Genomic DNA, 288,358 nt, shown 5'->3' with positions numbered 1-288,358 from the left:
GCCAACACTCGTAGGCTGCCTCGTAGCACTGCAGCCCCTGTTACACCCTCACAGCTCCTTCTCTCCAGCCCCCTTCCTCTGCTGAGCAGAGATCAAAGCTGTGAGGACAGGATGCATGCGGCTGGGTAAGTTGCCATTACCGTGGTGAGAGGAGCAAGGGGCTGACAGGCTATTTCTCCTTTATGACTGAAGTTGTGCTATGCCACAAGGCATACATTTGAATTTGCAGTGCTTTGGGGTACTGACAGATAAGAGTTTGCATGGAATGACTCCCTGTTTGCTACAGTGCCTCACTACCTCGTCTGGGAAAACAGTGCTTGAACCTAATCTCAGTTTTACCACCTACCATCCTACACAATCCCTTAGTTCAGCAGTCTTCCCATAGTCCTTGTGACAGATCCATGCAGGTGGTGCTAAAAGCCATTCCTTGGCAGGATCGGTTCTCTCCGAGGGGTCTCGTCGAGGCTGGGTATTTCTCCACAGCAGGGAGCTGGGTCTCGCCGTGACCGACCAGGGCACTAGCAGATCCCGGGGCTGGCACAGGTGGCCTGCAGAAGTGACACGTGTACTTCAGGAGGCTGCATGGACTGCTTCGTCTGGCGCAGGATCCTCCAGAACGAACATGCAGGAGCTCCTCAAGCGCTCGGCCCGGCACAGCCCAGGGCGTCAGTGTCCGCCTGCAGGGCCTCAGCCACGGCAGGGAAGACCAAGCACCAGTGCTTGGCTGCAGAGCTCCCCACGTCCGCGAAGCACCATACGGACAGGGCTCAGCTATTCCCGTTCGCTGGAGCTACACGTGTGGGCTGCCACGGGTGCTAACCGGAATGCTCGGTGTGCCCTGCGAGGTGGGGCCGAGCCCCGTGCCAGCACTCGAGCGGCCCAGAGCCGCGGGCGCTGCCGGGGCCCGCGTTACATAAGCGGCGGAGCGCGGCCGATGCCGCCGGAGGCCTCCAGGGGGAGAGCCAGCTCCTAGGAACGGGAGGGCGGGAGGAAGGGCGGGCAGCCGGCTCCTCCGAGCGGGCGGAGCGCCCCCGCCTGCGGCCCCGCGCCCGGGCGGTGGTGCTGGGCCCGGCCCGCAGCGCTGGGCGGGCCGGGCGCGAGCCCGGCGGCTCGGGCGGAACATGACGCGGCTGCCGTCAGTCCCGAGGTTTTTGTGGGTGCGATCGAATTTTCATTTCCTAAGAGGTTTCTTCACAATTAAACAGGCCGTATTTTAAGATAGCGTATTTCAGAGTCCTGGCGGTAGTTGTGTTGCCCCGTGCACGCCGCAGAGCGGGTGCCGTGCTCCTGCTCGCAGCCCCGCGGCTGAGCGGCTGCAGCGCTCCGCTCCGCCCTTCCCGTGGGACCCGGCGGTGCTGCCCATGGCGAGAGCCATCGGTGCCAGCTCTCCTGCCTGCAGTGCATCCACGCACGGGCATGGGTGGAAAGCAGGAGATACACCCAGGCCTTCCCCCGAGCTGGTCTTCCCCGCCTTCCCCATCCCCAAGGGACACCTATATACCATTCCCTGATCCCAGCCAAGGAGTGACCTCAAAATTTCCTTCATCTTTTACATGTGGTGTCATCTGCACTTCATTTCTAGCAACGAAGGAAACTTTATTAGTAACTGTTGTTACTGAAGGTGAGAAACATGTCAAAGCTTTGCTCAAAAACAGTGAGGTGACCTTCACTAGGTCCAGTGATGCAGGCATTAGTGAGCTATTAGAAAATGTCTGTACATTAGGAAGTGTTTGTTTCTCCAAGCTGTGGTGAGGAGCCGGGAAAGTACTAATTGTGTTTCCATTTTGGACTGCTATGTGTGCCCCTGAGAATTACCACGGTGTCTGAAAAGACAGATACCTTGCCATCACTGCTAGGCAGTGAAATCAATGGAAATATTTCTCCTTGTTATATTTCTTCCAGGAAATTATACTCATCTGCTCAGTGCAACAGCAGGAGGCCTTAGACAAAAAGAGACTGCTTGCTTCTTGAGTCCACTATTTTTCTTTCCAGATGTGTAAAAAATTTTGATATATCTAAGCATATTTTACTGCAGTGTGATATTTTTGATAATAAGAAAAGACAGTCAAAGTCAATGGCCATGAAACTGGTTTTGTCAAAATAACATATAATGAAATATAAATATTTTCAATATTCAATGTGCTTTAATGTTGTGCAGATGCTGCCAAAGCAACATGAATTTCTAAAGACCCCAAACAAGCACTTTCTAAACCTAGAATTAGTAAAAATGTTTCTGTTTGTTTTTTCAGAAAATAACTAAAGAAATTCCAACTAATGTTTCTGTATTTTCTGCAAGTGCTTTAGTTTGATGTCAGAATTTGGATTTGTGCCAGTGAGGTAAAGCCAAAATTGAAAGTTCAGGGTTTGTTTGTTTGTTTGTTTTTCTGACCTGATACAAATACAACCATGAATAAGGTCTTCAATGAACAGTAAAAAATGTTTATATCTACTAAGCTAAGGTGTTAATAGTAACACCAAAAGGAAAAATGTGTTTGTCTTCTAAAGACAGTGTTTAGTTAGACGTTGCTCTTTTACTTGTGTTCTCCTAGTTGCTAAAATAACACAAGCTGTCCTGCTCCTGGTCAGGCTCTTCCATGATGTTCCACACTTTGGTGCCTGACCTCCCATCTTTACAAATTTAACAGCCTTGTTACTTTGTGCGATGTTCCTTTCATGGGGCGTCATTAACAAATTTGCAAGAGTTGTTTAAAGGTCACTAAAAAGAAGTCTGCACACCACAATCACCAAGTGCAGTATTGGTCCAGTATGGTATATCCTGACCTCCAATCTGAGCTGTTTCCTTGAGCCTTTTCCTCCTTGTCTGCCAAGGAATTTCTCCTTTTTAAAAGGAAATAACTAAAATAGTGCTGTTCAAGATGAGACTCAGGCCAAAGGCATCCCCAGATGAAGTGGGAGCTAAATGCAATAGGACTTTGAATGATGACGCAAGGCCATCTCCACAGAGGAGTAACATTAAATAAATCTGTGCTTGGTGGTATTCTTGGCAAGAGACTGTATTTCTGTGCCAGTTAGCTATGGATGGAGAGACAACTAATGAACCCAGCTGGCTTCTGGTACAGACGTCATTTACTGCAGTGCTAGCACATGAAGAAGGATGCTTAAAAATAATGGGGGCCTCTCTGGTAATGAAAAAAGTGCAGATGAATTAAACCATTTACTCCTTGCCAGGGCAGTGACTTTTGTGCTTTAAAGAAAAATTGTGTTGTCTGTATTTTCAGGAAGTCTTTCCTCACACTTGAAGAGTAGAAGAAAAGCAAACAGAAATGTTTTGTTGCAACTCCTCAAGATATTTAACAAATTGCACAGTACGTGATACTAACCTTGCTTATACTTTAATGTTGGTGTTTGTCTTTAGATTTTGATGATGCACTTCACTAGAGAGATGTTGTCTTAAGATAAAACATGGCCTTTTTTCCATGTGGTTTGTAATCTAATGATGGAAATACCAAGTTCTGGCAGTTAAAAATGTAGGCATGATACAATGGTCTTTAATATAAAGAAATACATACAGCAGTAGAGGGATGGTGCTTTAAAAACCTTGTGTATATGTGTAATTTATTATGACTTGAGAATGTCTGAAAAATAGCAAGAGAGCTTGAGTTTAGAAAGGATGAAGATGAAGATTTAGAATCTATGTATGTTATGTATAGACAAAAAAAAAAGTCCCTCCTGAACTCACTAAACTTGGTGGACTCTTCAGGTTATTGCAATATGGCTTTCAGGTGACAAAAAAGAAAAGCATGCAAGTAGAATTATTCTTAGGGACAAGTTGAAATTTAAGTAACATTTAGAACTGTGAGTCCAAAGTATTAGGAAAAAAGAACAGATAATTCAGCTCTCTTGCCTGCTTCCCTTGGACAGGTTTTCTAAATGTATCCAGTTCCAGCTTACCTTAATATGAACATAAATTAATTCAGAGATCGTAAACAGAGACTCTTTACTGTAAAATAAGGCTGATATCAACTGTGTCAACTTCTGTTCGAAGAAGAGAGGCTGCTCTGCGACAGCAGAGCTGTCAGAACAGTGTCTAATGCTCCATGTATCTGACTGCCAATCTGCACATATCTGATTACCTCTCAGACAGACCCAGTACATAGGCTTCTCATAAGTAAAGCATATTTGTTCCTTCTGAAGATAAATACAGGACTTGTTCCTGCTGGTCACCAAATTACAGACTATTTTTGGATGAGAATGCTGTTGCTTGCAATCCCCTGCTGTGTTTGTGGGACTTGTTAATGGCCATGGTGCCTGCACATGTAAACAGGAACAAATCACAATGTTTGTTCCCTCCTGACAAAAGGTTATGAACACATCTGCTCATTCCTGCCACAGAAAGAACCTTAATCCATACCAAAAGCCATTTCTAATAGAAATTGGTACAGAGCAGAACCACAAGGATGAGTATTCCTCACTCCATGTAGTAGCTATATAGAAGCATGTCCCTACCAATGTGCTACTATTTTGTTTGATTAAAAAAAGGCATCATGGAAAGCTTGTACAGTTGAACTATGCAATTATATGACTATAAATACAACCACATCCTTCTGAAGAGTCCTCAAGGCAAGAAAATTAACTTTTTTTAAAGTGTTTTATTTGCAAATAAACAATAGTATTTGCATCCAGCTATCATTCTGGGTGTTATTTGTAGTACAGCTTGTTCACTGCTTTTTGATCATTACTCAGTTAAACTGCACATGTTTTTAGTGAGTTAAGAAAGAGTTTTGCATTCTTATACAGAGAACCTTTGGTAACAAACCCTTCAGCCAGCAGACTGCTAAGAATAATTTGAGAAATCTCTCCCTGCTTTTTTTGTTTTGAACCTATGGGAGTTTTCCTATTATTTTTATATTTTTCCTTAAGTTTAATGAGTTTCCTGGGCTCTGCAGATCCATTGTCCTGTGAAGCTGATAGAAGTGCTGGTATGTTTTGGTCCTCTTTCAATGAATAATAGTGTTTATTTAGTGTTAAACTTTACAATGGCAGTCACAATGCACATGCAGCAGATCTCCAGGGCAATCAGATGTGTGTGTTTGCCAGCAGACTGTTCACCTTGCACACAAGGGCTGTTTAAGTCTAGTAGATTTTTTTTTTAGTTCCTAGTCTGGGTGTACTAGGGGAAATAAAAAGCTTGTTCAGATGTTATAATTAGCTGCTTAATAACTGCAGGCTCCTTACCAGCAGGACAGCAGGAGCACAACTGGAAAATGCTGTCATGACTGTTCTAAAATCATCTGGTTGCCCCTTGAAGACATTTCTGTTGACTGCTGGCCTGAGCAGTGTGTCTTTGCTGCCTTCTCTATGTAGTTAGAGGGTAAACGTGCCTGCTTGTTTAAAAAAAATCAGACTTCTCTGTTGCTATCCATGTGATTCGCAGAAATGGTGAAATGCCTGACTGAGCTTTAACTTGTTCACGTCAGGTACCAATATCTTGGAAATGCAGCAATCTGGAGTTCAGGAGCTTGACATCCAAGTCAGTGTCCAGTACCATGGACTGCTTTTTTTCTGCTAAGCTGACCCTCCCAACTTTGCTCCAACTGGAAACTTATAGCTATTTTATGGAAGTTTGAGCTTACTGAATCCAATGTGCAGCCTCTGAGCCCGAGCTGGTCCTTCTGGACTCATGCTTCCCACTTGCTGAAGTGGTTTACTTGTTCCAGATTTAAGCCATGGAGAAAACCAAAATCCGGACCTTGTGGATGATAAAGAAGTTAGTGTTTGATAGAAAGCTTGAATCCTGAGCAATCACAGCAATAGAGATGTAAGTGGACACAGTTTGATGGCTGGGGCATGCTGGAACACCACTGTTGCTTGTTTAGGTTGAAAATGTCACTCAGCTAATTAGTTCAGTGAAACCACAGAATCATAGAATGGCTTGGGTTGGAGGGGCCCATAAAGATCATCTAATTCCAACCCCCTTGTCATGGGTAGAGACACCTTTCACTAGACCAGGTTGTTCTCAGTCCCATCAAGCCTCTCCTTGAACACTTCCAGGTATGGGGTGTGCACAGCTTCTCTGGGCAATCTTTGTCAGCATCTTGCCATTCTCACAGGAAAGAATTTCTTCCTAACATTTAATCTAAACAAACCCCTCTTTTAGCTTAAAGCCATTACCCCTTGTCCTGTGATAAGGCTGCCTCTCCAGCCTTCTTGTAGGACCATTTATGTACTCGAAGGTACAATAAGGTGTCCTCACAGTGTTATTTTCTGCAGGCTGAACAACCCCAACTCTCAGCCTGCAAAGCTTATCAAAATGTTACCTGTGAGATTATTATCATTACAGTGTTAACACAAATAGCCCCCATTCGAAATTCTGAGCAGTAAAGAAATCTCAACATGGGGCCAAATCTGGACCCAATAGAAACGTTGGAGATAAACCCTTGACATTACAATCAGGGATTTTTAATGCCTAGTTTTTAACATGATTTTAGTCTTTCTGCCCCATTCTGCATAGCTTGCTTAGCACAACCGCCTGTCTGCTCAATTCCCTTGCAGGCACTTGGTGAAAAAGCTGATGGCTGAACATTACAGGTGTCCCTCATGAACTGGGGGTGTTCCAGTACAGAGCCTCATACAGCATGGACAGGCTGCATTCCAGCTGTGCTTCAGGGGTGGGGGAAGCTTGCTGTGCAGCTGTGCAGAGGAATTAGTAACTGCATTCAAACACAGTAGCATCAATCATGAAGAATCAATTCCTGCTCCTCCCCTCAGAGCTGCAAAGTGCCAGGGGCCAGCTGCCCTCAGAGAGAGTTGATAAACACATCTGAGGAAATGTCAGACTGGTTCAGGCAAAGCTAATACTCCTAAAGCACTACTGACAGAAGCCTGTATCTCATCCAGCCCTCAGTGATGCTGCTGTAACAGCTGAAAACCTCTGATCCAGCATGTCTTTTATCCATTCTTCCATTCTGCCCTGGGCTTTCCACACATCCTTGCTCTCTTGGCTTCATGCTGCTTTGACCCTTCATTTGCATTTATCTCTTACTGTTCTAATCTGCTTTTTAAAAGCCAGTCTTTAATTTATATCTCTTTGTTGCTTTATCCCACCACAAAAGCTGTTAGATATGCTTTTTCAACACACTCTCACAGACAAGTATAATTTTTTTTTAATGCCTCCCCCAAAGTAGATAGATTTTCATGTGATGATTTTTAAGTTTTCTTTTTTCTTCAGGACATTTATATTCCACTATTCCAGCATTTCCAATGCCATTTAATATTCAGCTTGGCTTTTGTGCTTCCTCAGGGTTTCAATTTCCTTTTGGCTAAGAAAGAGAAACTAGGTGAAGATGTAATGCAGCTGGACAATTACCCACTAAAAATAGTTTGCTAAAGGTCTGGGCAATGCAGAGACCACTATAAATATCAGATTTGCAGATGATATGGATTCAGGCTGAGTAGTGTGCTTAATCCTCAGTCCTCTGTTGAACAATTCACTAAGGCTGCATTTTAATAAACATTCCTAAACGAGCTATAGTCTCCTGCTATCTGTAATCCCCAAACTTTCAGTTGCCCACCACGGCCTGCAGAATTTAAATTAGAAATTAAATTCTAAAATGAGATTATTGTTCCTATTGTTTTGTCTCATAAAAATGATGTAATATTTTCTTAAGTCAAAATGATGTCAGCATCAGTTATATAATGGTAGTTGAATTAGTGTGTAGCAAAATTAAAGTCCAGTAGAACTTAGTAACTAGGATTAGAGATCTGTTTTGTTCAGCCGTGCCTCTTGGTTAACTTCATTCAAATGAAGGCCATGACAATTCACTTACACTTTGTGCTCTGTGGCTGCATTCTCAGTCAGCCTTTTACTCATCTGTACCTCAGAACTCCCACCACCATCATCCTGAGGAAAGGCTGGCTGGATGCTAAGGGTTTCAGCACTTAGCTCTCAGTGGTGACAAGTCCATTAGTGCATATGTAAATATTGTATGGATAGAACTGCACTGACACCAAATGTCAGTGAAGTGCAAGACTAAGAGCAGGAACAAGACTAAGAGCAGGAATTACACTGTAATTCTACTGTAGTTCTACACAAGCTTGATTTGTAATTGTAAGTTAAAAGTTACTGCTTTTTAGCTTGTGACATCAGAGTGGAAAGTAACAAATTTCTGTTCTACACAGAGTGCTCATCTTTGGTTATCACATGCCCTGAATTTCTGACATGTGGTTTTATCAAAGCTGTAGATGGTTTCTAAGATTATTTGGATTCCTAAAGATCTCAAATAAAAATAATTTAATTGGTGAAACTGTTGATTGGGTTTTTTTTAAAGCAAGGTTATTTTATGTTTTTTAAATAATTAATTACCTTTTCATGCACAATCATTCCTGCTTCACTTCATATTGCGTCTCAACTTCCTCTAAAATTTAGATGTGCTCAAAAACCCCACCCCAATAGCCCTTAGAACATTTATTTGCTTCCATTTTCTGATCCTACAATGTAAAATCATGTTTTCTAATGCTAGCCAATAGATTTTGTTGTGAAAGAAGCATGAAGTTTCTGATATATCAGAGATAGCACCAAAGAACTTTGTGATAGAAAAGAGTGATAGTAAGAAAAGAGGGAAAACTGTGTGTTTGTCGAAACCAGGGTTTTTTTCCCTGAGGCTTTGAAAGCCCAATAACAATGAAAGGTACCACCTAATGCAAAGATCAGACCTATTATCTTGATAAGGCTTACCTATTGAAAAATTACTGAAGAATTTAATTACAGTGATTGTTACTGCGTTCCAGATTATTATCTGTGACAATAAAATTATTATCAGTTAAGCTTTAAAAAGTCATCAACTAATTAGTTTAGGAGAGCTATTCAAAACACTGTCCCTGAGGTTATTAGAATTAAATTCCTAACATACATAGCCTGCATTTCAAACTTAAATTCTAGAGTAGCTTACTCCACACAAATTGGCAAATGCCAGGACCTTGCAGTATTGTAAAGAGTAAACCAGAGCCCTCTTGCCCTAAAGTTGATGAAGTAATTCATTGCAATTTTAGCCAGTCACAGGAGGCAACTGAGGTTGGGTGAACAAAGAGAAAGTGCTAGAGAGGGATGACTGATGAATCTATTACATCCAGACATCAGACGCACATTCACACTAATACATTTCTGAGCTGCATGTCTGCCCTAATGAGGTCTCAGCAGTGGTGTCATCAATAGTGAGCTCTGGAGTGCCTCAGGAGCTGCATCTCTCGATTGCCTTGACATTCAGTCAGTACATAGCACAGTGAAAAAAGCCACCTGCCTCCTTTATCAACTTAGTTTATGGTACAAGCACTCACAAGCTGTTTTTACGTTAGCACTTCTGTCATTCCTATCAACAAATGAGGGAGAAGACAACAGAGAAGAATTCTTCAAAATTCTAGAAGTGGACAAGAGCAGAGGCTTATTTTTTCCTTTCCCTCTGACCTCTTGACTGCTTTCTAATATCTTTCTGCTGAGTTACTGCCTCTTCTGATGCTTTTCCTTTCTATCAAAGAACCACTTTGGCTTGACAATAACCTGGCATAGAAATTTTAGACTCCTCTCATTATTATTCTTCCTCTCTGAGCCCCAAAGAACCAATTATATTTTATGTAAAGATGTTTTGGTAATGTGGGTGGTACTGCTTTGATGAGGGATGAAGAGGCAAGTTTGGTGCAACATCTTACTGTTGACTCAAATGTAGTGAATATTGGGTGTTTGGACCCATGATGAAGATTCCTCCTTTCCTTGCTTTTCACCTCATCAAGCTGAGAGCAAGAATCTAAAAAGCCAAAGATGTTGGAATACTTTCCCTTTGGCATAGGAACTCGGAATCTTAGAATCATAGACTGCTGAGTTGGAAGAGACCCATTGGGACCATGAAGTCTAATTCCTGGCCCTGCACAGGACACCCCAAGAGTCACACCATGTGCCTGAGAGCATTGTCCAAATGCTTCTTGAGCTCTCTCAGCTTGGGGTGGTGAACACTTATCTGGGGATAAGTGTCCAATCTGCTCCAGTGTCCAACCATGCTCTGGGTGAAACACTTTTTCCTGATATCCAACCTAAGCACTTTTCCCTGATGTCTGACCTAAACTTCCCCAGCTCAGTTTCATGCTGTTTCCTTGAGTCCTTCACTGGTTACCACCACAGAGAACAGATCAGTGTCTGCCTCTTGTTTTCCCCTCATGAGGAAGTTCTGGACTGCAGTGAGGTCTCCCCTCAGTCTCCTCTTCTCCAGGCTGAACAGAGCAAGTGACCTCAGCTGCTCTTCACTTGGCTTCCCCTCAAGGTCCTTCATCATCCTCAAGGCCCTCCTTTGAATGCTCTCTAATAACTTGATGTCTTTCTTGTATTGTGGTGTCCAAAACTTCACACAGCACTCAAGGAGATTATTTGCCATGCCACTTTTGCCTTAATTCATTGTTAGTACAGGCATACTTCCTTTGTGTTGTTTGCTTTTGGATGAAATCTTGCCCTTTTTTGGAGTGTCCCCTGTAGACAAGCCCTTCAGTGACTCTTGCTAATAATCTGATTTCTGTGACTCCACAAAGGCCTCAGGCAGAACCCATAGATCAGTTTCTACCTGAAGTTAGATACGATAAGGTAAGTTATAATTTAAAGCCCTCCTGAGGGAGACGTGACTCCTGCATAGTCTAGTAATTGTCCCTGAACTTGCTTATTGAAAGAAAATGACTCATAGGAAAGCTGATAGAAAAAGAAGCATTTTAGTCACAGAATATTTATTATTAAAGATGTAATTTTACTTCATGGTAAGAATAGAACCTACAACTTGATCTCTTGTTTTTAAAGAGGAGAAAAAAACAGTCTTACTGGCTTTTATTATTAAAAAACTATTATTGTATAATAATAAAGACCCTTAGAAAAGTCTAAGAAAAATACATAAAAATTTTGTGAACTACATCCAGATGTAATACAGGGCTTAGGAACATGTGAGCCAATCCACTATGATCCAATTAACTATGGCAGCCTGTCAGCTGAAGTTACTATAGGGGACTGCATGTATGCCTCACTTGCTCAGATAATTGCTCAGTTCGTGTTTGTCAGTTGAAAAAGATCACTAACCTAGGAATATAATAAGAAACTTACTGATAGTGTGTGTAAACAAATGTACATCTCTTTTTAAACAAATATACATGTGCAAAATAATGCATGTTGTATATTCAAAAAATCCCTTCATTCTTCCCAAGTTATCTATTTTATGGTAATTTCATGTATATCAAAATTTTGGGCTTGTAGTTACTGACCTGAAAGTATCAACTCAGTCACTGTGTATTTGTATAAATACATCATTGTAAAATTTGTGAATTGGTGAATATTTTAATGAAATTGCAGCTACTTCAAAGTCTAAACTGTAAAGACCAGCTGAGTAAACTTACATCAGCATGTGCCTTTGCCATCTGGGACTAAGTGTTACCAGATATTCATCACAGGGCTGGTACAACCAGATTGAATTTGTTCGCTGTACCTTAAGGCTATGAGACAGGTATTTGTGTCCTTCCTTTCTACTCACACATTGAAGAAAATTCTTTCTGAGGTGCCCTCTGAAAGAGGCCTTTTTTTCCACCTGCCAGAGTCATAGGGTCTTCAGGCCAAAGGGTACCAGGGAAGAGAAACTCCAACACCGCCAGATGCCACAGTGATGTAGCACAATACCAATCACTATTTCCCAGGAATAGTTTGGTCTACAGATGGGACAAAGCTGCTAATTGCATTGACAGTCACTGACAATCAGGGTCACTGAAAGACAGTTGTGGCTACTTTGCTCTGCCCTGACAGCACCAGTCACCAGCACAGGCAGAGAACTGGCTTAATGGCTGCTCTCTGCAGAGAAGTATTATTGCTTTCAGATGAACCCTCTGCCTCGAGCTTCACTGGTTTGTCTGGTGATAAGTGCAGATAAGGTCTGGCACACCTCCTCTGCACAGGGCTGCTCTTGCTGCTGGCAGGAAATCACTCCTTCCCATTACAGATGTGCTGGGAACAAGAAGGATTTCAGTATTTCAAACTGGAATTCAGAATGATGTTGACTATTCTTGAAGCAGGTATTTTCCACAGTTGGCAGGCTTATTTTACTGTGATATAATAAAAGCCATATTCCCAGAGTTTGTTTGTGAGGAGGTTGTCTGAGACTGCCACAATTTCAATAAACTGAACATCCATTTTGTTTACTTGCCACCTTCCACCCAAAAAGGCTAATTATTCTGAAAAGCCAAGTTATTCACTTGGAAAGAACTTAGCTTGGTTTAACACACTTTATTTTGATAAATACAAGCTGGCTGTTTCTTACCATGTTTATGTCTCTGGATGCTTATACACAGATTGTTTCACATTTTATTGTGGTATCATTCCAGGTATTAAACTTGGACTGACTAGCCTACAATTTTCCATCTTTTCTTTTTCCTTTTTTATGTGAGAGTACTATAGTCATTCTGATGAGTCCTCTGTGTGTCCTCAAAGTAGTTCAGATTGTTTCAATTATTTCTTAATCTTCCAAGGTGGGTTTCAGCAGGCTCCATTATCATGCACACATGTCACAACTAAATATCTGCTATCTGTTCTCTCCTAATTCTAGCTGGTGTTCCACACCACTGAAATGTGTTAGGAATCTGATCACAGATATTCTTTTTTTGAATGCTCAGGCACTGAACACTTTGTCCTTTCACATTCCTTCATAAATTTTTCACTATTCCTGCTTAAGACCAGTGAAATGTTCTCAGTCCTTTATCCTGACTGTATTTATAAAAGGTTTTCTCACTTTCTTTTATGTCCTTCGCTGGTTATCCCATTTTATGCCTCAGATTTTCTGACGTTATCTGCAAATCACTTTATGTTCAGTGAGCATTTGTGTTTCCAATTTTAAACTGTTAATTTTTGATTTTCAGGTCATTAGTAAGCTATTGATGTTCTTGAGCATTACAATATATCTTATCTCTCCTCTGCATAGGAATAACCTGTAATTCTATTCCAAACATGGCAAAAGAGTACAACATTGTCTGAACCTTTTTTCCGATTTTATTTTATAAAACAGAAATTGTAGCAAATCTCCCCAGTTTCAGAATAATGTGGATTTTGACAGACTGCATACAAGACTAAAATAAGGTTTCATCAAAGTTTTTGTAGCCAACTGCTATTTTAATACCAGTGCTTCAAAAATGTACAACATCCGGAGGAAGAGGGGAAAGAGGAAATAAAAACAGTCTGAATATATCTAACTTGACTAGAACATCAGATAATGCTCCATTACAACAATGCTATTGAAGACTTACTGACAATAGATATCTGGCAGAGAAAGCCCTTCTTGCCTTCTGCAGGATAAAATTGCATGTGGGAGATCCATATCAAGGAAAAATAACTCTGCCCGAAGGCATTTCCATGGGGAATGGAGACCATTAGGACTGTGGTACCAGATGGCATAACTGTAAAACCTCTTCTATATGCCCTAGTTATCCCTGATAATCTGCCAGGCCAAGTTTATACGTGAACTGTGTACAGTTTTTCTGGACAACTCGGATTTTTTGTTTCTAGCTAAGGAGGTGAATTTTCTTATGTGAGAAAGTCCAACTAAGAACAAATCAGGCAGTGAGACCTGTCAAAATAGTGGAAGATGCTTTTCTTGGAAAGAGTAGAGCTTAGGTCCAGTAGATGTATATCTGATTTTTACATATTAATTATCTGTGGAATTCTTTCCCGATGGTTTTTATTTCTTAATTTGGATAGACTGTAACTCTAACATGTTAGATTGCTCTTCTGGAGGTTGGCTCCACTTCTGAACTTAACCAGAGTTAAGCAGTCGCAGACTGCTGTGGACCCTGTGTCTTAGTTTGGCACGGCAGAGTGTTTGCTCATTTGCTGTCCCTTGGCCATGTGGAGCCCCACAGTCCAGCTGTCCTCAGCCCGAGAGCTGCGCTGACTCCCCAGCTAGGTTAAGGTCATTGTCCCACAGAACATCTCTACCCTCGCCTTCATAGATACTCTGATTAATAATTGCATCTTTCAAAGACTGGAAATGTCATTAGGTTTTGCACATCTTTATAAAAGCTCTTTCAAATTCAATCCATTTTGCTGGTGGATATAGTATGTGAGATGGACAGCTCTAAAGACATTCCATGGCCAAAACCTGCAAAATCACCTCTAAGTTTTGCTGTCTCATTTGAGAGAACTTTTAACTCTAATAATAGTCTTCAACAAATTAGAGCCCTCCTATTCCTTTGGCTAATTCCAGTAGTTTGTCTAAGACTGATTTCCCCAAGGATTTTCTTCTCGCCACTCTGCCACTTCCAATTCTCTGGATGGTTACAGCAGATAAGCATCATTAGCAAATCAGTAGAGTTTGGCAGGCTGTCTTCATTTTCCTGCTAGGGCAGCATTATGCTGTCACCAATAGTCCATCAGTTTTCTCAGATTTCACAGCAGACACTGAGGCACAGCTCCCATCTCTTCTAAATGAATTATGTGATCCAGATGGATCCAGTCTTCTTGGAAGAGCAGATCCTATGGCTCATTTTGGTGACTGGGGGGAGGTGAATGTCACCAACTCTTGCTGATACTACCTCAGTCCTGTCAATGACAGAAGAAAATGAAATGTATATGGGCACTTTTGCTTTGCAGCTTGGCAGGGCAGGACAGTGTTAGGGGCCCAGGGCAGTGCACTCTGGAAAGCTCTGGCAGTGGAGAGGCAGTACACTCTGAGCAGGCTCCAATGGCTTAGTTCTCCTTTCAGGCTGTAAACTGTACGTGAGCCAAATGCTGAGCTCTTCTGATGTAATCAGAAGTATAGAGTAACAAACCTAAGTAAGCTTATAGCCATATGGAGGGTTGATAAGTCAGACCAAGTATATTGGTTTATACAGATAACTGAGACTGTCAAGAGAACACTGTATGACTGACAGAAAGCAAATGATATTTTTCTCACCGAGAAACAGTTGCTTGATAAAAAATAAATACTTCCAAAACACACAATACTCCTCATGGGGAATACATTATGTGTCTTTTGTTAAAATGAACCTAACAACTGAAAATGCTTGTATGACTGAGGTGTGAGCAGTAAGTGTTAATGATACTGATGTTTAATTCTGCTAATTCTCAGATTAGTTATATGCTGTGGCTCGTATATCTAAAAATATAGAAGAGCTGTTTTCAGTCAGCTTGCTGAGATGATGGTACATAACTTCCTGCAATTCTAACAGGCATTCCAGGATAGGATGTGCTTGAGCTGTGTTTAGCTAAGATGCTGGATGAGCCAGAGGAACCTGTGATTCCTGCCTCTTCTCCCGTGGCAGTCCCACCTTCCACCAAGGTGGCCTTCAAACTGCTTCACGCAGGGACAGCAGCAGTGACAGCTCCTCTGATAACGACAGCTCAGCAGACAGCTCCGGGGAGGAATGAGCACAGCAGTTCCTGGAGCTCCAGGAGCAGGTACCACGGCTGGTGTGGGGAGCTGGGGATGTCCAGTGGGTCCTTCTGAAGCTCAGTGGCCTCGGGGTCATGGCTCAAGCCATGGACTTTCCAGCTGTGTAAGAGTGGACTTTCTAGCTGTGTCAGCTGCCAAGGGCTCCAAAATTGTCTGGTTTCAAGAAAAACACAAAGAAATTGGTGCTTTTCAGACTGGTCTGTCCTGCTAGGATACAGGAATTGATTCCCAATGGCAGAAATTTGCTGCCTGCACTAGGATGATGTCTTAACAGTTGGACTTGGGACACGGCTTGGGTGTGATGATGGTGGTGTTGTGTTGATGTTGGACTCCATGGCCTTGAAGGTCTCTTCCAAGCCAGATGATTCTGTGACTCATGTTATGATAGATATGGTCACTTCCAAGGGCATTTGGGTTTTATTCAGGCACTCAGCTGTGCAGGTGCACTTAAGGCAGACTGACATGTAGCACAGCTCATGATGTGGTGTGTCTTAACTCTGAACTTTAAACCAGCTGTGTCAGCTCACTGCTTAAAGAAGCTGAAAATATCAGACTGCCTAATAGTTCAGCCCAGATGGGACTCAGATGAGTTTCTTAGAATCACTGACATCTCAACTGAAAAAAAATCTTGCAGATACTCAGAAAAAGATTGAAAGATCAAATTAAAAAATAAATACAGGAAGAAATTTGAAGCTTTTTTTATTTCTCTGACTGTAGTGTATTTACTTTTCTGTGCTTGGATTGGTTGTTCTTTTTTTATTATACTGCACCCCAACCCTATTATGTGTTAAAATACTTAGCTATAAAAAATATATTTAGATATGAAAGTTATTACACTGTAAGTGCTCAAGAAAAATACCAAATAGAAAATACATTTCTGCTGCATGCAGTAAGATTCTGTCTGATTGTCAGAATTACATATTGTAGTTGCAAAGCTAAATTGGGGATTAACAAGAGAGAAATGTGAGCATAGAGAGTAAGATCTTGAAGGAAATGAAAAGGATGATTACATAAACCTTGAAGATACTACATTACTGAAAACATTCATTATGCCTGAGCTTTGTTCTAGGTCAGTATCTAGAGCTTATGCTGAAGCTGGTCAGGGTCATCTGATTCTGTGAATATTGCTGTGTCTTGATTTAAGTAATACAAGGTTCTACTGCTCTTGATAAATTTCTGATTTTGTAGATTACTGACTTTGCTCTTAGTTAGGCTTGATTATTTTCTAGGAGAGTTTAGCTATGGCTACAAATACAATTTAGTGCAATGCTGTCAATTTTTTTGTGTGCCTCTGCCAAAAACTTCATTGTGCTGATACTAAAATGCTCTTCCCTGTCTCCAAACAGTCTCCACTCTCTGAGTGGGCACTTTGAACTAATTGTGGTGGTACTCTGATATCCCTGCACTGTAACTGTAGATCAACAAAGTGAAGGCAAAGGGTTTTGGCATGGTCAGATTAAATACAATGTGCAGAATATGCCACATAATAATATTTCTAATAAGGAGTATGAGTCTCCACTGGCTGTTGAAAATCAGCTGCAGAAAACATGAGCAGTGTGCATTCTGGCTTTTCCTGACTGGAGCCATCAGTTCTTCATAGATCTGTATTACTCATCATGGATAGAGCTCCTCAAAATAAGGTCCCCCAGGCTGTGCAAGTGGTACATAATGAAAACATACCAGTTGTATTAAGCCTACAGGTGCTTAATTGTATGACTGAGATGTATTACTTCCTTGTTCACAAATTTCAAAAGGCCTTGTCAAGGCTCTGAAGGGGGGAAATGATGCCTTAAGTTTCAGCTTTCACGTTTTTCAGATTCTGTGCTGCCTAGGAGTGCAGTCCTGAGCCTCATATTCAGTGTTAGTAAGCTCTCTTCAGAGAGTGGGTAGACAAAACAAATCCTTTTCCAGATGAAGACCAAGGACAACTGTTACAAGTTTCAAGCCCAAAAACACAAACAACAGTGGACTGAAGAGAGAAACAAGAAGGATGGGACTTCACAATATGAAGCTGTAATTGGACAATTAAACCCAAGATGCAAATGGACCAAAACTTATAAAAGTGTGACCAGTCATCCATTTTGTGACCATTTTGGTTCCATCTTGAGTGTAGCCATGGTCAGGCTCTTGTACTGCCCAAGGTGTATCCTTAAAGGCCTTTTAATAAATACCTACTTTATTCTCTAGCTCTATCTACTCTCTGTTCCAGGTCAGCCTTCCCAAGGCATCAGTCCTACTTGAAAAGGTCCATCTAATGAGTTTTAAATCTGATACCCATTGCTGCTGCTCAGCTTGATGCTGGATTCATTGCTCTTATGTGCAAAAGGAAAGGAACAAGAAATAGTGACTGACCTCAAAAATGTCCTTCATGATTTGTATATAAACCCTGTACCTCCTTAGTTATCACTAAGTTTCACAGGGGAAGAAATAAAAATACTTCAAATGGAATTTGTTACTTGAAAGAAGCAAACCTCTTAGGATTATCTGCCTTGGTTGGCTTTCCCTTGCTTTAGAATTTTTAGAGCTGATTTTTTTTCAATTTGTAGCTGTTAGATGATTAGCCTTGATCACTTTAGAAAGCAGTGTGAGACTTTTCACCACAAAGCCTATCTCCAAATTTTTCGTTCCTTTTTATTTATAATAAAAGCTGGTAAGAACTGCAGTTGAAAGGAAGGAAGAAAAATGATGAGAGTATAAATAAAATAAAAATTTATTCTCGAGATTTTCTTTGCAACACAAGTTTGAAACAATTTTGACAGAGCATTTAAAGACATAGGAAATAAGAAAGTGGAAAATATGGAAAATATTTTGTTCTCAATTTATTTTTGACACAAATGCAAAAATAAGGAAGATATCTTGTCTATAGGTTAGAAATTAAATTTTTATGCTACTATGCATTTACTGTTTTTTAATAAAAATACTGAGTAAATTATGCTGAGCAAGTGAAAGGACTTGCTTTTGTTTTGTTTTAAAATACTTTGGTATTTTTTGTTGCCTGTTTTTAACACAACACATCACAGAATGGGGCAGGTTGAAAAGTCTGGTCCAACCTCCCTGCTCAAGCAGGGTCACCCCAGAGCTCACAGCACAGGATTGCATCCAGACTGCTCTGGAATATCTCCAGTGGAGGAGACTGCACGGCCTCTCTGGGCAGCCTGTTCCAGTGCTCGGTCACCTACACAGCAAAGTTCTTCCTCAGGTTCAGGTGGAACATCTTGTGCATCAGTTTCTGCTGCTGCCTTTTGTTCTATTACTTGGCACCACAAGAAGACCTTGACTCTTCTTAAACAAAAACATAAAGCTGGGGGAAAAGGTCTAATTATTGTTTTCACTGTTAAAGGCCCAACACTCCACCCCATAAAGGAAATGCTAAAAAATCTCCCCCAATAGGGACAGTTTGTACCTGACATCTTGACATGTTTAAGGTAGTAATAATATCTAGTACCTTTGTTTTATTTGTTGTGGGAAAATGTTACTCCCTGGTATTTTATCTTTCACACTTTAATATTTGAAAATTGAATCAAGTATTTTTTTTCTCTTTTGCAAATCAGTATAAAAAGCCTACACTATCCACATTAAAATTGCAACTGTTTACTTGGCTTTTCCTACCCTCCTCAGCATGAATGAAGTGAAACATGCTTGTTGGGTCTGGATTTTTGTTAGATATCACTAGATAAACAAGGTCAGGTATGATTTGCTTTTGATTAAAATGCAGTTAAAGTAAATGTAAGTTGCTGAAACTTTACTAATGTTGCCGCTTTTTTCTCTTTTCAGCATAGTAGCAGTTCTCCAGAATACTGGAGAATATACTCCACAAGACACCAGAATACTGAGGTCACTAATGGCAGGCTCCAGATGAGCACTAAGACCACCTCTCCTTCCCTAAGAGCAGAGCATTAGTTTGATGCATGGGCCTGTTTCTAATTGCTGTAGTTCTGTCCTGCTTGTCTGCACTTCCCACTATTTCAATGGATGGCAGGGTTGTTTTTCCTGCCATGTAATGCCTTGTGGAATGGCAATGGGCTCTTAAATGGGCTGTTGCTTTTCATCTCTGTGGGAGCATCATACTACTCAGATGAAGTTACTTGTGAATTTATGGAGTGCACTGGAATCCTTTGGGAGTGTAAAGCTCTCAAGCATTATAAATATTTTTGTAACTTACTGGAGTCTGACATCTCTGATGCAGTTATGATTATTTACAAAAAATGCCTACAAAATAATATTTCTCTGAATTTGTCTTCGCTCTTAGTTCGAGCTTATTAAAATGGTACTTTGTTACAAAATTTTATTTCTAGAATTTCTAGGCTTTTCCTAGGATGATATCAGTTTTTACCTCTGCAGTTTCTGACACTGCTGTTTTTTTCTCCTCTTGAATTCCCCTACTTCTCCAGCCTCTGCATGCAGAAGACCTTCAAACAAATTACTGACCAGACTTCTTGAGGCAATGTGTCTGGGGTTTTGGGGTTTAAGATAATATTTTTTTCCTTGGGTTTATCCCAGAAGATGAATAACTCTCCTATTTTTCATTTTTCTTGAGGCTGAGTACAGTCTGTATTGTATCCTGGTGGGATGGAGTGATGGGAGAAATGTGCTGTAAAATGCATTATATATTTTCTCCACTGGATTTTTAGATATACCTAAACTGATGCAAGCAAACAATATTTTTCCCTTCCAATCACCTCCATCCCCTACCCCCTCCCTTACTAGCACTTGGCAGCATGTAAGCTGAGCTTCTCAGTGGCTGTGAGCAGCTTCAGGCACTCAGACAGTGAAAGCACTGTATAACCTCCCAAAGAGCCTGCACATATCCTGGCCAATCCAGCTGTGGTAGAGTTGTTATTTTTCATATTGACAAAAAACGCTGGGAAGTACTTATTGAATGAGAGGGAGAGTTAAATTGTTCCAAAGCTCTACAAGTTGTTCAAAACCAACTTCTGACATGCTACTGTTCCAATATGAGTGAAGGCTGAAGTATATGAGCCTGAGCGAAACAGCACTAAACCTTATGAGAGAACCTGTGTATTTCTAAAGTAGCCAAAAGTAGCCTAAAATGTTTTCTGAAGATATATCCATAACCCAATGTCTCATCTGTATTAATGTGCATCAGGAGCTGAAGCCATTTTCCTGCACACTTTGTGCAGTGTGTTAAGGAAGCTTAGCCAGTGCAAGCAGCTGGAGTGAACTACTGGCCATCAAAAAGATTTAAGTTGCTTTAAATAGACTGGTGGGAATCTGAAATACTTTAATTGCCTAGCTTGAAGCAAAGCTTTTGCAGTGTCTGGATTTATTTATATTCTCCTCACATCCTCTGGAGCAAAAGATAATGATAACATTTCCTTCTACCTCACTAAACTTTACATAATTATTGAACAAAGGTTTTTGCACATGTGCCCAGACTTAAAGCAGGGTGACAGGACTGCCTGTGCAGAACAGAGGATCTGTTCACTAGAGTAAATAGGAAGTGAAGAGTCAGGATTAGATACATAGTTTATAAAGAAACAATATGTGGCAAACAATTACTGTTGTGAAAGAGTAGGCGGTTCATTAAATTTTAGAGAATTTGAAACCATCCAGCTACAGCACGGTAGGTTTGTCCTGGCCTTGGACAAGGGTAATGGCCAGGTGGAAATCTCCTTGCTGTGAGGAAGGCACCAATGTATTTGATAGGCATTATGTAATAACTGCTTCTCTAGTATCTACCCCAACCTTGTTTCGGTTGTTTCAGTGACCTCGTTGAGAGCCCAGCTCAGCTGTTTTTGTCATTACCATGATTTGACCTTGAACTGCGTGATGTTTGCCTGATACAGGAAAGGGCTGGATGGAGCTCTGGTAGACCCAGATTCAGGGTCCCAGTGTCTGAACTCTCAGTAAGGCACACCCTGCCCTGCATTTCCTGCTCCCAAATGTGGACTGCTGAATTCAGAAGCAGGCAAGCATGCATCAGGGGCTCTTTGCATTGATAAGTCTTACAGGTTCCAATCTACCCAATTTGGGGTCTCATCCCACCAACAGCCCATGTCAGCCCCCTGGGGCGTCAGCCCGTGTCCCAGTGACGCCACAACCCTGCTCTGCTCAGCCATGGGTCCTGCTGAGCCAGGCCTGCCCTGGTGTCCCTGGTGTCCTGCCTCTGTCTGGGGCAGTGGGATCAGCCCAGGCTGCCAGGCTCTGCAGGGACACCCTGGGACACCCCACACCTCAGGGAGATGTCAGCTGTGGCTGCTCCCCACTGTTTGCTGTCAGTCCCACTTCCAGCTCACACTGGGTTGTCTTAAAAAAATGGGTATTTCTGGGTATTTCTTTTTACCATAAAGGTCTGCATAAAGCACATTTGGGAATACTCTTTGACTTGTTACATGCAGAGAGAGCTCCCTGTAGGATGAAAAAATGTCCTGTGGGCCTGGTCCCAGTCTTAATTTGCATATCTGTATAAAATATGCCAATGTCTTATTTCAAGACCCCCAACCCAGACCATTCCTCCATGTATTTTTTACTTCAGTGATCTTTAATTTAAGTTTTTCCTTAGTTTATGACATCCACAGAAGTTTGAACTTTTAACCCTCAAGGGGCATCCTGGAGCGAGATATTCAGGCTCCTGCTGACAGTGAGGGAATTGCTGGAGTTACTGATTGTCTTGGTCTTTTTTGCAACTTTTTTGGTGACATTTAATTCCTTTTTATCAGTTATTGAGACATAGATATTTCCTAGAATTTTTCTCAATGTCCCAGACTTGTGTTAGGTTAACAGAATTTTAAAAATACAGCAGCTAACTGCTTTTCATACAGCTATAAAACCAAATGTAGTGTTAGAAAGGATGAATAGGACTCACATTCAGCTGCTGCTTGCATATTAATTTGCCATAAAGAAATAAAATTTTATGTGCACTTACTTGCAGCAACAGGCAAGTGTGAAAAAAGGTTTCTTAGATTTCCTATGTTTATTACCCTTTAGCCAAGATTTTTAGAATATGCAGTGCCTATGTGCATGATACAGCAAGTGGGCTTTGTGATTATCATTAATCCTCTTGAAAGCTTGACATTTGGAGTGAAATGATTAAAAACTCCCAGTGTTGTCTTGTCTATTATGTTCTGTTTCTCAAAATGGCAGAGGTTCACAGAATTAGTATAAAGAAAGCTGTCAAACATCTGCTGGTCTAATACAAACTGGGACCAATAAGTCCTTCCCACACAGAAGCAGCCATTTCTCATAGCTCTGCACAAAATTCAGACAGTTGGGTCTTTCAATGACAGGTGAAGCTAGAACCAGCAGCAGTCACTCACTTTGCCTGACCCATCTGTTTTGTTTGTCATTCCATGGAAAAAAAATTAAAATGGCATTGGTTCATGCGTTTAAGACTTGGTTAAAGTATTTATTGATCTCAGATACCTGAAAGCATCCAGGGCGTGTGCAGCTTCTGTATGAGGGTGAGTTCATCAAAGTGATAGTTCCTCATCTGGAAATTGGCATGGGTCTCAGCTTTGTGCCTGTCTATGCACACGTGTGCACATGGCATCTGCAGTGCTATACATGCAGCTGATTAAGCATTTGCCAACATTTCTCAATACTGAGATTATTAATTTGGGACCATGAAGAATGAAGAGGTAAATCATGGCTTAAAAGCCTCACAGTGTGGTGTACACTGCTTAAAATGGCCCTCTCACTGTTTGTTCATTTGACATAATATTGATAGAAATTCTCAAATGGGATCTGTAACAGAGAGCAGTATTAGGTGTATCACTATAAAAGGTAGATTTCTTCTGCCACATTTTTATTCAATTTTATTAAAAAGACCTGAAAATTTCAAATGCTTCTGGATAGGTATTAACTTTTAAGGGCTAGATCAGAATTCTGTCTGGCTGTTCTGACTTAGTGCATTGAATGACTAATGGGATGAAAATCAGGAAATCTGGGCTTTCATCCACATTTTGCTGTTTGTTTGTCTGATTTTTTAAAAATCTCCTTGTGCCTTAGTTTCTCCATCTCTAAAAAGAGGAACATTTCATTTGTCCATATTTGTAAAGTATTTTAATACATCAACTAAATTTGGTCCATCGATGGAAAGTTCTTTTTATCATCTCTTGTTCAGTGCCTGCTGCTCATGGACATTTGAGAAATGGATTAATCAGATGCAGATGCACTGGTGCATTTGTGAGATTATTTCAGTGCAAGAATTAAAATAAGTAAATCATTAAATTCAATAATTAAATTAAATTAAATAATTAAAAACCTCAAAATATTTCTGAAGATGTTGAAAGAAAAAAAATGTAAAATTTAACAAAGGACTAAAGTCTCAAGAGTGTAATAACTAAATCTTGAGGAATTTAAAGTTAAATACATATGATAAAGTTGACCAGCTTTGCACCTCAGTTTCTTTGTCTGCAGAATGGGATTAAAGAAATTCATGGCTTCCCTATTAAGCAGTGAGAATTCAATCATAGCTACCCTGTATGTAAAAGATGTAAAAAAAATGATAATAATCTCGTTGAGTTTTTTAAAGTCACAATAAGATGGCAATAAGGTACTGAGTCTTCCTTAAAAAAAAAAAAAAAGTGGCTTCAAATGCAGGCATATTTACAAAACTGTTATTGGCTTTTCCGGGTGGTTTGTTTCCAGGTGATATCCATGACAGAAATTAGATAGAATTTTCTGGAAATAGGATCAGATTATTTTTCAGATGTATCTAAATCTAATGATGTTGGTTTTTGGAATTCACATGGGGAACAGTTGGCAGTACTCAGACAGATTTATGGACCCTGACAACACCCAGATGTACACCAGGAAGAGCAGACAGGCTGCACGTGAATATATAATGAAAGTCAGAGGATACAGTTCATGAAAGCAATTGAAGATGTTTGGATGAAAATCCAGTGACCTTCCTGCCATTATTTCCTTTTGACAAGCGGCAGACATCTGTCCTACCCCTCCTGCCACCTTGCTGCATGTCTCACAAATACATTGAGCTGTAGAAATGAAAGTGTCAGGGAATTTCAGTCCAATCCATTTAGGAGTTAACTCATGGGGCATGTGCATTTTATTACAGCGTTTCATGTAGTGATAATGAACAGCCATGTGGCATTGCAACCTACTCCTTATTTAGAGCATAAAACAGCTTTATTCCTGCAAGTGTTTTATAAGCAAACAGTCTGCACATTTCAAATGAGCTGTTTCTGTAATTCTAGCACTTTATAGTAAGAACCAAATAACATAATTATAGGTGAGGAAGTGGTGGTTTTGGGAGGAGATGATGGAAATGTTTTTCAGTAAACAAGCAGAGCTGAGAGCTTGCATCTTCCTGCTGCTGGAGCTCCACAATGTCCCCCGAAGCCATTGAAGGAAATCTTTGAAACTTAACACATGATGGACATATTCTGGACAAAAGCATGTAACATAAAATGGAGTTCAAGTGGGCCTGGCCCATAATTAGCTTAGGAGATATGGACAGGAGTCCTCTGACTGGAGCTCAAGGCTGGCAGATGGCTGCAGCCCTCTGCAGAGTAAGTACCTCTGAATAGATTACTTTGGAAAATGAAATAAAAATCTGTAAGAAGTAGGGAGCGACAGGGTTTTTCTTTTTATTGCTACAGAAGCTCTGGTTTATATTGATAAGATAGCTGTACTGAGATGTTTTCTTCTTTTCACACTGAGGAAAATTTGAGGAAGGCTGTTCTGTGGGCCTGCACAGTTGCTCTGGGGTCTTGTCTTGTATCCAATAAGAAATATTTTAACAATCATTTGCTCTTGCACAATTTATAGAAGGGATTTTTGTTTATTTGCTAATACATATTTATATGGAGACCATGAAATTAGAAACTGTTATTTGGACCCCTCTCAAGATATGCTATGTAGACAGACAATGTAATATATTGCATAAAATGTTGCACCAGTTGCACTGCAACCCACGGTACTCCTCTCTGAAATTATTTTTTTCTTGTCCCTATCTCCTGTCTCATTAGTAAGACGTTAATATGAATATGTTTATAATGTGCAGAAGGGGCTTTTCAGTGGTGTGAAGCAATTATGTATAATCCACATTGCACTGGGCATTTAGCCAGCCAGGGTTGTAGGCAAGTGCCATATGTCATTTCTCAAGTACATGATCCATCATTGCTTGAGACCCAAGCATATTTCACCACACACATTGCCCATTCATTCCTTGTTTTTATCTGTGTTTTCTGCATGTTTCTCATTGCAAGCTCTCTGCCTTCTGTTCTCTTTGGGAATCACTTTGCTGATAATGGGTGAATACTATCAGCACAACCAAGAGTGGAAACGATGCCATTTCCTCATTTAATGTAAAATTGAAGGTTATGTTTCTGAGATTGATCTGTTATTATGATACCCAGAAGAGTTCTGCAAACCCAAGGAACAATATAGCTCTTTGGTTAGCAGATTAGAAAGAATATCCTTCAATGCAGTTGCTGAAAAGAATAATTTTTTTCCACTGGTCTCCATTTTCAGGTGTCTCGTATGTTCTATAAGATAAAGACATAATAGCTTTGGTTTATCTGTCTATTCCTCTTGCAAAATTTCTCTTTGAGAAAGCTTTGCAGTTCATTTGAAGGTTTATTACATTGTGAATGACCAAGTGATTATTTACTTCTCAATCACCACATAAATCAATGAAAATGGAGCAAACAAATAGGACTATGACATTTTGAAATTGAATTGTTTTGCATTGAAATTACAGTTGGATTTCTGCATGGGGTATTTCACTGAATCTTCAAAAAAATACACTTTCTGGACATGCTTGACTGAAAAAGGTGATGAATTATCATTGCAATCTTAGAGGCAGAAGCCTTTAAGCTTGTAGCTGTGTGGTGAGTATTTTCTGCCAAGATACTGGAAACTCAGATCAGTTCTACCTTTTTCAGCAGGATCAAACCCATATTTTCTGGTTTTCTTCCTCTCTGTTCAGATAAACATCTGACTGACATGTTTCACTTTGCATAAATAATTACCCAGTTCCTGAATCTGGGATTTGAGGTGCTTTCTTGAAGGTAGAATGTGATTCTTACAGTCTGGCTCCATGGCTAGAAGATCTTGTATCATCACCAGCACCACCCTCCCACCCGTGCTGTGGATGTAACCATAGAAATCTGGCCCAAACTCACAGGTTCACTGGGCATGTAGAGGCAGTCTAGGGAATGGCTGAAAACATAAACTGTCCTTAGTAGGTAATTTATACAGATTTGGTGAGTGCAGGGAGGTATCTATGTTTGAGATTGCTGCTGATGCTGCCAATGATATCAGTTTGCAAGGTACAAGTTACTTGAATGAAAGAAAGAAATGTTAATGGAGTCTTACTTCGCAGTTTTGAATGGACTTTGTATTAATCTTAATATTGATTTATGGTAGTTTTCTACTAAAACTTTTAAAATCAGGTTCGAAGAAAGTACAGATACAATTGGAGAAAGAATATTGTAATTAGTATCAGAGTTTCAAAGCAGTTGAAAGAGGCGAGAGTTTTGATCTGGAAGTTCCATATAATGCAAATACAACTCACTTTTAGTAGAAAGATAATTGATAGACCTCTGCTTCTCTCCTTTTAAAATCACTGTTCCATGCTTTGCAGTAAGAACTCCACATTTGCTGAAACTTTAGCCCCACTCCTGGTTTTGCCAGAGGCTAAATATGTTCACTTTAGGACACACTTTAGAACAGCACTTTTCCTTGTCAGGGTGTCCTTAGCTGTAGTTTGAGAATGATAGCTTTCCTTTATTTCAGTATTACAAAACAAAATTCCTTACCATTCATTGCACTTGGGCTGAAGGTGCTGTAGTAATGCAACCCTTGCCACAATCGTGCTAGGGGGTGGATGGCGTTTGGTACTGCACATGATGGGGTTTGTGCATTCTTAGGCAGGGTGTTGTTCAAGCTCTGTCCTCTCAGCTGGACTTGGCTGTTCTGCCTCATCATCCTTTCCCTTCAGCAGTGCTTGGTTGTGAGTCCCGGTCTCCACTCCCAGTCTGCATCCCCGTTTGCAGCAGAGGGAATTTAGCTCACTGAACTCAGTTCTTACAGGCATGTGTCTAAACTACTTCACTGAGTATGCCCTTACATTCCCTGCTAATTTACTGGTTGCCATCCGCTCCTTTTCTGGTGTAGTGTGCCCCTGCTAGGGAGGGGAGGAAAGTAGCAAATCTGAGAAAATATCAGCCAAAGGCTCCAAATTTTGTATTGCTACTGCACAGGAATAAGACACAGCCTTATTTTAGTCAGTAAAGGTATCTTGCAGATGGCAATTCAGTGCTGGTGATATGCTGTATTCTTATCCTTAGCTGAATTTTAAATATATAACCTGGCATGTCAAAATGTAAGTATAAGCAAGACCTGAGACTTCTGTTATTAGGTTTTCAAGTCTATCTCCCAAGTTTGAGTTCAGTGCAGGACAAAAGATAGATATCCAAATCTAAATATATTAGTGTTGTACTTGTCATCGACGTAAACGTTAGACATTTTATTTTCAGAATATGGGACTGTGCATCAGTACAAGTCATTAGCTGTAAACTGCTTTACTTTATGCAGTGTCATTTGCTGCTGGATTTGCATACATTTTTCTAATGACTCTACCTGTCAGCTGCCATGGTTTCTGCAGTATTTTCGTATTTCACTGTTCAGAATTAAGAAGGCTTATGAGATCTTGGATCATTTATCAGTATTCAGTGTGGAATTGCATTATTCCAGGGTGGATTATGGAGGCACAAACTGTTATTCTAATTGCTTCATTGCAAGTGACTAACAATGTCTTATCAGGGACATTTTGTGTAGCTGTACTGTATGTTTAAAAAAATATTATGTGGGGTGTGCAGGGGACAAGAGACCAACATTTGTTTTATTTGTATTCTAGGACACAAGGGTATTAAGGAGAAATCAAATGGCAGCTGCAGCTGTTGTAGGCATTCCCCAAAGGGATAGAGCTAATAGGATCTATGTCTTCATCCACAGCTGAGTTAATTTTGAAAGCAGAGGATGAAAAATGAAACTAAACACATACAACAAAATCTTGGATAACGGGGGTGGGAGGAAATAGCCGCCCTCACTAATCTGTGACATCATTGTGATAAAAAAGGAAATCTTTCAACTAGAAATCCTAAAAGAGAAGATTTTGTCAGGCAGTTGAAGTATTAGTCTGTCTGAAAAAACATTTTGTGGAACTGTATGTCTAATGGACAGTGTTTAAAATCTGCAGATACTGTAATATAGATTACTGGAAAAGCATTGCTCAAAAACTTTAAATTGTTTTTAAGCCTGACATCAAAGTTGAAAATTGTATTTTCTGTGTTTATGCCGAAGATGAAATGTGGTGATTGCAGTAAATAGCCACAAAATCTTCAAGAGAAATTTAGCCTTTAGTCAGGCCCTAACTTCATTCTGCCTAGATATATATTCTGCCTTTCTTCAAATATGGTGCCTTTTTTTTTAATGGAGCGGAATGTAACTTTTCATATTTGTCTTTGTGAAGCTTTCAGTCTGGCTCCTAGATCTCATGGTTTATTTCTCTCTGGAAATTTGCCAGGTGCAATACTGTGGAGAAAAATGCCTCAAACCTTTCTTTAATCTTTACTTATCTCTCCCACACAAAGAGCATGATTCACAGCAAAATGTCCTCATGTGCAATGATTTTTCCCCTGCACACTGATGGACTCTGATGTCTTGAAGCTGCTTCTTTGCTGGAAATTCTGGGGAAAAAAAATCTCACAGAGGAGCAGATTCACAAGCAGTGATGATGTCATGGGTGTAACACAGGCAAGACTCTGATTTACCACTTGGTATGCTCATTCTACACAGAACAGATCTAGAAAAAAGCATGTCCATCTACAGCCTGGCTGTCTGAGGCACAGTGAGCCTAATGCACCATTCAGTTCCTTAAGTTCCTTTTTTAAACAGACTGATACTTAAGGAGCACAGCAACCTTGTCCTCTAAGGATTCTTACTAGAGGATTTCCTTTTTATCTCCATGGTCTGTCTCCATAATATAATTACTCCAATATAATTACTTATCCTAAGTTCCATATTAAACCCACATCCTTCTGTTCTGCAGGAAAAAGAAAGAAAAAAGATATGCACCTTAAAAGTAATCTCTGAAGATCTGAGGCAATATTCTAATGGATCAGCAGGTGCAGCTGCAGAGTGGGACTTACCCAACAGGGAAAAGAGGGGGTGTTTCTGATTTCACTGAGGCTGCAGAGCTGCTCTGCACCATGGAAACTCTTATCTCAGTCCTGGCAGTGTAAGCAGTGAAGGATGAGGTTGTTCAAATTACACAAATTATCTCTCCATTGGAGTGTGAGTTTGAGTTTTTCAAACCCAGTGATCAGAGGTTGCAGTAGCTTGGTGTCAGCAGCAGCTCCTGCAGCAGTACTTGACATTGCATGGACAAAAACCTCTCCAATGCACACACGTTCCAGGGTAACCACTTGTCTTTCTGCAGCTGAATCAAAACTCTTTGCAGGGCAAATAGGCAAGGGAGAGAAACAACAAAGCAAAGAGAAAGAAAGCAATCAATAATCCTGAAATACTTTCCTTGTATTCTGGTAAATTGCATCTTGATTTTAATTGGGCCAAGTCTGAATTCTGGGTAGCAAGAGAATTGTGCCCAGATATCTGAATGTAAAATTCAGTGTTTTATGATACTAAATTGAGAGCAACATTGCATCATGCTGCAATCCCTGTTCTTAAACATTCTTGTTTAAAGGAAGGGTGTATCAAGACTAGTTACTGATATGGCACCCTTCTTGGTCCAAGTTATTGTTTTATTAATTCAGTGTAATGAAATAATGGGAGATCATAACAAACCTACCCACTTTTGGCACCTCAGACACTTCTCCTGTCCTAGCGAAGCTTCTCAGGTAATTGACAGTGGCACAGCAGTGTCTTCAAACAGTGTCTTTGAGCTTGTTCAGTTTAGAAAGCACTTTATAGAGAAGGAGTACTTTGATAAAACCTAATATTAAGATTTTTTTTTCCCTTGTGAAAAGGGAGGAACTCACCCACCTTGCTTCATTCCCAGAGTTACACTGTCTGTGCTGCAGAGGCCAGAAACTCTGTCAAACAATATAAGCTACAAGACTGGAGCCAGAGCAGCCATCTGGAATGAAGGTGTAGTGCTGGCAGAGAGGAAGGTGAATCCTGATAGATACTTGTATGATTCTGTAGGATATGGGAAGAAAAGTAACAGGGCAGAGAGTGATTTGAGCCTGAATGTGATCAGTTCTCTTCTTTGCCCCACTGATTGCTGAATAATTTGAGCAAAGGTTTTAAAGCGTGAGGGGTTGGGGGGGTTTTGTTGGGTTTTTGGGTTCCTTTTTATTAGTTGGTGACTTTGAAAAGTAACATTATGGTTAAAACAATCAAGAACTCTTGTCAAAAGTTCTCTTCTCTGTTACTGGTTCAGCCATTGGCTTGGTGTATGATGGCAAACAACAAAACTCATTGAATACTGCAAGTTATTCATAATAGTTATCATCCTGTGAATCGGGGCATAATGCAGTATAGATTCTTGGAAATCATCATGACCAGCCTTTACTCAGAATGAGGACTGATTATTTTGCTGTCCACACTATACACCTTTCAGGGGATTTCACTCCAGGCTATTTCTAGATCAGTCTTGAGAACTGAGTGTGTTGGTGGTTCGTCCACTGATCTTCCAGATTCCAGGCTGTGTGTGCCAAGACAAATTTCTGGTGTGATCAAAATTACAGTAAAGTGAACATTACTAAGACCTCCCTTCCAAAGTGCTCTCCTGAGCTGAACTTAGAGACCAGTATAGATGCACCCTTCAGTTGATACTGAATTAGAGTAAGTATTTGTGGAATGTGCCCATTAGAGGACTGCGCCTTCTCTGCTAAGTGTAGAGGAAGTATCTCCAAAAACAGCCTCTGCACTCTGAACCTTCCCTAAGGCCTCTGAAGCAGAGGAAGTCTGCATTTATCTGTCATCTTGGTTAATTCAAACAGCAGTTATTTGGAACAAATCGTAATCACTCCTTCCCGTAATGAACGCAGATATTCAGATTGCCAGATGGATCTGAATGAGCGACAGCCTAATTATGGCTTACCAAAATAATAATAAAAAGCTTAAGTGGAAATATTTCTGCCCCTCGTCTACAGTTAGAGTTAAAAAAGAACAAGATAGGGAAATGTTCTGAGGAATGAGACCTCAGACCACTATGGAGCATTTGAGGCGTGGATTCCACCACATGGAGCCTTAATATGGTGTTGCAGAAAAGTGTGATATTTGCATAGAAGGTGTATGCTACAGAATAATCCATCATGTCTATGTATGTGCAGTGTTTATACAATTTCCTCAAAAGACCTTTGACTCGATAGCCTTAATTAAAAGTGCCTGCTCATTGACTAATTGCTAGTGTTTATATTTAAAACTCATCAATTCTCAAATAACCAAGACCATTGAACCAAGAGTATTTATGGAGTATGAAACATGACCCTTTTCTAATAGTGGACCTACAAGTGCAGTAAGCAAAATGTCTTGGGTTTAGCTAGAAATCTGCATAAAATCCAGTATTGCTAATGGCTTTGCCTCTTCTGCTTTATTTGTCTGATTTGACAGAGGATTTATTTTCATTGCAATGGTGCAGTTTCTCAGCAACTTCTGTTTCCGTGTCTACTTTAGACGAAAAATACCTGGTTTCACTGGAAATTCTTTGTCTTCTGTCTCTACCACTCTCTGAGACACACCAAGAATGAGGGAAACATTCATACTCACTATGGAACACCATTTGTAATGAAGTTTTCAGAAGATGAGAGGTGGAGAAACCACTATAAACAGTGGGCCATTGAGTGTCTCTGTGTTGTTGAACTGCACAGGAGCCAATGAGGACTTCAGAGAAATACAGCTTTTTTCTTTTTTTTGCTAGCTTGATAAGAATATTGCTCTGAAGGAATCTTTCAGACTGATCCAGACATGCAGGACAGGGCAATGCATGGAAAAACCATCAGTGAGACTGACTGAATATTCCAAAGGGTTTGGGTTTTATTGCAAATTAAGTATCTGTCTCATGAGTCAAAGGCAATAAGTACATCTTCAAGGTGCTGCTATGTAAGAAGCCTGTATCTAAATGCAGCACTGATGTCTATAGGATGTAACAGTGCATAAATCATTAAATAATCTCTCTGTCTTGTCAAGTGGTGCATGTATTGCTCTTGGCCATATTAACAGTACAGAGGGTGTAGGCTGGAGGAAACTGCTGTTTCTGGATAACCCTGCTGTACTTCTGAACAGGGAGAGCTTTCCTCAGAGGAGATGTGATCACATGCTCATCTCAGCAGACTGTCTTTCAAGCCTCAGTGAGCCCTAAGGCTCCTCAAAAGCAGGAGCTGACAATGAAGTGCTGGTTTCTTAGGTGAGCTCTCTTTCTGTCTTTACTGTCTTACCTGCACACTTTACCTGTCTTGCCTTTTCAGGAATAATAATTTATAATAATAAACTTTTTTATAATTCAATTTCAGTGCTGTTCAATAATGCTGTTTAGGTATGGGAAGTTGCTGGTGTATATATAAGGAAGCTAAAATGTCTTCTGTGTTCTAAGATGGTAGAAACAATGAGTCATCATTTGTCTTTTCTGTTAAACAGAAGTTGAGAACTTCTGACTACAAGGGTTCACAAAGACCCAAAAGTCGTATCTTTTTTCTTCCTCTTTTTTTTTCATATTTCTAATTTGTTCTTTTTATCTTAGTTACATGACAGCCACTTTATGCCTCCGGCTCCTTCATGTCTCTGTAAAACAGATATAAAAAAATTGCAGTCTGACTTTTCTCATCAACAAAAATCCCCTTCATCAGATGAATTACTACCTTGACCAATGCCCTGAATGACAGCCAGCATCCTGGGAGCACAGGAAGGGAGTGAGAAACATGGGGACATTTGCAGAGGTCGGGTAGATTCTTCATATAATTTGTCATCCACCTTGCCTTGCTGACATTGCCCTCTCCATACTGCAGAAGACAGCTCTACTGTAGTCTGCCTAACATGGGATGGACCATCTTGAGAGCCCTGTGTCCCAAGGTCACAGTAGCAACAGACACAAACCAAGAGCTTCTTTTGTTTCTCTGCTGTGCTTCTCAGGGGTGGTTTGCTAATAGAATTTTTGGTGACATACTAATGTTTCAACATCCTTGGGAAGTGCAAGGAACAGTGAAAATGCATTGCCTGTAGCCATAACTAAGATCCATGTCTCAGAGGAATTCTCAAAAATTATACATTTCACTGAATGATATACTTCACTCTAAGAACAGTGAGGAGTAAGGAGAGTAAGGAGACAATCACACTCCTGTTGCAGCTCTCCCCAGTTTCCCAGTCCTCAGGCACAGCAGCTCAGGCCCACAGGTGTGCCTGCCAGCCCTCTTCCCTGTTTGGAAACCTGGAAAAAAAAGGTGCAAAAAGGGTGAATGAACTCATCAGTTTCCATAGGGGAACTAATAGAAGGGCAGAGGAACAGGAGCCCTGATAAATGAATTGTGGTTGGCAGTGTTTGTGCTGCCAACACAGGGAAAGTTCTGCCAGCTCTTCCTGGGCTATATACTTCAGTGGTGAAAAATTGCTAGAGGTCAAAATACGTCATCAGAAAGCTAAGCCTGCAAGGGCAGAGGTTTAGTTGTGAGGAGCACTGAGGTATTTGTCCATCTACAGATGGACAAATTTTTAAGGGTCTCTAGATCTTGAAAAGCTGTGTGATTACTTCTGATTCCTTCTGATATACCCCAACGATATTTAAATTAATTTGGAGGAGATGAAGGTATGCTAAAAGAAAAATCAAAAAAGCTTTGTAAGGGCATCTTGTGAAATTATTGTGAGATATCAAGGACAAGGAAAGCAGTCCTACTTGAACCACACCTGAAATTGTAGGGGTAAGTCAAGTTCAGAAACTAGGAAGGTTACAGGTCTGTGTTGTTGTTCCTGACCCCGATTCTGAACTTACGCTCCTGCCATGTTATTGTCAAGCAACACAAGCAAGACTGTTGACCTCTCATTCAAACAGGACTGGTGCTTCTCCCTTGTTTCCTTCAGGAAGCACCACTTATTAAAGTACCAGGAAAAAAAAGGAAATTTAATATCACCCTGTATAATCTTCATTCTTTGGAATTACAGGCAGTAAACACAGTCTGAATTGACTTAATGACTCATCTGGATGTCCATCTGGATTTCTAGGAGAAATACAAACTCTGATTGTAACAGATTGGCTGGGAAATCCAAATACTAATTTTGTATTTCATGAAGATATATGTCTTCTCTGGTGCCTGAACCAAAGCTTTGTCTCTTTCTCTCTTATTCTTTGAATAAGTAAGTTCTTACTCAGTGCTGATCATCCAACCAGAGCTGTACACCTCAAAAATCACATTTTCTCATGTGTTTGCCATGCCAAAGTGTCATGGAAATAAGAGCAGTTACTGAATGACAGGTCAGGAAATTAATTCTAGACAAACAAAACATTTTATTTTTTCTTTAGAGATGGGACAAGCTAAGACTGTCGTTCAAGTCCTTGTAAGTAAGGAACACTCAGACATATTATTTACTGCTTATGTCATGTCTGAATCTTCCCATACTGAAATGATCCTGCTTAAGCATTATGGTTCATATGCCAGTTAGTTCTTATACTTTACTTACCTGGCTGGAAGCACTGTCAATTGACGTTATGGATGAATAATGTAACAAACCTAAAACCATGCCCTCTGGCAAAAAAAACAACTTTCCAAGGCAAGTGGGATGAATCATCGATAAAAATGTTTAGAATATTTAAAAGTATGCCTGAAACCACCCCTGCATAAGCTTCCTTTAGCAAATCAGAAACTATGGTAGGATTATGAAAGCTAGGCCATGTGTCTAAGTTCTTCAAAGTCAGTTATTAGTGACTGCTACTTGACTAGATGACATCAAAATGACTTGTCAAATAGATAGGGGAAAGAAACTAGGGAAAAACTGGCACTAACTGAAGTCTTCATGCCCGCACCCTTGTTCCTGGATAGAGAGCAAATCAGCATAGAAACTTGGTGGTTGGTGCTTTTTGGCATCTTTTGATGGCCATGGACATTGCCCAGGAACTTTAATGCCCCAATAAGCCTCTGTTTCTCATGCACATTTCTACATGTGAGTTCTGCTGGCAGGGGGTGAATTCTACCAGGTATCAGACTTCTCCCTGAAAACTGAAGAAGCTGAGCTGATTTCTTTTTTCTTGCTTTGCCTACCTTGCAACACTGAATAAGCATAAGGTATGTTGCAGATATCTGTAGGACAAGACAAACAAGACTGCATGAGTGGATAGGTCTTTTTAAGCACTGTATTTCTGAAAACCAAGAAGAGCAGCAAATACCTTCTCTCTGTAACTGCACACTTCTGCCTTGGAGGAAAGAAGGAAAGAAGAGTCAACCCAGCACCCACTTTATTAGGTAAGCTTATTTCACTGTGAAAAATATTCAAGTCATGATGACAGTGTTATACAATCACATTAAGAAAAATATTGTTCCTATTTCAAAGGCTGTCTCATGAGGATAATCAATTGCAGTCATCTTTCAGCCCTGTTGTTCTCCAGGAGGTGAAGAGGTTGGCAGTGGGGACTGTTGTTTTCTGTGCTCTAAAGGGACACTGAGCAGGATGTGCTAACCTGGAGAAGCCATACCAACTTTCATGTATACTTGACAGGGGTTTTCTTTATCAGCAGAAAATTTTGAACGGCTTTCCTGATGTTTGAAGTTATGGAGACAATGTCTTGCTGATTCTGAATCTGTGAAACATGCACAGTAATGTGCATACATTGAGCAGTTAATGGCTGCTACACAAAAGGTTCCTCTTCCCTTTGCAGCACAGTTGAAGTATGAAGCTATGGTGGAAAAGGCACTGATGTAGATGGAAGTTCCAGCAATAAATGTTGAATGTTCTCTATATCTGCCCAGAAGAGAAGGTGAGTCTAAGTGTATTTCTTGAAGCATGTGGAAAGCACTTCAGCACAGCACCAGTACCCATCATCATAAAGCTGCAGCTTTAGGCAGTACTTTTTTCTTGATGATCATAATTCAAAGCTACAAAGAGATTTTTAGACTATCTGACAACAGTAGCAAAAGCTTAGCAAGAGCAGGAGCTCTTAGATGCCCTAGAGCTTTCTTTTGAGCAGGAAGTCAAGAAAGGTGTCATATCCTGAGATTCTTCTGTTTGGTGATTTCCCTGACCTTGCAACACAGTCCAAGAGAAGAAATATCAACTGTGTCCATCTGCAAGATAGCATTAAAGGGAATAACAGGGATACATTTTTTTTAGCAATGACATATATAGGATGCAAATTATTTTGATTTTTTTGTAGTGCTGTGTCCCAGTGATTCCATAATCACTCTTCTGCCTAATTTAATAGACATAATTTCTGGACAGTGGTTACAGACAGGGACTGATCTTTAGAATGTGGGATAGACTCTTGTACCTTCTATAAAGATATGTGTATTCTCCTTGAGTTGATTTGATGGGATTTGCATCAGGGCTTGTGCTGTTGGGTCAGTACTGAAGCAGCACTGTCCACTTTGATGTCCTCCTACTCTGGCCTCTGGGGTTTCAGAACAAATTAATGCATCTCATCAGCTAGGAGAGATGTTGGGTTGGAGTTCTGTGGGTGGATTGCCTCCCAGCTGCTCTGGAGCTGATATCTTGTGAAATTTGCTGACTCTCTGAACAGTGTAAAGTGCTAAGAATGACTAGTAATTTCTAAACAAAAACTAAAAGTGAGGAATCCCCCCAGTCCCCAGAGTTACAGGGCTGACAGCAATGAGTTCGTCATATCAATGCACTTCATCTAAGTAGAATTTGGGTTTTTTCTCATCTGTGTTTAGGCATGAGAGAGGCTCAGGTTTTTCCTGCTTGTGTAAAAAGTGTGTCAGAGCCAAAATAATGAGAAGTGCACTGCACACTGAGCGTGTTGGGGTGCATGTGATTGCATTTGGAATGTGACCACTCTGCATTCATGCTTTGAATACTACCCAATGTGCTCCTTCTTCTGCCAAGAAGCAGCTAGAGGTATTTTTTCTCTCAGGTATTGGTTTTGTTAATGACACTGAAGGTATGTAGATGGTTGCTGAAATTATTTATTAAATCCCGTTGCAGTGGGACAATGAAGTTGTTCAATGCCAGTGAGATACTGCGTAAACAAAGCAGCTGTGGTGGCACAGAGGATCAACATCCTCAAAAGCTGGAAGCCCAGGTATTCTGTCCTGTCCAGAATTAAACTGTACTCCAGATTGCTATACTGAAGGAAGTGGTAATGTACAAATAGGATATCATTCCACAATTTCATCATTTTCCTTTTCAATCATGTTACAGGTGATTGTTCTGCAATCCTAGTTCAAAAGCAATGTATATGCAAGATACACCCAACGAGCAAGAGTTTCCATCTCCTAACTGTGCTGTAGCATATGGCTCCTTCGGGATTTTCATGCACAAAATGCAACTGAACACACTGGGATTCCTATCTCAGGTCCCCTACAGATCCACAGGCTAGGAATGAAGAAGGAAGATATGTAATTGCTCATTGCAGCTGGCTGCCTTGTGCTTCATTTTTGGTGATTCATGAGGTCTATTTTGGTGGCATAGCTCTAATCTAGGGGTTCCAGACAAAACCATAAATACTGGCATTTGGACAACTGACCCCATAAGGAAAGATGATAATCTCCAGTGCCATGGCAGTAATTGCCATCTGCTTCTTTTTTTCCCTTTGTGGGAAAAAACATACATATAGACAATGCTTTGTTTGACGACAAAAGCATTTGGAAACATGCCCAACATGACAACAGTGTTCAGCGTGTTAAAATAATCTCCTCTATTCAGTAACTGGGCACAGATCTTATTACCTACTGCATCAGGTCACATCAGCATGTGCTGCATGACAAGATGTGACATGGCTTGAAAACAACTGACACAGCATTGCCTCTCCCCACCACAGAGACGTAAGTTGGATGCTCAGGCAACAACTGGTGCAGTTATTAAATCCTCTCTGTTACCTGCAGTTAGGCAAGTGACCCATGCTCTGAAGCATCTTCATTAAATAGCAAATTGTTATTTTTGTGCCAGCTTGAGGACAGGGTTTTCTTACAGGGCACCTCCACTGCTGTTGCATCAGAAGCTCATGTTGGGCTGTTGGCAGCTGATGCACAGCTGAGTGCTTCAGAGACAGCCCAGCGGTGAGTGTGGGAAGCATGTGCATACTGCATGGTGTGCCACGCCATTCCCACTGATTTAGACAGTTATAGTCCTCTACAAAAATATTAAAATGGCAGGTATAAAACCAAAAGCTTCATGGCTGTCCACAGATACTGAGAGATTTGCACTAACTTCTTAAACCATAATGCTAAACCATTCCAGAAAATAACTTTCACGAAAACTGGGCTAAGAGGGCACCTTTCAAAAAAAAAAAAAAAAAAAGAAATCTTGGGAAACTCATTGAGATAATGAGCTCTAGGTGATTAGCCCAATCATTGTTGAGGTCACCAGCAGTATTAGAGCCATAATCCCATTGATTTAGATTATTGTATTGTTTTGTATTTCAGTAACTTCTAGGGTGTATATTTTTATGTCTTACATTTTTTTGGTGGTATGTAAGACCTCACCAGAAATTAAGGGTGAATATTATTCAAACAAAGAAGATTGTACTTGCCCTTATCACATGAAGTTATTTCCAGATTCTGTAACATTTCAGAGTCTGGAAACTCTGCAGAAATTGTGGCAAGATTGAAAAATTCAAACAAGGGGTGCTCCTGCTGTCCTCAGGCCTTATGTGTTTGCCTCTCTAGGCAGCGTGCATGATTCGCTGTGCAGCTCCCTGCTGCCAGCCCTTGGTTTGTGCACTGCAGGTCGTGAAAGAAAGTTGGTGTTTTTCTAATCATGACCAGCAGTTTCAGAGCAGGAGAAGAACAAAGATGGGGAGCCACTGGAGAGCGAATGTTGGGCTACTGCAATGGCTCTGATGACTGTTTTACACTGAAGAATGAATTGAAGCTTCATAGTTGGAAGCTGGAAGAGGGTTGTGGTGGAATTGCTCTGAAAGCCTGAGGAGACCTGGTGACTGAATGTGCATGTAAAGCAGAGTAATGGTGCTGTCTCCATGGCAGCATCTCAGAATTGTACAGTAATATTTTGAAATCTAATATAGATTCTAATTTTTCAGTCTTAACCCATCAAATCAGTTTTACTATAAATACCCACACTATCCAGTCTCCAAAAGAACTAAGGCTGACAGTTATTTTAAGCCTGCCCAACCAAAGACAAAAATGCAATTTACATTCTCTGCCAAAATACACTCCTTCAGTTAGGAGAACAGAAGGATTTTGATTTTAGGCAAGCAAAATCAAGGACATACAGAGATTACAGGAGGAACATGATCTCTACTTCCTCATACATCTGGATTATGGCAACCTTCAATTGCCAACATCTGAAAACACTGAGACTCTGTGGGCATGTGCATAGGAAAGCTTCTCTTTCCATGACTGGCTACACTACCAATTAATTCAGGGCACAAAAGGGCTGCTGAATCTGTCTGAAGCCACCAATGTTCACCATGGTGTGTAACTCAGAGCACATCTGAAAAGGCAGTGGCTGCTATTTGCAGACAAAAAATACAGGCTTAAATATACTCCTAGTGAAACAAGGATCCCCAAGCACTTTGCTGAATCCACTAGTGTGTCAGTATGTGCCTTTGTGTCTGAGGAAGCAGGTGTTACTCCCAGGTAACTGGGAACATGTGGGAACACCCAAAGGAGCAATTGAATGTCCTCAGTGATGGTTGTCTGGTCTCCATAATAACAGCTGGATTCCATTCAGCCAAACAGCTTGACTGAGAAAAAATGCTCTAATGAATACTAGTTGAGATCTGTGTCTCCACCTGACTTCATCATCTGTTGAGGAAATTCACAATAATCTTATGGGAGCTGCTGAAAAGTTGTCAAAGTTATCAATTATCAAAGAATGGCAAGGGTGGGAACGGTTAATGAGGTTGTATTGAATAGTATGGGACCTGAGTAGGATGTAAATGGTATGGAAAAAGGGGTGGAATGTGTGGGGTTTGCCTGGGGTTAATTTTCTTCACAGTAGCTAATATGGAGCTATGTTTTGGATTTGGCTGAATACAGTGTTAATAATACAGAGATGTTTTTGTTATTGTTGAGCAGGGTTTACACAGAGCCAAGGCCTTTTCTGCTTTCTGTGCTGCTGTGCTGGCGAGAAGTTGGGGGTGCTTGGGAGGTTGGGAAGAGACACAGCTGGGACAGGTGACCCAAACTGACCAAAGGGATTTTCCAGACTATATGGCATCATGCTCAGAAAATAACGTGAGGGGAAGAAAGAGGGCAATGGCGGACATTTGGAATGATGGAGTTTGTCTTCCCAAGTCACCACTATGTGTGATGGGGCTCTGCTCTCCTGGAGATGGCTGAACACCTGCCTGCCCATGGGAAGCAGAGAATGAATTCCTTGGTGTGCTTTGCTTGTGCGTGTGGCTTTTGCTTTCCCTAATTAACTGTCTTTATCTCAACTCATGAATTTTCCAGCTTTTATCCTTCTAATTCTCTCCCAGTCCTGCTTGTGTGATAGTGAGTGAGTGTCTCTGTGGGGTTTGGTTGCCAGCTGGGGTGAAACCATGACAAAAGTTATCACTGGAAAACATGCCCTTATTCATCACTGTGCAAATGTATTTATTATGCAAAGAGCTATAAGTCATTTTGAAGTTACTTGCATTTGTGCATTTGCTCTATATACAGATGCTACTGAGTCTGAAATATTTGCTTAATCATCCCAGACGAGATTTTCTAACCCCATTCCCATTTTTCACTTGGGTATCTTAACCCTGGACTGCTCTTGCACACTGGCTGCTTTGAAGGCCCTCTATGAAAAGGTTTGGACAGATATAAAGTAATGTCCCCTATAAAAATCAGAAACCCAGTCTTATCCTCTGATGGAAAGCACAAAAGGGCTACAATCTGTCAGTCAGGGATGACAGCTCTGACCCATGCTAGAATTACTAATTAAAAAAAATAAGTTACTCATGCTCTTGGCAAGTTAGAAATGCTGCCATCTGTAGTAGCAGTTACATCAGTGGTGCCAGGATTTCTTTAGAAATTGAGAGCATTTTATTCTTTCCAATACCCAGAGAAACACTGAGGTGTTGCTAGCAGCCTTGTAGCTAATTACACTTACAACTAAAGCAAAATGAAATAAGCAAGTACAGCATGAGATAAATACAAGGAATGTCAGATAACAAGAGAACAATCAATAAACAAGTATTTCTAACAATTGTCTCTGTGGAAACTGGGGACTCTGATTTTCAAACAGAGGTACCAACTCAGGGATGCAGGTGCTGGGCCAGAGCCAAGGATCCTGAATACTCATTGCTCCTTTCTAATGCACTCAGTGTTTGTAGGGTCGGGCCCATTTGTGGAGGGCTTGCAAATAAATGAGAGAGAAGGATTTGGCAGATGCTTGTCTGTGTGAGGTGCAGGGATTCAGCCCATCCAGAATGAAGCTGCAGCCATCTCTGGATAATACATGGCATCTGGATAAGAAAGAGCAGGAAATTGCACAGCTGTTTCAAGGCAGGGTGGCAATCATTGCCCAAATTCAGGGACCCAGTGATGGCCATGATGCTTTCAGAGGATGTCCCTTGGTCTCCCAGAGGTCCCATGTTCTCTCTGCTGGCCCTGTGCAGTGCTCCAGCCCACTGGCACCACATCCCAGGCCCCAGGCAAGGAGGCAGGAGGGGTGAAATGGAAGTGCAGGGTGAAAAGTGAAGAACAACCTGATAATATGGAGGTCACTGACTGGGATGTGGCAGCAGCACAGATAACCATCAGCACCAGCTGATTTTACCTGGGGAGAAAGAAGAGGAGGAGGGAGAGGAGGAGGAGTAAGAAAGCTCATGGTACTGCATTTAAACGTGAGCCAAATCACCCACGGTCATTTTCAGACAGCAAATTTAGATGTGGTCTTCAGTCTTTTCTATTTGTACCACAGATGGTGAATATATTATCCAGCTTGTCCTATTTTTCAGCTCTGACTGTAAGTTTTCTTCACATATTTCTGCCTTTGCAGGGGCTCCTGGTGCAGGTGTTAATTCTCCCCAAAACCTGAGCTAATTGGGAGCTACAGTCACACCCTTAGGGATGAAAAAAGTGAGGCATATTGGAAAGTGGGAAGGTCACAATTTCAAAAACAACTCCATATCCCTCCTGCTTCTTAATCAGCCCTATTTTTTAAATCTTGTTTCTCCACAGGGGTTGATTCTACCTTGTTATTTGTACAGCTTCTGGTATCATCAGTACATGTGTGAAACCCGTGGCATTACCATTGTATAAATAATTCAAAAAATGTTCTTAATTAAAGACAAAAAAGATTTTTTTTTCTCTCCATTTATATCTTAAGATCATCTCTCTGACATGTTTTATAATTAAAATATATATAGCAGTAACAATGATTAATTAGAAAAATATATAGGTTCATGCCTTTCTGTTGAAACCATTAAAAACTGTGCAAAGAACAAAGACATTTCACAGTTCCTGAAATACAATTATATATTATTTCATAATCTTCAGGTCAGTTTGGAGCTTTAATATGCTCAGTCAGAAAAGTCAGTCAATAAAAACAAACCTTAGCTCCCACTTTAACATTAGAACCTAAAAAAAAAGAGTACACTGATTTAAAATAAGCAGGCACACCCTAGAGGTAAGTATGAAATGTCACAGTTTCATATAGGACTGAATTTAATATGATAATATCATATGAAATACAATGCAGAAAATACCATTAATAATTAAAACCCTTTTCTGAAAAGTGCTGCCCATTTTGTGTTTATACATATTTAAAGAAAGGATTTATTGTTCACGAAAGAAAAGCAGTGAAAATTTATTCCAGGTTTTAGTTGTTGAAAGCATAGTGGAGAATTCAGGGGAGACAAATACATGCTTTTTTGGTTGGCGGGGGCTTTTCTAATGTGTGATTTGTGAGCTTTAGAGAATTGTTTATTTTAGGACAAGTCAAGGACTGAAACACTTTTTATTTTGTTTTACTTCCTTTCTCTCTGGAGAGATGCCAGGACAGGCAGGGATCCCGTTCTGCGGCTGGTGCTGCCTCTCATTGCAAGCTGGCTCCCAGCCCCTCAGCACCAGGCACCGCTTGCTGCAGGGGAATGGAGACCAGCCTGTGCCACTGGGCCTTCCAATTAATTCATGGTGCTTAAATGTCCTCTTTTCCAGACACCAGCTGTTGCAGGCAGCTCCTCTGTGATCTCCCCTTGAGGGATGGTGGGGATGGTGTTGGTTGCTCCCTGTTTGTGTCCCTCTGCACTCCCTGCAAAACAAGGAGGTGACACCATGCTGCAGCCCTCCCCATCCCTCCTGCAGCCACCCTCTGCCCTTCACAAAGCCTCTGGTACCCCCTGTGTGCCCATCTCTGCTGTCTTGTAGCTACAGCCAAACACCCTTTCTGGCCTGGGGAAGGGTAACAGCTTCTTGTCCACAGCGCTGTGGGCTTCACTAGAGATTCCTCTTGCTTCCAGATCCGTACAGCAGGCTTTCCTGGTGAAATCAATCAGTGCCCATTGACAAGTTTCCTACAGACCCAGGGTGCCTGGCCCAGGTGGGGTTTGCATTTTTGGCTTGCACAGTCCTACTCTGGGCTTTGAGCTCTGGGAACAGCCCAGGGAGAATTGGCTGTGTTTGGAATTCCGTGTCTCTGGTGGAGATGCAGCTTTCAAGCATTAATTTGTTCTGCATGAATTTGCACAGGAGGCAAACACAGAGGTCAGATTCTGCCACGTTGAATCATGAGGGCCTCTTAGTTCTGCCTGCCTGCCTGCCTGCTGATCAAGGTTAATAAGAGCTGGCAAGCTCTAGAGGCCCAGTTACACTGCTTTAAAATCTTTCAAAGGCAACATGGAATATCACGAGTAAAATAAACTGTGTTGGTCTCACTGGAGTTACATTTGCTTGCCTCAGTTGCCAGTTTATCTGTTAATAAAAAGGTAAACCTGGTGATGAAATAAACCACCTTTTGTAGGTCAACACTGATTTAGGCTGAAACTGCATTTAAATAGGGATCAAAAGCATTTGACTAACAGACTGTGACTTGTGCTGCACTTTTGATATTGCACCTTCAAGATCTGAGGTGCAAAGAGAGTTTTAGGATTGAATTAAATCTCATTCTGCTGTGGCTGACACCAGACACCCTTGTGACATGAGGATTTCAGAGATCGGCCTCCCCTTCACAACAGAGATGGTGCAAAAAATTCTATCTTTAAACAGAATTCTTACTCCATCAAATAAGTTTACACAGCAACTTCTGTGATTCAGAATGGCTCAAAAAGACAACCCCGTGCTTCACACCTGAGCTGAGCTCCTCAAGACTGCATTACTGAGCTGCAGCCCATGACCCAGCCCATATTCTCATGATGACAGCAGCATTCACGTTCAAGAGCCCCATAACCATTGCCTGTGTCCTGCACACTCAAGTCACAAGCCCCTAAGCTCTTGCTGCTGAGGTTTTTGATGTTCAGCTACTGCCCATGCCTAAAATAACTTCGTTGGTACATGGCTGTACATGTGCATGCTTATCTCACTTCTGCACTTGGATTAGAAATCAGAATCTCTTCAGTTTAATCCCCATGAACCATGCCCGCCTGGCAGAGCTAGTACCGATAACTGCTGTCCTGAGGGCAAGATAAAATTTAGACTGATTTGATTTTAAACCAGTAACAGTATTGCTGAGTGAAGAATGGGGAGGAATCATCCACATTTTCTAGAGATTGTGACACCAATTTTAGCACTGTCTGTGCTTTTAAAGAACAAGTCCACTGCTTGTTCTGGAAAGGATGGCTCAAATGTTTAAGTCCAAAGTGGGTGCTGTGCTTTGAATACCGGGTTTGCATTGAAATGATTTTCAGGAGTGAAAACTAGATTTCTGTCACCCCTTCTCAATATTTGTGCTTTGGAGGATTGTCTCCTCAACCTACTGTCTAGTAGAAATCTTGTTGGGAGGTGTTTCAGAGTCCCAGTGCACCTCAGCAGAGCACATCTATGTAAAGTCAGTCAGGCCTTGCCTCCAGAGGATGGGGAAGATGACAGCAAAAATACCACGTGGGAATTCCCAACAGAGTACCCAAGGGCCAGCTGCCCTCAGCCTGACACCAAGGCAGGGCAAGAGAATAATCCTCTGGGCTGCATGAGGCTGGGACTTGTATTTTCACCTGCTGGGCAGAAATACTGAGTGACTGCAGAGCTCTTGGGGAGGGGATTCATGCTGCTGGGTTAGGGGCTCACCACTGACAGGTGGACACTGGCTGAGACCTGTCCCCTCAGCCCCTGGGCTGCCTGTGGGCTCTCAGATACTGATCTAAAAGAAGGCATATGGACCCCAAACTATTTCAGGTCGCAGCATTCCCAGGCTCTGCAGCAATGTCAGGTTACTGAGAGTCCATGTGGGAGGGAACAGGGTGCTGCTTTGCAGTCAATGTTAATGCTTTTGCTTAAGCATAATCCAGCTGAAGGTCTTTTCAGTACAGCAGAGTTCAGTGGAGGACTAGCTGAGAGTGCTGGTTCAGAGGGCACTAATGCAATTGTGTGATTAATTTATGTCTGCGCTTTTGTTTGCAGTGCAGGCTGCGGTCAGTGGAGAGGGGCAGCGGGATGCAGTCACTCCTCCAGTGCTCCCTGTGCTCTCACCAAGATGACTGCTGGCCTCTGAGAGCTCCTTCAGAGCAGGCATGAGTCACTGCCCAAGGGTAAATAGTGAATTCTGTGATGATACTCACGTTTGAAAGACAGTGAGGTGGAACAAACAAGGTAATTGCTTAATAAATATTTATTTCAAGGAATCGTATTTGGCTTAATCCTTTTCCCACTGATGCTAATAAAAGTTAGGCATTGACAAAAGGCACTGCAGCATTTGTAATGTATTTTGACATCTGTGGATGAAAGGTTCTAAATAATAGCTAAGGATTATGTATTCCTCAGTGGGAACATGAGTTAGCCTGCTGGATAAATTAATAAACACATTGTTATGTAAGTATGGTAAAATGCTGCTGATGCTTCATGATTAAACTTGACATGCTGACAAAAGGAAGCTGAGGATTTGGTTTATTTTACTTTATTTTATTTTACATTTTAAAAAAAAATTGTATTTTCAAAAATTTCATACTTGTAAGGCTTGCTTGAAAAATCTCCAAGTACTTTCAGTTTAAAGGCATTAAATTTCCAAATGGATACAACTATATTTGTCTCTGTTTCACATGTAGAGAAGCTGAGGTATGCAGGAGATCAATGTCATGGGATCTGTGAACTACAGGCTGCACCCCTGGTCATTACAAGGTACAGAAATTGATCTTTAATTGTTTTAATCCTGCAAAGACCTCAAAATGATCTCATAAAAAGAAAGGGACATACCTGGTGTAAGAAGGTCAGAAAGCAGATACTCTTTGGGTTTAGATATTTAATAATGGCCAAGATTTGCCGTGCACTCATGCATCCCCAACACTGCAGGTTTGCTTAGTGCTGCTGTAATTAAGCCAAAGATCTTTCCTTCTCTCTTCTTTCATTGAGATCCCTCATCTGATCACAAGCATTTCTACAGTGGTCCTCACTGTGGTACTCGAGAATCATTTAAATACCCCACATGGTCCCCAAACTGAAATATCTAGCACCTAAAAGTGATAACACATTTACAAGCATTAGACTGTGGTACATAAGAGATTGGTGTTTGCTACCAAATGCTAGAGAGTCTAGTATCAAGTATTTATAATAAATTTTAATATTTGTAAATATTATTATATTTTTATTAAAATTTTAAATTACAAATTTTCATGCAAGTGGTTCTTTTATTGGGTGCAGCCTACATCACTTTAGCAAAGGAAGTCCATAGAAATGACTAAGAGTGAAAGTAGTCATCACCAACTTCCAGTACTTTGTCTTAGTCTGTATTGTATTTAATGCACATTCAGCAATTCCAGAATTATTCTCCTGGACCTGGACAAAGTAAAGATTAGAAGATCATTTTTCAGTGAGTGATAATTTCCTTCAGAGCTGAAGGGGATTTGGAGTTTGTGGTTTTTTTTTTTTTTCCTTTTTCCTTCATTTTTCCTTAAAGTTTAGTGATCTGTAACTGAAAGATTGTAGCACTCTGCCTTCTGTTCTGTCCTGCTCTGCAAGGACTACTTTTGCTGCCCATGCTGCCAGCCTTTTTAAAGGGATTTTTTTTGTAATAGTTTTACACAGTGTGGATGTACTTTTGTCTACAAAGTCACCTTGTAGAAGGTGAAAAAACCCAGTCATATCAGAAAAAAATATCCTTGGGAAATAAGGTCTGTCTAGTCTGGTTCTCAGGGATCTGCTTGTTCCCTGCCTTTCTGAACAGTTTTATCCACTTAGATGACTCATGAGGACAAGGACTGTCTCACAGACAGTCCATACCTAGCACGGGGAGTGCCAGTCTCAGCTGAGTCAAGCGCTCTTCCACATTGAAGGCAATTATGTGCTGATGGAGCCTGCTAGCTATGAAACAATAACACTGAGATCAATCAGGTTGATAACTAATCTTCCATTTCTTCTCTTGGATACAGAGAATGCAGATTCTGCCTTCCATTGCTCCTCTGGTATTAGTAGGAAGATTTATTTAATACCACAGGAAATGAAGCCAAAAATGAGACTGAAATTCATTTCAACATAGTGAAGACTTTGATACTTCTGCAAGTCTCTTATATTGAAGAATTAAAGCACAAAGAAAGGGTGACGCCAGTGTCATGGGCTGGTGCCTCCAGCTTGCACTGCATTTGCTTGGAGGTAAGGAAGCAGAAAAACCAAGGGTGGGATAAAACTGGGCATTTCTGTTTTGTCTTTTTACAGGAGAGGGGCGTGCCTTCCCAAATGCATCTTGTCTTCATCTCACCATTGCAACCAGTGGTGTCAAGTGTGAAGAGAGTGTCTGGCACAGCTGGAGATGCTCCTGGAGCTCACAGCCGCTGGGTTGCTGCAGACAGCCGAGGCCCAGCTGCCCGGTTTTGTCTTAGCATTTAAACAAGTACTCTCCTTGGTGTGGGTGTTTGGTTTCTCTCTGGACCCAAAAGCAGCAGAGAACAGTGATTCCCTCCTCATGGTACAGCAGCTACTGTGCAGCTTGCTCCCCTGCACCATACTCTGCTTATGCCTTTCCAAAATGATCGCAGACAGGAAGCATTTACTAAAGGAATATTGTTAGTAGGATAATCCCTGTGCTACTGACCTTCTCCCAGTCTCGGGAGACCTACCCAGTCTCCTGCTCGGCCCTGCCAAGCATAACATCTGCCAGTGTGAGAGCAGTCTATTGTCACCCAGCGTGTGATGCTCCTCTGCCGCTATCCGCTCTCTCCACTTCCCATCTCCATCTCTGCCCTCTCCCGCAGCAGCCCCTCTGTCTGCTCTCCCCTCTCCCTCAGCAGCCCCTTTCTCTGCTCTCCGCTCCCCCTTCCCCTGCCGCTCCCTGTCCGCCCCGTTCCCCGGGCGGGCTCAGCCCGGCGGCTCCGTGACCTTTCCAGCGCGTGTAGCGCCGTGTGTGCCCGGGAACACGCTCCCCTCCACGTGCCAGCACACACACACAGCCTCCCGTAAACTTCTGACCCTTGCCTGGTCCTCTGCCGTCCCTGGCAGGACCAAGGGCAGGGTTATACGCCTGGGTTTAGTTACCAGTGTCTGGAGACTGCCAGGGAGCACAGTGTTGCAGCTCTGATTACACTTACATAAAAGAAAAACACTCTTAAGGCAACAGCTTATTTTCTCTTTTTTCTCTCTCTCTCTTCCTTTTTTTTTTTTTTTTTTTTTTTTTTTTTAATCATTATTATTATTTGTCTTTAGGTTGCTTTAGGAGCCAGATGTGAAAGGCTGTACCCCTTGAGTAACACAGCATGGTGCTTCCCAAGCTGTGTAAGAAGTCCCAGTTATGGATAAAGGCAAAGAAGAGCCTAGAAACAGAAATGTTGTCGCAGTCCTTTTTGGGGAGAGGATAAAAGGTAGAAGCAGCAAGTGCATATGTGTAAACTGGAGATTTAATGATAGAAATGATGCCTTTCCTGAGTCCAGCCGAAGAAAAATCCCTCCCCAGTCAAAAGCTGCCCAGAACACTGTCTGTTGCTTTTCTCCTAGTAGTAAATAAATAAAAATTGCTTTCCAATGAGTTCCAGTGCAACCTTCAGTGCTTCAGTCGGTGGTTTGCTTTTTCTGTTTCCAGGACTGCAGTTGTGCTCTAACCAATTTATAAGCTTCAAAGCCTTGCTTAGAAAATATTTTCAAAAAGCATTATCCTTCCACACAGTATATTTGTAACACAATCGTTTTCTTAACAGCTCCTGTCACATTATTACATCAATTCAATAAGTGATTTCTTTAAACAGCTTCTCACACCAACTTGAGTAATCTCATGAAGTTTCGCTGTGCTCCTTTATCCACCTTTCCTTTTCCCTGTTTAACCACAGCATTAGTGGGGAGGCTGAAGCCCAGGTAAGGTGTCTTTCTGCTTCAAAGTCTTTGACAGAGGATAGTGAGATACCCTGCCTGCAAACAGCACTTTGAATACATCTCCCAGTAACAGAAACCTCTTTTAGTTTCTTCTTTCTTGGCCTCTGGCACTGCTTCCCTTAAAAGCTGCAGCTTCTTAGCTATTGTGGGTGCTGCCAAGCGAAAGCCATGGAGATACAAACACCCCTAGTGAGTGCATCTTCCTGAGGAAGGCTAAACCCAAGGAAGGCTAAACCCAGAAAGGGCTCCCATGCTTCTCCTCCCCTGGATTTACAGCCTGGATGGCCACCAGTCTCCCCTATGCTTGTGTTAGGAACAGCAAGACACAGTTCCCTCAAACCCAATGGTGTCTTAGTGTTCCCCAGGGGCTGCCATTTGCCATCAATGAGAGAGCAAGCTCAGATTTCATTTGAAATCAGATCTATAGGATGTTTCTTGCTGTTACAGAAGACAGAAGTCTCCAGATTACCCGGAATATCGTAGATCCAAATAGCTTTCTATTTACAGTTGCTTGATTTTGGAGGCGAGGCTGACTCAGGACTTTCTGTGCTTGACTTGGCAAAGCCCACCATCCTGCACCAGCCTCAGCCTCTGAATATTTGCCTGCCTCACTTCAAACATGTATCCCTGCAATGCAGACTGTAGAGAGGACACACTGTTATCTATTTCTTTTTTCCTGGAAAAATATTTTCCGTTTGTATCGTTGAATGGCATCTAAATAAACATTTGCTGTATTTTCGTGTCATTTTGAAAAACAGGTTGATTCTGCAGAGAGAGCAGCACACAGCATTCAGTGTTTGAATTGTCTATTTTACTCTATCTGGACTCTAAAGCCTTGAAATAAATGTGCCACATCGCAGCATTAACTCACTGTGGAGAAATAAGACTAATTCTAGTTACTGGATTGAACAAACTGTGTTTATGAAGTAGTTGTTTGATTCTTTTAATTTCTTGTCGTATCCTGTTCGGTGTAAACTCGATATCCTATTTTTTAACAGAACAGGTGCCACAACTTTAATGACTGTGATACAGTATCTCGTTACCCTAAAAAAAAAAAAAATCAATAAAAAAGTTTGAAGCTCATTGTCAGCTTTCACAAGAGAACTTGCAGACAGAGCAGGAAAGTACAGTCAGGTTCAGGAACCTGATGAGGAATACAGAGAAATGTTAAATAAATTATTACTTATGCATTATTAAAAAAAGTCACACTTCTATAGCTCCTCTCAGATAATGAACTCAAATTCATTTATTATTAATTTCACAACTCCATGTAGGTGAAGGAACGATGCCATATTGGTTTTATGAGCAAAGAGCTGAGACTTTGACATGTGAAGTGTTTAAAAATTATGTAATACCAGGGAATTTTCCCCAGAGGACATTCCAAAAGGTAAATGAGGTGGGTAGGTGTCTGGGTTGGTTTTCCAAGTTTTAGCAGCCAGAGCTGGGACCATGGGTCTGTCCATCCTGGGTTGGTTTTCCAAGTTTTAGCAGCCGGAGCTGGGACCATGGGTCTGTCCATCCTGGGTTTGGTTGGAGTCTGGTCCAGTGGGGTCTTCAGACTTGGTCGTCAGTCAGTGGGGTACTGACCCAGCACCTCTAACTCCATGGGACTGGGCTGTTGAACTCATCATCCTGAAAGTTGGAGTTGCCAAAAAGACACTTCACAGTGCAATGCTGTGACAGGATGCTGAGAACTCCTGTCACTGTTGTTGAAACCTGAAAAATCATAGTGCAGCACAGCAGGAGCAAAAAAAAGGCCATAACACAAATGTTGATTTAACTCATGGATGAGGGAGCTGCAACTGCTGAGACTGGAAGCTGTTATGCCAGATGCTGATGGGAAGCAGAAGGATGGACTTGTCTGATCTGCTGACACGCATCGAGGAAAGCATTCAGCTGCTGCTGAATCCAATGGAAAATTAAAATCCTACCCCAAATGATTTTCTGACATGGTATATTCCCAGAAAAAGCAATGACATTTACTGGCACACTGACAATAACATGAGCGTTACACATAACACAACCAAGTGTTCTCTCAGAGCTGAAGTCAACTGTGCAGCCCAGATTACTTCCACTTTTGTAGACTGCATTGCAGAGTGCTGTGGGAAGCAGTATTTTGGGAAGTGTAATGAGGAGATAATCTGAGCCCCGTGAATGCAGGGGAACGTGACTTGCCCTCCTTTCCCCTGCGCTGCTTGGCTTTGCAAATGGCAGATATTTTCTTTTCCCAGCTTTCAGCCTTATTCTATTTCTCATGGGCAAAAGTAGCACTGTATCTGTGGTATCCTATGACTGTGTTCCTTATTGGGCAGTGGCAATCCTTCTGTGAAAAAGCACATCTCAACCTTTCCTTACATCTCTGCCCTTGCCCAGATGACAGTATTCTGTGGTTGGTACCTTCTGCATCTGCTCACTGCATTGCACAGGCAGCAGCAGTGAGATCCTGAAGGCAGAAAATGCTATTTTTGGTTCTCCAGTTTAAATGTGAGCCTTTCTTTCTTCTTCCAAAATTATGTTTATTATCAGATCATGTTTCGAAGAGGCAATGAATTTCTGCATTTAAAACACTTCCCCAGAAAGTGGTGGGCTTTCTTGTTAAAGAGGCAGGTAGGAAGAACCTGTTCTATTTCAAATCTCCCTGTCAAATTATGTTGCTTCCTTCTCATGTTGCTGCTATTTAAGCTGTTCCAGAGGTTTGTTCTGACCGTATTTGGCAGGAGATGCATGGAAGTTGTCTCCAGCATTGGTCTGTGAGGGGCCCAGGGAGAGTCAGGGAGAGGATGATCATGATGAATGCCCACCTTCTCCTGGGGCCAGCAGGCTTCCTCCAGGAACTGAGCTCCAGATGGTGCCAACAGGTGATTTGCTATTCATGTAGCAATAGAAAGCTGTCAGGACTCCAGCTGGTGATGGATGAACTCCCGTTCTCACAAGGGGTTTTCTATTTTCTGACTATAAGTTTTAGCTGCACTAAACAAACAGTTCCCTTCCTCAAAGCACCCTCCTTTTCACAGGAATTTTTTTGTCAGCTCTTGTTCTGCAGCCCTCTATTGACTGAAGGGTTACATATGCTGCAAAACCTACCCATAAAATGAATTGTATGAAAAACAGGATCATCAAGGTTGGAAGATACCTTCAAGATCATTGAGTCCAACCATCAACCCAGCACCAGCACAATCTCACCTAAATGCTGCACCCAGAGGGCTCTTGAACACTTCCAGAGATGGTGACCCCACCACCTCCCTGGGCAACATTTTGCAATGCTTAACCATTTTCAGTGATATATTTTTTTTTTAATATCTAATCTGAACCTCCTCTGGTGTAACTTAAGGCCATTTCCTCTTGATTTTTCACTTGCAACATGACAGAAGAGACTATCCCCCAACTTACTACAAACTTCTTTCAGATAGTTATAGAGAGTAATAAGGTCTCCCCAGAGCCTCCTTATCTCCAGACTAAACATCCCCATAAGGAACTGAGCCACTCCTCATAAAACATTTTCTAGACTCTTCACCATTTCCAGTGCCCTTCTCTGGGCTCACTCTCCAGCACCTCACTGTTCTGTTGTGCAGGGCCCAGAACTGAACACAGTGATGCTCATGCAGACCCACCAGTGCCAAACACAGGGGGACAGTCACTGCCCTGCTGGCCACACTATTGCTGATACAGGTCAGGATGCCCTTGGCCTTCTTGCCCAGCTGGGCACACACAGCTCATGTTCAGCTGCTCTTAAGCAGAAACCCCAAGGCCCTTTCTGCTGAGCAGCTCTCAAGCCACTCTTCCCCCAGCCTGTAGTGCTGCATGGGGTTGTTGTGACCTGAGTGCAGAGCCTGGCACTTTGCCTTATTGAATCTCCCCAGTTGTCCTCAGCCTATCAATCCATCCTCTATAACCCTTCCTACCCTCCAGCAGGTGAACACTTCTGCTGCAAACTGAGCGTGCATCACTAGATCTTCTGTGGGAAATAGTGTCAAAGGCTTTGCTGAAGTCCAGGTAAACAATATCCACAGCCTTTCCCTCATCTGCTGAGTGATGGAGGCCCACAGGAGGCCCAGCTGGTCAAACAGGAGCTGTCTTTCATAAATCCATACTGGCTGGACCTGATCCCTTGATTGTCCTGCACGTGCCTTTGTGATGGCACTCATGAGGATCTGCTCCACAACCTTCCCTGGCGCTGAGGTTGGGCTGACAGGCCTGTAGTTCCCAGATCCTCTTTCCACCCTTCTTACAGATGGGCATCACATTTGCCAGCTTCCAGTCAGCTGGGCCTTCCCACTGCTTTCTTTTTTTTCACCAAGACTGCTGGTAAATGATTGAGAGTGGCTTGGCAAGCTCTTTTGCAAGCTTCCCTGTTCTTCTAGGTTGCATCCTGTCTGAGCCCACAGACTTGTGTCTAATTAGCACAGCAGGTAGCTAACCATTTCCTCCTGGCTTATGGGAGTTTCACCCAGCTCCCATCACTAACTTGCCCCAGGGTATCCTGAGGACAACTGGGTTTGAATTGAAGACTGAGGCAAAGAAGGCATTAAGTACCTCAGTGTTTTCCTCATCCCCTGATACTGTGCTATCCCTTGCATCCAGCAAAGAATATAGAAGCCCCTGGGCCATTTTGTTTTTTGCTGCCAATATGTTTGGAAAACTTTTTTGTTTTGTTTTGGTTTGTTTGTTTGTTTGTTTGTTTTTTCCCTTTAACAGGAGTGGCCAAATTAATTTTCAGTTTGGCTTTGGCCCTTCCAATTTTTGCCTCAATAGCCTCACAACAACCTTGTGGTCCCCTCAGGTAGCTTGCCTCTCATTCCAGAGGTGATACACTCTATCTCTCTGAACTCCAGCCAAAGTTCCCCAAGGATTTTATGAATATTGTGATATTCTTCATAATCTGGTGAACAGCCAACTCTTGTCTCTGTGTATATGTGAAGGAGTACAAAGAGAAGTCTATGCCAAGTAATGGCCACATGAATCATTTCTTTGACACAAAACTATTTTGTTTCTTTACAATGCCTTGTATCCCTATGAAAGCAGAAGTTACCCAGAGAGCACATGTTGTCTCTGGGGTAGTATGCTCTTTTCTTATATTTGTTTCTCATTTTCTAGCAACAATCTTATTTACTTTATCAGAATTCATAATTTATAATCACTTCTTAGAAGTTTTCTGACTCTACCAGCAATTATTTTGCTATCTTAACGATGCATTTTCTGAGTGAAAATAGACTATATATTCTGTATTTTGTAATAAAGATATGGCAAGCAAACATTTATGTTTTTTGAATAAACAGAATGGATGTTAGATCTGAACAACAGAATGAGGTATGGGTTTGGGATTTGGTTGTAATTTGGGCAAGTGAAATATGACATTAGGATTGGAAGGGAAATATTTGCTGAAAATAAGAAAAGGTTATCTCAACTTTTTGGAATTACAAGATGGTATTCAAAAGAGGTATTTTTATACACACCAGGGAGCCATACAGAGTTTATGCAGATGTGACATTTTCTTCTTTCTTCTCTGTTTGTATCTGGAGCCCAGGGTGAGCAACCTCCTTTGTGTTTGCTCTTGTTAAATATCTTTTTCTGGGCAGCTGTTGATTCAGGCCCTGTGAATAAATAAAATGAAGAGGGCGTCCTGCATGATTCAAAAAGAAATGCTATTTTCTGAACCCCGACTTGCCATTTGTGATGTTAGCATTATCTTATTAGACAAATAAATGGCCTCATTTCCCTCCTCAAGAGCACATTAGCTTTGCACTTCCAAAAGCTGCAGCAAGTGAACTTTCCTGACATTTATGGGAGGTGATGGCTGGCGAGGGAAGATGTTGCCTTTGTCCAAGAGGAGGAGAAGCTCTGTGAGCCCAGTGTGCCTGCAGCACTCCAGCTTCATGAACAGATTTTATTCTCAGTGCTTGTGAGTGTTACTGAGGGAAATCAAACAAAAAATCCTGTAAGAATTCTGCCCTGTCACCCCCTTGCACACCGCCTCTCACCATTGCTTAGGGAGGACTATTCATGGAAAAACCTCAGTGGTCACTGGGTGCAAGCTTTGAAAAATGGGGTCAGCTGACAGAAAATGAATTCATTTATAATAATTATAATAGCAGCAACAATTCCATAATTTTATTTACCTTATTTTACATGTATGGAAATGGAGACATACAAAAGCACAATGTGCTGAAGCTGGGAGTGCTGGATGTCTGTCCTCCCATTTACAGGTCTCTATTCTAATGACTAGACCAAATTTGTGATCTCAACATGTGATTGCTCCCTGATATTCTTTATTAAATGTGACTGAAATGTGTCACTTTTAGGGGAGCCTCACGCAGCTCTTTGAGGTTCAGGGATCCTCAGTGACCCTCAGTAATATTTGTGCTGCCTCTTGAGACCATCAGGCAGTTTGGATGAACGTTCCTGCCCTGGCAGCTCAGTGGCTGTGATTGCAGCCCTTAGCTCACACAAGCCCTGTTTCACATCCTGTTAGCATATTTCAAGGCTGCTGCACTTAACTCCACCCTGTACCAATCTTTTATCTCCTGTTCTTTTTGGACAGTCCAACACCAGGCAGGAGGGTGGCAGAAAGGATAAAACAAAATGCCACAATGTAAGGAGAGCTGTCAAACAGAAAGTGGAATGGATGTTGTGGCCTCACCAGGCAGGGAAGAAGCCTGGGAAACCCTGTGTAAGTCATATATGCCAATATGCCCTGTGGAAAATACTGCCCCGTGTCACTGCACACGTTGCAGCCCCAGTGCCATCGCTTGTGCAGGTTGTGGGGGCTCCCTGGCCCCAGCAGCTCTGCTGCAGTCAATAAAATAAATATTTTATTTTGTGCCCTGTGCAGGAGATGGGGCTGGAAGGTGTCCAGATAGCATGTCTCATGCCTAGCAGGGCTGCTGTGAACGCAGGGAAGATTACTCTAAGCAATCTCTATCCTCGCCATACATTTTAGAAACTGCAGACATTTTCAGTGCTCTGGAGTTTGCAGGGTGTTAGAACAGGAGGCAGTTGAGACAGATAAAAGTAAATACTGCTCGTGTCTACAGCTGTGGCCTTCTTAACCTCCAGAACACAGGAAAAGGACAGCAGATTAAATACAGGTTATCAGGCTGAAAAAGGATGAAATTCCTGTTGGTCAGCATGATCAATTAAATGAAATTTAATTTGCTTTCCAAATGTATCCATCCACAGGACAAACCCAAAGCCTCCAGATGACAAGCCCAGACAAAATGGACTGTTGTCATTTCTCTTCAAGTAAATGGCAAATCTGAACAAATTCCAGAGTTATTGATACTTGTGTTGCAAAGCTGGCCCTGGCCTCGTGACAGCTCGAGCGGATGGAGATGAAGCTTGGCTGAGGAGTGCACATCTTGGGAAAAGCCAGGCTTACACATTCAGCAGCTGGAAGAGGAAAATAATATTTTGGGGTCACACAGACCAAACTGCCTCAAAAAAAACGTGAAATCACAGAGAGTGCAAGTGCAGCAAGGCATGATGAAAACATCCTGAGAGAAAAAAATGAAACTAGGTCATAATATCTGAGAAAAGAGGAGAAAGCACACTCATCATTCATTAGCAATTCCCAGGTTACTTGGCATCTCAGATCAACTGTCTGGTCCAAGGATGGATTTCACAGAGACCAGAATGATTCCCATTATCAGGTCACGTTTAAAGAAAACTCAAATTTTGCAAGTATTACTCCAGAAACAGAAGGAATTTCTTACATTAGCTGTCTGTCATGTGTCAGCCTGGTGCAGCCACACAGCTGGGCTGTAACTCCCAGGAGAGGAGGACAGCTCTTGCCTTTCCTCAGTGGCACCAGTGTGCCAGCCAAGGGAAGTGGCAGCCTCCAAGCCTTTGGGAGACAGGCAAAGCCTTGGGGCACCCACATCTCCTTAACAACTTTATTTCAAGGGTAAGACAAGCCTTAAAACAAGGTCCTGGGCTGTCTCTTGAGGTTTTTATCATGTGTACCTTTAGCTACTTAAGATTTAACCAAAATCTGCCTTGAAGCTGATCCATGTAGGAGAGCAGATCTGACTGCAGCTGTGAGCAGCACAGGGTGGTGGACTTCTCCTTGCCTGGTGAGATGCACTCAGCGTGAGAGTGCTCTCATTTCTCAGCAGCTATGAGGGGCTATTGTAGCTATGGTTTCTCTGCTGTAAAAAGTTTTGTCTTCTAAGTAGAGATGAAAACATTGGGTACAAACTCCTGAAATCAGGATTGATGAAAGGAAATCGTTCCACTATACAGGTAGAATCAAGTGATGGGAAGCACACCACTGACACCTACTATGGATATGCATGGAGAAAAGAGCGTGAAAGAAGCCCTCATCTTTCTTGTATTTAGCTCCTTTGCTATTGTTAAAACAGGTTTGTTATACTCACCACATCTGGTGATATGAACTCCTGAAGGGGCAGAAAAATGTTATGACCATGTCTAGCACTGACTTTCAAATATCCATGGTCACAAAGACAAGGATGGCACTGCTCCCAGGAGCATGGCACTTAGTGGATCCATTAAAGACAAATAGATTTGTGGTACACCACAAACTATTTGAAGCCTGACAAACTACCTGCTGTAATGCTCTGAACCTGAACTAAAGGGGGACGTCCAGAGAAGAAAGGCAAATTTATTTATAGTATGTACTTCTTAGAATCCCACGTAACAAGAGTGTTTGTTTTTCCTCAGGGTGCTCAAACAGGCCTGTATGGGTAAAATTTGTCGGTTTGCACAGTGTTATAAATGACAGTGAGCTGCACAGAACCTAATCTTGACAAAGTTGGCTATGTTGCTATGGGATAAACTCCAACAGACTCAAAGGTGCCTTTTAGTATTACATGAAAATATTGTTTCCAATCCAAGTAACACTTTTCCAGCTTTCTCTTACTCTTTCTCATTCAAGAGATTTGTGCCTGTATTACCTTGTTTTCCCAGAAATGACAGATATTTAGCCTGAAGGGATTTTGCTTACAACTTCTATTACTTCACAACATGTCATTGGCTTATGTTGCGGCACAGTAGTGCTCACCAAGATAACTTGATATGAAGTTACAGGTGATGATGTGACATAAGCCATAGGCTACCCCAAGAAACAACTCTCTTTTCCCTTCAGAATCAAGTATCTGTCATTACTTAGGCTTTTTTTCCCAAGAATTTTAAGTTTTGATCTAACTGGAAAAATGTCTATTCTGGTAGTGGTGTTTTTTTCATTTTAAAGGCATTGGAGCCTTTAAAGGCATTTTCATTTTAAAGGCATCTGAAGTTTCAGCTTAATTGGAGTCACTTTCTGAGATGGCTGAGTATATCTAACTTTTTCCCTTAAGATGATGATGTATTCTGGTAGACTGTATGAGATGTGACTCATAATGCCAGTGGTTTGAAAACTTGTGAAATTTGCTTGTAATTGCTTAATGTTTGATAAATACATATATATTGGGTAATCAAGATTATAAAGACTATCAAAGATGTGGCTGAAAAGTGTAAAGAATGTCAGTCATTTCTAAACAGCCACATTTTATTTACTATTATATTAATTACTTTTTGCCAATATACATATACCCCTATAAAACAGTATCTCCCATTCCACCCACCCTTCCAAGTGTCCTGCTAGACTGGGGTCTAAGGTACTTTTGGAGAATTGTCTACAGTAACTCCCTGACTTAAAGACACAGGCTATTTGTGGATGTCTTTCACATATGCAATCTACTGTCGAGATTTTTGATAAATGTGGTTGTCTGCTTATTAGCCTACCTTCCCTGGATTTATGTTGAATTTCAAATCTGACATTCATTCAAGTAGCTACCATTTAATAAATTAACAAATGAATGTTTAGTAATGACAGCATGTTAAGCCTATCCATCAGACATTGCAGGACTGCAGGCAGAAATCAGGGGCTTTTTTTTCTACTGGGCCTCCCCCATCAACATCTCTGGAAGAACTAACAATTACATCCTTGAAAACTAGGACAGATATGTGCATTTGTATGGCAATTCCCAGGAATAAAAATAGTCCAGGGCTGCTTTTAAATTGGCTTTTGGGTGGTATCTCATGTACCATTAGTCTAGTCTCTTGACCCTAGGTTAGCATGATCTAAATTTATTGCTGTAAAGGATAATTAGTTAAGGTGTAATAGCTTTAAAGCTGCTTGGTATTATTAAAGTATATAGACTCAGAAAATTATGGAACTGACAGTAATATAAAATGATACCAAAGCTAAAATGTAGAATCTTGGAAGTTACTTTATGGTTATGTAAAGTGAATAAACTGCAAATGAGATTAAACTATTGGGGTGGTCTACTTGCTGGAACCAAAGTTCCTGGCTCTTAATGACTTTGCCCTTTCTATAGTGCTGAGCAAGGTTTGCATCCTGCTGTTTCTTCTTGTGTCTCATTTCTAATGACTGCAACTCTTATCTTTGTCACACTATAATTGGTTTCACTGGAAATACCTGTCAAAAAGCAAGCAGGAAATGAGGGGAACCCCCACATTTTTAATGGGCTGATATATTCCTACACATAATTAACATATTGCAGTATGTGTTGGGAAGAGTTTTTTACAATGAACTCATTGACTTGACTATTTTTACATATTTTATTCAATTTAGTATCTAAATAGGTAATCTTCTTCAACTCAATCTTTATGACCTTCTAGCAAACTAAACACGAGAAGGCTGTGCACTCAGCAATTGCTGTAAGTAATCCACAGAACAAAATTACGTATAGTACTTGTACCGTTCCTTCAGTTACTCAGAGTAATTCAGGCTATGTCTACTTGATAATTTTGCAACAAAAATTGCTTTTGTGGCATATCTTCCAGATTTAATCTGCTTACAGATGCTTCTGAGTATCTGCAGCTTCTGAGCCCTCATTAACTCTAAAAACTTTGCTATTCAGGGAAACTAGTTACACCATCTTACCAGCACAGGAATTCAAATGCTACTGAGAGTTACTGGAGATAGAAGTCTGTAAATGACTTGAATATCAAATTCTCTTAGCTTTTGCTTTATTCATCTTCTGGGGCACAAAGAGAAACCTAATTTTGTTTTCATTTGCAGAGAAAGAGGCATTTTGCATTCTCTACTCGCCATGTGCTCTCTTGCTCCTCGTGATGGTGGGCCAGCAGCACAGTGCTGATCTGTGGCCCACACTGAGGACCCACTGGTTGAGGGTGAGTTAAGCCTGGAAAGACATGGATAAGCTTGAAAGTATCCATCAAAAAGAAGAAAAACATCTGGTAGGTAGTGAGAGCAACTAAATACAAACTCTTTTACAAAACTTGATACTGCTTCAGCAGGTAATTGCTACTTAAGTACAAAGTAATTTCATGAGAAGAGGAGCCGGGCTTAAAAAGCTTGACTTATGTCATACCAGACATAAGACTGCATGACCCAAAAATCTCTTCCTTTAGTCTACAAAGACAGGAAGCAATCAAAGAAAAAACCCAGCAGCAATAGCAATAACAAAACTGGATCATTATCCAGTCATACACTGACTGAACTGGCACCTAATGGCAAATGGTCTCTGTCCTGCACTACTTCTGAAGCTACTTTTTGCAGCCAAAATCATCCACAACCCTTAAGTGTGAATTGTGATTCATTTCAGCCACTGTTTTGTGGCTATGACAGCTGTGGCTATAACATCTAGCAGAAGAATCAAATTCCTTTAATAACCTAACCCTACTTTGTGACCTTTTCTTTGGATTCATCCATTAGAAAGACCCCAGCAAGAAGGATGGTCAAGAAGAAGGATAAAACTGATGGCAATTTACAGCCATAAACTGTACAGGCCTTTCCTGCAGGGACAGAAACTTCAAGACTCCCCAGACATCTGCTTCAAGCTTCCTTCCTTTGTTGTGGAACTATCAGTACTGTAGATTAAAAATCTGTGCATTTTTAAAAATTGTATTCTATTCTCTACTCTGAAGAGGCTTTGTAAATGTTGGCCAAACATACATGGAGCTGTGCTACAGGTTAGAGGGAAAATGATTTCCATGTTACAGAAATGCTAAGGTGGCAGCGCTGCAGCAGGATCCCGCTGCAGGGCTGAGCAGGGCTCCCATGCATTGAGTTGTGCAGGATGCATTGAGTCATGCAGGATACAATGCGTTGTGCAGGATGCATTGTGTTGTGCAGGATGCATTGAGTTGTGCAGGATACAATGAGTTGTGCAAGATGCAATGAGTTGTGCAGGATGCATTGAGTTGTGCAGGATACAATGAGTTGTGCAGGATGCATTGAGTTGTGCAGGATACAATGAGTTGTGCAGGATGCAATGAGTTGTGCAGGATCCATTGAGTTGTGCAGGATGCATTGTGTTGTGCAGGATGCATTGAGTCATGCAGGATGCATTGAGTCGTGCAGGATGCATTGAGTCATGCAGGATGCATTGAGTTGTGCGGGATGCATTGTGTTGTGCAGGATGCATTGAATTGTGCAGGATGCATTGAGTTGTGCAGGATGCATTGAATTGTGCAGGATGCATTGAGTTGTGCAGGATGCATTGAATTGTGCAGGATGCAGTGCATTGTGCAGGATGCATTGAGTTGTGCAGGATGCATTGAGTTGTGCAGGATGCAGTGCATTGTGCAGGATGCACTGAGTTGTGCAGGATGCAATGTGTTGTGCAGGATGCATTGAATTGTGCAGTGTCGCCCTCAATTCACCGAAGGCGCTTGGCCCCAGGCGCTGCTGATTCGTGGCTGCTGTGGCTCACACGGAGTTACCACACAATGAAATCAAAAGGTTCTTCCAGGATGAACAGCCTGCTGATTCATCTGTTGTTGCACTGTGCTGCTATACTCATTACCACATTTGATTTCATTTGTACAGTGGTAATTGTGAAAAATACACTGTCAGACCCTTGCTTTGGGGCACAAAAGATCAACAAAGCAAATTGCTGCTGCCTTTTGGGGCAATCAAAATACACCACATAAGAGAAACTTGGAATGGCTTGCAGATGCCACAGAGTAGGCAGCTAAAAAGGTTTTGATCCTTGTTTAGAACTTTGTATTTTTGGGGGGGGGAGAGGAGGAGGTGAAATTTTTTTTAAATATCTGATTTGCACATATGCGTGAAGGATTCCTTAACATAGATAATCCTTTTCCCTTTCGATCTTCACACATTTCCCAATAAGAAAAGAATAATAAAGTCACCTCCATGTTGTAAGGGGCATTGTTTGCTAGAAGAAAAGGAGTTATCAGATCATTCACCTCAGCAGTGAAAACAGTAAGTGGCAGCTTATGAGCACCTATGAGGAACTATCAAGCGGCCACACTGGATTAAAAACTGAAGCTGCATTACTCATTTCTGTTCCAGTTCATATAAAAATAGGCTTATTTACTATGCAATTTGAAAATTACTTCGAGTTAATAATATGACATTCAAAAATTCTTAACAGTTGTGTTTAAACTGCTAAGGCAATTTTCTTTTCTGGTACCTTTCTAAGTTTAGTAATGACAGCTGGAAAGACATAAATACCGCAGATCAAAGGATGGAACTTCCCTCTAAATTCTTGCATTTTGGCAGCAAGTAAAATCTTAACTAATGAGGATTACTGGTAACTAAGATTCCCTTTTAAATAGTTTGTGATGAATTTCCAATAATATAAAATGAAAATGGACAAAATCAAATTCCATAAAAGCTGCTGCATCTATTCAGCCAATAATGTTTTTGCACTTCACACTATGTGACAGCAATTAATGAGTGTTTCTGTCACCTCTTCAGAATGCTCTGTGGGGGAACCCGTGGGCACACCTCTCTAAGCTCCCCAGCATCCACCCTCACCAGCTACAAGTCAAAGATGAGGGTGGAAAAGTAACAAACACTAAAAAAAAAATACATAAGATTCATAAGCATGTTTAGGGTTGTCCCTTAAGCTAAGACATTCTCCTGATATATCAGAGGAACGTTTCAGAGGAATACTGAACATTCTCCTAATATCTCCTAGACATTCTCCTAATATATCAGAGGAAAAGATTTCAAAGGTCTGTTTCAGGATGTGCCATTTCAGATTGCCTTAACATCCCACACTTCTTAAAGGTCTTTTAAAAAGGTCAGGTTCAGAATTCATGTAAATTTAATCCTTTTAGCTAAAAAACAAAGTATGACAGAAAGTCTTCATTTGTTGTTAGTAGTAGAATTTCCTGTACTTGGATTGATCCAAATATTTATTTGGCAGCAGTGTTTTTGTGGTAGCACATGTAACCACCTCATCAATGCCTCGTTTTCAACTACTGGTTCTTAATTTTGTAAGCTTCTAAATACCCTTCTCCAGATCCAGAATAAGCTCCCTCCTCAGTAGAGAGGAACACATGCATTTATGTGATTTTGTACCAGTTCTGTGGAGTCTCTTGAAATGTTAAGACTATCAACCCAGGTTTTCATGGCAATAAGGATGTAATTTAACTTACATAAACAAATGAGACAAACCATACAAACTGAATTTATTTAACTCATACACTGCAAGGAATATAAGAACTTTTGCTTTACATATGTATTTAAAATTCTTTCAAAGTATTTAATTTTAAAATGTAACATTCAGTAAGAAAGTATACTATCAAAAGCCAACTTGAAAACCAGTTAGGAAGTATTTTTACTCTGTTTCTTCATAGATTGTCACCCAGGAGAGTTTTAAATCGGATTTTTTTTCTGCATACAAGTCAGAAAAAAACCCTTTTCTGTAATCTCTTGTGTACATAGTTGCAAAGTTTTCTAGCTGCATTTGAATAAGTGTTATCTTTTAAGATGATAAGTAATTGAAACTCAATCTTCCTTGCTACTCAAAATAACACAAGCTTTGCCACAGGAATGCATTAAGTATAGTTCATCTACTTTGAGCTGGTGTTCTCAAAATGTGTATGGGACATTTGCTCTGGCTAACTTCTTACATAATAAAAAATTTGCTCATCAGAGCATAGCAAAATGCTCTTTTAACTGTTTGAGGAGCTGCTGTGTATCAACATGGCCTGGAAATGCTTCTTCAGACTTCTGAGCCGCTGTGTAACTTCTCTGAAGATCTCCAAGCTGTAAGAAACACAAAAATTGATTTTGAAAATCCAAGCACTGCATTGTTGGCATCATGTATTCTTTGCATTCTGTGTAGTACATTTCTGATGCTCGCAAATTTTGAACACAGCTGGTCCAAAGAGTGAACAGCCAGTATAAAGACATTTGGATGCGGGATTATGTTGCACTTGCATCAAGGGATGAGAAAGACAGAAATGTGATTTTAATGGGAGGGATGCTTCGAGACATCAATGTAACACATTCCATTTCACCCCACTTCTTGGAGAATGGACAAGGTACACACCATGCCCAGTGCTTGAAGTAAGGAGAAATAAAAAATAGAAGTTTTGCTTTTAAATTCCATAGAAGTGCTATTATATATACAAGCAAAACACAACCCATCAGGCCTCTGTAAAAAAAAGCAGTGTTGGAGAAATAATGGTGCTCCTCTGTTGCTTTTAGAAGAAATTGTTCCCTACTTAGAGAACTTCATTTTTTTCCTAAATATCCATCATTTTTTCGAAGGATTAAAAGGAAAGCATCTGAGAAAGTGGGTTCAGCAAAAAAGAACCCAAATATTTGGGAACATATCTTGTAAAAATGATTACTCTTGAGTGGAAAGGGAAGAGTTATGGACAGTTGGGAGGCCTTTTTTGCCTGTGCATCAGACAACACAGAGCTTCAGCACAGCAAGAATTCTTTGAAGGAGAAAATGCCAAGGCCCCAGCCAGAGAAGACATGGTGTGTAAACCATGGCCTTACACTGACTGTAAGGACTGTGTTACCCCCCCTGCACCAACACCTGGCTGATGTAGCTGTCTGTCTTCTCCCATTACCTGTGAGAGTTCTTTGTGCAAAATCTAGGTAACAGGACATTTGCACACTAGGATTTACTCCCCAGTCAGTAAGGAAAAAATGCAATTATTCAACATCCTCTTGTGTTTCACAATGGAGAGGATACACTTACAAATTATTGGGTTATTCTCTTCTTGATGCATGTACTTCAGCATCTGTAGGAGTGGAGCTGCCCACACAACACAGAATCATAACAGAATCATGAAGGTGTAGGCACAAGCAAAGGAGCAATTTTTTTCTTGTGAAGAAACAAGAAAAAAATTTGTACAAGTTTCTCTTATTAACAGGAATGTTGGACACTGTTAATACAGTGTCTTAGACATTCCGGATGAAATTGAACATTAACACAAAGAATTCAGAGGTTGTAAAGCTGAATAACAGATTTTCCTTTAGAGATCAGTAAGATACTATCAATAAAGGATATTCTTTCTAGCATTACTAATAAATCATATGATATTATTACACTTTGCATTCTGAAAAAGCTTATGACTGTAAAGACTATAGATGGAATTGTTAACAAATTGTTCATGTTCCAGGCATCTGGACAATTATCAAGTGTTACTTCATAGCCAGTTGGCCTCATTTATTCCCAAAAGCAAACATTAGAATGGCTACTTTGACACATTTCTAGGTATTAAAATGAAAATGTAATTTAGCATTTTCCTTGAGTTGATGCACTCTGTTTTCTTTTGTCTTATCTATCTGTAATTCTCAGCAATAACCACAAAAACCCACCTGCCTCACCAAGGCTCAATTTTTAGATTACAAGAACAGGATAATGCATTACCTTCTCTGAGAGTAGGGCAACATTGAAATGGGGCTCATACATGTGAGGTGCTAAAGATGAAGCAGTCTGCAGCAAAGCTCTTGCCTATACAGAGAAATGAATAAATAATATAGTGAAATCTGGGAGGGAGAGTAACAGGAATTGAATGAAATACTCATAATTCTTAGAAGAAATCATTCTATGTTTTCTTTACTAAGAAAGCCATTTTCCAATAGTGTAGGCATAACAGAATCAAATAACATTGACATGAATAAAGACTTTTGCTTGAGTCAGGAAAAAAACCTGGGACATACTCAATTAAGCAATTCAATTTTAAACCCTGAAGACAACATATCAAGTAAATGAAATAAAACCCAAACTATTTAAAGAACACCCCACTGTATTTATCTCTTGTCCCTGATAGCTCTGTCTTAAGCATCCCTGAAACCATAAATTTTATCATATAAATGATATGGCTTTCACACTCAAACATTTTAATAAAATTAGGGTTTTTTTTTCTCACTAGCAAAATAGAGGCATAAAAAGATAAACTAAGTATCAGAGTGTATAGTTTCATGCTGTAAATCCAATGCAGAATTAAGGTCCACTTGTGAAAGATTTTACTAAAAAATGGAGAACTTAATGGGGAAAACTACAAAACGTTTAAAAACAAAAGTAACTGCAAACTGTGGCAAGACTGAGCTAGGAATTTATTAAAACTTCCTACATCTGAAAAATCTGAGTACAAGCAACAGTACTTATGAAAGAACATTGTGAAATAAAATCCAAGATAAGCAAAATGTCATCCCTTTTTAAATTCTTCTGTGCATATTTTATTGCCAAGATTATCCCAATTTTTAATTATACATGTGATACAAAAAGAAAACTGAAAATTTTAAGCTACATCCTAAAGCAGACAGGAAGCTATACTAATGGAAAGGCTCTGCAGTGCTAGTTATGAGCAATCACAACTTCCATAACTGAGGGTATGCCCCACTAGGGAATTAAATGTCTACAAATTTACTGATTACAAGATTGAAAGTAAACCTGAAGTTTATTTGTCACTGGAAACATCCAGTGCTGGGTTCATTTCAGTGTTTCCATGGTAATTGCTATGTTATCTGAATAAAGTTAATTCTAAGAGAATTTGCTCTTAAAAAAGGTATTTATAATTTATTTTAGCTCCATGATGTATATATAAATTCATCAAATTAGCTTTCTCTCATAAGGTTTAAAAGAAGTCAACAGTAGTTCTGTCTAAAACCACATATTCGTTTTCCCTGAATGTGTATAAAAATGACTACATTTATTCCACCATGCATGTCAATTATACATCTAAGCACAATACACATAGTTTACTCACATTAGGTAAGATGAACCACCAAGCTTATTGATGCAAAAGTATTTATCAAGAACTTGTTGTTTTCTGACAAAATTCTAATGTGATCTCCTTGCTTTAAAAGCTCCAGCTTTCAAGAGCTAATCTGACTGCTCTTTTCCACCATACAACAAACAACAACATTTATAAACTGAATATACACTCAAAGTTGTCTTTTAAGTGATGATTACAGTGTCGTGGGGTTTGCTTTGAGTATCAATTAAAAAAAATCTCAACAACTGCAAAACTATTGGAAAGCTATTGCTTGTCTTTGATGATTAATTTGGATATGCCAAAGAATAAGCAGTTTAATGGGAGATGGCATGGCAATACGGAGCTTACACTGAAACATGTATAACAGTTATCCATGTTTTCTGCCTGTAAGAGTAAGTTATGATGCCTCCACCTCAGAGAAATGACATGTTTGCTAAGCACAAAATGCCTAAATGAAGCATTCTGCTTGGACTGAGATTCACCACTGACCTGTTCGGTGTGACCTTTTCGCATTTCCAGCACAGCCAAGTTGTTGTAAGCTTCTGCATAGTCGTTGTTGTTGACTAATGTGAGCTTGAAACACTGGTAGGCCAGATTCAGGTCTCCTATGCCCTAAAAGTAAGAGTCTGTTTTCATTTGTGAAAAGATTGGAAACAACATGCATCTGGTTTGGTTTTTGGAGTATCTTTTCACCCATAAGTACTACAATGGAATTCAAATTACAATAAAAACATGCTGATCAGAAATGTATGTGCTTTCTTCCCAGATCCTTTCATTTTTTCCTTATTCTTTCTATAGACAGAGTCATTTCTCTCCAGCACAAACTTCCATGCTTCAAGTGATATTCACTTCATTTCATTTAACTTTTAAATTATTCAAGTGTCATCTAAAGATTATGCTATCTGCTACTGCCTGTAGCAGGGTAAGAAAAAGTGAGATGTCTCCAGAGAGATCACCTTGCCTCTCTGTCTCTACACATATTTAAGTTAAGGGAGATTCATTTCTCAGATGGAGCAGCTGACTACTACTACTGTAGTGTTAAGACTGACACTGACACAGCATCAGGTGAAACATCAAAAGTGACAAATGCTGAAGAACACAGGCATGTCAGTTCAGATTTCCATTTTAAAGCAGCATACATTACTGTGTTTATCCTAGCTGCAGCACAAGATCAACAGCTGTGTTTGTGACAAATCATTATCAGCAATTGAAGACAACTCATGTTAGAAAGCTGTCAAAAACTTTATTCAGCAAACTCATTCTGGGCATGTAGCTAAAGAGAAATCCAACACACCTTCTTGAAGAACATCTGCAAAAATGGGCAGGACTGTAAGAAAATTTGTGTAGAAATTTAATAAGGTTTATGACACAACTACACAATATTTCTACAGCTGCCTTTAAGACAGATGAACATACCTTCTTAACTATGATCTACTTAGTGTTTTAGTATTGGCTATTTGGTGTTGAATTTGTCTTTTTATGGCAAGGGAATCAGAGGGAATCAGTCTAATTCTCCATGTAAAACAAATAACAGTTCCTAGAAAAATATCTTGAATTTTTTTGTTTTGTTTTGGGGTTTTTTTGTTTGTTTGTTTTTTGGGTTTTTTTTTTTTGGGGGGGTGGCGGGGAGGGGTGTTGTGGTTTTGTTTGTTTGGTTGGTTTTGTTTTGTTTTTGTTTTGTTTTGTTTTTTGTTTTTTTGTCAGATTAGGTTGTTTTGCAGCCAAGACCTTCAAGGGCTGGTGCATATTGTAATTTTTTTAGAAAGATGGGAAGGTTAAAGACAGTGGGGAGCACCTTTTAGCAGGAGAAAGCCACATTCTGTAAAGTACAGAGTTTTCTTCTCTTGCTGCTTCTTCCCTACTGAAGAGCAAATAAACATTCCATCTGTACTGGACTTTATCCTGTACGCTATTAGGTTTTGTATTTCCAAGAAGAGAAATTATTCCTCCCTAGTAATATTTTTTACATTTTTTATAAATAGTGTTTATTCAGAAAGATGGTTAAATTTTTTCATACCACAGCCACGTGTCCCAGGTTGTACCACACATCTGCTGTCTCCTCCTCATTTTCAGCCAAAAACAGCGCCCGTTCAAATGAAGATAGTGTCATATCATATTGCTGGGCATAGAAGCAACAGAGGCCCAGATTGTTAAAGAGCTGGCAATTATAAACACCCATCTGCAGGAGCCGTCTAGATTGAAAGAAAACATTGGTTTCATTTTTCTTTAAATTAATTTCAAGTAGGAGTTCTGCTCTAAAAGACAAAGTTCTCTCCTCCTTTCTCCCTGTTCTGAGAAGGTGTAAAAACCAAGTGTTATCGTCTTACTTTACACATGCTAGTTTCATGAAGGGCAGTACAAGGTATTTTTTATTAGAATCACAACTGTGCAAAAGTCTGTGTAAATAAGTAACTTCTGTCTTCTTGACTGGGTCACGTGATCTGACTTTACTGTAAGACAGAGATGTAGCAGACTTTCTCTGTTTCCTCTTTCCAATCCTTCAACATCAATCAACCTGTAGTTTGTTGCAATTACTTGACATAACTCTTAAGACTTCAATTTTTTGCTTGATTCCCATCTTTCAGTGCTGCTCTAATTAGTATATTTATATGTGAATCCATATTAATCTTACACATCAACTATAACTCAGATTTTGATTCACATTGATATTGTTTAATGTGTCCTTCAAAATGGAGATTATAAAAATTCTGTTTATTAATATTTATAGGAAAAACAGAAATGCTGTGAGGGCCAGGGAAAAAGAAGGCTGCTGTCTGCAGCATGACTATGAGTTTCTGAACTTAAAGCATAAAAGAGCTCAAGTCCCACAGAAATGTGATGATAGTGCTCTTGCTGATTTAATCTGCTCTTAGCGAGAGAACCTCACGCTCCTTTGCACTCTGTATTGAAATAAAAATCAAGCAGAAGTGTCTAACACTATCTTTTCATTGCTTTCAGTAAAAAAAACACAGGAAACCCAGCCCATATTCCAAGTCAGGGATTTTGTTCTGGTCACTTCAGGTGGAGTAAGGGCTAAAGAGGAAGATCTTGTGCCTTCTGTGTTTCTGCACTTCTGCAATTGAAGTTGAGGGTAAGATCCACTGTTCTCAAACTGCCTCATGCTGTGAAAGAACTTTCCTTGGTTGAATGGTAACTGTTTTGATAATCTTTATTGATACTTCTTCATATTCCTCATGTAATGATTACAAGTTTGTAGTGATGTAGTGATGTACACTGTTTAAAAATATACAAAAATTGGTAAACAGATTTTATGGTAATATTTTGCTGAAATGCTAATTCATACTCCCATGCTAATTACCTAATTACTTTTTTCCCACATTACAAGAATCAACCCTTTATATTACCTTCTCACACCTTCTGTTCCCCATCCCTTCCTCCCTCTCCATAGGTACAGATACCTGTAAAACCGCAGAGCTATCTCAGGTTGGTCTGAATAAAAATGGTTACTGCCAATGCATGCAATGGCTTCCACATGAGTGTTGTCTTGTTTCAAGACGTCTTTATAGTACTCTGCAGCCGTGGAGATATTGTTCATTTCCTATACAATTGGAGAAAAATTCCAATTACTTCTACTGTTTATCACCTATTTTTAAAATGGAACATTTTAATATGTTCATCTACTGAGTGCTTTATCTGTGCCCTGTACAGTACCTAATTGAGATTAATTATATATGCTCTTAAAGTTCTCTGATCATACCACTCAACACCACTGTTTGGCATCTTCACAAGCAACGCACACATCCATGAGAGGAATGCATATTGATATATTAGTAATATCTTTGCCTGAAATTAACTCTATGCCACAGCTACAAAAAGAGATTTATTTGGTTTTTATTTTTTAGAAAAAGAGACAGTCTGTTGTATTGAGTTTGGAAGTCAAAGGGGGACTGTAGGCATGGCTTCTGTTAAGGTAAACTCACTGCTATAAATAAGAGTGCACTGTTTCTGAGGAGTGAAAGGCCCTGAGAACCCTATCACATACAAGAAAAAAAATAAAAGATCAAACTCACTTCTGTGTTTATATAGGAATAATTTCTACCTGTGTGCTGTAGATAAAATGTGCTCCCAACATAACTAAAGGATAAGCTTTTATATAACTTCAGCAGTGTATTTAGCTACCAAAAGAAAAAAAAAGGATTTCTTCTGATTAAAGGAAATAGTAATAAAGCAGTAATAATTCAAAAATTATGCTTTTTTTTAAACCAAAAGTGCTCTACAACTCTTCATACTGTCAAAAGTTAGTGACTGAGAAGAAAAGCTCTGATTAAGATGTCTGATACATATGTTCCACTTGTGAGTCTATGTAATGAAAGCAGCCCTGTGTTGCAGTACAAATCTTTGCTAATGAAGCTATAATCCTGCACTCAAGTGTCAGTGCAAAACTAGATCCTATCAAATATATGCTGCTCTTTAGTAAGTCCTTAAAGGGTTATGCAATGTTATGTATGGTTCTGCAAAATAATATCCATATTAAAAACTATTCAACAATTCAGAAAGAAAAGCCTCCAGAAATTATGCAGCTGTTTTCTTCTTGCTGAAGGACAAAAAGGATTTACTATGAAAATGGATTAAGGCTTAGGGGTTAGATGAGAATGATGAGAACAGGATAGAATGCCAAGCATGAATATAGACAAAAAAAAATCATTACTTTGTTTTTAACATTTGTTCTGGAATAGCACATTACCAACCTTCAGTGAAAAACAGTAAGAAGTCCACTGTTTGACATGAAAATATACAATTTTAAAATACAAAATACATGGTTAACATGCTAAAGTGAAACTACTTTATAACAAATCCTACTTAATACAACAAATTCTTCCTAACTAAGAAACATTCACATTCTAACTGTTCTCAGAGTGTTAAGAAACTAATGGTAAAATGTAAAATGTGCTAATAAAAACAACACAGACAAACTATTTTGCTGTTTAGTTTTGCTAGTTGGAGACTTGAGTAGTTTTAGTATGATGAAATATATATAAACTAGCAAAGACAACATGTGGACAACTTGACTTAATATGGACTTGCTTCTGCATGCCAAGGGCAAATGGGGTCTCACTGGTGTCATTAATGGTTGAACCAAACAAGCCTGCAGGGCTCCCCTGACATTACCTTGTTACCTCTGTGGAAAGTTTCCTGTTTTGCATTAGTGACACTGAAAATCAGCACAGTTGGTTTTTGATGACCTTACAGTTATATTCAACTACTGATTCTTTCTTCGTGCTCAAGCAGCTAAATTTGGCCACTCTAAGGATTGCATAGTGGGTGCATACCTCGTAGATTCTGGCAATTCCACAAATCAGAGTCACTTCTCCAGGAAATCGCTCTAACCCTTGCTTGAAAAGGTTCACAGCTGTTACAGGCTGATCCAAGCGCAAATACACCTAAGCAAATAAAAAGTGTATATAGATATCAAATGTCTGACTTTTATACATGTTCTGCTGTTTAACAAGGGAGATAAATAAAAGCGGTGACACCTCCATTTATGCAGTAAACCATTAGCTGAGATGATGAATAATACTGGGAAAATAATGGAGTGAATACTGAGTAAATCTGTGTAATGAAGATAAAATAGGCTGCTTAAGATAATTAAATTTACCTCACAGCATATATACATTATTAATTAGAATATTACTAATTTAAAATATCTTGTTATTTATTATCATATATAATATACTTCGACATTGAGGTGAAGGTATCACCTTGAATACTTCCCTGTTTAATGTATTTTCAAAAACTTGTGTTTAGACTTGAAAGAACTAGACCTTCAGGTTGATGGTGCTGGAATAGCAAAAAGTTCTACTTAGTCAAATAAGACTGCATTGCACAGAGCAGTGACCCTTTCAAGTTTCCTTACTGCTCAACCAACCTCCCCTGTCACAAACAATAAAATCCTATGGAAAGAGGGCAGTTTTGCCTCTGTGATTTTGTGTGTTGATTGTGAAAATGTGCACTGTGGATAATAATTGTGTGAGGACTGGACATCCAATATGTCCAGTGTTGATAGGGACCACCTCAGCAGCTGTCTGAGAGTACACCTGTAAAGTCCTGCTGTGGGGTATGGTAAACAGCTACAGCAAAGGGAAAAACCACATGCTTTGGGAAACTAGATGGCTAGAAGGATTCATCTATCTCCCACTAAGTGGATAAGGATTTTGTTGGAGAAATAATATATCAATCAGTGCTAATATTTGATACTACTGAAAAAGAGAAAGAATCTGTGACTGGTATCCTGATACAACGTTTTTGTGATGAAATGTAAGACAAATATCAGTGTTAACTGAACACCTGAAAAACCTCCAATCGTTATTTCTGCTTTTGCCCTTGAACTTCATGGACTTCTGACTGCCAACAATCACAACTGTATATTGCAATCCCATAGACATGTGCTGCTGTAGACACTGGCAAAAAAATATTTCCTATGACCACTCAATGGCATTCTTAATTATCAAAGAGGTGACAACTGTGAGCATCTTCCAAGAAAGGGACTGCCATTCCACATTGTCAAAATGAAAAAAATACTGGCATTTTTTACACTCATTCTGCTAATGTCACTCACATTTCCTGTATTAAGTTAGAAACTTTCTTGTGAACATCTGCAAAAGAGTGAGGGTTTTGGAGGGCATGGTACATAGTAGATTAGAACTGCACTAATCACATCATTAACCATGAATGATGCATTCAAAAAATGGATAGTGTGAAACTCCCATAGATCTGTCCCTTTTTAATATTTTTATCTTTGTTTATGAAGTATGTTTTCTGAGTATTAATGACTTAAATCTGCTCTATTGCCTTATCTAGAGGTTTGCAGATCCCACCAGCAAGGCATTATTTGTCAGCTGATTTTCAGCATGCCAAACATGCATGGATATTGTCAAGATGTAAACTGAATAATCTCCCTGATAATGTTGCTCACATGGTGTTTCACCTTATCTAGAGGTTGACTCCAAAGATGCACTCACTACAGATGCTGAGACCACAGTACTCTGCTACGTAATTCCCATATCCAGTGTGATATCACACTGTCCAACATCTCTGTAGACAGAAGAGCTGCTCTCTAGGTAAGTGGCAAAAGAAATTAAAAAACAGGTGAGGGAATTTCCATCTACTCACAGTTGCTTTGGGGAGACCTGCTCTTTAAAAGTATGACACCTATAGTAATTATGGTTTACATACTAAAAGCAGAATAGCTCCATTCTCTTTTTGGTCTCTTGCTTATCTCTTGTAAAAATACCACATTTCTAGGTCTTCTAGGTCATGAAATGCTTCGTAACTTTGCAGTAAGTCCTGACTGCTTTAAAGATTCCTACTTATTTTTTTCTTTTGGTCTTTTATATTTTTGTAAACTACATTACAAGGGAGAGATCACTTCCAAGAAAATATTATTAAAACCCAGATAGCGGTTGCAATAATGAATATAAACAAAACTAACTAGTATTGTAGTACCTGTATATTTCCGCAGAACTTTATGCAGTCTTATTATTTTTAATGGCTGCTTAACTCAAGCCCAATTTTTTCAGTTCTGTTAAACTGAGCCATATCTCAGTGCCTTACTCTATTGCCTGTCCACTGACAGTCACTAAATCATGCTGTACAATGTTTTATACTTGAGCAAGCTGGTCTGTAGAGTGGGAGGTGGAAGTTCAAATGTTGCTACTGCCTGAGCTGATGTAGGGGGATTCAAATCTCCTGCAATGAATCATTCTTTGTTAATCCAATTGCTCTGCCAATTTAATAATTCTGTGTAGTTCATGGAGAGAGTCCAGAGAAGGGCCAGCAAGATGATTAGAGGGATGGAACACCTCTCCAGGGAGGAAAGCCTGAGAGAGCTGAGTCAGCTTAGAGAACAGAAGGATGTGTGGTCACCTAATTGCAGCCTTCCAGTACCTGATAGGGCCCTACAGGAAAGCTGAAGAGGGACTTTTTACAGAGACATGTAGTGACAGGACAAGGGGCAATGGCTTCGACCTGAGAGATGGTGTGTTTATGCTAGAGAGTAGGAAGACATTCTTCACTGTGAGGGCAGTGAGGCACTGGCACAGGCTGCCCAGAGAAGCTATGGATGCCCCATCCCTGACATGAACATCCCACATCCAAGGCCAGGTTGGATGGGGCTCTGAGCCACCTGGTCTGGTGGATGGCATCCTCTCCATGGGGGTGGGGGGGAGGGAGGGGGACTGGAACTGATGATCTTTGGCATCCCTTCCAACCCAAACCATTTTGTGATCCTCTGTATTTTGTAGAATGACTTGTGATAGAGACAGAAAAATTAATAAGCTTGAATGAACTTCAAACATGGTATTGAAGACATGTCACTAGATAGCAATGATGATCATTTAAATACAAAACATAAATTGGTCAAGAAACGTAAAGCACATATGAATATCTGAATTATCCACTAGTAGTGATGATTTTGGACAGGCCTGTGACAGCTGACTTAAGGGGACTGATTAAAGAGCAACTGGTTTCATCTCCTTCTAGGACACGATGAAAAAAAATCCAGCTTTAGTTTCTCACAGGCCATCTTTTCTTGAATGTCTTAGAAAACGTTTAGAATCTAATGAGAATCCTGTTCTGAGACTCAGCTGTTCCACTTCTTCTTTTAAAGCTTTTAATGCCTTTATTTTGACAGAACATTCCCTGTTTCAAGGTCTCTGATTGCTTCCTTTAAGCTCACTTTGTTTTGATTTTGCTTGTGAAACTAGGATTTTGAGCTTTGCTCTTTATTTACACATTTATTGCATTTGTTTCCTAGGAGACCATATATAGCCACATTGTTCTTCATACTGGAACTCAAATAATTTTTTTAGCTACATAATCCTCACTGGAGCTTAGAAAAAAGAATACAGTAACAGGAGATTTTTTTAAATCTTGTTTGTGAAATCTGGGAGCTCTAAAATAATTTCATAAACTATTGACTTCCACTGCAACTGTTAGCATGTATTGCCTCAGGCATGGAGATCATACACTTTTAAACACGATGATGTATCTATGACTTACTTTTGCCAAATACAAGAATGTATCAACCATGTCCTGCTGCTTAAGGGCTGACTTAAATTGTTTTTCAGCTTCACGATATAATCCCAACCTAAAGAGACAACAGACACATATAAAAGGTACTTGTTTACTGTTTTTTTTAGTATTTTTTAGAAGCTTATTAAATAATGAACCAGTTCAAACTAAATCAAACATGAACTGCCTGAAAGCATATTTTATGACCACATATTTCTGTGCACATTAACAAAAGCATGTCGTTATATAAAGATAATAAAACAACAATTCAAAATTATAAAAAAGACAAATCCATGAAATTTGGCCCCCTCTTATACATGCAGCCTTATGAATGGACTGGCTGAATGGTGAATAATGAGGTACTTTTATTCATAGGAACTCCTCCTGCTCTTAGAACACACAGTAGAAAATGAGCAATTAATGTCTCAACTCTACCCAAACTCCTTCAGACCAGAATTTCCTCATCCATGGCAAAGATCACACAGATAATCTCCACTGTTAAGGAACATCACAGAAGTCTATTTCATCTCAAAGGCATTTATTTTGCATAATTACAGTCAAATGTTTTGCACTAATCTCTAAAATTAAGAGGGCTGTGCAATTTCAACAACAAAAAATGGTATACTTTCTCATATACAAATTGTCTTTTGTTTCCTTCAGCCAAAGAGCACATACATGCTGAAGAAACACAAAACACAAACAGAACAAGCCAGCTAAAAAAAACAAAAGCAGCCAATGGGGACATAAAGTATTTTGGGACCCTGGAAGTCCATGTAGCTGCTTGGATGCATCAGTCTATGTAACACAAGACATAAAAAACCTGAACATAATGAGTGACCTCTAAGCTCATGTATTGGGTTTGATGAGAAGGCTTTGATAGCTGGGGGATTCAGGAATGGCTTTTACGAGAAGCTGACATGTCCCCAATGTGTGACAGATCCAAATCCAGAGGGCTCCAAGATGGACTCATGGCTGGCCAAGGCTGAGCCCACCCATGATGGTGGTAGTGCCTCCACAATCAGCATAGGAATAATGTAACATGCAGGGATAATACATTTAAGAAGGATGAAAAAATAGTTCAATGGCAGGCAGAGAGAGGAGTAAGAATTTGTGAGAAGAGCAGACACCAAGGTCAGTGCAGAAGGAGCAGGAGGACATGCTCCAGAAATTCCTGTGCAGCCCTTGGTGAAGACCATGGTGAGGCAGCTGTGCCTCTGCAGCCCATGAAGGACTAAGAGGATACAGAGCTCCACCTGCAGCCTGTGAAGGAACCCATGCTGGAGCAGGTGGATGCCCAAAGGGAACTGTGACCCCATGGGATGCCCATGCTGGAACATACTCCTGGCAAGAACTGTGGCCCTGTGGAGAGCTGAGCCCACACTGGAGAAGGTCTACTAGCAGGACTTGTGACCCTGGGGGGGACTCATGCTCCTGGGGGGGAGCAAGGGAAGAGTGTGAGGAGTCCTTCCCCTGACGAGGAAGGAGCAGCAGAGACAAACTGACTGCAGCCTCCATTCCCTGTCCCTCTGTGTTGCTGGGAAGGGAGGATGCAGAGAAAATCAAGAGTGAAGTTCAGCCCAGGAAGAAGTAAAGGCTGGGTAGTTGTTTTAAGAATTGCTAATATTTCTCATTATCCTACTCTGATTTGATGCTTGTGTATGGGGTGCCAGCCTGAGGCCTCAGCATATTTTTAAATGGTATTTCTTGGGCAATGAACCCAACCCAATTCTGGCAGAAAATGTCTAACATGAATATTTTATTCTGTATTGTTTCATCAATCTGAAGCCCTGAAGTTGACATGTTATTTCTCAAACTAATACTGTAATATTTATTTTTTGTGGTCTGTTTTAATAATAGTTCTTTGCATTTGTTGACTGACTTCTCAAATAATGACTAAAATCCACTAACAAAGGCAAAATTGCAACTAATTCAGTTACTCAGTATGGATGACTTTGTCTCAAGCAGTGGTCTCCTTGTACATTAAAAAAGATTTAACAGTATGTACAGCACTTTCCAACAAAAAACACTTTCTGAGCTATTTCTCAGTGTTCAGCATTGCCCAACACACCCAGCAGGACAGGTCCTGCACTCACAGTCACTCAGCACAGAAGAAATGAACAATGGCTTACCTATAGTAGCACTTTCCAATTTGGACTTTCCACCACCAGTCCTTGAATTGTGCGTGCTCAGTGGCAAGAGCTGCCAAATCTAGAGCCTTCCAAAACAAACCCATCATCTTAAAATTAATGTTTACACAAAGAAAACAGGGTGAAAATTTTTTTAAAGAGAAAATTTTGAACAAAAGTCCAGTTAAATTGAGTTGGAGCCGCTGCTTTTTGTTTATTACTTTTATAGTTCAGTGCATAAAATAGCTGAGAGGATTATTTGTCCCTATGAAAAAAAGTAATCAATTCAAACAGTTTCTTCCAAATCAAAGAGAAAATTAATTTGATCAGACTCCTACAGTGCTGCTTCAGAATATACTGATTACTTGTTTAAGCACAAACACTTTTTCCAAGCTTCCCATCCTTTTTCAGTAAAGTTGTTAAAACCAAGTAAAAATCAACTGAAATAAACAAAGTAAGTTCAGTGAGTGTGAAATACTGTAGAAATTTTCATCTCATTGACAATATCAGGTTGCCATCACTTCTGGAAACTCTCAAATGTGTACAATAAGAAATATTTCTTCCTTTAAAAAGTCTACAATGTAAACAATTATTTTATTACAGCAAAACCAGAGAAATAGTCTAAGAAATAGATATCTATTGAAGATAATGAAGGTCTAAAATCTCTTTTGTCTGGTATACTGGAAAAGCAGGTAAGCTAATCAAAGTGTTCTGATCAGCCACCACAATCAGAATCTATGGCCTTTCATGTTTTAGCTATAATTTCAACACCTCTGTTAAAACAAATATCTGTCTTTTCTATACCACAACCTGCCACAGAAGCACTTGTGCTGGTTTTTTTTTAATTTCATTTTGTCTCAAAACATATCAAAGCCATGTTATGCTTGTTATATTTGCAGGATATCACCAGAAGGGGGGTAAAAAGCTTTAAAACAGTGTTTTTGTAACAAAGAATTGACCTTTCTTGCCTGTTTTTTTGGGTAAACATTTTGCAGACCACAGAAATCAGAAACAAGTTATCTATTAGGAACAACACGCAAATGTTCTGTACACCACTCACTCAGTAGCAGAGAAAGAAATAATTCCAGGAAAAATTAATCTGAATATTGAAATGCTGTAAGAACACAACTCGGTGACATCTATGCCTATGCTGGATTACTGTTCTTTCTGCTGACAAAATGAGGCTGCAAGTAGTCAATGGGTTTAGATCTGACATAACGAAAAGTGAGTGGAGCTATGACAATTTAGACAAGTTGCAACCCCTTTTGGCTTTGTGAAAAAGAATAATTTTTCAGTAGCAGTTTGGGATAAGAAGTTGCATCAGTGCTGTCCCTACGAGAAAGAGACAGCTGTCATTCCCTGCCTCTGTGACAGGAGAGAGAAGACTGAGGTAAACCTACAACTCTGAATTCACTGTTTCTTCAAGTTAGGTGGAATCCCCGAAGGCCTTAGATGGCAGCTCTTATCTTGGCTGCCTTTGTTGCTTAATGTCTTTGCAACTTGCCCAACAGGGCCTCTGGATGCTACAACTATACTTGGGAATAAGCTTGCTTCAAGACAGAAACTGTCCAATACCCTTCCAGACAGATTCATCCTTTCACATGAAGGTACATAAGCAATTTTGTCCCAGTACTGGAAAATCTATGAAAGCAGTCGGTGTTAAAACATTGGTTACTTCTGCTGCATTTACAAATGTATAAACAACGTGAATGACTGTCAAATACCACACCTGCTCCTAATGCAGCAGGAGCAGCCACTTCAGAGGAGTAAGGATTGTACTGCAAATACCGTGCTCCAAAGAGCTTTCCTCAGAGTTCTCTGATGGCAGGGGCTCAAGAAGGAGGACTGAGCTTCAGAAATGATCCCTTCTGCAGCTACACATTCAGGTTTCTTTCTGGTATCCTAATTGCTTCTGATAACTATTTTGTGCAAGGCTAACAATTTTGGCTGTGATTGGAAAATGCAAACTAAGACTGCTTCAGGCTTAGTAGACAGTAACATCAGCAGTTTATCTGTCAGTGCAGATCTTGAACTCTTCCTGGGATCTTCTACTAACATCAAGAAACACAGCATGACTTATTTTGAAGCTAGTTTATGAAATTCTATCCTGTTTTTATATTTTCCAATTAATGAAAAAGGAAAGGAATAGAAATGTCCTGTTTCTGATACTTTACATGCGATTACAACAGCTTCAATCAAAAATACTACCAAAGTCACAAATACTTCTAAAATGTGTTTGCTTGAGAAGGCTTTGTTAATGCCTTCTCAGTGTTAACATGCTAATAGTTAAAAGTTTCTGCTGGTATTACAAAAAAAATCTTTTGACAATGTGGCCCTTGAAATGTTTGTTAATGGATTAAAATGGTCTTTTAAAAGTAAAAGCTTTCAACTTGCCTTTAGCTTTCAACCAACTGCTAGCATATTTAAATTTCAGTTTGCTGCAAGCTTGGGTTTTTAATTGTACAGTTTGGGTACAAATCAATGTTCAATCTGCACAACATGTGAATTTAAAACCAATTTATAAGAGCAGTAGTAATATGCCTGTCCGCACTCCTGTGCATTGCTGGATGTTAGTGTAGTCATACCAATAACTGAAAGGGAAAACCAGGATGGATTTGGAATGGGCAGATACTGATACGTCCTTTTAAGGATTTTTGATTGTAATACATATATCAGTTCAAAACTGACATTGCTTGCCTGAAAGTTTTAAAAAACTTTAGGATGTAACTCATCATCTGGACATACTGATGAACTGAAGTTGTTACCATCTAGAGCACTCAGCATACTCAAGAATGCAGAATCCATTTCAACAACAGTCTTAACCCTGGGAAGCATTTCAGAACAAATTTTTTTTATTCCCACTTCTTATGTTTGTGCAAATAAAAGTGCTAAAAAACTCTGGTACTTGTTGGATTTTCTGTTTTATTTTTAAAAACAGTTTTTCTTAAGGAATGAAAATTAATGTAGATTCTTTAACTGTATTTAGCATGATTCTGAGTTTCTTTTTTTTTACCATTACTTTCCTTACCTAAACTTTATTATAACTAAGACTTCCAAACTATCTACCAGCTGTAACGCAGCATAAAACAGCCTGTAGGGTTGTGGCAATTTACTATTCTATTGCAAAATTAAATTGGTAAATGTACAGTTATTTGAAACAGTAATTTTACACTGAGTATTGTATGCACCTAGAAATTAAATAGATGGAAACAACAGTAAGCATTTGCTACTTCTTTCATGTGCTGTTGAATGGCAGTAATTTTCCCAGCAACAATTATTGACTAAAGTCATATTTGTAGACAAATCAACACCAGATAGTCTATCAGATAGCTGAGGAAATGACATTAGTCAATAGTCAACTTAGCACAATTTATTTTGGTGATCGTCTTCTGGATTTCTAGTTTTTGTAGATCTAACACAATTCCATTTTAAATAGATTTCCATCAGAGAGTATAAACTAAACGTATTGAGAAGAACCAAGGAAAAATGAGAGGTTATGACTTCTGGCCACAAGTATATATTGTACAACCTTTGTGTTTCCTCAGGACAAAGTGTTTTGTCATCATTACCCACCTGTGAATAATGGCAAAATAAAACGTCATGGTCTGCCAAAGAAAGTAGCAGCAGAACTATTTCTGGACAAGTCTTTGAAACTGCTCTGCACTTACAGCATTTAGCCTCTAAACTGGCTTTTAGAAATAGCTCAAGGAGTACAGAAAGTCAGTTATGAAGTATATGTGTTCAAAAGGAAACAAGTCAAGATCAATAATGGATTCAGAAATAGTATTTTCTTCAGACAAGTGTTTAATTTTTCATTACATAGGACAAAAGACTTTTGAATATATTTTCAAGTGCTGAAAAGCTCAGTGCTTCTCTCTTCTTCTTGCATCCCCACGTTTCTGATAATTGATAGATTACAGATATATTTAGTTTTAATTTGAACCAATTTCCTTGCGCTATTTATCCAGTTGAATGCACACTGATTAATGACATTTCTCAACTGAAATTGATGAGTCTTTTTTTTTTTTCTGTCTATATACTGGTTGAATATGAAACAGAAGATAAATAATAAAACTGCCTTTGTTTCTCAAATAATAATTCAAATGAGAACAGTACAGACTGTTCCAGTTCAGCTTAGTGACAAAGAAAGGATATTGTCACCACTGCTTTGTTTTATTTGCAAAACTGCAGGAAGTGGTACTCTATCCACGTAGAAAGGCCAAAGTAAAAACTTTTCAAACTTAAGTCAATTTCCCAGGCTTCCAAGCCTTTCAAGCTCTTTCATCTCATCTGATGCAGTGCTGATAAAGTGCTGGGTTTTAAGAATATCCATCATCACACAACAGCAGGAAATACAAAGATGTAAGAGATGTCAGCAAATGTTCTAAGAAGTGCTCAAGCAAGAGCCAGATCAATTTTTAAAAGTTAACATATCTGCTGTTTCTGTTTCTAAGTGACCAAATTCTTTTCAGGCAGATGCAAGATGTTGAATTTGTGAAATGCCATTGCTAGGAGAGGTGAATTAACAGTGATGCATTTTAGCAGGCATTAAAGTGTTTCTTTTTTAAAAGAAAAATTAATGCAGATGAGGTTCAAAAGAAAGGGAGAACAGTTTGGAGAATGGAGTTACATTGCAAATGGTGTAGAAAGCACATAAGAAAAGTCAGTGAAAGCAAATGAGAAAAAGCAAACTGAGCAGCTAAATAATATCTCTTCAGAGATAACACATTACGTGATAAAGACACCTCATTCTGTGATGTGTGAATTCAACCCACAACAATATTTTTTTCTAAGAAGATGCAATCATTAACCAAACACTGATCTCTCTCTCATTACACAGAAAATGGTGGTGATTAAGCTGACACCTCTTTGCTTACAAGCATTTATTCAAATGGCTCAGGTGGGTAAAAAATATAGACAGAACTTTTCCTGCAAGACAGTGATTTGGGATTCTCAGCAAGGACTTCAAAATACATGGAGTACAGTGCAAAAACATCTTCCATTTTTTTTCCTGGAGTTCTTGGAAAATTACTTGCATTATATAAATCTATGTCTAGCCTACAAATCCTGCATGTGCTAAAAGTGTAGGCACGTGTAGCATCATATCAAGTGACCCTTTTGTTTTTAGTGAACTGGATTTTCAGTAACAAACATCAATTTTTAATTACTAGTGGGCTAAAATCCAGCCACTTCCTTCATATTCAGTGCTGGATATATAAATGCTAATTTCTATTTCTCTCTGACTCTTCTGACACTTGCATTTACTGTTTCAATGATATTTTGGATTAATAGTGCATTACAATTCAATCCTCTTAAAAGAATGCTATGCAATAAATTGACAGCATACAACTATAATCGTTTGATACTAGATTAAAAATCTTCACATAGCAGTACATTTGGAAATTATTAGGAGCTATGTCAACAACAGCAAAATATTTTTGGTGTGTGCTGTTGATTAACTGGAGATTTTAACTCCAGATCTAATTGCACACCAGCTTGTAGTGTTGCAGAAAGTTCAATAACTATTTAATCAACTATGCATTATTAACATAAACTTCTTTCAAACAAAATTGAACATTTTAAATCCATTTCAACAGGGTGCACATATCTAACATAGCAATGAAACATACTGAAACTTTATTAATTCCATAAAGAGATTCTTTCCCTGGGTGAACTGCCAAAAAACCCTCTGCAACATTTATCTCTTTCTGAAAGCTTAAACAATATGTGTCCAAACTTGATCTTTCCCATTCAGAGAAGTAACAGAAGGACCACAGAACAAAAATTTTGCCTAGGTTAAGAGGGAAACTATAGTCAGGAAAATATTTGAAGAATGAATACTACAGACAATCATATGGACAATATAATCCTTCTCTTGATGTCACAAAACACCTCAGCACTACATATTTACATTTCTAGAAGAAGTATCCAAAATCCTACTGATATTTTATTTTTATGCCGTTTCACCAAATACATTTTCTTTCTATACATCCAAATGCATAAGCAATCATCTCAGGAGTATAAAATGTCAAGTGATATTCAACAATATCTGTTTTGTGAGGTATTTTCACCTTCTTCTGTTAATGGACATTCTTTAGTAACTTATACTCAAGCCTCAGGACTCTAAACTTTCTAGGTAGTTCAGCTATCACTCAGGCTCCAATAAATTCCATTAACATGAATCCAGTAGATTCAGAGACCTTGTCATGTTGGTAGCTGAGGGACCCAGTTTTAAGAATTAGCATGTTTTGCTTCTCAAAAAAAGATAGCAATCCATATCTTGTATTTGCCAATTATCATTGCCAACTATCATCCCTGCAAGAAAGGATTTCTCCCTCTTAAACAACTATTAATGCTTCACTTCTGTGCTTGTGATGTTCTACCTGGATCCTTACTTCAGCAGAATACTGACAGAAATAACTGAATCATACGTAATAAAATCTGAAAAAGGAACATATGAGTTACTTACATTTTTTACGTCATTTTCATGGTGAAAGATATATTCAAACAATGCCTGCCAGAAGAATATTTAAAACATTGTCATATTTGAAGAGAAAAAATGATAATATTCTTTTAGAGGAATACATAATCTTGATTACGCTAAGCAGAAATTAATTCCTCACGAAAACAATCACGTTCACACATAACAAATGTTGACATTTACATTTATTTAAGACTCCAAAAGACAAAAAAATATAGATGTGTTACATTGTCATCACAGGAAAGCATCTTAATTCCTAATTTGTTGCAAAAGATTAGTGGAATTCCTCTTATCTTTGGTGCTTAACATCACTTTAAAACAAAAAAGACAGCTATAATCTGGAAGTGAATACATATTTGAGAATCTGGTACCATTTTAATGGCTTTTTAATTGTAAAATCAACCAGTGATCTAAAAAAGCTTTTTTGCAATGGACACTCAGGTACTTACATAGTGCTAAACCCACTTAAATTAAACACAGGTTTATTAAGAATTCAAGCTGAGCAAATTTTGCCTTTGGAAAAAAAAAATTAAGCTCTACAGTGTTTTGGGATCTGTAAAGGAAAAAATATTTTTAAAAATTGTTTGTAAATGATAAATAAGTGCTAATAATATTGTGCTTCTGGAACTCAAACACACCAAAGCTTAAAGAAGTCACATTCATCAGCTGTGCTGTGGTTAACTGCCTATAAGCCCACAACAATTACACAGCAAAATAACTGCAGCTTTATTTCCTCCTGTATAAAGCTAATTAAGTCATATTGCCTTGTAGCTGTTCTGCACTAGAATATTAGATGAATACATATCAGGTAATGGGGGTGGCATTTTCAGCGAATCAAATGACATTGAAAGACACTGGTAACTAAATGGAGACTGAAAGCCTCTGTTCCCAAAATGTGTTATGGGTGCTAGTAACACAAGTTCAGCTGAGTTGAACCTTGACCTTCTTCAGCATCCAAATCCCACATCTTAATTGCTTCAAAAGAACAGAACATTTTTCTAAATTAGTTTAATTCATTCTAAAAAAACAGGAGAAAATACTGCCCCATGAGGACAAAAATACAGAACAAGACCTCAGTCTCCTAAGGGCTTCCATGACCCTTCTACTCGATTCTCTTAGACAAAATTCTTAAAATATTTACCTTCAGGAAACTAGAGAATTAGTAATGAATTGTTGTATCTTGTGAGGAAAATAAACCACAACCTACTTTTCTTCTAGTTTTGGTCAGAAAAGACTCTGAACAGATGATTAAAAGACATTAAAGAATTATAAATAGTAACACATTTATAAGGAGCTTAGAATAGGTAGATAAGAAAAGAATAGACAATAAAGAAGTAGTGGAACATTTCCTCCTCTTGTTCAATAGCAGAGAAGCATTCAGTAAAAGTGCGTAAATCTAAAGTGACAAAAAAGATGTTTTCTTGCATGGCTGGCATGAGGAATTTACTGCTGTTACGCACAGACTCTGACCTTCAAAAGGATTTAAGTGACTGAACATTCACTTAGATAAAAATATCTACAGTTATCTTAATAAGTCTATTAAAAATCCACAAGCTAAAAAAGAGAGACCTTTCCATTTCATACCAGAGAACAGTTGCTAACTGGGATTTACCAGAGGCTTTCTCTGGTGACAGGTGATACCTTATATGTCCTCTATGGTGTTTCCTGGGATAGTCTTTAACATGGTTAATGTTAGTCAAAGACAAGCCACATTTCTGTATACTTCAGATCATTGGAAAACCTCAGACAGATAATCTAACTTCAAAAAAGATACAGTGAGGCTACTTTGCAAACACATAAGAAGAAGTATGTAGGAGATGTTCATATACAAACATGAACAGACTGGCTAATTATGTGAATTCAATAGCTACAAGGTTTATCACCTTTATGCACTGGGAGAGGCGACAGCTCAGAAAGTTTTACAACTTTAATCAATTATTCTTAACAGAGAGTGCAGTCTGCATTTTCACATCCTGCTTTGGCTTTAGCCTTAATGCTGTTTTGTTTAAAAAAAGCTACAAATCAATGTAGCTCCAAATTTAAACTTAGATCTTACATTCTGTGTGAAATGTTAATGTCATAATGTATTAGCTTCATAATAATGACAAGTACACTTGCTGCCTATGGATGTTTCCATGACTGTTGATTTACATTTTTTGGCTTAAGCTTCTTTTCATATAAAACTGAAGGAAGACAAATCTGCCACAGAAAATGCTAATTAAAACCCCAAATTGTTAAAAATATGTATGTTTCTCATTCCTGTGAGCCGTTGTTGAGAATATTTCCTCTGAAAGCTAACCTACCTACTTAAATAGCATGTAGCCAGCAATCACAATGAAAAGCTAGCTGTCTTCAAGCAGAAGAACTAAGCCTGTTTTTTATGGATACATCTTGTGCTTCTTAATCCTTCCCAGGTTTCTTACATTCCTGTAATGTAAGAAATTAAGCCTTGAAGAATCCAGACTGTAATGGATTTATAATAATGTATCTGCTGGCTGCTTGCTGGCAAGGACACAACTGGACAAAAAGCAAGCAGTGCTTTTTCAGCACTGATAACGAACTGATTTGTAACTGCCCTCAGATGTTACTCTGGAGGTCTTCGATTACCTAACCAGAACCTACTCTACTTGATACCTATTTTTCTGCCTAGTTTGGTTAAGAGGCCAAGGGATAGTGATGCAAGCAGTGGGTGAAGGACACAGTGCAATTACACAAGATTTATTTCCTTTGAAAACCACACTGAAATGCAATGCCCTACATCAATCTAGATCAGGCTTAAAAAGCAAAGAAATTTCCTGGCTGCTTATGAAAAACTGTTAACCAAAGTTTTGGACTGGAAGAGCTATTTCCACCAGCACATTATCAGATACTGCCAGTTTTCTTAACAGTGTTCTCTATTATGTTTCTCAAAGTAGACTGAATTCATATTTGTTTGTTCACCTTTAGGCTGAGAGCCAAGTACAGCTCCCTAGAGTGTGTTTGATACTTTGTGCTCCCTAGAGATAATCACTTGATACGTTGTGCAAAATGGCCTCAGCCCAACAGTTGTTTTTTATGAACACACTATGCACAGAAAAGATGTTCAACACAGCTAACTGGTTCTGTTGGGGAAAGATTCAACTGAAAGGCAATAGAATGATAAATCTTCAGCCACCTTTCAGCTGCTTGCCACTCAGAGCTGAAATCTGTAAGCTGCGGGCAGATAACCCACAAAAACCTGTTCTATTGTCAGATAGTTTCATTGACCGTCAATCAGATGATCTGAACTGAAAATGAAGAAGTATTCTGAACAAAAAAAAGGTACCTTTTTACATAAAAAGTATTAACTCATGCCATAAAAGCAAAGGAAAAAATCCAAATACTGTGAACATTTTTATGCCAGGATTGCCATCTATTTGTACACAGAACCCCATTCCCAGACATTATAAAAGGTTCTGCTGGTTTTTTGCTCTTGGCTCCTTTTTTTAGTTGCCCTTCATCACTCCTAGATGTACAGTTCAAAGTTATTTGCCAGTGGAATATTTTTTCCTATATGAATGTTTTTCCTAGCTTATACTTTCACCATAATCTCTTTAGACATACCTTCAATTTCAAGTCTCGTAAAGTCAAAAGGGGAGTAACAAAGAATCTTTCTCAGGTTAATATCTAAACCACTGTTCATCATTGTTTTCATCCTCAATCCCATGTACAGTTACATTAGAATGACACCAGAAAACAAGAAAAAGATATCACAACACTAACTAAAATTGTTACATACCTTTGCCAGTTTGGGTTTCTGAGCATATTTTGATAAATTCAGTCGAGACAGATTTATGAAAGGGCCATCTGGACTTGTTAGCATTGAAGCCTAAGGGGGAAAAGGAAGCTTTTTAATTGGAAAGATCCCCTACACTTTTCCTGAAGATTTTCAAAATAGTATTAGTATGCAAAAAACCCAAATTCTAAAGAAAACATTTGTAGATTTACTGCTCTAGTGCGCAGTACAGACTTTTCCTTTTTCTTCTCTCTCTCTTCCCACTAATTCCATACAGTGCCTAAGGATGTAGCTTGGTAGTTCGGATACATAACCAAAAAAAATCTTCAAGAAATACTTAGGAAGATTAGGTCTTTCCTACAATGGTGTGGAGATGCCACTTTTTACCATTAATGTGATTTGAATATGTACTACATATTCATGATGGTTGCACCTCAATTATTTTGCCAATAGAATGGGATAAATTAGTATAGACTATTCTTGTTAACTTTTGAAGTGACAGACATTGAGTGCTTAGCAATTGTTTTGTAGTAGACACTTATGGTGAAATCATGTCACCGTCTTTGCATGGCCTTCCATGAATAAAAATATGTCTCAAGGAGCACGTGAATTTGGAATTTATAAGAATCCTGGTGAATTTGTGAATTTATGTACTTTTTTTTAATGTAAACAGACTAGCAAATGCACAAGAAGTTATATTTTCAAACTCTATTTTGAAAAAAAAATTAAAAATTAAAAATACTCGCCTCCTTCAAACTTGAGTTTAGATGCAGCTTTTACGTAAACAGCAGTGTCAGTGTGCCTGATATTGTGACCAAGAAATCTCCCACTCTGGGAAGAGAGGCAAGCAACTCACCGTGCCCAGCCTGACATATCCCCCAGAAGCACTGGTGATCGGCCGAGCTGTGAGCGCCGTCCGAGGCGTTCTCATCGCCTGTTCCATGGTACTCGGCCGCCCACTCTGCGTGCTGGGTCTCACAAATCCTGTAATAGGTCTTCCTGATTGAGTTACTGGCCTGAAGATGTTAAGTACATTATCCTTAAGTTAAGCAGTATTTATTGATAGGGAATGTAAACAGCTATACATGAAGCATTTCATTTTCAGAAGTTTATGATTTGTTCATTTTTAACTTGTCACATTTTTAAAAATAAACTATCACATACCTAACAGCTGGGCTGGGGCCTCCACCTTGGCTAGTTCCAGGAAGTTTCAAAGATGTTCCTGGTCCTACAAAATAAGAGCATTTCTCACTTCACTTTGAGATATTACTCCCTTGTCCAGAGGACTTCAAACATGATTGTGTTTTACTTTAAACAGTAAGCCAGAAATTTCTTTACTCAAACTAAGAGGACAAAGAACTAAACAAAAAGACAACCCCAAATATTGCAAATATGCAGGTATTGCATTTTACTACTGATAAACTGATAGACTATTGCAAGAAACCTGACAAGCAATGAATATTGGTTTTCTTTCTTTCACCCTCTCCATTCTCTTCTCCATCCCACCTGGGGGGAAGAGAACAAGTGCCTGTGTGGATGCTTACTGAGATTGACCCAAACAATTGTCAGCAACACCTTAGAAACACTACACAGTGCTAAAGTAAGAAAGTCACTGAAACAATGAGAGCAGGCTAACTCAAAATGGTATATTTTCTATCTGGCACCCAGACTTGAGTAAGTAAATCTAAACCTTCAGCTACAGAGCAGATGGAGAACAGTATCTCATGACATTAGACCCTGGTAAGATCCCCACCTACAATTTAGAGCACTGTAAAGTGCTCTAAATCCATACCCAAAGGTCAGCAATGAAAACAAAACATTGAACCAGCTTGAGCCCAGGTGAACTGACATTTGATTGGGCAGTTTTTCTAACCTGCAGTTTTTCTAAGTGAATGTCTATAAGATGGTTTTAAATACTCGGTTAAAAGGAACACATGACATCTATACCTTGCAGTCTCTTCACTGCTCGTTACTATGTACAGAAAGAAATGAGATTTAAGTTGAAACAGACAATTCTTGACAAACCACTGTTATTCATCTGCATATTTTCTATATACTTACGAACTGCTTTTATTGCAAATATTTCCAAGAAATGAAGATAAACTGGCAGGTAGACAGTTCCTTCCTTCTTTTTTCCCTAAAATAAACCTTATGATAAACCCTAAGTAGCCACCTGACTACAGCTGTATTTAAAGTTAAATAATACAAAAGAAGGTATTAACCACAATCTCCTTAGTAAAACCAACTAAATATTCAATATGTGCTAAAATAAATAAAAAACCCTAGGATTCTCTCTCTTTTGGCTGGACACACTTAGGATTTCTATTGCTTACTTGCCTTTTATAGGCCTGTGAATCTTGAAGTTTTTACTCCAGAACAGAAAGGGTGGATAGTTCATACAACACAGTTTCTAACATGATAATTAGGACACTTCAGAGAAACAGGGAACGTAGCTTTCAACTTTTCAGACTAGCAGACAAATGTATTACTCTTTCACTTTCTCAACCCTTTTTAAAGCTATTGCTGTAATATAAAAGAGGCAAGACATTAAAATTCCTTTTTTCAGACAGGCTTTTTAATAACTACAATTGTTTTGAGGTTTTGGTGTACTGGGAGAATGCTCACAGGGTATAGTTCCTTTGACCTCACCCCAGGCAACTCAGTCCTTAGTTTGGGAATCCCAAGCCAACTAGCTATGAATAGATGTAAAAGGCCACAGCAGTGCATGTGGCCACTAGAAGTGTCAGAATTTAAGAGCGAAATTTCAGTAGTTAGTGATGACTGCAGATGACTCCTTTAACTCCCCAGTTAATGAAACAGCTGTGATTATATGCCAGTTAGTACAAGTTTCTGCAAAATATGCTGTCAAGGTAACACTTTAAAACACAATTACAATATTAACTGAGAAAATTTATGGTGTTAATCATCCAAAAGTAACATAATGGACTTTTCTGGAAAACAATGGTCTAGGACATTTTTTAATAAACAAGACTAATGGAAAATTAACACAGCAAAATTATTAAAAAAACCCCAAAACTGGTGGAAGAAAGATTTCATTACAAATGTGTGAAGAAGAACCACAGTAGTTTTTTCCCATGGATCCTATACACTTTAGTAATTATTTAATAACACATGACTGACAGCAAATTATTAAGAGAGTTTAATCTGGAAACTACGATAAGGGCAGATGTAAAACTGAAATGGATATGTAACTGATGCAGAAGGATTTAAACTGCTTTGTAGGAAAAGTATAGACAATGCTAATTGTAATATGAAAGGTGTGGCTACAGTTTTATGTTTGTGAACTATGACTTCAGTGGAGGAGGATATCCTGAAAGATCTGCCACAGTAAAAGACTTGAGTCAAGACCAACTATAGCTAATACACTTCAACAGCAAAAGAAAAAGCCCACACTGAGTATGCACCCATTTTTATTTAGTCATGTGCACAAGTGGAGTAATCACAGAACCACAGAATGGTGGAGGTTTGAAGGAACCTCTGGAGGTCACCTGGTCCAACCATGTTCAAGCAGGGACACCTGAAGCCACTTGCCCAGGACCCTATTTAGATAGTTTCTGGATAGCTCTAAGGAGGCACACTCCACAGTCTCCCTGGGAGCCTATGCCAGGTCTCAGTCACCCTCACAGGTAAAAATAAATGTTTCCTGATGTTCAGAAAAAACCTCCTGAGTTTCAGTTTGTGCCCACTGCCTCTGGTCCTGTCATTAGGCACCACTGACTCTGTCCACCTTGCACTCTGTTTAGCAATTTCTACGCTTATCTTTTATGAAAAAGGGCAATATTAGAACACCTTAGATGTATAAAGAAAGTAAAATCAAGGTGTAGATGAAAAACGTGTTTTCTGTATGTTAGTGGACCACTGTCTGGTTTGGTGACTACAAAAGACAAGTGGGTAACTAGAAAGGCTTAAGAAAAGAGTTTCAAGATTCTACTCAAAATTTAAAAGATACAGATCACAATGAGAGGATTGTTTAGCTTATCAAAGAAAAGATCACTGGTTGATTTAATAACAGATGTAATTACTTACTTTGGAAATATACCTTTGAAAAGAACTACGTATCAGGCATAAAATGTTCACAAAGAAGCAACAGGTGGAGTTATAGTTGATAATTCCCACTAAAGACATGGCACACTGATAAAAGCTAGTAAATTTAATAATTTACAAAAGACTGCAGGGGTTCTCTATCTTTGGAAAGTTCCTATACTTTCTGAAAAATTATATACTAGCTCAGGCACACCAAGCAGATTTGAAGCACAAATAGCATTCTTATCTCAATGATTCAGAAGAGCGGGCTACACTATTGTAATAGTTTTCTTTGGTTTTGAAATCTGTGACACGCTATCCAGAAAGTCACCTTTTTTTTCAGTTTCAACATGGTATGAGAATTTTTCCAGAATGCCTTATTTCAAAATAGTACTCATTAAATTATTTTTCTTGGAAGATAATCTCTACCACAGAGGGCACAAAATCAAATAAAACTCTAAACTTTATTACTATGGTGTTTTAAGACAGATATATATAATTAATTGATCACAATCTATAGACACATCTCCAGTATTGCTTGACTGTGACTAAGCATGTAATGAAAAATTTAAAAAATGTAATCAGATAGATATGCAATTGCCTACATCTATAAAGACAAGGAAAACTTTAAGCACTTCAAGTATCAGTTCTGGCCTATGTCCAGTTCTTCCCTTGAATTCCTTGACAAGATACATGGTGGAGAGCCACGCTTCACAAGTTACATAAAACTTTCCATGTAGACTGTATTAAGGAAACAGAAAAAAATACAAGTAATGCCAAAAAAGTAGTGGAAGACAAGTAATTATTGCCCACTTGGAAGGGAATTGATGAAGCTGAAAAAGAATTGAAGAATCAATGGCAGAGCTGAAGAACTGCTCTGTGAAGGAAGAGAAAAATGAAGTAGAGAAAAGCAGAAAAAAGAAAATCAGATAATGTTTGCAGGACAAAAACCAAAAGGTGATATCTGACTGTTGTCTACAGTACAGGCATATGGATAAAATTCACAGTACACCATGGGTAGATTTTTTCTCTGGTTTCCCATAGTGCCTAGAGAAGCCAGAAAGCAGTAAAAGAAATCAACATACTGATGGAAAAAGTAAGTGACCACCTTTATGCTCACTACATTTCCTCAAACGTAGAGCAAAATCTGACAAAACACAGTTGAACACAGTCTGAACTCTTATCTGACAGGCCTAAGTGTTACATCAAGAACACATGGTGGATCTCAACATTGCCACGCAACCATAAAACAATCCAAACTGCTTTTTTTACAAATACTAAATGCTGTATCAGGTTGTTGGCCGAGGAATCAGCCAGAGTCAAGACAACACTCAATATGAGTTAAAAATCTTGCTCATTTATTCAGCTATTTGACGTACATTTATACTGTGCTAAGCATATCATGCATCTAACTCTGAACATCATTGGTTAATCATAGTGTTCACGTGTCCTTGCAGTATACATAATTGGTTCAGAAGCTCTGTCCACGAGGCTAAATGCTGCAAATCTTCCCTAACTTATGGTCAACACATTCTGTCTAGCATCCTGTTACAGCTATTGTTCCAAGCTTTACTTCTTCCTTATCCCATCTAAGGAATGGTTCAAGGACGTTTCATCTTCTACTCATCCCTTAAGCTAAGAGCAGGATTGTGCACATGTCCCTGCTTTTCCAGCCATGCATCCACATCAGGTCACCTCAGTTTGTACTATTCTATGGCAGATGACATAAGAAATGGCCAATAGAGCTCTTGTTGAGTCAATGTATTTAAGTGAAAGTCAATCTTACGTGCAACTTGAGCAATGGCATTTTCATCCAGGATTATCTCTGCGATTCCTTCTTGATCCATATCAATTTCATCCACATACACCATTTCTGTCAAAGCTCGTGTTTTCAGGTTCCAGGCAGCCTGAATAAGGATAAGTAAAAAGTAAAATATCTTCAAGACACTAAGTAAATAATCTAATCAGCAATTTTACCATTTCTATATTATTCACTTCACAGTTTTATTAGGCTTGAATAAGGTATTGACTTAAAACAGCTGAGTATATCCATCCGTCTGGTGGAGGTACAAAATGAGAATAAATCCTTTGTTCAAAGCATCAGCTGTAAAACACTGTATAAATATATACCCTAGGCATTTCAGATTACTCATAACCTGTATTGGAATTGGAATAAAATATATTGGAATATATTCATATAATTCATAAATATATAAACAAACAAAATGTATCAGAATACATTTTAGTGACCTGAACTGACAAATTACTACACTGTATGTCTTGGCGGATAATCTGAGCAGCGTGGAAAGGCAAGCATAACTCTAGTCTATGTGACAAGCTTTGTGTAGACTGTGAAGACACCAAAACAGTGGGGAGAAAAAACAAAACAGAAAAATCAGTAGCAGCCATGTAGAAATACCAACAAAGTAAGTGCAGGTCCAACCACCTTGATAATTTGATATGCTTGTAAAGTACTCATATAGCTGGCATGATAAAGGAAGTCACAAGACCAATCCCTGATCTTCCATCAGATATTGAACAGATCATCATAAATTTTCCAGAGTACAAATCACTGCCAAAATAATTAGCTTTGTTTCCTTTCTAACACGGAGCACAGCAATCTGGTGGAAAAGTATATTCAATATTAGCTAAGAAGACCTTTCAAAATAGAAACAGACTGATGCTATCTTAACAGAAATAAAGGTCAAACACAAGGAAATGTTGTTCCTTAAGTAAGAGGTATGAGAAGATCTGAAACTCGGCTTATTTAATAATTTAAGTAGTCATTTAATGAGACACTTCTCATTCATCTTGTCTTTTCCTCTACACTTCCCTTATACTTCTATGCAAATTTGTGACAATCAAAAAGAAAGTGTATATAAAGATGCTGAAATATTTAACTTGTCTTTTAAAAAGTGCTTTCTTCCGTGCAGAAGTAAAGGAGGGTTTCAGCCAGCTGATTCAACCACAATTAGAAATCTTTGTTCAAGAATTAAGAGAAGGGCATTCAGCAGGATGATCTGAATCTAGGCCAGACAGTCATAATCCAGATCTGCTTTATTTTCTTTTATTTTCTTCTTATGTAGTAGGATGACAGCCTTTAATTAATGTTGAGATTTCTGTTAGATTTTCAACACCTTTAGGGGTTTTTCATGATTCTATGAAGTATTTAGTTTGTTGAATTTTTAATATCTTGATGGTACTCTATTCTTTTCAGTCATTTATATCTGCAGTCAACATACCCATGTCTATATGGGGAATGTGCTCCAATTAAAGCTCTTGTATAGCCAAGTACTGGCTAATTTCTTACTGGAAGTAAAAAAATCTGCCCATAGTAATGATCTTTTCCCAGAAATTGGAAGTAGTAACTCCTCTACACTAATTGCTAAAACTGAGGTCAGTTCTTCACATAGGCATAGGTGTATTAGTGTGATTTTCCCACTCACTAACAAGCAAAAATGAGGTTTTAAAATCAACATGTCTCTTTGTCATTACTGGGCAAATATCTGTCATAAAAATAGATTCCTTAGACATCTCTTCCAATCTAAAGCTCCTAGTCCAAGGCTTCACAGCCAAGAAAAAATTCAAATATCACACAGTATTCCTTAATTAAACATCTGTTTGGAGATTACAGATTATCTGCTTTCTCTTTGTGGGACTGATAATTTTGTGATAAGCAGCATGTCTGGAGCTTGAGAATATAAACTGCATTTTTATGAAACAGCATATATACAATAGGAAAAAGAAAAGGAAACTAATTTCAGACAACCCACAGAACATAACAAATTTAGCTTGCTTAACTCATAACCAGAACAAAATTTACAATACCTAATAGCAATTAAGGAAGTACAGAAATGTGATACAGTATATAAGTATACAGTATGTAAGTCTAAACTCCAGAAAGAAAAGTGACAAAGTGTTTTTCACTCAGTTTATGAGAAGTTTGTAACTGAATCAAGTATTTTTGTCTTGTTCCTGAAAAGTCTAAAAATCAAATTAAAAATATAAACTTAGTATTTAAATTTTTTCTCTGAACATTGTAACACACTTTCCTATGAGCTTGTATTCTCCAATAATCTTTTCTATTATAACATATTTTATTCCATACACAATGAAAACCCCAGAACATGACTACATGTCATGTGAAGGGCAATAATTACACTCAAGAAGATATCTAGTAGTGTTTCAGTGAAACCATTATCTATGTAAATAACTTGCATGAAATCATGGAGTGTAATTAAAGACCTGTAAATTATGTTATAGATGAATATATTTGAAGATGCTATTTCACATTGCATTTAATCTCTTCTGACTGTGGGCTGGAGCCAAAAGATGCCATCACCCGCACAATACTATTCTTGCCATTGCAATAATCTAGAGCTAATGTGGGCAGAGTGAAAATTAATTAATTTCTCTCAGTCTTCCATCACTGATGCAAATCATCATCATGCACCTACAAGGCTACCAGATTCTACACAAGGTAGGCAGTGAGCCTGAGCTGCAAGATCAGGGAGAGCATGGGTAAGAGCCCATTACATGCATTAAATAAAACATGAAAGTGAGCCCTAAGAGCGCAAACATTGTTCTGTCTGTGAATATACAATACATTTTCTTCCTAATCTCATCTGCAGATGAAGGTCACTCAGTACAAGGTAGATTCAATTTAGCTTTTAGAAAGCACTGAACTGTTGAATAAAGATATATGAAAAATACGAGAGAAATAAAATTCTATCAAATATAAAAGCTGCCTGTTCAAAATAGCAAAAATTTTCCCCTTATCAAATGTAATGCCTCACCACCAACAACAAAAAAGGCTATTGAGGACTTAACAACAAAACAAGTATTATTCAGTGAATCAGAAATCCTTCCCAATGATTGCATCCAATAATTGTACTTATGGAAAGAACTTTACCTGAAACACAGTGTATTCAGAATCAAGCTCCTGAAAAGAGAGAAAATAGAAATTGAGGAATGGAAATTCCAAACAATAAAAACAATAACACAAGTGCATTTATACTCTGTGATGACCTCATTTTGCACAAACATTTTCTCTCTGATACATATATCCAAATTTCCATTTTATTACATTATCTCAACTTACACACATTATGAAGCTAATCAGTGTTTTGCACAATGAAAGTAAATTTGCAGAAAGTGTATCTTTCTGACACCTTTGCTTTCTTGCTTCTGCTGGATCATCCTAGCCAAATCTTAGATTAACATTCAAGCATTACAAAGCTGAAAAATGATAGATTAAAAGAAAATGAATTTGGAAGATGTACGCACATCTCCTAAAAATTAACCAGATTATTACACCATGGTCTTTAGGATGCCTGCTTAATAAAATCCATTTTTGCCCACTTTTTTTAGCTGCTGCTGGTGATCACAATGATACCACTCAAGAAGACAAAAGAAAATTTCAGCACTTTTTCATGGTACTTTATGACAAAAATGATGTATTCATTGCATTTGGACAGTAATATTGCAAGTGGCATAAATGTCAAATAAACAGCCTATTGCACTACCCAAAAAAAAAAATAAAAGCTATCAGATTAAGTTTACTATAAGTGAAAAAGCTGGAACTTACATCTACTTGAAAAGTTCTGGTAAAATTGGGTAAATACTGACAGGAAAAAATGTAGGTTTATCACCAGTTAATGTGTAATTATCATGTTCACATAATATTTAAATTACCCTTCAGGGCTTTTGCTGTTCACTTCCAGGGACTGGGGATGAGTTTTTTCTGATGTATTATTTTCACTTTAGACAAGGAAGGTGGGAGATAGATGTTACTTTCTCTAAATCACTATTAGTCTTTTGTAGTGTCAGATCATTTCTGCTCCTAGAGGCAGTGAAAAATTTCTTGCATATCTGGCATTGTGTAAATCTATCACAGTTAAACCAACTACGTCAGACTGAACATACAATCTTCAAGTAATTCAGACTATAAAGGGACTTCTGAAGATCTCAAGTCCAAAGCCCTCAAAGCAAGGTCAGCTATGAGGTCAGCTGAGGTTGCTCAAAGTCCTGTCCAGTTGGATCTTGAAAACTTTCAAGGATGGAGGCTGCACAATGCCACTAGGAAACCTGTTCCACTGCTGACTGTCCTTATTGAGAAATGTTTTTCTTCACACCACGCCAAAGCCTCCTTCACTTCCCTGTGTCATTACAAGTGGTCCCTGGCTCCATTTTCTTGATAACCTCCTTGTATGTATTAGAAGGCTGCTACTAGATCACACCAATGTCTCCTCCCAGCCCAAGCACTGCCCTGCTGCTGGCTTGCTTTGCAGCCAAGACACAAGAGCTGGCTTCTGTTCCACCAGGACAAGGGCAATGTCAAGATCACCCCCTGTAGTAGGAGACATGGTCTACTCCTTTCAGTTTGAACAGTTTTACTCAGTAAATTCTATGACAGCAGGGACCTGGAATACTGGTAAGGGACATCTTCCTTCTGTAGTGTACTGGAATTTGTGGCTTTTAAAGGATTGTATTTGGAGCCAAAAAGTTGTTCACTGGTGTTAGAAGGCACAACACATCTTACTCATTGAGTAGTCTATGGAACTAAACATTAATTCAGGGATTCATCTCAGTTGACTGTGACATACCTGGGCCTGACTAAGGCACTGAAACTGGCTTTGCATTTTAGTTGTATGATTAAATGAACTATTACAATTCTTTTACGAATAGCAGTTGTATTCTAAAAAAATTAATTATTCAGCTAAGTAATAAAGGACATTGAGATATTTCAGCTTGCATTTCATTAATTTCATTGTGTCTGCGTATTACAGCAAATATGAAGATGGTTTTAAGAACATTAGGTGGTCGTCCATACCATATGTGGAACAGTAACTAATGAGGACCAGTTAGGAATATTATGTCAACACTAATACAAAAATGCCTCGATGTTACAGATGTGCATTTAACTTTAGGCACTGGTCATTAGTTGAAAAAATAATTTCAAAATCAAACAAATTTACTTATGTAGGAGCACTTACATTACTATAAAATTCACATATTACATCCCTCATGATTTTGGCAAAAACGTAGAGTTGATCAATAAGACTAAAATCATTGCACTCCCATAACTGTAGGTGAGAGTATGCATTATTAATACATACTAATATATTGTTTCAGTTTTTGACAAGAAGTAACTTTAGATTTTAAATAACCCTCAAGCAGGTAACAGGAGCCTCAGATGAAACAAAAGTATGGAATAAAAAAATTGTATTAAAATATACTATACTTTAACATGGGTGGATCCAGCAGTTGCTACACATGCAAGTAATCCACAGGAACTAGATTTCAAATAAAGAGTTCTTTGAGAGGATTAACAAATAGCATTGCCCTGTAAGCTTGTCTCTCAAAACAAAAGCTCAAATTTATTCTTCATTTACACATAAAGCTCCCTTGAAAGTCAAAAGATTGTAAAAGCAATGAAGGACTATTTAATCCAGATCCCTAAATCCACCGAGGGCACTTTATTATTAAAATGTAAAGTCAGTTTATTTGAATACCAAAAATACTTAGAATAATTAAGGTTTTTGATGCTTATAGTCTGGAAGAGGGAATATATTACATACCTTATATTATAATAAGGCTTCACCCTACAATTAGTTTCAGGCGAGTATAATTTAAAACATGCAAAATATTAAAATTATTCTATTCTGGAAATGTTCTTCAAATGATTAAGAGCAGAAACACAGAAAAAAAAAACCCTAACCTTTACCCAGGAACAATGACTTCACTCTGTCACTATTTTCATGCATAAACTTACAGTCTCTTGCACTAATAAGTGATTTCTGTTGAAGATGCTTTTTCAAATCAAGTTCAGTGCCCATAAACATAACTGTGATAACTTTATTATGACCTTACCAAAACAAGTATGCAAATTACAGCAGCTGAAAGTTCAACACGGGAGAAGAAAGGATGAATGAACAAAAGCCAGTCCTCATAAAAGACCATCAGTCAAGTTAAAGGAAGAACACCCACTATATGTCTATTAATTATATTAGGCAATATTTTTATATTGTTAAACTAGAGCAGGCCTCATATATGGGTTCTGTTTATTGCCTTGAATCTGACATATGGAACACAAAGAGTAATCAGATTAGGTGACTAATCAGGATGAACAACAGAGACAGTCCTGGATTGTATTTCCTCTAGGTCAAGCTATTACTATAAACACAGAAGACAAGGCCTGTTTGCTACAATAGGAAATAATTAAACTGAACACCAGTATTTTACATGTTTCTATGCCCAAATGCTAGTCACACAAAATACAGTTTTTATTTATCCTGAGATAAGAATGTCTGCATAGAAGTGAATTCCACCAATATAATTTATATACCTAATTCTTAAATGAAGACATGCACAGGATGTATTATAGAAAAAAAAATTTAATCTTCCCCAAGATGTAACTAAGTAGCACCTAATTACTCTTCTATCATAATGTTATTTATTAAGAACTCTTCAGGAAAACTTCATTGATTTTAAAACATTTTAATTTTGTTGTTATGCTCTTTAAGAATTCAAAATTTATAATGGCATAGTATTTGATACTGCTGTGTGAGAAAATTTCTGACTCATTCCCAGTTTGCTAAAAGGTCAATGAAGTACTTTAAAAATCTCCTAGGGCTTACTGCATCTGGTGGCAGAGTTCAAAGAGTCCTGCATCAATTAAGACAGCCTCTGAACGTATGTACATGTGACTATTGATTGGATCATCAATAAAGTTATTTTTAAAATCTTTATATCATCTTTTGCCATGTTCTTAAAGGAGAACTTCTTGCCATTATACCTTTGATATAAACATATCCTGAATACTAAGCTGTAAGTACAGGGAGTGGTAAATCAAGACATAGGTCAAGATGTTCTAGTGACGAATATTTCTTACTACATTTTTAAGTGTGGTGGCAAAAATGCACCTACTTCTAAGGGTATTGTAAAAAGCAGGTTTCAGCAGCCCATAGCTCTAGGACAGTGCTGCAGATGCAATGGAGCAGGAGGGGTGCCATCATTTACCAGACGAGTTGGGAAAAAAGTGCAGGCTTTCACAAAAGAAAAGCCACCTTTTCAGGCATGAAAACACTCTCCAGTTGGGTATTGTCAGTATCCTCCTTCACTTACCTGCTGTTACATTATATGTCTGACAAGGGAGAAGGCCAGCTGCCCGAGAATGAAAAGTTCTGACCTGTAAGAATTACTGTTTAACTCAAACTGAGCATGTCTTTAAAGGACACCAGCTCCTGTAGCTTAAATTATATCCTAATGCATACTGTTCAAAGAAGTGAGTCCCTGAACAGCGCCAGAGGCTACTGTTCCTACAGGATCCCTCTTTCCCTGGTTGCAGAGGTTGGGAAGCACATGCTTAGCAGAATATGGGACGAGAGGATAAGAACAGATGGCCCAGTGATTACAGCCATTGAGTATTCCCTCGTGCTGCACAGCAGCTCACTTAATCCAAACTTTCTGCAAGTGTTGTCATTTGTCTGTCTGCTTTCCTGGTGCCCAACATGACATATCTTGGGTTTGATTTGCAGAAATGCTACCATTAAGAGTCTGACCATTAAATCTGATGGAATTGCTACGTGTTTTTTAAGCATTATAAACCACACTTACTGGGTTAGGTACCAAAAATGATACATAATTTTAGATGGTTTGCCACCTTATATTAAAATACTACTAATGTAATTCACACAGATGGAAAAGAGCACCATTAGGTGGCTGAAAATGACAGAATTAAAGTTCAATCAAAATATTTAGGAACTACTGATATCACTAACATGCCATTTCAAAAGTAACAGAGATACAAGAAATCAAACTGCCTGAGAATGATCATGGATTCTCAGTTAATGTGGAAATAAAATAATCATAGATCACTTTTCCAATATTCACAACTACAGCAAATTAGCTGATACACTACTACTGGAATAAATTCAGAATAATGTAAAATAGGATTAGATTAGGCAAGCCAGGAGAGTTAAGTAATGTATGCCACTTATTTGTGTTCTAATTACCTCAGTGTTCAGCCTTGGATCTGAGTACCTTTCAAAGGTTTTAGAAAAATAAAGATTTTATTAAATGCATGCTATATATGCTACAATCCATACACATGATTTGATTTTTCATTCTGTATTAAATAAATTAAAAATAGTCTGTAAGGTTTCAAGGACATATAAAATATATTCTTGAGGCATGTCAGTACTTCCTTTATTCCATGCCTGAAGTTTAGCAGGGTAAAGATGACAGACTGGTACCTGAAAGTAGCAAGTGTTAGAAAGTAATGAGCTGAACGTGCAACAACATGGATAAGGGAAAACACCTTTACAATTAAGCAGAATAATAAAATAAATGCAGGCTTGTTTGGACAGATAACCAGAAAATATTAGGATTTTAAGTTGATTTCAATAAAAAGGGTAAAATCTAAATATCATGAACACAGTTGACTGACAAAGAGAAATGCCATTCCATGTTAACTGTGCCATGAATGTTATATTCTAATTAGACAATCAAAAAATGTTTTAGGTGTAGTATTTTGTATGTTGAACTGGTTTAGTTTGGTTCAAGTTGCACTCTTGAAAGTTATTGAACCAATATTCTGGTTTCTGCAAGCTCCTGTACCACAATGAACAGGTGGTAAAATACATAAGAAGACGTATTATTTATAAATAATGCTACATCTTCTCCTGTCAGGAACTGTGCTTTTTTTGTCTGGACTAACAGAGAGAAATGATGGAAAAGAGCTGTGTAGCCATTCCATTCCATACCATGAATGCAGTATACTCCATGATCCTTCTGAGACAACACGCTGAATTTCCATTTATTTATCATCTCTCCACTTATTTTATTTTTTAAGAAAATCTCTAAATTGTTATTCTTTACATGAAATACTTCAATAGAGTAAAATTCACTTGATGTCTGCAAACTTTACTTGAACTGCTGTATGAAATCTTTTCAGACAAGGACTGAAACATCCTGCCATGCATTTTCAAACGTTATAGAGAAAGACTGATATTTCCCAATCTCAAACGGATAAACTTTCAAACACTTTTAGAAATATTCACTCCTGCTTAAAATTAGCTATTAATAAGGATTCCTCAAGAAGATTATATGAAGCAAGAGCCAAACTAAGTTTATTTCAAGTTTGCCTCTCTTCCACCTGAACTTTCCAGTAGGTTTGCAATGTGCTGCTGCTGAAGAGCACCTTTTTCACACAAAACTCTGAATAGGAACAGAATTCTGAAATGAACATACTGAAGTCATAAAGTCTGGTCATTTGCAGGCAACTGTGGCCTGAAAGTTTTTTCAAAACAGTGATGAAACTTGATCCTAAAATTCAGAGACTTCACGTGAGCCTTCTAAGAGCTTATGATTTGATCTGGTATAGACAATGTTCAATACAGAATCTGGAAAAACTCTCATATTGTTGGTATATAAGGTCCTTGTTCTCTAAGGAAAATGTGCACCTTGTCTAAGAAAAGAATTTAATTTATGTACAGTTTCACCATGTGTGATCTCTATTTGGAAGAAGGAAAACAATTAGGATCTACATCAGAGAATCACAGAATGTGAAGGATTTGAAACGGACCTTTAAGATCATCTAGTTCCACCCTGTCCTTGCCATGGGCAGGGACACCTCCCACCAGATCAGGTTGCTCAAGGCCTTATCCAACTACATCCTCTCATGCTGTTTTGCTTATTTCCTCCCAAGCATTTTTTCTTGGCCTCACACATCTTCTATCCCTTACCAGTGCTACTGGAAACAGCCCAGCAGAAGTTTGGAGCTGACAGGCATAACAACACCATTTTATACTTGAGCTTAAGCATAGAGTAGAATGCTGTTGTCTTTACATTCCCATGTTGAGATCATAGATTGCAAAATGTTCTACTTATTAAAAACTCTGTAAATTAAGACCAACAGAAGCATTATGATGTTTACAACCTTTACTTACTGTTATCTGTGTTATTTCAAGTGTCTTTCAGAAATCAAGTGTTGTCCCTCCATATGCAAAGATCACATATATAAAGACCCAATAATGTAAATACATATAAATAATACAGCTCTAGCATGGAACTGAGTCCCATTTAGGGTTCAGGAATAATATTCTTGGAATACTTTCTCCACTAAAAATGTTTCTGCTGATGGCTCCTTGTTGGTGCCTTACAGCATAAAACACAAAAAAAGAATATTTTAAATATCCTTAAACAGTGCAAATACTTACTGTGCTTTATATTTACACTATTGTGTGGCCATGCAGCTTTCTTTAAAGACTTGTCCTCTGTGATAAAAAGAACTGAGTTCAAGATTCTTAAAACATCTGCCTATAGATGCTTTGAAAGGCTTATGAATTTACTGTAAACTGTTTAAGATGAAGTCTGTTCAACTACTGTTTTTAAAATATGGCATAAAAAATGCTTACATGCATGTAAACATTAATCCAGAAACAACTTTCCCAAATCCTTTACTCTTACAGAAGGGTGAGAAAATACGTAGGTATTGAAAAACATGTCCTGTGTCCTATGAAAAACATGTCCAGAGACTCTGCAGCTGGAAAAACAGCAAAGAGAGAGAGATGCAAACAACTCCTGTCCCAAGGTAGGGCTCGTAGGAAAGCAGAGCTACAATGCATGTCTCATAACCTTACGTGATTTGGCCCACACAGCAGCTATGATATCTAAACATCAGTACAAAATCAACAGGCACATCCCTAGCAGGCCTGATTTTTAATCTCTGCTTTTCTCCTGTAACTCAGCGAACTCCTCAGTGCGTTGAAGTTCCCGTTGCGCAGGGCCCGGCTCCGCAGCCGTCACGGCCGCACTCCGGCAGCCCCCCCGACCTGCAGCACGGCCCCCCGCTCCCCTCGGGGCCGGGCCGGGCCGGGGCGGCTCCCGGGGCGTGTCTGAGGAGGAGCCGCAGCGCCGGCTCGGGGGAACGCGGAGGGGCGGCGCTGCCCGCCTCCCGCTCCGGGAGCCGGCGCGGCCCAGCGCTCGCCGCCCGGGGTGGCACCGGCCCTCCCCGGCTGCAGGGGTCCCGCGGTGCTGAGGCAGCCGGGACGCGGCCGCTCCTCACCGCCGCCTCCCGCCACGGCCCGGCCGCGCTACCTGCTCGCCGGGCGGCCTCTCCAGCAGCTGCGAGCAGACATCCGCGCACTCCCGGAACTTCCTCCGCCTGAAGTAGCTCCAGGCCTGGAAGAGCGGCTCCAGCCCCATCTCGCCGGCGGGAGCAGCTCAGGCGGTCCGGGGCCCCCGGCGCCTCCCGCCGCGTTCCGCCGAGCGGGGCCACGCTGGTGCCGCCGCGGAGCCGCCGGGCCCCGCCTCGGCCGGCTGGGGCGGAGCGCCGGGGCCGCGGGGGAGGTGGCTCTGGGCGGCCTCCGGGGCCCCGCCGGGCCCGGCCCCTGCCCTGCGAGCCCGGGCACGGAACTGCGGCCCCGCCAGGCCCGGCCCCTTCCCTGCGAGCCCGGGCACGGAACTGCGGCCCCGCCAGGCCCGGCCCCTGCCCTGCGAGCCTGGGCACGGAGCTGCGGCCCCGCTCCTGGCCGAGCCCGTCCCGGCCAGCACCTCTTGTGGGCTTAATACATTGGTGACTGACAGCAGAGTTTGATCTTTAATGCTGGGATCAGTAGACTTCAGTAAGCCCACTGCTCCTAACTGTTGTCATTTTCTGTCCTGTTATCAGAGGAGTTAGAACAAATGCCTACACGAGAACAATACAAGCCATTAATCCGTATTTAGGTGAAATGTCCTTTAGGTTCATGGAGCTCTGGTTGAGAAAAGTACAGATTGCTGTGAACAATACTTTTCAGTCTTGCAGGCTTTATCAGTTCCTTTAGTTTATTCGTTTATGCAGGGAAATTCCCAGACTGAGATATTTAGAGACTTAAAAGTTGGAATACAGTTGCTCCTAGTTTATATATACTATAAAATGGTGATTGCAACCATCAACCAAAGTAAAAGAAAAATTGCCTGGGTATACTTGGAGCAGTAACTACATTTGTGGTGTGAAAATCATTGAGGGATGAACATTAACAACATTGCTAAAATCACATTGTTGCCGTTTAAAGAGATCATTCTGGTTTTATTGCTTTTGTCTCACCTAAACTATCAATTTGTCCGAGATGCATGCAATTAATACCCAGGCTAACAAGGTCGATGTCAGGTGTAAAGACGGAGAAGCAGAAGTGGCAATCCCAGGACAATGACTTATTCAAATATGGGAGTAAGTGGCTGGAACTGAAGTAGCAGATACAGCTTTGCTTTGGTTGTCCTGTGAACAGTGCACAGGTCTGTTGGGTTTGCATGGCGAGGCTTTGGATGAGAGCCTGTACGAGTGGCTTCTGTGACAAGCTGCTGGAAGCTTCCCCTGTGTCCAGCAGGGCTGCTGGCCAAGGCCAATGGTGGCAGCACCTCTCAGATAACAATTTAAAAAGGGGAGAAAAAACCTGCAGCTCAAGGTAGGACTGAGAATATGTGAAACAACTATGAAGGCACCAAGGTCAGTAAAGAAAAGGGCAAGCGGTGCTCCATGCACTGCAGAGAGCAGAGATCCTGCAGCCTGTGGTGAAGACCGTGGTGAGGCAGCTGTGCCTCTGCAGCCCATGCAGGAGCGAAGGGGAGCAGAGGATGCCTGAAGGAAGCTGGTGGCTGCTCAAAGGAAGCTGTGACCCCGTGGAAAGGTCACAGTCTTCTGAAGTCAGATGGGTAGATACTGAGATAGCTTCTCAGCAAAAGGAAGGGGAAGATGGCTCTGCAGCAATTTTTGTCCTGTGGTAGCAATTAGATCAAGATGCATCTTTAGCTTTTTTACAGTAAGATTTTGCAGTGTTGCAAATGACAGGAAAATCAATTTTCCTTCTTTCGACTCACCCCCTGCAAGGGATTTTTCTCTGTTTGGTTGCAGATAAGGAGGCTTTTTTCTGTTTCTGCATGATATATTAAGTCAGAAAATTTTGCTCTGGTATTGGCACACAGGTCATCCTATGCATATCATCTCTGAAGTCTTTTCCACTGATAATAATGCTTTTCACTTCCTGTGTGGAGGAATATTCTGAGCTTTTAATATGGGGATTCTCATTTATATTGGTTATTGAAATCCACAAATTTGAACTTTTAACCAGTATTTTCTCCAGATTAATCTCTGCTGTGGTTGGCCACATTCCACTTCCCTAACTTACTAAAATCCTGGAATAGAACACAGGAGAGTCTCTGTGGCTGTCTTTGTGTGCTTTGTATGTCAGTCCTCCTCCAGTGTGGAAGCTAAACAGCCAGGAATTATACTCAGGCCCTTCTGGAACAGGCTGCTCCAGTGTGGGCCCCCCATGGGGTCACAAATCCTCCCAGGAACCTATTCCAGCATGAGCTCCTCTCTCCATGCCACAGGTCCTGCAAGGAGCCTGCTCCAGCACAGGTTTGCCATGTGGCTGGAAGTGTTACCTATCACAAAACAGCTTTTCAGTGGCCTATGGGAAATCAGTGGTTGTTTTAGGTACTATTAGTGTAGGGCTTCGATCTCAATGTTCACAAATTACTTTTGGCATGCTTGTGGGTAGACTGGAAAAAGGATTATTTTGAATATGCTTTATTTCTTTCCCAGAGCTCAGGGCTAAGACACTGTTTGTAGTTTGCTAGAGTTATCCACTTCTTTCAGCCACCCTCTCAAAATGAGGAAAATTAATTTTGTGGGAAGTTTAACAAAATTAATTTGAGGAATTACACCTGAGATGTACCTGATTTCTAGGAGAAAAAGAAAAGTAATTTTTTTGTTTAACATTGACAGGGAAAAAATCAGAATTTAATAATTGCAGTATCCTGGAAGAAGTTGTCCAGGTGGAAAAAAAGTTTTGCTATGCGAAATGTTACAAGTAGTGTAGCATTGTGTGATATTATGAAAGGTGGAATGTGCCTGGCTTTAGTGCACTATAGGCTTGTCTGCATTTTTTACCAGAAGTTTTACAGTCTAATGGTTAGTCCTTTCCATTACCTTAGATAAAAATGCTTAATTGATCATAATAGTCAAATGTTCTCCAACTGTAATAAATTCCTCCATGTTTATTGAGTCAGTGCTATATTGGGACAGTGATAGGTATGTGACATAACTACAGAAATCACCAGGGTTTATTAAAGAAAAGTCATGTGCTTGTCTTGTATAACTATGCACATTCATTGTGTTAGAGGTGACCTGAACTTAGTTGGCATCTTTTGAGTGACTATTCTCATCCTCTGCAAATGGACAGGAAATTTATGGTGCTGCTTTATTTACAGCTTGAGTATTGTGATGATATCACTGTCACAGAGGTAATTTGAACCTCGGCTTCATTTATTTGAACCAAGAACAAAATATTCAGGTATTAGAAGGAAGCATCAGTTCCTCTTCTGTCTATTGTAAGTTCACTTTGTCTCCCATGTCTGTAAGTCTCCCATGGGAGTTTTCTGTGCACCAGTCAATCAAACATATTTCATGAATTAGGAATGCTAATTGTCAACCTTATCTCTCCTCATGAATGTGCATTCTTACAATAAAACCAGAAATAGAACCTAAAAATAGATCCTAAAATTCTGTTGATATCTTAAAATTTCTTAGGCAGCTCTGAGGAGAAATGTCTTGTATCCATTAGTAGCTAACTCATTTAGATGCAGGTTACTGCTTCTGTCAGTTGCTCATGTCTCCTGAGATACTAGATTACAGAAGAAAGATGTAGTTTGCAGCTCAATATAATTAAGAAGGTCTTGAGAACAAATGTTGAAGTTGTGATGCATCTACCTGCAGATTCCCTCAGCTGGAAACATCTTGCTCACTTTTGAGCAGAAGTTGGTGTCATGAAAGTTTGCATGCAAAAAGGGTTTATTCTGGTGAGTCAGATACCTTTGGTATCAGGAGAATTGAGAACAACATAGCATAGAGCAGGTTTTGTTTTTTGTTCTTTGAAGGAACCCAAATGAGACTACAGAAAAGGCACACAGATGTGGCAGAAGGGCACTAAGAAGAAGTTCACTCTTTATGTGCTATTTTCAGCAAGGACTCTGACATCTGAGGCTGAGTTCACATATTTGCTTGTAGAACCCATTTCTTGCTGACTGCAGAAGACTAAGAGATGTCATGCAAATGAAATTGCATTAAGAGTAGAGTTATGTTCAGAGGCATGGATTCCCGGTCTGGGAAAGTAATTTGTAGTAACAGCTTCAGGTTTCATTCTGTGACCAGCCAAGACAACAATATACATCAATAGCAATTAATGCAATCATAAATAAGAATTCTGCTGTTTCTTTCTTACCATACATGATATCCTAATCATGGTCACCTTGGTCTAGATGAAAAGAGACCATCCAGCAGTTGGTAACAGAAATGAGGTGGCAATAATGTTCAGGCCCTAAACATCAATCTTCCTATATAGGACTTTATGTCTATCCTCTGTTATTTATGCATTGACTAAACACACTCTTTGTAATCACATCCACACCTCCTTCAGTGTACAAGATGAATGGGATAATTTTCAAGTGGAATTATTACCTTTCTTTTTATCTGTAGTGCTTCATTTGAGGCAGTATTTCTTGTTTGATGCAGATGCTCTGTATGCTGCGCTGAATATAGATTGGTGTTCATAGCACTAGAAGAAATCAATGCAGCTATAAAAAACCAAACAGTGGCCTATGAAAAAGGCTGGCATGTTATTTCCATTTAAAGATAGGTTGAAAAAAATTGCAAAGGTTCCACTGATGACTGGGTGTTGAGCTTAAAAATACTTGGACTTTACTATTTTTCTTCCTTTTCAAGTTTAGAGCAGCTAGACTAACACACTTATTTGCAGTGGATCCTTAATATCAAAATAGGAAACCTGGTAATACTACTAAGTTCTGGTCGTACATATCTGTGTATATAAATGCAGTGGAGAGAAACTACAGATCTCCTGGTATTTACCCTACTGTATTAATTACAAAGCCATTCCAGCATCATCATTTGTTATCTGCCTGTTAGCTCCCACAAAAAAAAAAAAATTATGTAGGTGCTGTACAAATCTGCATTCTTCCTTTTAAAAGTCTTATTCTGTTTTATTATTAGTTTATCATTTTTAGAGCAAAAATGTGGGGAAAAGGTCTATTTTGAGGATAAATGGAGTTTTATGAGGAGTGGCTGTTTTATAAAGCTTTTATAAGGGCTTGTGCACAGTGGGTTACACTAGAAAATCGTATCAGGTAGCAGTTTATGGCCCCTATTTTCTTTTACAATTGGAAGCACTTGAAAAGAACTATTTGCTGTCCTAAAAGTAGCTTACTTTATGTCAGTTGGCGGACTGACTGAAGTGCAGTGTGACTCTATTCCAGTCCTTAACTGATCTTTCCAGTGTTTAGTTCAACTTGGTAGTATGAAGTCATATAATGAAACTAATTAATTCAAGGTCTTCATTCCACTGCTTAGTAGTATTGTGTTACTTTTTAAGTTTCTTGACATTATGAGAGTTAATACTGTTACTTTAGTTAATGTTTAAATATTTTATTTCCTTCAGTTCTTCTGAAAATTTGTATAATTGCTTGTAAATTATGTCATATTTGATAAACCTGCAGTATTGTATGTTGATGCTGTGTAGTGACTTATGGTTAAGATGTTTCATGATTCCTTTTGACAGCTAAGCTTTTTGAGACCTTTTGCAAAGTCAGTACTGTGCACTGTATTTTGAAATCCTTGTCAACTACTGTGTAAAAGGAGGTCAGCTTGACCTCACAATTTGAATCTAATAATTATCATCAGCCAGCTGAAATTTTGATTCATTCTGCTAGCAATATTAACAATATGTTTTGGGGTTGATCATCCTGCACTATCCTAATTGTAAAGAAAGGATTTAAAACAGGTGTAAAAGTTATGACTGTGTGCAAAGGTGTTTTTTCACCTTAATTTTGATCATAGCATAAAATGGAGCCCGAGATAGCCATCACATAAGTAGAATTTAAAGTAAATTGCATTCTATATTTAGTCATTAGTCAACAGTTGAAATTGATTTTAAGAGTTCAGAATCAGATTTTTATCGTAAGTCTATTGATAGAAAATACCTTGGGATTTAACTACCAACTTTTTATGTGCTTCATTTAACCTGTTGAGGTTGTCATATGTTATATCCAGTGCTGGTCTTGATATAAGTTCTTCAAATCACCTAGATGAATGATTTCACTACACATATAATTTTACCTAAGATGTACACTTAAGAAAGCTGTTTAGATCCAAGTTGTGTGTCCATTGATTAGATCCATGGTGTGTAAACACAGTGTCATTGTGGAAAGAAACTGAGTGCTCCACTGAGGAGCATCAGAACATCCTGGTGTCAGTTTGTTGACAGTCAGAAACACAGTAGTTTTTTTCATTATCTATAGACTAAAAAAAAATATTTTAGAGGACTGTTCCCTTGTGCTAACCCAGATTTTAGGCCCAAAACTCATGACAGACATTTTAAGAAAGAATATAAATATTAGCACCTAACTTCTGAGGCTGATATTAAACACTATTTTACTACAACAACTTCAGATGGAACTAAATGTAGAAGTTCACTTGCATTTATTTGAGGAAAAATATATGCTGGGATGGAAGTTCTTGGGCTGAGATTTTTTTGCCGTTGAAATCAGAAACCCTTCTTTCTTTTCTAAAAGAGAGGATTTGAGCTCTGGATTGCCCTGAAACAAGATTTTATGGTAAAAACATCATAGTGAAGGAAGGCACCTTGCAGCTCTCAGTATTTGTGTTCCCTCTGCAGTTTCAGGTGATGTTGTTTACTGATCTACTTGCATCACTTCCAAATGTCCAGAAATTATTGTTTTCTATACTAATTATGGATTAATTTAATTTCAATAATGTTTTTATCTTATTCATCCCTTTGCCAGACATAAGTTGGGAAACCACTATCTGAAGACATTTCTGAATCAAATTTCTGTGAAAAAATATTGGGCCTTTCTTGCTGTCAGTATTGTGATATGTTCACTGTCTTTTCAATAGAGTGCCTGTTTCTTCCAGTGCCTATCATGAATGTTTACCAAATGACTACAATTGCTATAATTATCAAGGTGTAATTTAACATGCAGAAACAGCAAAAAATAATGTCTGCAATATTTAACTTTATACACATATAATTTTTACATTTTAATGTCAGCCATTATATAGAATTCATCAACCAGTGCCAAAATGAAACATGGATTTGTAGTGACCTAGTTTATAATAGAACTTGCTTTTAAAATGGTTATAGAATTGGACAATGCTTTGACACAGCGCATGATTTTAAAAAGTAGTTGCATTGTTCGGTTCAAAGCATGTCAGCTATACCATTTTGAAATTGTCAGAATTTTTGGAAATACAGTATAATGTACTCATGGCTTATTGCTCTTAAGATCATCATTTTCCAACACCTTGTTATAAAAAATCCTCTTTATGTGACCATACCCTGTACATATTCCTATTCTGTATTTCCCAGACTCTTCTATGATGAGACGGGGTGTGAAGAAATTAATAACTTTTCTTGTGCCATTTTCTTATCCTTAATTAATTCCTTTGCTTTTTGGTGACGCAGTAGATTAACTGATTACTTGATTATGTCAAGCTTTCTTGTTTCTAATGTTACTCTTAAAAAAATTCTGTTGTTAATTTAATAAAATAACTTAGTTCTTTAAAGATGTTTAATAACTTACATCTAGTATGTTGCTGACATGGTATAAAATATGTCATTAAACTTTCATTTTCTGAAGGAGAATTAAATCACCTAGTGTTTGAATTTGCAATGCTGTCTTTTTTCCTTGACTTCTTATTTTTATCCAATAGTAAATAGGCCTTTGTGATCCTACGTGTTTGCCTCAGTGCTGTTAAATGGTAGCAGGTAATTCTTATTATGCTCTCATAAGTAGGTTTCTTAGTTTTGCAAAATATAATTTTGAGACCTGTTCCCATAGTAGACTGAGGCCTTTTAATCCCCAAGAATGTTGAAATTAATGTTGTCACTGTTGTTCATCTCTTTCATATTATATAATTACTACTTGAACCAGCTACTCTGTATTACTTAGGACTTAACAGAGAATAATCCCTCATCTTGTGTGCTCTGGAATTAGCTGTTCCAAGAGCCTTTGTTTAAGAAATCACTTCTCTAAGCCTTGTTACATTCAGCAGAACATGAGATACATTGTAAATATATTTGCAATATGGTAAGAAATATGTTTTCCTTATAAGTATGCACTGTGAAACATAAAAATGCCACTTACAGGATTTCATTTAGAGAGGTGATGTAGCTGTGTCACTGTATGCTAATGAAACATAATTCGCAGTGATGTATATATAGGAATATATAGAACATAATAGGAAAGATAAACCCCACCACAGGCAGCTAAGGCGAAACAGCCAAACTCTTGTGAAATACCTTACTGGAAGAACATAAAATATCTTATTTATATGAAAGGTCATTTGTTTCCCACTACAGCCACAGTGGCAATAAGGCATACCTGACCCTGCCCTTAGCTCAGTCGTCAGACTATGGTGTTGCTAACACCAAGATAGTGGGTTTAAACCCTGTATGGGCCATCCATACAAGAGCTGGACTCGATGATCCTTATGGGTCCCTTCCATCGCAGAATATTCTGCGGATCGGTGACATTTCCTTTCCCTGCGAGCACCCCGGCTCCGCGTTCCTCCGGCCGCGATCAGCACCTCGGACAGCGCCGTGCCCGTCCCGCCGGCGCCCCGGGCTGCGGCCCGGCCGGAGGAGGCTCCCAGCTCCGGAACAGCTCGGAACGGCCTGGCCGAGCTCGGCGTCTGCATCTGCTGAGAAAGAGAAACCACAGGGGCCGCTGGCTGAGTTCTGGGGTAGATGTACGACGTACACAAGAACGCCACACTGATGGAGGGATACTGTGGGGCCTTGTGGCTCCCAAAGCACTGACTGCCCTCTGTGAGTGAGTGATGTGGGTGGAGACATCCAGAGGCCAAAGGAATGATGTGTGTCCGAGTGGGAACGCTGGACACAGCAAGGAGAGAGGAAGAGGTTGTTATACTACGCTGCTTCCTATTCCTGTCAAAAATAGATGCCAAGCGTACAAAATTCTACTTACAGCCCTTGTGCATCAGCATAAGGTTAGTAAACTATGACAACGAATAGTTTTCCTCTTGTATTTTTTTCTCAGGCATTGCCCCATTTTAGAGATGGTGGTAAATTCCTGAAAAATCGAAAGAAAATGCTGGCTGTTTGTGTGGTGCATGGGATATGCAGCTGTTCCCATCCTCACACTGCCTGTATGTAGATTTTCTGAGTATGGTTCTGTTCATTACACAAAATATGATCTGTAACTTCCAGTTAGAGACAATATTGTTGCATATTAAATTTTCTTCCAGATTGCTGGTGGTGGTTGTTTGTTTGTTTGTTTGTTTGTGGGTTTCCCCCCCAGATTTAGTTTTGGAACAAGTGATTGAAAACACCCTATTCACTTTCACCTACCAAATACTCTCTTGTTCTAATTTCTGAGTTGCAAGTAAGACTACAAGATTAACAAATTTAGTTTCACTGAAGTTAATATTACACATTAGTATTGATCTCAGGAGATCCACAATTTCACTTTAAGTAATAATCTAAGAAAAAAATATATTTAGAGAGAGTAGAAGAAAGTAGAGACACCATAATTATGGGGTTTTTACATTCAAGTTTAAATATACATTATATGGGCAGTAAATAGAAAATTAATATATCCTTAATTTATACCATAAAAATACTCCCACTTTCAAATGAGCTTTTGCAACATCAGAAGTAAAATATATCAGATGCTTATGTCTGCTGATAATCAATCCAATTTCCAGAATGAGATTAGGCATCATTATAGACTTTTTCTCTAACCATATTTCCCATGGGATAGCAACACAGAACAGCCATGTGGAGTTAACATCTGATTTTGCAGTTCTAAGACAAACTAGCTGGGGATTTTTCAGTCCATTTCCCTGGCTTGTTACCACTCCTGAGATTTCCTGAGAAGCTATGGCTCTCCAAGCTCGAAGGTGCTCCTTCGAGGAAGCAAATAGAAGAAGAAAAAACTGCTTAAGATTTCCTGAGAGTAAGATTTGTTTTATCTGTTGATTAGTACATTTTTTTTGTCATGATTAGGGATTAAAGTCCTTTTCTTTAATTTGAAAAGTTGTATGTTTCATGGAAGGGTAATTTTCCTTGGATGTAAGTTTCAGGCTACATGACTTTCTCTGCAGATTTCTGTTCCATGCTGTGTTGTTTTCATTAAATGTGTGGGACTGAAAACTGCATCTAAGCCTGGCGTCACAAACACTGTCATTGTAAGAACTTGAGAAAAATACTGTCTGTCAGTGTTTTATACTGTGAAAATATGTTAATATAAAGTTAATTGTCTGGAATACTTAAATGCATACATTTTTACAAAAGAATTATTTTTCTAAAACAATGAAAAGACTAATAAAATATTAAGTTTATGCAAGAAAGATTTAAGAGAAAAAACTCCCTCTAATTAAAATGAAAATAAAGTAGCATGGAAAAATGTCTCCAGTACAAACTAACTAGTTAAGAGTAAATGCTTTGTGGGAGAACAGTCAATATGAGTAATAATATAGTAAAAGAGCAAAACAAGATAAAGAAACGGAGATTTAAAAATAAATCCTAATAAAATAAATACACTTGGAAAGCCAAACCTGTGCTGAAAGTAATAGGGAAAAGATTTGGTTTATTTTAAACTGTCAAACCAGACAGTTACCCAGGAGCTTTTAGAACAGGTATTCAACTCTATAGCATAAAGCTGTTCGCATGATCATGTACTGTACATTTATTTAGCCAGAGAGGTGCTCTGTCGAGTGACAAAGCTGAGGTGGAGCCCGTTTTCCTGACCAGAACTCTGGACGTGGCCAGGGGCTTTCCCCGGCACTGCTGCCTCTTGCAGCACGGACCAGTCGCTTCCACGTCTGTGAGGTCGGAAAGCGGTGACTTTGCCGTGTAAAACGCGTTGAGAACAGGGGCTGAAAAGTTGTGTACGGGAAATTAGGGCTTGAACGGGGAAGTAAATTTTGTGTGGTGCATGACTCAGGCGGTGGGCTGGAAGGGTTAACTATTGGTCATTAAAAATTACAGTTGACATTTTCCTCTCGGACGGCAGGGAGCTGGCGGTCCCCGCTGAGAGCCCCGCTCGGTGCCACGCTGCGAAGGGGCTGCGACTCCTCCAGCCCCAGTGGCTGCCCAGAGCCGGCGGCAGTGCGCCGGGGGAAAGGCAAGGGACGGAGATGTTCCCCGAAGGAGCAGTAAAAACAACCCCCTCCCCGAACTTGGGGAAAAGGGAGAACACACAGCCCCGCTAGAGGAGGGAAAAAAGGGGAAAAAAAAAGTCAAGCCACACGCCACAACGCGCGGTGGTGAAGCGCGTTCGCGCACGCCCGCTCGCAGCCACCACTCGGTGCCCGCCGCCCGCTGGGCCCGCTCGCAGCCACCACTCGGTGGCCGGTCCCCGCTCGACCTCGCTAGGTGCCCGCTCGGCTCTGCTCGGTGCCCGCTCGGTCCCGCTCGGCGGCCGCTCGGTGCCCGCTCGGCCCCGCCGCCCGCCGGGCCCGTTCGCAGCCACCACTCGGTGGCCGGTCCCCGCTCGGCCTCGCCAAGTGCCCACTCGGTGCCCGCTCGCCCCAGCCGCCCGCCGGGCCCGCCCGGCCGCTGACGGCGCCGCCCTCGGCGCAGGCGCACCCGGGGCGCGGGGGGGCCGGAGCGGCGCCGCGCCCTCGCTCCGCGTCCCGGGCGGTGTCTCAGCGCAGCCATGTCTGGCGGCGCGGGGCGGCGAGGCGCGCTCGGGCGGCGGCGCCCTCTGTGAGGCGGCGGCGGCGGACGAGCGGCGGCGGCGGGCATCCATGTCGGCGGGCAGGGATTAGCGCGGCGGGCACCCAGCCGAGCGGAGGGGGCGGCCGGCCCGTCGCCCCCTTCCCGCGGGGTCTCCGGCGGGAGCGAGCCGTACCCGGCTGGCGGGGGCGGGTGGACATGGCTGACCGGAGCGCGCCGAGCTGCCACCTGCGGCTGGAGTGGGTCTACGGCTACCGGGGTCATCAGTGCCGCAACAACCTCTACTACACGGCGGCCAAGGAGATCGTCTACTTTGTGGCGGGGGTCGGCGTGGTCTACAGCCCCCGGGAGCACCGGCAGAAATTCTACCTGGGGCACCAGGACGACATCATCAGGTACCGCTGGCGCCCCCGGGCCGCATCCCGCCGCGGGCTCCGAGCCCCTCCGGCCGTCCCGGCCGCACAGCCCGGCTCGGCCCCCGCCCGCTCTCCCTTCCCGCTGGAGCGGGGCGCGGGTATTCCCTCAGTGCCGCCTGCCCCCGGCGCCGTCCCGGGCAGCGCCGGTGATGCGCGTCCCGCCGGTGCCGTGGGGATCCGGGGTGCGGACCGAAATACATCAAGGACAGTCAGCGCCTCCTCACCGCCCCCCCGCCCGGGCTTCGCCGGGGGTAAAACAGCCTGGAAATGGCTTTTAGCTGTCGGATTTAATCAGCCGTGCTGTGTGTCCCCCGCTGCCGCCGGTGTGCGGTGCCGAAACTCGTACGGGCGCCTGTGGCCGGCGCGGCAGCCCGAGGGTCGCCGCCCGGTCCGCGGCCGCCCCTGAATGTCAAAGGGCCAGCGGGAGGAGCAGCAGTAATCGCGTGTGTGCCCCGGAGCACTCGGGCTGCGGAGGAGGTTAATCTGTAGCAGGTAGACCTTTGTCTGGCGTTGAAATGGCGACGATTACATGGGGAATTAGTGGCCTGCCCGTAACTCACGCAACTTTTAGGGTAATCCTAAAAGAACAGCCTTTCTTGAGAAGTTGAGGCTTCTTCTGTACCTCAGTAGTTCACCTGGCAGTGAATGTTACTAGGTGCTGAGCCCATTAAAAAATTACATACCGATGTTGCAAAAGAAGTGTGCTGGTAGAATTTCTTATGTCTTTCCATTCCAAGGATGCTTTTGTAAGCCTAGTGGTGTTGTGAGATCAGTGAGAGAATTTGAGGAGTATGAAGGGCAGATGTGAGCCTGAGTCATCAATCTTTTCCCTTGCAGTAGGTGTCATTGCAGATGGATTTTAAACTCTGATTTCCTTTGGTCTTCCTGTTGTGGTAAGAGCTAGCAGTAGATACTTTTAGTAGGTCTTTTGTATGTTTTACAGCACAAGACTTGGTTTTATGACGCTTAGTGCTCCAAGGCATCCCTCTGTATGTGTTACTCGTGAGTAACAGGTATTGCCTGTAGAGAGCAGAATAGATGCTATGTCTTTCCTTTAGGCTTTTAGACACACTAGAAAACTTGGTCATAATGGCCAATTTTTTCCTTTGTTTAAATCTTCTTGAAGAAATTTAAATCGTTGTGAAGTGTGGCTGTGAATGTTCCCAAGAAGGGTGTCACTTCCGTAGTACATTTCTCCTTGGTGCTAAATATGTGAAGAAAACCTAATCAATGTACCACGCTAGAGTATTGTACTGGGGTGTTGAGTCAGGAGTTTGGATCACTGTTACTTGCATTGCTGAATGTTTTAACATTCTCACTTTAATCCAGGAAAAACTGTTCTCTTAAGGACAGCTAGCCACCCGTGATGTCAGGTGCTGCGGGAAATCCAGATCTGCAACTTGCTATTGTGCTGAGGAAGCGGTGGCTCACTGCTCCTTCTGAGGTCGAGGCAGTGTAATATTACACATTTAATACCGTGTATTCAGGCGTGCTTCCGAATGACACTGTTTGTTTCACTAGCACTTCTTGTAGCATAAGAATTAAATGGTTTGAGCTACAACTGGGCAAGTTTTTTTGTCTGCATGTGGTAACAGTTTCTTGCTCAGTCTCTCTCAGTTTTGGTAACAGAGTGCTACATTTGGCTAAAATGTGACAGAATTTAGTACTATTCTAAACAAAACAAAAATTACAAAAACCAAAAAACGAATAAACAAACAAATCTGCTGTAAGTCAGCTAGCTGGAGAGAAAGAGAATGTCTGGTTTGTGTGAGTATGTACTTCAGTTTGAATGGTACCATGGCCCAACATAACAGAGTTTCTCCTGCTCTGAATTGTACTGATGTGGGAATATAATTCTAGGTATGATAAGGCATTACAGGTTTATGCAGGTAAAATTTGGCATGCTTCTTAAATGCAAAAGCTATACAGAAATATTAGTATGCTTAAAGAAGAATGCTTGATTTAAAAGCAGTGTGGCTGTTTCTAATAGTATAATTAGTCTTTCATTGATAAGTCTTTCACTTGCCACTTTTCCTAAAATGCAACGTGGTGCCATTTAAATGCCATCTCACACTTTTCCTGACTGAACTTGGGTGTCTAAGTATGTTAGTTCTTCATATTTAAGAGTCATAGGAAGGTCAAATATTAAAAAAAAACCCACAAACAACAAAACTGATAAAGCAGGTGCAAAAATGAGATTATATAATATAGTAATCAGTGTTACTAAATTTTCTCTCTGAAGATAAACTCAACTGTTGTATTGCAAAAGACTTATATTTTGTGCTCTAATAGTCTCAGCAAGCACTGTCTGAATGCTGAGATGTTTGGGACTTTTTAGTGAAAGCAATGGGAGGATTAAGTGTCTTTTTACAAGTATGGGATCTAATTTGTGAAAGCAGTTCTGGAGTCTGAAAATCTGTATTTAAAGAATCAAATTTTCATAAGCCTAGCTCCATAGCTACAAGGACTAAGCATAAATATTGCTCACTACATGGTGATATTATTAGTACTCTTCATTATGAGAACTTTTATATTGTTAGCGTTCTTTGGATGACATTGTAATTGTAAACATCAATCAGTGGAGGGGAACTGCAGTTCTTAAGTCAGAGACCATTTCTTTAGTAGTGGAAGAGTAATGGACAATCATAAGACATTTTCCATTGGAAATTTCTAACGCAAGCAGTGAAGTTTTGTTCTGCTTTGAAGTTTTACCTGCTTTTGTTAAATGAAACCCTGTAAACCTGCTGTAAGACTTTTTTTTAATATGATTTTTTATATTTATATGATGAGGTGTTTTAATAATTTGTTTTCAGTATGAGTGTCTAATCTTAATTTTAATCATGGTGTCCACACCCCAAACTCCTCAGCCTTAGTTAAGTGTTTAGTAAAAGTAAGAGAGCTTTCTTTCAGTGTTTGGTCCGCAGATCTATGGTAAACTCTTTTGGACAAGAAGAAGATCATTAGGATAATTTCAAACATCTTTTATTAGTCTGGGGTTTTTTGTGTGTGTGTGTTTGTCGTTTTTTAATTTAATTTGAACTATCTCAGTTGTTAATCCATTTTTAAAAGGACTTCTCTTGCTTGCTGGTGAGCTTTTGCTTTTTATGTTTGCTTTTTATCTCTTCTGAGAATTACTTTCCAGGATTCAACTGACTGTTCTGCTTGATAGTTACATGTTTTCAATCTTGTTTCCCATTTCTTACATATTTGCACATTTTTATTGTTGAGGTCCAGGATGTATGCGAACACTTGTGGAAAGTGTCCGATGGAGAAATGCTTTGGAAATTTGCTTCTTTTGGGAGTGCAGATAACTGAGTTTCTTACATTTTCGGGAGTAAATAAGGAGAAAAATCTTGTACATGAAATCGCAGGTGACTTGCTTTGATCTGTTGCCAGCAGTGTAACTTGGATGTCTGCTGTGTTTGTGGAAGATAAGTTCCCCTGTCCAACCTTGGCTGTGTATGTGCAGGAGATACTAATACTGAATGAAAATGCAAGTTTTTCCTACAAAGCTACTGGTTTCAAGTGTGTGTTCTCTAGGATTTCATGCATCACCAAACTGGCTTGTGAGCTGTAGAATAGTTTGCTTTCTGGTAGCTGAGGAAGAAACACTATCTTGGTGTGTTCAGATTAGAGCTTGACATTGTTCTCTCCATAACTATTGGTTTGGAGGATCATAGGTTATTTAATGTTGGCTGATCTTCCCATGTCAGAGAGACCTTAGGGGGATTGTATTTAAATCTGATCTGTATCAAGATTTCAGAAGATGCCTCCTCAGAGTATTAACTTGTCATACTGTAAAACTCATGCTCATGTTGAAGCTCCTTATTTGTCTGGGCTAGCTAATGCATATTTACGTATTTTATTTTTTTGATATGAGAAAATTGAAAACCCTGAACTTATCCACCTTTTAAAATGGCTGTCTACTGGCAAAAGCCTTTGATGTCACTAGGACAATTCTCTATGCTTATGTGCTCCAAGGAGACTGCTAACATGCTCCAAGGTGACTTGGAGAATAATTTTTCCTTTTAATGATTTTTCTGTCTGTCTGTCTCTCTGTCTGTCTCTCTGTCTGTCTCTCTGTCTGTCTCTCTGTCTGTCTCTCTGTCTGTCTCTCTGTCTGTCTCTCTGTCTGTCTCTCTGTCTGTCTCTCTGTCTGTCTCTCTGTCTGTCTCTCTGTCTGTCTCTCTGTCTGTCTCTCTGTCTGTCTCTCTGTCTGTCTCTCTGTCTGTCTCTCTGTCTGTCTCTCTGTCTGTCTCTCTGTCTGTCTCTCTGTCTGTCTCTCTGTCTGTCTCTCTGTCTGTCTCTCTGTCTGTCTCTCTGTCTGTCTCTCTGTCTGTCTCTCTGTCTGTCTCTCTGTCTGTCTCTCTGTCTGTCTCTCTGTCTGTCTCTCTGTCTTTCTCTCTGTCTTTCTCTCTGTCTTTCTCTCTGTCTTTCTCTCTGTCTTTCTCTCTGTCTTTCTCTCTGTCTTTCTCTCTGTCTTTCTCTCTGTCTTTCTCTCTGTCTTTCTCTCTGTCTTTCTCTCTGTCTTTCTCTCTGTCTTTCTCTCTGTCTTTCTCTCTGTCTTTCTCTCTGTCTTTCTCTCTGTCTTTCTCTCTGTCTTTCTCTCTGTCTTTCTCTCTGTCTTTCTCTCTGTCTTTCTCTCTGTCTTTCTCTCTGTCTTTCTCTCTGTCTCTCTGTCTCTCTGTCTCTCTGTCTCTCTGTCTCTCTGTCTCTCTGTCTCTCTGTCTCTCTGTCTCTCTGTCTCTCTGTCTCTCTGTCTCTCTGTCTCTCTGTCTCTCTGTCTCTCTGTCTCTCTGTCTCTCTGTCTCTCTGTCTCTCTGTCTCTCTGTCTCTCTGTCTCTCTGTCTCTCTGTCTCTCTGTCTCTCTGTCTCTCTGTCTCTCTGTCTCTCTGTCTCTCTGTCTCTCTGTCTCTCTGTCTGTCTCTCTGTCTGTCTCTCTGTCTGTCTCTCTGTCTGTCTCTCTGTCTGTCTCTCTGTCTGTCTCTCTGTCTCTCTCTCTGTCTCTCTCTCTGTCTCTCTCTCTGTCTCTCTCTCTGTCTCTCTCTCTGTCTCTCTCTCTGTCTCTCTCTCTGTCTCTCTCTCTGTCTCTCTCTCTGTCTCTCTCTCTGTCTCTCTCTCTGTCTCTCTCTCTGTCTCTCTCTCTGTCTCTCTCTCTGTCTCTCTCTCTGTCTCTCTCTCTGTCTCTCTCTCTGTCTCTCTCTCTGTCTCTCTCTCTGTCTCTCTCTCTGTCTCTCTCTCTGTCTCTCTCTCTGTCTCTCTCTCTGTCTCTCTCTCTTTCTCTCTCTCTTTCTCTCTCTCTTTCTCTCTCTCGCCTTGTGACTATATTTTTTTTGTGGGCTTCAAAGTACTGTAATTTTACTGGGAATTAACTTTTCATCTGACATTGATAATGCTATTGAAAAATAAAATCAAAACATAAGGTTAAACCAGTGCATCTTTTTGAGAGCTTTGGTAGACTCGAGAAAAGTTTATATTCTGCTTTCCATGATGTCAGTTCTTGATTTCAAATTTTGGCACTTATTTGTAATTCTCCTTTTGCACCATTATCTTTATGCTGACACAAAACAACTGCACAACTGTGCCAGTCACAGAAAGGAGAAGAATTATGTTTCTCTGTCAGAAGGAGACAAATGAGGAAGAGTTGTTATCTCTGTCCTACTTTTTTAATATCCATTATGTGAGCTAGCTGGCAAATAATAATCCTTTTGTATATTCTTCCTAGAACTTTAACGCTGTGACTACTTGATTAAGATGTTTGTGGTACATTTAGGTTTTATTGCTTAAGGTAGTAGCCTGGCACATTTTATGCTAGTAAGAACTCTTGAATCTCTGTTGATAATAGCATTTATGGCTCTGCTGTTTAGCAGCCATAGGCTGTGTCTAATAAGTTAATTTCCCTTTGTGTCTGAAATCTTATATTTTTCTTTGTCTTGGACTAAGTTGAGGGAAAGAAATCATGCATCATTTGCCCTAGGACTCATGCAGTGTTCTGCTTTTAGGGCAAATATAACTTAAAAAATCATTCAGAAAACAGTGAAATTCTTTGCTATTAGGAGTTCTATTACCAGAAACTAATCAATACCATGCTACAAAGACAGAGGAGAAATAAGTGGTTCTACTTTATTTTTTTCTGTTTCGTTAAAATGTGGTTCTTTTGCCCCTTTGTGTCCCTCTGTATCCAAGACACTAGAGAGAAATATCAGTTGCATGTTTAGAGCGAGCAGAGTTATATGCAAGACAGGTAGAAAGAATGGCAAAGCATTTGTCTCTGTTCTCACAGAGACAGGGTTTGGCTGTTTCCAGCAAAATAATTTGCTTGTCTAAATCATTGTTTTTCTTAAGACAAGTTTTCTTGTTGCTGTGAACTCTGTAAGACTTACCTGAACTTTTGTTTCCCAAGGAATAAAAATAATAAAATAATAAAAATAAGCACCCAAACCTCTGGCCTGTGATCTTTCCAGGCACTTTATTTATGACTGTCATCTTTTTATAGTTCAAATTTCAACTTAATCTACAAGAGATTGTCCTGCCTGAGATACTATAATTTTGTTCCTGTATTCCAAGGCAAAATAAACCATTTCATTTTAGGTTGACATTTCTTAGGTTCTAGTGAAAATCAAAACCACTAAAATCATCTCTGCTCTCTGATGTTGGTACTGTCTGCCAACTCTGATTTATCTATTTATTGTTGCACTCTGAGTGTTAGTGTAACCACCAACATCTAAGAAATTGTTGGGTTCTGTCAGCCGCTTTCTAAGACTGCTCCTGGATAATGCTCTCCAAGAAGCAGGTCCGGCCTTCCTCTGTGTGGCTGTCAGCTGTGGTTTGCAAGCAGAAATTCTAGCAGTGCAGTGGTTAGTCACATCCTCGTTTTGAATGGCAACAGATCTTTCCCTCACCTTCTCTTTTCATTAACTCTGCGTTGTTATGACTTTTGATGATCAGCTATTGGACGTTTTTATAGAGATGCTGTGTATATCTACCACCTCATTGTATCATTTTGCCTCTCTTTGATCCCTTTTCATTAGATTCTAGTAATAAAAAATAAAAATTGTGAACAAAAGAGAATGTCTTCTCAGAAAAAGAGCCAAACAGGTTTCACAAGAACTTAGATGGAAGTTATTTTGCTTCTATTTTTTTTGTGTTCCCCCAGTAGTCTGACACCTTAAGAGTTCTCAAAGAACCTCAACAAACAGTTGAAGCAATTGAAAGTTGGGGTATCTGCTGTCAGGTTTATTGTCTTGTTCTTGTCTGGAATAAATGGTGTATGTTTCTGACCTAACTCCAGATGACAGTCAAGCACAAATGTTAAGCTATGGATACTAAGTACAGCTACAAAATTTTGTCAGGGAAAATTCTATCAATTGGTTTGGCAGCAGATCTATGAATTTTCACTTGGAATTTAATGATTACTTGTGTATTTTGGATTTCAAGGAATGTAACTGAATGAATAACATGGTTGCCACATAAGGAAAAAATTCTAATTGTGATTGCAATCACTTGTGATTTTTGGATTGTGAGTGTGACAGAGGAAAAAATGCTTCAGTATGTTCTGGTGAGGAATTCTTTGTAAGCACTTGAACTCTATACAGTCCAGATCTTTCTAGAAAAGAATTCTGTTGTTTATTCATTTGCAGAAAGGTAATCTCCCAAACTATTTCAATAATTATAGCCATCAGAGAAGTCCAGTCATCCCCCCTGGTAGCCTCTAATAACTGCAGGAAAACAGGAGTAAACTTCATCTTCATTCTTCAGATGTGAGATGGATCATGCATAGAAACACCTCAAAATGTAGCTTGTCTAATACTTAGTAAATGTACAAAGTGCACACAGTCTGGATTATTATGTATGTGGTTAGGAAGCCAGTCTTTGTTCTTAAGTCCCAAAGAAGGTCCTTGACAGGAGCATTTCCCCTTGACCCAGTGCTGGTGAGGCTGTCCCTGGAGTACTGAGTGCAGTTCTGGGCTCCTCGGTACAAGAGACATGAGGAGCTACTCATGAGAGTCCATTGAAGGGCAACAGAGATGATCAAGGGTCTTGGCCATCTCTCCTGAGAAAGGCTGAGAGAGCTGGGACCGTTTAGCCCAGAGAGGAGAGGGCTCAGAGTGCAAATGATCAATAGATATAAACAGCTGAAGCGAAAGTGTACAGAAGATGGAGCCAAGCTCTTTTCAGTGGTGCTCAGTGACAAGTCAAGTGACTTTCCAACCTAAAATAAAACCTGTAAGCCCATACTGAACAGTAGGAGTTTCCAGAATTGGTGGTTTAGTTTGAAAATTTCAGTGTTATGACTACAAACATGATTTATTACTTTATTCCCACATGCAAATTCAAATAAAAGTCATTTAATGTAAATCTAGTTAAGGAAAATTTTTTTCAAATTATTTTTTCTTGAAGAAAATCAGACATTAACTATAGATTATGGGGTTTTAGTATGCAATAGAATGTTTAGTGTGAAACAAAATAGCTTTAATAGTATTTTCTGTAACAAAGAGGGGGTTTTGGCGTGTGTGCTGGTAGGTTGCTGCTCAGACATGGCACCCGGGGTTCATTCTCCATTCAAACTTGATGAGGAAACCACATTCTTGTTTCAAAGGATGAAAGCAATGTAGTGCTGAAGTCATGTGATGTACCATTTGAGAGTTCAAATACAGGCACCCAAGTCACTTGAGCAGGTTAATTCACCAAGCTATTGTACTTTGTTAAGAAGCCATTAAGGCATTTTTCTTTTCTGAATATATTTTGAGGAATTGATTTCTCTTTTCCCCAGAAAGTTTATATTTCTAGCTGAAAAATCACATCTTCTCCTTAGCTTATTCTTTGGGCTTGTATGGTGTCATGGGTGTTTTTTTGTTTATACTAAAGATAAATCAGTTAACTCACTTTATCATCTCCAGATGTTCTTTTTGACCATACTCATTTTATTTCCCTCCGTAAAAGAAGTCATGACTTAAATCCCAAATTATGTCTTAGCTAAACTAAGCAGTCCTCCAGTAAGCCTCTAGCTTCAGTATCTTTTGTCTATCAGTCAAAATGGGATTTCTTAGAGCAGAAGCACTTGCTAGGACAAGGTGAGATCATTACCCTGCTGACCATTTTATATTGTGGTTCACAAGGGCAGTCCCAGTTAAGCTCTTTCCAGCTTTTCATGCTAAGTGGTCTCTAATTGTCAAATGTGTAAAAGTCTGAAGGGAGAATTTGTGTTCATATCCAGATCAGATGGACAGATAAAAGACAGTGATGTGCCTTCTCTCTCAGAAAACCAAGTTTTCTCAGTAGTTCTAGACCTCCTCTGGAACACATTATACTGTCTGAAAAATGTTTTTTGAGGGATTTAGTGTTGCATCTTCATAACAATTTTTTTTTACATAGAGTTTTGTACACCATCTGTTAAAAAAATATTTTTCTCAGATTTGGTTTAACAAAATGAAAATATTTTAGGAATCCAGAATAAAAACTTTCCTGCATTCAGTCTGAAGTGAGACTAAAGCCTGTTGTTTAATACACCTGCATACCATGGAAAACTTTATTTTTCCTAATTAAAACAACACAAGTAGAAATACAAAAAATATCCAACCAGAACTGAACATTTGAAACATACTAGAAGTTGATTAAAGTAGATCAACACAGCAAGGAGCTACAGGCTTAGGAGCTTGCCTTCATGCATTGTGCTTTTCATAGCCAGCAGTCACATCACCTTCTGATCTGATTCTGTCAGCACTCGCAGGCAAGGTCAGGTCAGGTCAATACTTAAATGGGAAAATGTCTTGGTGCTGTAGAAATGCTTTTCTTGATTTGGTCCTTAGGTCTTTTTCTCAGAACTATCGCAACAACATGAGGCTCTAGGACAATGTCTGAGAAGAACAGGAAATGTAACCAAAAGCTTAATAATATTTGGTTCTTAAAAATTTTGAAGTATTTCTGCAGAAATTTTGAGGTCTGCCCTAATCTTTTAGTTTTTCCAAACTGCAGTTAAAGAAGTTATAATTCTGCTTACCTATGTTTTGAATGGTTCAATATGTTGGTCATTCTCTTGATATAGGGAAGAAAGTAGATGAAGTTCCTAGTTGATTTTTTAATAGCATTATGGAGTTAACATACTGTGTTTGCAGTGTTATTATGGTAGTGATAGGCAGTAACTTCGCATGTTTCAATAAAATTGAACCGCTGATTTTTTTATCCCCCTTTAATTTTTTTAGATTCAAAACCGTAGTGTACATGTTCTGTATGACATATCAAAAATTAGTTTAGATTTTACTGTAATTAGTGACACAAGCATTGCAGGCTTTTTTAAAAAGCTTGAAACAGAACCTGAAATAATTACAAAAAGATGTTTCTAGTTTTATGTCATCTACATTTTGGGGTTTTTGAAGTTTTAGGCTGACACTGACATTAAGCTAAAAATCCATAGAATTTAGTCTTACCTTTTATAATATCGCAAGGGTTTTTTTTTACTTCAAGATGTAGTTTACCTAATTTTTCAAAATATTATTATACAAATTACAGAGTTGTATTTGTGATTTAGGACAGCAGTTTTGTTTAGCATCAATGACTTTGGAGGAAAAATAATTTAGTATTCATAAAAGTGGCAAAGGTGTCTAATCTGTACTGATAAAGATTAGTCATGCTCACATTAAAATTTTTATTTGTTAATATACACTTAAATTATAATGCTATTATATTATGATCAAGGAAATTGGTTTATTCACAGTATATTTATTTGACTTGAAATAAACTATTGGTTTTGCTACATTCACATGGTAAGCAAAACTACTGGGCACTTGAAATATCTTGAAAAGAAAAATAAAGCTGTAATTTTCCTTGAACTTAGGTAGCAGAATGTGAAAGCTCTCATAACCATCTTAATAATTTGGTTGAATGTTTAACCTAGATGGTCTTGAATGTTCTCTTCAAAATACATGTAGAGAAGATCTTTTGCCCAGTGAGGTTCTGGTGTGTCATCTGGTGTGGTATGCATTTCCCCTGGTGTAACAGGGAGTGCCTTACAGAATGGTATAGATACATACAAATCACCTTCATTAGGGCACAGATTGCTCTGATTACTCCACTGGCTACAGAAGACTTCCATTTCTACAGGAAGTGTCATTCTACCCAGTATCATTATTTGCATTGCTGTTATAGCTATTACCATAGTAATAGACTTTGAAGATGCAGTGCTTGATTTGCACAAAAAAGGTCAGAATCAGCCAAGTTGCCTTCACTCTTGGTAGCAAAAGCTATGATTGTATTTTAGACAGGTTTATGGTGCCTATCAGTTTTATATTGCAAAAGATCGAAACCACAAGAATTCCACTGTGTGCACCATCTGATAACACCACTACTACTCTGCATTTCAAGCAAGATGTCTTTGTGAGACCACTTCTGTTAGAAAAGCAGTTCTCCTTGTTATTTTACCTTGCTGCTGGAGGATACCTGCATTATTAAATCTCCAAAGAAGTACTATGTCTTTTCTTCAGAATAGCTGTCCTCAGCCTAGTTGCAAAAGACTGTCCTTTAACTGGGAGTCCTCATTATTGTTGAGAGGCTTCATGCTGGACTCCTTTTCTTTTGAATAAGTTCTGTAAGATGGTGCCTGATGCTTATTGTTCTATGAAGGCCCTGGGTATTCAGGTGTTACTTCAGAAAATGCAGTGAAAAATCCTTCCAACCATTTTTCATAGGTTTTTAATTTCATTTCACTGTTTGATCTTCCAAGCATTTTCAGAGGAATTCCTTTATAGTGCCTGTTGCTTTGGGCTGCAGACAGGATGGATCAAGACTCGTAATTGTATGCAAAGGTCTGTTTGATTCTTTTGCTTTAAAAGAACACATCATTTTGGCAGACCACCCCCCACCCCCCAAAAAAAAACAACAACCCCCGCCCCAAAAAAAAACCCAAACCCATCCCAAAAGTAAATCTTCTCATCTGACAGCAATGTCCAACTTCTAATTGCTCAGATATTAATGGCATCATCTTTGATAAATATTTTAAAGGCTCCTTTTTGGGGTTTTGAATTCAAGAATTGAGAGAAATGTGTGCATGGAGTGAGTGACATAACTGGAGAGAATAAAGTCAGTGTGAACAAAATGATCAACTCTAGAGGTACCTGCAGTAGTACTTCCACTGATGGTGTAGCCAGATTGGTGACATATTTAGGGCAATCTTTCATTTGCATTTTACACTATGTTGATTATAGAAAGTATTACACCTTAAACTTCCTTTGGCTTCATATGAAGTATATTGATATTTGGCATAAAATTACATGTAATTGAGATGCTTGATTCAGGTGAAAAATTCAAGTGAAAGAAAAGAAACAAAATCAAGGCAAAGGACCAGACCTAATATTAAAGAAAATTTATTAAAGCTGGAAATCATGTTTAGATATTACACATAGTTGCATTATAATCATTGTGTTCTCACAATGCTCATACATTTCACTCCTGATTACTTAATGTAGTTTTTACTTTGCCCCAACTGACAATGAAATTTGTAGATATGACATATTTTTATAACAGTGTTCTAAAAGAATGTTATACTGCTTTGATTTTATTTATGTGATACATTTCTTGTGACTAAATCTAGTTGGATATTTTAAAAATAAGTGACCCTTCAATTTTCTGAACCATAGGGTAGCTTATTTCAAGAGCAGAGCTCCTGTAAATGTCAGACTGTGATGTAGGTGCATGCAAATCTTATGTATGCATGCCATTGGGGAAAAAATACCTCAAATGTATTTAAAAGTAAAAATCACTATAAAAGAATGGATTTTAGTTGTAGTGGTTAGAGGTCTCCATTTTATCAAGACAGCTTGCATGCAGAATGAGTGGATTAATTCTATGTTTTGGGTAGCTGACAACAGTATAAACCTTCTCTTGACTTTTAGAACTATGCTAATCCCTGTTCCCTGTTTATAATCCCTCTACAAGAGCAAGCAAGGTGAATGATGCTTTATCTTAGATCAAGACAAGGCATCTGACAGCATTTGGAAATTGCCTGAAGAGTTATTGTGGCAAGTGTGACATTTTAAGTGAAGTAGTCTTCTGGAGTACTTGGGGAAATAAAAGGAATATCTGAAGAACTGGTAAATGTGTGGTTTGGGGTTTTTTTTAGATCAAGATCGCACATTAGATAATATTTGTGTTTTTTAGTTGCAGGTTCCTGTTTTGCCTGCTGTTTTTTCCATGTTGTTTCTTCTGCCATATAAATAAATCACCACAAAAATGAATAGCCTTTGAAACATTATTCAGTAATAATTTATAAACAATCATGATTTTGTCTTTTGCAGGTCGCAGTATGTGGTTATGAGAATGAGTATTACAGTACATTACATTACATTACATTCCTCATTGGGATTAGTCAACTGAATGCGTATTCTTGATATAAAGATAGTTTTTAAGCAGAAGATTTGTATTTTCTTGAAAGTGTTACACATGAATGCTCTTTTTCCATCTTCTCCTTTTTGTTTGTTTTCAGTGATTAAGTTTATGAGCCCACATGGGCAACATCTTTCATTGGCTGCCAACTACACTTTGACTTCTGAGTCCCTTTAATGCTCTCTAGTTTTCCTATGCTTCTTTCCTGTTTTATTTATGGTTCTGGTACCTGTGGGGTCCTTTGTGTAAATACTTTTGTAGCCTCTGTAGCATTTTTATATTTTTTTTTTCTAAACAAGAGTCAGATCTTGTCCCAATTTTAAGTGGTATCCTGGTTCCTTTCACTTTTCTGGGTGCAAAGTTAGATGCTGGGATGCCGATTTGTGACAAGTGTTAGACATAGCCTTGACTTCTTTTCTGTAGGAAAACACCTCTGTCGAACACCTGCAGAACACCTGTATAGTACCACGTGATTTGTTAAGGGATCACTTTTGGCTCATCAAATCTAGTGACCCAAAGGAGCTGACCTGCCCCCTCCTAAGTTACTGACAGCTGATTGCTGATTGTCCTCTCTCTGCAGATCTGGAACTTCTGGTTTCCTCTTTTCTCTCTCTCATTTTGGTTTGTTTTGTTTCCTTACTGCTAGTTCTAGGGGAGTCATATTTGACGCTTCATATATAATAATGGTTTAAATAATTGGTCTTAAGCCTGTGCATTGTCAGGCTTAACAATCCTGATATCCAGTTGGATATTTTTTTAGGTGGGATTTTTACTTACCCTTATGCTCTGGTATGTCCCATTATTGTACCACCAGTTCTTTAATATGAATAGCTGTTAAAGAATAACAGGACATTGTTTTAGCAAATTTATCTCCTAATGATTCTGGAGTATATGATACTTCTAACTTTCATGTGAGAGGATTCTCTAGCTAGGAGCAGGTAACTGATTTTGCTGTCTTCTTTTTCAAGGGGCATAATAGAAAAGAAATTTTTTCCTCACATTGTGAAAACCTGGTAATTAAATTGTCAAGATCATGTAGAATTTGTAAAAATCCAGCAACCCCACTCAGTCAAACCATGAGTTCTCCTATTGGCACTGGCACAATCATTCATATTTGAAAAGAAGGGGAATATCTTTAGTTTTAATCAGTTTTCTAGGAATGGTAACTTACTAGAAAGCTGAAACCAATCCCTTCCTCAGCAGTGGAGGATGTGACAATGCAAGACAAAAATGGACATCTTCATATAGAGGCATATAGTTACCAGAATATTTTGTTTAGTTCTCATATTTAATGAGTTGGGAACTTTGCATCAGTGTTGCTTTACTCACTCTCTAACTCTTTCCTACTCTTTGAAGTACATCTGGTTTCTCCTTTTTGCCCCCTCCCTGAAGTTCAGGAACAAATGGAAGCCCAGAGCAATCTTTAGGATTCTCTGGGTTGTTTATAAATGTTCCTTGTTAATCTAAAAACATTCATATCCAAGAGGAGAAAATATGGAACTGTAATGGGCTAAACTGCAGCTGGAAATAACCAATGTACAGTTCAATGTACAGTTTGAGTCTCTCTCTCCACTACAGACCCTCTTACTTTGAAGTTGGATGCTTGTGCAATTTAAGGAAGCTTCAGAAGGCTTTATTTGACATTATTGGCCCTGAGGCAGCAACGATATGGAAGCTGGTAGTGATGCTCCATGATGAATACTGCTTTGTTTTGTCTCTGGAAAATAAGTGTGCTGTGACTTGATCTGCTTAAACTTTGATGAGAGATGTTTGCTGATTGCAGGTCTTTCTACTTTAGGATCTTAAATAGTATGACAGAAATGGTTTGTAGCCTCCCCTTTTATTCTTTCTGGGAAATATAGATAAATAACAGCAAATAAGAAACTATTCTCAACTGCATGTAAAATGTCTGTAAACATACCATGAAAATATTTTGCTTTATTTAAGCATAGAAACAATTTCACACTTGAAATTAACTCTTAATTAATAGATGTTTGAGATGCTGTTATTTTACTGCAGTATTCTTTTGTGCGTTTTTACTGGTGCCCTAGTTTTATGAAGCTCAGGAGTAGTCACATGAATATATTCTTGGATTTTCATCCAATATTGTTGCTAAGGAAACATCATCTTTAATACTGTATCCTTGTCTGCAGCTTGTCTGTATTAATCAATGCCTGCTAATGCTCAGCATGAACCAAATAAAGATGAAAAAAAAATTTAATTTCTTTTATTATCAAGTAGTTTATTATTGACTACCCTCCTTCAGGATCCCCTGCCACTACAAACCTTACACAAATTGGAGGGTCTTGTCCATGTCTCTGGTCTCATTCTACACAGACACAACATGGACAGGTTTTATTTTTTTTTGTTGGCTGCCATTAGTATTTAATATGGTAATCTAACACTGGTCTTGTAGAGTGCATGGATCTGGTCAAAATGTTGGGAAATGCTTACATATTGCTCTAAAAGGGAGAAAGAACTATTTTCTGTATGCATTAAAAAGAGGAGCTTGAACATATCAAAGTGAGAAACATATCCCTTTTCAGAATGCTGTTAAAACTCCACTATTGCATTTCAGCCCAGTTTGGGTATCTGGCTAGGAAAAGATCTGTCATTCAGACATATCGGTGGAAATCTCAGTTTGCTACAAGTCCAGCTATTTGGTTTGTTGCAATAGTGGCAGGCAAGTTTTTTTGAATTTTCTATTTCTAAACTCTTCTAAGAAGTACCAGGTTCTAGAGCAAATTTTAAAATTAATTAGACTTAGCAGTTTATTAGCTTAATACCTGCTTTTTTTTCATGATCATGTTTGCCTTTTGGACATGTTCTTACGTATCTGCTTCCTTCAGAGACACTACATTAGATCTAACATCTGTTGTGGAAAAGCCCAGGTCAGAAAGGCCAGAGGCAGACAAGAAGGCCTGAAGAACTTGTCTCATTAGGCATATCTGTTTCCTTTTTTGGACAAGCAGCAGTATCTCATTCATCAGCTTAGTCATCCTTCAAGGACGAGGAAAGAAATCAAGCAGCAGTTTACAGTCTAGCTGTGTGGGCTAGATGCAAGCACAGTTTCAGCAGTCTAACCTGGATAGGTCATACCAGCTCTCATTACCAGGGTAGTAAAGGGAACACGAGTTCTCTCCTTTTGAGTGCAGTAAAGGGAATATGTGTCCTTTTCTTCTGAGTGCAGAGCTTCTTATGCCACTAAGCAATCTCTTCCTTCTGCTTAAGACAAAAAAATGCAAGAAAATACTTGTGAGGGACTGTACCTAAGCCCACAGGTCCCACACTGACAGATGAGAAATCTGCCTTTAGAGCTGAGCCATACCTATATTTTTCTGCCTGATCTCAGGAACTGAATGGATGAATGGCAAACAGCTACTGCAGATACCATCCCAATAGTTATATGATTTTAACACCTCAGTAGAGGGGTGTTGAAGATCATGCCCAGAGTATCCAGAGAGAGCTCGAACTCATTGTTTGATCCTGTTAACTGCATCACACCCACAAGTTTGTATAGTCTGTGTATGGAAAGCATTTATTGTTATTTGTTTCTGGGCACCCATTCTAGTTAAACTCTTTCTCTCTGCACTAGGAAGCTATTTAAAGTGTTTTGCTCAGGGCTGTTCTAACAATAAACATTCTCAAGTATGTGAGTTGTATAGATGCTTCTACTCAAAAGGTTAGATCAAGATACTGTATTTTTGTATTGATTGCTATGCTTATAGGGATTGCTTGATCACACATAGTCCAATGAAAGAACTGAAAAGAGTCACCATATTGTGGAAAATTGGAATCTAATCCTTGATTTTTCATAAGGACGCAGAATTTCAGATCTGTAATTCTGCATGGTGCCCCATGGGATTAATAAAGCCAAGACTTGATTCTTAAGGAAAAATACTGTCTTATCATTCATGTCTCATATCAAAATCATATAAATATATGTAGTAGTTACTTTGTTTAGTGTTAGTAACAGAAGTAGTAGTCCCTTGACTTTTTCCATGCTTCTCTTTTTCATCTGTTCTGATAGCCTGTGAGATAGAATACTTACAGGTAGTACTTTAAGTTGTCCTTCACACCTTGGTCTCTAAGAAAAGATGAAGAAAGGTATTTTCAGGTGGCTGTTTCTTCAGCCACTGCTAATAGCTTTGCTAAATAGTTTCCCTTAAACTCACCATATTTACATTTTTTAAAAAAGTTTGCTGTCTTAAAATATTTATTGTACATTTATTTTCTTCTTCCTTCAATGACTGTCTAGAAAAATTTTTAGCTGTTTACTGTAGAGACTGAAGTGATAGGAGAAGGACATTGGTAATTCTACAGTATTGTCTGTTGTGATTAAAAAACAGGCTTTGGATCTTAATTTGTGCTGTATTATTGTCCTATATCAAGGCAGAATTTGAGCTCAATTGTTTAAGTCAGGATTTTGTATTGTGATGTGGAAAGAACTAATACTGTGATACTGCTATTAGTTGTTATTTGCCATTTATTAATTAGAAATAGAAGAAACCTTCTCTGTATTCACCTAATACTCTTTGAATGAAATTAGTTGGTATGCTTGAGCTAAGGACAATGTTCTCCTTTCCCTTGGTAGTGCCTTTACTATTGTCCCTTCCATCTCTGATGCATTGTGTTTCTCTAAAGACTCTAGGCTTTGGTTAAAAACATACAGAGCTAATTTTTGGTTGCTATAAATAGTTTTGTAAGGTGTGGTTACTTTTGCATGTGTGTATCTCTGGTGGTGTCTGAGTGTTTTGTTGTACTTGTGGTGTGGTTTTTGCTTGTTTAAAAATGCACTATGTACTTGTAGCACAGATCAGGACAGGATTGAAGAGGTAGTCAATCAGATATGAGACTGCTGTGTTTTTTCTATTTTCCTCTTAGTTTCTATCTCTTTTCTTACTTGTTCTGTTCACTTCCTTTTCCAAATTTCTTTATTGTCCATTTGGTCTAATTGCTCCCTATCTGTGGTGCCATTCTAAAAAAAATAGATCATTTTTGGTGTAGCATTTTCTCTCCCTCCAGATGCTTTTCATTTTTCCTGTGAGTACACCATCTGCCTCTGTGTGCTCTGGGAGATGTGCAGGTGTTAGTCAGGATTAGGTGGCAGAACGGAATTGAAATGTGGTAGGTTTTGCCACCAGCTCCTTTCTGCAGTGTTTTTTAATTGTAAAGTTGCTCTGTCAAATAAACAAGAAGGGAAGAACTAGAGAAACAACACTGGAAGTGTTGTGAAGTGAAATGGGGAAATATTGGTTACTTTATCCTGGTGCTGAGGATAACAGGGAGTAGCCAAGAGCAGAAATTCCCATAGCAAAATGGAAAGGTTCAGGGCTTTTTACCTTTTCAACTTTCAAGTTAGAAGTTCTGCTCAGTTTTGCATGTGGAATTCATCAAACAGGATCAACTAAGAACTGCTATTTTAAAACAGACAAAATATAGAAATGTACTGTAGTGTAACTTCATAAAATATTAAGCATCTTCTAATGTGGATTTCTCTTGCTCTTTCTGTATATAGAAAATGTACACATCTTTTGAATTAGATATTTTTACTGGTAATTTCCTGGTTAATCTTTAACCTTGCTGTTTTTGTTTATATTTATAGACTTCCCTTGTCTCGACCCTTTGAACTTTGTTTATCAAAACCTGAGTTCAAGTTAAAGATCGTCTTACCTTTGCAAAGTGCTCAACCTTTCTCCTTTCCAAATAATTTTGAGAAGATAAATATACTTACTGTGTAGTCTGAAATGTAGTCATTTCTGCTAGTCTGAGCTAGCTGTGCTTTGGGCTGCTGTGCAATCAGCAGAGAGACAGCTCCAGGAAGCTGTCCTCTCATAAAAAGGACATCAGATACTGTGTGGAGTAAAGAACTTCTGGAGATGCACATGTCTCTGTTGATGATTGATGTGTGTATAGTTAAATACTAACTTCTGTTTTCCATTGTTTGTGTTTTTAAGAAATAGAAAGGAAAAGTATTTTTCTCTGTGCATGAAAATCTAACCAAATTTAGTCACTTTTGGAACAGAGGATTACTGACTATTTTGCAATTAATTTAAATGTAGAAGGCTTTTGAAGGCTAAATTCAAGAAAGATGTTGGTATGTACTATATTTAGAATTTCGCAGCTACTGTGGGATCTGTAATACAAAATGACTTTTTATTATTTAGTATCCATGGGAAAATATTGTAAAAGAATTTTTAAGGAAAAAAGAAATAATGCAACTAACTAGGCAAAACCAAAAGTTTCATGCAGAAATATTTTATATATTTTTTTTTTGACAGCCTTGCTTTGCACCCCGAGCGTGTGTTGGTGGCAACAGGTCAAGTTGGGAAGGAGCCATACATCTGCGTGTGGGATTCATACACTGTGCAAACTGTATCTGTTCTGAAAGACGTTCACACACATGGTATAGCTTGCTTGGCCTTTGATTTAGATGGTCAGGTATGTAATTAATATTCTTTTTTCAAACACTTGAATAAATTGTTTATGTATTAGAAATCTTGTCACAGTTTTTCTTAAAGAAAGTGTATTGTCTCATGTTTTATCTGCTTATTCTCAAATTGAGGAAGATAAAATGACATTACTAATGAATGCCAAATATTTACATTTGGCAAGAAAATTATAACTTCAAAAGCTTTTTGAGTGGAGATGAGCTGGTAGGGAGGTTCTTATAGTCAGGGCCACAGTTCAGGGTTAGAGCAAATGACTGGAGTCAGTGGACTCCTCTGTGCAGGGCATGTCTTGTGCCCAGAGTGATGGCAACCCCACGGTGTTACTCATCTTGGACCCCTTCAGGCAGAATCCCCTCCTCTGTCATGCATTTTGCATTTACTGGTGCCTCTCCACATTCTGATTGTTTGTTCAGACTCATGTGTTCTGTATCTAAGAGTCAATAAAAACATTTCATTGCATTATATTCTTGTTGCTTTTGAACATTCTCTGAGTAGTAAATTGGTTCTCAGAGCTGCTGCCTATAATGGAGTTTGTTTTTACCAGACTCTTGCTCCTCCTGAGTAAAGAGACTTTCTTGACTGATGTATTAGAAATGGAAAATTTAATGGTTATATTTACGTGTTAGGTAGCAGCTGAAAAGGTATTAACTGAGTAAATCCTTTCTGGAGATATGCTTTCTTGGTATAAGAAACAGTTCTTTCCCTCCCACTCAGCCTTGCAGTGTGATACTCAGATTTAGCTATATTGTCAGCTCCTTTTCCTTGCTAAAAAGGTCAAGGTTTTAGTTACTGCTGTTTTCTCAAGTGAGGAGGTATTGTAGAGACCAGCTGCTGTCCTTAAGAGAATGTCAAATGGAGCTTTGTTGAACCCAAGAGGAAAGCCTACCTGTAACTTGTTTCTGTTAAAACATGTTATAATTGTTGTAGGAAAGTTCTGAGTTTGTTGAAATGGCCTCTCATTGTTTAGGAAGTCAGCTTCTAGAGTCAACTTCTTTCTAGAACATAATTTCTACTTCACAACGACGTCTGTTCTCTATGTTGTTCTTGTCGTGTAAACTTGTGTCACTCCCTCACTTGAATGGCCTTTGTAATTTAAGATCAAGATACATCAGGTTAGGATTGAAATACCCTAATTTTTCAAAGATGGAATAGAAAGGTTAGATTTTGTAGTATTAATTAATAGGAAGCATGGATAGAAATTGTATTTATTTTTTTGTTTTTCTTCTCATAATCTTGGAGTTTTTCAGACAGTAAAGGAATTATGTTATTTGCAATAGGTTTTTGTCTTTGGGAAAAAAGATTATGATTAAAGTTTGGATTTTGTTTTTGCTTTTACAAATTCACTGGAGAATCTGTGTAGAAATTGAAGCTAAATTTGTCTTTAATGTATAAAAGTATTAAATGCTGAAAGGTGGAAAAAGCTTTGCCCAAAAGATTTGAAAAAATTTCCATTTAGCAACATCAAGATAGCACAATTCATGCAAAAACTGAGCAAAAATACTAATTTTCTTTAAAAATTATACCAAATCACTTGGCTTTTTTTTTTTTTTTAATTGCGTGCCATTAGTCTTTCTGTTGAGAATTTCTACAGGAAAAATAGCATTTTGACTGGTTAACAGATACAGTACAAGTGGCTAATTTAGTCAATCATTTGTGTCAAGAAATCTGTGCAAGGTGTCTTCACAATCAAGACAAGACAGGCTGCAAAGCACAGGAAGATCTCAAAATTTTATTTTTCTTCATTTTTTTGAATAATCTTTTTGTCCATCCTAGTTTTATAGTATAAATGGCTTCAAACTCTTTCTGAATAATGAAGACTTCATGACATTGTGTTTGAGAATTCTGGCTTGAGAAAGTATTTGGAAAGAAATATTTTCTCATGTGTGTCTTCAAGAATCAAGCAAAAGACTTTCAAAGCCTTTAACTGTTTTTAATCTTTTGCTTGTTTCCAAGAAGTTTGAAAAGAATATTTTTTCTTTCTATCTCTTGAACTTGTAAAATAAATCCCGAATTTTGCAAGTTACATGTAAAGATAAACACAATTTCATTCACTTCAGTGATTATTCCTTTTTTGCAAATGTCTCCTGACTGCAGCTTGCCATGTGTGCTATATATAATTATATATATTAAACATCATAAATCAGAATTTATGTTATTATCATGTTGTTATCTAAGAAGATCTTTATGGTCATGATGTTGTACTTGAAAAGATGCATCTATGTAAGCTTTGTTGTAAGATATAGCTTATTTTTTCTTCTATATCAAAATGGAGCTAATGCTTCTATCTCAAATATGTTACACGTTTTGCAACTCATTCAAAATAATGACTTTGGCTTTCATTAATATATTGAATCATTTTTATTTGTTTAAATTGGACACTTTCAGCGTTTGGTCTCAGTTGGTTTGGATTCGAAAAACACGGTTTGTGTATGGGACTGGAGAAAAGGAAAATTGTTATCAATGGCTCCTGGTCATACAGACAGAGTAAGTATAACTCAATAGTCTGAGCATCAATGACATTTCAGTTTGTTAAACTATGTCTGTATATATGTACTAGACCTACGTCTGAACAAAAAACATTTTGTTTTAGAAACTGAATTTGCCTGAAGTTTGATATGCATAAAGATGTAAAGATATTTAAGATGTGTGCATTTATTTCTAGAATAAAATGTGTAACTTAATATTTATTTGTGTATGATTTGTTGAGACTGAAAACACGTAGGGGAAGTGCAGAATTAATTCCCTTCTTAGACCCTAATCCCCATATGGGAAATCAAAATGCAAATAATTGCTTAAATTTTTCTAGTCTGTAAATGAAGCTTAGTGTTGTTTTAATAATGTGTTTTAATTACTCTAGGGGAAAAAAAGCCAGAATGATATTGGGTCTATATTGAAATTCCAGTATGAAATGAGAGGATAAAAGTCTTCCCAATAGACACATTTAAAGCATTTCAGACTCCCTGTTAATTTGCTAAAAGTTTTTACTGTTTTTACTGTCTTGTGCTAAAAAGGCCATCTCTGCTAACATCCTTGGGTTTTTTGGTGCAGATATTTGATATTTCTTGGGATTTATACCAGCCAAACAAGCTTGTCAGCTGTGGTGTAAAACACATCAAGGTAATGAAATAACTCTTCATTTATAAATATTTAAGGTTCAGTAATATATGCTCTATAAAATATATAAAAATAGAATCTAAAAGGAATATAGAATGATAATATGGAAGGTCTTGTGTAAGAATAATACTACTTCTTAGAACTGCAATCATGAATCACACATGACTGCACTAGATATGTTAAAAGGCCTGTATAGTGAAAAACAGACCCTCAAAAGACTGCTCAAAAGACTTCATGCCCTAGCAGACGTAATGTAGTAGGAATGAAAGTTGTCAGTAGCAATGATTGTAATGATTGTAATATAATTTAAAATGTAGGTTTTCTAAAACACGCTGTATGAAGTCCAGAGTTGTGTAAGACAGGATGCACATGTTTAAGGTGACTCCGGGTACTCGAGTTTCTGAATCTTGAACAGTGAATGAATTGCTACACTACAGAGGTGAAATGAATTTAAAAACTATTTCTTACCATTTAGAGAGAGTATGGAGAGACAGTGGAAGAGAAAGGAAGAAAAGAAGCATTTTCCTTTCTTTTAATTCTTTTCCCTGCTTCTGTCTGTGCCTTTGTCATTAGGAAAGCACTGTACATTTTACAGGGTTCATAATTTGGACAGTTCATGTCTTTTTTTACGCATGCTCTGATCCATGTAGCAAGTGCTGTGCAGAAACAACTTCTTTTTCAGGTTTAACTTTGTCAACAGGATTATCAGTGATTAGGAACTGTGTTTCACATCAGTCAAAAGTCACTCTCTTCTCCCATGCACCGCTTTCTGTGTTACCACATAACAGCAGTAGATGGCAGCTTGAAAGTTCTGTATTCCTGTTGTGTGTAGGTTCCCATGGTGGGGAAAATGTGTTCCTTTTTATACAATGAACATTTGAAGTAATATGTATTAATGGCCTGCTGGAAAAAGTCTTAAATCTTTTGGCTAGATTGCACAAGTCTAATTTGGCATAGTGTTTAGCATGTCAGTTACAGAATTCCATGAACTTGCTTAACAATGATCTTTTATTTTCTACTTCTCTAAGAGGACCTTTATGCCAACAGTAAGCTAATATTTGCCAGCAGTGATTTAGTATATTTAAGATGTCTTTATGATATCAAAACATACCTATTTAGATAAGCAAAAGTTTGAGCAACTTTTAAAGCTCTACAAAGCCTTTTAAATAGCAACATAATTTTAAAAATAATTTCTGGTTTCTCTGCAAAAACATTATTGAAAATCAGGATTCTAGAGGTATTTAGGCATTTGGATCAGGCAAGAGATTTTTGTTGATGTGTGTTTTCCTTGAACCACACCTTCTTGTTCTTTCAGATATCAAGAACTACTTTCATGTTTTTAATACTATGGTATTTTTTCTCAGATGATATTTTATGCAACTTGTAATAGTACTTAACCAAGTTATGTGGATAATTGCAAGTGAACTGATATTGAAAAATTACTTAGATACAGCACCCACTTCCACATTGGAGCTAGGTGTTTGATTAATGAAGTGAGTGTGTAGTTGCTTCTCAAGCACTAACATGGTCTATGTCCTGAAATCTCTACTTTAGTTAAAAAAATACTACTGTCATGTGTTGGGGAAGATGAAGGTTTAACAGGAAAGTTTTACAGATATGAATGCTTAGCAGAAGGCTCTCTGAATTCAAACCTGTAAGTGAGATAGAGATGGAAGCAAGTTTTGATATAGAAGAATAAAGGATGTCTAAAGTTAGAATTGCTGAGACAGTTGTTACTGGACAACTAACTTTGTGTTACAGTTCTGGAGCTTGTGTGGCAATTCTCTGACACCAAAACGTGGTGTCTTTGGCAAGACTGGTGATCTCCAGACTATCTTGTGCCTCGCCTGTGCCAGGGATGAAGTGACGTATTCGGGTGCGCTGAATGGAGACATTTATGTATGGAAAGGGATCAACCTTGTACGGACCATACAGGGAGCACATGCTGTAAGTGTGTCTCTAAATTCATGTTAATGTAAAGTAGATTTCTGGAAAGCTGGGAAGAGCCACGCAAGGTCAACTTGTCTGTGCTCCTAAATGGTTTCAGTCATACTCAGGGTGTCTTATTTGAATGTTTTTTTAGAACGGTATACAGCTTTGAAAAGTGAAGGCATCTCAGTGAAGGCTTAATAAAAATTTTCTGAAGTGCTTGGTAATATCTTCTTTTAATTTTAATGTTTAATATGAATATGAAGTGATTATAATTTTGCTATGTAGGTTTTAATTACATTTTCCATGTTATTTCAAAGCATATGGGTTTGTGATTAAAGTAGGCAGAAAAAACCCCCACTTTTTGGTTTGCAATGTGATTTAGGTATACTAAACTGTGAAAATCCTCGTATACTGCTCATTAGGTAATATGCAGGATTTGACTTCTAATTGTCCAAGTATCAATTTAAAACAAAGGCAGCAGTTTCTGGTTAGTTTAACCTATGAAGCATGAAACTGCTAAGGTCACTTTATGAAGCTATATGATTTGCTAGTTGAATGTTAATTTTTGGGTTGAAAAACATTGCACCTTCTTGATAATATTCGAAGCTCTCATATTAGCAATTTAACACGGGGTGAAAAAACAATCATGTGAGTTCTGATATTCCAGCTTCAAAATTCTAGATAAAACTCAATAACAGTTAATGAATGATTCTTGCTTGTAAAAATATGTTTGTTTTAACTGGCCTGTTGGACTGGGTGGCCTGACATTTGTAACTAAAGTATGAGAGTCACTCTGATTTAATCAGGTAGAATGGAGGGGACGAAGTGACGAACGTTATGTGTGTGGGAGAGGTTCCAGTCAGTTGTAGTAAGGAGACTCTTGGTTAACCAAAGATTTAGAAATACACACTCAGGATGATTGCAGCTTGTTGAATGAACTAATAATTCGAAAGTGATTGGAGTACTTATTCAGACAGTTGTATAGTGACACTGTCTGTGGTTATGAACAAAGATAAAGTTATGAGGAACATCTGTGCGTGAAATGCATCCCAGAGTATATTTTGCATTTGAGATTTCTTTATATACATAGAAGCTTATGTGTGTATATATATATTAAAAAATTACAGATAAACACACACAAGCATGTGTGTTTATCTGTAATAATACATACAGCAAGATCCTGTATGCATCTGTAGAAACATTAAATATATTCAAGAAGGCCCAAATGGTAAATCAGGAAGTATGAGGGGGTATTTACAGTGTGGAGTTATCCCTGATTCTTGCTTTGTAACTTCAGATCTGGTTTCAGTCTTCATAATAAGTGTTCAGTAGTGTTCTGTTTTTTTCTGTGTTTTCCTGAGATGATTGTATATTGCCAATGCAGTCCTCAATTCCCAGAGGAAGGAGAGCACTTAGTCTCCTGTCAAAAACTGATGCCAAAATACTCTCCCATCCTGTTGGTGCTCTAGGAGACAGCTGTCCTGCATATTAGCATACTTGTTAATGGGGCTATTTAGAACAGAAACACTTTATTTCTCAGAATAATGTAGTGCTTTTCAACTGTTTAAGTGTGAAATGACACAACTGAAAAACATAAGATTATGAGGGCTTGTTGCTCCATTCCCTTATGTGCTGTGTCAGTTCTTAGTTGACCATAAGATCAAATTTGAAGTGCAGTAACATCCTTATCTTCAGTAACATCGATGGATGGAGCTCAGGTGACCTTGGAGTAGGTCTCATCTAGCCTTCTATTTTTGGCTCTGTCATCTAGGCTCAATGGAATTGTACTTTGCAGTACTGAAAATTAAGTAGGGACACTAGTTCGTGTCTTTGAAATTCATTTTTACAAGAGATTAGAGTCACTACAAATCTCACCAATTTCAGGGGGGAGAAAAAACCCCAATAAAATATGGAAACTTCTTTCCAACAAAACAAAACCTTGTTTTTCAATAAAAAATTATCTTAGAGGATAATAGTGACAGACTACTCTAAACCAAACATATGGAAACTTGGAATGACTGTATCTCTTCAGCCATACTAAAATATTATCATGATATTTTATGGCTACTTAATTTAATAAATTAATGTACTTAATTTTATAAATTATGTCCTTCTTGTCCGAAGAAAATGCAAGTGTAAATAACAAGATTTATGGTGTGTGTATATGGCTGAAGGGACAGTGTGCACATAGTAGGGAATTGATACAAATTTCTCTTTAGTATGCTAGTGTTGGAAATGTCATCCTTGCATACCTGTTCATCATTTTGCATCATTACTCCTCAACAGGTGTGACATAAACTGTAACCTTATTGAAGGAAGATGTCTCATCATTTGCATAAATATCATTCTTTTCTTGCAGCATAAATAGCAGATACCTGAGATACTGGAAAATAGTTTCTAAAGCACATTAATGATGTGGAGAAATAGTCCAGCCCCAGATTTATTAAGCTATTATTAAGACATTTTCTGCATTAGTATAGAAAACCTGTTCTTTTCAAAGGTTGGTTCTCTTTGTTACAGTTGCTCTAGCTGAAAAGACATTTTTCATTTTAGAAATGATTCAGTGTGAAAAAGAAACCATGGTCTCTCAGTATGAGCCACCAAGGAAACAGATAGCAACTTTAACAAGCAAAATAAGAATTCTTAATTCAGACAGATTATCTGTTTTCTGTCATAGCAATACGAAGAGAGAGGAAAGTAGAGTTTCCTGCAGATTTCTGAGTCTGATTAGAAACAAAGTGTTGAAAGCACATAAGTTGAGGTGACTGTAGAATTAGTTGGAAGAGGATTAGTGAGTTCACTTAAAGTAGAAGTAGGAATGAAAAGTAGGAAAAGATGCAAATGAACAGGGTTTAGGAGTAAATGCACAGAGTTCATGTGCATGGAACAATGGATAACAATGGGAAACTCCAACTATAGATTTGCCTCCTAAATAATAATCCTAATAATGAAAATTGTAAAGGGGAGAAAGAAAGCAATGGCCTGTCTAAATTCACAGGCAATGGTAATACTCCATGATGTTATTTGTAGGTCATGGATCTGGCTCTGGAAAGTTAATAAATACCTCAACCAATAAAAAACCGGATCTTTTAATAGATGTCTCATTTGTGTAAAGTGCAAAGAACAGATTATAGAATCTTCCACTTATCACCTTATATATTCTAAATTCAAGGTAGTCCATGACTGTTAAGATATTACAAGATGTTACTTGGATATTAAAACAAAATTGGATGCTTAGTTAAAGCACTGTATGTTTTAAAGATTCTTGTGTGCTATGCTTTTGCCTTGTGTAGTAAACGTACGTAAGATGCTTTCTGAGCAGATGAATAATTAATTTTCAGATAGTCTTTCAGAGGTACACATTAAAGTTGTGTGGATTGATGTCAGAAACTGAGGTTAAATAACAAGCTTGAGGTTAAATAACAGGCACTCTGTTAAAACTTGCACGTCTATGTCAGTTGGCTGGATACTAATTAAATATAGATGGAAACAATATAATGAACTTAAATGAATGGTTTTAAGCTAGTATCATGTACCAACACATTAAGTCATGCAGTATTTTCTCCTGCTGCTTAGACTAGTCATTGGTTTCAAAGGTAACTGTCCACTTTGTTTAGCCAATGAGAGGTATATAGACAACTACTTTACATTTTTATAGTAATGTGCACATTTTGGAACTGTTTTCTGGATGATTTGCTAGACAGGAAGATCACATTTCACAGTAGTGTCTCTCCACTGTGAACCCACTGACACACCTACCTTAAACGTTTACAGTCCATTTCCTTACTGTGCAGTATGTGTTGGGAGAGACAGTGTCTCGGAATAAGTGCCCAACATGTGTGTTGTTTTACATGCTTTACATTTCTGTGTCCTGACGTGTATCTGGGAGTAAAAAGGAGGCACTGGAGTTGTTTTTGTGTTGGCATAGTGTCTCTGTTCTCCATGTTGCTCAGTAGTAAGTAGCTTCTGAAGTTTCCATATGATCTTCCAAGCTTGGTCCTAATTATAGCTAGCTGCAGTCATCTTAGGAATTGCATAGTCAGAGTGGTGGATTTTATACAAACAATTGCATTTAGATAAACTGACACTTGATTTTTGTCCCATGGGGGAAAGATAGGTCCAGGAACAGTAGAAAACCATAAACTGCTTCAGTATTGGAAACTTCTTAGATTCAAGTAGTGGCTAAGGAGTCATGCAGGAGGGATAATCTTTGTCAAATTCTTTTTGTACATCTCCAGATTTCAACTATAATTTCTGGTAGATCTGGACATTTATGTTTTTATTTGCTCCCTTCCAAATTTTTTTTTTTTCGAATTAAGGGAACACAGATGTGATACCAGCTGGTTATGTTGGAAAAACAGGAAATTATTCAGCATTCTGAGAAAATGTTGATCGATTTGAGATATTCTTTCCAGAATTCTCATGCTCATTAAGAAGCGCAATGAAGAATTTGTAAAAGAAGAACGCAATCTTTTTGCCGAGCTTGATATGTTTTAAGATGGAAATCTTTGATTTACACCTTTTATTTTTATTCAGAAGCACAGTCTTTGCAGCTCACATTGAATTGGATCTAGCAAAGTCAGTGCAACTGTTTGCCTCTCATTACTCCTAGAGGGTTTTTAAGCCATCAAGAATCAAATTACGTTAGTGAGTGAATTTCAGGCTGAAGGATTAAAGAAGCGTGAAGACTCCAAAGTTAATTTGCATTAACAATCTTGTCAGTTTTAAAAATGAAGGATTTACTGGCCAAGCTATCCCAGTAAAGAATCTGTCTTTTCCTCTTAAAGTGTGAGCCCAACAATTCTATGAAATGTAGCAAAGCTCAGCTTTTTCCATTAGATACTTACAGCCCCGTTAATGAGGGACATTTTTTATAGTTTTCATCTCATTCTCTTATCCCAGTGGCACAGGACTGAAATGAGAGTGTCCTATTGCATTTCAAGATATTGAGCAAGCACATCTGCCAAATCTCCTTGACAACCACTATGTCCTTTTCAAGATAAGGATGTTCTGTGGAATGGAAAACAGATTAATGCTGGATCCACTTGATCTTATCTTCAGAGCATTCCACCAGCTCCCACATTGCCAAATGTCTGATTATTATTTTAATACTGACTAATTAAATAATGGATTTTGGAAAGAGTTAATTAGAGAAAAGAAAATAATTCTATTATCAAGATTGCATTCCAAAAAGAGCTTTAAAAGACTTAAACTTGGACAGAATTCAGCATATGCTACAGAATGAGCTTGAATTCCTCTAGACTGTTATTTATTTCATGGCACCTAGAATCATAGAATCACTAAGGCTGGAAAAGGCCTCCAGGATTAAAGTCCGACTGTTAACCTGGCACTGCTGTGTTCACCCCTAAACCCTATCCCCAAGTGCCACATTCACCTGTTTTTGTACACTTCTTGGGATTATCCCTCTAGGTAGTCCCTGGGCAGCCTTTTCCAATACCTGGCAACCTTCTCAGTGACAAAATTTTTACTCGTATCCAATCTAAACCTTCTCTGGTGCAACTGGAGACCATTTCCTCTCATCCTGTCGCTTGGTACCTGGAAGAAGAGACCAACCCCCACCTGGCTACAGCCTCCTATCAGGAAGTTGTGGAGAGTGATAAGATCTCCCCTGAGCTTCTTTTTCTCCAGGCTAAGCAACCCCAGCTCCCTCAGCTGCTCCTCATAAGACTTCTTTTCACAATATTAAAGTTTAATGTAGTAAAACAGACAAATACACATAGAGAAAAACAAAGACAGTTTGTGCTGTATTTTCAAAACCCTCTAGGCTCCTAAAGAAACAGAGGATTTTCAAGACATTAGAGATAATGAGAATTAGCCTTCTAAGCTGCTTATGACTTAAAAATTCCACTACATTTCTGTTCAGACACATACTGCTCCTGAACATGTGGCTTGTCATGAAAGTCTCTTTCTTGAGAATGGACATGATATGTCAAAAAATTTGATTTCTGTCATCCTAGTCTTTCAGTTTTCATTGTCATTTGACATTCTAGTAGGCTTCCTTTTTTTTGTGAAAGCTGAGAGATGAAACATTATAACATGAAAAATTATATCCTTTTTACCTGATGCTAGAGAAGCAAACATAATCCATATTTCATTATGACCAGTCCCTTAAGATATTTTTCTTAGTTGTAATTTAAGAAGAAAAAGCATATGGGTAGGAGATAATAGTCATGAGTATCCCAGAATTCTCACAAGTCACATTATATCTTAATTTGCTTTGTGAGTGTGCAGCTTTGTTTTCTCCCAAAAGCCAATCTCTCCTTTGCAAATTGCTTTCATCTTTGCAGATAATGTGCTTCATTACTATAAAATCTGGAGCCTATCTAAAGAACTCTTGGAACTTTGCTTCTTTACAAAACCGAAATTTCAGACCAATATTATAGAAGATCTGTGTATACTGTTGGCTGTTCTACTTTCTTTTGGACAGGAATTTGAGACAGATTTTCTCTTCCATTGTTTCTAATGCTCTCTTGTTTACTTTCGTCATAGCTGAATATTACATACTTTAAATAAATATAGAGCAATTTTTTAAACTTCTCATAGGCTTATCAGCTGAAGTTGCCCTTTCAGTAGCTTTGCTTACTGAAATGTGTGAGTTAATGCTGAACATAAGGCTAGTCAGTTGTGTAGGTAGGTAATTAAAAAAAACCCTAATAGTGTGTATGCCATTTAGATATGTGTTGTTAAATCAAATATAGTGGCTATGTGGCTATAGTATCTTTATTTTAATACTACATATATCATCCTTGCCTCTTTCTTATGCTGAAGAAAACATGTATCAAGTGAGTTGAAGAAAATGGATTAGGTTTTATTTCCTGATGTTTGCCTTTAGAATAAGAATTTATAATAAATTTTCAATGGTGTAGTATGATCATTGTTTTTCTTAAGTTTTATTTCTAAACTTAAATTTTAAATCAATCTTCCTTGGTTTAAAAAACAAAAAAAATCCCAGATGTTTTTTGTCTTGTTGTATAGCAGCTGAGTACTAGCAACAAAGGCCCTAAACCAAGCCTAACAGAGATCATGGGAAATCTTCATGCTGACATTGATTACAGATGCACCAGGTCCTTTTAGCAAGAGGATATGAAATGAAGCTCTTTCTAGGGATAAGAAGCAGCATCACTATGATGATGATCATCAGAAGGAAAGCATTCTTACAGCCATTCACTTACTGTTTATCGCTCGTTGTTAATTCTGCTTGTTTTCAGTTTGTTTCCATTTCTGACCTGCTCGTATTTGAAGCTTGTATTAGTTGCATGCTGGTTTTCTCTAATCTGTGTATGTTGTTAAAAGTAACTTTCTTCTCTCTTTAGGCAGGAATTTTCAGCATGAATGCATGTGAAGAGGGGTTTGCCACTGGTGGCAGGGATGGCTGTGTTCGCTTGTGGGACTTAAATTTTAAACCAATTACTGTGATTGATCTCAGGGAAACAGACCAGGGATATAAAGGTAAAGAGAAGTTTGTCACTTCCAATATACCAATAAGATGGGAAATTCATCAGTGTTTTAAACAAGAAAAGACTTTAAAACCCAAAATGTTGTTTTATGTACATATGAACTATTTGCTAGAAACAGATCATGCTCACTATTATGAAGGTCACAGTTACTTTTACAAACAGTACATATGTACACAGATGTAGGCACAGATTTTTTTTTTATGCACATTGTTTCTAGTGCAGAGCAGTTTTTAACAAGGAACAGTAATGCTTTAAGAGAACTTGAAGCAGTGAGATCTACAGTATAAAACAACCGAGTACAACAATTTCCTTTGTTATCCAAAATTTCAGTAAAACTATTTGGATGTTATCTATAGTTTTGTGGAAATTAGAACACTGCTTACTTGTAACTATGACTTCAGTTACTGTTCATGTCATGCTAAAATTTTACATAGAATGTTTCAGATATTGTTGCTGTAATGATTTAGGAGAAGAATACAAATGTACTGAAGCACTAATGTCACTTACAATATTGCTTTTGTTGGCATTTGGTTTTCTTTGCCCCAGTCACTTTTGTTATTTTCTAATATCTTGCCAAGAATCTGAAAATGTGCTAGAATGTCTGACAGCAATGAGATACTCAGGGTCAATACATAACTGATTGCAATTGACATGATATTCCCATCAAAATTGTGAAGTATTGCAACAAGATGAAATACATTTAATTTTAAATATGCCCAGTGGAGTGGCTCTGCTTTAAATTTAAATTTACTCAGCTGCTGCCTCTCAGTTGTGATGCATTAGCTGAAACTGTTCATTCCGTGTTTCATTTTTTCAGACTTGTTCTCACCTCCAGTTTGCCTCCTTTACTTCTGATCTTACAGACTCTTACCATAAACTTTTGCCTTGTCAAATGCCCATGACAGAGCAAGATTTAAAAAAAATCTTATCTTGAATAAAATGAGTTTCCTGATTCTTTTCCCTTGACTATTTTTTTCTTGTATACTTCTGAGGATTGCCTTTAAAACCTGTCCTCTTGCTCATTTTCTTAACTGCATTTTCTGCTACTCCACTGTCTTACCTCTTGGTGTACTCTATATATATCTTCCAAGGAGTCACAAAAAAAGTTTATGTTCCAAGGGCAAGTATGCCACTATCTACGAAATAGATAAAAAGAGTAAAAGAAGTAAGTCCAGGAATAAGAGAAGGATATGGATACATCTTGACATTTTCTTGCTTTTATGCCTTGTCTTTTGCTACTTTACGGTTGTTTTACAAGTTCTGAGGATGTGTCTCTCAGTAACAATCTCTTCTACAGGTCTGTCTGTAAGAAGTGTTTGCTGGAGAGGAGACCATATACTCGTTGGGACACAAGATAGTGAAATTTTTGAAATTGTGGTGCATGAGCGTAATAAGCCTTTCCTGATAATGCAGGGGCACTGTGAAGGAGAGCTGTGGGCTTTGGCTGTCCATCCGACCAAACCCCTGGCCATGACTGGAAGCGATGATCGATCAGTCAGGTTAAATTTTGTTTCTTTGTTAAACTGCAAACAGTTTTATATAATCAGCTCATTTTGTAGGTGACCTGATTGAAATGTACACATTTTAAAGTTAGTAAAATGTGGCATTGATAACTTACTTCTACAGTTAAGTTAAGCAGGAAATCAGTGATCTCCAGTGATAAAATACAGTGGAAATATATATTTCCCCAAACTCTCCATATATGAAATTTGAAAAAAATTCATTTAGGTTAACATTGAGCACTCAGAGACAAGTATCCTTTAAGTCTTTCCTTTTCAGGAGTTATGTTAAGCGTGCACAGCTTGCAATGAAAAAAACTGTGATAAAAACTTACACGTTTTACTCTTATGATATTTACTTTTCCAAATAATGCAAATTAACTTTTAATGTGTGAATTTCATCAAACCTAATCTGTGCATGTTACATGTTTCATCTCTACTTTTTTTTGGTCAAAACCAGCTTTTCTTTCTTATAACTTAAATATGTTGGCATTTTTGTTAAATATCTGAAGTGTAACACAGTTAAGCAAATCAATTATTAATATTGAAATATTATTCTCAAATTCCAAATATGACTGAAAATCATAGAATTAATCTACCTTGTTATAAAAAAATATGTATTTTAATGTTATTACTTATAAGGAGTTATCAATGACTATTTAATAGGAAAAGTTGTTTATACTGATCAAAGTCTTTAATTGTTATTTAATTATTCTGGCTAAAATGATTAGCAAGATAGTGGAATTTTTGCAGGGGTGGTCTAAAAGTATGCATTGTCATATGCTATCATTTTTTATATTCAGAAAATCAAAATCAATCTGTCCCCACATTTTCTCATTAGAGATATTCTCACCTTTTAAAATATAAGAATATTTCTTGCTATATGCAAAATTCACACTTATGTCTTAGATTTTTTGTTGTGGAAAATTATTTTAAAACAGGGACACTGCCATGTCCAGCACTGGGCAGAAATTGAGGGCCTCATCTTACCTATGAGAAAGCTGCACACCCATTTTACATTTGGCATTATTACTTCCTTGTAGAATCTGGAGTTTGATCGACCATGCTCTGATTGCGCGGTGCAACATGGAGGAGCCCATTCGCTGTGCCGCGGTCAGTACTGACGGAATCCACCTCGCTCTTGGAATGAAGGATGGCTCTTTCACTGTGCTTCGAGTCAGGTATGCTACAAAACCACTGCACATAGATACATTATTAGTATGGTGATACTCCTGTGGCCATGCATGTGGTCATTTGTGCTTTGGTTTTAAATTGCGGAGGGTGCTCGGATTTTTTAAATGTGTGCTTCATATATTCATGTTGTTCTCTAACAACCCATTTGAAAAAGTGTATTGGTCTATTTGCAGAGAGTGGCAGTGTTCTAGGAAATGTTTTACTTTAGGTTTTAGATTTATGAATTATCCTTGAATTACTAAGAAATAAATTTTCATTACTTCCTAAATTGTTTTCATGTCTTGGAATTCTGCTGTCAGCACATCTGCATATAAAACCAGTACTGTGCTTGTACAAAATTTGTCCTGCTGTGATCCCACAGTTTTAAAGGGAAATGAGATTCATGTCTCATGTCAGTGAAGTTTCCTTCCCTGAGTGAATAGACATCTCATAATCTACCTGATGAAATTTCCTTGTAGACCCAGATTGAACAGTTCCTTTTGTTTACTGTCCCTCAGCCCAGTGAAACACCTTCTTGTGACCCTGTTTCCTTCTTTTTTTTTTCTCCATGAAGCCCTAGCCAACTCTAAAAACAACAATGTTGTGTTTGTACATAGATAGTTAAGTTCAATATATAATTTCACAATCTTTTTTCATTGTTTAGACTGGGAAGTTGACAGTGTGATGAGGCTCTTCTTTACTTATGACATGCTTTCTTTCATACTACAGAGATATGACTGAGGTTGTTCATATCAAAGACAGGAAAGAAGCTATTCATGAACTCAAATATTCTCCAGATGGGAATTTCCTAGCTGTTGGTTCCAATGACAGCTCTGTGGATATATACGGTGTTGTTCAGCGATACAAGAAAGTTGGGGAATGTATTGGATCCTTAAGCTTCATCACGCATATGGATTGGTCTTCAGACAGTAAATACTTACAGACCAATGATGGCAATGGAAAGAGACTTTTTTACAGAATGCCAGGTAAGATTCTGAGTTGCCTTCATGTTAATTAGAATTAACATAGAGTGGTTTTGTAAAAAAAGCCAAATGTAAATCCTGGTTCAAAGCATGGGGGTATAGAGGAAGTTTTTTGGAAGTTCATAAGAGTATTTGCCACATTTGAATAAGTATAGCATTTTTCTGGCAAAGATACTGAAGTATTTTTATCCTTATATGTTTACTCTTCTTTTGAATGCATCTTTTTATACTAGAGATGCTGCTTTATCGTTTTGTTTCTCAAAAATAAATTTTTGCTCCCACTTTTTCTAGAAGAGTTAAAATGCAGCATTTAAATTAAATTTTGCAATAGCTTAATATCTTTGTCCTTACGGAGCTTGGATATTAAATGAATTATCATTTGATTGCACTGAATGGTTTTTAAAATGTGTGGAATAATCAGTACATTGCAGCTCAGAAGAGGCATTTGGTTTTCTAGAACTGTGTTTGCAACAGACTGAGGAATTCAACTTAAAAGAGCTTTTACAGTGAGGAACTTTGTGACAATATTGCAAGTATTTTCAAGGCAGTATTCGTGAAAATTTGACTGAAGTGTCCCATAGTCTTGAAATAATTTCAGTCAAGGTAGTTCCCTCTGTAGAGGACATATGCACATATTACTATCTTAAAGCTTGAAATTTAAGTAGTCCTTATTAGAATATGCCAATGGCAGTATTTATCACAAGGCTTGACTTCTGTCTGTTGCATGTACTTTTTACATAACATTCTGTATTCTTCCCACTCATCTTTGTAGTATTTGTATTTGTAGTAACTGTATTATCACCACTTTTTATTTTGTCCCTTTATTCTTATTCAAGATTTATTCTTTGCTCTGTACATTATTCACAGATCTTTTTTATGACTCTCTGCTGAAGCATCTAATTCATTCCGTGAACAATTTTGACTCTGTGCACTGAATGCAACAGAAGATGTGTGAGAGAAGATAGTGAGAATTTAATTAGACAGTAACAAATAGACACAGGAGGAGCAATTTGAAGTTATATAGACAGCTTTCAACCTGGAGTTTCTTCATATGGCAGAATGTGGGATTGTGAAATCTCATTTCTGAAAAAAGTTAGTAGAGTTAGAGGAATCTCCCAAGTATTTCAAAATAATGATCAAATTACTTTCACTTGAAATTCACTTGAAATTCCACTATGAATTACGGAACTTACAGTTGTCTGGCACAAGACCTGCAGGACTTGGTTATGGATATAACCAGTATTGTTAATTATTGTTTACATGGATTAGTGGCTGAAGGGTTAGAATTGAATTGTTGTTAAAAGTGAATTGCAGCTGAGTGTTCAGTCTGACTCACAGCTTTTGCCTTTGCTTGCACCATTCTTGCATTGCTCCAGCTCTTGGCTTCTGGCCTTTCCAGCAGACACAGTACTTATCTAATGGGCTTTGGTCTGACTCAGTTCCTCAGCTCTTACCTTGTGGGATTGGCTCAATCTCATTACAGATAGAGCTGGTGTGAAATAATGTAACAAGGATCTAATGACAAAATTGGTGGTTTTAGTAATTTGCAGTGGCCAGATATGAGTTCTTCAGTTCTTGCTCTAAATAATCCAAGTTTCTGCAATCTTTCAGCAATAGAATTTTATGAATTTTATCTTAGAATGATTACATGTATTTTTGATAAATATTTAAAAAATAGCACAGCCTCAAGCAGATACCAAGAAGTAATAGAAATAATAAAGTACCAAACTTATGATCTTCTGTTAAATAGTCTTGAGAAGTCTTCTTACTGATACTGTTGATCATAATAGAGAATACTAGATCAGGACAGTTTCAGAAGTAGTTTTTAATTCTGTTGCAGTTGGATTCAATTTTTAGAGAATTTTAAAAAATGTTACATTCTTTAAAATCGCATGAGTGACTATTGAAAAATGGCTCTTTATTTTCTGCTTAGGTGGAAAAGAAGTAACAAACAAGGAGGAGTTGAAAGGCATTCAGTGGGCATCATGGACCTGTGTTTCTGGCCTTGAAGTTAATGGAATCTGGCCCAAATATTCAGATATAAATGATATAAATTCTGTGGATGCAAATTTTATTGGTCAAGTTATGGTTACAGCTGATGATTACGGAATAGTAAAGCTCTTTCGATACCCATGTCTAAGAAAAGGTAGTGCCTTTTAAATTCAGTTATATGCATATTTTTAATTGTGACTATTGTGTGACTATTCAAGAAAAATGTATTAGAAGACTGGAAAATGAAATATGTTTTTAATATCACTTTTATCAGAAAGAGTTTTAAAAAATGGGGGAATATCAGTCTTTAAAAACAAAACCCAAAACATTTCTTTAAGTACGTGAAGCTTGAAGACATCTCCTAAGACCTATCCATGCAGTTGTAGCCAGCATTAAACATGAATGGTATCTAGAATGAAGTTCTTCAAACAGCTCTGAAACAATGAAGTCTTTCTGGTATAAAAAGATTAGTTACAATGGAGTGCTGTTAGGAACTTCATTTCAGTAACTCATCCAATGACTGTGTTGTAGTTATGTAGCCATGAAAATGTTAACTGGATGTATCTGTACTACTACTACCAGTTCTACTGCTAAACGTGGGAGGAGATGAATTGCTGGAAGTGCTTAGTACTGAGATTGTACATTGGGAACCCGTGCTACAAGCATGTATACGGGGGTGTTTTCACAGACATAAATATACATGATTTAAATAACTGTATTTTTTTAAGTAAAAGTAATAATTGTCAAAATCTTAGTTTGTAAAAGGTAAAATTAATGGAGTAAAATTCTAAAAATCTCTGGTACACCTCATACAGCATTATTGTGCATCTTCTGTCCTTGTGTTTAACTTGATTAAATCATTATATTTTGGAACCTAAACTTAAAAATGTATCTTACACATATTAAAATTTGGGAAAACTGCAAAAAGTTGTTGCTATTGATTAAAGTACCAATAGTAAGTAGAATCTTTATTAAACACTACTTTTTCAATGGGTTCCTTAATATGGTTTTCTGAGGTACTTCTGAAACATTTACTTCACAAATATTAAGAGAGATTTTTATTCTTGTTCTAGGAGCAAAGTTTAAAAAATACCTGGGTCATTCTGCTCACGTGACGAACGTCAGGTGGTCGCACGATCACCAGTGGGTTGTTTCCATCGGAGGAGCGGATCATTCTGTCTTTCAGTGGAAGTTTGTCCCCGACCGCAAGCTGAAGGACACTCTTCATATAGCACCCCAAGGTAAGCAGCTGACTGAAAAAACACCAACAAAAGGGTGGCAGGCAGGGAGGCTAAAGGAGAAGTAAAATTCTTTGGTGCCACTATTGAAATAAGTATTCAAAATTTCAGTCTGCACAATGACAACAGCTGTTGTTCTGTAAACTTTGCAGGTGCCTGAAGCACCTGATAGAGTCCCCAAATGCTTGCCAGTACCCTCTTGTCCCAGTTTGGCTTTAACTGATCTTTGGTGAAGATGAAAAAAATCTGTGTGCTGCCATTTGGCCAAACCATCACACCTGTGTGTTCAGGCTAGCAAGGGCATGAAAAACCCTTCACTGCTGTGCTTCCTTTGCAAAGGAAAATTTTAAAAGTTCAAATCATAGATATGAATTTCTGAATTCTGTATATATCACCCTTTACTAAATTGACAACAACTGGATGCTCAGGTGTTACGGGAAAAGTATGGTTTTATACTAATTTGTTTAACATTTTGAAGTATTTAGACAATAATTTAAGTATTATAACTGATCATTTATTTTTTTTAAAGCAGAATATAGATGTTCAAAGTTTGCAAAAAATGAAAATCACTTTTCCATTAGTGACTAATTAAACAATTATTCTCATGAGTTTCCTAAAATCAAAACAGTTAACTGAGTGCCTCATTTGGAAATTCTTAAAGGAATTTAGAGAATCCTTTGGGGAAATGAGAATATAGAGTTACAATAAAATAGGCTGTTTCACCATCTTGCTCAGATCAGATGAATGTGTATCAGTACAAACAGGTAAATAAATACAGCAAACAGGTAAATAAATACAGGTGCAGTGGTGAACTTGTCAGTGATATATGCAGAAGGAAACAATAATAGGCTCTTCCTACATGTTGAACTTTGCATGACTACCCTTTTTCTCTGCGGTCACAAAAATTTTTGCCTCTTTCTTCCCATGTATATTTTTTCCCCCCTCTGCTAACCTACCTAAAGAATTTCTACTTGCATCAGTAGCTCACTTAAACATAAGTTTCTCCTTGGATCCTTTGTTAATTTTGTGCAAGTCTTAGTTTCTCCTTCATACCAAGTATTTCATTATTTTCATTTTTCCTTTCCTCCTAACATTAAAGCTGATGAAATAATTTTAGTTAATAAAAACTACCTCACTCCTACACCCCCAATTATCATATTTATGGCTTATATCTTATGTAGCAGCAAAGATGTTCCTATCAATTATTAGCAGTTTATGTGTAGTTAACATAAGCACTGATTATCAAATCAGAAACTTTAAGCAGTTAGTTTAAACTTTCTGGCTTGTTAGTTAGGTTGCTTAATGTTTTATTTCTGTTTTCTTGGTGACAGAGAGTCTGGTTGATTCTAATAGTGAGGAATCAGATTCAGATCAGTCTGACGTTCCAGAGCTGGACTCTGAAATTGAACAAGAGACACAGATCACCTATCGTCGACAGGTAAAGATTTTAGTTTTAAGGGCAGCTGGAAGCTTCCTAGGATTTAAGTTGGTCGTTTATGAAGACTATTGAAATCTCACAACTGGGAGGACTGCACAGGAACTGAGCAAAATCTTTAGAATTTTTGTTACCTGATGCATTCAAAAGATCAAGGTTATTAAAATATAATGATTAATAATTACCAGTAAGATATTAATTAATACTACTATTAACAGAGAGAAAACATTTAATCCTAGAATGCAATTTAAAACTGAATTGCACTGTATAGTCATCAGCTACGGGTATTGGAGGGTTTTTCAGTTATGTCAAAATAACATTTTCATGAGTGATAACAGCAGGTGAATTCTCAGAAACATGTTTTTGACATGAGTCTTTTAATTTTTAAGTATGCTTTTTCTTAAAGGTTTACAAAGAAGATCTACCTCAACTTAAAGAGCAATGCAAAGAAAAAAGAAAAAGTGCAGCTTCTAAGAGACGTGAGCGAGCTCCAGGGAACAGTATAAGACTACATTTTGTTCATGGGTATGCAAACTGGGATTCTTTAAAATTTACAAGCAGACTGTTTGATTTTGTATACTGGTGTTCATAATACAATAATCCGATCAAAGACTTTCATATCAGTTGCTTTATGATTTATTTTTATTTACATCTTTATTTTTATTTATATATTTATAAATAAATGTACACTAAATAAATAGAAAGCTTTGATGCCAGCATAATAATTCTACACTTGAATTCTGAATTTGCACTCAAACTTTAGCTGGTACTTATTGCTTAAATACATGTGACTAAATAAAGTATTCAGTAATCTCACCCATACTTTTCAGTATCTGGAAAGCAACAGTTCTCTTTGATGTATAATTTTGATAGCTAGCACAGAAACTGTATAGTTGAAGATGACTGGGTTCTAGACAAAGTGGTGTTTCTAGCAGAAATATATGAAAACAAAAAGTATCAACTGTTTGTATCTAGTCTAAAACAACTTACATGTTCCTCTCTTAGTTTAGGAATTAAATGTAATTCTTAATAGGTCTTGCAAGTTTGTTAAAAAACGAGTTTATTCTCTTTTTGGAGCTAATTTGAGTAGCAGAATGACTTTTGGATGAATCCTTGAAATCTTATGATTTCATCATTAGGATTAGTAGTTTCCCATCATTCTTCATAAGTGAAGAATTTTTATGAGAAAAAGATGAGATGTTTTAAAGCAAACTGGTACTAGATGTTACTGCATTAGAATAATGATTAGAAATAGAAATTCCCAGGATATAAAGCAAAATGAAAGCCTTTATTCAAGTAAGATGTTGCAAGTCAAATTTTCCTTTCAAAAGATACCTCTTTGGCAGGAATACAGGTTCTTTTCAGATATAACTAAATGCATGGAGAAGTTACTAAGTTATTGATACTGTCAGTCTTTGTAATGGCACTTAAACAATTTTAGTAGGGCTCCCCATGGAATGCTTAATAAATTAGTGGCTAAGAATAATTAATATTCAAATCAGCAGTTTTGTCTACAGAAGACATGTAGCCTGAGTAGTAGCTTTGGAAATAATGACAACTGGGAAGCTTGGTACAGAGTTGGGGGTTTTTATTCTCTTTTTGGTGTTCCAGAATTCTCAGTTGAAGATTTTTGTATCTTTATAGAAAATGCATTAAGGTGGGTAGCTGCTGTCTGTAGACTTTAAAATTTGGTCAAAGAGTAAAACCAAATGATCCTGAAGAAGATGTAGCACAAGCAAGGGCCCTGGATCTTTGGTATTATTGTTATTTCCTTCACAACAGAAGTGAAGCTTGACCAGAATATCCAGGAATGACCAGAAGTAGAATGTCCTGTTGAGTTCTGTCTGGTTACCCAATGGGCATCAAGAAAACTAATGAAGAATCCATGCTGAACAACAGATTTTTCTCAGTGTCCAGGCTGTTAACTTTAAAGTGACCCACATCCAAGTGAGTAATAGGCATATTCTCTGGTTCAGGAAGTCTGCTTTGCTCCTTCTTTCTTTAGCTGCAATGGAAATGTCTTGGATGATTCTTGAATATGTAAGAAGTGGTGCTTTTTAAAAAAAAATAGGAGAATCAGAAGCTTTTTTTCCTTTCTTTATTTTTGAGCTTGTTGGTCTTGTGTTTTGAATTTGTCAACTGCCTTGAAAGACAAACTTCTAAAAATCTCTTGATAACCTCTAAAAAGTCTCTTAAACCTTTGGTTACTTCCTGTTTTGGAAGGGAATAAAATTCAGAGTATGTGAGCCAGCTTCTGAGTAACATGGATGAGGAAAGAACTTCTGTTAAGAGGTTCAAGTGTCTTCTCTAAGAGATCTGATGCAGTCGTGATCAGAAACAGGTTGCTACAAATCTGACCTGTTTTTGACTATTCTGTATTTTAATTCTGCCATGTCTTTGGCAGGGTGGTGGTTCAGAAACATGAACTATTCAGAAGAACCGTTTTCTTGGACTCAATGTTTATTATGCTTTCTTTTTCCTGGCAGGAAATAAGGATGCACATGTAATACTCATGCCCCATATTCTCTCAGAGCTATGCTCTTGATTTCACAAGAATGTTTTTTTCATATTTTTGAATATTAATAGAATAATATAATATTCAAAGTATTTAAGCAAAATCTAGTTTGAGTTTCAGGATATTCACTGAACTAACCTTAGCGCAAGATAAAATTTGGTAACAGTTTCAAGATGACATGGGACTACTCTGTAAGGAGAGCCTTATAACACCTTGCATGGATTCTTACAAGCACCTACAAATAGTATCTGAAGGGAATAGCCTATGAGTGGGTCTTCATGAGAAGACTACTGCTATGCAGAATATTTAAAAAAAAAATCTCCACCTTTGTACTAAAGACTCTGTTCTTAATCATATTAGTTTTGACATTTGGTTCTCCTAGAGATTTTTGGAGGAGGATTGGACTACATGTGGAAACTTTCCCCCATATACTTTGAAGAGTAATATGCAAATTTTGAATGTTACTTGAAATTTTGAAACATTTACAGCATTAGACAAGCTACGGACATTGACTCTTTTCCCAGAGAGGACGGTATTTGTGAAGTTGCCTGTTAGTTGGATATAGATGTGTTACTTGCAAATGTGGCTAGGATTCAGCTTCAGGTTACAGAATTCACAGTGATGTGCCCAAAAGGAGATGGGTTTATGTGTATATCTGAACTTCCATCACAGTCATTGGAGATCCAGTTAGTAATCAGTGGAGCATGAGGAGTGGTTTGGCTCTGGTGAAATGGCCAGCTGAGCAGCCCTGCAGGTTCACCTAACTGTATTGGTTTTAATCAACACTGTTGATTAAAATGTAGGAGTTAATGTATCTAGCAAACATGTGAACACCCATGTTTATATGTTGATCTCAAGGCGAATGCAGCCCCTGCTATTCATGACTTTGGTAATGGCAGGGTTTTTTTTCCCTTATGTAGCACTGATAAAGCTACATCTTCTGATAGTTACTGTCATATTAACTTGAATAATTAACTGCATAATTAACCATGGCAAATGCAGTCTTATTTTTATTGTGCCTTGATATATATTATACTGTAACTACACTACAGTACTTGCTTTCATTATTATTTAATTTATAGTCGCTAATCAAGATGCCTTGTAAATTTCTGTTTTCTGTGTGTGAATAAATTATTTCTCTTAATGCTTTTTCAGAGATTAGCTAGTAATCTCAGTTCTAAATTGGTCTAATAATATGGATATGTAAGTATTTTGGAACTGTGTGGAATATTCTTAGGGAATGATCTTCTACATTGAGATATGCTTCTCTTCATTGCTGTTTAACCTAGGCCCATCACTTTCCTTCTGGTGAAAAGTACCTGTATTGCAAGGAGTTAGTAAACTGGCACATGGAAAAGACCAAATTTGGTTTGGTGTTTTAATTTGGTGCCAAAGAGTCTTTGTAGGCACTGCTTGATATTTTGGTAAAATATTTGTATTTTAATTGCAAACAATTGAATGTACTCATTTTTGTAATAATTAGAGGAAATTAACTAAAATTAACTTCTATCACAAGATGTTAGGAGTAATAAGAAATATTTTCCTGCATCCCAGATATATTTTGGATATTTTGAGTAGTCCTGTGCTTCATGGCATTAATGTACTCAGTTTCACTATGTTTAATTTAGGGTATATAAGCAATTGTTATGATGAGCTGGGAAAATTCTGAGTTTCTGGGTTGCATGTAGGAGGACCTGAAACCCTTTTTCTGTCTTCACACCTTTTACTTTTATAGATGACTGCTAAACTTGCAAGAAATTGCTCAATGTCCAGTATTTCTTTCAGCATGCCTATTTTCATAGATGTTGGCTTTGGGTTTCTTAAAATATTCTCATTTAGGGCGCATATTTGGCCTTTTTTTAATTACTCTGTACTTACAAAGGAAATCCAGTATGTTTAGTAGAGCACAGTGCAGAGTGAAGCACAGGAAAATGATGTCTGAGTGACAATAAGTTCAGATATCTTCTTTGGCACCGTGCCTGCCTTTATAATCCCTGCCCCTCGCCTAGTGTTGTCATGTCCTTAAAATGGTGATGTTACATTCTGTGACAGGTTATTTTGGTTTTCTTTCTTCATAGTTACTGCAGGCCATTGTATATTCTATATTCTGTTCCTTAAAAACCTAGGAACAGGTTTTTAAGGAAAACCTGGAGGGAGGGCAAAGCAGGACTGAAGAGCCTGCACTTGTATTGTGAGTGTAAATTGTTGGTCACTTTGAGAAGAGCAGGGAGCAGACATAGCTGAACCTCAGATCAAATGTGAAGAGAGATTCTGCTAGAGACTTGCAAGGGACAGTAACTCAAGAAACACTTACAAGTTGCTGGACTGGGACCAAATATGAAGTTACGAATCTCCCTGTGAATACCAGGCTAAACAGTGAGTTAAAGGGAGCCTTATTTAAAAGCTTTATTTCCGTGCTATTACAATTTTTGCTGGTTTAAGAAGTTCACTTCTCTTTTTTGTGATCTAATGAGACCCAGTTTTGGACTTCCCAGTAGGGCAGACAATACAAAGCTAGGAGGAGAGGCTGGCCCGATGGCTCTGCTGCCATCTGGAGGTACCTGGACCAGAGAACTGGGCAGGGAGGAATGTCATGATCTTCCAAAAGTTTGAGATGCAAGTTTGTGAAATACAATATTCTTCTACTGAGGAGCAGTGGACCTGGATTATCTGCTGGTCTGTTTAAACACTTAGTGTGTTGATCTTAGTAATTTTTCTCAAATCACATACAATGACAGAAGAGCCATTGTGTGTACAATGTAGGTGAGCCAGCAGAAATACATTGCATTCAAATCTGCTCTAAGTATATGCTCTGTTATTGTCCAGTAATGCACAGATCTAGTGTTTATGAACACGGATCCATGGTTTTTGGAATATTCATATAACTGAAGTTGGTCAGCTGCCTTATTGATTCATTACTTCCCCAATGCATATGCCTGTGCTGTGTAGATTAGGAAAGGTGTCTATAACTTCATGGTCTTAGTCGCACCTAGGAAGAAATTAGTGTACTGAGATAGTGCATACAGATCTCAGTTGGGAATTGGCCTACTCATGCCAGTTCCTGTATCACTGAGAAAGCAGACAGGTTTTCCTTCAGAATAAGAAACTGTTTTAGAAAAAGAATGTATGCATTTGTTTTCTGTTATCAAGGTTCCAGAAGCTATAATGTTTTGCTGTCTGATTTTCAAGCAGTAGGAAATAGCCAAAACTAGAACTACTTTGGACATTTTCTACTACACTTAGAAAATAGCCAAAACTAGAACTACTTTAGACATTTTCTACTTCACATACCCAACTTCTCCATGTGGTCTGAAAAAATTACTAGCTATTACTTTCTCTTCTAAACTAGCTGTGGAAAGTAACTATTAAGTGCTGCTTTTAAACTAGTGTTTGTAATACTGATGTCTAAATAGTAAATTAGATTGATAAATTTGTGTTCCTTTAAGAATGGGAAAGTATTATCATAATTTTAAAACACCAAAGCAGTAATTGGTAAGTAATGTGAGTTTTACATGCACTAAATTCATCCAGTGTTGTTGCTGTTTGCCACGCTGAAATGACCACACGGACACTTGGAAATTGAGAGAAAGATGAGCAAGGGCGGAAAGCCCTGATTTGTTTATTTCATCTTATTATATACTTTTAGAAAGGTGACCATGGGTTGGAGGGTGGAATTCCCACCTCTCAACCACATTGGTCAAAAGGCCTGCTCTTCAACACCCTTCCTCTCCTCAAGAAGAATGCAAAAACAATGACAGTATTTACAAAAACAATCTCTTGTTTACATGCACCAAGCGTGAGAAGTGCAAACTTCTCCTTTAATATGAATGCTCAGAAAACTAAGGAATCTGCTGGTGACACAGCGTGACACAGCATGACAGTGAGACACAGGTGTCTCATTTTCAGTGTGTGTGTTCCTGGCCCTGGTGACAGCCCTGTTTTGTCTGATCAGGTACAGAGGTTACGACTGCCGGAGCAATCTGTTCTACACGCAGACAGGGGAGATCGTGTACCATGTGGCAGCCGTGGGCGTGGTGTACAACCGGCAGCAGAACACGCAGCGCTTCTACCTGGGCCACGACGATGACATCCTCTGCCTTGCTATTCACCCCCTCAAGGACTATGTGGCCACAGGCCAGGTAGGATTCATGGTGATCTGCAATAACAATCTGAGGTTGTTACTACTGAATTTAGAAGGGCCTTGGAGGTCTTGGGGGAAGAGCGTCCAGTCTACATTTAGTCAGGTGAAGGACTGCATTTCTGTTGCAGATGGAATCGTGGTAAAAAATGGCACATGGTAAAAAAAACCCACAGAAGTGTTTTTTACAGTTAATTATATCATGGTAAGAGTCTATAGTCCATAGTTTTTCTGATCCTCAGTTAAAACTAAGAATAGATTAATATTTTTTATTCAGCATTATATTACACCTTCTTGATAACGTGGAGGAAATGTGCAGAAAAAATACAGTTTTTAATATCTTATTTGTGAAGTTAGTTATATTAGCATTGCATTCATTTACTATTTCATAGGATGAAGTGAGCAGTTGTTACAGTCTTGCACTCCATTTTAATGCATTACATTTTTTGTTATCACCTATACACAAGCTATGTACTGTTTGTGCATAAAGCAAAGGAATGTATGTTGCTTGAGTTCATTTTATAATACCAATAATAGATAATTTTGTCATTTGCCAGGCAGTTATTTAAGGTATTCTTTTCACTCATGTTTTAAGACAAACAAGCCTTCTGGTAAATATTTATACACTAGGACTTGAAGGTCTGAACTGATGTTTCAGTGTTCTTTATTTATGCTTATTATTTTTATCAGTGTTGCTATTTTATTGTATAATAAATCAGAAAACATGTGAACTGAATTTTTAATAGAAATAAACTTTTTTTATTATCCTCTTGATTTCTACAGAAATGTTGAGATTAACATAACTCTGTAGGTCAGTTAAAAAATTAGCCCTAAATATAAGAATTGAGTTGATTTAATTTTGGAGTAGTAAAGGCTGTGAATAAAAATGTCCCTGAATTTACAATGACTTATACTATCAGCAGAAAGATACACTCTATTATATACTGTTTTATACATACACATTAAATACTGTTGTATACTGTGTTACATGAAGAAACTAGGTAGTGCAATAATCAAATTCCTCATGCCACTGTGGTTCAGATCTTCCTGACAGTAGATGTTCTGAAAAGCTTTATGAATATCTCATGTAAGTTTATGACAAAACCAGAAATAAATCCTAGTTTTTCTGAGCCTTAAATGGAAGAGAATTTCGTGCTGGTTTTGCAACCTTTTTATTTGTGCACTGAGGTGCAAAACCCTTGGAATATCAAATAATCTTTTAAGTGCTGACTAATGATGCTTTTGTACTTAGTTGAAAAGAATAAGCTATAATCCATTTCTTACCAGGTTTCTTAGCTCAATTAGTGCATTCTAGTGGAAATTACTCCACAGGTATCAGTGTGTTAGAATCTGCTATGTAATGACACCAAAAAGCAGCAGAAGTCACCTTGATTTCTGAAATGTAGAGAAGCTGAGATATGAGCAATAAAAATAACCTTTTATTTTTAGACAGGGAATGATTGATGAAAAATTGATGGAATGAATATGCTACAGTGCAATCAATTAAGGGCTTTCCCCCCACCCCCACAGGAGGAGTTTAGTTAATTGTGATTAATGTCTAAGTCAGCTGGGAAGTGGTATTTGGGAAGCAGCAGAAAGAACAAGGTTCTGCTAGCCAGACAGCAGTAGTACCAGGAAAATTATATCACTGTAATTTTTTTTCAAATACTTTTTGAAGCATTCATAATACTTTTTAAACAACTGTGTAAAATAATTGAGAAATTTAAAAAATGCTATGAATTTGTATACTTTCAGGTTGGTCGGGATTCCTCAATACACATTTGGGATACAGAAACAATAAAGCCACTCTCGGTATTAAAGGGCTATCACCAGTATGGTGTTTGTGCTGTTGATTTTTCAGGTAATAAGTATTTATTTATTTATTTACACTTTTCCTTTTCTGTGTGAAAATACAAGGTAATCAGTTCTATTGAGAAACTGGGGTTCTTTTACACGGAAAATTTTGTATTAAAAACTTTCTCCAGAGTTCAATATCAAATGAGAGACACTGTCTTAAAATGAACATTCAGTAGAATGACCTCCTTTGGAGTCTTGCACATAGGTAATGCAAGAACAGCTACTGTCCTGTTTAACAGCTGAGCTGAGCACTTCAGAATTTCTTTTGGTTGTACAAGGCAGATGCACAGATCTGGAGTGTTGTGTCTGCTTTACAACTGTGTAAGAAGATTTTTGACCAAATTGATCAGGTGTGCAATTTTTAAATTTTTTTTTTTTTAATGAAATCTCAAAGTCCATGTGGGTAGCACACCGATCTATTCAGGAAGTCCAGGCAGGGAGTTGTTCTGGTCAGAAACACAGGCTCTCTTTCCACCTTAAACTAGCATAAGACTATCAGTTAAATCCCTTGAGATTTTTATACCTCCTACATTGAATTTCTGTACCAATATTAAATTTCCTCTGCTCCACTAGCTTCTGTTTATTCTTTAATTATTTGGATTTAGTGGATAAGATCTCTGAACTCACACTGAACATGTGTGATCACAAAGATGAATGGTTTGTGCTCTTTGATGATTCTTACTTCTGTTTCTCCTTTTTCAAGATGTGAATCTCATTTCTCAAGTTCTGGTATGGATATATAGCAATTCCAAAAATGAATACATGTTAGAAAGTCATTGATCTTGAGTGAGCACAAACAGCTTGTTTATTGAAGGTTAATGTGGAGTATGTGTCAAAAATTTCTAAGATTTCAAAGTACTGCTAGGTTTAAGGGCATTTCACAAATATCATGGTATAGCTTCAGTGCTTTCCTGTTCAGAAATGAACAAAGATTTTCAGAGTGAACAAAAAATATTCACAAGAACAACCTGTGGTGAATGCTTTTGTGCAACTATGCCAGCACTAACTGAGCAAGGGATTTAATACAGACAGAGAGCCTCTAAGTTCAAATTTGAGACAGGATAATTTTAAGTCCTGCACTTCATCCAAGTTTAAAAGCAAATGGATAAAAAAGCATGCCTCTAAAAACATCATAGGCTTATTTACTTGTTTTTACATTCTTCTTGTATTGCTTGTGAAGTAAGAATATTTTTAATATGGTTTCTTATTTTTGCAACATAGTTATCTATCTACTCTCTTAAAAATAAATTTATTATTCTAGCGGATGGGAAACGATTGGCCTCTGTTGGAATAGATGACAGTCACACCATTGTGCTCTGGGATTGGAAGAAAGGAGAAAAGCTTTCAGCAGTAAGGTAATACCTATGCTTTAAAATCTGTACCTAGATTTGCTATCAAATGACAGTAAGGAAGAAATATTCATTAAGAATAAGAGTTCTCTGATAAATTAGCAGTTTCTTTTACATCAGTGATGCAGGCAGTAACATTTATGTCGTGTTAAAAACTTTCTGTGGAAGGAGTAACTGAAGGTCTGATAGTCAACAAGAACTATTACAGTACCTGCTCAACTGGTGAAGAAAGCTGGCTTAGAAGACATTGCTGTGTTCTGAAATATTTTCTTTAAAACTCTATGCACTTGTTTGCCTTCTTAAAGGTTTGGAAAGAAAGGTTTGAAAGAAACTGTTTCATGCTTTCAGCCACTACTTCATCTAGTGGTCTGAAAGGATGGAAAATAAAAGATTATTGACACTTTTGCACAAGGAGCAAAAATTAGGGGATGGGGGCTCTTCTGCATTGTAAGTAAAGAAAAACAACCTACAAGCATTGCTTTGCACAGATAGCAAACAGTTGAAAGCTGTTTTTCAAACTGTAGGACTGAAGCGAAGCATTAGTTTTATAGAAGCAGAGTAAGAAATCTAAAACACAAGAGATTTAATGTTTCTAGAACCAACTGTAATTTCCATCAAAGATGCAATAGAGGCATAAATTTTGTTCTAACAAACACAGAAAAATCAGCTAAATGGTGAATGACAGTGGCAGTTTGTTTTTAAAATAAGAGAATTTAAAATAAGATTTGTGACTTTACCCCTTTGAGTGTCATTTTGAGCTGTCAAAGATCTAAATGCCATATACCCAAACTTAACACAAATATTTTTTTATTTGCAAAGAAAGTGCCTCCTAGTGCCTATTTGAAGTAACATAATTACCTGCCTTGGAAACTGAAAATAGAACAGGACTCAGTATGTTGCTTCTTTAGCTTTCTACTTCCTCATTATAAACTATTAGTAATGATTTGGAAGTAAATGCTAGCAAGATAGAGCACGTATACATAAAAATAAAACAAAAAAACCCTCCCAAACCTATTTAAAAATATTAAGAGTTATACTTTCATTAAATAATTTTGCTTTGCATTTCAGGGGAAGCAAAGATAAGATTTTTGTTGTTAAGATTAATCCTTACATGCCTGATAAATTGATTACAGTTGGAATTAAACACATGAAATTCTGGCGGAGAGCAGGTAAGAACACTTTTCAGAATTAGAACATTTTCTGTTAAGTATGACTATTGCATCTCTTACTGTATGTTTCATGCATGAAAGGCAAATGTTTTCTCTGTATATCTCTTAGTTAGTGTTGTTCTAGCAGTAATAATGTTAATTGACGTTATGGCAGTAGTGGAAATTCATTTTAGGATCAATCTGCCATGGAGCTAGAGCTACATAAGTGGAAAAGACCCTGCATTTTCTACTGTCTGTTTTTATATATAATAATAATATAGCACATCTGAAAATTTTACAGTACTGCTCTGAAATCATAGAACAGTTTTTGGAAGAAGAACTTTTACAGCACATAGGCTGTAAAAAGGCACAAATATAAATAATATTAAGGTTATAAAAAATTCACATGCAAAATTCAGACCAAGTACTTGAAGACCACACATCTACCAGTTGAGAGCTCTTTGTCTAGATACCTCTGTTGATCTTGAGAATTAAAAACCAAGGTTATTTGTGCTTGAGAAATTTTGAACAGTGAAAAATCCATTCCCTGATACTTGTGTGAACATCGTTTCACACCTCAAATGATATATAAAGGCATATGTGCTACAGAATATCAGCAGAGAATGTTCTAATTGTTCATGCAGAATTTATGTACATGAACTCACATGAGTCCTGATAAAGCTTAATTGTGTAGAGAAAACTCTGTGATGGCGATGAAAAAAATTACACTGTTTTTCTCAGTTCTAGCTCCAACAGTAATTAAGATTGCCTGAGAGCAAGGTGTTGAAGTCTGTGTAAATTATTAATTTTCACAGTTGAGCTTTCTGTCTGTGGAAAGAACAAAGTGTCTCAGAATATTTACTAGAAGAGCTACCATAAATTCTTTAGAAAGAAATCTTAACTATGATAAAAGCTTGGAGATGGTGATTTTGAAGAAAGAAGGGAAATCATTTAAAATGTAGCTGCACTGCTCAGTCAGAGGGATCAGACTCCTGTAATGCTGCAGCCCATCTGTGTGAAACTTCAGTGGCACACTGGTGAGGCTGTCCCTCCCCAGGAAACAAACTCAGCAGTGTTAGTGTGAGGAGCACCTAAACAAATGCCACCTCCTGAAATCTGCAGCACAGCAGGTGCACTTGGTTGAGAAGTGACACAAAGCTCACGTTCCGGACTAGTTTGTCATCTCTGCCTAGTGAGGGCAGAGGGGTTCCAAGACCTGACATCTCAGTACAGGAACCATACAAAGTTTCAGGTCCTGAGGGACTTCTGTTTTATACCTCATGAAGTTTCCCTGTTTTGTTTTATATGATTATGATCATATAAACCTGTCTTTCTAGCCAGAAGTTACTGTGTGCTGTAACTGCTAAATTATTTTAGATATAAAATACTTATAAAATTATATATCGGTAACATTTTTATTCTTCATAGGCTACTATAAGTAAACCTCTAAAATAAAGTTAAAAGTCCTCTCACTGAATGTCATGAAAAGAGTGGACTTGTTGCTCTGGGTATGGTTATGTGGTTCTTGTACTGTAGTTCCAAGCAGATGTCTAATGACTTGTTTTTGGTCTGAACCAGGAGGAGGACTAATTGGGAGAAAGGGCTGCACAGGTGCATTGGGAAGAACTGACACAATGATGTGTGCAGTATATGGCTGGACAGAAGAGATGGCCTTCTCTGGAACCTCCACGGGGGATGTGTGTATTTGGAGAGATGTGTTTCTCATAAAAACTGTCAAAGCACATGATGGTCCTGTGTTCAGCATGCACGCATTGGAAAAAGTAAATAAACTGCTCATTGCTTTTTTTATGTCTGGACAAAAAAACCTGTGATAAAGCTAAACCTTTCCCAGACTCAGGAATCCATGTTCTTATTTCCATTACAGAAAAGCCTTGTGTAAAATAGCATTTTATGCATTAGTGCAAAATAGTGTTTATGCAGTCTCTTATTCTTGTTATGTACCATGCTGTTTGTCAAACACTTGTGGTCAGTGATATCTTATTCGGTAATTTTCATAACCTCTTACTAAATAAATAACAGCAACTGATTTAAGCATCAGTAAGTTCAATGGAATATGTGATCTTGTGAGAGAGGAATAAGACCATACTTGTTCTATTTTGTGCTGTAATTACTGTCTACCCATAGGCAAATTCAATCTGTAGAGATCATTAAGTACTTTCTCCAGATTCTTGGCTTCTTTTTAGCCCAGGAAAGCCTTTAAGCATGTGCTTAAATATGGATGAGTGTTCCACTTAGATTATTTGTGTCTTTAAAGTTATGTATATGTTGATGTTTTGCTAGGTTAGACCAAGTCACTCCACCTCCCAATATTTGCATTTCAGAAAGTAGAATTGGACACCCCATGTGTTATTCATACTGCAAGAACTGAGTGCTCTAAAGGAAAGAACTAATGATTTCAGTATTAACCATACCTGTTGCTTCTTTAAATACCTGTATATATTTTTTAAAGACAGAATAGCACAAATGTGCATATATTTGAAAAATATAAGCAGTAATCAAATTTTTACAATACGAAGTCTGATTTTGAATAATGAGAGGAAATGCCAAAGAGATATGGAGGCTAAATATCAAGGAAAAACACTACAGAATGTTGGTTATCTTTTTTTTCCTAGAATGGTAGAAGCACACAGGTTAGAACTTCTAAATCCAGCCTGTGTATATATACTGTACAGAATTGTGCTGCCTTCATCAGGAGGAGAAATCACTCATTTTGTTGCTCCTGTTCTTTTCATCTCTAGCATCTGTAGCTCTGTGCATTACAGTGTTGTATATAGTCCATTTTAAGTATTGGCAGAAATCACTGAAAATTAAGGAAAGATAATAACCAATTATAACAAGTGATTTTTGTTTCTTTTCCCCCAGGGATTTGTCACTGGAGGAAAGGATGGGGTAGTAGCTCTCTGGGACGATACCTTTGAACGTTGTCTCAAAACCTATGCCATCAAAAGGGCTGCTCTGGCTCCTGGATCCAAAGGTAACACAGGCTTTGTCTTTGTTTTGTTCTACTTTTAAAATACTTCCTTAGAAATCATTGTGAAATTGCTTTCCACAGTAAGAGGGAATCCACATTTGACATAAAAAATACTAAAATTAATTTTTAAAGCTTTATTAATTAATTATTTTTTAATTAAGTTTTAAACTTTATCTAAATAAGTAATTTTTCTATTGGTACAGGAGTCATGTGTTGCACATGATCTGTTTGCACATTTGGTGTGTGCAGGTCATACTATTTTGTTTACTATTAGCCTAAATTAACTGGTCTAGCTGTGGGTTTCTTACCATCCAGGTGTTTTCTTGCTTTGTTTTGTTTTTATTAAAGTGCTAAGCAAAAAGCCTATTATATTTCTGATCATGAAGTCTCTTACCTGATCTTTTTTCTTTTGGAGAAAGGAAGGAAATCGGAACAGTGGTTAGTTTTGTAAGGTATTAGTAGTTACTTTTCTGTAAATGCACATGTCTTTTGAAATGATTAAAAAACATTTTCATTTCTATTTTTCCTGTTTCTACCACTTATTCTTGATCTTAATGCTAATTTACAGTTCCCTGTATTTTCATTCTAGATAGTTTTTTCTCTTCCATCCTCTTCCCTTAAAATTGTTTGCTGTGTTCTAAAGTATGATTTGATTTTCAAACATGATGAATATAAATACTCATTAATGAAAACATTGTAGTCCAGAGTGTCTCATTCTCATAGCTTTACAAAAAGCTAGAATTGGAGCTACCATAATTGGTGGCAATATAGTGTTATAATTGATACCTCACATGCACAGAGTCAGGCTGATTAAACTTCTTGATGTATTGCTAAATCCTCCCAAATGAATCCAGGCATGTTGTTTCATACAGGAATGTTTTCACTGTTATTACTGAGTAGATTTTTCTATAGTGAGAATGTAATGTAAATGTGAAAAATCCTCTTTAAGGCATACATACTTGAGAATCCTATCTTCTAACATTTTAATGTTCTAGGTCTCCTCTTAGAAGATAATCCTTCTATACGTGCCATATCGTTAGGACATGGTCATATTCTAGTGGGCACAAAGAATGGTGAAATATTGGAGGTGGATAAAAGTGGACCAATAACTCTGCTGGTTCAGGTATGTGTTAAATGTCAGTCAAATAGGTCATACCACAGACACGATTTTAATTTTCAAGTAAAGGCTGGAGCCATAAGAAGCACTTTAACTACTAATGAAGTTAGTGAATGACTATCACTTTTAGTTAGACTATACCATTATGACTCCTTAATGAGCAAGATAGAACACAGAATTTTGTTACTAGTTTGTCCAATGAGTTCATCCTTCCAAACAGACTGAGATCATAGATCTGGTTTGAAAAAATAAGAAAAATGTATGAAATAGTGGGTCCTCCTCCAAACTCCTTATTAACTTACCTTGAGTACTATATACTCTTATTTTTAAAAGTCTCCTTGGTGTTTGTTTTGAGATTTTACTTGTAATTATGTAAAAAATTTTCCATACCAAACAACTGCATTTTTTTAAGCTTGACTACTAAACAGATTTTCACTTTGCATCAACATAGTACTTTCTTTAACAGTTAAGTAAAAATCTCTGGATTCTCTCCTTTCTTAGTGGCCAGTGCAATAGATAAAGAACTGTATTTGTTAAAAGAAAATATTAGAACCTAAGGCAAAGAAAAAACCTAGTTCATAGAATAGTTTGGATTGGAAGGGACCTTTAAAGGTCCTCTTGTCCAAACCCCCTGCAGTAAGCAAGGACATCTTCAAATAGATGAGGTTGTTCAGAGCCCCATCCAATCTGAACTTGGGATGTTTCTGGGGATGGGGCATCTGCAACATCTCTGGCCAAGCTATCCCAGTGTTTTACTGCCCTCGTCATAAAAAATTCAATTCTTCTATGTAGCCTGAATCTTTTACCTTAAACCCATTACCTCTTGTCCTGTCACTACAGGCCTTACTAAACGTGTCCCCATATTTCTCATAAGCCCCTTTTGAGTACAGAGAGGCTGTTCCAAGACCTCCCTGAAGCCTTCTCTTCTCTGGACTGAGCACCCCCTCCTCTCTCAGCCTGACTTCATAGGAGAGGTGCTCCAGCCCTTTGACCTGTGGCCCTCTTCTGGACCCATTCCAGCAGGTGCTGAGGACTCCAGAGACAGACCCAGTACTGGAGTCTGCCCAGAGTGGAAATGGAGGGGCAGAGTCACCTCCCTTGACCTGCTGGTCACGTTTCTTTTGACACAGCCCATGATACAGTTTGCTTTCTGGGTTGCAAGAGCACATTGCCAGCTCATGTCCAGTTTGTTGTCCACCAAAAGCTCCAAGTTCTCTTCAGGGCTGCTCTAAGTCCATTCTCTGCCCAGCCTGTTTGTGCTTGGGATTGCCCCACGTGCAGGACCTTGCACCTGGCCTTGTTGAGCTTCATTGCATGTGACACCTGCCAGGCCTGTCCAGGTCCCTGTGCCCGGGGTCCCTCCCTCCAGCGTGTTGAGCACACCACTCAGTGCTGTCCTCTGCAAACTTGCTGAGGGTGCACTCAGTCCCACTCTCCATGCCATGGACATACATGTGTGTGAGGATTCTTTTGCAGAATTTTTCTGTAATACAAATTACTATAATTTTGCACAAGTAGCAGAGTGAATTTTTTTCAGGCGTTCTGTGTTTTTATTCAGATATTTATTATTGTCTAAATAATGCATGTTCTCTCTCTCTTTTTTTTTCTCACTTTCTTAAATGTCTTAAATTATTTCATATTCCAATTTAAAATAAAAAGAAATCTGATTCATTGTCTTTTTCAGGGTCACATGGAGGGGGAAGTTTGGGGTCTAGCTACTCATCCTCATTTACCTATTTGTGCCACTGTAAGTGATGACAAAACCTTAAGAATATGGGATTTATCTCCTAGCCATTGTATGTTAGCTGTTCGCAAATTGAAAAAGGGTAAGATGCTTAGTATGAAAAAATATTTACTGATGCAATTGACATTGACAAGCATTATGAATTTTTTGAAAGCAGGACTTGAAAGCAGAATAAATTCCTTTCTTTGCTTAAATTATTTAATTAATGCTATGTTCATGAGTTATGTAGCCCTTAAGCTAATGAATCTGTACAAAAAATTCTGTGTAGTACTGTTCTGAAGATTATTTGCAGTTGTAAGTTTTTTAAGTCAGTGAATTAAAGTTGAATAAAAGTTGAGTCAATTACACGAATGCTATGTTGCTTATAATATTGCAAGACTTTTTTGAGACTTTGAATCTAGAAATTTTTGGAAGAAAGCTTAGAAGAAATTTTGACATTTTCTTCTCTGTGAATGTTTGAAGGATCTTGAATGTCAAGAAAAGAGAAGTCAAAATTTTTACTTGTTTAGGATATAATTAAATTCTATTTTGACAGATGTAAAATCTGTTTTAAGTGACATCATATAAGGTGATTTGTTTAGGATTAGATGGCCCTGACAAGCTTTTAATGCTGTGTATGCTTTGCTAGATAAAGGAATACCATAGGCTTTATCTGTTTGGCATTCAGCAATGCAATTTGCTTCAAACATAATGGGAAGCTTAATTGAAGATGATTTAGATTGACAAAGTAAATGTAGAAGAGTTAAAAGCTCACACAAGCAGGGATGAAACAAGAAAGTGTTTTGTTGCTGAACTCTTTTCAAGATTTAAAGCTGATATTTCTTAATATTTTTAAGAGTACTTTTGGCAAAAAAAGATCTCTGATGACTATTTGCTGATGAGACACATTTTGAGATGCTTTGGCAATCTTAAAAAGTTCCTGTATACTATACAGAAAAAGATGGATACTTCTACAGACCGAGTAATGGAATTGAAATAATGTTTGTTAATGATAAAAGGCAAGATCCAGTGAATGTAAGAAAAATGTCTATGTAGGTCAGGAGTCACTTAAAGTGCAGAAGCTCAGGATGTTGTTGAATGCAGGGTGACAATTACATGTGATAGTGAGCTTTTTTTCCCAAGATATATTGCAGTATTCATGTAAATTACAAGACAAAAATCAGGATATTTTTGGTGTGCAGTTCTCATCTGTGTTCAGCTAAATGCAATTAAAATAAAGTGGAGAATGGAGAAAGGAGCTATGGGATAATGAATGCAAAGCCTTGTGCTGAAGCCATCTAAGTAAAGGATTGCTGTCTACAAGTTAATAAGAGGAACAAATAGTAGGGGAAAATATTTGTGTTAACAGAAAGTTCTGGGATGAAAATAAATCTATGTCAGTTGACCATATATAAATTTAAATTGGAAATTAAACTGTGTTTTAAACAACATTTGGCATGTTTATTGGAAGGATTGTATGACTTAGTTGTTGGTGCTAGCAAATGACTGAATTCTGTGAATCCAGTCTTTTCCAGCTGTGTTCTCTATATCAGAGCAAATGGTAACAAACAGGCAGCACCAGATAGAGAGGAGATCAATTTAAAAATATACAGACAATAGTGAATAAGCTGTATTACTAATGTGGAACAAGTTGTCAATTAATATGCAAATTCTGAGATTCTGAGCCTGTGTACCTGTTTGTGTGCTATTGCATGTTGGAAATTATTTTGGCAGCAGCTGGAGAACTTCCTTGGAAGTTTTACAGTATACGAATAGCTTTCCTTTACTAATGGAAAAATGGATCTGAAAGAAGGATAATGCACTGTAAATGTATCTGAATGCAATTTCTTTATTTCTCATAGGAGGCAGATGTTGCTGCTTTTCTCCTGATGGAAAAGCATTAGCTGTTGGTCTCAATGATGGAAGTTTTTTGATAGTTAATGCAGATACCCTGGAGGATTTGGTCTCTTTCCAGCACAGGAAAGATGTTATTTCAGAAATCAGATTTTCTCCTGGTAAGTGATTTTTTTTTTAGATGAAAATTTTAATATTACTGTTGTTCAAGTAAGGATTATGACATTTAAGAGATAAAAGTAGCAAAGATTTGTAGCACTTTTAGATGTAAAAAATAGGTCAGTAAAAATTATACTAACATTTTGAAAGGCCATGGTGTGAAGTCCTGTGTTGCCTTTTTAAGGATGAGATTATTGGAATAGGTTTGCTTATAGTAACCTCCTGAATACAGCAGTCAGTTTTAAATCATAACTATCCAGCAGCTCCCTAGGGTTCCACTTTATGAGCTGCATAAGTTTGACACATCACTGAAGGTACTGTTAGCTAATAAGAATATTGAAACTGATGTGTCAGTAACTTCTGGCAACTTTTTTTCTTATTTTCCCCCCCTTAGCACCCCCAATGAGGCTAGGGATTTTCCAACATTATAGCTCATATTTTAGGAATTCAAAATGCATAGCCTACTTCAGTTAAAATACTCATCTGTTGGAGAAATTTGATGGAAATTACTGAAACCAATTCTCATACAACCTAACTTTCTGGTTCCCTAAGCCATACCATTCTCTGAATGCCTTAAATGCTTAAAATCTCAGCAAATGGTTTTTATTGTTTGAAAATTTAGTGATATTATAGCTGTATGTTTCATGCTGATTATGTGATATGAAAATCAGTTTGTCAGGGAATATATATAACTTAGCAAGCTGATGTCAAAGAATTTGAAGCTGCATATAGCTAAATTGCAGAATTTACTTGTGTTTAATACGCAGAGCACTAAAATTTTTTGAAAATGTTTTGTGTTTGTACTGATGTGTTTCAGGGGCTGGAAAGTACTTAGCTGTGGCATCCTGTGACAACTTTGTAGATATTTACAATGTAATGAGCAGTAAAAGGGTAGGAATCTGCAAGGGAGCCTCCAGCTATATCACGCACATGGACTGGGACATAAGGGGTAAGCAGCACTCATTGTAAACATGGACTGGAAGATTGATTAAATTACAGATTAATAAAGTACATGTATAGTGTGGATTTGTGGTATCACTGGCAGATTTGATTCTTCAGTTTATGAATATGCTCTCATTGCATCAGAATAAATATTAAACCCATGATTTTTACTGCCACATACATATTTAGAAGCTGTACAATTGGAGGTGGTTTGTCTCTATAGATTGGTTTGTTTGGATTTTTAAAAATTCTTTTCTGTTTATAATTTGATTTCACATGGCCAGTTAGTGACAGAATGAGGGGGAAGGGCCTTAAGCTGGAGTAGGGTATGTTTAGATTAGATATTAGGAAGAAATTCTTTAGTATAAGTGTGGTGAGGCACTGGAATTGGCTGCTCAGAGAGGTTGTGGATGCCCCATCGCTGAAGGTGGTCAAGGCCAGGCTGGATGGGGCTCTGAGCAACCTGGTCTGGTCACAGGGGTTGGAACTAGATGGTCTCTAAGGTGCCTTCCAACCCCAAACATTCTATGATTCTGTGTTTCTACTGCTTTAATAATACACTGTACAATGTGGTTGTATCTGTAACTCAGGAATATGTATCCTTGTTGTCACACATAGCAGAAAGCCTGGATTTCTGTGTTCCAGTGTATTATTGTGTGATTACTTAAAATACTAAATTTAGTCCTTTTTCATTAAAAAGCAAGGCTGTGCAATTGTGCAATCTATTTGTTCATGTTCTTATTCCTCTACATAATCACTTTTGAAACAGTCTGATTTATTTTGAAAGAGCGTAGTAAGTTAACTTCCTTTGAGAATTTTGAAAAGGAATAGGACAGAAACATTGGTGAGGATTTCCCTCAGAAATGAAGTATAAAGGTATAAAGAAGTCTCCTGCTTGAGATCAGCCAGTGGCCAGGCAGCATATGTGCTTCTGCACCCCAAAAGCACATTCATCAGTAGCCAGTTATCACAAACAAGCTTTGAATTACACACAGTACATGTTGTCTACTATCTGATGGGGCAGCCATAAGAAGGAGAGAAAAGTACAGTTAGTACAGTTTTCAGAGAAAGGAGAAAGGGTTGTGAATTTAAGGGGTCAAAGGACTTAGATCTCTTTAGAAGACCATACTTCCAGATCCATTATTTATGTATGCAGTTTTTTTCTAATAGAAACAAATAATTGATGCAATGCTGATAGCAATAAAAAATTCAAACTAACCTTCCTTTTTTCCTTCTTTAAAATAGAATTTTTAATGTTAACATACAATGTGTATGCCATATGTTTTATAGGAAAACTTTTGCAAGTCAACACTGGTGCTAAAGAGCAGTTGTTTTTTGAAGCCCCTCGGGGGAAAAAACAGACTATTCCAAGTTTGGAGGTGAGGAGCTGTAGTGCCTTCTTAACTTGTTTGCAAATTAGAATTATGATATAGCCATCTATACTACATAAGAGGGAATGCTGTATAAAACCGCAATTTTAAACTTTTTACATAATAAAATACGTAGGGGATTTCACTTTTTTCTCTTCTATTAGGAAACAGACACTTGTATGATTTAGTCATTAAAATCTCACTAGACTTCGATGTGTCTTTTCTGGTACCTAAACAACTTTGAAAACCTATTGCAGATTACTTAACCTTAACCTTGCTGTGGAAGACCTCATGTTTGTCTTTATATAACAATGTAATACAGTTTACATAATACATATGGGCAAGAGTAGTATATTATAGCTATAATGTTGTTCTGTTCTCTCAGATATAGAGCATTGTCATAGGGCAGAGAGCAAAAATGGATCATTTCCAAGTGATATTTTCCATGGTATTGAAAGGCAGTGTTGGAAAATATAATTTGTTTTCTTTTGCCTGAAAGGACAGCTAAGGTAAAAAATTTCATTAGGTTTTGGAATTGAAAGTTCATAGGGGTAAAATTATAGGTCTCAAATGAAATTCTGAATGGTAAAAAACCCCCAGCTGATTAATGTATTAAAATACTGTTTTTTAGATGTGATGTATCTTTCAGTGCAAGGACTTTCTTTCCAAATTGGATATGGCAGAAAAGTGCCTGAGAAGTATGCTCTGTCTCAAATGGGTTGTTTTTGTAGGTAGAAAAGATTGGCTGGGCATCATGGACAAGTGTTTTGGGCTCTTGCTGTGAAGGGATCTGGCCAATAATTGGTGAAGTCACAGATGTAACTGCTTCATGCCTCACTAGTGATAATAAAGTATTAGCCACAGGAGATGATTTTGGATTTGTGAAACTCTTTCGGTACCCTGCTAAAGTAAGTAATTTTCACCTGTTTATGGAAAATATTTATTAAAAAATCTGCCTTTTCAAAACTGTGAAAATTCATCACTCAGAAAAAAATAATGCATTTGTATTTTTCTCATTTTGGTCAAAGGAAGCGTTCAGTATTACATTGCAGTTTGCAGGACATTAAACTTGCAGTGAGTAAGAATGATCATTCCAGGACAGACTGTAGAGCCATCTCGTGCAGTGTCCTGCTGCTAACCGTGGCAAATGAATAGGAAAAACTTTGAGGATGAGAATGCTTTGGAAGACAATGAACATGTTTTTCTCACCTGGGTTTTATTCATGATTTTAAGGACCTTAATTCTGTACAATATTAGTACTTTTTTTTCTAAGATGAAAACCTTTAAAATCACGCATCATAGAAAAGCCATTCCAGAAGCACATTGTATTTTTACTGCTCTTCAAGTACCTCTACTTTTCCTCTATATTTGGTGGTAAATTTGTCTTCAATTTTGAAATGTTGCCATGCTAAGGATGGTAACAGTTCACAAGTAGTGATTCAAAATATTCTATGTGTATTTTATTCCAACTCAGATTATTGTCTCTCTTAAGAAAAGTAATCCAGTTTTTAATGCTGAAATCTGTTTATAAACTAACTCCTTCATGCTTGATATGAAATTAAGGTTAACATTTCATGGTTCTATAGGAGTGGCACTTGCAAATCATGTGTTACAATCGTATGAAATACAAAACAGCTGAAGCATGAGCTGTAAAGAATTTCAGGTGATGTCATTGTGCACTGGGGACTCGTTTCAGTTTTGTCTAGCGGGCTGGGTAAATCTGATCTTTGCCTTCCTTCTCCCTTTCTTAGGGAAAGTTTGGCAAGTTTAAGAGGTATGTTGCTCACAGTACCCATGTGACAAACGTCCGCTGGACGTACGATGACAGTTTGCTGGTCACTGTTGGAGGGGCAGACACCTCCCTAATGCTGTGGACGTACGAGATGGAAGGACATCGGGACAGCAGGCAGTGCGACAGTGAGGAGTCTGATCTGGATTCTGAGGAGGATGGAGGTCAGCAATAGTTCATACAACTAGCTGGAGCTGGGTCATGCTATCTCAAGGAGACTTTATTAACATAAAACTGCAAATTTAGAAATAATTTATGGATTGTTTCTGTCTTAAGTAGCAAATACTCTTCAAAAATGTTACATAAAATTTGGTTTTGGGGAAAGGATTGATAAACTGCTGTGAAGAAAATGATAATGAAATGTTTGAGTTACTGCTTTGAGTCAGTGTACATAAAGAGACTCCTGATATCTTCTAAATGAAAAATATTATGCATCACTTATACATAGCTACCCAAAATTATATTTAAAATAGAATCGTCACAGTTTAAATTTGGTCACTAATTCTAAAGAAATTATATTGAAATCTGTATAATGTGAGATCATCATTATCTTGATGTTACAGCATCTGCTTCCATAACATGGAAGCATAGGAGACTGAAGTAGACTGATGTTTGTATATCTGTTTCAAGGTGACAGTATCAGTCAGTATAATGTGTTAATTATATTTTGTAACATTAGCTTCTGCTGGTTTTTCCATACTTATGTTTTCTTTTTCATGTTATAATTCCAAGGGTTTAGGAGCCTCCAGGCTTCTTCTCTCTTCTCCCAAGTGCAGTTTTTCCTTCTTACCAGTTCCTCGGTGTTCAAGCATTTTTGAACTATCACTGCTACTCCTTAAGTAATTCTGTGTAATAAATTAGCTTCAGCTGTCACTAAAATGTGTGAAATGACCAAAGAAATACATTAAACATTAAACATTCATTGGCAAATAATTTTTAATTACCATCTTTCTTCTTAAAAGTACTGAAGAATACATCCACAAAGTAACTTAATTGCCTATAGGAGGACTTGTCAGCTTGTCAAAAATTGCAGTCTTTAGAGTTTCTGTTCAGCCTCTACTCGAGACGTGTTAGAACATCTTATCCCTATAATCTTCCCTATAATCTTAAGCTATGTGTTCAAAAGTTCTCTAGAAGAGAGCGAGGTCTGTGAAGATTTACAGCAAAAGACATTGACATCTTTATCCACAAAAGTTTCTCTTGGTCAGGTCCTATTCATTTCAGTTAGAGTTCAGAACTATTCACCATCACATTGTTTGCATTAGTAGTCTTTATCTCTGAAAAACAAAGCAATGGAGAGTAAGTAACAACCCTGTCACAACTTAGCTTTTCCAACATGCTTATTTTACTATAGAAAACATCATTTTGATGTGCCTTACTGTCTCTGAGCATTGTGTAGGAACCTTGTGCAGACCTATAGATTCCATGGCAATGGATGGATCCTGGAACTGAGAACAACCAGGCACTGAATCTTACAGATCTTAACTGCAGGTGACAGGTAGAGAGGTTCTTTGTTAGTCATTGTGGTTAAATCCAACCAAGCAGAAATGGGGTAGCTTTTAAAGTCCCTTGACTCTTCAATAACTTTTTTCTGCAAAGATATTGTAGGGAACTCTTTTTCTTTGAATGTCTTTTATTAACAATGTTCATGATTCCCAACTACTTTCTTTCTGTTGTGTATTTATGTTACTAATAATCCATGCTAGAATTGTTTTTGTAATCTAGTACTTTGTTGAAATCTAAGCAAATTAAGATTGAATTGTTCTTGTACCTTATTTTGGTTTGATACTCTTCCCTCTGGTTTTGTTAGGTTATGACAGTGATGTGACGAGGGAAAATGAAATTAATTACACCATCAAAGCCTTATCAACAAACATTAGACCAATGTTTGGAATTAAGCCTCATCTGCAACAGAAGGAGCCAACCTTAGATGAAAGGTAATTACAAAAATTACAATTCTAGCCAGGAAAACAACCTGAAAAGATAATAGTAGAACAAAACTAAAAAAACCAAATAAGAAGTAGACCAAATAATAGTAGAACAAAATGATATTAGAATATATAATTCTTAACTTAAAAAGATATGTATAAAAAGAATCTCAATACTTCTTTGAAGAAAAAAAGAAAGGTTACCTAAAAGACTAGGCTGTATCTATTTTCAGAGGGCACAAAAGACTATGAACTATGTATGCATATTTTTATGTTTGGGGATTTCCTTGAGATGATTGAGCTTTTTGCTGGTGTTTAATAACATTTATTTTGAAACTTAAATTCTGACTGGTAGTTAGTGATGGCATTATAGGCATGAGCCTGTACAATTGTTTTAGTGAAAGAAAGCTCTCTGATTTTGGTTCTGCCAACAAACTGCTTTGATGGATTCAGCTCTAATTGCTCCTTACATTGCTTCAGTCTCCACATAACTTCTACCTTTCTTTGAAAAATTCTGTCCACGGTTGTTCTGCTTTGTTAATGAATCTTGGAAAATGAAGTTTGTGAGAGTTTCAGATCATCTTTTGTTTTGAAGTTCTGTTGCTGTAGGAGAGAGTGGGATCCCTGTGTATAAAGCTGTGGTTCCCTGTCTTGCATTTATGAGAAATGGTCTTTCTCTTTTTTAATTAGATATATTTGATGTGGAAATCAAAAAGAGATAATGTGCATGGTATGAAAGTGTTGATTAAAGATTTTTTTTCTTTTTAATGGAATTGTAAACCTCTTGTGTTTCTTTCAATAATGGCTTCTGGAAGCTGAGTGAATTGTGTTTTTCAGTTTTAGATAAATGACTAAGAGAATTAATTCTGTAGTAAGGTAATTAAATTGAGATTAAGAATGTAAATAAGATGATGAAAGAATTCCATTACCTGCATTGTTGAAAAGTTTGGGGCCTTAAAACTTCAAAGAATTTTTTTGTGAAGAATAAAACCAGACTATTGTTACTGTATGTATTTTAACTTCTGTTCTGATGTTAATATTATGTAAGATTGATAAATGTTTTAGAAATACTTTAGTCTACTATCGTAGTTACTAATTTTTATTTTATTTTTATTACTTTTTTTTTTTTTGCTTCCTATGAAGGCAAGGGGTAGTAAGGTAAGTTCATGTACATGAAGTCCAGGATTAAATGCATTTTTGATAAGTTAAGCTGCTTGGGAGAGTAGTTACAATTTGTAACAGAAGTCAGAGGGTAAACAGAGGGGTTTACCTCTTTACTGTTAAATAGTAGCTTGTTAATGGGTAGAAAAGGGATCAGGGACAAGTAAGTGCAGTTCTCACTCTGAGCTGAGTGAATGCTAGAGTATTTGGGAGGAGGTGATCAAACCTGCTTTCCTCAGTAGTCTGCAGTGGCTAAGGAGCAGCCTGACTTCACTGGGTCAGGGAGCTCGCCCAAGTGCTCGTGGGTGTCTGACACAGCCTCTCAGTGTTGTTGCGGAGCTGCAGCGTGGAACAGAGGGCAGTGAGCACAGTGCACAGCTGCCTGACGTGGCTCTAGCAGCAGCATCGTGCTGGAGCTAACAAAGCTCATGGGTGAAGGGAGCACTTCTGCCTTGGCTGCAGCATTTTGCCAGTGCACCTCTACTGCTGCAGGATCTGAGCTGCTGGGTCCACCTCGTGTTCATATGGGGATCTCTAGTGTAGCTGCCTGCATTAGGTTATGAACTTCTGCACCTGCTCTGTTTAGAATATATGCATATACAAAAACAAATTAGCTGTTAAATTTGCAGCTCAGCAAATCCTTAGGCTGTTAGGCCACCCTTCAGACCTGTAGACTGAGCTGCCTCCGTGACTGGAACTCGAAATTTCATTCAGATTCAATTGGTCTAAGGTTTGCTTGCAGTGTTAAACACCAGCTCTGTTAATGATATAATATTCTCTAGCAGTGAAATTACCATGCTATATCACTGAAATTGGAATACTTATTTTAACTTCTGTTGGAAACACAAAATGGCACTGCTGTGAGGCAGCACTTAGGTCTGTAATTTGAATCATTTATCATTTCTGAATAATAATGTTTATAGATAATATTTTTATGTGAAAAGATGTGTACTGTAGGTCTAATTTGGTTGTGTAATCACATTATGGATACTCAGCAGCACAAAATGCATTTGAAAACTGCTTCTATCCTTTACTAAGAGTTCTTTCCTAGTATATTTTTGTGCTAGGTAAATTACTCAGAAAAAAAGTCCATCATGGTTGATTTTAAAAACACTTCTGACTCAGCTGCTCCCTGAACTGCACAGCACTGAAGGTTGGCAGATGCCTCTGGAGAATAATGCCCCATTCTTATTCTGTTCTTACACTCCCTGAAGCTGGCTATTTGTGGCTGTGAAAGTGGCAGTGCTGTGATTAATGTACCTTACAGACAAATGGTACCAAGAGATCACAAAGTTAAACAGCCAGGAATTTCACCTAAAATTCATCATCAAAAGTTTTAAAGATTTGCAAGCAGATAAAACCATTACTTACTCCATGTGTTGAGATGTCTTGCATGAAAAGATCCCAGCAGCTTATCTTTTGAAAATTCTTTTGGTGTTCTGCATACACTCCCAGATATAATTCACAGCCAGGTGTTGTGACAAAACTACCTCCAATTTTATTTATTTAGTTAGTTAGTTATTCTTTTCTTGACAATTTTTTTGTTTGTTTAGGGACATATAGACAGATGCAAAAATAGGTAACCTATTTTAGATCCTTATGTATTCAAAATGGGAAGCAACTTCAGTATTTACAAACTAATCCTTTACAGATGTGAAGAATTTTTTTTGTATTCAGTACAGACAATAAATAAATCTAAATTTTGCAAGGGATTGAGAGAGGAGGGAAACTATTGAAATGAAATATTTTTAATCCAAAGCTCACAACTATCACCTTGTAATTGCCACTGAAGTAGAAACTCTGAGGTTTTGTACAGACATCTTCAATATGTTTTGGATAAATGAACAAAATGCAATTAAATTTTTCTGTTTGCTAGTCTAATGAATTGTGATATGAATGTAAATAATACAAATTCCAGAGCTCATTTTGAAAAAATCATCTTTATCTTCTCCTTTCATTTTGTCAAATTGTGTGATTTGGGAGAAGGGAGAAGCCAGGAGCCAAAATGAAAAACTATAGCAAGGGACTTTGCACTAGCAGATTCTTCTCTCTGTTTACCATATATGCAGAATAAGTTACTTTACAGGAAATTTTAAATTTAACATTAACTTTAAACCCCCCCCAGTTTTCTAAAACAGGGCTTTTTGAAGCTAGCCTTTTTGCCCACTGGAATGTACATCAGTGCAGGGCAGTAACCTTGGGACTGAAAACCCTGAAATTTCAGACTTCGTTCTTTCCAATCATAAATTTAGTTATTATTAGTTACTTATATTACAAGCTGTAGACTGGAACAACATGATGGAAAATAATGGTCTGTTTTACCAGTTTGAGGTAATTATTTTTTCCTCTTAGAGGTGAGCTAAAACCCATGTCTTTGAAGAAGTGAGAAAGCCACTTACCAAAGTATCAAGGTTTAACAAATCATCTGAATTTTGAATGCAAAGGAAAAAAACCTCTTCACTTTGCAACTAAAAAGGAAATGTCTAGAGAAACGATTGCATGGCCCAGTGATGAGAGTTGGAAGATATTAATTTGGTTTATGATCTGTGTAGATTTGTTTTGTCAGCAGAGATTCCAAGTAGTCCTTGCTTTACTGTGAAAAATATCTGGCAGTATTTGAATTTTGTGCTCCTTGAAGAATTGCATGCTATTGACTGCAAAACTTGTTCAGACTACATTTGGATTTTATTGTGGGAAAGGTTTAGCTGTTTCCTTTATGAATAAATAGTGCATCAGTCTTGCACTGCAAAATAAAGTTAGAACTAATTAGAAGACATGCATTAAAACCCATTGTTCTAATATCAGTCTGTGAAATCAGAAATCAGTCTGTGAATTGCATGAGTTGTTAACATCGTGTTCTTAATTTTCAGGAATTTTTTCCTAAATTATTCCCTAAACTTATTTTGCTTAATTTATAAGTGAAAAAATCTAACTAGTGTTCACCTTGCCACAGTGAAGTTGCTTAGTGGTTCTTAATGGAGGAGCTTATCAAAGCAGTGGAAGTGTACCAGCTAATCAAACTAATGTAAAGTGCCCATGCATATACAAATATTAGGAAATAATCTCTACATGCCTTATGCTTTTTAATTATTAGTAATGGGTTTTGGCTAGCCAAAGTACTGGAGTATTCCATCACACATCGCTGAGGAAACCTAACCAGTGCAAAGTGTCTTTAATCAACATAAACTGAATTAAATAGTCATGAAAAAATATTACACATCAGTAGTGCTCGGTACCCCACACATTCTGATTAGCTGAGATAATTTTATTTTAGTATACAGGAATGTATTTTTGTGACTGAACTTGAACATCTATCTTTAACAGTGAGTTGACTGTTCCATCCATCAGCTTATTTCAGGAAGTTAAACCTACACAACCTTTCTTTGAGTTATTCAGGTGTTGTGTATGCTGACTCTAAACACTTGGTATAGTTCAGAGGTTTTTGGTTCTGCTTCTGTTTTTTTCTCTATTTACAGTAGAGTTATTCCAAAGCATTATATTCTCATGCCAACATATGTTCATAATTCCCATTTAAGTGAATGGGAGTTTTCTATACAAATAATAGATTTATATAGTCTATGAAGTGAATAATCCCCTTGTAAAAAGAGGTATACAAACCAGGAAGTCATCAGTAATGATCTATATGTTTAATTAACTGGCACCTAACTTTTAGCCAAACTTGTATAAGTAATCCTTTTCTCTTTCCCATCTGCTGCTGAAAAGAGGTTCCAGGTAATGCTTTTATTTTCCTATCTAGTCCATCTTTTACTGCCACTTCCCATTTTCCTTAAAAAGCCATCTGTCATGTTGGGTGCCATACCATGCACCTGTCACTCTTCAGAATGTTGCTGTATGAAAAATCTGAAATTTATATATATTCATTGTAGTTCTGTTTCATATAATAAGCTAAATACAATTTTACCTACAATACGAACTCCAACTCCATGAACTATTATGCTTTCCTATGTTTCAAAAGTAGTATTTTTCAGTAATCTTTATAAAAATGTAAAGGTTATACTCTTTCCAGCCCCCTAGTGGACAGCTGTGTTACCTGTGATGATTTGACAGTCTCAGCTAACATGTCAAGGTGTATATGTTACTAAATTATTTAAGCATTAGATTCCCTGTATCTGCATTAGGGATTATAAACTGGCACTTACTGCTCATAAGACACATGGAAGGAAATAATTATTTTTATATAGATAAATAATTATTTTTATATATTATTATTATTATAAGTAATTTTTGTCAAGAAGCAGTATTTAGAAACTACCAGCCTTCATTATCTTCTAATGAAACCAACCTCTGTAAAGTTTCACAAATGACTTTGAAGAACTTGCCAAGAGTAAATGAAAAGAAGTCCTCCTTACTTTTAAATTCATCCTATACTTCCTGCTTGCCAAAACCTTTTGGGGAGGGCAGGGCAAGACACTTCATGCTGAAGAGTACTGCAAAATAAATTCTCTGCAAGTGCCCCTAAGTATGAAGTGCAACTTTGGTGCCCCACACAGGAAGGGGCTTTTTCTTTTGTACCCAGAACTGTAATTTGCTCTGTGAAATCATGCCCAAAATAATACTTGTATTTTTAAAACAGAAATAAATATTGTAAATCACACTGTTGTAAGTTACTACAGAACTCCAAGAATTGGTGGTAATTTACATATGCTGTAAAACAAAAAATCATTCCTTGTTCTGTTAGTAACTTTAGATAATCAGTAACAACGAGGGAAATATGGAATGAAATACATCATACAGAAATGGGTTGTAATACTTAAGCTATGTCTAAAACTGTGAACAAGGTATTTTTTTGTTTCAGAAACTACTTCAAAATGCTTGTACTTGATTTTTATGGTTTTATAACAAAAAATATTAAAATGCATATACCAAATCTATTTTAGTTTTGAAAATAAAGTTACCAGTATTGAGGCATTTATTTCCCTTATGATAGATGGCTGGAACTCTCCTTCCCCATGCTAAAACTGACCTATCCATATGTGAATTCACCCAAACACGTTATTCATGGTCTCCTTTCCATCTTTTCACACAGTTTTTGAGCATGCATACAGGTACATGACCACTGTGTGTTGTATATGCCATTAGTCACTTTGCTGCACATTACCTAGCAAATTAAACACATTTTCAGCTTTCACACTTTAAAAAGGACTTGGAAAATGTATTCTCGTAGCCTTCAGAATTCCTGTTTTTAAATGGCTCAAGTGGTTATCTTGAAACTTAATTTGGAACAGAATACATAGGTGCTTGTAATTTTTGTTCCAGTTCCACTGTTCTGGATCAATATATAATTAGTCTTTCCTGGCCAGGTATTTAGACAAATTGTTTCGGTGACCTGTGAGATAATGCAGCTGAGTAAAAGTTGTTAAGTTTTCCTGACCAATGCACATTCACTTTATTCTGTTGTGTGGTATTGTATGAATGTAAATGTGCTCTAATCATTACTTCAGGATGATATCAACCTGTATTTGTATCTGTAGAGCTTTAAAGTATAGATAGTCTTCTCAAGCAGTTGTAAAATGTGAGATAGTTTTACCTCTTGTCCCATTCTATCACAAGGGATTAACAGGCAGTGAATGTTATAAAAATGCCACATTCTAGAACCAAGCCACAGGGAAATATTCAGTTCTGGAAACATAAACAAACCTCTGTCAGAATCATGTCCTTTCAGTTTTTACTGCTTTCATCAAACTTCACATATGTTCTTCTGCTATATTTAATTTTTCTGCCTTTTTTCCCCTCCAACTCATTTTTCCCTCTGTGTTTCAGGGACATAAGTGAATTAGTGAATGTTTCGGGGTGGGAGAGGAGGAAAGAGATGAGGTTTGAGTGCACTATGTCAAATATGAGGCTGAAAAGTGGAAGAAGGGCTTTTTAATGCTGTGTTTTGATAATTTCCAGAGGAAAAGTAACGAGACGGTTGCAGAGTTGTCCATGACAAATCAGAAATTAAAAATAAAAAGTATTTCGAAGCATTCTGGATTGAGCTGTTTTGTATTAAATTAGGCAGGGAAAATGAAGAAATAAATCAAAGGAAATTGTATTTTATTTAATTAACTGAAAAAGGTGCTTGTCAACTGACCTTCAAAGTACACAGTGTACAAACAAATCATACTGTTCTGAGAAGGACAGTCATTATTTTGAATTGAAGTCGTCACTCAAGAGCAGAGATGAAATTAGAAATACTTCATACTAAAAAGGAATATGAAAGAGACCTCTTGTTTTATGTTTGATATTAGTTTATTACACTGCCTACTGGATTAAATAATCTGGATGTTACTGAATCTATACATAGCATTTATTTTTAAACTAGTTACTCTTCTTAAAGGTCAAGTTTAAAGAATTGTTATCACAGCCACAAATGCTGTGAATTTGCTATATGCTATTCCATATGCTGTAGAATCAATAATCAATGCTCCTGAAAATTACTAAGAATAATTGCATATATTTAATAAATAAATCTTATTTGTTTATGTGTTTCTTTGTATAGGTACAGTTGAATGCAGTGTGAAAGATGTTGTGGATATTTTTCAAATAATTGAGATTTCTTAATTAAATCTGGGCTATTCAGAACAGTGGAGCATAAGTTATGGCTGTTACTCCTGCATTTGCATGGTCTTGGTTTACTTCCACCTAAGCTTTGATCAATATCTCATTCCAGTTATGGAACAGTGAATGGGCAGGTGCATCTGGAGCTCTTAATAAACTATTACTAAAGCAGGGAAAGTTAGATTATTAGATTAATCAGGTAAGCCTCTATGCAGTAAAATTGCTGCAGAGAAAATGAAGGTACCATGAAAACATAGCAGGAAAAAGCTAAGAATGTTTTAAAAGTGGTCAGTCATTTTAAAACAAGCTTTTGCATTAACCCCATGGATTGCTGAAGAATTAGAGAACCTAGCATGTTAAACAAAGGATTTTTAGGTTTTGTCTTTCTGCTCTGACAGAGGTATTTCTTTTAAAGATGAATATGGTTATAAGTTGAGAATGACAGGGCTGTAAGATTCCCCGTGCATTAAAGGTTGGAAGGTACTGTTAGTATGGAATGGGTGACGGACAGCCTTCTCTTATTCACAGTTCTTTATTTCAGACCACCAGTTAGTAGGGCCTTGCCACAGCCAGAGAAACTTCAGACAAATAATGTGGGGAAAAAAAAGAGACCTATAGAGGTAAGAAAAATGTTGCTCTTCTCATCTTCTTTTAGGATTTTGTTTTTGCCAGAAACTGACACACCTGTGAACACATTAAATGGTTATTTTATTTTAAATGTATCAAAGATGGAAACCGTGAATAGTGGGTAAATAGCAGAATAAGTGGGAGAGAATTTTTTCTTGTAAATAAAAATAAAAAAGACTATATTTCTTTTTCTTGCAAATGAAATGGAGTATAAGTCAATGCTTAGTAATCATGAAACCTTAGAACTGGCTGTAGAAAGCAGGATGTCTTGTTTAGATAACTGGATTGTTAAAGGGTGTACTGTTCCTAATAAAACTAAACATTTTTTTATTCCAGTCTTTTTAGAATTTATTTTAAAACTTCATTTTCAATTCATCACTGATAAGAGTTTTAAAAATAATTTAAAAAATTCTACTAATGATGAGTTTAGCTTTGGCACCTGTTTTTTCATTACATGGCAATTGCAAATAAAGATACCAATTTTTGATTAATCTGGAGTAAAAATTCCATCTAACCTTGGAAAATTCAGTTCTTTACAAATCCAAATGTTGTTGATTCTGCAAAATATTCGGTGTAGCATAGTAAACAGCTTTTTGACATCAGCACTCTTGAAGTTTTAGGCTGTAATTTAGGTTTCTAGTTGCTGGATGGAATTAAAATGTGGACCAATGTTTGTCATTCTTGGTTTCTTAGTGTCTTCTGCTTTAAAAGAACTTTATTCTTCACTGGACTTTATTTATTTATGTGCATGTGTATGAGTATCTCTTTCAGTGTGTGTATGTGTATATATATATATATATATGTATATATATGTATATATATATGTATATATATATGTGTATATATATATGTCTGCGTTATATGCACATTCTGCAGCATCCCCCGAGAGGTGAAGGACTGACTGCTCTGTGTGTGACAAGAATGAGCAGCTGTGTAAACTGACAGGGGAGCCATGAGATGTCATTGAACTCCTTTACAACATAAGGACATAATTAAAAAATTAAATCCTACCGAAGAATGGGGGGTTCATAGCTGCTTTAAGGTTTTGCCTGTCTATTGATATGACTGTCTTTTTTAGGACCTCATTTTGGAGCTGGTGTTTGGGTATCGAGGCAAGGACTGCAGAAACAATGTGCACTATTTGAATGATGGTGCTGATGTAATTTATCACACTGCTTCTGTTGGGATCTTGTATAATGTGGCAACAGGTAGGAGAAAACCCACTGGAGGGGAAATGTTTCTTTGTGTACAAGGAGTTACAGTTTATAAAGTAATTAATATGCTTTAAGCATTGTAAAAGTATGTGGAAAAATATTGTTTGTTGCTAAAAATTCAGTCTGTAGAAAATATTCATGATAGCTGTGTAAGCAAACAAGTGTACTGAAATGGTCCTGGTGACTGAGCTTTAAAGGAAGTAAAGATTTGAGTTTTTTGGTGTTAGCTTTCTGAAATTTGCATGTTGAAATTACCACAGAAACTAAAAGAGCTGAACAATGGGCTAATTGTAATTTAATTTTTTTCATAAGAATAAATTAACATTTTTATTTGGTTTACTTTTCAGTTATTTAGATCACATATATTCCTTCCCAATAACCAAGTGAGTTTAGATAACTTAGACCTTTAAAAAAGTACACAATGCCATTTGTTTCTGAGATAGTTAAGGAACTTGCTGTGGAAAATTTGAGGGAATAGTGTGGAGTTACTGAGTGCTGTGTGTTGAAATCGAGATAAAAAATTAGGAGTTTCTGTTCTCTGGTTTTATGCTTCAAAATGCAACATGACCATAATGCTGTTTTCTAACAAATACTATAAAATTTTCCGACATTAGCCGTGTCTGTGTGTATAAATGTTTTAATTAAAGTTGAACTAGGGTTGGATTTTTTTTTTCTTTTATTTTTAGGCTCTCAGTCATTTTACCAGGAACACAATGATGATATTTTGTGCCTCACTGTGAATCAGCACCCCAAGTTTACCAACATAGTGGCAACTGGCCAAGTAGGTATGTTTGTATTTTTGTAAAAAGAATTAACATAACAGCATGCAATCAGGCCCTTGTAAATTCATGATAAATCACAAAAATATCTGATTATGCTATCTCCGTTTGTATGAGTGTTACTCAGTTACCTGTCCTCTTTATATGTTCCTTCGACTTTAATTGAATAAAGTTGACAAAAATATTGAGGCATGAAAGATTAAACTTATCTTCTGTTTGGAGTATTATCAAAACTATTTTTTCAGAAATCATGAGCCCCATTAAATTAGTCTGGTTGTATTGAACTATCAGCTTGTGTTAGACCTTCCAAAGAGTCGTAGCCTTTCCAAAGAAGAGAGCTAGCCTTCATTTCTTAAAATACATGTCAATCTTATGTAGGGTTTACCTCATCAGGTAGATTTATAATACCTACTTGGTGGTTGGATATGATATAGCTGTCATATTCCAGGCAGAACCAAAACCCTAATTGTGTTCCCTGCAGATAAATTGAGATTTAGAGTGAAAACGTATAAATATATTTTTCTTAGTGACATTAAGATCTCTGAACAAACCAGGTTAAAAAAAAAAAAACAAAAAACAAACAAAAAAAAAATCAAACCCCAAAAACCCACACCATTTTCCATTAGCAGAGCTGGTAGAAATTGCTGTTTCTAGATTTTGTAGAATAGTGATTTTCGTAGCCCTACAATCTGGTTGTAGTTTTCATATCTTCCATTGGTTCTCAGCAGATTCAAACCCACATTATTTTCTTCAGTGCATAGAATACGAAAAAAAAAAAAAATCTTATTTTATTTCAGCAAAAATAGCTTTTTTTCCTTTAGGTATGTTTTAGAGGTTTCATGTAAATCCAATCAGTTCTACAGAGTTTATTGCCTGCTTTCCTGTGTCTTTTGGATTTTTAGGTGCATTTCTCATTAAAATTGACTCACTGATAATACTAACTGCTTAGCTAAACTAGCTTCCTTTCTTGGTGAGTTTCTTGCCTCACATCATTTTAAACAATTTTTAATGGAAATTATTTAAATGGAAAAAAATCACCAGCAGATTTTTGTCTATGGTTTAATTGCAAAGAGCATTTGCAGGAATTACAAACCTTCTGTTGTCTTTGAGAATTTGCTTTTTCATTGTATTTCTTAATCTGGCCCTGTTTGCCTTTCTTTAGGGGAGGAATGTGAAGATTTTTCTTCTACAGTGTTCATCTTACCTAAGACAAAACACAGGAATTAATCCTTTTTTTATTTTCATAATTGTTTCTACATCAACTAGCAGTAGAACAATATTAACTGTGAATTAAGGCGTACAAATCAGGGACAAATCAGATGACACTTAAAAATTATATATACTTTTAAGAAGAGAATTAAAAATAAGCTGGAAGTGAAATATCATAAAACAGCACTTACTTTTTGATTTTGAAGTGATGTTAAAGAGTGTGTATACTCTATAAAGAACATACTTAACTGCTGCTACTTTTCCTATCGACATGGTTGGCACAAATAGTGTCACCATCATGATTTAAATCTTCAAAAGATTTATTGAATTTTCAGGTACTCAAATGCTACTTCTTAGCATTTTTTTCTCACTTAATTTGTTAAAATATCAATGACATGAAAAAAGACGTTTTTCATTTACTTGGGCTGAGAGAGACCTAACATACACCAAAACTAGATTTTTGTGTTGTAGCTCAAAATGGAAATCAAAATATATTCATTCATTCAATATATTCATTCGATGATTTATTCCTGATGTGACCTCCTTTTATCAGTAATTACTCATCTTTAACAGCAGTATTGGTACTGCTGCAATGCAAAAAGATGACATCAAGGTGTGTGTTAAGAAATTACACTGAATGTGGCATATATTTTCTTTAGCACTTATCTTATTTCTGATCTAATTATTTTTCTGCTGCTTTTCCATTACAGGAGACTCAGCAGATATGTCAGGTAAGGGAAACAAAATTTTAACATCTTCAGGTGTAGTTAGTCTATCTAGTAGCCATCTGCAGCTTTATAGAGCCATAAGTGATGTGAATTCATTTTTAGTTTATTAAACCCTGTGTATCAGTCGTATTACTGTCAGCACTGAATAGTCAAAACAGCTCAGCATACTGTAAATATAGACAAATTTAAAATGTTAGAACACACTTAAAAACTACTCTTTTTGAAGCATATTCCCTTCTTGCTGCTTAGTGATTAGTGAGTTCTAATACATACTGCTACTGTAGCATTCCTCTGTATGCTTGCCAGTTTTGTAAACACATTGGGGCTGACAACATTTGTTTTAGACCTTCAATTGAGTGTAATTTTAAATATGCATTTCTAAAGTAAATTCTATTGAGGAGGCCTAGGTGACTGAGTGAAAAAACTAATCACCTTTCACATTTATGTACAATTGTCATGCAGTTATTACCACAGATCCAAAATTATTTTTATGATGTCAGTTTAATTTTTCCTCTGTCATTTTGGGTCTTTGACATTTTGAGAGTCTTGACTAAGACATTTTTAATTAATTTTTTTTCAACTGTAATTGTAAAAACTCATCACCATCATGTGCGAATGAGTTCATTGTTGAGCAGCCATAATTGTCTGTCTTGTGAAGAATCTTCAGAGATGCATAAATGTGTGGTCATGGGTACTAGGAAGTGAAATAATCTTCATGTGTATCTAAAGCTTGCTCTGTAAGAACAAATGTACATTGACATCTTTAATGTGTGTTGGCTTCTCTTAAATATGGCAAATGATGCTTGCTCTAAGGATGGGAGGAAGACTATAGGTACATTTTCCCACACTTTTAACCTGTATTTAAAAAAACAATGATGATATGGATATTTATATGAAAGAACATCTTTATTCCTGTATATGGTGCTTGGGCACTTTCCCTGTGTCATGTGCCTTCTTCCTACTGCAACTTTAGTTTGAGCTTGTGTATATTACTAAATTCTGTTGTCACTGCCTGAAACGAGCACTCTTTACTTTTTTCTTCTTTCTGGAACCATTAATCTGGTCAAGTTGCCTGCTTTCATTTGAAAGTTGAAAGGTTTTGCTTAAAAATTATTGATGGCTATTTGGCATCCTTCTTACCAACAATTTTTTTTGTTGTTTTGTTTTGGTTTGGTTTGTTTTGGTTTGGTTTGTTTTGGTTTGGTTTGGTTTTTTGTTCCAATTTTCAGTTCTTGGAGCAGTAATGTCTGTACTAGTCTGGAATGACAAATGAAATTTCCTAGTGACTGGGTGTAGATTTAGCCCACCTTACTAAAGATTTTTTCTGTCTGGCCAGCCCATGGTAGCTTTATCTAAGTGCTCCCAGAAGGAGATGACACCTTAGAACATCTCTCTTGTGAAGGTGTTGAGTACACAGGCAGGATTCAGTATCAGGACAGAGACCTTCAGAAGGATTCTATCACACGCAAGGTCCCGAGAGTCCCATGTTTTCTGTCTTGTGGATCTTTCTCTGAAAGGTTTTGTCAGTTCTTATTCAGGAAGACTAGGTGAGAGTTTCTGTCTGCCACCCAAAAGAAAACTTTTGGCCAAGGTTATAGGGCAGGTGCACAATTCAAGGGTAATACATAGTCTTACCAAGGGGAGTGCTGAAGAGTGAAAAACCAGGGCCATAATAAAGCTTTCCCTTCCCTCAGCTTCCCGTAAGAACAACAAAGAGTTTGCCGACAATTTTTGGGAAGTGCTTGTTGCTGCCAACTCCTACCCTTTCTGTTTTAATGGCATGTCCATACTACACTGTAGTACCTCTCAAAAGGTGATGATAACACCACGTTGCTGCTGTGAGAGGAAATTCCAATGGGAAATAAAAGAAATGAGGAAGTAAGTTCTAAAGACCTGTTTTGGAACAGGTGTGGAATTGTGCTCAAAAACTGAGTTTCATGTGGCTGAAATTTTGCCAGAGTCCCTGTGCCTACTGTTTCCCATCACATGCATGCCTTTGAGGGCCTAGATTTAGCTGATTAGAAACACAAAGCATGAATCTGAAAGACAATTTAGTTTATGTGAATCTGGTCTATGACAAGTACCAGTAACCTTCAGACTCCACAGTCAAATTCATTAGAGATCAGAAGTGAAGGAGTCTGAGAATCTTACTATCCTGGAAATGCCTTAGTTGCTGCTCAGAGGTTGTAAACTATATGTGGATTGCAAGATCTTTTGAGAAGGCATTGCATTTGGGAAAAAAACCAGCTGTCATCATGGTGGAGATAATCACATAAATTAGTAGCATGGAAGGACAGTTTTCAGTGCAGAGAGTCTAACCAATGCAGACTAAATACCGTAGCTCTTCTACATCAGTAAGCAAGCCAACGATTCGGCTGATGCTCTCCTAAGAGGGCAAGCATTTCAGACAGGTGACCATTTTGTAGAAAGAAGATTTTGGCCCTGCACTGTGAATTGAATTCTCTGTAGTTGTCAGTTGTCCAAAAGCCCCATGTGGAGTTACATTCTTGGTGAGCAGCTTTACGAAGGTTTTTGAGTTAACATGCTGCTCTACATTTTATTATGAGAAAAACAGGAGAAGACAGTTTGCTTTTAGAATTTCTGTTATAATGTAAAGAGCTCAACTTGTTCTTCCTACCTAATGATCCTGTTTGTCATAAATTGGTTTCCAAAAGGAGGCCAAAATCTCCTTTCTTTACTTTCCTGTTCTCCCCCATCTGATCACAGCAATTTTGGGGAAGTGCTTATTAAAAAGTATCAACTGCTTCAATAAGCAAATTATCACACATTTTCAAAATGAATACTAATGCCATGTTTTTATGTCTGTGTAGCTACAGCTCCTTCTATTCACGTGTGGGATGCAATGAACAAGCAGACCCTGTCGGTGCTGCGGTGCTACCATTCCAAGGGCGTTTGCTCAGTCAGTTTCAGTGCCACTGGCAAACTGCTGCTCTCCGTAGGGCTGGACCCCGAACACACCATCACCATTTGGAAGTGGCAGGAAGGTAGGAAAGAGACTGGTTCTGTGGAAGGGGTTTATGCTGTTAGAGCTACGTTGCCTTGAGTCAAGAGCAATCATAACATTAAAGCATCAGGGGATCAAAAATTATTACAGTGAATGCTGTGCACTGTGCTCCTTACAAGATCTAAAATAGATGTGTTTACCCATTCTAGTGACTGCTAAATATATCTCCATTGAAACTATTGTGTAAAGATCAAGATAGTTCACTGATTTCCAGTAAGAATAAAGTAAGGTTTTCTTTTTTTTTAAATTGTCATAATTATTATTATTATTATTTTATTCTTCTCTAAGGTCTGATTACAGACTAGGTTGTCATACTCCTAAAATTATTTCCCAAAGTTGCAAATTGCAGAAATGAGGTGCCAGGACAACTCCTCTATGCATATAATTGGTGCCTTAGGCTATGCTACATGTTTTCAGATCAGCTTTGATCTGTATTCCTGATTTAAGCTAAAGAGATTTGAGCTCCTTTCCTCATCTCCTTTCTGCCTGGCAAAGCCATGCCAGATTATGGATCTGATTCTCTAGTCTTAGAGGTTTACTTCCTCTCTCTTTGGGGATTGCTGTTTATCAACTAGTAACTTTTCAAGATCAGCTAGTAAATTTTAAAGATCAGCTATTAAGTTAATTAAAAGTGGTCTTTCACAGCTTGTATGATAGATCCTATGGGGATGGATGCAATGTCAGGTATATATTTATATAATCTTAGGTAGGATGAAGGATGGGTGGTCAGAACATGCCTGTGTTCATCTTAAGGGTCGATACACATTCAGAATGGTACCTAAGGATCCCAACTGAGGAATCTTTATATGGGTCAAGGTTATTTTAATGCATTTTATCCAGAAGTGTGTCTTTTTCTCAGCAAATTGCAAATGCCCATTTTCTTTCTGCCAGGTGCCAAAATTGCCAGCCGAGCTGGTCATAACCAGCGTATATTTGTAGCAGAATTCAGGCCAGATTCAGACACACAGTTTGTCTCTGTGGGAGTAAAACATGTAAGGTTCTGGACACTGGCTGGAAGAGCTCTCCTCAGTAAAAAAGGGCTGCTGAGCTCCATAGAAGATGCCCGCATGCAGACGATGCTTTCTGTAGCTTTTGGAGCGGTACGTACTTCAACAAACCACCTGAAAATGCATAAAAACAAACTTTTTTTACCCTTCTGCCTTTATTCAGTTCAGTGAGACTTTTATAACCTGCTGATGAGTATATGAGTTGTTTTGTTAAACTCAGTTTAGCATTCCTAATACTTACCTGCTACTTAGTACCAGCTTCCTTTAGAACAGAAAGGACAGGGCTGTGGGTTTGTATGTTTTCTGTAAAAAAAACAGATGCTTTGAACTGATAGCACACTGTTTGTCATTTAATCCATGTAAATCAAAACTGAGTCTGGACTGCAGGAACCAAACAGTAGAAATGAGGTTGATTTTATGCCCACCTGGAGGTTTTGTAATCTGTATGTGCTACTGCACATGGGTGATCAGAGAGCAGTGTTGGCCTGGAGTATTTGTTAATGTTGGACACTGTTAGACAGCTGCTTTAGGGGTTTCTTTTGCTTTGGGGGTTTTTGGACATGTGCAGGCCATCTTGCTAAGTTCCACAGCACTGCTGGGGCTGGAGTTGCTCCACATGAGCAGTACTCCAGTCTTCAGCAGGGCAGAAAGCCACAGATACCTTTTGTGGAGTGGCCATTTGCCCTGATTGCCTGCACTTCTGTCCTGTTTGACCATCTGCCTGTTTGACACAGACTGAATTTACACCAGTTTTGATTTTTGAAATTCTAACTGGACTGTGGTTTCCTTTTTTTGCCACACTGTCTCTTTTACACAGTGGTGTCTGCCTGATTTAGATGTAGGTCTTACAACAAACCAAGAAATTTTCCACATGGTAACTGGTATTGATGCCCAGCCTAGGCATTAGTCAGGGGTTTGGGAAACCTCTGTAAACTTTCTTATGAAGAGACAGGTTCTTAGTGTGAGAATCAGGCTGTATGCATGGCCTGAAGTTTGGTATGAGGGCTGAGGATGGAGAGCTTCCAGGGGTTTTGTGGAAAGCTGTGCAAACTGAATAAAGCCAAACCTGGTTTGGAGTTCTCCATACCTGTGTAGGGAGCAGTTTGGGGAGTGCTCTTCTTGGTTTTGTCTCCAAAGGAGCTGGTTCAGCTCTCCCAAGACAGAAGTTGGAAACAGGCCAACAGTTATGCTGTGAGGATGATCTGAGGATCTGCTCCCAAGTTCATTTCCAGTCCTCTTTTACTTTATTAGAGCCACACACACACCCTGAAAAAAAAGGATGTAGATCATCAACCCACTTCAGTCAAGGGAAGTGTTTGTGCCACATGTGTACTGAGACTCTTGAAACATGATAATACTACACATGATACTGAATATAAGGATTTGTCTAAGTTATTAAACCAGTTTTGCTCAAAAACCAGTTCCTGTTGGAATCCTAATAAATAGCCCTTTAATTTCAGAGGTAATTAAATTTATTTTTATTACCTTTCAAGAGCAGGAAGCAGAAGTAAAGAACAGACAGCTTTTAATTCTAAGTCAAGTCAAACTCTTTTCTCTCTGAACTAAAGGTTCCTGTAATCATGTGAGTCTCTTCACCTAACCACAAAAATTACTGCAATCATAATATATTTGGCAAGGGGGTGCAAATTTCCTGCTTGTGTGCTTGTGTAGAATGTCAGTACTCACTGTGGTATTCTACTTGTTTTTCCACACTTTGCACACCTGATCAGCTGAAAGCAGAGATAACCACATGACTGGAGCTTAAGTCAGTGCATTTTTTCTTGCAAAAAGAAATGCAGTGATTTTCTTCAAGCTAAAAGAAAGCATCTTTCAGACTTCAAGAAGGAATTTAGTAGCTCATTGTTTTGTCCCTAGAGGTCCTTATTGCCTCTTCCACAGTTTTCTCTTCTGCAGCAGCAAATAAAAGCAATTTACCCTCTAAATGCAAACGGTGTTTATTTCTGAATGTTTCTTTTCCTACCTTACTCAGAATCAGATGATGAGCATATTTTTCCCCTTTTCAGAATAACTTGACATTTACAGGTACTATCAGTGGAGATGTTTGTGTTTGGAAGGATCATGTGTTGATACGAATTGTGGCCAAAGCTCACAATGGACCTGTTTTCACAATGTACACCACGCTGAGGGATGGCTTGATTGTTACAGGAGGCAAAGAAAGGCCGTGAGTCTTCATTTTTCTTTTTTTTTTCTGCATGCGCGTGTACTCTTTGGATTCATGCCATCAACACTAGTTGAGACATTAAAGGTAGAAGAGTGGTCCTGTTCAGATCCCTGATAGGTGCTAAGAAAAAGAGCAGCCACCACCTCCAAAGTGCAGGTAACCCCATATGAGCTTCAACTAGCCATTTTTCCCATTGATTATAAGAGAAAGCATTTAGTCTGAAATTTAGAATCACAGAATGGTTAGGGTTGGAAGGGGCCTTATAGATTTTTTAGCTCCAACACCCATTTAGCTTTAAGCACTAAGAAGTTACCTAGTCCTTGTGGGTTACTTCTTTCACTGAAGATGTGCTGAGGTTGTTAATCCAAGTAATTTGCACAGTTGTGGTTGAATACATGGATGATAAATTTCATAGCAGTATGATGCACAACTTCTTTCAAAGGAAAGATCTGCTTAGTTATGATGGTAGAGGCAAGCTGTCTTCTCTGAAATCTAAGGTACAGCAAGGTTCTTTGTTTCTGGGGTTACAAGCAAAATATCTCCTCCAGCATTTTAATTTTTTAATGCATTCCTAGTGATAAGAAAATGCTTCAGCTGTAATACAGTCCATCTGATGACATGACAGTGCCCCATTTTGCAGGACAAAGGCCACTTACCTTTTCAAACCCAACTGAAAACTTACTTCTGTGTCTAAAAGATAAACAGAAAAATATATTTTCTTCTACTATTTATAAAGGTTGTTATTTTATTTGGAGGATATTCTCTCTGCCACTTAGCTTCAGAGGCTCTTAATAATTAGTGTTCAACCTGAAACCTGAAACAAATAGTAACAAATAACAGTAAGAACCCAGAATTCATCTCCTGTGGGAAAATGAAGTATTGACAGTATGCAAAACAAATTTTCATTTAGGAAGACTGCATGCTTTTTCTGCCTTAGTTGCAGTTTGCCAGTCTGTTTTGGTAAAATTTTCTTGCCGAGTATAATGATCAGTCATATGTCAAAACAGTGCTAGTGGGAAGCAAAGAATATACTGTTGCAAGGAGTACCAATTTATAATTCATAATAGTTCTTTAATATTACTACTACTACTACAAATCAGTAATTGTGATTAAACATTCTGAAGTTCTTTGTAAGATTATTCAGTAATCAAAGCTGTAACACAAGCAGGTCAGTATTGTATAACATTGTATTTTTGTTTCTGTTTGGGGAGGTTGGAGACAGGACATGTCCCAGCTCAGCTAGAAATGCCAGATTTATCACTGTTTCAATAGACATTATGTCCTTTTCAGAAACTATTTCAATGTGTTCTGTACTGAAATGACAAGGTTTTTTCAAGTGGGAGGGAAATACTTAGTGTTTTCATAATTAATACCTATTAGTTGTGTGGGTTTTCTACTGCATCTTTGTAATTTATTTTACAGCAGTGAAAATAGTGACATTTTCATCAAAGTGAAAATCTTCTATTATTTATTTCACAGAAATAAAATACATACCTTTTCTCTTTCTCTCAGCTATAATTTGAAAATCTCTGCCTGTCTGATTATTGAGATTGTGGCTTGCACACTTAATATTTCTTTTGACTAGACAAATTCCCTCAGAGCTTCTCATTCAGACTAAGCTCAGCAGCACCCATCTTTCAGCTTGTTCTGTAGAATGGAACAGTGAGGACTTGGAATCAGTGTGTCTTGCTGTGAGACTCAGCATGTTAACATCAGCTGTTCAGTCAAATTGAATCTTGAACAATTTAAAGCACACTAAAATGCCTCATTTGCAGTACAGTACATTGAATAAAGTACTTCTTTCACCCATTAGTTGTCCTTTTTGTGCCAGCTGTTATACTCATGGTTCTTCCTGGTGTCTCCATAGTTCAAAGGAGGGAGGAGCAGTGAAGCTGTGGGACCAGGAGCTGAAACGATGCCGTGCCTTCAGGCTGGAGACAGGACAAATGACAGACTGTGTTCGCTCTGTTTGCAGAGGCAAGGTAAACAGAGCTGCCTGCCTGCAGAATAAAGCTGATAATTAGTGGGCTGATGTCTAAATATTAGATAAATTAGTTCTGCTTGCTCTTATAGCTACTATTTTGAATGAAAGGCTAAGCTAGAAGGTGCCTACAACTGATGTTGTGGCAGAAAAACATGTATTTTGTGAGATCTCAGTCTTTCTTAGGATAATATTCCATATATTTTTATTGAGGAGTAATTAAGGATTTCTTTTCTATTTTCCTTTCACACTTCAGATATCAAATGGCAAGCAGTAACTCAGCCAGCATCATGGTATCTACAGAGCTTTGTACTTTAATACATCAGAGGAGTTTAAAAAATAAATTTTCTTTGATTATTTAATAACTTGACTTAAGCAAATTTTCTTGACAGAACTATAGCTCTAGATGATATTTTAATTACTGTTCGCCATGAGAGGTTAATATATTTTATCACAGATAATTCTTTCACTATTGTTCAAGGGGAAAATTCTCGTTGGGACAAGAAATGCTGAAATAATTGAAGTTGGAGAGAAAAATGCTGCGTGTAACATTCTAATTAATGGTCACATGGATGGACCCATCTGGGGCCTAGCAACACATCCATCCAGAGATTTTTTCCTTTCTGCTGCAGAAGATGGCACAGTAAGACTCTGGGATATTGCTGAAAAGGTAGGTGTTAGACAATATTTGTTTAGGAAAAAAAAATAGGCTTGTGATGGGATTGCAGAATTGAAACTTGTTCTTTACTATATTCTGAAAATAATCCATCTGAGACTGTTAGCATGTTAACAAACTATTATCATAAGATGCTTTTAAAATACAGGCAGTTAGTAACAGTTACTATTCTGGGTTTTTATCTCTTCACAGAAGATGCTGAACAAAGTCAGCTTAGGGCATGCAGCTCGTACTGTTTGTTACAGCCCAGAAGGTGATATGGTAGCTATTGGCATGAAAAATGGAGAATTTATTATCCTGCTTGTGACCTCTCTAAAAATTTGGGGAAAAAAAAGGGACAGAAGATCAGCAATTCAAGACATCAGGTCAGAAAATATAATTCGTGGTCTGTTGTAGTATGCTAGAAATCTGTAATGTTTTGTTTTTTAAAAATACAATTCTGTGTTCTGAGGAACATTGCAATAATATTTCAGAGGGCTGGAATCAGTGAGTGCATTGTGGAGTTTGTGTGATTATGCTGATACCAGGAATTAAAAAGAAAGAGGAGGTACATGAAGATGAGAGATAGCATCAGTCAAAACAACTGGTGGTGAGGACAGCAGTGAGGAGTGGTGTTCCCCTGGGCTGGTGTTGGGGGTGGCACTGTTTGACATCGTGGTGGCAGCAGGGACAGTGGGATCAAGTGTGGCACCGAGGGCGTGATGCGGTCGACACACGCTCCAGGGAAGGGATTTGTAGGAGGTAAAAGGAGATCAGAAACTTACAGATGAAGACTGGATTGTGAGAGATAATGGCAATGCCAGTCTGTCAGTTTGCTGTTTGTTGTTTTTGTTAAAAAGGAGTTACAAGCAAAAATTTGCTTCTGTTTCCTGGGTGGAGGAACAGACTTCCTTCTGTGAGATAAATTGGTCATAATCAGCTAAGGAAAGTTTTGGAGAGCAAGGGAATGATGAGAGAGAAATATAAGCAAAGAGACCTTGCAGGAGAGCTCTGCTAGGAGTTAGGGGGTTGCTGGAGTTGGAATGCTGTCCCAAGGTATGTTTCAGAGAGAATAGAAATAAAGAAACTTCTCTGGTAACACAGAAGTGGCTGTGAGGGTGTTGTTCAGCTCAGGAACCTACTGAGTTTCAAGACCAGAAAGGAAAACTGGAAGAAAGAAACCAGTGTGCAAAGATACATGGGCAAGCCAAAGGTTTGATTTACACCTTTTTATTCAGTACATTTCATCTAGGAATTCTGGCTTTTCTTAAGTTACAGCACTTCAGTTTTCCAGTTTTTAACCTTGTCAGTATAGCATCAGGGAGCCAGTGTCAAGAGGGGGATGTCACATGTTGTTAGACCACGAGATGGTCATGAAATGAGATAATGAACAGAGTTATTCAAGAGATGTTCCCAGCTCACTCAGATGTGTAATCTGTACCAAAATTATTGCCACCTTCTGCTGGATATGCATTCCCTGAAAATTTAATTTCAAAAGTTATTTTGCTTAGCAGACTGAATACTCTGCCTCTCTCCAGTTCTGGATAGCAGATACTTGAAATGCAAATTTCTGTACTTCTCAAATATTATAATCTGTTGTAAGTGCCAACCTGTGTTCATGAAACCCTTTTATCTGTTCAGGTTTAGCCCAGATTCTCGTTACCTAGCAGTTGGTTCCAGTGAGAATGCAGTGGATTTTTATGATCTGACTTTGGGTCCCACACTAAATCGAATCAGCTATTGCAAGGATATCCCAAGTTTTGTGATCCAGATGGACTTCTCTGCTGATAGCTCTTATCTCCAGGTATCACTTGTTAATTGTTCAAGGTACTGAATGGAAAACATACTCATGACAGATACTCTGCAAGTATTCTCCTTTGACAACTTCTAAATCTCATAACAGAGATAAGTGTTGGAGAATGGTGCTGTCATTAGACTTTCTTTGTTGTAGTGCTAAGTGGATGCCTTTAGTTTTGAATAGTTTCCCAGGAGATCAAATACAGAAAATAAGCAAAGAAATGAAAGACAGATTTCAAACCTCCTATGATGTGTCTTTCTGCCTTTTTACCTCTGATGCTGATGGGCTGTCTTAAAAGAGGAAGGAGTACAGTCTGTCATTCTGCAGGACCTGGGGACTACGAATTCTGCATCTCTCTGACCTTCACGATGGCATTACATGTCTTTTTAGTGCTAGGCTTTGTGGAGCAGCACCAAAATTGTGGTGTTGCAACTTCCAACTATAGGAGGGCATAAGATATTTCTTAAAATAAAAATAAAGTAAATATAATACGCTTTCTATATTTCATTTGTATCTGAGAGGAGAAATAAACTTCTCTCATTATCAAATCAATATTTACAGCCCAAGAAGAACACCTTTGTGTCTGTTTTAAAGATAGGAATTTATTTTGCCTTATTTGTATGTACTCACACAGTAACACATATGTGCAGAATGTGAGTTGTTTCAGATATTTTTTACTAATTAGACATTTAAATGTTAAGATTTCTCATGCTTTCTCACTATTGTTTTATGTTTGTCTAGATTTTTGATAATTTTCAACTCATTGACTAAGTTTTCTTATGGAAACTTTCTTACTTTATGAAGTAAAAAGTAACTGTCACAAAAATGCTTTTCAAAGCCCTCTGGAATTATACTTTCACCTTTTGAAACAAGTTAATGTTTTGTAAATTCTCTGTGGTCACTCAAAGGTCTCTACGGGGTCTTACAAAAGGCAAGTGTATGAAGTGCCTTCAGGAAAGCAGCTTGTGGACCAGGCTGTGATTGACAGAATAACATGGGCTACTTGGACAAGGTAAGTGATTCACGTATTTACACCTGCTCAAACACCTGGAACTCCCAGGACAAGCAACTACTATTTAAAAGCATATTTAATCCCTTCAGTCAGATATTTTCTTTCAACATCTGCTCTGGCAGCAGCTCCCCTAAATGCAGCACAGCAGAAGGCAGTACAGAGCAGATTCCCTCAGTACACAGGGGCTGTTTATCAAAACAGTGATGAGAGCACAGGGCCAATTAAAACAGATCCAAACATAAAAAGACAATGCACAACTAGGGTAATTCACATTTATTTACAGTACCACACTAATGGAATCTGTGTAAGTTGCTATTAACATTTCCATATTAGAAAGCATACAAAAGTACTTTTAAATACCTTCAAGTTATATTCCTTTCATGGTACTACATGTAATATGATACCATATTTTTTTATTTTGCAGTTAAATGATTTGTTTTCTATTCTGTGAAAATCCAACTTTCTGTGCCCTTTTTCAGTCTCTGTTGCCTCCTTTTAATTACTTTCCTCTAATTATCACCCTCAGACAAAAATTGAGAATAAATACTTGATTTTTTTCCACATTTGAACCACTTTAAACAATAAGAATACTGACTATTTGCTGCAACATACAAATAAAAGTATAAGCTTTTAGAGGGCTCTGTAAGACTCATTTTGATAGATTTCTGGTTTGTGTTTGGGTAATCAATTTTTGTCACCTTCTTGAGACAAAACCAAGAAATCCAATTGAGTATGTCTGATGTAAATCATGCCTTTTTGCATGTACTGTACTGTGCCCTGACCTGGGCACAGAAAAATTCCCAAATATTCACATATTAACAAATGATAAATTTCTTGTTTCTGTGCATTCCTGGAAGTATGCAATACCTTGTAAGCAGAGCTGAGTAAAAGCCCTTTTACAAGGCTTTGCAAAGGAAGTTTTCTGGACTCTTAACATAATTATGTTTTCAGGGCAGGCCAGGGCACTTTTTCTCTCTCTGGTTGTATTGAAGAATCTTCGCTGGACTCAGAGAAACTTCTTTACACTGATATGAGAACACTACAGAAGCAACAGAACATAGCTATATGCACTAGAGAATATATTATTTTTTATTTCCCAAAAGCTGAAGCTTATTTATGTAAGACTTATGCCATTTCTAATTGTTCTTTTTTTTTTTTTTTTTCTTCTTGCAAATGCCTCACTGACAATAGTAGTACTATTAATTTCACCTCTGGTTCTCACACATTGCCATGGGCCACATTATTTTGGGAATTATATCACTGAGTCAGTTTCAGGGGCAATTATGGAATGATTCGAAAATTAATTACAGAATAAAAGCTATATAAGGTGTGCATGTGTGAGAATAAAATGTAAACATTGCATTTTTGTAAAATCAGTTGGAATATGAGATCTGCTTTCTATTTCCTGACTCTTGTTTTTGCAGTGGTTTTCAGAAGAATTTCTTGGTCTTGTGTTTCAGTGTTCTAGGGGATGAAGTAATTGGAATCTGGTCCAGGCATGCTGAAAAAGCTGATGTGAACTGTGCTTGTGTCTCTCACTCGGGAATCAACCTCGTAACAGGCGACGATTTTGGCATGGTCAAACTGTTTGACTTCCCATGTCCTGAAAAATTTGTAAGAACTAGTTTTTGCATGGTTACAACAACAAGCACTGTTGATATTAGGATCTTGTCTTGTTTCTCTAGAAGACATATGATGGAAATATTTTCTTCTCTAAATCTGTACCTTTTTAATGCCTCCTTAGCTCTATAGTCTCATACACATGCTCCACATCAGGGTTTCCCTATCATTTTATGCAAGCTCAAATACTACTAATACTGTCTGCCAGTGTGCTTTAGCATAGTGCCTGCCTAATGAAAATCTCAAAGCCCTTAGTAATTTCCACATCTCCGTTCCATTTGGCAGATGAGGAAGATAGCTGGTATCTCATCTGTGCATCTTCACAGAAAAAGAGCTTACAGATTTTTCACTAACACTGTTAAATTGTTTCACTGGTTTTTATAATTTTAATTTATAATGTTTTTTAAAATTTGTTTTCACTGTTAATTTTCAAGATCTGAGACTGCACAGGGTAAACTGCTCACACAATTGTAATAAAAATACTTCTTTTTCAGTGTGAGCAATTTTACACAAAACTTGGAAGTTAGTCATGTGACAAGGTATATTTAACACTATTGCATTAGCTGGAGCATTCTTCCAATTTGCAATTGTTCTTTTATTGGCTGACATTTAATCTGCATTGCAGCTCAACAGTAGTTCTCCTTCAGGAGATCTTTCACATTTGGTAACCTATGTAACTTTGGAATGTTATAAATATGTGAGGCAATAAAAAGGTAGATAGAAACATGCACGCCTTCTTTGATTTAGGAGGGTACAGAATAATTAGGCTGTCTGATTTTGTTGTTGTTTGGGGTTTTTTTTCAGGCAAAACACAAACGGTTTTTAGGTCACTCTGCCCACTTAACCAATATTCGATTCACAAGTGGAGACAGATACGTGGTCAGTGCCGGTGGGGACGACTGCAGGTAGGTGTCCTTGCCATGACTCTCAGAATCCACACACCACTGGGCATGGACTTAACAATGTGAAGCTCAAGTTCAGCCTTCAGCCTTTTATCCCTGGGCTTTCTTTCTTGTTCAGACATGGAGAAAAAGATATTTGTGACAAAATAAATATCCCGGATGTTAGTGTGAACAACTAGTATTTGATAAGTTAAAATGTTCACATGAATATTCAGAAGATCATCCTTTTAATGGGAATTTCTTTTGGTTGTGTTAGCCATTTCTTTTAACAACTCTAGTTTTCTGTATCTCATATTTAATATTTTTTTGAAAACACAGCTTATTTGTTTGGAAGTGTGTGCATATGCCTCACTGAGAGAGACATGGAGACTTGCAAAGAGGAAACTGCATGAAGTACCAGGCATGAAACACCCAGGATTGCAATGTGACATTCTGCTGTGCCCTGCATGCGTGAGGAGTGACCCAAGACACAGAGCAGCCTGTCCCTGACAGAAGGGCCTGGAGCCCGCCAGAGGGATGGACTGCCACAGACACACTGAGGCTGCGAGGTTTGCTTCAGTGGCACGTAACCTGGGTCTGTATTCCACTCACTGCCAGATGTTGAAAACAGAATATGTGGATGAAAGGAAAAAGGGAATTGTTAATCAATGTACAGTTTCATGGCAAGTTCTTGGGGTTTTAATCAAGAGATGCTATTTCTGACCTAGTGCTGTACATTGATCTATTTTCAGCATGAATGTTTTTCCTTTAAGTTTTGAGGTCTAAATAGCATAGATCAAAAGAGTATTCCATATTTTATTACTGAGAGAGACCGCATATTAACTCTTAAATATATAGTATTTTAATAAATGTTTAATTATTATAATGGAAATTATATTTCTATGGCTGGTCAAAAGGAAACATCATATCTGATGAAGCAGAAAATAATAGAGTTGATTCCTTATGACTGAAATATTTCTGTATTTAGAGGCCTGGGTCACGGTCATGTCTGGTGAGAGCCGTTGGATATGCATGATCTTCATGGCTAATTTAGTGTTTTTGTTGCACTTAAACATTAAATTAGTTCTATGAGCAAAAATAGATTTGCTCACTTTGCGAGTGCCTTGCCCACTACCTAAAAGTCTAACTCCAATTTTTGCCTTGTGAATAAAAGTATTCTCAGTGGAGGAGAGATTATTGCTATGTTACTTGACTGGGCTGTGATCCTCTCTGCTGGAAATGAGGAACAGGATGAGGATTTTGTAGTCTTCTTGTCAATAAAGTTTGGGATGTCAGCAGTGGCAAAAATGGGATTTCAGAGCAATATGAATTGATTTTATTTTCTCAGCATCATAGGAGAGATTCAGAGAGAACTTTCTGAGCATTATATTTTATACATTTGAACTTTTTAATAGAGTTAGGACTAGCTGGGAGATGTCTCTATTCAGATTTCTCTTCTGATTGTAAAAAATGTCCAGTCATCTGCTTCTTTGAATGGACCTGCTGTCACCTCGAGCATTTATTCTATCCTGCAACATACTGAGATTCTAAGTTGGAAAAACATTTCAGTGTTAATAAAATCCTGAACAAAGCTATGTTTTGTTCAGGAAGTGGGGAAGATTTTGTCAGCTGTTTGTCTAAATCATGTCAGAGAGAAGCATTACAGACAGTTAATTTTCATACAATATAGCAGGGATCAAAAATGCCTAATTATCAGCACTGCTCTCATTGTGGCAATCTGTTGTGAACAGAAAGCTCTTTTTCTGTGTAAGCCAGCACTGCTTTGGCAGTGGCACTTGTTTAGGTCAGTCAAGAGGCTTTGGTATTTTTCATCTCTTGCATTTTCTTATGCCAGATGAAAAAGAAATAAACCTCATCTCTTCTTGTAATCATCCTCTGTGTGTGTTGGTTACAGAGGGAATGGGCTTGCAGGTACAAGAGAAGAAGGAGAAAAGTTACAGAGCCAAACTTTTGTGCTCTCCTTGTTATGTGGTATACAAAACTAATTACCCAAATGTCTTAGATAATATATTTTATATATCAAACTATAACAAATATTTATTTTGAAGAAGCTGATGATCAAAACAGTTAGCAGGTTTCTCAGCATGGTGGTTCTTAGCAAAGTCTCGACAGTCATGCAGCTGCTATTCTACAAGAGAAAAACTCCAAGGATTTGGTCATGAGTGGGGAGATTTTGGCAGTGAAGTTTTGAATTTAGGGAAATTAGTTATGAGAGGTGTGATTAGACCTGATGTGTCTCATAACCTTGTTTCCTGTCTGTCTGTTGTACATGAAAATTAGTCTCTGGTGTTTATATCTTCTCTTTATCAGAGAAATGGTTTGCAGTGTGCTCTTTTGTGGCTGTGATTCTGTCCCTTATTAAACATCTGTGCAGGACTTTTGGACTTGAAGTAAGATTTTTCCTGCTTCTGTTTTAAAGTTGCCTTTTGTTGGATCAGGATGGATGACTGTTAAGAGCTCACTCATAGTCTGTCCTACTCAGACTGCCAGTTCAAAGCCCATATTTTTCTGTCTCTGAGTTTTCCTCTCAAAATCCTAGGCTCTGTGAGCTCTTCCGTAGGCCTTCACCCAGTGAAGGCAGTGAAGGAGGTATGTGGATCAAGACGGTTTGTTCCTCGAATCCCTGTCACTGATCCTCTTCTTTTCTCCTCCCTCCCTCCCCCTCCCCCCTTCATTAATGCTGTGCCTCTCCACTGACAATTTGTCCATTGGTGCTTTTCCCCTGAGGAATCCCAAGGGCCACACCAGAGCTGAAGGATGAGCAAGAAGGGGTGGGAGGGACTGGGCTGAGGGCTGCAGCCTCCAGGTCTCCCTGCTTCTTCACTCTCTTCCAAACCTCAGTGCTACTGTAAAGGGCTGGGATGGGAGCTGGAAACTGAGGAGCTCTTTAGAAACTAAACTGCCAGCACTGTTCCTCTGTTGCAGCCTGCATTGGTAGCCAGTGCTTTCCCTGGTGGAACTGCTCTGTGGTTTGCCAGGTGAAATGGGGCAGGCAGCTGGGGATGAGCACAAATGTTGAGAGGAGTGAGCAGAGGCTCAGTTGCAGTTTGGAGCACACTGCAGCTGTGATTCTGTGCTGCACTGAAGAGCTGCCTGGCAGCATGGTCCCAGCTTCATGGTGTTTTTGGTCTTTTGTCTGTGATGGTGCTTGCTACTGTGCCTCATTTGCTGTTTACATTAAATGCTACTGTAGTAACTTGCTAATTGTTGCCACCCATGCTTGAAGCATGTGTACATGGGAACAAGCTGCCTGTTCTGACAGGCAGTGGGAGCTCTGGCTGGCTGCTCCATGGAGCAGTCAGAGGATGACAGAACCCCGTAGGATAGGTCAGGGAAGAAGCTGGAATGTGGAGGGACTAGTGACAGCCTTTCATCTGGAAGCATCAGAGAGAACTGAGAGCAGGAGGGCTTTGCCTGAAGCTAGAGAAAACCTCTTCTTGGGTTACAACACCAGGGAAGGGGAGGCAAAAGTTCTTTGTATAATTTAATCACTCATAGTGGATTACTTTTTACTGTAGCTTGTCTTTTTGGTTAGCAGCAAACATACATCTTTGGGATCTGTAGCCAGAAATATTTTTGTAAAAAAAGAAATTAACTAGAGAACTGAGTAAAAATAAAATGACATTTCACATAATAAAATAAGTATGCCCTTGAAAGCAAATAATCATACTTAGAAAAAGCAGAATGAGGAAAATCCAGCTCCTAGGAAGAAGAAAATACAAAAAAATAAACACATTTAGAACGGAAAGTCACCATAGTGCAGGAACTGAGGAACACAGTTGGGAATTAGGTCAGAGAGAGCAAATTAGCCAAATATGTCAAATCATTTAGACTTGAAATATTTTATTTTTAATCTCAAGAAGGCAGTCAGCATGTATCACTTTATTTTGCTAGGGAAAGCAAGAAATGCTGTGAAACTAAAGGATAGGGTTTCAGAAATTAAGGCTATTTTATCACTTGACCACTGAGGAAAAGCACACATTCAGAGCAATTTCTGACTTTGCTTTGTATCAGGGTTTTCAGTGTTAGCAAGATTCATTTCAGCATAACTGAACTTTTTACCAGTCAGGTTAATGCTGACCTGGAACTGTGCCATCAGAAAGCAGGCCCTCTGCAGGTGAGACATCTTAGTCTAAAACAAGACCAAAATAAAGGACTCCAGTACCAAGAGCAGGACTTCGATAGCATTCAGGAGTGGCTTAGTTAGAAACCATGATCCAGTCCTCTCAGCTGCTGCCTGAACCACCTCAGCCCCACTGTTTGAGCTGCCAGTTTGCCGAGAGCCCCAGAGCCCTTGAGCCAGTGAGCAGCTGCTCCCCTGCCTTGGGAGCCCACCCAGAGCCTGGCCTGGATGGGCTGGGCAAGCTGGAGGAGTGTCACAAGCAGAGGATCTTGGCTTCAAGTACAGCATTCAGTTAGCAAGGTGACATGTTCCCTCTTTCATTATCAGAGATGTGATCAACCTTAACCCTGAGTGTTTTTTTTAAAAATTCTGTTAACACAAGCTATTCACAGATGTCATCTTGTCAGTGTTTTGGACAAAGTGGAGCATCCTGTAGACTCCACAGAAGGAAATAAGTCTGCAGATCACAAAACGAATTGCCACATCAGTGATGTAAACACTCCATTGCATTTGTGTGCTTTTTTGTTCTGATTGGTTTTTTACTTCTTTCAATCTGCTGTTTTTCTAAAATTATTAGCAGCATTTGACTTCTGCTCACATGGATACACTCATGTGCTTGCCAAAGCCCGCTGTCATTCTTCATACCACTCATTGTTGGGTGATTACACCAAGCCCATTGATTTTGTTGGCCCTGGCTTCTGCTCTTCACTAAACTTTGTCTTCAGACTTGAACTCTGCGTATCTCCTTTTAGAAATAAAACTAGAATAGTTTTATGTGTCTAACATGTATGAAAACCATAATATGTTTCCTTGCCAAAATCATTTGCACCTAAGAAGTACTAGGTGGTTTTCTCAGTCTATCTGATACTAGAACAGGTAAACCCTCACCATACTTTGCTGTTTACTATCAGCAAACAACTCAAAACCTTGATACCTTGATCTGTTTTTTTTGTTAACTGTGAGATCAGCAATCCAACTGATTCACTACTTCTTTGGAAAGGAAGAGGAAAAAGGCATGGAGCATGTGTTCTCCATCCCTCTGTTTAGAACAAAACAACAAAAGGTGTAAGGTCTTAGCATGATGACAGCAGACAATTCTAATTTCCATAATTTTGGAAATTCTTTTTGGAATTATGGAACATAGGGTGGAGGAAGCAGTAACAGGAAACCAGTAAACAAACATGGAGAAAAAGCAGAAGGAAAGCAGAGAAAGGAACACTCAGAAATAGGCAAAGGCAAGGCCGAAGAACTGACATGGGTGGTGGTGAGCGGCAAACACCTTGTTTCAAGTGGGAAGCGTTCCGTGGCTGCCTGGGAAGGGTAAGGACTGGAGAGCAGCAGAGTACTCAAGGAAAGGCTGCAGGCAACTTTGGCTGCTCTGTTTTTGGGAAGATGCAGCCACTGCCACTCACTGCTGTCTCCACTCCTGTACCTGTGGGACACCTGTTCAGAGCCGAGGTGCAGCAGCAAACAGCAGGTTACCCACAGCTGCAGTGATGCAGTGGAACAAAGAAAGTGCCATAAAGACAGAAGTGCTCTGTAGTACTGAGAGCTCAGGCAAAAGAGTTTAAGGATGTATTTTAAAAGGCTATTTATCTTTCCACCTAAACCAAACATGGATTGTTTTAATAGGCCTCTTCTGAAAATTTTCTTTCTTCAAACAAAAAATATTAAACCGTAGAAATACTGTACTTCAGAAAACTCTTCTTAACCAAGCTGTCACAATTACTGCCTCTCGTTTCTTTCCTATTCAGCAGTTCTTGATTCTGTTCCCAGGCATTCACAACATTTAAGATGACAGACATGAAAGCTGTAGGCTCTATTGCATTTAACCTGAGGTGTGACAGCAAGAGTAATCTGCAAAAGGCAGTTCAGATCCAACCTGAGCCAAATTTTCCTTCAGTGGTTCCATGCCTTGGGCCTTCAGATATACAAGGAATGTGATTAGAATGTAATTAGACTCAACAAATACATCTGAGTAGAAATAAATCTAGAATAAAGTTCTTGATTTTATGCCATAGTAAACCATTAGTAAACAAGGAAATAATTATGGTAAACTTTATGTAAAAAAATAATCCAAACTCATTATAGGTGCTGGTTAGACAACTGGACTTTTACTTGTAGCAACTCGTTGTAAGAAACACAAAATTTGTGCATGAATAGCTGGACTGATCTTCTCCCCCTGCTAGAGGACAGTTGAGTTTGGGACATGAGAGGCAGGATGTTCCTATTGCTTGGTATGTTTGGATTTGTCTTCCATAAGCAAAATTAGGTGTTTCCTTAGTTTCTGTTGCTGTTTGTGCGATACCTTCAAGACCCTACAAAGTGTATTTGCCCTTAGTAGCACGTATCTCAGTTTGGGCACAGATGTCATGTGAGAGCTTATTGGAAAACAGAAACCAAACCCAATAAACCTCAAATGTTTTTTGTTTTTTAATGATATCCCCCTGAAGTGTTGTCATGTTTGTTCCAGTGATGTGAACATCTGTGTGACTCGCACTGTTTGTAAAGGAAAGCAGGTTGTATCCACTTAACTACGAAGTGGCCCTCACATAATGGGTGTTTTACACCAGAGGATTAAGGCCAGTTGTCCTTTATCAGTTTTCTAAGATGAAGGGACAAATGCCACTGTCCCATTGTGTGTGGTGCTGCAGAGCTCATACAGCTGATGCTGCCTTCAGCTGCTCTCAGTGGGGCTGAGGCAGAAGATGAGGCCATAAGGACAAAATGTAAATTCCTGCAACAAGCGTTGCATTGGTGGATTGTGAAAAAGGGCTGTAATAGAGGGGTGTTTTAGTCTCAGTCCTCTGCAGGACTGTAAGCCTTTAGGAAAAAAAGAGACATGTTCATGTAATATTCTCCATTATTCCTTCATTACCTTTGGCTCTTACTACTCTTCCTCCTTCCCACAGAAGTCCCTATCCCAGCTCCCCCCTCCCAGCCAAGTAAGTTTATTTTTCCAATGTATTGGCTGAGAGGACCAACTTTACCCACAGCTTTGCTGTTAGTTACTGTGGTCATTTGTAATGCAAAGCCAATCCCAAGCATTCTGGTACTGAAAATTTTCCATTAACTTAGTTGCAAATTCTTGAGATGGGGGAGAAGGGGGGGAATCTTTCCATGCAATGGAGCTGGAAGTGGTATTGCCATAACATCATGATTTTTTCAGTCACCAGTTGCACTCAGAACATGTGCTACCCTGTATTCTTTTGGAATCCAGTAAATATCCTTCCTAAAGGAACTCCAGGCATGAACACAGACACACATTGCATGAAAGAAAAATGGTTTCCTGTACTTTTGTGAAATGTTGGTGCTGTGGGTAGTACTTTATACATTTCTGCTGTTTTTCCTTTTCTTGCTACTACCTACCCTGATGTTGTGGTTTCAGGTGCGAAATAGCTTGATTTTTTTTAAGCAGTAATTAGCTTCATTTTTGCTTTTCAGTTCAGTTATGGGTAGACAGCATAAAGTAATGGAAAAGCTGCATTACTGACTGTGAAGCAAGTTAAGGTATTTTTAAGGTGATTCTAAATTCCATATTAGAATACACTCAAGCCCAAAATGGTAACTTGAAAATGTAACAAAGTAAGTAAATGCGTTAAAACCATTTCCTTTTTTACAAAAATGGACTTGTAGCTTTGTAGTTTGGTTTGTTCAGTTTTTAGCAGAGGAAAAGCTTTTCTCACATTGAACACTGTGCAGTTGGTGACAGCCCAGCACAGCAGTGGAAATGCAGCAATGGAGATGGTCCTGGTCTTCTGCTGCCCTTTCAAAATCTTGTGTCCTCATCTCACATGAAAAACAGCTTCATAGTGGCAGCTATTTCTGCAAGGGACAGCTACTGAAGGCATTGGGAAATTCTGTAGAAAAATACTGTTCTTTGCAGTCTTTCATCTGGAAACCCATTCCAGCAGTGCTCTGTGCAACACCAGAGCACATCCTCTCCTCTCCAGCCCCCTGTCAGATTACAAAAATATTATACTGTAGTTCTTTAAGCTTAAAATGCAGTTGTCTTTTCTGATTTGTTGTTTCATTAAGGAGTGTGTCAGATAATCCCTCTTGCTTTAAGAAGAAAAAAAAAAAGAAAAAAAAAAGGTATTTTAAATTAGTCCAAAGGTATGGTCATGTATTACTGTAATAAGGATCATGGGTTTAAGTGTACTCCATTTTGGTTTCCACCATGAACATCTAATTCCTGTACCAATGTTATATGTTTGTTTAAAGTATATATATATATATATATATAAAAATTAAATGTCAGATTTTTGCATTAATTAAGATTTTTTAAAATTTGAATATGAACTTTGAGTACTTTATTTAAAAAAAATATAAAAATACTTTTCCTGGAGTGTTACGTTTCGGAATTCAAGACTATATTTGTCAAATTTAAGTTTAAAATATGTAGCTATCATTGTTTTCTGATATTGAATGTAAATATTTGTAAAAAGAAATTCTTTTGTATATTTTTGTGAAAATGTAGCTCCCCAAAATATAAAAAATATTTAATAAAAAGGTGCATTTATGTTACTGTTCAACATTCTTCATCATTTTAATATCCCTTAACCTTATTTATGGGCATGTGTGTGCATTATTTTTTTTGTAATGAAAGTCACGGGAACCTTCTTGAGGGAGGAAAGTGTTCCTTAGAAGGAAGTTCAGCAGTACTTTCTTCTTGGTATAAATGGAGACAGAGTATCTATTTTGAAATGGCAGTTCATAGGCTTTTGAAGTGGAGAACAGTATCAATAATTCTTTAATTGTTCTGCCCTCTGAAGCAGTTTGTTTCCCTTGTCTTTTTTCCCCACTTTAGAGAGCACAAGGAACTGTCAATCCCTGCACTGGAACAACACCCAAAAGACAAAGCATTTGCTTTGTGCCTGTGCTGGGGTGGAGAGCTCAGCCCCTGGGTGCTGGGACAGCACTACAGCCATGTGCACTGTACCAAGCACTGGCTGACAAAAAGTCCTTCCAGTATGATCCCAACACAGGAAAAAGCTTTCTGAGCACTTCTGCTGCACATCTTTTGGTGATGTTCAACACACCAACTCTTACACAAGGAACATTACCCAAACAGAACACAATATGTGCTTTGAAGGTTTTTAATGGAATTGAAAGTAAAACTTTCCTTACACAGCTGTTTTTTTCTTACAGTGTAAAAAAAATGTAAAATTGCCCAAACTTACAAACTTGGAAAATTAGGGACATTTCAAGTATGCAATCAACCTTGTTTTATGAAAACAATGTATATTCAAAGTCCAAAATGTATGGGGCTTTCATAGCATCTTGTGTCCTGGTGGTTAATCTTCCTGTCCTCTGCTGTCCAGAGGAGGCAAAGCTCAGTCCCAGGCTGTACCATATTCATTCACTGAGGAGGAAAAAAAAAACCAATTCCATAAGGAACAATTCTACCCCTCTGTAAAGGTGATTTGAGAACTGCTCTGTGTCCTACCCCAGGCTGGACATGAAACCTTTAACCATTAAAGGTTTTAATGGGCAGAGGGGATTAGTTGGAGTGAAAAGATCATTAAATCACATGAGCATTAAGGCAGGCCCATAGCTGCAGCTTTGGGAAGTTTGTTACTGGTTTATGAAATCACGGGTAGATGACAGGAAGCATCTGCTCTGCCAGAAACATTCAAAGAAACAGCTGAACCCATTGTGAAAAACACAGCTTAGACACAAGATAAAACAATGGCAAAAGGATTTTCAGCTTTATTCAAATACAGCCCAGAAAACACTACCTGTCCAGGTCAGGATTCCAGTGACTCTGCCCTATCCCAGTCCCAGGGCACTTGTTTATCAGGGTTGCATCACATTAATTAATGTTTACACAACTACTACCAACCAACAGCACAGAGCTGTCTTTAAAAGGTTAACCATGAGCAGTATCTTCCTTCATACATCTTTGTTGCTCCTCACACACGTTACTTCTGTGAGTAAAACTACATTAGTAACGTCAGGACATACTTTTTATTATTCTTGGTTAGCTTTAGAGTGTTTCTCACCTGGTTTGAGTTCGAGTCCATTTCAAGGCGTGGCGTGGAGGTACAGCAACAGTGGGATGGTAGAAAGTGCAATCTGGTCTTGTACACTGTGTATTAAACCTACAATGCTAAAACCAAAAGTATTTCAGAAGAGGCTGCTCAGTGCTGGCTGCCTGAACTCCTGAACATGCTGAGCTGCATTTTGACCCTTATGCTGTTGTGTGACACATCTCACCTGCACCTGAGCCAACACCCCCCTCCACCAGCTCAAGCCAGTGACAAAAAATCCTCTTTAAAAAGTACCAACTAGGAATTTCATGCTCCAAAAGCTGCCACTGCACTGACTGGTGGAAATTCCTTTGCTTGCAAGAGTTTACAGAGTTCAGTTTGAATTGATCTTTGTGCACAAGTTGGGAGCATGACAGCATTACCTGAGACGGGGAGAAAAGTCAGAGTATGTGGCTAATAATACCTGAGCAAGGGTATTTCAGCATTATTAGGGCTTGAAAAAGCACTAAACTTCCTGACATTAGATGCAGGGACACAAATCTATACAAGTACCCTAGTAATAGACTCCTGTAGTATATAGATTACATTAACACATTTTCGGGTAACTGGGCAATCTTTGAAGTTTTTGTATGTTGCAGAGTATCTGAAGGAAGAGTCAAGAGTCTTGACACATATTCCTTCCCAAAAGGCTCCTCTCTGCCCTCAGCATCCTGGCTGGGTACATTTTGAAAAGAGATATGGCCTGTTTGAAGCTCCCCAGCAGCATTTGGTACAAAGATTACTTAAAAGTATAATTTTCCAAATTCCTTAAGTCACTACTTTTGTGTATTCTGCGTCTAAGGCAAAGTTAAAATGTTGAAAGTAAGAGCAAAAAAGTGTTAAATCCTAGTAACATTTCCTGTCCCAAAGTAGCATGTTTCGAGTCTCTTTCTGGAAAGGAAGGAAGATCAGAGATGTATCTTACTTTTGGGTGGTAAAACGGACACTCCATTTTCTTACAAGCTGGAAAAAACTTGCACAGCGGACTACTGGAGGATATGGACTGTGTGGGCAGGGGTGCTAATAGCAGAAACAAAAAGAACAGGAAGTGAGTCTGGATCAGAACAAATTGCCTTTTTAATACAGCTCCACACAACCTTAAATATATCAATCCTTCAGCTAGAAATTCCATCTTATAATACACCAAAGTTCAGCAAGAAATTCAGACAGCATTTCCCAATGTGGATCCTGGAGCAGAACAAGGCTATCAGGTAATCATTTAACTTGGTTCTTCATCATTTCAGGACAGGAAGTACCACGGTCAAGGCAAACTTCCAACAAATTACACAGAGATTCTGGTAGGCAGAGAATCTCAAATGCTAAATTTAAACAGCAGCAAGCCTGTTAGAGTTTCAGCTGACCAGACTGAGAAGCACAGGCACTGCACTTTCCAGGAATACAGAGGAGCTGCTGGAAATGATATGGGAGACAGGCACATTGTACTTGGTTTCTGGCAAGGTAACAAAACTGCATTGAACTGTGACTAGGGGCTAAATTGCTTCCAAAAGATCATGCAATAAAGGCCCTGCACTTTGGCATGGTTCAAAGGCTCAGCAACGCTAACCCACATCAAACACAGCTACTGCCTTCACCAAGTAACCTCACCCCAAAAGCCATCTGATCATTACACCAACTTCACTCCTACACTGGCATTAGAGAAAAAATGTTCAAAGGCAGAATTCTGTTTTCAGTGTGTGTCACAAGCCCTTGGTACAACACGTGTCCAATTTAAGAGAAAAATCTGAGCAAAACTGCAGTGCTGGCTAATCCCTTCAGAGAAACGGACTTGTACAAGTCACCACTTTGGCCTTGCAGTCTTCCTATGGACTCCTGCATAAGAGCACTGGGGGATTTTTCTGGTAACAGTTTTTTGCAGTAACACTGGATCATTATTCATCCTCTTGCATTAAGAGTTGTAAGAAAATTAGGTGAACTCAAGCAAAAAAAAAAAATCCTATCACTGTCAGTTCCTGTTTCCAAAAATACCATTGTCCCTTCAGCACTTTCATTTAAAGCTCAGAAAACAAGATGTGCTCACCTGGTTTAGGAGATGGGTGGGGGGTTCGTCGACTGGCGTGAGTGTAAGGACAGTCTGGCTTAGTGCACTTTGCATCGTATTTACAGTTTGGATGGATGAACAGGCATTTATCAGCAAATCTGCAGTTAGGAAAAACTCTGAGGGAAAAGAAATTTAGTCAGAAGCTCATACTTGGAGCAAAATCCCTGAACATCTGTTGCAGATGAAAACCAGACTATCACAGAAAGTCGGAGGTGCAGCAGGGCTGGGGCTCCCTCCCAAGCGGGGCCCGTGGTGTAGTGCACGAGCTGTGCACCCACACACCTGCACCCCGCTCCCCTTCCCGCAGACCCTTCCTCCGTGCAGTCAGCAACTGAACCACCTCATTCTCAGGGCACCTTGAGCCCAAACTCCTTGGTGCAAGCCAGGACATGTCACTCTTAGTGTGTGGCAGAGTGGCAAAGGCAGCGTGAAATCAGACCTTCTCTAGAGAGGGGTGCAGTGCTCCCTAAGTAACACAGTTTTCTCTGAAGAATTTTATTTTGAATTTAGTTACACCAGTTTTTGTAAGCTAAATCAAATGTCTGAGTAACTGAAGTTACCCAGAGTTACCTTAGACACTGTTTTTCTGGTTCCTGCCTGTGGAAGAGAGGTCAAAGGCACAGGGCACGTTCAAGAGTTCACCTTCCCTTTCAAATTTAAAACCCACAATCACTGCATTACTACATAATGATAACCTGACCTTCAAAACACTGTGACAGCTGGCAGAAGAGGGCCTATTCTTTAAAGATGCTAATTTCTGCATGTTTAAGCAACTCTGGAACACCAGCCTGTTCTCTAAACTAAAGCTTTCCTCTGCAAAGGTGTAGCTGCCATCCTCATCTTCTGACACTTGGGAGAAGGGCGGAAAACAGAAGGAATTACAGTGTGATGATCTAGCTCTGATCCTGCCCTGACAGGTTTGTGCTGCCTTGGAATATTTACTGACACACAGCAGAAGTTTGCAGCACTGGAATAAAAAGCAAAACAGCATGTCAAGTGGATGAGCTCTGTACTACTCACTTGCAAGGTAGTGTGGGGTGATGGTACACACATTCATCTCCATTTTTACAGGCAGGCCAGTACTTGCAGCGCTCCAGCACCTTCTCTGGCTTTTCTGGCATACTTAAGTCTTCCACTTCCACTGGATGGTAAAAAAGAAGAAAAAAAAGCAACCTCAAGCTGGGGCTTTTATGATTCTATATGCAGTTTGGTGTAAGCAATCTAGAATAATCATAATTCACTGTACTTCTATTCTCTCTTAATCAAAAAAGTCATGACAGTAAAGGTTTATGTACAATCATATTTTCTGAAGAAAATTTCTAAAATCATAAAGTGAAAAGTCATAATACTGGACTGACAGCTGCCTTTTGGTGATGAAAGATCAAATTTGAAATTTTTTTGTTTACAAGCAAAATAAATTTGTTTTCTTTGCAAATCTAAATAGATTTAAAGATTTGAACAGATAAGACTACTCAAACTGAACCTGATTTATGACTGTTCTGCTGAGCTTTGACTTAATTATAGCCATGTTTCCTTTCTCCAAGATATTTCTGGCTCTAGAAAATTATTTCAAGAGATGAAAGTTAAAAATCAATTTTTACACTGATCAGATTTATTATAATGGTGGCATATACTGAAGAAGAACCACTTTTATGTAATTTGTTCAGACACTTCAGTTACCTAACCCAGACTCTAATCCAAGAAGTATTTTAAGAAATTCTAAGCCAAAACATTCCATACCTTCACTACTCTTACAGGAACATGGGACTATAACTTTCTCCTATTTGACATTGCTTGTAAAACCTTATTCTCAAATTCAGACAATTGTACATATGTTGCTGTTGTCTTATTTTCCCAAATCTGCCTAAACTTTTGGCTTTTCAAAGTTTTCCAGCACTGCCTAGACCTCCCTCTCTGATCCTACTAATGACACAAATTACTCCAGCTTCATTCCATCCTTAGCCTCATTTATGCCTTCTGCTTGCAACACAAAGCCAAAAAATGGCATCCTGTTTTAGGACCACACTGGCTCATACAGATCACTTCCACATGGATGTGACTGTGTGTGAGCTTCATCCCTGCTACCCCATAGGAATCCTTAACAGACTAGCACTGTACTGGCAACACTCTCCTGTACCAAACAGCTTTGTGAGGAGTATGAGGCTACACATGGAAAAGCCAAGTCGATTTGCAAGGAAGTACTCCAATGATCATTTCTCTGTGCTGGTAAAGTGCATGGATAACACAACATTCCCTTGATCTTTAAGACTGCCTGATATGTGCAGTACTTCTGCAGTCAGGGGACTGAAAGGACATGGGCTTAAAAGATCTTTTGCTATGGTGCTGTCATAATTGCATTACACGTTTACAGCTGGACCCATGAAATTTAAGGGTTCTCAGTACAGCATCAAGTAGTATTCTTTATTTAGTTCAGAAATTTCCATACACTGCTACTTCAGAAAATAAAGATTTTATTTTCTTAAGAAAGCTAAGTAAAAATCATGAATCTAAGCACAGCCCTCAGGCAAGTATTCAATAGGCCTATGACAAAACAGTAGCCTCTGTTTTTCATCACCATGTCAGCATTCTAAACAATTCAAACATGTGGCTCAGCAAACAATTTCCCATGCTATTCCAAAGAAATATAGAAAGAGAATATAGAAACCTTCATGTAAAATCATACTCTGTTAAATTCTGCTTTCAGGAGCTAACCACTGGACTTTACCAACACTTTACACTTAACAGGCTCCTTTCAGTGTCACAACCCTCAACAAAAGCTTTAGTACCGTCTGATATATTTTTAAAAGCTCAAGGCATGTCAGTATGTTAACTCTAACATCTCCTGTCCATCAGCACAGGGACAAATCATAACAGGTCAACCAGAAGGGCAGATTTCTGGCACTGAACACCAACTATATTTGCCAAAAAAAAAAAAACAAAAAAACCACCACCAACCAATTTGAGATGTGTGGAGAACTACCACATGCAATATTGCTCTAATATACCAAAAGGCTTCTGAAAAGATGGTCCCACTGAACTCCCACATTTCATTTGCCTAAAGAATGTTCTAATTAGAAGAATAAACACCATCACTTTGTTTTTTTAAGAATGATACATCCAGGAGGTTAGCCAGGATCAAAATACACCAAGGTTAACCCTGTTGGTCAGTGTAATTACCGTCACAGTTCTCCAGCTGCCTGGTTACAATCTGCATCTGCTGTGCTCGAAGACCTTTTAATCCTCTGCCAGCCCACATGTGCTGGGTAACCAGCTTTACTCCTTCCATTATACACATGTCTTCCTCTTCCTGATCAGAAAGGTATCCTGGTGGACTGGGCACGCCATCCAGTGTCACAATGAACTTGGGACTCGCAGGTTTCTCTGGCTGTGCAAGCTGGTCTCTATCAAACAAAGAAATGTAGTAAATTTAGATTTTCTGACTCAAGAGGTTTGAGTGAACGTGAGCTGTGCTAGTGGGTGAAAATAGTACAAGCTTATCAATGAGGAGTCAAGCAGTAAGAGACCTTTTAGTAATTACTGGTAATGCACTCCAGTTAACAGTTGGCCTTCAGGTCTCGTTGAGGCACTAACAAGAACTACAGCTCTCAGGTCCAAGTTCAGTTTGTTGCATTCTGCTCAACAGACAGATCCAAGAGCTCATTTACAAGCAGTCAGTCCTGTGGAATTTGCAGTTTTGAGGCAGAAAAAGAGCAAATAACATTCTTGGAATCACAAACCTCTTAACGCACAAAACACATTTCTCCTCTAAATTACTGAAAAGCACATTATGAAACACTGGTGTAAGAGTTTTTAGAACTAGGATGAGAGAACTGCAATACTGATACTAAGAACTTTGACACTCAGCCTGACTAAAAGGCCAGTCTAGCCTAGTGCCCTGTACCTGACAGTAGTACACACATCTTTTTCCAGACTTTCACCATCCCATCCATTCCACCTAAGGGGTTTCCTGACAGGTGATTCTAAATATTTGGAGAATTGTGGAGTTCTCATCTTTGACAAATAGCAATGGGATAAACTTTGTTTCTCTATGAAACGAGGCTAAAAGCAACTACAGTGTATAATGCCTTTAAGAAGACAGAAACCAGAACACTAAAAACATCATGAGGTAGAACTTTCAGCCTGAAGCAGTAGAAACTGACCTATTCACAGGCAAAAATTTACCTCTCCACTGTAGCACAGTCACAGCTTTCAACTGTGATAGTGCCAGGTTATCCTTTTGGGTTTGTTTGCTCAGTGTTGGTTTTGTTTTCAATTGACACAGGCTGCCAAAAGCCACTGACAGAAAGGAAACACCAGCAGTTTCTCAAGCACAGAAGCCCACCTGATGAAGTTCATCACACTGTTCACAGTAGTCTTAACTTGTAAATGTAGGACTATTTTGTTACCTGGAACTTTGTTTGAAGCTGACATGAATTTTAAGCTTCTCCTGGTCAAACTCTCCACTAAGGAGCCTTAAATCATTGCCCAGGATTCACCACACTCCACACTGTGTTAAAAGATATTTCTTAAGAAATGTAATCCAAGGGTGAAACGGGTATAAAACTAAAGGCAATTTAAGCAAAATGATTACTTGACTAAGATTTCAGAAATCAGAACAAAAGAGCAGTACTTTTCAGTTCCTTCTTCTTCATTCTTGCACATCAAAGACATGCTCAAGCTACAGTTGACCCTAGGGTTATTTTCCATTTGGAATGATTTCTGGGAAGCCTTTTTCCCTTCTGCAACTCGCAGTCCGTCCATTTTGCATGATTTCACACCTCCCGACTGAACAGACAAAGCAGAAGTCTGTCCAAATGGCTCCACCTAAACCACAAACAAGCAATCTGACTAGTGAAGTCCTAAATGAAGTAGTGGATTACCGTGTTTGTATGAGACGTCCTGAGTGAACTCGCACTGCCTCTGTGCCCTTCTTGCCCAGCTGCTGATTCTGTGGTGCCATTTCCTCTGATAACTTGGGCTTCTTCAGGATAAACGACCGAGTATCTGAGTGGACCACAGATTCTGGGTCACAGTAATCTGCATTGGGAGAAAAATTACATAGAGAAGAGTAAAATAAGGTGCTAGTAGTACTCTTAACTAATAGCATATTTCTAGTATCAATTTACACACATGGTCAATAAGCTAATCTTGCTTTGCTTCAATTTCTTCCTAGTAGTTTCCAGAAAACATTTTCCACAGAGGTGGATCAACAGAAACCATAAGCCATATCAGGTCAGATCAGGAAATTTTATAAATGGAACAGCTATGCTGAAGAGGGTCCACCACGCTCCCACCCCACCAAATCTCTCATCCTCTGAACAGCTACTAATGCAATGCATTCACTCCTTAGAGACACAGAAATGAGAAAATTGTAACTATCAGTACAATTAATTGAAAAAGAGTATCTTAACATTCACTGGCTACTAATATTAGATTTGAAAATAAAAGATCACAAGACTTAACCTTGAGTCACTTGCAAGGCATCTTCAATCATAGGATCTATCTGAAGCCGACAAGAAAGCTCCTTTTGTTCAATTCCTAAAAAAAACCAGCAAGAAGAAGCATATTTTACAGCATGTCAACGTGAAACTATAGATTAGAGAACTGAGGCACACTCTCTGATTTTTTCAATTTAAAAAAAAATCAACAACAAAAACATTCACACTTTTAACAACAAAAGCCTCATTCTCATTATTATGAACCCTTTTCTCATTGTTTCAGGAACAGTAACATGGCAAAAGCGAAGTACTGTAGGACACTACTCATTCCCATAATTGCTGCTCAGTGCAAATGAGGTCTGTGGGCACAGCAACTGATGAAGGCCAAGCTCTTCCTCCTCATTTGTAGAGGAGTTGGCCAGAGAACACACACAGAGGAAAGCAACTAACAAGGGACTACTTTACAGTCTTCTTAAAAGAGCTGAAGCAAATCAGAGCAGCACTGTTCTGCATTTGAGATATGGCTTAAAAATTATTTTGCTTTCTGTAGATTTCCTAAGCAAGTTGTTGTTTCCATTTAACAGTGAAAATATTTAGCATAACTATTTTCTGTGCATTAATTCAAGGGCTAATAAAGCTTTTTCTCACATACTTTACAGATACAATTTCAACTACTTAAGGGTGGCAGAAAGATTCCAAATACATCTATATCAGGAATAAGCAACTGCAAAGATCTTTTTTAAATAATGAATGTTCATCATTCCTTAACAATGATCATGGGATGATGGAACAAAAAAATCTTACTCAAAATCTTATCTAAATGTCTAAACACTTAGCAAGTATAAACTAAGTACTTGTTATAGAGATATTTTTCCCTCTCTTAATTATATGGTTCCTTGTGACTAACAAAGACAATCCCCCATCCTCTCTAAGAAAACATTGACTGCCTTTAAATGTTATGCCCTTTAGGGGATCCAAAACAGAAGTAAAAACCAAAGCTGACACAGTCAGCCTGGTATCAGCTGTCCTGTAAGAGCAAATAGAGTATTCTTACATTTAAACTGAAAGATAAAGCAGTAGAACCATTTGTGTGGAAACCATGTGTTGGAAAGAACCTTTTAATACTTCATATGCTGGAGAAGTGTTCTAAATACTCTAGAGTATCTTCACTCTCACTTAAGCTTCATGACAGAACTACTCCTACAAGATACTAAGGAAAATATGCAAAGGATGGGGAAAAGAGAAGCTATCCGAATGTGAGAGCTTATGCAAAACTATTCTTCAGTGACATGCCACAATGCTATACTGTTCTTTGCTTACTGATTAACTCCTCTGAGGTTGTCTGTGTGTGTGTTTGGATACATGCATCTAGCTGACTGCCATGCTTTAGAAAGCTGCATGGTCTTGAAGGCAGCTCTGCATGCAACTTTTGATGCAGACTTGAAAATTAAAAGCGTTCCTTTCCTTTTCTCTGCTCAACCTGTAAAATGGCATCCCCTAGTATAAATTCTTAAAAGAATATTATCAGATGACCTTGGATTTCTTCAACTGTCTGCTCCTTTGACTCTTCTACTTGAAGCTGAGAACTCAAAACAGGCAGTCTGCTTTGCACATGAATTACTTCTAACTGTGATTCTTCTGGGCTAATTCGAGTTCTTGGTGCAACTGGAACAGTCTGTTTCTGTGGAACTTTAAATAGAGAAACAATGGCAATTCATTTACATACTACCCAATCACACAGTAGTACTGTTTTTAGATACATTGTGCTAAAATAACTCACACAAATTCCTACACACACACACACACACAAAATCCCAACCATCTGTCTCCACAAAAAGCATCTTTAAGCCACCTATTTAATTCTTAGTATGCAAGCATATTTGTGCATGTGCACAGAGCACCCAGAGTGGTACCTCAGAACACTTCTAAGACAAAACAGCATGACAAAGATTCGAGTGACAACAGCAAAGTACTCGTTCTTCCACTTCTACATATAATTAATGTGGTACTTGTTGATAGTTTTGAAATCACTTTCCATTCCATCTTTCATATAAATAATAATGGACCATCAATGTGTCTCTTCATATGATGCTAGCTACCCTTTGCTGAAGTGCTTGCAAATAGAATACAAAACTTAATGGCAGCAGAATCATAGAATCACCTGGGTTTGAAAAGACCCTTAAAATCACTAAGTCCAACTGTAAACCTACTCCACCACTGCCAAGTGCACCACTAAGCCACGTCCCCAAGTGCCACATCTACACCTCTTTTAAATACTTTCAGGGATGGTGACTCTACCACTTCTCTGGACAGCCCGTTCCAATGCCTGACCACCCTCTCCATGAAGAACTTTCTCCTAACATCCAATCTTAATCTCCACCAGCACCACCTAAGGCCATTTTCCCCTTGCCCTATCACTTGTTATTTGGGAAGATATCAACCCTGACTGAACTACAACCTCCTTTCACAGATAGTTCAAATCTCTGTACAGATTGTTCCAGTTGTGGCTTGGATTTTGGGGATAACAGGGCAACAGGTTGACTTCTTGGCTTCTGCTAAGACTGTCAGACCTGACTGTGAGAAGCTAAACTCTTCCCTTGGCTGAGAATCAGACCAGCATTTAACTTCAGACACAAACAGCTGAACGGTATCACTCAAGTACTGCATTCATTATTTACAATTTACTGTTTTGTTTTACCTATGTGTTTTAAATTAGTTTACTTCCATATTCCATTCAAAATACTTTAAAAATATATTAAATATTACTTTTGAAGTGGAAGAACCTGTGTGATACTTCAGATAAAACTCACAAATCACCTCCATTAAACAATGAAGTGGTGCTTTCTGGTCTCTCCACTGAAATATTCTCATATTGGTAAGTCAAACTAGAAGATCACCACTATTAAAAAGATCAATAGTTTTCATTATTTTAGACTTTTCTAGCTATGACTCATTTCCTACTATAGTGCTTTGTACACAGGGAAGAGCTTCCTGCATCATGTCCAAGTAGTGTTTCTTACAGTTTGCACAATTTGAGAGAGAACAGGAAAGAGACTTCAGATGGTATAAAAGTTACACTTCAGATGTATAAAAGTCATGGTCTAAGTAATTTAGTGAATGCTCCTTCCCTGCCAAGGTGCAATGTGTCCTGCTGACAATGTGGATTACTCAACACCCAGTGAAATGAAGGCACAAGACAACTGGATTTGCCCTTCCTCAGAAGTCTCTCCTAGCTAGGAGAACTGAAAGCCTGCACAGAGACAACTGCTCAACTGCTGTGTCAACTGCAACTAAATCCACTGAACTGCAATTGCTGTTAAAGGACAATATACATCATCACACACATCCTGATACTCATCAACATACCTAGATATACATCAATCACTTTGTTCCTCATTATTTTGTACTGCTATTACCTATATACAGTGCATTTCCTTTTTTTTTTTTTTTTTTGTTGTTGTTGTTGTTGTTGTTGTTGTTGTTTGGCTTTTTTCTCTTCCCCTCTCAGAAGGAAAAGTGATCAAGTAAACAGCTCGAACCACCTGGCTTATTCTGATTAATTTCCCCTTGGCAACTATTGTCTTAAGAATACCCTGGCACTTCCATTTTGTATCTATACACTTCACAGACTTACCATCTTAATATATTTTAAACACCACTTCTCTCCCTCGTTTATGTTTTCATAATTCATCACTGAACATCAATGTAATGAAACAGGACACAGTAAATCCCTCATGTATAACTGATTTGCTATTAAGCATTCTGTCTTATCTCTAAGCACTTTCTTTAGCTTGGATTTATACAACAGAGCTTGGAAATTTTACAGATTACAGACAAGCAAAATCAAAGCTGATTTGATTATTACCAGTGGAATAATTGGTTGTTTTTGTAACTGATTCCTGTGCTTCAGAGATTGCTTTCAGTATTAAATTCTTATTGGCCTGTTTTGAAGGCGGCAATGAAGGTCTAAAGGAAATAAAAAAAATAATTAATTGTAGATGGATTGCACAGCAACCATATCCATGTTAAAGACAGTTGTTTCAACAGATTAACACAAGAATAATATTAACAGAAATCATCATCTACAATTATTTTACCCAAAACAGTTTTCATTTAATCTATTCTCTCAGTGAATAAAGATCTACAAAATGCTCTAAAAATGGAAGTCCAGAAGCGTGATTTCACCTCCCAGCTTAAGCTGCTGTAAAACCATGCTACATGTGAAAGGCACTCTGTGCCATTAATTTCTTCCCACCTCTGCCCTCCACATATCTGTTGCTATGTTTGTGCTGGCAACAATAATTATGCAGCCAGCCTGAGAAATATGATCAAGCTGCATAATTAGACTGACTCTATCAAAAACATATTATTTGTAAAAAAAGGCTTTCTGCTTGTTTTTAACATCAGCAATAAGGAAGCTTAAATCAGATAAATGTGCTGTGGTGCTGAAGATAAATTCAATACAGTGTATTAGCTTAAAAGAAATCTTATACAAGCTAGCACTGTAGGTCAGTAGAACCATCTCTTCTCTAGTTTAATGTTCTTCCTCTATTGTTAGAAATCAGGTACAAAAGACATGTATTTTGACTAATGCCCAACATTTGGACAGAATTAGGGATCAGAACAAAAGGAAAAACCTCTGAAGAATGTTCAAACAGTTAAAATCACCTTAAAGAACAAGTGATAACTGGTTTTAAAACAATTCCTGAAAATAAATCAAATTACTGAAAAATTATTTTACCACAATAAATATCTGGTCTGAAACATGTCAACATTAGTGTTCTTTTGCCAGTAAACTTTACCCAAATAACAAAAAAATTCCCACTCCATTGCATCTTACATGCACTAATGAAAACAGGTTACAAAATCAAAGGCAAAAGGGTAGCATAAACAGGCATCTCATCCACAGAGTTGTGAGATAGTACAAAAAAATATTAAAATGGTTTACTAAATTTTGTCTGTCAGTTTTCAAAAGTGCAAACTGACTTTCCCCGCTTCCAAAGTTTTCATTCAGTATATTAATTCTTGAAAACTCAGAATCAGTGAGCTCTTCAATACCTTCTTTCTGGCTTTGCAGGTACAGACACACTGCTGGAAATGCTTCCTGTTCGCAATCCGTAGTCTTCCTCATCCTCTTCATCTTCTCCATCATTACAGAACTTTTTCACTTTGACTACTGAGCTTATAACAGGCAGCCGCCTCTTCCTGGAGCTTTCCTCCTACAACATACAGAGCAGGCAAAACAGCTCGTTAGGAACAACCTCCTCTCAATAAGCCAGCAAAGAAAGCACTGCAATTCCACCTGGAGACAGGAGATGGAGAACTTCCACTCCAGTTGTACAAGTGACCACATTCGGTAATATGAAAATCAGATACATTTACACTGAAACATCTCATTGGAAATGTAACTGTAAACAACATTTAGGGGAAAAAAAAGAAGAAGAAACTCTCAAGTACAGAAAAAATATCCAACACCTAGAGAAAACCAAGGTTTTCCAAAGAAATTTAGAGTATTCTTCAAGATGAGTATGTTGAAAGTTTGAGAGGAAAAGTGAAATCAGTATAAATTACTTTCTTCCTCTGTACCTAATTAATTAGTTACCTAATGTAACTCTAATTTCAGATAAGTGTAAGGATTCATTTCTAGCAAGGAAATTATATAATAATATAATTGTTACACACAGTCAGGACAATCCAGTTTAGACAGTGCAAGGTTCCTGTTGTCTCTTCTGGACATTATTCACAAAACAGTAACAGAAGAAAAGTATCACAAAACCTTTTTCAAACATTTCCAAGGAGAGATGCTCCTGACATTCATCAGTGATTTATGTGCAACATTAAATAAATCACTGTATTCTCATTTGCACTTCTCCATTCTCAAAAACTAAGACACCACCATGTCTCTTTGTAAAGCATTCTAGATTTCCAAATAAAATTCATCATTCTTTATACAGAACGAAGTATTGGCCAAGACAGAGACCTTTATGAGCAGCAATAAACACAGATGCACTTCCAATACAAGGTATGTAAAATACTTGCTTCATTACAACATTAGCAGCTACGACTCTCTTCATTCTTCTCAAAAAGGGCTCTTCATTCATTCAGATGGTCTATCAGCTAGGACTACCACCCTGCCTGGCTTGGCTTGTCCTCCAAAGTACTTAGGGCAGCAATCACCTTTTAGTTTGCCCTTGTCCAATATCCATCCTAAAGAATTCTTAAATGACATGATTCTAAATAGAATCATCATCATCAATGTATGTGGATAATAAACAGCATGCAAAAAATCCTGATTTACAGGACTGTAAATCTGGTATACATAGCACTTAGGGAAGATCATGCTGAATCAGTGATCTTAAGATCAGAATTACAATTTCTGATTCATCATATGCAGCTCAATAATGTGCTAACCTGTTAGTTCAAGTCAATATGACAGGAAGATGTCCACGGTAATTAACTGAGATGCAGCAAGCTCTCAGATAATGATGTCAAATTATGCAATGTTTTTACCCGTGGAGCCAAAGGATGAAATCTCAGACCTACTGGTACCAGTGACAGAAGCCTTTTGATTTCTCTGAGGTCAAGATTTTACTGAAGTGTACATAACAATTTAGGTTCCTAACAAGAATAAACTTTTGCCATAGTTCCGGTTGTACCAACCTCACTGCCCACTTTATCAGCACCGTGTTTGGAGGTGGGTCTGTGACCTTCTGCTAAGCTGCCAAACGCTTCTGGATTGCAGGGCTGGCCTGTTTCCAAAGCCCTGCAGCCCTGTGTGTCTAAGGGGCGGCCCTCCTGCAGGCTGCCCGGCTGTGACGCCCTGGGCACGTACGCGGTCCCTTCGGCGCTCCTGACAGCCGGCGGCCGGTAGAGCTCGGCCGAGGGCCGAGAAGAACCGTAAGTTACAGTCACAATAGGCTTCTTCCGTGACAGAGGATTCTCCTGCACAAAGTTTAGGTCTTCATCAATTAGATCATCTGGCTCAGGTTTAATGTCAATTACGGCTTCAGAAGGTGACAGTTCCCTCAAAGGCTTGACGGTAGATGTTAAGCGGGATGCAGAACCATCTTCACAAGATTGCCTGATGAAAAAAGAAATCGCCAACTGTTATCTGCAAGTCAAGTCCTGGAAAATGAGAATTGTCTTTCAATCAAAGCCAGGTGGGAAGAATCATTAAGGTAGTATTATTTATAGAAATTTAACACACTGATTGATATTTTCAGTTTGGTTAATTAATCTAAGTCCATATGTTGCTTAAAGAACTGAATTCTGATTTCATGGTTTTTTATACAACCAATTGTAGCGACGCTTTACTCTTCAAAAGTACTTGTATCTTTCCAAGTGTCTGTACTCTTTAGAATGGTTACTATACTCACACAACTACTGACGTCTGAAGGAGTGCTAGAAAGTAGCCAGCAGCCTTACCTGGAAGCAGCATTCCTCTGCTCCTGTGAGCTGGTTGAAACTCTGGAATCATTTCTTTCAGTCCGAGAGCTTGACACTGCAAGAGGTGGCAAGATATCCTCATGCCTCCTCTCATCACTCACACATGAACTGCTTTTGCTGGAAGGCAGGTTGCTCTCAAAGATATTAGATTCTGAAGATTTTACACTGGTTGGTTCTGTGGAGACAGGTACCTTTCACTTTTACATCAAAGCACAGCAACACAGATTTTACAATAAATGTAGCTACAAAACTGCAAACAAGACGTGGCACAGGCCTGAAAATACAAGAAGTTGAAAGCTGTTTCAGCTGCATACATCAGCAAGAAACACAGAAAACACACAGAACCTGGACTCAAAAATAAATGCTTTATCACAAAATATAAAGGACTTCTCTTAACAATATGGACCCAAAAGACCACATAAACAAAAAAATTAACAAAATGAGATATTGAGATATTTTTGCAACTCACTAGACATATAACACTACACAGAAAACATAAGCCTGTCTTCACTGATGATTCACTTTCTTACTTACCAGTAGTCACAGATCGCAGCTTATCCAGAACGCCATGGAGCCTGAAACAGACGGCGGACAGGGAAGGAAGCAAGAGAAAAAGGAGAAATAAAAAACTTTAACTTACATTCAGACTAATCATTTTTCAGAAACCCATTGCCTTTCCACCCCTATGACAAGCACTTTTTTTATCTAAGCCTTCACTTTTCGTCATCCAGAATATGTTTAACCTCAAAAGGGAGGCTTAAAGTATCTTGCCTCCAGTATGTCTTGCACATGCAGGCAGAGTACTCATCACATCATCTGCTTTTGGCATTCAGTTGATTTACATAATCAAAGCCAATACTACCCGCCTTTCACTACAATCAATGGAGTTAAGTATCAAAAAGATTGATTCCAAAAAGTTAGGAGCCTAAAGCATAGCCTAAAATTTTGCTTTGTCTATGAAACTTCAGTTGCACAGTACAGTTAAACATAATTTTAAGTACAAACTCAAACAGTACATAACTCATAGCACATAAGATTCTCAGGATTCTTCCAGCATGCTTTGTATATACCAACAATACTCTGAGACGTGCTCAGTGAATTTGCCCTTTGCCTGTGAAAAAGGCACTGAGCTGAAGCAACACAGAAAATTACAGGGCTTTAATACAATAAGGCTGCTTAAAAATAAACACATATTACAGTGAGAAGAAAAAAACCCAACACTTAAGCTTGTATCTTACTTGGAATTCAAACCTGATAATGGGCAAGTCCATAATTTAGGCTGAATATTAGAATGGAGCTAAGGAACGAGAACATACTGAAAAGACTGCATGTGGGTATAATGAAGGCTTTTACTTGTCCTCCTTGTGAGCTTTCACTAGAACACTTGTCAGCTGAGCTCCAGTGATGCACAGCAGTTTTCACACTGATCTCAGTAGCTGATCTGACTCTTGGTTCAGAGTAAGAAGTGGTGGCCAACCAGCAGGATTTCCAGGTCTGCCACAATTGCTGCAAAACTTTTGCCAGAAGGCCCAAAATTACCAGCTACAGAGACAAACCAAGGAAGGTAGATCTTGCTGAGTACTGTATTTAACTAACATTTAAGAACATAAACATTCTGGGCTGTCTTTAGAAGTAAAAGCATATAAAACTCCCAGCAACAATGCTATGCAACACTTTTCCACCAGTCCCTTTACAGCTTATTCATAGGTTTCATCATATTCATCTTGTCTTCTTTTAACCAATACCTACTTTGGTGCCTGATAAAGCACTCTAACATTGAGTCTGTATTTTTACATATATATATATAAATAATGAGGATACTGACTTAAGAGTTAGAACAGTCTCTATGTTTAAAATTTACACAGGTAAATTTTAAACCAGTTGGTTTACACCAGCTGGTGGTATAATATCTGCACATAGTCAATACACCATTTTAAATATAAATATATAAAATTATCTTGATTTGTTTGCTGAAATTTGCTTTCTCTACATATTTATTATTTTTTCAACTAAGTTTTAGTTTCATTTCGAAAGTCATGCAAGTGTTTTCTCCTACACTATTTCTTACTGTATATCAGGATTCAGTCAAAACCCTAGTAACAGAAGCTACATCCTCATCCACTTGGAAACTTCACTGATTTGTCTGATTCCTAAAACTACTATGAGAAAGACAACGGCATGACTTCCTGATACACTGAAAACCAAGAGTTTCCCCTAGGCAGGCCACAAAAGGCAGCAAAGAAATGCCTGTGCAGTTTTCAAATGCTTAATTGTACTCCTTTTCTATATCTTTGCCAAATGCTGGGAGAAAACGAAACTTGTGTAAGTAAAATCAAACTATATCCACACAAGTTACACTATCACCTGGAAATCCATTTGTTTAAATAGCTAATACAGTGAATTGTAATAGCTGAAACTATTTTTCATTTTTGATAATGTTTATGATTTCATAACATTGCCAATTTCCAAAATGTTTCTCTCTGCTATTCAATAACAGAAAAGCTCCTAGGAACCAATTGCATAGAAGAAATATTGGAAGTGAATGTAAACTGTAGGTATGAAAATGTCAAAGAAAGGAAACTGAAAAATAAATTGTTGTATTTCTCTCATCTACACAAAAAAATAATGTTCCCTAAAGCTCTATTAGGTAGGTGATTCAGAAGTAAGATTAACTTGAAAAAATACACAACTCTGAAAGCAACAAAATGTCTACAGTCAAAGATCTGAAATGGGGATTTACTTACAGGTTTCTACTGTAAAACAAATTCAATATTAGAAAATGCATGAGAAATATAATGGCTAAGTTTGTCATGCAGCATGGAATAAATGGATCTTCATTGTCAGGAGCTGACAGTAGAGCTGAAGTGTTGCTAACTTGTCCTGTTCACAGTAATACTGAGGTTCTACTTTTGGTTTTTACAATTGGGTGGTGGTAATAAATAAACAGCCTGAGAGGTGGGAATACCTAAGCATTTGGTGCTAAGCCTTGTCAAACACAGCACACAGATTTAGATCCACTGCTCATCTGCCCTGATACAGTACTTCCCATGCACAGCAATCTGAATCAGTGTTAGCTTAAAAGCAAACAGATTGGTCCTTTACATCTAACTGCAGTGAACAATGCTCCCATGCTCACAGTGGGTTTTGCAGGAATAATTTTAAGTCAACATACAACCCTTGCTTACCTGAGCACTTAATTTACAAATCTGACTGGCTTATAAACAAATGAGTCTTCCAATCCTTCGCCATCTAACTATCACCTCAGAAGTCTAACTGCTGACAGACTAAAACTTATTTACTTATTAGGCATGCAAAGTAGAAGTTCTTATTAATGAAAATTACATAATAGGAAGATAAATAACTTTTTGAAATGTCAGGTGTCACTTACAGAAAGCAGTCCTGCACAACTGATAAGAAGCGTGACAATAGTTTGCAAACATACCAGACAGTGAACCTGACAGTATTGTTTCCAAGGAAAAGGGAAAGGTCTTCTGTCATCTGCTCTTGACTCTTCTTATTGGCCACCATAACCATAATATAATCAGGGAGTTCTTCATCTAATACAAAGAGAAATTAGTTGTTTTAAAGTATAATAAATCATGGAAGACATGGCAAACATCTTTAAACGTGTAGCCATTTTTTTTTTCTGTCTTACTATAAGAACTGCAGACAGAGGATTAGGTAAGCAAACTAACAAGAATTCCATTTCCTCTGAGGCTCAATACAAGTCTCATCTACAAGCAAGGAATAAAAGATCATCAACTTCACAAGGGTGTAAGCTGAAGGTCAATGTACTTACAAAGTGAATAAACAGAACAGAAAGAAGAGCAAGATAAAAGAAAGCCACTCTGTTGCCTATGTTCTTTTTCTTGAATACTAGCAAGCATATACAATATTCATCACCTCAAATATAAGGTGCCAAATACAGCACCTTATCCTTGTCAAATTTCCTTTAGTTACAAAAACTAAAATAAATATCCATTTCTGATATGTGCATTAAACAAATCAAAACTGTATTAACTTCCATATTTTTTACCTACAAAAAGAAAACAAATGCCAGCAACTGAATTTCTATTCTGTAATGTGTGCAATTTCATACATGGTGAGAAACCCGCTCCCTTGCACACAAGGTACTCCCACTCACCACAATGCACAGGAAGGTCCTTAGAGCCCAACATTAACACATTAAGGGTTTGGGGGGTTGGTATTTGGCATTTCACTTTGGCCTAGCTCTGGCCTCTGCTGAAGCACTGACTGGCACAATTGTTGTTCAAAGGCACTAGCTGTGCTTCTTGAGCACAGACTTCAATTTCGTTTAATCAAACATCTCATGCTCTCCAATTCCACTCCACAGCATGACAAGAACATAAGAACAGTAAGTGAAAACAGCTGGGAAATACTGTCCAAATTATGAATTTGAATCAAGGCACTAATACGGCTGTGCTTATTTAATCAAGCTAAGACAGTACACAACACTAAAAAGACCTAAAAAATGAAAAGCAGAAATCAAAATCCAAATGAAAGGAATTGCCTTTCTGCTGTGTCTATGTAAACTGTAAATAATTTATCTCTACTCTAGAGTACAAAAATAACATTCACATATTCTAACTGCACTACCACTACTCAATGTCCCAACATTACCCACTCCTAACTTAAACCCTCACTTCTTTTTGGTGGCTCTTTGTTTGTTCCAGTTTTTGTTGTTGCTGCTTTGCACTTAGGTTTTTTCTCACTGCAAACTACAAGTTGCACAAGATGGACTGATGTTCAGACCTAGGAACTTAGAATGGATTTTATTTACTGGCCAAGCTACTTTTAAACATGATGAGCTCTTCAGGTGGTTCATGATAAAGTAAATAAGATATTTTAAGTACCAATAAAAACATGTCAGCACAATTACCTGTAACAGTATGAGAGAAGAAGGAAAGAAACTTTCTTGGTAACTGTGTTGGCTTATGCCAACTTAAACAGCATGTGGAACCACAGCCTTCTGAAGAATTTCCTAGCTGATGAATAATTAACTGACTTCATCTTGCTTCAAATACATGAATCTTTCCTTTGTAAGTCCTACACAACAAGTAAATTTCAACATGTCTTGTTGTAGAAGACTTTTCAAGAGAAAAGAACTAGCAGTTACAGAAAGAAAGAGAGGCGCAGTTCTTGTACAGAGGCTAGAATCAGGGAGAACCAACTTTTATTAGTTACCTGAAAGAGGGAATAGAATTTTTGAAAAACATTACTTGAAAAGTTGCCTGAAATACTCTAGTCAAAAGAAACCTGAAAAATCACATGAATTGGCGGAGGCAAGACAGACTTAGCAATAAAGAATACAAAGTTATTTTAAAAAGTTCAGAAGCTGACTAAGAAGAACCTGCAGACATTGTCTGCTGATCCTAGGATTACAGGAAACCTGTCCTCTGAATACAAGAGACAGAAGGAAAACAAAGAAAGAATAATCACTCATAGCTGGAATCAAAGATGGCTAGTATTCCATCAGTATCTTAGTATTAGAGAAAAGAAAAACTTTTATTTCAGAAATACAAGTGAAAGCAAAGAATCAAGGACTGAGAAACTGAAACTGGAATGATGGTAAAAAAACCCCAACCAAACAAACAACAAAAAATGAGTTACTTAAAAAGACAACCTTTGAGATGGTGAAGAAGATGATTTTACAGTTAAAAAGTTCTAAACACAGTTCCTAGGCACCAGCTGAGTCCAGACTATCAGCTCATAGGTAACTCCCTTCTATGGAGCCAGTACATTTTTCCATAAATACAATGCCTCTCTTGAAATAGGAAAGAAGATGAATTAGGGCTCAAACTACAAACTCTGAACTTGGCCCTGCAACTCACAGGATCTCTAAATTATGCTCTCAATTCCTTTTCTTCACCTGAAATCCAAGAAGCATCACAGACAACAACAATGCAGTTTCAGGACTGAGGGATTTTGTTTCTAGCAGAATGCTGTGTTAAGTTACCAACTTTTACTGCTGCAGAAAACAGCTGCTCTGAAGTGCAATATCCATTTCTCCCCAGACTCAGAAAAAACAAACAAACTCACAAGACCACAGCCATTCATACTGCTCACCCCTCCTGTCACAAACCAAAATAAAATCTCCCCCTGCCTCTAAGATTCAGATACATGTATTTCATCATTAGCTCATCATAGCTCTTAGTCTTCTCCTTAACAGTCAAGCTCTTACATTTTAAACGTTTGTCGCACATAAAGTTTCGGACACAGCCTTTTAATTTCCTATGTCACTAACTCATATTTGTCCTCTCTCCTAATTTCGACAGATGCCTCACCCTGAATTTAAGAGCTGTTAAAAATATGCCTAGGAAAGACTGATTCCACCTCAGAGTGGTCAAAGCTAACTGCTGATGTATTTCCAAGGCTCCTGCTTTATTTAATGTTTCTCCTAGTGCTTCAAAAAATTTCTTTAAATATTCACATCATGGTTTTTCTTTCAAATCCCTTGCCACCATTTCTAAAGGGGAAGACTATTAGACTGACTTCTCAGCTATTTTCTTTTAGTTCTTCACCTACTGATGTTCACATACTGCTTCCTTTTATGCTGTAGACTGTAATAGACTGTAATATTTTGTGAAGTATGTCTTTCTTTCTGACTAGTGCAGCATTTCAGTAATTCTCACGCTTAAGGCTTCTCTATGTAGTAAGAGAGGTAATAGTATTCCATTAGCTAAGCTATTTTTTTCCTACATAACAAAAATTATCTGGAGAAGATTGCTGAACACATGGCAAAACTTACCAACATAAGCCCCCAGCTCCTGCAACTTTCCTTTTATAGCACCCTAAAAAATAATGAAATATTATTTAAGGGATGGATCAACAAAGTATTTCTAACTGCAAAGAGGTGGGAGGCTTAGCAAAGTTTCTCTCATCTACTGTTTGAACACACTGGTTTAACGTTAAACCTCTCCTATTTCTGCTGCTCAGCACAGAGCGTCCTAAGAGCGCGGGGCCGGGCACGGTAACGGAATCTCCCTCGAGTGTACTTCCGACACACCGGCTCCTGGCGCTGCCATTCAACCTCCAGGTCCCAGCGGAGACCACCCGGACCCATAAGGTGCAAAGAAAACGAATCTAAGATGGTTTGATAAAAGCTCATTCCCGACTCAGCAGGGAAGCAGAAACCTGCCGGGATTTCCAAGCTGTGACCGCCGAGTGGGAGCTGCTGACAGGCCCTGCCGGTACCGGGGGCTCACACCGGACAAGCGGCGCGCCCCCGGACACGGCACCTGGCAGCAGCTGGCAGCAGCCCGTCGGGGGACGGGGGTACCCCGACTCCGCTTCCCACCGGAACGACTCTCCCGCTCCCGCCCTCCGCGGCGAGTCCCGAGGCCGAAGGACCCCGCCGCCGGCAGCTGTGACGGGGGGGCCGGCCGGAGCCCGGCGCCTCAGCCGCCGGCTGGGCCTGCCCTTCCAAGCGGGCCCGGCCTCCTGCCGCGGGCGGAGGGAGCGACCCGGCGGCTTCTGTCTCACCCGGATCTTGCGGCTGATCTCGGTGCCGATCTCCATGGCCGCGCCAAGCCGCCCGTCCCCCGCGGCCCGGGCCCGGCTCCCACCGCCGCCCGCGCGGGCACCGAGCGCCGCTCGCGGCCGCCGCCCGGCCTCCGCCCGCACCGCCCCCTGCCGGGCGGCGGCCGCGCCGCGGCGGGCCCGGGGCGTGCCCCCCGCCCGCTCCGCACGGCCCGCTCCGCACGGCCCTGCGGGGGAGCGGCGTGACCGTGAGTGCCGGAACAAGCACGGGGTTGTGACAGTATTAATGCTCTTTCTCGAGCGTTAATACACAAACTGAATATTCAGTTATCTGTTAAAAAGCAACTTAAGTTATGGTATAGCCTTACACAAAATATTCAAGTAATGCTACACTACAGCTATACAGGTTTCCTGGTGCCCACCATAGCCTCTTTGTCACCTCCTTTTCTCAGCAGTGCAGGAGAGAGAAAACACAACAAAAAGGCTCATGTGGTGAGAACAAGGACAGGAGACCTCACTCACTAATTACTGTCATGGACAAAACAGACTTGGGGAAATTAGTTTAATTAATTAACAATCAAACCAGAGTAGGATAATGAGAAATCAACTCAAATCTTAAAACACCTTCCACGCACTCCTTCCTTCTTCCTGGGTTTACTTTCACTGTGCATTCCCTACCCGTCTCCCCCCAAAACAGGAGAACGGGAGTGGGGGTTCCCATCAGTTCATCATCTGTTTCCTCTGGCTTCCTTCTCCCCTGCTCCCAGCAGGAACAGTCTGCCACAAAGCCCGCACACTCACTGCTGCAGTGTGAATCCTCTTCATGGGCTGCAGTTCCTCACAACCTGCCCCGCCGTGGGTGCCTTCCATGGGTCCAGCCAGTCCTTCAGGAACAGGCTGCTCCAGTGCGGGTCCCCCACAGGGTCGCAAATCCCGAGGGAAAACCTGCTCCAGCATGGGCTCATCTCTTCACAAGGCCGGGTCCTGCCAGGAGCTGGCTCCTGCGTGGTGCTTCCCACAGTTTCACAGCCTCCAGGCATCCATGTGTTCCAGTGTGGGGTGTTCCCCGGGCTGCAGCTGGATCTCTGCTCCCACATTCTCCGTGGCTGCAGGGGCACAGCTGCCTCACCACGGGCTGCACCACGGGCTGCAGGGGAATCCCAGCTCCGGTGCCTGGAGCACCTCCTGCCCCTCCTTCTGCACGGACCTTGGCTCCTGCAGTGCTGTTCCTATCACACATTTTCATTCCTCTCTCTGGCTGAAATTTGCTTGCGTGCAATAACTTTTCCACCCTCCTTAAAAATGTCATCCCAGAGGCACTACCAGGTGCTCTGATGGAACTGTACTGGGCTGTGTGTGGCCAGCTTTGGCCAGTGCAGGGTCCATCCTGGAGCTGGCTGGCATTTTCTTTGTCAGACAGGGAGGAAGCTTCCAGCAGCTTCTCACAGAGGTCACCCTGTAGCCCCTCCACTACCAAAACCAGCTACACACACCCAGTACAAGCATCTGCTGCTCTTACTGCTACGAAGGATTAGTTGCAGAGGGAGGAAGAATCATGTGGAGAAAAGCCCACAAGGTAAGCATAATAGTAAGCAAAAAATAAGTAGTGTTTGAGGCAAATAATTTCTCTTTTGCACCAATTCCCCAGATTCACTTCAGCTGATTTAATAAGTAGTAATATTATAGAAAGCTCGGCCTACAGATAAAGGGCCTTTTACAAGTAATGCCACTGATTAAAATAAACTCCAGGCATTGTAGTTAACAGCTGTATTAATCCCTTTCTGCATCACTGTTCCTAATATAAATCAAACCTCATACAGAGATAGCTTAGACTAATTATTGCTAATGATCTGAGCTGTTTGCCTGACACCACTTATAATATATTGGTGTTACAGTGAGAGGGAACCAATAACATATTAGTTTAATTACACTATTCCATTTTAACCTTTAAGAGACACATTTTGCCTTTTTAAGATTCCAATTATGTTGTACTATGTTGTATTATTGGAAAAAGAAAAATAATTATTGCAGTACAGAAACAAGAATGAAGTTTATTTCATAAGTACAGGATTTACTTTAGAAAAAGTTATTGTGTTTGAGAAAAGTTTCCTTTGCGAATAACAGCAGGAGCTCATTGCTTCAAGTTCAGCACTACATTCTGTGTAGGGAAACTGCCTGTTTTCTTCTAATAGGAAAATTCTATAACCCTAATTAGTTACTTAGTAGAATATGCTTAACACTTTACAGTGCCTTGTAAGTCAAAATGAATCTTGCACACATGAAATTGTAGGCTTCAAGCATGTAACAGACATCTGGTATAGTCATTTTTCTAGCATTCCTCTCTACTACCATCAAAAATATAGAATGATGCATAAAAAACCAGCCATCTCTTGCTCTCTTGCAAATAAGAAATAGAATTATGAAAAAACAGGAAGGCTTCAGAGCCAAAATGTGGTGAATAAAGTGAATTTCTTTAGAGAACAGCTTTCAGATTTAGAATTAGAGGTATTCTGACTTTTCAGTTCATGAAGTTACTATTTTGCATGGTGTAAATCAAAATATTTTTCCACATGACTTCTTCATTGTTTCAGCACTGTGGGAAAGCCCCTTTAACTAGCAGTTTCTGGGTTATCCTGCCTGCGTAAATGGGTAATTCTCCACTGGGCTGAGGAGTATATACTTGCATACCACTTTTCTGCCTGGAGGGTGGCTGATTCTGCTTCCTGTTTGACTTGCTTCCAACTTTGTTTTACCTTTAGTCAATACAAAGACTAGATACTGGAGTGGAATTGAAATAAGGTGAATATTTGTATCAACTTCCACCTATGGGCTGATACACCTAAACTGCAATCACATATTTGGACCAAGAAAAAAACAACAATCCTCCAAAAACCTGTCCCAGAAGGAAGGATGTCTAGCTTTTTCTGAGAAAAAAATAGATTCATCCCTGTTCCACTATGGGCAGGCCATATTCAACCCAGTGGGCAGAAACTTTCTATCGTACCTATAGAACAAGGGGTGCAAAAATCAGCTCTGGGATATTATTTGTTTCCTCACATAAACTTCAACTACAGAATAAAGTAGAAGATAGAATATTACAAAGATGAGGTCAAGAACCATGAATGTTGTGAGTGTTGATGGGGCTTAAAGGGGAAAGCAGAAGCTCAGTATTGTGCCCTCAGGTAACCACTCTACATCTTACTGATGTGTCTTTACCAGAGTCCATCACATGATCCTGGCTGCCTTTGCCTCTTTGTTCCTTTTATTAGAGTTGATATTTGGAGCAAAGCAGGGAATAGAGGGGTGGTGAGATTAAAAATAAGGAGGTAATATAGAGAAAGTGCAGAAAAACACAAAATTTGGACACAAACTGGGGTTATGAGAAGGAAAAAGCAGAAGAAAATAATTATTTGTGAATAAATGTGATGATCTTCAAAAGAAGATGTAAGCTGCAGAGAAGCATGTTGGCAATGTCCTAGCTGTCTCTTTTAAGATGAGGTGTTGTCTTCAATGCAATTGAAGAGAAGGAAAATGCAGCAAGAACTAACTATGGAAAGCAAGGAAAGTGTAATAAATGCAACTTCCAGTCAGGGAGTCAGGCAGGAAGAGGGTGTGATGAAGAATTAGAATAGGAAATGTGACAGATAAGAGAATTCAGACTTTGTTTCCAGTATGAATTGTTTAGAAATAGGAGGGGTTGCCTCGGTAATGCTGCATTTTCATGGCTTGGATTTTTCATACATTGTATCCATCAGTTTTCCCCAGTAAGTAACTGCAGTTCTCTATCAGACACCTTTAGAAAAGGGTATCCATTTAGGCTAGTTCAAGGTTAGTTTATTTTACTCAACATAAGATTCCTCCAACTAATGTTTTATATATTACTTATGGACTGCTTATCATAATGATGGCTGATGAATGGAGGGGGGAAAAAAGAGATACTCCTCTGATCTCAGGGAAGATGATTGTGTCTACAAGAAATAACTCAGAAGAATTCATTATAGTACAAAATTACCTACATATTTCAGCTGAGATTAGTGTCCTCGTGAGCAGCTTGCTATTTGCATAGTTGACCTGCAGGTTAGACCTGCTCAGACAGTAGCATGTTTGTGCATTTCACATTACCAAAACACTTTCTAGGTTTTAAAGTTATTAGTCAGCATTCACATACTCGCTTTACCTTTTTCCTCATCCCTGACTGGTTCCAGGTTTGTATATACTTTTGCCTGATTCCCTCAATGTGGAGAGCAAATATTCCAAATTGCACGCAACAATTGTTGATTTCACATGCACACAAACACATGAAGGTCTTCATATACTTGTAAGACTGGAGCTCAGCCCCTCTTATGGTGTTTGCATTAGTTAAACACTGTAAATATTCCTGAATTTATATGCATTTAAAGTTCACTAAGGCAGTTGTTATTAAGGGTATAGTTTCTACTGACATTTTTGGGAGTTTTTAAGTCCAGATAGGCTGAAAGATCAGCCTTTAGTCTGCTTTTTTTTTTTTTTTTTTCTGTTTATCTCAGCTATATCTTTGCTCTATCTTTGCTGTGTATCTCAGCTGAAACTTCGCAAGGACATAAATGTATGTGCATAGGTCATTTGATAAACCATGCAGGGATTAAACCTGCGTGAAAACAAGACCAACAGAATTTTGTTAAGATATTTGCCTTAATTGGAAAGGCTTAAAATAAATGATCATATGATTAAAAAAAGCAAGGATTGCCTGCTATTTGTTGTAACCCCTATTTCTGTAGCGCCCCTGTAGCCAGAGAAGCAGCTGTTCATTGCTGACATTCTCCCTGCCAGGCATTCCAACTCTCTGAGGTAATGGGCTGCAAGCATACGGGCCTTCGCTTTAATTCTTTCAGCGTATCCTTCCGCATGGATAGAGCGAGGGGAACGCCTCCAGGAAAAGAAATTAAATGCACACACACAGAGGCACACAGGGACGGCCGATTTGAAAATATTCCCGAGAAGGCAATTTGCGCTCATGCGGCACAGCGTCACATGAAAGGGGCCGCCCGAAGAGCTGCCTGGCACAGGTTTATTTTGTCGTAGTATTTTCTTCCACCCCCCCAGCTCTTTACCCAGTGGAATGATATCCAGAGCGAGTTTTTTGAGACAGGAAGTGAGGAATGTTTTCACTATGAGTGATCTGAGAACAAGGTGGGTTAGCCGAGATAGCAGCTGTTTGGGACAAGAGGAGCACAGTAAGTCAGCTCCCGAGGAATACAGATGAGAGATGGCTCCGGGAGAAGGGGTCTTGGAGCGCCGGGGGGTTTGTTCGGCTCCACGTATGTGAAAGGAGACCCGGTGTCTTTGGATCGCTGTGCGAGGTAAGGGGGAAACAGCGGGCACGGTAAAAACATAGCGGGTGAGCTTCTCTGCTGTGTACCGTAAGGCTCAAGAGTTTCAACCACTTTTTGAAAAGGTTGAAATGATTGTGGGACCGTGCTTCTGGAGGTGGGCGAAGTTTGAGATATGCACTTGCTGCTGCTCTCTCAGTCCAAGAGTCGTGTCAAAGATTAACTGGTAAAACAAGGAGAGGGTGGAGTATTTTGATTACTTTTTTGGCTGTCCAAATATCCCTGAAATAAAAAGACATGTATTTCAAGAATGTGGAGTAATAGGAAGGCTTTTTCACTGTGATATATTGCAGTTTAATTTTGGTTACTGTCATTTATGAGGCTATGTAAAAATATTAGTAAAGTAAAATGCTAATAATTGAGGGGGGAGTGGGAGGTGAAGGTAAAGGAGAAAACAGTGCTCAGTAACCACACATTAGTCACGGCCATGTTGCTGAAATTCTAATACAGCATTTTTGAAACTACAGGTTTCTGTTGAAATATAAAGGTACAAAGTTTGACCATTAGAAAAAATTTAGCTGTTGTATGAAAATTCCAGGCTTGGTAAATAAAGGCTTGTTGTTGTAAAGGTCATCAGTTGGATTTGTAACTCCTGGCAGTATGTAGCCATGAGTTTTGGCTAAAGTAGCTTAAAACAATGCAGGTAGGTCTGAATTTAAAGTAATGCAGCAGGCAAATGTGAGAGCACCTAGGACTGCAGAATGCACAGCTGCTGAATAAAACCAGCACAGCTGTGTTTGCAAGAACTACACATGGCTAGCAGTGGAAGATACTGAATGATACCCTGGTGTTATTCAGCAAACTTGCCTGAATTCTACAATATTTTTATGTGTTAGGAATATCTTTTTAGTTGGTCTTTTGTAACGTGGTCTGGAAGTTAACTTGAGTTTTTCTTGTTATAAATGGGTTTCAGAAGTCATGAAGATTATGTCAGGTGTACAAAAATGAAATAATTTTGGGTAAATGCTCAATGGAGCATTTAATGTAAACAACAGATCATAACCTGGAGAATGTTCCTGGCTGGCACATTCTGAAAATTCTGCTCTAAACTTCCTTCCTATGTTTGCATTGCTACCTGTTTGCACAGTGAAATAACTGAAAGGCTGAGGCTGCCTCATGTCAGCATTAGATGGTTTGGCAATTTCACCTGTCAGGTTAGCCTGTGGTTAGTGAATTTTTTTTTTCATTATTATGATTTTTTTTTCTAACCCGTGTTATGGGCAAAAAAGATTTAAAGTATTTCTACTGAGTGGTGCTCCATAAAACCTGAGATTAAAACACTTCTGCATTTCTGACTGTAGCTTTCAGGGAGGAGTAAATTGGATTCTCTCATGGCTGTAGCACCAAAGAAGACACCTAACTGTGCAAAGAATGTATTGGAAAATGGGCCTCGGGGACATGAGCTAAGGTCAGCCAGCTAAAAGCTACTCTGTCAGGAATAAACCCAGTGTGAGATTGTGCTGGCAGTGGACAGAGGACTAAAAGCTTCTGTCTGTAGAGCATTCCCTGCATGCTGTTTAAGCAGGGTTGGATTTGGAGGATCAAAGTGCAGAGGGAGTAATAAAGTGAGGATTCCCTTTGTATCCCTAAATTTTTCAGGGAAACCTTTTGTTGTCTGTTGTTATTTATTCTACAGCTACACCCAAAAATAAATTTCTTGGTGTTTGGGTGAGGATTGTTTTCTCATTCAGCTAAGATTTTAGGTGGTATCTGTTGAGGATGGGGATTGTGTAGAATGGTAAGACTGCTTCAAGATTATCACAGACGAGGTCATGAAATCTGCTTCTGGTCATTCTTTGGAGTAGGGTTGCAAAGATGTCATTGACAAAAAATGCCATGCCACCTCCTCTTTCTTCCCATTGTAGGCCTTTAATGTCTTTCCACCTTCCTTTCTTCTTCGCGGTGCTGCTGGCTGGGGAGTAGGGAGTGTGATTCGGAGTTTTTAGCCTAAAGAGTTTGTGGTTATGTTGGATAAGTTTCCAGGTGGATATATCAATGTCCAAGGAGAACGTGGTGTCTGTTTACAGCTATACCTTTGAGTTTAAAAGCAGGTGTGCTAGGAAGTTTACTTCTTCCGGTTCCTCCTTTCCAAAGAAATGCATATCCTCCTGTTTGGCCATCCTGAGAATCCTCAGAAAACAAATTGTGCCTTTTAATATGTGCTACTGATACGTGCCAGCCTGGAAAAAACAACACATTAAGACAGCAAAGTCTACGTTCGTTTTGTTTCCCGTTCAGTCGGGGCGGCGCCGCCGCTGGAGGTGCAGGGGCAGAGCGGCAGCGGCACTGCCCGGCCCGGGCCCGGCCCCGGGGTCGCTCCCGCCGCCCCGCACAGCCCAGCCCAGCCCAGCCCAGCCCGGGGCAGGACATCCTCACCGAGGGAATGGCATCCCCTACCCGGGGCAGCGGCGAGCAACGGGGGCATCGCTACGGCCCCTCCCAGCCCGGGCCTTTCCGCGACGCTGGGAGAAGTTTCACAGACGGGGCTGCGTGCCCCAAGAAAACGCTGGGAAAAGGAGCAGGGCAAAGCGTGGAGTGGAGGTGACAGGAGAGCAGGCGTGAAGGTGTTTGCAAAAGGTGGGGAGATACCTGTGGGTGGCTGCCTGTAGTCTGCGTAAGAGTATGTTTTTCAAGGAAAAATTAGAAAATAAATGATTCTCAGAATTCACATACTCTCTTGGCGGGGCAGAGCATAACCCGAGGCATCATACAGCAGTTTGGCATAAGGAATAATGGCACGATTTGCTATAATCCATGGAAGATTAGAGGAAGTGCACTTTGTCGGGTACGAAGTGGCTAAGGTGTGAGTTTTAATGCCTCCCTTGCCTTTCTTTTTTTCCCATTTTTCATTTCTGGGGCTTGGTTTTGTGTTTCATCCAACAGCGGATAGTGGTTGGGGCTGCACGACGCTCTGAAAAACAAGCCAGGTTGCTGGATTTGCTCTTAAAGAAAATGTCTGTCCATTTGTCCATATTACAAATACGTTAGGCAACTTAGATTTCATAGACATATTTCATTTAAATACCAATTCCTTTTATAAACACTTATTTTAAGACATTGCAGTCACACCTGATTAAGACTCATTATTTACCTGTGAGTTTTAAAAAAGAGATGAACTTGCAAAAACCCAATGTTGTCTGTGGAAAAACCAGAAACTCTGGTACTTATTTCATTATTTGAATACATGAGAGCCCTGCAGTTTGGAAAGGTAGACTGATTATTTAGATTTAGAAAAAATATACATGTTATTTTTCCCATGTTACCATTCCCTTTCAGTCAAAGTATTTCTGATTCTTGTATTTCTTCTCTTTCTCTTTTGTTCCTTACCAGGACTCCAGTGGATGTCTCTTCTCCTTGTCTCTTGGTGGAAAACTTGCTTGGCTTTAATGGATACTGCTGCTGCTGGTTGATCTCTGGAGACTTTACAGCTCCTTACCTTTTGAGAGGAGGTGACTTCTCGTCACCTCTCAAGGTCTCAGTGGTAGTAGTTCTTTATCACTAACCATCGCTGGGGGAAAAAGAAGATGCCTCTACCTTTTGGGCTGAAATTGAAACGAACTCGACGTTACACAGTATCTAGCAAGAGTTGCTTGGTGGCTCGTATCCAGCTGCTCAACAATGAATTTGTGGAGTTCACACTGTCAGTGGAAAGCACGGGCCAGGAAAGTCTGGAAGCAGTGGCTCAGAGGCTTGAATTGCGGGAGGTGAGTGAGTTGTCAAGTGAAGGCATAACTTTCGTTTTTGGTGCTAGATGACTCGTGTGGTGAATCCTTGCCATGTAGGGTAATCAGCTACTGGAGCAGCTGTGCTGTGTTCCCACTGTTTCTTCACCTCCTGGTCTTTAGGGGTGTGGAGGTGAGGTGTCTCTTGAATTGCGCCTAAACCATTGCAAAAGTAGTTACAGAGTTTAGGGAATGTCCAACGGGAGGAAAAGTGAGAAGTTTTGGTGAATAAAGGCTTAGTATGATAAACAAAACAATGAATTTTAAATGTGACAGTGCTGAAAATTCTGCTTTAAAAAACCCACCAAGGAAGAAAATAATTTCAACCTAAGCAACATGGTTAAATACTACAGCAAGACTTGGGTCATAAGGCAGTGTGTTATTTGTGTGCATGTAGGTTTTTGTCTGATGGATTAGTGCTGTGAAAAGAATCTAAAGCATAAAATGTGATAAGTGTACCAGTTACCAAATGTATCTTGCTTGTTTAAATACCACAATTGTATTTGTAGACACTGTCTTGGAGCCCGTATATAGTCATATAAATTGAGTGCTGGCATTATGACGAGACTTGGTTTGTGCTATTTGAATATGTAAATATCTGTTCAACCTGACTTTTTCCCCTAAAATCTCCTTACTTGGTATTTTAAAAGATTCTTTTGGAACTGAAATTTACTCTTCCACACATTAAGTGATTATTCCTACATCTCCTGTGTTAAGTGAATTGCTCGTGAAATGCTAAGCTTCAAAATGTTAATAGAAATCTACATAGATGACCAATATATTAACCAGTGCCATTATTTTATAACATCGTTGAGCACAGGTGGTTTGAATGCAGTATTTGAATGGTCTCAATCCTGGGTGAACTGACATTTCCCCCTAGAGTCTGAAAGGTTTAGTTTAGTTGATTTTGGAGTCATTGAGCTGTGACAGCATGTGCACTTCTGGGGGGCAGGAAAGAGAGAGAACTAGTGATACAAGTTTAGTGTTGCTAACTTTGTTCTGGAAAATATGGCTTTGTTCTGTTATGTGGTCTGCCATAGAATGACCTTTGGATTATGGGATTCAAATACAGGATGAAAACCTTGGCTTTAGGTAACCAAAATATAAGTAATTGTGAAAATAATAATAAACATTTGCATTTATAACTATGATCTTTTAAAAATTATCTTTTTATTGTCAAGCAGTGGCAACTGTTGGTAACTTTGCTCAAATAATGAGCAAATATATTTAGAACTCAATCCTGCAAACATTTGTTACTTTAGAAACCATGCATTACTGTAGGATTCCTCAGTGGGAAATGTTATATATAGTTGTTTGTTCTTAGAAATGTGTTTTATTTTTTCTGTTTAAAGAATAATAAAAGGTGAAATAGGTGTGAAGCCATTAATCTATAAGAGTTTCTTTATTGTGGTTGTTTTCAATTGCAACATGCATTCTTGTAGAGTCTCCCAAGTATTTTTTTAGTGTGCAGTTATTTTGGAAAATGCAATTCTTTGCAAGGTTATGCGCCTTCTTGTTTTAATCTTTCTCCTTCTAGTAAAAGGAGAATCTAGCTATGCTTGTAGCCTTACCTGTAGAGTTTACTTGGAACCCATTGGATATAATATATTTAGAATTCAATTATTGTTGTGTGAAAAATTTTGTCAGTTTTATCTGTCCACTTTCAGATGTAACTTCTAAGTCACAGAAAGTATAGAATTTTTACTGTTTGCAAAATGCAAAGGCTTTGTCTTCCTGAATGGTGACTACTAGCTTCTGTTGAACTAGTCACAGAGTGCTGGAGATGCAGTTTTTTCAGCTATTCTTCATTATCTCTTTTTTTTCTTTTTTTTTTTTTTTTAATAGAAGAGAGCAAGAGATGCAATTCCCTCAATTAAGAGTCATATATCAGAATAAGGGAGTTGACAGTACACTATTGAACTCTGAGCAGATTCCTTCAGTCATGCATTCTTGCACGGATTATTTTGGCAGGAAAATGTGTTGCAATAAAAGGGAATGGAAAATAGGGATATAAATTACTTTCCAGAGCTTGCATTCACAAAAAGTTGTTCTGCCTTTAAATAGTCAGATTTGCCAAGCAGATACTGGATCATTCCTGATGGCTTGCTTAGTAGAAAGTTTTCAGAAAGTATATGTTCAGCACTTCTCTTAAATCTGCAAAAACAACTTTAGTCTTTGATACAGTAAAATACAAAGTATTTCTGTAAGAAGTTGCGTATCTTTAGTGCACTGAGCAGCCTTAAAGCACGAAGTTGAATTCCAAGTGTTAAACATGAAAGTATGACTGTTAATCTGAGTACCGAGACTCAGGACTATTCTCAAATCCAAGGTATCAGTTTCAGATTACTGTATATGGCCTACGCAGTTAGGACAAGCAGTTCTCAAGCATCTTCAAAACAGTTTATTGCATGAGGCATTAGGGGAATATCTACCATTTTTTACACATTCAGTGGTAACATTTGTAAATACCTCTTTCTCTCTACTGTAGTTGGGAATTACTGAATTTGGACAGTGGACCAAACTATTTTTAATAGTGTGCCATCTTTTAAGATATTTGTTTTAACACATCTTTATGTAAATGAATAATCTTCAAATTATGCATTGCATGGCTAAACACTCTTCCTTTTGATTTTCCAATTAGTACTTCTCAGTTTCGAAGTTGTATACTAGTATGGCCCCATAGTTAGCATTTAGGAAGATTTATATACGTTGACAATTTTATTTTTTAACTGAATGATAGGTAAGCTTTAGAGAAAAGTGAAATGAATTCATTAAACTGAGTATCTTCTGGTATTCCTAGAATGTGACTCATCAGGAACGAGTATGTAGTCCAGCTCTCTTTAACTGAGGAACTGGGGAAAGAAGCCAAAGGGAAGAGTGAACATAAGTTACTTACCCTGTGTAGCACAGTCTGTCTTTTATCCTGTGAGGGAACTATAACCAAACATGATTTATGCAAAAGGCTGTTACAGAAAACCATTTTGGAATCACAAGTTTTGAAAAACTGCTGACAGCTCTGGTGGTTAACCACCTTAAAAAGTACATACAACAGTGCTAATCTTGCATCCATGACATGAGTATGCAATTGAAATCCTTGTAAAGATAGGGATTTTTAAAACACTGTAATATAGCTAGGTTTGGCAGGAGATGTTATAACTGGTGTCTTTCTCATGTCGGATTTTTGTTGTTTTTTTGTAATAGCACTTCTAAACCAGAGAGAGGGGGCAAATTCTGCTACTGTGCACAAGCAAATTCTGACTTAACTGCAGATATGTGGTAGAGTACAAGAACTAATGGCAGGGAGCTTCTGTGCAGTGTATGTGTTGTGCTTATGGAAGTTCCTGTGTTTGTTTTGGACGTGCAGAGGAAAAGGAACCAAGGTTATCTGGATCCTGAATAACTTCAAAGTTCTGAAACAGTGCTTTGGAAATGCTTGAACTATGCTGTAAAACTTTGCGCTGAACTCTAAATCATCAGTTCTCTTTTGGAGAAAACACAAAAAAATACCTTTAATTCATTGTGGTGTTTTCTTAAATGTGTTTTTCATATGAAAAGAGTATTTTTAAAATTAGACCGAGTGCAACCATAAATATTCTTATGTCTATATGTATCAGTAACCATATTGACTGACAGGTAAGAGTTGGGCCAGGTTATGACAGAGGGATCATTAACATAATTATGTTTATGTCTTGTATCAAAGTCTGGCAATGTTTTAGCTGCTGCTTGCAGAAATAAGAGCAGAAGCAGTGCTCGTAGCTGAACTGCTGTGGTTGCCTCCCTGAACCAGATTTTCCTTATAATAGGAAAGGAGAAATTGACGTGGAGGAAGTCTATAAGAATGCAGATCTTTCACGTGTAATCTGATTAGTTTAAAAGATGCTACTTTATTGAATAGCAAATTTGAATCCATCTAAAACAAATATTAATTATATGAGTGTGATAATTGTAATTTAGGAACGAAGATAAATTGAAGGATAGAGCAGTCAGGCAAAAATCAGTAACTGCCTCAGTTCAATTATTGTAGTTTTTTTCCTTTCTCTAAGGAAAAGACGATATGCATTCAGGTTAGGGTTTGCACTCACTCTTATTATATGAGAAGCACAAAAAAATCAGGCTTTTCCATGAAAACAATAGTGGCAGTTAGGAAGCCTTGCCCCTGATTTCTTTAGCATTTTTATAAAGTTAACTCAGAATTTGAATATACCATTTAATTGCATTTTGTTTACCATAATGTCAGTGAATTGCTGTACAGTTTTATGCCAATTTTGACAGAAGAGGTTTTCTTTGATTCTGAAGCAAAGGCATTAATTTATTGTTTAATATTTTTAGACTGCCTTGAAATTTGACTTTTTCCTCTAGTAAAGCAATCAGAACTTAAGCCTCTGATGAATGGGAACATGATACTTCTTCTAATGTCAGTGATGTGTTAGGTGGAAGTCAAAAGCAGTTATATGAATTCATCCTTCTCAGAGCCTTGAACGGTGGTGGGAAAAAGTAACATGATTTTTTTTTTCCCAAAAAGTATATTTCTGCATTTCTGGTTCATGACCTATCTCTGCCAGAGGTTAAAATATGTCTTGAATATCATGTTTTCTGTGCACTATGGAGGTATGGCTCTTCGGTTTGTAAATTAGTCAGTTTTTCTTGTCACCTGTCCTGATAAGTAGAATCTTCCTTGCCTGTTAGAAGATTTTTATTCAATATATTTGAAGGGTGTGAAACACAGTGTATTGTGATTTGTACAGTTCTTCATTTGAATAAACTAGAATACATCAGATTACCTTGCAACATACTGATTTGTGTGCTTATTTCTTATCCCTTCTGTTTTGCTTTAAACTATAGTTGGCAATAGCTTTGTTTAAATAGCATTTGTGAAATCCATATTAGAGTAGTTAGAAGAAATAATTGTGTGTGGAAGTGTTGGAAAAAATGTTTCCATTACAAAATAAATTGTCTCGTTGTTCATATAGCTGCTCGGCTAAATATTCCCTCCTGCAGCTACAGTTGAAGAGCTTCTCAGTGCTAGAACAAAAACTGTATAGACAAAAATACCCTACAGTACATATCTTCAGTATGGGGGGAAAGGGAGGGATTTTTGTCAGCGAACTCCTATTTCTGCAAGAATTGGTCATGGTAGTATATAGAGAAGTGCCGTTTTCTCCTTGGAGGCTGGTACATGATGAGAGTCACAGAGGGTTTTTTCTCCACCACTTCCAGGAAGTCTTGGCTATTGTACACTGGCCAGTCCAGGCTGCTCCAAGTCCTTTCTCTAGGGATTGGGAGGTTTTGTGGAGGAGGTTGTCTGCTGTGAAAAAAGTTTCTGGAGAATTTTCCAGGCCTGTTGTCTCCTGTAGCTCTTAACACTGGGCGTAGGGAAAAGCTTTCATTTGGTATCTGCCAGTTGTGCTTAGTACAAGATTATTGACCCAGTTCTCCTGCATGTGGTTTATTTAAACTGTGCTATCCTGATACCAGGAGCTGTTCTGTATCCAAGCATATTATAAAGCTAGACATGGTGGAGCCCCTGGGCTAAATGAGATTTTAAGAGTTTAACTGCAGTGCTTATCCTTCAATAATGAGAAGGTGTTTTCAGCATTCTGATCAGGGAAGTCTTATGGTTTGTTGTATTTGTATGTACCAGTGTAAAAGAGGAAAAGCTTGAACATTCATTTTGAATGCATTCTTCTGTTGTTTTCTCTTTTCTGAATTTTTGCATCAGATCTTAGGATGGTGATTCCTCAGGTACCCTTGAGGCAGGTAACCAAATGCATTAATTAGGAGGTGCTGTATTAACCATTAGAAAACAATTCTCCTTTCCAGCCTATTTGTAATCTATGCCATATTCTGTAAGATTTATAGTACAGGATTAGTGTACAGGATTATAGTAATGGAAATTAACTGGAAAATGTATTATTAAATATGTGAGGTTGAAAAAAATTTTGAAGACTGCTATACCTCAGGAGATCTTCAGGGGCTGCATGGCCCTACCCTCTGCTCAGGAGGATCAGGTGCTTCAGGGTTTGCTTGGGTGGGTTTACCATCCAGGTGCCTCCAAGAAAAAAGATTTGACACCTCTTTTGGCTATCTGTTCCAGTGTTTGGCTAGTCTTGTTGTGAAATTTTTTTCATGATCTAATTGGAATTTCCCACGTTGCAGCTTGTCCCCAGTGCTTCTCATACTTGCAGTGATTACTTCCAAGAAGACTCTGGCTCTATTTTCTCTCTCTGTGTCCTGCTCTTAGGCAATTGAAGTCCACAGTAAGATTTTACTTTGTCTCCTCTTGAGGCTGCCCCACTTCTCCAGCTTTCACTGTACATCATGCCAAAAGATCTAATATAGTCACCTGCAGTAATGTAGTTTTGTGGTACTCATACCTGGTGAAACTCCTCTGCATAGCTCAGGAAGTCTGGGTGACTTCGGTGACGAAGTCACTCCCACCAACTTGTGAGCTGTAAATACTGTGTGGGGCTTTTGGTATTTTTGTGTTCTTGACAGCTCTTGAAATTTTGTGCAAAAATATTTACTGTCTCTAGTGTCAGAAAACAAATAGATAGAAATTAACTGTGCAGAAATTATATGTTCTTTTTATTTCTATTTGATTTTCTTCAGAGGGGTTGGGTCATGAATAAGTCACTAAAATAAACGAACCTCAAAGTAGTGTTAATCTTAACAGCTTAACATATTTTAAGAATTATGTCATGCCATTCGTTTTAGCACTGGATGTTGTCCTGAGCTGCTAATAATAAAATGTTTTAGCAATGAATAAAAGTGGGTTCTATTTTAATCAGTGCGAATATTCCAGGGTGCATAAGCTCCTCTGAAAACTCACAGGATCAAATTCTGCCCTTGAAGTGAAGTGAAAGGTTTGCATAGAAGTAAGAAGAACAGCTTTGGTCTGTAGTATTTTGCATGGCTTGTAGAAAGATATGCTGGATTCCAGAGGATATTTTAAAATGTGGAAACATTTTCCTTAGTCCATTATGCCAGTAACTGCTCAGTTCTGTGTGTAGGCAAGAAACAGCAGTCAGCATTTCAAAGAAATAGATCTACTCAAGTGATCATCATGCCTTAAAAATAGTCTATACAATCAGTTTAAATTCAGGGTGTAGACCCAGGAGTGTTTTACATCAGAGCTTTTGAAACACTGGCAATGTTTGTGGTCTCTTTCTCCTCACATTTGTTAAACACGTGTACTTCTATGAGGTTTAAGTACACCAAGGGTGCAAGTGAGTTTATTCAAACAATTGCTGTACTTTTTTGGGGCTGCGTTTCATGGTTTACGAATGTGTTTGTGTGATATCATCTATAGAAGTCTTTCAGCTGTAGCTCTTACCCTTTGCTTTCAGTCTCTGCCATGGCCCTTGCCCAGAATGTTGTGGTTCCACATTTTAGGCAGTGCTCAGCCCAAGGCTGCTGTGCTTGTCCTGTCAGAGAAGTGGGCTGGGTCAGAGCAGATGTCAGCATCATAGCCTGACTTTGGCTCCTGTCACTGAGTGCATGCTGTTAACAGTCTAGTGATGAAAGAGAAATACACCTTTCTACACGCATTCCTTTCCTTACTCAGTCTGCAGGGAGGATTAAGGCATAGTCAGTCACTCAGTACATTTTATCCTTTTTAACATGTGATATGGCAGTGAACACAGTATTTCTGTTGTAACAGAGTTTCTGTGGTACTACGGTTTGGAATTTTTCCCTAATATCTTATTGAATTTAAGGTACTGTCTTCACAATATGCTTGTGGGGGGTAGTCACCTAATGATTGGGGGACTGAAGAATAGAAATAAAATATCATTTAAGGCATCAAGCAAACTTTGTGTGCCTGGACTGGGAAATGAGAAATGTGTTGTTTATATTCAGAGCCATATTTCTTTTGTCCTCTTGAAGCTCAAAGTATTTATGACTCTCTAAATTTACTCTTGGCTTTCAAAATTTAGGAATGATGGGCACACAGTGTCCACCTGAGAAAAATTTGGTTTGTAGGATTTGCTTTACAGAGAACTCTGTTTCTGATTTGGGAATAGTCTGGTTCTCTACTGTGACTGTTAAATTTTCCCATTCTGCACTTTCTATAGATATCTTCCTCTATACAGAAAAAACCCTTTTTTTCTTTTATGAACAGTTCAAATTCAATTGATTTTCTGTATTATAGGCTGTCTTTTTATCAGAGGACCAGAATTGTTTTAGAGTTTATAGAAAGCATCTCAAGGTTAAAAAGGCAGATTTTGTCTGAAGATATTTATTTTTCTTATCTTATAAATACTAATTTTAGGATTACATGGTAGCTAGCACTAATTTGAACTTAAAGGATTTTTTTTAAACCTTGGGGAAAAAAAGCCCCAAACACCAAAACCCACCAGCAATCACTTAGAACTGTGTTTATGCTAATTTAGAGAGGAGCAAAGAAGTACATTTTGCTAGTAAGCAGTGCCAAAGAAGCATTATGCCTTAGAGCAGGCTCTAATTTCCTACTTTTGCTAATATCCCAGACAAAATGGTTTCATGGAATAGATAGTTTTACTAATTTAATTCTACCCCTTAACCTTTGTGCCTCAAAATACTTGATAGTCTGTGCTGACGTGGACAGGTCTGATTCAGTTGCTGTCCATGAAGTTTGGGATGGGGTATGTGTGCCCGAGCTGTGGCTGTTGAACACACAGCCATCCTGTCAGAGCTGTAAGAAAAACCTGGAATCCCATGAGAGTGGACTCTTCATCCTGTTTAGACTGTAAACTAAGAAGATGTATAAGAATTTTCAGATCTGTATATGGGTGAGTTTTTGCAGGAATGTACTGAAGTGGCCTTTTTCTACTAAGAGCTGTTGCTCCCCAATGAATTTCAAATCTGTGTTCCACAATACCAAAATGCTAGAGCTCTTGAGAAAACAACAGTAAATACTTTTTTCCTTCGGAGACAATTTTTCCATGACTAGTTCACAGAAATTATTGGTTTAGAGAAACCATGATAAATATTCCCTTTGCTTTATAAAACTTAATTCTTAAAAGCTTTATTTTGTGTAACTTAAAAACGTCTGAAAATATGAAAGGAAAAATATTGGATTAAAGGTTTTGGTATTTCTACAGTTTCTACATACATTAAAGTTTATGTAGCAGAGACCTGGAGAATTTTCATGTAAATACCTAATTGGTAATTCGTAACATTCACTTCTCTCTCCCCCAGTTAAAACACTTCTTATTATGATAACTACTTCTGCTATGATAATGCCATGAATATTTTCCAGTCCACATCTGTTTGCTTGTCCAGAACCGAATGAAATAAGTACTGTGGGAGTAGATTTTAGCCAATTTAAACATAGTGGAGAAATTTAAATTTTAGTGTGTGTCTTTGCAGTATGTATTTAGAACTGTACTGTGGAGCAAGAGAGAAACACTGTGATCCAGACTCCTTCTGGGAGAGGATCTAATAAAAATTAGATTGTGTTGCTCGAGATGCTGTCCAGTGGGCTTTTGACCTTCCAAGGGTGACATCCCTCAGCCTCTCCGGGTGGTTCCAGTGCATACGTTGTGTTTTGGCTTGCTCAGGAGTTGCCCACTCAGGCAAGATCCCTTCCTGCTCTGCTGTATCAGGTCGTTTTCCTGCTCATGCCGTGAGCCAGCATGTGCTTTCATGAGCTCAGCTTTGACTGAGCAGCTGTCCTGTGCTCTTTTGCCCTTCAGCAAGCATCCATGTGAGCCTGCCTACGAGGTGCCCAGAGAAGCCATGCTTTGCTCTATACTGCTGTCCCGTGTCATTTTCCTTTTGCCTTCCCCACTTCCCTTAGATTTCCTGTCACACAGGAATGCCTCCTACTAGCATCTGTGAATTGCCACAACAGAGGTAGAAACTGTTTCCAAACAAAGAGTAGTTCTGGTTGTTTTAGGTGCGGGACCTTATGTACCTGAGTTGGTTATCTGGATGTCTGCCTTTCATGGTAAATGTCTCTGCACTTCCCTGAAGTTTTCAATAACTCATAGCCTTACTTGGTGTTTTAAAACATTTCTTTCTACGTAGCAAAACTTTCATACAATACATTTTATCTAATATCACAATATTAACTTTTTAAAATCATTGAAATGCCTCTTTTTCAGATTACGTATTTCAGTCTCTGGTATTATAATAAGCAGAATCAACGCAGATGGGTAGATCTGGACAAGCCTCTGAAAAAGCAGCTGGACAAATATGCCTTGGAGCCAACTGTGTATTTTGGAGTAGTATTCTATGTGCCTACTGTTTCTCAGCTTCAGCAGGAGATTACCAGGTAAACCTCTTAGTATAAATTTTAATGTGTTTATAAATTTGCTCTCCACATTCTGAAATGTATAGTTTATTTAAAAGTTGTCTGCTTTCCACTCTTCTGCCTTTATAGAAATGAAAACTATTTTAGGCGGAATTTATGTTCAAACTGTATGCTAAGTTATCTTTGGAATAATTTAAATATGTGATAAACTAAGCAAGCAACTAAATTTTTGTGATCTTAGGAATCTGCTCAAACCTGTTTTAGGTAGCAGGCATACCTGCATGGTCAGACTTTTAATTGCTTTAGTCCCTTCATGTTTGACTTTTTAATTTTGGGGGGTAGGGTTTGTTTGGTTTTTTGTTTTGTTTTGAAGATCCATATGTTGCTTTCATGGACATCTATCTTGTGCAAAATACTTGCAGATTTTATTAAGCTATGCTTTCTTTGCTTTGCTTTCAGTATTTTCTGTTCTTTTAGTACAGTACTTTGGCAAGCTATGGGCTGCATTTCAGCTTGTGATTTTTTTTTTCCTGTGTATCACTGAGCCATAAATATGGATGTTAGATCTGGTATTACGTGTATGTTTCTACTGTGAAACTGGGGAACATCACATAATTGTTGCTGACTGCAGGGAGAAAAGTGAAATTGAGCATATATACTACCCTGTTATTCCTATGGGCCTGTATGTTGGCTTCTAATGGCTTAATGGGTATAGTTCTGGTTTAATGATTATTTTTAATTGGCAATTGAGTATAAAAACCATAGTTGGATTACAAACATGTATTATTATTTCTAAAATATGTGCTTGTGTTAACTTATAAAAGCTTAGGGTTTGGCCTGCTTTGAGTGGAGAGTTGAAGCAGATGATCACTCAGAGGTCCTTTTAATCGTAATTTATTCTGTGGTTACATGAAACTGTGTCTGTTCCTAAAATACCCTGCCAGACACCTTTTCTGCTAATTGTGATGTGAAAGCTTTTCAGGGTCACCAGGTGGAGATCTCTTGGTGCAGTCACTGGTGCTGTTGTGTACTGCTTTACAGTTTGGCAGCTTTAGTTTTTGGTTTTATGTGCAGTTTCTGAAAGTTTTTGTTTTGAAAACTCCAAAGTTTTGTGCTATTTCTTGGCAGTTTTAGTGGCTTAAAAGTCTGTGGTTCAGATTCTGTGCTGGTGTAATAGAATACACTAGAGCGAGATAAATACCGTGGTGTTGCATTGGAAAGCTAAATTGCCTGAAAAACCTTGATAGTCTTCTCTGGCATTTATTTAAAGAATATGGTGTTTATGCTGGAGATTTAACAAAAATTTGGCAGTGTGCAGCCTGGTAGAAAGCAGGAATTTATGTGTCAACCTTATGTTTGTGTCCTAGAGGATGGTACTTACTTTGAGTCTGGGTTGATTTCAGAAATCTGTGGGTTTTTTCATCATGAGATTGAACATGTTCAAGCAAATTATATGTTTAATGTACACCAGGAAATGGAAAGGCTATAGATTTAAAAAGAGGTGTGTTCTGTTGAGGTAATGGTAAGATTCTTTATCTATATGTTTACTTACAATAGCAATTCTATTGAAAGAGCTTACCTTCTGCTTCATGACTGGGAAGACTCATTCCCCAAATGCCTTGGGCTTTTTCTTTTCCATTTTTTAAGGCCTGGGTTTAGTCCCAGCTGTTTGTTCTTGTGTGTGTTGTGTAGGGATGTTATGTACTGTCATATGATATACTGGGTTTTTGTAGTAGGATCCCCAAGAGTCTAAACAATATTTATAAATTATCACTGTATTTAACAGGGCAGTGAACAGTGTTGGAAGAGAGCTGTCCATTAACAGGAATAAAATTTATGTGGAATTTTACCTGACCTTTCTAATACTGAATGGATGTTCTCCAATGCATGTTCTCATTATTAATACCTTACTTCACTGGAGTTAACATACAATAATATGAGGAATAACTTTTTCAGACTAGAGTTACAGAAGACAGATTTCCTCCTTGGCCAAGTCTATGTAGCTGTAATGGCAATTTTGAGGTGTTTTGGGCTCCAGATAGAAAGTTCTGTGGGTAGCTGATAGGGGCAGAAAAATTCAGACAAATAGTGCCTCAGACTGTGGACAAACAGTACAGCTAGGAGTGGCTGCATGTACAAGAGATGATGCAGGAAAAGGAAAAAAAAAGATGCCTTGAAAGTGAAAACAAAGTGTAGTTAGAAGTTGTAATGCAGAAATAAAAGTCAGTACTGGAACTGAGAGAATGTACATTGTTCGATCCATTGGAAGAGAATGCAGCAACCCAGCAGCAGTTTACTGAACATTGTAAAGAGACAATAACAACAGTTTTAAGGAAGGAAGAGGGGAAAAAAAGAGAGAGTTTTTGGTAGTAGATAGAAATTGTGGAGGTTCTTTAAGATCACTGATTCTAGAATGGTATATGAAAATTAAGGGAAGTAGGAGTTTTAAAAAAACCTTGAAGTAGTGGGTCCAAATGATGAGGAAGATTACTCAAACTGGGGAATGCAGAGAGGAATAGGAAATGCAGGCATAGTCTTCTGCTTTCTCGTAAAAATTAAGAAGCCCATGTTAACTTTTTCTTTTTTTTTTCCCCGTGTAGGTATCAGTATTACTTGCAATTAAAGAAAGATATCTTGGAGGGCAACATTCCTTGCACACTGGAACAAGCAATACATCTGGCTGGTTTGGCAGTTCAGGGTAAGTAAGAAATTGTGCCAACTAGCTAATGTTGCATTAGAAACTTTGGTGATGTATTTTCTATTGCTTGTCACTCAAGAGACCCAATTCAGTAAGGTATGGAAGGGGCTTGCTCCTTAGGATTTTGTCATATGGGCTGAGGAGAGGAACAGTTGGATCAGTGGCCCTGAACTTGCTTCTGTGCTGTCCTCAGAGGTGTACCTGGGCATCTAAAATATCCTTTCAGGAACTGGATTTGAATTAGACAATGGAGTTCCTTTGGGGGCAAAGGCTTCAGTTGTCTGCCTACATTGACAGAACCTTCCTGTGTTTCTGTTAATGAAGACACTTTATTCTGACATATCTTTATAAATAAGCAACTTTGAATGTACTTGTATTTCCACTTTTTATCCAAAATTTCCTATCACGTAGGATTATTTCAAGTTAGTGTGCAAGACTGTTAACAGTTCTGTGTTCAAATCACTCCTGAAAACACATTTCTGTGACACCTCTATGAAAAAGGCAGCTTTATTTCTCCTAGCTAGGGTCAGATGGGATAGGGTATACACCAGTCCTGAGTCTGCCTGTACTGATCATGGTCTGAGTTCCTTGCAACGTGCTTGTCTGATACAAAATCTTTCAAAAGTTTGTAATGGCAACAGCTGTGTTTAGTGTGTTTGTACATTGTTATTTGTATATCATTCACAGTGAATGCCACTTCAGTACATTTAACAGCTTTTGTAAAACTGCCAAAATTAAACAGGACTTAAAATCACTGGCAGTATATACAACCAAAGATTTTTTTTAAAATTTTCTTAGTTATATACATTGGTTGTATCACAATAAAGATGATGCTCATGTTTTCTTGAAAATGTAGTTACCAGTGGAGTAGGATAAATTGTATTATGCCTTGTTTATATAACAGTGAAACTGTTTACTCCTAGCCAGGTTTTAATGGTCTTCAACTGAAAAAATCTTGCTTTGTTATTTCCATGTGTTAGGACAGTGTAAATGTCTCTGCTCAGTGAATTCTTTATAGAAATCTTTCAATATAACCCTCTTTCCAGATAGAAAATATTCATCCTTTTAGCTTTCACCTTCCCTTTTAATTCCTATATGAGATGAACTGTATGTGTTGATAACACAATGAAAAAACAAGTCAAAAAAAGCACAGGTTCTAAATTAATGTGCTCCAATGACTGAAGTAGCTTATACCAGGTAGATTACTAATTTTAGCTGGTGAATGAACAGAAGCAGTGCTTGCTGTTTCAAGTCACCTGGTTTCAAGAATGATCTGTATTTAAAATCAGTACAATAGGTTAATTCTAAACACTGATTTGTCTCAAGACCTGTATTGGTAAATGTCAGAAGTGCTTCCCTTTCTTTTAAATAACATCCAGATTAAGTGTTTTAGTTCTTCTTCTCCACTCACAAGGAGTGCTACCAATTTTTCTGAACACAGTAAAAATATGGGGATTTTTTTTACCTTTTCTCTTTATGAACATTATTGATTAGTTTGTTCTGTTATTTAGCCTTCAGATTGTAGTTCAATAGGATGGAGGTTTGCTACTTGGAGATCTTGCTGCAATTAATTGGGTTTTGAATAATTTTGTTAAAAGTGTTTGAATACAAATTTTTTTTTATTTTTAGCGGATTTTGGAGACTATGATCAGTATGAATCTCAGGAGTTTCTACAAAGATTTGCCTTGTTTCCAGTGGTAAGTACTGTCTTTAAATTAGTGCGTTTAAATTATTAAATTGACAAATTTAAATCCTTCTTAAAACTGGCAAATACAAATCATTTTTAGGAAGCCTCCGTGATCCTTCTATCTTATTGCTCCCTAGGCTGTCAGATTTAGTAAAGGTCTTTGAGGTTGGAGTGAGATATGACACCTTATATTACAAAGAAACAAAGATGTCGTGCAGTCTTTTCAATTTTATTGTATATTACACTGAAAAGAAGGTTGAGGTACAGATGGGAAAGTGAGTAAAACTACTTCCAAACAGTATTTGTGCTTTTGGGGTTTATTTGTGCTTATTACAGCATCTGAGCTCCAAGACTAGAGTCAAGGGTTGATTTGCATGTGTAAAGAAACGATAACCATTTGATTTTGTAGAATTTTTTTGTATTTCATTCCACAATTGCTATTTTACCTTAAGGGTTGGCTACAAGAAGAAAAAATATTGGAAGAAGCAACACAGAAAGTTGCCTTGCTACATCAGAAGTACAGGTAACATATCTAAAGCTCTTCAATGCCTTACTTTGGTCTTCAGTAGCTTCTGTAGCTCAGAAAGTTGTGAATCTTGAAATACAACTGGACTAATTTCACTACCTATTGAAATGAATTTTTCTATAGTATATCTGTATTAAAGCTACAAGAGTTTTTGCTGAATGAAAATGAAAAAGAGAACAGAGTATTTAGTAAAATAAATTCGAGGATTCACCTTGAAAAGAATACAGGACACAATTACATAGTATGAGTTCACCTGTATAATGTTTCTGACTCTTGTTCATGTGGAGTTCAGAGCCCAGCACGGATGTTTCTCAGTAAACAACTTTGGAAGGTGTTAACGGCAGGAGAAATGTAGAGACAGTAACTGTGCCAGGATGCTTATGATCTCAGGTAGAAGGGAGCTAACGTGCAGTAGTCCAGGACAAAGGAAAGTTAAGTTCTCTTTATCAGTTCATTAGTGAAAAATGTTTGTGACTATGTGAGTAATATTTGCCCCTGTATTGTTTTAAAACAACAGTTTGAAAATTGCAGTTTCACTTATCTTTAAATTGCGCTTGTAACAAGATTGCATGGTTTAGATTCAGCAAAGAAAACTTGATCTTCATGATGTTGGGAAAAAGTGAAGAAAATGAGAGATTTATGATTGAAAAAGTATTGAGAGATGTAAAAATGAGCATGACAGTATTTTCCAGGTAGAAATAATGTATTTTATGAGATAACTGAGGTAAACACAAGCTTTTAAGCCCTGTGATACTACTGCAAGTCTGTGAAAAAACTGTCTTTGTCAGTTGGTTTAATTATAAAGAATTCTACCTTTACCTACAGATCTTGTCTTCATGTTTTCAAAGTATTACAGTAAAATAGTCAGCATTTAGAAGGTGAAACTGTCTTTTCTGAAATGTAAAATGCCAGACCTCGTATTTCGCCTCTAGCAGTATAGGGGACATTCATGTCTTGAACATGTGTGCCTCTGATAAAGTGAGAAAATATGGAGACAGTGCTGGATTTGATCAAGAATTGTCTGCCATTAGTAGAGATGGTAATTTTAACTGGTCTTTGTTGCCATTTACCCCTAAAGATGCCAGAGAGAAAGAAGTTATTAAAATCTAAATGTAAAGGCTGAGCCAAATATATCAGCCATTGGTACAGATAGAAACAGCAACAGGATTTGATGGTTGCCTGGAGGTCCTGGGGCTGCTTTTTAAGCTTTGACAGTGTCATTCAGAGTAAAACAAAGATGATTTCTTCTTATTGGCAATATTAGCTGATTGTTGTTTTATTTGTAGAGGCCTTACTCCTCCTGATGCAGAAATGTTATATATGCAAGAAGTGGAAAGAATGGAGGGCTATGGTGAAGAGACCTATCCTGCAAAGGTAAATGGGGTTTTGATCTTTGTCTAATTGCATTTTTCTCCCTGTTTAGAGTGGTTACTTCCTGCCAAAAGTAAATAAAACTCAAATGCCAAACCACCTGGAATTTTTCTCTTCCAGAGTTATAAAAGCAGTTGTTTCTTATGTAACTTTGCTTTCAAAGACTTTTTTCTGTACTTGCATATTTTTTTGCAACTTTTTACAGGACAGCCAAGGAAGTGACATATTCATTGGAGCATGTCTTGATGGTATCTTTGTGAAACACAAAAATGGTCGTCCTCCTGTTGTATTTAGGTTAGTATTGTTCTTTCATAAAATACCTTAGTGAACTTCACATTTGAAGTGTATTTCTCACAAGTATCAATGACTCTGAGATATGATATGTATTTATACATTTGATAAACCTGAACATAGTCTCATAGTCATCATGCTACAGTGAATACTGAAGCCAGTGGGAATTTCTCAATGTATTAACTGCAAAATTAATCTCTTTAAGACAGATTAATTCTAAGACATGAATATTTAATACACAGTTGCATTGCAAAACATTTATTGAATCAAAAAGGAACAATTGTCTAACACATAGGGCATCTTAAATCCTGAGATCGTCACATCAATTCATATAGAAATATTCACTTGTGAAATTGTTCAGGAATTCCTTTCATCTATTATAAATATATGTGGACAGCTACACAATAACATTTGTTTTATTATTTTGGATTCATACATTGTTTTAATGTATTATTGAATGTTCTTGTAAGCTGTGGACAGAGCTCTAACTTACCTAAACACTTAAAACTCAGTCGTCATGTGAAATGGCTTCCCACTGACTTTAGGAGGGGTTGCTTGGGCATCTTTGGGCAGAATTCAGAATAAATTTATAAACAAACATTTTGAGATTTCTTTTATAAAATGAGTCTTGGCAATTTAGTTTTTACTAGAGCAAAAAAGAGTTTGTTCTTAGTGAACTCTAATCTTAGAATTGAATTTTTGACTAAATATGAACAGAAATCTAATTTAGCTATGGAAAATGCTAACAGACTCCTCTATGTAATGAAAACAGGAGTCATAAAAACACCTTTATAAAGATCCCTATATGCAGGTCATGCTTTTTCCACGTGTTTATGTACTGCAGAACATTCTTTTAATAAATCTATGATACAGGCTTTATTTACACTAACAGAATACTGATGATTCAAGCTAAATTTGCGTTTAAAAAGAAGATGAATAAATATATTTTATGCAGTCTACATTTTTTTTGTCTTTCAATGTGCAAGAGTTCTAGAAAATATGCATAATAATGCCTTAAAGGCTTTGTTTAGTGTAGATTTAATTTTTTCTCCTGGAATGTATGGTTTGCTTTCAAGCAGTTGGGGCATTATAATTAATGATGACTAAATTGGTCTAAATTTGATTTTTCTTTTTAAAGAACACTTAAAAGAGTTTCAAATGGAAGAGAAGTAATCATCTTACTGTACATGTTGTACATCTTCCTGAGAGTTAGTCACATACATGTTTTCCTTTCAGCAGCCATTAATGGTATGGAAGTGATGTTCTACAACTTGTTCAGATAGATTAATGAACTTTTTTAAGAATCATAAAATGTTTTATCACAGAATCATAGACTTACAGCATATACTGTCTTGAGAGGACCACTGAGTCCATCTCCTGGCCCTGCACAGGACACCCCAAGAGTCACACCATGTGTCCAAAAGCAGTGTCCAAATGCTTCTTGAACTCTTGTCAGGCTTGGGGCTGTGACCACTTCCCTGGGGAGTCTGTTCCTGTTCCCCACCACCCTCTGGGTGGAGAACCTTTTTCAGGATCTCCAACCTAAACCTGGTCTGACTCAGCTTCAGGCCATTTCCTTGGGTCCTCTCACTGGTCACGGGATGGAAGAGATCAGTGTCTGCCCCTCCTCTTCCCCTCATGAGGGGGTTCTTTATCCACATTCTTGATGGTGGTTCTGGTTTGCAGTCCCATTTTTTGTGATTTGAAAATCAGAGTGTGTCTAGTCATATCCTGTCCCTTTTGTCTGCAGGTGGCATGATATTGCCAACATGTCCCACAATAAATCCTTTTTCGCATTAGAACTGGCAAACAAAGAGGAGACAATTCAGTTCCAAACTGTGAGTACATGTGGTTTTTTTTCACTAAGTCATCAGTAAATTAAAAAAAATTAAAAGTGATAGTTTAACTCAAAGGTTAAATCTTACTATCCATATATTTAGCAGTTTTGAACAGTCTGAGTGAGTCAAATGTAGTAACACTGTCTTTGGCCAGCTTTCTATAGAAAGGCATTCAAAACTGGACCTTTTATGTTGAGTACATTGAAGTGTTTGCTTGAGATTTTTCATCCATTCCAGTAAAATTTCTAGCGTGTTTTTTTGACATGAATTAGTGGCAATTAAAGATAAATATAGACTTAGAGCTTTACTGGAATGGGCCATGGCATTCCTTGCAGAATTAATTTTATTCAGCAACTACCAGTTGCTTTTGTCAAAAGGCAGCTGTTGACAATCTTATGGCAATCTCAACTGTAAATTGTGTTAGTATTACAGCTGGTAAGTTCCTTGAGCTAAAGGCTTCTACTTTCAAATTTCATAAGTCTGCAAAAATGGTTAGGCTAGAGAGTATATTTGCATCTGCAAAGTAGAGTTTTAAGGGAACCTGGTGACATTAATGAAGTTACATTAAAATTAAATCGGTCAATGGTAATTTAATCATAAAAATTTCAGGGGCTTGTCTGAAAGCAAGTGAAGAGTATGAATGTTTGACTTAATGCAAATGTTGGATTTTGTTTTTTTGGCAGGAAGATATGGAAACAGCAAAATATGTGTGGAGGATGTGTGTGGCTAGACACAAATTTTACAGACTAAATAAATGCAGCCTGTAAGTAGAATACATTGGCAGAACTCTTGGTGCCCTTGCAGCTTCTATTGGGAAGTGAAATCTCCCACTTCCTCTGTGAAGTCTTTACTGTCCTTTTTAGATGGTAGTAATTAATAACTTGGGTTTATTTTCTTAATCTTATTTGAGAAAATACTACCAGTTTTTTAAATACATCCTGCTTTATAACAGAGGGCAATATTAAGTGTGGAAGTCTTACCATTAGTAATAATTCTGGATCACTGTGCTGTGAGAGACTTCAGTTGTTTTGGGGTCTAATATTGCCAGTGCTACTGGAACCACCAGGGTTTTGGCCTGTGTTTGGGTGAACTGCTCTGAAAGGACACTAGAGGCTTTAAAAGGGCGGGCAGTGTATGTGAAGCACTCCTGAAATGTGCTGGATTGACAGCTAAGAGGTATGTGGTTCTTTAGGTATCTATGGAATCCAGATAGCTCAAGTAACACCAGTGCAAAGTAAATTTAATACAATTCATCAAATTAAATTTAAATGGGCTGGTCTCCAACTTGTAAATCAGTGGCTGGAATTTGAGCTATTTTACTGGAACAGCTTTCCTTCAGTTAAGTTTTTTGAGTCAAATAATAGAGAACTAGACACAGTGAATAATCTGTCATTGGAAAAGCATGATTCCCATATGTTTCTCTCCTCTTTGTACATGGGAAGATAAATGTTTGATATCTGCTGAGGCCAGTGGAAAGATAATCAAGTATTTTGTGCCACAGGTGACTCATTATGGTGTTTAATGCTAATTTATTGGAGAAGTAAGATAAATTTGAAATAGAGTAAACCTCATACCTCAAAGCTTGTAAACGTGTCTGTCTTTTGAGAGTGATAAGAAGCATTGATAGAAGTAGTGCGTTCATGGGACTTTTGCATTTCTATCTAAATAATGTCAGATCTGTAGTTCTATTTTAGACATCAGCCTCTGGGATTACTTATTGTAATTGTTTCACAGTTATTTCACAACGTGGTTTTACATGAGGTTAAGTCCTCAAAAAAACTTTTCTGATTATCTCTACTCTTAAGATTTCTTGTCATGTGGTCCTGCAGCTGAAAACCATCTTATGCATGCCTGTATCAACTTCAGGTTCTTTTTTTTCTAAATCTGTACGTACCTTATCTTTAGAGACTCATTGGACTCTCCACCTGAGGAGGGCTCTCAGAAATCTTCCCTCATTCTTTCCCTTCCACGCTTTCCCATCCTTTCTCGTCCTTCACTTCCCAAAGGGTGAGCTTAAAAACATCTTTCTCACTAAAAAATAGCTGTTCCTGCATTTGTATCATGCTGTCTTTTGACCCATCTTGCTTCGAGATGCAGAGCACATGTGCAGTGTAGGGTGGCGGGGAAAGGAGCTTAAGACTTGTGAACTTTATGTCCTGGAACCAATCCAACAAATTATGAAAATTCATTACCATTGACATCAATGTTAGAACATATAAATGTTAATTCAGTATAGTAATGCTTTCCAGGTCCTGTAACATGTGTAATGTTGCAGTCCCCATACAGTTTTGTGTCTGACTTGTAGAACAGGAGATTAACTGAGGTATTTTGATCTTGGGTTTTGGATTTTTGGTTAGTGATGTTGGCTAATGCACAGAGCTCTTTCCATTTGAGACTCTTGTGGAAGACTAACGTGGGCCTGGCTCCTGGAAATGTAGAGTGATTTTTAGTTGAACTTGGGAGTGCTTTCTGATGTTTGAAATAGATCTTGCTATTGTTAAGAATAATTTCTTACCATTAAATTTCTTCTGCAGACAAACTCAGCCTGTGACAGTGAATCCTGTTAGAAGACGATCTTCATCCAGGATGTCCATGGTAAGGAAAGCAAATAGCTTCATGTTTGCATTTTCATGGATTTAAATTGACTTTGAATCAAATATTAGCTCCATTCAGTGAAATGAAATGAGCAGTGAAAAAGATGAGTCTAGTATGTGAGGAACTGTCTCTGACTTGTAGGAAGAGCTGCTATGTAATGTCTAAATGGTAGACTTAAAACAATTGCAGTGGAAAATATCCTAAACACTTCTGTTTTCAGTTGGAACATTGTCTCTAGGAGACTCTCCTAGATGTCAGTCTTGGATTAGTGGAGTGTGATTTCAAGGTTTTTCTCCTGTTTTTTTAAAAATTATTTATTGTATGATCTCAAAGCAGAAACAAAGCAGATTTAGAGAAATGGTTTAAGACTAAGGCTTTGTATGTGTTTATTTGTAATATTATACACATTGTAACATAATATATAATGTGCAGTGTTGCTATGTGTATAGTATTGTATTTTACATATATATATAATGGTATACATTATGTATTAAAAAAACCTTCAATAATTATTTTTAAAATTAATAATCAGTTTTTAAGTAACAGTAAGATGTTTGCTTTCTTAGCCCAAGCCTCAGCCTTATATGATGCCTCCACCACCTCAGCTGCATTACAATGGTCATTATAGTGAACCATATGCATCTTCCCAAGGTAAGTTCACTAAATCCATGGCCACACTACACAGTTTTATAAGGTAAAAACAGTAATTTATATTTGTAGCTACTTTAGCTATAGGTGAATAAATTGATAGGTGAACATGGGGTAGGTTTGTACAGTCATGGACGTGCTTGCTGCTACTCTAGACACATAGGCTAATGTGAAATACAGTAATGGAATCACAGAATTGTTTGGGTTGGAAAAGACCTTTAGGATCATCGAGTCCAACCATCGACACAGCACTGTCAAAGCCATGCCTTAAACCATGTCCCCACGTGCCACATCTACATGTCTGTTAAATACCTTCAGGGATGGTGACTCCACCACTTCCCTGGACAAGCCTGTTCCAATGCTTCACCACTCTTTCCAAGAAGAGATTTCCTAATATCCAATCTAAACCTCCCCTGGTGCAACTTCAGGCCATTCTCTCTTCTGCTGCTCATTACCTGGGAGGATGCTAACACACCTCACTGCAACCTTCTTTCAAATAGTTGTAGAGAACAGTAAGGTTCTCCCTGAGCCTCTTTTTCTCCAGGCTAAAAAACCCTCCACTGTTACTCCTCCATATCCTCTCCTATGGGAGATGAGCAATTCTGGTTAGGATGGACAGCAATTCTAGACTGAGGTGCCTTGTGTGAGTTTAAGCTATCACTTTTTTGGTTCATGTATTAAACTGGTGTGTTATGGCATTGTGAGATCCTTGTCAATATTGGTCTTAATAGCTGCAAAGAGATTGCCCCAAGACAATTTACACAACTAAAAAATTTAAAAAAAAATTAAACCCAGAATGCAGGAAGAGAGACATTTGTCTAAGTTTGCTTGACTACAAGGTGTTCAGAGGAATTCAAAGGCTAAAGAAGTTTGCCAGTTATGGACTTGGTATATGTTTGATTGAAACAAAGAAAGAAAAAAACCAAAGCAAACCCTAATTAATATTCTCAAGCAATGTAGACTCCTTATCTTAGCAGGTCACAGCCGAGTCAGGGCTGCTTACTCTCATTATTTTGATTGTTACACATTGTATCTTTAATTAACAAAGTTGCTGCCCTGAAGGGCTGAATCTAATCTTTTGCAAAGTCTCCTCAAGTTTGATAGGAACTTTCCAGACCTACAGATCTGCTGGATAAATGGTACTCTAAAAAAGCCAGCTCACTGGGAAGGGAATAAGTACATTTTCTATCAAAACAGATTTACACAGGTCTGAATGAAATACAGGTATTCAGCTACATTCAGAATGTAACTGAATTCTTAGCAGTTTAGTATTGTAACTACTGCTGGGCACTTGCTAATATAAGTGTCCTATTTTTGAACATTTTTTTCAAGTTTTCATTGTCAGCAAATTCATTAACATAAATGTGGCAATTATTTTAGCACACCCAGACAGGTAAATCATGAAGGCATCTACAGCAATGACCGAATTGTTCTCCTTTGGAGGGTAACAAATCGTACATCCAGTGAAGCAGTAATAAAAATGATTAAATATGTCTTGGATGTATAAACTGTTAGACCATTTTCTTTGCAGTGTAGGTATATGTATGTGTGTGAACAATATATGATCGTAGTTTAAACTGCCTCCAAGATTTCTGGAGAGAAGTGAATTTGATTTTTTTTTTGAGGTCTTGTGGTGCTATATCTTCTACACCCTGAAGGAGTAGAAGAACAAGGGTTTTTGTTTGCTTGTTATGCAGCTGTTTTTTAGGGTTTTGGTGGTATTTTGGTTTTGTTTTGGATTTTTGTTGTATTTTTTTTTCTTTCTTTCTTTGCTGTTTAAACTGATTACATTAGTGCAAATCCTAGTGTACACATTCGTTTTTTCAGAGGGGTTGATTGCTATGGACTGTGTTTACCTTGGACTGAAACTTAGGAAACCATTCCTAAACAGAATAAAGTAATTTGTAAATAGACGGTGTTTTCCCATAGGGATTTACACGATTGAAATAAATATAATAGGTTATTCTGGTGTAAATAACCTTGGGTATCAACAATTACAGAAAAGCTGGGATTTTGGTTTGGGTTTTTTCTTTCCCATTTTAGTACGTGGCTAGGAATAACCGAGGTTTTGAAAATCTCAGACATTGCCTTAGCTACATCTTAATAGAGGATAACTTTGTTTGATATCCTGGACATAAAGATTGTTCTTAAACTTTGCTTTCAGATAACCTCTTTGTGAGCAATCAGAATGGATACTACTGTCACTCCCAGACTAGCTTGGATAGAACCCCTCATGACTACAGTGGTCGGATCCGCAATGGGAGTGTCTATAGTGCACACAGCACAAACTCCTTGAACAACCCACAGCATTACTTGCAGCCATCCCCCATGTCCTCTAACCCAAGCATTACTGGCAGTGATGTCCTCAGAACTGATTATGTCCCATCACACAGACACAGTGCACTAATACCACCTTCTTACCGTCCCACGCCAGACTATGAGACTGTGATGAGACAGCTCAACAGGGGGATGGTGCACACAGATAGGCAGAGTCACTCAATGAGGAATCTTAACATCAGCAACTCCTATGCTTACAGCAGGCCTGATGCCTTAGTTTACAGTCAGCCTGAAATTCGAGAGCATGCCCACTTTGCTGCCCCACAGTCTAACCATTATCCATTTAACCTGAACTACAGCTTCCATAGCCAGTCCCCCTATCCCTATCCCGCTGAAAAGCGCCCGGTTGTTGGGGCAGTCAGCGTGCCTGAGCTGACAAATGTGCAGCTCCAGGCTCAGGATTACCCAGCACCGAACATAATGAAGACTCAGGTCTATCGCCCGCCTCCCCCATACCCGTACCCAAGACCTGCCAACAGTACTCCAGACCTTTCTCGACACATCTACATCAGCAGCAGCAATCCAGACCTCATCACAAGGCGAGTGCACCATTCTGTCCAGACATTTCAGGAGGACAGCCTGCCTGTGGCGCATTCTCTGCAGGAGGTCAGTGAACCGCTGACATCCGCACGCCATGCTCAGCTGCAGAAAAGGAACAGTATCGAAATTGCAGGCTTGACCCCCAGCTTTGAAGGATTAAGAATTAAAGAGAGGACCATGTCAGCTTCTGCAGCAGATGTGGCTCTTCCAAGAGTTATCTCAGAAGGGTCACAGCCCAACATTCTGATGGAGAGAACGAAGCAAAAAGAGGGTGAGCAAGAAGAGTGTGTGAACTGTGATCACAAGAAAACCCTTTCAGATGCCACTATGCTGATTCACAGTAGTGAGGAAGAAGAAGAATTTGAAGAAGAGAATAAGGCCAGTACAAGTCTTTCTCCTCTCCCTGAAGATCAAACCCAACTTTCATCTGTTGTGGGAGGTTATTCTCGTGATTCAGTACTAAACTACCCTTACAGCTCTGTTGCTTCACCTGCTGGCCCTTTGCATATTCTTGAGCCTAAATTACATATCACAGAGGCAGAAAAGAGAATGAAAGATATCAGCCCTGTTCATTTACTAGTAGAAAACCAGGTACAGAGAAGAGGGGAAGGACTGCTTACTCCATCTATGTCAGAATCTGATCTTACAACATCAGGGAGATACAGAGTAAGGAAAGATTCAGTAAAGAAGAGACCCGTGTCCGATCTTTTGTCTGGGAAGAAGAATATTGTGGAAGGCCTTCCCCCTCTAGGTGTAAGTGGATACTATTTGTCTTGTTTTGGGTTGTCTGTAGCAGTTGATTGTTGCTTTTGTTTGAGGTTTGGGGTTCTTTTAATCAGCCTGAGATGCTTTTAAAACATGTGAATTAAAAGCTACCTTAAGTTTGACCTTCTTATTTCTATGTTTCCCTGGTTACCTTTGCTTAGCTATCTTTTATCCCCTTCTCTGCCATGTCTGAGTTCTGTTTGTTTAGTCCACCCACAAAAATCCAGCTGTGCAGTCTCCATCCATCTGAAAAGCTAACCTGTCTGGGAACTTTAGAAGGAGCTAATTTAAAATCAGTTCTAGATCCCTATTCTGCCCTACTTCTTATCTGGAACAGAAGCAACTCTTTCCATTCAGCTGTCTCATCTTCCTCTCACTGAAAAATGGTATATAGCCAAAATGTTTACTTTTTAAAAAATTTGTTTGCCTGCTTCTTCTGACCTAAGAGGGAACCTGACACCTTAAGGAATAAATTCTTTCCTTGCATTGTCTTCTTTACTTCATGCCTTCCCTTTTTGATATCCATTCCCTTTTGCCTTCTCTTCAACCTGTTTTTATTCCACTGAAGATATTTCTTGCTTGCCATATCTCTTTCTCCTACTCCAATCTTAGGACATTGTAAATAGTGAAAAAATGCAAGTTTCACCCTTCCTGTAATTCCCACCTCATAGAAACATCAAGGTCTATGTGGACTGCACAATTTCACTGGCACTCCTTTGTGCCCACTTTGCTTTAAACTTTTGTTCAGTTTTATGGAGTTTGTGGCAGATTTCAGGTGCTAATAGAGGAAGACCATTTTTTACTATTACTTTGCCTTTTAAAATCAATTGATACGTGAGTTAGTGTCAAACAGTTTTCTGCACAAATTGGATTGCAGGGGAACTGCTATGTAACGTGTACTGCTGTGGTAACAGCAGATACTACAAAAACTAACCTATGCAAAAGCTATGTATTGAAATAATTACTACTCTCACAAGTTTTTGTCTGTCAGATGTGCTATATATGGAGCTGAACACAATTAAATGAACCTCCATCAGCTTAAATTAATTTTATAATTGTATATGTTTTTTCTACATCTTCTTTCTCCTGTTTTCCTAACGTGCATATGGAGGAAAAAAGGGGTACCTTCCTGCTTGTGTTCACCTATAGATAGTTACTTAGTATTTGTTCTCCAAAAGATACGTTTTTCAGACAGTAATGTGTGTACCAGTCATACTCTGCTTTTCCTTTTGACAGCTATGTAGATATGACATGTTCCTGTCAACCTTTAAATGAAATTATTATTACAACTTCTTCATTGAACGTGTTTGTAACATAGTTTCTAGTTCAGAAGCATTTAAGAGTGGTTTTCCATAATGCAGAACATTACCTTCCTGTATTCATAATTGAGATGAATATCCAAGTTACAAAGCTGGCCCCTACCAATGCTTGCACATTTTACTTTTCATTGAACTTTTATTGTTGTGTTTGTGTTCACTTCACTTTTAAATGCAGTCTCATCCTCTTAGCTTTGTCTTCCTATTTCTTGCCACCATTTAACTTCTGAAAGCATTGATTCATCATTCAAGCAGCATATGCACTCATATTTTCAGTGTATTTTTGTTAATAATTAAGCTTAGCAATGGCAGGAATGAGGAAGTTTCCTCTTACCCCTTTTAAATAAATAGTTTGCATTGATTCTCTCATAGAAATTCCCCTTTGGTTTTTTTTCATCAAATAATGGATGGTAATTCCATAATTTAGCTTCATGGCCCGGTCCAGAACTCAATCTGTCTGCAATTCTGTGTTCATGTTTTGTGTGTCAAGTTTGTTGCAAACTTAGTTAAATGCTTAACTATATCCAAATATCTTAAAAGTATATGGTTGTTGCCTGATTGTAGGGAAGAAAAGAGCCTGCAAACCGAATAATCTAGTAAGGAATCATTTTGCTGTATTTTTGGGTTTAGGAAGTGATCCCGGTTCTGTTCAAGAATGTTAATTATCTAAAGTTGCCACCTCACACCCTCAGTCATGAGCTTTGTAGAGAACAGTATTTGTCATTCTCATGCAGTTTCATTAACCTGTCTGGAATGAAGACAGACTTGTGTTGGGTCCTTGGAGGAATGTGGTCCCACCACCCTAATCTCTCACTGCAGTGCTTATCAAACAAAAAGGTCAGAGCTGTTCACAGAAGGGACCAGAGAAGTATCTTTTGTTAGCTGAGCTCATCTGGTTTCTGCTTTATAACTTAATCAAATATTTAAGAATATTTACAAGTTTTAGCTTTTCTTTTGCAGGGTATGAAAAAGAATAAAAATGATGCAAAAAAAATTGGGCCTCTGAAGCTAGCTGCCCTAAATGGACTGGCATTGACTAGAATGCCTCTGCCAGATGAGGGGAAGGAAGAATCAACAAGAGCAACAAATGATGAACGAGTATGTTCAAGTTTTTTAATGCTTGATTTATACTAGCAGTTTTTTGGAATTAGATGATTATGAATGGTACATTTTATTGACTGTAAAATGCTTCATATTAAAGCAACTTAAATGCTGAGAATAGAAACAAAATAAAGATTCCTGATTGATAAGTCATTGCTAGAAGTATTTGGTGTAACTCAGATTTTTCTTTAAGATAAGAATGATTCAACTGTAGTTTACCCTTTGAACATACAGGAAGTGAATTAACTGGTACATAGTGATATATTTTTGTGCAATTCATCCTTTTTTCTTTCTTTATTTGGAGTTTTGTAGAGTGAAAAAGTGTGAAAATTCTGAGTGTGAGATTGTTTTTATTTGCAATTATTAGTAATTCATATGGTGTTTGGAGTAACTTTTGCAGTTAAAATGCATTCCCAGAATAAACTTGTGCAGATTGTATTTATCTGTTTTCTTCAGGTAGAGCCTATAAAATATAGATGAAACTTGTTTGATCTGCTAAAATCTTAAACTCAGTAAAAGATCAATGAGAGTTCATCAGGTTCTAGAATTTGAGGATCATTCTTTGAGAAATATAAGACTCCATCAGCTTGTGTCAGGATAAAAAACACTGGTAAATCTGCTTAAGCCTGTCTCATATATCATTAAAGAAGTGCAGGAAAGTGAAATACCATCAATATTCAGGCTGTGGTGAGCTGTGAAGAGCAGTGCTACCATTACACATCTGACCAGGGAGCAACTAAACACACCAAATTCTACAGTGATTAATGCCCATTCAGCATCTAGTGGTCTCTATAGAACCTGATGCTGAGCATGGGTGGGCACCCTCAGCTGCAGTCCCCTCTAGCTCAGTTTTGTTTCTAGTCACCAGGGTTCTAACCTAGGGATTAGAACCCAAAGGAAAAGCCCTGCTCTCACCAGCTGCAGTTTAAATGAACAGACCAAGAAAATTATTTGCAAACCACTCAGTAAAAATTGTGTTGAACTACATATACATTGCTTAAGATGCTAAGGGACAAAAATTAACATTGTGTTACTGAGATACAGGTTTAGTAGCTGTGTTGGTTATTCCTCTTACCTAGAGCCATCATCTCTCTCTGGGTTGACCTTTACTGGATTCAGCTGTGTTTGTATTCAGCTAGCTCTGCCCAAAGCGTTGTGGCAAAGAAGAAACCATAAAGTCAAGTTATGACAAAGCCATGCCACTACACTTTCTCTTCAGGCAGACATGTAGAGGTAGAATAAATACTGTGAAACAGGAATAGTTTCTAGAACAGTTGAGAAGAGGCAATGCAAAGTAGACATGTAACGCAAAAGGAAGTCCAGAAGCAGGTATTTTAGAAGATAAGTTTAGTGTTGATTCAGTGCCTGTTTCATTGCTCAGCTCCATGTTACTATCAGTTTAAATATGTGAATTTAGCCCAATGATAATAAAGGAGTTGGTACAGTTGATGTAATGATGTGCAAATTGCATATGATGGAAGTTTACACCTTCCTCTGCAACATTTGGCATACTTACTTGATACAAGACACTTCTATGACCTGATACCACAGAGCAGTTGCTGTAAGAATCTGGGAACATGTGACATAGATGAAGTTTTCTGGCTGAAGTCTTACATATCTCCATATTGTTGGCAAAGAGATGCAGAAATTCCAGAAGTGTCTTATGATTTAGAAACAACTTGGTTTCAAAAGAATAAAGAGGAGGAGGGAACAGCTTATTAAATAAAAAAGATTGAATTATACTATTAGAAAAAATTCTGGGTTTATACTTTAACTGCAGCAAGTTTCTGAGGCAGCTTTCCTGCTGTAAGCAAAATTTAGTTTTTCTCCATCCAAACAACTAAATTTTTGGGGTTCTTCTTATTATTTTGGGGGTTTTTAATTTATTATAAGGTTAAAGGAGACCTTTCAAAGGATGTCATCTAGCTGCTATATTGAGCAGATGGATCAAAGGTGTTTGAAGCAGTATGCAGTATGGCATAGTTGTCTGCTTGGTCAATTTTATTCTCCTCAGCTGGGCTGTCTTTACAGAAACTATGAAGTAATTTTTCCTTTACCAGCAGTATCCACATAAATCTTTGTGACTTAGTGAAGTATAACAGGCCGCTTAGTTTTCACTTGAACAAAATTCCTGCTGGTTAGGGTTGCCTCTAATTTATTTTGGTATGTTTGTGGAAGCATTAATAGCTGGAGAAGCATTGAAGAAGTATGTGGGAGAAGAAAGTACATACATTTTATCCTTCGTACGTTCTGTTCAAACAGACTCACCTCCCCACAGATGTGACTCTGTATGGCTCTGTGTGTTGCAGTGTAAAATCCTGGAGCAGCGGCTGGAGCAGGGGATGGTGTTCACCGAGTACGAGCGTGTTCAGAAGAAAAGGCTGCTGGATGGCGAGTGCTCGATCGCGCGGCTGCCCGAGAACGCCGAGAGGAACCGCTTCCAGGACGTCCTTCCCTACGATGACACCAGGGTAGAGCTGGTCCCAACCAAAGAAAACAACACGGGCTACATCAATGCGTCTCATATCAAGGTCAGAGAAATACTGTGAAAAATTTTCCAGTTCATGTGGTAACTAAAAATGCATTTGGCTATCAGTTTTGGTAAGATGAGTGACGATCCCCCCATCTCTCTCAGTCTCTTTCTCTCTCTCTCTCTCTCTCTCTCTCTCTCTCTCTCTCTCTCTTCTCCAGAGGTTTCTTTGGGGAAAGCAGGAACCTGTTTTCCTAATCAACTAGAATAATGGAGGGTTAATTATTGGAGGGATCTTCTGCATTTTGCTTCTGTGTTGATTTGATCTACTGTCTCCTTTGTGTGTTCCCTCTCTGGGGATTGCTGCTAACAGAAGGCATGTCCTTCTGCCCAGAGCTAAGGAGGAAAACAGGTTTAAAACAAACTGGGGTCCTCTGCAATGAGTATGAAATTTTTGAGCTGCAGTGACAATCATGGTTTCTTCTTTTTCTGTACTCTCAGGCTATATCCACAATGGGCAGTAATGTAGAGCCTAGCTTAAACTTTTTGTGATGGTTAGAGGAACTGCCAGACCCAGGGGGAAACTAGCTTTTCCAAAACCTTTAGCTGCCCAATTTCCCCATCCTTAACTCTTTAAGCTCTGTTTAAAAGAATTTGAAGAGTGACTTCAGGAACCTGGAAGGCAGTTCATTCATTTTTCAATACATTTATCTGCTCTAAGTGCAACTACAGTTGGCTTCATGCTTTCTCTGAAAAGAATTGAGATTGTCAAAGCAGCACTTGTAGTTGTGTTGCTGTCTTTTTTAATACACCTGTTTGTACACTGACATGGCATCATAGTTTCTCTGCTTCATTTACAAATGTTGGCCCTTCTCAATTAAGATAATATTTTTTCAGGACATAACAACTAGTACTGTAATAATAATTAGAGCACAATACATTAGAGAGTATGAAAGCTTCACTAAGCCTGAATTTGTTAAAATACATTAAATTCATAAAAGAGAAATACGATTCTGTTTTCTCAGTTTTACATGATGCTTATGATATAAAATACATTTATTTAGCTGTGAACCTTTACAATTGTGTCTCTTCTATACCTGATGTGACAAGATGCAGCTAAAAATGGGGTAGATATAACTCACAATGGGCTTCTACTTCTGTGGTGCTGCAGTCTTTTTTCATTTTGTGCATCTTCAAATGGCTGACGTTAGAAATGGGGAAAGGGTTTTTAATAATTACTAATCAAATAACGTTCTTTTTACAGATCTCTGTTGGTGGCATAGAGTGGGATTACATTGCCACTCAGGGCCCTTTGCAAAATACATGTCAGGATTTCTGGCAGATGGTCTGGGAACAAGGGATTGCGATCATAGCTATGGTGACAGCAGAGGAAGTGAGTATAAATTGAGTCTGCTTTCTCCCAGAAATCCCACAATGATTTTTTAAAATTATCTGTTAGAGGAAGGGGATCTTTGCTCCAGCAAATAGACTGATCAAAGTTAAGTTTCTAGCGACCCTTTTCTGTCTTGATTTCTTTGGCAGAGAAGTGAATTTGCGAACTCTCTGCTGGAAAGTTTGTTTGCTCAGTAAGAGGCTGTAATTCGCTAGTACAACTCCTAGTAGAGGAGAGATGCAGTTGTTACTACAGAAACATTAGTTGTATGAATGCTCTTAGGTTTCTTGTTAAGCAGTTGTTCTACTTTTAAGGAAAGTGGGAGAGAGAAAAGCTTCAGATACTGGCCACGTCTTGGTTCAAGACACAACACTGTGACATACGGAAGATTTAAGATTACCACGCGGTTCCGTACCGACTCAGGCTGCTATGCAACTACAGGTTTGAAGATCAAACACCTTCTCACAGGACAGGAGAGGACGGTTTGGCACTTGCAGTATACTGACTGGCCAGAGCATGGCTGTCCAGAAGATTTAAAGGGATTTTTATGTGAGTTGTATTTAATAGCATTGTTTTGCGGTGTGGTTTGTGGTGTTTTTTTAATACCTTTTAAGATAGCTGCTATATATGAAGTGAATTTTGATCAGTATGCCAAGCATTCCATTGTGAAAGATTTCTTTGCATCAGCAAGATATACTGAATTATATTTTTGCAGGAATATATCTGTCAGTTTATTAAAGTGACTCCTTCTGTGTAAAGCAAGTAACTTACCAGAAGTCCATATGGAATAAAACATAATTGCACCCCATACTACACATTTGAGCATGTTTCAGCAGTAGCACATGGCCACAAGCTGTCTTTAGAAGGAATAGGGGGACAAGGCAAGGGAATCCTTTAAAAAGTTATATGATCCTTATAGATCTGTATTTCTGTGGTTGGGTATGACTTGTGATTTATACAATGTATCATTTTTCTGTGACATGTTGATTGCTAAATTACTCCTTTCTGGTGGTCATACAGGGTAGCTCATGGGGCTTCATCTCCCAAATTAACGATTCTCATCTTGTTGCACTCACCAGCGTACTTGGAGGAGATCCAGTCAGTGCGGCGCCACACGAACAGCACGGCAGACCCCAAAAGCCCCAATCCTCCCCTGCTGGTGCACTGCAGCGCGGGTGTGGGGCGGACAGGGGTGGTCATCCTGGCAGAGATCATGATTGCGTGCTTGGAACACAATGAGGTGAGCTCCTGTTCTTTCTCGTGCTTTAAATGACGTCAGGTAATAGAAGAGGAAATCACCTGCCCAAAATATGTTACGGCTGTTCATCTGAACAGCCATTGGGAGAGACCTTACAGATGTGCTTGAAATGGCTCTTGGGAATTCAACACAAGTTAATAATCTTCTAGAGCTGCCCACATGCACCAGGCACTGGAATGCTCATTTGGATTCTTGACTCCCTAAGGTGTTGAGTCATTGAGTGGAGCAAGGTATGCCCTAAGCTACTGAGCATGTTTTGGAATTTCATCCTAACTTTACCACTCCTTGCCTTAATTAGAATGGGTGATATTCAAGAACATGTTTTGTAGCCATTCTCTGTACTTGTTATTATTTTGTTCCTAAGTGCAGTGTATTTGCAGAATCAGCCTCAGTAGAGGACGAAGTGGTAGTTTAATACAATGAAATCACTCCTATCAACTTCTAGTCAGAAGTGCACAGCTGTAAAATGTTCATTAATAATATATGTCAACTGAAACTCAACAGACATATTGTTTCATTGTGCATCCCTCTCCTTATACTGTGATAGACTGTTTCAGCCATTACATTTCTGAAGACCAATACCCCATGAGACAGGTAATTTTACCATTATGCATATTTCCCAGATGATCAGTGTAGTGCAGTCCATACTGCAGGCGTGGGCAATGAATTGTCAGAGCTGAAATCAGAACAGCTGATTCCATCCTTAGATCACTGAGGTACTGCTCTGAACCTCCTGCAGGGAAAGTGCCAGCCAGTTTCCTTGCTCACCAGTCACTTGTAATGTTTTGTTCTCTTCTTCCAGATGCTGGACATCCCACGAGTGCTGGATATGTTGAGGCAGCAGAGGATGATGATGGTGCAGACTCTTTCGCAGTACACTTTCGTCTATGGAGTTCTCATTCAGTTTCTCAAAAGTTCTAGACTTATCTAAGCCCTGCCAATTCCTAAGAGACTCTGCAAGAGCTTACAGAAAGAAAACCAGAGTTGTCCAGACCTGCTCTCACTGGCGTTTTCTTCCTATGATGAATCACAGAGTTACCATGTAGGGCTGCCCTGTGACTGTTAAATGCCAGTCAGTGTAACAGTCCCTGCACAGCAGGATCTTTGCTGGACTGAATTCTTCCCGTGTTCAGCTGCAGTCACACATTAAGGAATGATTTTACTTGTACTGGTCTGTAGTACACATTCTTTGGAGTGGTGTTACTCTGAGCAAAATAAGTATCTTATGGAATGGAGGTATATAGTACAATTTTACTAACCTTATGTTTTAAAACATAATTATTGACTGCAACAGCTAAAATCTGTAGGTGCACATGGGGTCAGAAATCTGTCCCTTGGGAATGTCAAGGTCTTATGCAGTTTGATTCTGCTTTCAATTTTATATTTAGAATAATACATCTATATTTTTTAAAATGAACATTTGGTTTCCTCCAGTTTTCTTAGCAAAATTAGCAGCTCTTAGATATTTTAAGCTGTTGCTTTAAGGACAGTTATTTTTATATTCAAGTTTTTTAAATTAAAAACAAAATGAACCACCACAACAGAAAGCTTTTTAAACATAACAATATTCTCAGAGGAGGAGACTGGCAATGTTTGAACCAACTTTTCAAAAATCATGCAGAAAGTCCTAGGAAAGCTGATGGTAGTTGTAGTGCCATGTAATGGAGCAGACAAGTGAAAGATAGTGATAACTGTTAGGAATTTTCATCTGAGAGGAGGCATGTTTACCTGCAACAGGCAGGGGGATAAAACTTCAAGTATCTGTGGGGTTATTGGAAACAAATGGATGAGAGAAAGTACATATTCAGTATTATTCATATATTTAGAGGACAGTTTGATTTTACTGGCTGAAATCAAAGTGGATGCAAATGTTTTAAGCACTTTTTTTTGCTCTGTTATTTATGTAGCTAAATATAGAGTCTATAATCATGCATTGTTTCATTTGGTAATATACCATTACTAACCTGTTATTTTAAGAAGAGCTTTTTAAGTTGATGGAGTGAGAGAACCAAAATGGGAGTAGGAAGGTGCAGAGTGGTGAAGTGGAAATGATTGTATGAAGCGTAATGGAGGAGGTGTGGCAGCTATGATTGCTGGTTTACACAGTGCAAAGATGACCTTAAAAAAATGTTCATGTTCCCACCAAGAAAGCCAGTAAAGCACTGGAAGTTTCTGTGGAATCCTCCAGATGATATTGTTAGTACTAGAGCAGATTTTGCTGGTGCTGTGGAGCGTTGCAATGAAGAGCATTTGAGAACTTGCAGAAGAAGAGCTCTTAGAGGAAACACTGGGGATGTGGGTAATTTAGTGGCTGTGTAGGTGGCTGAGTCAGTGGCTGTGGATGGACCTGAAGTAGGCAGGAACAGCCTACTGTAGTTCCCATTTTGTCCCATGGGGCTGCTCAAATGACAAAATCCCTAAATAATCCTCTGTGGTTTTCAGTGGGGACAGCATGGTTTTAGCTGCCTTTCCAAGTGTTTTGAGATGCTGAGTTGAAAATCCCTATTCCAAATTGAGCTGTAGTTTTTAGATACCTAGTTCAATTAAAAAAAAAAAACACCCTATAGTAGACCAGTCTGCAGGCATGGTTAAATGTACACTTCCCTTGATACCTGCTTAGTGAAATGAAATGAAACTAAAAGTCAGGTTTATTAGTGCTGAAATTGTTATTTTTCTGATCTCTAACAAGGGTTTGGAAACTATTAAACCCCCTTGAAAACAATAATTGTGTACCAAACCATGAATGAAGAATTATAAATAGGTTGCCTCAATTTCCTCTGTGATAAGCTGATTCCACAAAGTTAAACACTTGGTCCAAATGACATTGTGCTAATATGTCATTTTATACAAAATCTGTTACTTTGGGTACATGATATTCATCTGGTGCTTTCAGTATAAGTTAGACTGAATGTTTCTGACTAGAGAAAAGAAATGTTGTTCTTATATAAAAAGCCTAGGACCTATTAATTGTCAAATCTAAAACTGGAAGTCCAGAGGAAACCAGTTACTGAAGACTGATTCTTTATATATAAATCTTGCAAACATACCAGTCTGAC

The 288,358-nt window shown here is 38.4% G+C and overlaps 4 protein-coding genes and 1 long non-coding RNA gene across 6 annotated transcripts; 3 read left to right on the top strand and 2 right to left on the bottom strand.

Annotated features, from left to right (window-relative positions):
* Positions 1-37,503: 37,503 nt before the first annotated feature.
* LOC134550615 (uncharacterized) lies at positions 37,504-51,388 on the top strand. The gene is made up of 4 exons (XR_010080379.1): positions 37,504-37,602; positions 46,031-46,219; positions 46,672-46,744; positions 47,992-51,388. It is a non-coding gene; the product is annotated as an uncharacterized LOC134550615 (long non-coding RNA).
* A 12,937-nt stretch (positions 51,389-64,325) lies between these two features.
* On the bottom strand, positions 64,326-106,679 carry TTC8 (tetratricopeptide repeat domain 8). The gene is made up of 15 exons (XM_063399141.1): positions 106,437-106,679; positions 98,248-98,277; positions 95,122-95,242; positions 90,456-90,519; positions 90,148-90,307; positions 89,295-89,384; positions 85,526-85,570; positions 79,060-79,145; positions 76,919-77,006; positions 73,192-73,302; positions 71,320-71,459; positions 69,918-70,092; positions 68,390-68,512; positions 66,550-66,633; positions 64,326-64,925 (listed from the first exon to the last, which is right to left on the bottom strand). The coding sequence occupies exons 1-15, from the start codon at positions 106,542-106,544 to the stop codon at positions 64,809-64,811; spliced, it is 1,542 nt and encodes a 513-aa protein (XP_063255211.1). The 5' UTR covers positions 106,545-106,679; the 3' UTR covers positions 64,326-64,808.
* Positions 106,680-118,088: 11,409 nt separating this feature from the next.
* Positions 118,089-214,408, top strand: EML5 (EMAP like 5). The gene is made up of 42 exons (XM_063399135.1): positions 118,089-118,509; positions 138,189-138,348; positions 140,745-140,843; positions 141,408-141,476; positions 143,235-143,420; positions 150,740-150,875; positions 152,181-152,382; positions 153,426-153,563; positions 154,285-154,541; positions 156,472-156,684; positions 157,604-157,771; positions 159,100-159,206; positions 159,610-159,728; positions 165,671-165,857; positions 167,612-167,717; positions 168,975-169,068; positions 170,131-170,231; positions 171,789-171,991; positions 173,094-173,205; positions 174,198-174,325; positions 176,004-176,145; positions 177,905-178,057; positions 178,873-179,004; positions 180,288-180,376; positions 181,099-181,275; positions 182,119-182,320; positions 183,967-184,093; positions 192,348-192,426; positions 193,512-193,641; positions 194,334-194,432; positions 196,346-196,366; positions 199,195-199,368; positions 200,280-200,488; positions 202,420-202,577; positions 204,445-204,559; positions 205,040-205,228; positions 205,427-205,599; positions 206,855-207,017; positions 207,920-208,023; positions 209,484-209,637; positions 210,448-210,548; positions 210,864-214,408. Exons 1-42 carry the CDS (start codon positions 118,313-118,315, stop codon positions 210,898-210,900), a joined length of 5,910 nt encoding a protein of 1,969 aa, XP_063255205.1. The 5' UTR covers positions 118,089-118,312; the 3' UTR covers positions 210,901-214,408.
* Positions 214,409-219,751: 5,343 nt separating this feature from the next.
* ZC3H14 (zinc finger CCCH-type containing 14) lies at positions 219,752-243,284 on the bottom strand. Of its 2 annotated transcripts, XM_063399125.1 has the most exons (17): positions 243,147-243,284; positions 242,413-242,455; positions 239,086-239,200; positions 236,178-236,218; positions 235,623-235,818; positions 234,858-235,278; positions 233,256-233,416; positions 232,063-232,163; positions 229,731-229,886; positions 228,223-228,297; positions 227,640-227,796; positions 225,937-226,160; positions 223,780-223,900; positions 222,739-222,875; positions 221,626-221,720; positions 220,674-220,780; positions 219,752-220,033 (listed from the first exon to the last, which is right to left on the bottom strand). In XM_063399125.1, the coding sequence occupies exons 1-17, from the start codon at positions 243,180-243,182 to the stop codon at positions 220,027-220,029; spliced, it is 2,193 nt and encodes a 730-aa protein (XP_063255195.1). In that variant the 5' UTR covers positions 243,183-243,284; the 3' UTR covers positions 219,752-220,026. The 2 variants fall into 2 exon arrangements, with proteins under 2 accessions (XP_063255195.1, XP_063255196.1); XM_063399126.1 differs by lacking the exon at positions 229,731-229,886.
* A 3,845-nt stretch (positions 243,285-247,129) lies between these two features.
* PTPN21 (protein tyrosine phosphatase non-receptor type 21) lies at positions 247,130-287,861 on the top strand. Its single transcript, XM_063399122.1, has 19 exons — positions 247,130-248,482; positions 251,843-252,216; positions 262,320-262,489; positions 265,069-265,166; positions 266,796-266,863; positions 267,306-267,376; positions 268,666-268,753; positions 268,956-269,044; positions 270,792-270,879; positions 271,563-271,642; positions 273,414-273,474; positions 274,041-274,125; positions 276,287-277,752; positions 280,041-280,178; positions 282,491-282,712; positions 283,916-284,044; positions 284,359-284,593; positions 285,124-285,284; positions 286,105-287,861. Exons 2-19 carry the CDS (start codon positions 252,037-252,039, stop codon positions 286,231-286,233), a joined length of 3,558 nt encoding a protein of 1,185 aa, XP_063255192.1. The 5' UTR covers positions 247,130-248,482; positions 251,843-252,036; the 3' UTR covers positions 286,234-287,861.
* The last annotated feature ends 497 nt before the right edge of the window (positions 287,862-288,358 follow it).

This window comes from Prinia subflava, chromosome 5 (assembly GCF_021018805.1).
Source record: "Prinia subflava isolate CZ2003 ecotype Zambia chromosome 5, Cam_Psub_1.2, whole genome shotgun sequence".
NCBI classification, from domain to species: Eukaryota; Metazoa; Chordata; class Aves; order Passeriformes; family Cisticolidae; genus Prinia; species Prinia subflava.
Note: the sequence above shows the minus strand (reverse complement) of the source record. Positions and strands in the feature narration are given on the sequence as shown.

Coding starts and splice junctions, on each gene's coding strand:
- ZC3H14 (XM_063399125.1), bottom strand. CDS start 243,182: ATGGAGATCGGCACCGAGATCAGCCGCAAGATCCGG. Junction 235,279..235,622: donor CAGAGGAATGCTGCTTCCAG/GTAAGGCTGCTG, acceptor TTTTTTCATCAG/GCAATCTTGTGAAGATGGTT. Junction 233,417..234,857: donor CTGATAAAGTGGGCAGTGAG/GTTGGTACAACC, acceptor TGTATGTTGTAG/GAGGAAAGCTCCAGGAAGAG.
- PTPN21 (XM_063399122.1), top strand. CDS start 252,037: ATGCCTCTACCTTTTGGGCTGAAATTGAAACGAACTCGACGTTACACA. Junction 267,377..268,665: donor TTGCTACATCAGAAGTACAG/GTAACATATCTA, acceptor TTTTATTTGTAG/AGGCCTTACTCCTCCTGATG. Junction 268,754..268,955: donor AAGAGACCTATCCTGCAAAG/GTAAATGGGGTT, acceptor AACTTTTTACAG/GACAGCCAAGGAAGTGACAT.
- TTC8 (XM_063399141.1), bottom strand. CDS start 106,544: ATGGGGCTGGAGCCGCTCTTCCAGGCCTGGAGCTACTTCAGGCGGAGG. Junction 71,460..73,191: donor GAATTGCCAGAATCTACGAG/GTATGCACCCAC, acceptor CCAATTGTATAG/GAAATGAACAATATCTCCAC. Junction 70,093..71,319: donor ATAGCTCTGCGGTTTTACAG/GTATCTGTACCT, acceptor CTTTCAATCTAG/ACGGCTCCTGCAGATGGGTG.
- EML5 (XM_063399135.1), top strand. CDS start 118,313: ATGGCTGACCGGAGCGCGCCGAGCTGCCACCTGCGGCTGGAGTGGGTC. Junction 118,510..138,188: donor CACCAGGACGACATCATCAG/GTACCGCTGGCG, acceptor TTTTTTTGACAG/CCTTGCTTTGCACCCCGAGC. Junction 192,427..193,511: donor AAAAAAAGAGACCTATAGAG/GTAAGAAAAATG, acceptor TGTCTTTTTTAG/GACCTCATTTTGGAGCTGGT.